At 42.8% G+C, this 252,632-nt stretch overlaps 4 protein-coding genes and 2 non-coding genes across 18 annotated transcripts; 5 read left to right on the forward strand and 1 right to left on the reverse strand.

Moving 5' to 3' along the window:
- The first annotated feature begins 1,954 nt into the window (after window positions 1-1,954).
- itih6 (inter-alpha-trypsin inhibitor heavy chain family member 6) lies at window positions 1,955-45,630 on the forward strand. 2 transcript variants are annotated; one of them, XM_031891861.1, is made up of 15 exons: window positions 1,955-2,348; window positions 4,891-4,926; window positions 12,513-12,667; window positions 23,631-23,741; window positions 25,007-25,254; window positions 28,254-28,423; window positions 29,580-29,696; window positions 35,454-35,625; window positions 37,435-39,024; window positions 39,135-39,155; window positions 41,060-41,098; window positions 42,089-42,133; window positions 42,244-42,357; window positions 44,158-44,538; window positions 45,019-45,630. In XM_031891861.1, the coding sequence occupies exons 1-15, from the start codon at window positions 2,250-2,252 to the stop codon at window positions 45,258-45,260; spliced, it is 3,540 nt and encodes a 1,179-aa protein (XP_031747721.1). In that variant the 5' UTR covers window positions 1,955-2,249; the 3' UTR covers window positions 45,261-45,630. The 2 variants fall into 2 exon arrangements, with proteins under 2 accessions (XP_031747721.1, XP_031747722.1); XM_031891862.1 differs by lacking the exon at window positions 4,891-4,926.
- A 9,339-nt stretch (window positions 45,631-54,969) lies between these two features.
- Window positions 54,970-88,042, forward strand: phf8 (PHD finger protein 8). The gene is made up of 22 exons (XM_018096691.2): window positions 54,970-55,224; window positions 58,680-58,997; window positions 59,968-60,053; window positions 60,155-60,272; window positions 61,111-61,271; window positions 61,434-61,575; window positions 62,221-62,407; window positions 77,507-77,669; window positions 77,749-77,836; window positions 78,083-78,189; window positions 78,361-78,452; window positions 78,588-78,677; window positions 78,812-79,063; window positions 79,265-79,377; window positions 79,651-79,841; window positions 82,642-82,727; window positions 82,804-82,931; window positions 83,469-83,806; window positions 84,323-84,418; window positions 84,885-84,994; window positions 85,110-85,383; window positions 85,493-88,042. The coding sequence occupies exons 2-22, from the start codon at window positions 58,900-58,902 to the stop codon at window positions 85,588-85,590; spliced, it is 3,018 nt and encodes a 1,005-aa protein (XP_017952180.1). The 5' UTR covers window positions 54,970-55,224; window positions 58,680-58,899; the 3' UTR covers window positions 85,591-88,042.
- A 5,181-nt stretch (window positions 88,043-93,223) lies between these two features.
- huwe1 (HECT, UBA and WWE domain containing E3 ubiquitin protein ligase 1) lies at window positions 93,224-200,295 on the forward strand. Of its 10 annotated transcripts, none has more exons than XM_031892168.1 (84): window positions 93,224-93,725; window positions 105,785-105,927; window positions 107,259-107,328; window positions 108,876-108,974; window positions 110,427-110,633; window positions 112,955-113,107; window positions 113,199-113,261; window positions 114,089-114,166; window positions 115,225-115,272; window positions 115,380-115,448; window positions 116,393-116,492; window positions 123,937-124,037; window positions 124,415-124,565; window positions 124,668-124,795; window positions 124,924-125,064; window positions 125,392-125,497; window positions 126,853-126,960; window positions 127,267-127,368; window positions 127,616-127,696; window positions 128,708-128,814; window positions 136,448-136,625; window positions 137,021-137,139; window positions 137,398-137,609; window positions 140,070-140,127; window positions 140,382-140,558; window positions 141,543-141,788; window positions 142,683-142,816; window positions 143,090-143,190; window positions 145,412-145,597; window positions 146,293-146,509; window positions 146,850-146,972; window positions 148,209-148,446; window positions 149,169-149,399; window positions 149,720-149,842; window positions 150,368-150,463; window positions 151,189-151,458; window positions 151,637-151,789; window positions 152,254-152,381; window positions 152,461-152,542; window positions 153,824-154,000; window positions 154,128-154,287; window positions 154,607-154,965; window positions 155,110-155,305; window positions 155,431-155,598; window positions 155,734-155,882; window positions 157,108-157,174; window positions 157,472-157,692; window positions 157,768-157,979; window positions 158,154-158,336; window positions 159,411-159,583; window positions 161,385-161,530; window positions 161,629-161,686; window positions 161,765-161,863; window positions 161,978-162,105; window positions 162,887-163,055; window positions 170,797-171,025; window positions 171,208-171,386; window positions 171,802-171,891; window positions 175,247-175,401; window positions 176,029-176,074; window positions 176,629-176,901; window positions 177,025-177,274; window positions 177,615-177,748; window positions 177,877-178,094; window positions 178,675-178,963; window positions 179,844-179,946; window positions 180,028-180,559; window positions 180,951-181,470; window positions 181,633-181,745; window positions 188,137-188,293; window positions 188,391-188,523; window positions 188,604-188,842; window positions 188,931-189,058; window positions 189,449-189,530; window positions 189,630-189,785; window positions 189,883-190,128; window positions 190,797-190,914; window positions 191,033-191,173; window positions 191,877-192,164; window positions 192,310-192,415; window positions 193,365-193,482; window positions 193,608-193,789; window positions 194,083-194,273; window positions 199,218-200,295. In XM_031892168.1, the coding sequence occupies exons 3-84, from the start codon at window positions 107,284-107,286 to the stop codon at window positions 199,318-199,320; spliced, it is 13,143 nt and encodes a 4,380-aa protein (XP_031748028.1). In that variant the 5' UTR covers window positions 93,224-93,725; window positions 105,785-105,927; window positions 107,259-107,283; the 3' UTR covers window positions 199,321-200,295. The 10 variants fall into 10 exon arrangements, with proteins under 10 accessions (XP_031748028.1, XP_031748035.1, XP_031748030.1 ...); XM_031892175.1 differs by having other exon boundaries at window positions 188,931-189,013; XM_031892170.1 differs by having other exon boundaries at window positions 188,610-188,842.
- mirlet7f (microRNA let-7f) lies at window positions 176,150-176,232 on the forward strand. The gene has a single exon (NR_049631.1). It is a non-coding gene; the product is annotated as a microRNA let-7f (primary transcript).
- On the forward strand, window positions 176,392-176,499 carry mir98 (microRNA mir-98). Its single transcript, NR_049564.1, has one exon. It is a non-coding gene; the product is annotated as a microRNA mir-98 (primary transcript).
- A 7,752-nt stretch (window positions 200,296-208,047) lies between the features above and the next one.
- On the reverse strand, window positions 208,048-242,645 carry fam120c (family with sequence similarity 120C). Of its 3 annotated transcripts, none has more exons than XM_031890384.1 (16): window positions 241,588-242,645; window positions 234,992-235,238; window positions 228,367-228,449; window positions 225,872-226,000; window positions 225,613-225,715; window positions 225,138-225,220; window positions 224,440-224,717; window positions 223,293-223,572; window positions 223,038-223,209; window positions 219,521-219,770; window positions 219,324-219,438; window positions 217,438-217,647; window positions 216,899-217,100; window positions 216,622-216,760; window positions 216,073-216,130; window positions 208,048-214,682 (listed from the first exon to the last, which is right to left on the reverse strand). In XM_031890384.1, exons 1-16 carry the CDS (start codon window positions 242,131-242,133, stop codon window positions 214,458-214,460), a joined length of 3,120 nt encoding a protein of 1,039 aa, XP_031746244.1. In that variant the 5' UTR covers window positions 242,134-242,645; the 3' UTR covers window positions 208,048-214,457. The 3 variants fall into 3 exon arrangements, with proteins under 3 accessions (XP_031746244.1, XP_031746245.1, NP_001362192.1); XM_031890385.1 differs by having other exon boundaries at window positions 216,085-216,130; window positions 216,622-216,763; NM_001375263.1 differs by having other exon boundaries at window positions 214,324-214,682; window positions 216,622-216,763; window positions 241,588-242,354.
- Window positions 242,646-252,632: the final 9,987 nt, after the last annotated feature.

The raw sequence follows: 252,632 nt of genomic DNA on the forward strand, positions 1-252,632 counted from the left end.
GTCATGATTTCTATGGTATACTTTTTATAAATTACACTGTTTACATAGCAAATAATTTACTCTACCATTTACAATTTTATTCTTGAACCTACAAATGTATTTTTTTAGCTGTAATATTGGTGTGTAGGCGCCATCTTAGTGCACTGTGCCTGAGTCTGAGCTTTCAGAAGGAGCCAGCACTACACATTAGAACTGCTTTCAGGAAACTATTGTTTCTCCTACTCCCATTGGATATCTTACTATTGAGTGCTTTTCTGAGATCTACTGGAACGTACTATCTTGCTACCTTCCCATTGTTCTGTTGATCAGCTACTGATCACACCACCAACTTGCAGCGCAGCAGTTAAGTGTAAAGTAAAGTTTTTTAGAGCACAGGTCACATGGTTGTGACACCCTGGGAAATGAAGAATATGGCTAGCCCTGTGTAAAATTTCAAAATGAAATATTAAAAAATCTTTTTCAATTATTAAAAAAAATATTATTATTTTTTAAATGGATTTCAGTGCAGAATTCTGCTGGAGAAGCTCTATTAACTGATGCTTTTTGAAAAAAACATGTTTTGCCATGACAGTATTCCATTAAATTTGGAGGGACCCACGTGAGTGACTAGTACAGGCCAGTATTGAACCACTAAGTCACAAAAAGATAAGAACCAACTGCAATACTGTTTAGAGTTCATCCATCTACAAAATACTAAAAAATAAAAAATTGTTTCCATTTCAATATGTAGCAAGGAATGGCAGTCACTCCTTCTGGAGACCCCACTCCCAGAGCCATCAGCATTCTCCTCTCGTGCCTGTGTGTATTTATTCAACAGCAGCTTGCTCAACTTGCAGGAAAACATTTTTTATCCATTAAAGTTCAATAGAGCTGCCTCTCCATGGAGTATCCTTCCCAGTGGAATCTAGCCCTATATATAGCCAAAGTCGCTATGGAACAACACGCAAGTTATTAATTACCGGCATACCAATAGCCTTAAATACACATACGCTCAGTGTATGTTCATGGGTGCGAGGTTTAACTGCAGGGCCATTTATCAAATGGGTACCTGGGTTTTCCTATCACTTTCTGAATTGTCTGATAACAATGTGATGATGTAGGCTACTCTTGGTATTGGGCTATTGGGCCCACTGGGCAGGTTTCAGCAGATGTATCCCCCCACCCCCCCTCATAATTTTGCACCCAGTGATTTTAGGCTGACAGTATCAGGCTTTTCCCAATGGACTGTGTCAGGGAGAGCTGTTGGAAAACAAAGTTGAAATCTATCTCTTTCAATATGATAGGTCTTAGGGTCTGGGGGATGCACTTTCCAGTTTTCAAATGGGGATGAGCCAAAATGCAAATGCTCTGAGGTGTTCCTGGCCCTCTCCTCATATTCCAGTCTGTCATTTACACCACTGCCTGGTAGCTAGGGTAACTTGGACCCTAGCAACCAGATAGCTGCTGAAGAAAAAGCTAAATCAGAAAAAAATAAAAAATGAAGCTCTGTCTCCATATTAAAAGTTACTTTGTAATTTAAAGGGAAACTACCCCTATAAATTCTAAACTTGCAGGGACACAGAAAATAAATAGTTAAACCATTAAAATATACAATATAACATAGTCAAACAATTAAAATATACAATATCAAGCAATGAATATACACTGTAATGAAGCTGCCAGTGTTGTTGTCTACATTATATTTAAACTGTGCAAAAATGAAGTTAAGTTCCCCCATTTTCCTGTGAATGTGACAACTGTTCGGAAGAAGTGAGACCTATAAAAGTGAGGTGCAAAGAGTGAAATACACACATCCTGCTTGTGAACCAGTGCTTTGCACGTCTGGAATCACGCCGGTGTAGCAGCTGTCACTTCTGAGCTAGCTGTAGGGGAAGGCACAGTGGTCTCTGCTGGCCGTCTCTTGCCTGTTGTTTTCATTGCTTGCACTGCATTTGACTTGCCTTAAAGAGCTATTGACACACTTCAGAAACTGGGTTGAACTTCAAAATATTTTTGTTTCATTTGGAGAAGGGGAGGCGGGGGGGTGAAGTTACTGAAGAAGTTGGCTTGTCTCCAGTTAAGAGTCCCGAGCCTAACTCATCTGGACAATCATGGCTTGTAAAGGAATGAATGCATCTTTTATAGACCTTAACACCCAAAAGAGAAAAAAAAAAAAAGTCCTCTACTTTGTGCAAGAGAAAGTCCATGAGTACGGAGTGAAGGGAAAGAGCAGATCCTTCCTCTAGAGGTATCCACAGCAGAGGCTCATCATGGCAGTGGGCATGGGGAACATAGCAAGAAATAACAGGCTGCTCCTGCTTCTACTTCTATTTATTACAGACCTGGGCTGCGCAAGTCCCTACCTAAAGGTGAGTCATGTTTTCTTTCTCTCTATTAATGGTAAACGTGTTTATTAACAGTAGGTGTCTAGCAAGTTAGTAACCATAGTATGGGACCTGTTAACCAGAATGCTCAGGATCTGGGGCTTTCCAGATAAAGGATCTTTCTGTTATTTGAATCACCATGCTTTGTCTGCTAAAAGGTAATTAGGGAATGAGCCATTTTCTTTAACCACAAAAACATTTGAGATGGAGAAACCATTTATATATATAAAGGAACAAGGACATTTAAAAGCCATTTAAACATTAAATAAACTGATAGGACGGTGTTGCCACAATTGTATTATTGTATCTTAGCTGGGATGAAGTACAAGGCGTTATAAAGAAAGTACAACCCGTTATCCAGAATGCTCTGAATTATGGGAAGGCCATCTCCAATAGATCCCATTTTATTAAATAATTCAGATTTTTTAACATGATTTCATTTTTCTCTGTAATAATAAAACAGTACCTTGTACTTGATCCCAACTAAGATATAATGAATCCTTATTGGAGGCAAAACAATCCTATTGGGTTTATTTTATGTTTGAATGTTTTTTAGCAGGCAAGATATGGTGATCCAAATTATCCATTATCTGGAAAACCCCAAGTCCCTAGCATTTTATATAACAGGTCCAATACCTGCACTGTTTTATTATTACAGAGAAAAAGGAAATAATTTTAAAAAAATGTAATTGTTTGATTAAAATGGAGTCCATGGCAAATGGTCTTCCCGTAATTTGGAGCTTTTTTGATAATGGGTTTCCAGATAACAGATCTTATACCTGTATATATATACCTGTGGGATGCCCCTCTGAGTTTTTTAAATCAGGCCCCCTTTAAAGAATTATGGGCCCTGTCATTGTTGGTCAGCGTGTAATTTGATTGGTTGCGCCCTGTGCGTGCATGTGATGTCAGTACAGAGGAAGCAGAAGGTCGCTGGAGCATGAGCTCCATGAGCAGAGGGAAGCTGGAAGATGTTGGGGAGGACTCTGGGGGGAGCTGGAGGATGCTTGAAAGGATGTTGGAGGAGCTGGAGAATGCTGGGGGGGGGGAGCTGCAGGATGCTGGGGAGTGGAGCTGGAGGATGCTGGGTGGGATGCTGAGGGGGGAGCTGGAGGATGCTGAGTGGGATGCTGAGGGGGGAGCTGGAGGATGCTGGCGGGAGCTGCAGGATGCTGGAGAATGGAGCTGGAGGATGCTGAGGGGGGAGCTGGAGGATGCTCAAAAAATTTTGTTGTGAGGGGCCCCGTGATTTCTGATGGTGGTGGCAGAAATTATTGCGCAGACCCTTATCTATTCAGACCCTTTCCTATTCATATACCATCATCCAAACCACTCCCTGGTTGCTATGGTACCTTGGGCCCCTAGCAACCTGCTGAAACTCCAGACTAGGGAGGTGCAGAACTGAAAAAGAAATAACTAAAAAACTACAAATAAAAAATGAAGACAAATTGCAAATTGTCTTAGATTATTACTTTCTACTTAACTCAAAGGTGAACGACCCCTTTAAATTCAGGGTTTTTCAAGTGCCAGTGTATGTGATACCCAGCACCTATGCACAGTAATAAGCTAGGGGTGCAGAAGACATCACCAGCCTGATCAGGTACAAAGATGAGTACTGTTCTTAAAGGGCACCTATTGAGGTGCAGCAGAGGAGAGGGCCCACAAAGCCTGCATTCCGGTTGGGGAGTTCCCCCCCACCCAACACTCTCATTATGCTCATGCATGTGATGTTTTACACATGCACTTAATCAGAAATCTGGCACCCAAATCTTAATTTGCATGCTTGTGTTCCATAATGACCACCTGTACCTGAAGTTCCCTCCTTGTGCAGCTGGCAGAGGGCTATTTTTCAGGAAGATAGTATTGTTTTCCCCAACTGAAGTGGGGAGTCAGTTTGGCCCTGGTAGGTGTCCTTTAATCTCCTCTGCGTGGGTAACTGTACAGCAGCCCTATGGTGACTCAACCCCCCAGGGTCCTCTGCCTTGCATTGATTTGGTATGTTGTAAAACATTTGGCTTTAATTTAAGACAAAAAATATGTATTCAGTTATCTTTCACTGCATAAAAAACAGGAGAGGACAGAACCATGCAGCCTTTTACCCTTAGAAACAAACATTTCTGTGTAATAATGCAGCTTTCAGTGTTTCCTATTACTTGTATGGGTACGTTAGTGACTTCCTGTTTCCTGGGATTAGCTCCAAACAGTAAGTTGGTTGTGCTGGGGGAAATTACAAGTCATTTTCTCTGGTAAGCACTGTGCACCTTAAGGCTAATGATGTTCTACAAAATGGTAACGATCCCAAATGCTATCCTGTGGCCTCCCCATGGATTTCATCAGTTTCAAAGCTCAGGTACATGCTGCTTCCAAAGACATATAGTGGTGTTAGATCTGAATCCTATCAGTTCTGGAAAAATGTGGGCATGTAGGGCAAGAGACAGGACTCAAAAGTTCCCATGCTACTTTGTTGTGACCCAAGATCTTAAATTGCCTAGATTTAAATTCCTTAAAAATGTTTTTACCTTTGCAGAGGCACAAGAGGCAGATAAGGAGACCACAGAGTGAGGTAAGCAAATTGGCAAACCACGTTGGGTATTTTTTCCCTTGGCATAAGTAGAGACTTTTGAGAACCTTTGGTGGCATCATTGCAACCAGTGGCATTTGAAACAGAGGACTGACTGGTTGCTATGGGTTACAAGAGTTTTGCAGCTTTTATTACATTAATCCAACAGAGCTTTACAAGAACTGTAGGGGCCACACCTATACCACCATCCTCATCATGCTCAAGTAATCATGCAGCTGGAAAATCTGGGGGTCTTATTTATAAATGAATACAGTGCTGCTGGTCACAGGAAGTCCTGTATTCATTTGGAAAGCTGAAGCACAAGGACCTGAGCCCACCACAGCAGAGCATTGTGCTAAGAGGTTTGCAAGGCTGTTTTTTGCACTTTGCACCCTGCCCTGCTAGATGTAAATGAGCCTGCAGTTGTTTGAAGGTTATGGGGCCCATTTGTTATTACTCAGGGGGCAAGAGCACCAGACAAGGCAGTTCTGTTATGAAAGGTGGCCTATAAGTATCAACCTTCTTCTGCTCCTTGCTCCCCACAGATTGCCAGAGACAGAATTTCAGGTAGGAATTAATGTGCGCCAGGCCCCTCTGAAGACTTTTTTTGCAAGGGGCCCTGCACAATCAAGTTACACCACTAAACTGAATGCTAGTTACTCTATTATTACAACATATAAAATCCCAGCAATAAAATATTACATGGTTGTTTTTATCTATGTTGTTTTTGTTGCTAGTTCCATGGCAACAATAGAAAGTACTCCAAGGGCAGGGCAGCTCCAATTGCTACTCCCACACTCATTGGCTTAGCGTTACCATTATTGACTACACCAACTTGTTGTTATTATTGTATTTATAAAGAGCCCTGGCATGAGCTGGCATGGAACACTGCCCCAGCTCTGCTTCTTATTCTCTGCTAATAAACACTTCACTTCGATGTTGTTCTGGCGTGTCTGTGTTTGTTGGACATTTCCGGCAGTGACAGGGTGCCAAGCATATGGTACACAGATGCACAGATGATACATTAATTGGAACAAGACAGTGTCACTGCGTGATCCGGCCTAGCAGTTTGGGCGTCTCCGGGCAGGGGCATGCTTCTAATCTGGTGTTTTTAAGAGCACGCTGTAGGGGCACCCAAGGAGAAGCTCTAAAAGTCCCAGTATTAAAAATAATGAAAAGCGTTAATTTGAATGCAGAATGGAATGTCAATAACAAAGCCGTTTGCATATTTGTTTTGTTTGTAGTGGTTTTTGAATTATTTCATGTTTTGTTCTCTAGTGCTCCACTTTGCAATTCCAGCCACTATCCCTTGACTCTAGCAACCAGGTGGAGCTTTGTATAACTACTGAAGAAGAAACAGCTAGCTTACTAGCTATGGTTTCTACCTGACCCCAGTATTTTACCGGCCTACCCGGTAAAATACCAGGCAAACCTGGAACCAGTGTTACAAATTTACCAGCAATGTATTTGCAAGTAAATTTGTAATCGCCTTTTTGTTTCCCTGGTTCACCCCCAACAGGGAGATTAGTTGCGCCGTGACAAATCTCTGTTGTCGTGGGAGATTAATCTCCCCGCAATGCCATCCCACCGGCTAGAATGTAAATCGCTGGTGAGATCGCATATGCGGCACCGCGATTTGTCGAGGTCGCTGAAGTTTTCTCTCAAGTCACCTTTGGCGACGTTGGCAAATCGTGGCGCCTTGTATGCCATCCCACCGGTGATTTACATTATAAACGGTGGGATGGCATTGCGGGGAGATTAATCTCCCGCGACAACAGAGATTTGTCACGGCGCAACTAATCTCCCTGTGTGTCACAGCCCTTACAGATCATATCTAGGGTTGCCACCTTTTTTTACTTGTATTCCAGCCTTCGGGTCTGGGTAGGAGGCAGGGGCGTCAAGTGGGGCGGAATAATTGGAATTATTTGTCGCGGCGCAACTAATCTCCTCGTGTGTCATGGCCCTAACTTATAATCAGCATATTTTTCAGGAATTGCCTTCACTACTGAGGCCATGTCTACTTTTCTTATATTAAACTCTCCATAGCAGTATTATAGGGCTGCTGCACAGGAAGTTCAATAGAAAATCTCCTTCAGTACTAATCTTTATATTTCAGGGCTAAAGAAATACAGTTGTATTGTAGAAAAACCTACAGAAGTGATGCAATCTGGAAACATTTTCCGAATTTCTCAGTGTGACTGTAATGTGAATATGATGTTTATACTTGCTCCATGATGTATGAATGTTATAAAAGAAAAGGTATAGTATCTTTATTTGTTTGCCCCTTCTCACCCCATGGGGCAGAAGCATGTTCGGAATGCAAGGTAGACAGGATGTTTACACATGGTTACTGCCTGCTGAGAGTAGGTAAATGTCCCAGTTATGGTTCTGCCGTCCATCCCACAACTGATGCCAATTATTAAAAGAACAATAAGAAATAAAAATGAAAGTATTTTAAAGGAATTACAACATAATGTATTGTTGCCCTGCATTAGTAAAATGGATGTGTGTCATTCAGAAACTCTGCTATAGTTTATATAAACAAGCTTCTGCTTAGCAATGGGGGCAGCCATTCAGTCTGAAAAGGGAGAAAACGCACAGGTTACACAGTAGATAACAGATAAGTTCTGTTGTATACAATGGGATTGTATGCAGCTTATCTGTTATCTATTATGTACCCTGTACTTGAATGGCTGCCCCCATGGCTACAGAGCAGCCTATTTATGTGAACTGTGATAGTGTTTCTGAAGCAAACACACTAGTTTTACCAATGCAGAGCAACAGTACTTTATATTTGAATTACTTTTAAAAAACATTATTTTTTTTGAGGTAGGGACAGGTGAACTAAGTGGGGGCTTACAGTCTGAGCCTGAGGTGTGAACAATGCAGGGGGCGAACAATGGAGGGATTAAAAGGTGTGAACAGTACAGGGGATTACATGTTTAAACAATACAGGGGGATTACAGCCTAAATCTGAGGTGTGAACCATGCAGGGGGGCATTTAATCTTAGTAGTGATACTATTTAAATCTTACATAAAGGTAAGCAGTCACAGCAGCCAGACAGATGGGGGGGTCTGTGGAAAATACAAGATGTAACTCTCAGCCAGATGCAGTGTATCCAGAGAGGCATGAATAACTAGGATTGCCTAGGGCCTGGTACAATTAATAGTGTGGGTGGATATAGTTATTGGTGAAAATGTACAACTGGGAATCTCTGCACTCAGAAAGGCTGTTTGTCTGTCCTTTGTACATTAGACCTGACCAGCTACCACCAGTTTTTTTTATCATCATCCTCAGACAGAGCCTTGCCATTCTATTACTTACTCTCTGGTGAGATCTAATTCTTATACCCCTTTAAGCGTCCAGTCTCAGTAGCAGTTATGACCAATCTTCTAATGTAATCTACTAATGTTGTAGTAAACACCAGCAACTTCAGTGAGATGCACGTTGTGCAAATAATGCAGTAATAAGCTTGGCAGGATGCCCTGGTTCCAGCAGAGAATGGAATGGTGCCCGTAGAAAAAAAAAACCTTGGCCAGATTCTGCTCTTCCAGAATGAGAGCTACTAGATTGCTTGTGTTTGGATTTACAGGGCAAAGCTAGGAGCTTAGTTTGGTTTTAGATATTTAAGGTGGGCATGGATGCAGAATGGATGTGGCACAAATGAACAACTGAAGCAGCTCACTTTTTTGACTTGACACCCCTGGGTGTTCTAAGTGCGTGCAAAGAATAACAAAGTGCCTTTAATAAGCCCGAAATGGTAGACAAGAGAGTCTCAGTTAAGGTGGGAGGCTGATTTAATATTTCCTTCTTCTCCTGTTCCGCTATAAGCAGTAATAACTCCCCATCAGAGCCGTCTGAGAGCTTTAACATATGCGCTGTCAAAAGAAGGCTTATTTTAAGGCTTCTTCCCTGCCAAAATTATTACTTTCTTCTCTATCACTTCAAACGCTGTCCCAAGGAGCTTCTGCCTCAGGGGCCCGTGTACCCCCCCAATGACCACCACAGCCTTCACCCCCCCCCGACAGAAGTCGCCAACACCCTCTGACCCCCTCCCCTGAGCGTGCCTAAATTAAACTCACCTGCGGCGTGTCAGGGGAGGGAGACTGGCGGATCGCGGGAGTGCCCTGGGGGGTTTGGCGGCCCAGTCCGACGCTGAAAGAAAGCAAATATTTTCTTTTCTCTTTTCCGGCAGACAATGAATATGTGAATATACCATATACCACACTGGCAAATAGAAACTAGGTACATTTTATAATTTGCCTAATTAAAATGGGAAGTCAATAGCAGATGTGTTGCCAGTGCTATGCAAGTAATATCATTTTAAATGTCTATGAAGATTCTCAATTATCCAGGTCAGTGCTGTCCAACTTCTGTGGTACCGAGGGCTGGAATTTTTCTGGCCTACATGGTGGAGGTTCGATAATGGAAGCCAGTTTTGACCACTCCCCTTTCTTAAAACTGCACCCACTTTAAACCACAACCATGTTATAAAAAAAAAAAAAGTCCAGTCAAAATGGTACCATGATTCTCATTCCTTGAGAAGGAAAAGGTCATCAGTCCAGCTTTGTACCGTCTCCTTTACCCAGGTGAAGCCAATCCATGCCTATATGGACTCTCAAAAATACACAAAGAAGGAGCCCCTTTGAGGCCAATTGCATTAACTCTGTGACTTTTAACATCGCTTAATACGAAGCCAACATCTTAGCACCCTTAGTTGGATACACAGCACACCACATTCAAAACTCCATGGACTTTATCAAAAAAAGTGCATCTCTGTTCACATGCATACCCACTACCGAGGAAATTGAAACAGTGAGGAAACGGCTGAAACAAGACACCACTCTCAGCAGAAGAATAAAGCTGAACCCAGAACAAGTTTGTTCGTTACAGGACCTATGTATCAGTACCACTTACTTCAAGCATATGGAAGTTTTCTATAGACATTAACATGGCTGTGCCGTGGGTTTGCCTATGTCTCCAAAAAAAATCCCTGGACACCTTCAAGGGAACAACACCAAGTCATTGGTTCAGATATGTAGATGACACCTAGGTCAAAATTAAAGCATTGCAAGGTTCCAGCCTTCACTGAACTCGGTGGACAAAAACATCAGTTTTACAAGGGAAGATGTGAAGGACAGCAAACTGGCTTTTTTGGACTGTGCAATAGTTCTCAATGAGGAAGGGGCCTGGATATAGAAGTATAAAGGGAACCCACTCATACAGATCAGTACTTGCTGTTTGATTCCCACCACTTTGGAACATAAACTAAGTGTTATTAGGACTCTACATCATCGGGCTGAAAAGAAGGAATACAAACATCTAAAAGGAGCTCTGAAAACTTGTGGGTACCCAGACTGGGTCTTTATCTAAACTAAATCAAAGACAAGCAAAAAGACCAGACCAACAAACAGAAGGGAGGAACACAGCAGGCAAAGCAACATAGGCATCCCATATGTTGCTGGAACATCAGAAACTTGGGAGAATTTTCAAAAAACATTGCATTCCTGTGTTTTTCAAACACTCTGAGGCAAACGTTGGTGCACCCTAAAGACCCTACACCCAAGCACATGAAAAGTCATGTGGTCTATACTGTCCAGTGTAGTGAAGAGTGCTCTGACTTATACATTGGGGAAACAAAACAACCTCTCTGTAAGAGAATGGCCCAACTCCTCAGGACAAGACTCAGCAGTCTACACCTCAAGGAAAAAGGACACTCTTTGGAGGACAGTAACGTGCATATTTTGGACCGGGAGGACAGATGGTTTGAAAGAGGTGTGAAAGAGGACGTTCATGCCAGCCTGGACAGACACCGCTTGTCATCAACATACAATACCGCTTTGACATCCTTACCCCAAGCGGTTTCACAACAGTTCACACTTTGAAGGATTAAACACCTGCATCAATGAGAATCATGGTACCATTGTGACTGGATCATACCTTCTTACACCTGTTAGTTTCAGCCAACACCTAACTGAATAAGTTCAATGGAACCATTATGATTGGATGCCTGTGACTGTACTACTCTCAAGGGTTTAAATGCCGTGGAATTCCCTGCCAGTCATTTGAACTGAAGAAGCCACTCGGATGAGTGGTGAAATGTTTCCAAGAAAAAAGTCACAAGTCCAGTTGTTTTAGACTTCATTCTACTAGATACTGTATATAATTTTAAATGGGTTGTTCACCTTTAAATTCACTTTTGGTATGATGTAAAAAGTGCTATTCTGAGACAATTTGCAATTGGTCTTGGGCCAGGATCCAGTTTAACCCATTAACCAGGCAATGGCCTGAAAGAGAGACAGGAATATGAATAAAGGAGGGCCTAAATAAAAAGATAGGAAACAATAACTATAAAACTGTAGCTTCACAGAGCAATAGTTATTTGGCTGAAAAGCTGGAAAGAGGCATAGGAGGAATGTAAATAATTTAAAGACTATAAAAAATTAAGACAAATGAAAAAGTTGCTAAGGATAGGCCATTCTATAATCTTAAAAAAAGTTAACCTAAAGGCAAACCACCTCATTTAAATAGCACTGACATATTCCCCAATGTTTTACAGAGATCATTCCCATCAGCCCTTGCCCCAGTGGAGCTTATAATTTTAGGTCCCTATCACAATCACATACACTAGGGACAGCTTTATTAGGAGCCAACCAATGGACCTTCCTATATGTTTTGGAGCATGGGAGGAAAGTGGAGTACCCAGAAACCCTACACAGACAGCGAGACGATACAGACTCTTTGCAGTGCCAAAGCTGAAATCTAAAACAGGACCCCAGCAGTACTGCTCCTTTTAAATCCAGATACAGAAATAATTAGCGTTATCCCAAGTTTCTGCATAGGTATTAAGTTTCAGAGCAAGATGTTATTAGACTCATATGGCTTAATGTCAGGGTTGGACTGGCAATCTGTGGGTTCTGGCAAATGCCAGAGAGGCTGCTGTAAGATGCCATAGACACTCACTGGGGCTGGTGGGGGCTGTTTAGGCCTCTGTGTACTTGGAATACCAGGGTCTAATTTGACTCCCAGTCCAGAGCTTTAATTCTTTATATAATAACAGTGCTTGTAGCGTTGGCATCAGGTTTTCCTAAGTTCAGTTCAGGTATGGGATCCTTTATCTTTAAACCTGTTATCAAGAAAGCTCTGAATTATAGGAAGGCCATCTCCCATAGACTTCATTTTAATCATATAAGTCTAATTCCCTTTTTATGTAAAAATAAAACAGTACCTTGTACTTGATCCCAACTAAGATATAATTAAGATATAATCAAATGTTAGGCACCCTCCAGTTATTAAGATTGCTTACATGGTACTCATACCATGCTCCTATTGGCAGAAAATCGCACCAGCCCAGGGTACATGCGAGTGACCCTCTTCCTCCCCCTTTTGCTGTGATCCTGGGCCCTCCAAAGATTTTTTAGGGGTGGGGCCTGGTGGCGTATCATTACATCACTGGATAGAACTGCTGTCTGTTTCCATTTAGCCACTCCTAGGATTTGCCATGCTATGAGCACGTGTATATATAAATGAGCTATCATTTTCTCAGATGTACTTTTATTTAACATGACTTGTGTTCAATTTCTTTTAGCTGACAGTTACCAGTCTCCACATTAAGTCTACCATAGTGTCCCGCTATGCCTTAACAGTGGTTCAAAGCGTTATGGTCAACACTCATTCTGAAGCTAAGGAAGCCATCTTTGACTTGGACCTACCCGACTCAGCGTTCATATCCAACTTCTCAATGTAAGTCACTCAAAGACAGATTTTCTGAGGTTCTATGTGACAAGACATATGCATAAATAGTCATGTAATGCAAAGAAATTGTCCCTGACAACTGTCAGCATTAGGGCTTGTGGTCTTCCCTTTAAGCCTCAGCTACAGTCTTTCTTTTAAGCATTTTAAGAATAATAACAGGACTGGGAGAACAAAATTGTTTCTTTCTGACACATTTTAAGACTTTGATCGCACCATTGCACCTCTGTCCCTAACCACTCCCTAAGGGTAATGGCAGATGGGGAGATGCTTTCCCTCTGTTGACGAAAAAGTTGCGACAATTTACAGAAAAGTCGTAACGGCGACGAAAAAATAGCAAAAAATACGAAAATGTCGCAAAATGTTCATTTTCCAATCCGAATTTTTCTCATTCGGATTCGTGGATTAGTAAATCAGCCCCCATGTGTTGGTGAGCCACACAAACATGAAAAAAAATTCCTTGGGGATGCCAAATAAGGACTGTGGCTATTTGGTAGCCCCATGTGCTCTGCTAGCCCGCAGGGGGCTAGGATAGGAGATGCTGGTATGCCCATGGGCACATCTCACTCTGATCCCTTCCATGAGTTGTTACATGCAGAATGTCAAGGTTTGTTTCCTGTTCCGGAGAATGGGGAACAAAAAATAGGAGTGCGAGTCTCAAAAGTCCCAGGACCTGCATCTCTGTGCTCCAAACTTGCCTCCAAGCCAGAAATTTAAACATGGGCACCTATTTTCAGGCCAGTGGGAGTAACATCTAAGGAGGAGGTAAGCAACATGTTGCTCACATACTCACATGATTTGGGGATCACTGCTTTAAGCCATGCCCCAACCTAAGTAGTGAAAGGCAGTCCAAGTGCTAGCATAAGTATCCAGCACCCCCAGGAGTGTGGTAAAGGTACAAGCACCCTGATAGGAAGGTGTAGACTGCCTGTCTATAGCAGGACCCAGCAAAGCCCGATTAAAGCTAAATAACAACCAAGACAGCAGAGCTGGGCCAAGAAGTGTTAGTTCCTAAGGCAAAATACTATGTGGTTATGCCCTGCCTGCCACATTCTCATTACCCCCCCCCCCCATTGTTTTACACAGCAAACCCACTGCCAGTACTAATCAGTCAGCACCGTCCTCCCTCAGCCCTAAACTCACTCCTTACTGCTCATCCACTTAGCACATTCTCTGTCTCTCAAACTGGGCCCCCTCAGCTGCCCCCATGTGCCTTCCTTGACTAGCCCTTTTTCTGGACCTGGCAGGGTAGTGCTTTGAGGCCCCCATCTGCATCTTACATCCCCTCTCTGTTCATAATGCGCCCAGCAAACTGTATGAACTGCTTTCTGACTGATGGTCACTAAATATGTCTCCTTCCTATGGGACTCCCATGCCCATTCCACTAGGTGAAACCTACATTGGTTCTTAGCTCACCCAACAGGTAATCCATCGGTGGGACCCAGCATTATTCTGTATGGTTCAGCATCAAATAAGTTTCATGCTTAGTTGTACAATGCTTCAATGGCAAAAATCTGCTGCTGTAGAATAAAAGTGGCCATACAAATGCAGATTTCAGCTGCTGATCCTGGTCCTTCAGACAGATTTAGCAACTTATCTGCCTGTGTATGGACACCCCCAACAGGCCTACCCAACCAATATCTGGCCTAAAGTTGTCCAGATCTCGATCGAGCAAGTTTCATTTTCTTTCAGATCAGGGACCGCATCGGCTTGTTGATGCAGTTTCCAATCTGATGGCACCTATGCCCGCCATTGTAATTTGATAGTTTGGCCCTTAGGTAGAAATCTGGAGACTATCCACTCTCTTGGCGACCTCGCCAAACAAGCAAATCTTCCCGTGTATGGCCACCTATGTAAGTCTATTACTGCCTGGCAGCCATCTTTATCTATGCATACCAATTAGCGTATGCAGTTACTGTCTTCATACTGGGTGGGCAAAGGAGAAAATAGGTGCAGTGCAATTAATTAATTATTCCAAAGCTCTGAGTACAATTTAAATCCCATTTAATTAGATATAACATTTGAAAAGGGAAAAACATTTTTTTACAATCAGCACCTTACAGATGCCATTTAAAGTTTTGGTTCACCTTTAATTTAACTTGTAGCCTGTTAAATGGCCAATTCTAAGCAACTTTTGAATTGGTCTTCATTATTTATTTCATATAGTTTTTTTTAATGATTTGCCTTCTTCTTCTTCAAACTCTTTGTAACTTTTAAATGGGGGTCACTGACCCTGACATCCAAAAAACTATTGCTCTATGAGATTTATTTTACCTCTACTATTCATGTACCAGTCTTTCATTCAAACCAACCCCTGGTGGCTAAGGTAATTTGGACCCTAGCAACCAGATAGCAGTTGAAACTCTGAACTGGAGAGTTGCTGAACAAAAGTGAAAATAATTAGAAAACTACAAATAATACAAAAATGAAGATCAATTACAGATTGTCTCAATATTCTCTACTTCATACTAAAAGTTAACTCAAAGGTTAACTTTAAATATTACATTTGTTTCAGAACTGTATGAAAAAAACTTTATAATGCAACACGCTGTAGCACTCCAATAAAGTGAAAAGGTGTTTATTGTGCCAACAGAACAGGTAACGTTTGGGCTCCAGCCGTTTCTCAAGCCTGTATGAAGAAAATAAAATGTCTTAGCTTTGTGAGAGGTTGTGGGAACTTTTTATAAAACTGGGACAGCAGTTCCATGGTGAATTAGTTTGAATTATGACAGTGTTATTTTAATTAGAAAGACATTACCAGTGATTAATTCACGGGTGATTGCTTAGCTACTGGAATGTGCTAGAGGTGTTTGTTTGGCTGGTACAAGTAACCGCGTTTCTGGCCAAGATTTAATGGTTCACACTGACCAGGGCTCTCATCTCATATTCAGCTCTGGCTGATTCAGAGGTCTGCAGTGCCATTAATACATTGGCAGCATAAAAAAGTATCTTCTAGTTAATGCCATCTGCATCCATGTTTATCAGAGGGAGCGTCAGAGCAACCTGAGTCAATATCATTCAAGGTTTATTTTGCTATGTGAGGAAGGTGCCCAAGACAAGTTGAGTAGTGTATTGGCCAGATACAGAGAACATAAAGGTTCATTCACGCTTTATTATATAAGTACCTAATGCTGCTGTAAGGTTACCAGATCATTAGAAAAATCAGGTCTCTGCTCATTATGTGTAGTATGTGTTTTCTAGACGTGACCCTCATTTTGCACATGATCTGCCATTAGAGTTCCGCAGAATAGATGTTTGCACGTATGTTAAAAAGGACATTGGTCTGTACCATAACCATGCCCTCGTAGGCTTCACAAGCACCTCTGTCTCTGTTGCCTCTGCATTCACACCCCTGAAATCCAATAAGATTGCTTTGACATTTTTGCACACCAGAAGCTGTATAGGCGCTATGGCATAATGTGGTTTGGTGGTTGGCAGAGAAAGGGACCAAAGTCAGATCACTCATCCTTGTCATCTCAACTTTCTCACAGCTCACTGGGTGACATTCTTTCAGCTAATTATGGCTTAGAATCCACATCTTCAACATCAATGTAACACACATGTGTGACATAAATCTTACCCAGAGCTAGGGGGCACACCATCTGGTACTGTTGGCAAAGCTTCAACTTTGCTTTACGCTGCAAGCAATATTGTAGGTCATGGAATATTTTAAACTTCCTGTTTAATGGCGGTCAGTGGGTTGCGGAGGAGGCAGTTGCGGGCCGCGGGTCTGGGTCGGGTTTCAAAAATTGCTTCTGCACAGGACTTAAGTGTGCAACCAGGGTCATATGTACCACATCGGGCCCCATGGGCCAATGACCGTGGGTATGGTAAATAGAAAAATGGCAAAAGAAATCCCCCAGCCTGCTGCTGTATACTTGTTGCTAAATTTGGCAGAACAGCTGGGGGGTGGGGTACCTGCTTTTCCAGAGATTGGCAAGACAGACAGTCCACCTGCACATACCCACAGGCAATGAATGAAAAAAGGACACAGGTTAAGGTCTGGTGCCTAGGGTGGTATTGGGCCTAAATCCAGCCATGTGTAAAACTCACGGCATAGTCATTTGTTTGGATGAGACAGAATCAAAACAGTAGAAAGCACAGCAGGGCTGGTGAGTCTCAAGCAATTTTGGGTACCAGGAGTCGGTGTCTGCGGTACCATAAACTGAGTCGGAATGGAAGGATTTACTGACACCATAGCTCTGTTATTCATTGGCGAGGTTGAACCTTATGTAGAGACTAATTCTGTACACAGTCTGGGCACATATGCAAAGCAGAGGGCTATGCAGTGGTCACCAGCTCAATTATGGGGCCCTGGGTGGCACCCACAAAGATCTGGCTCCACTTAGAAGACAGAGGAGATATTGAGAGGAGAGGCAGCATTAGTGGAAGACCCAAGGGAGGGATTTCATCACAAAAGCTGCCTCAGGCGGCAATAGGTCTAGAAACACCCCTGAGCAGTAGTCAAAATCTGAAATGTTGACCACAGCTTCAAAGCCAGGCAAGCAGGAAAAAAAGAAAGTACCAGCAGGATCTACAAAAGAGAGGCCAGCTTGGGCAAGTATTAGTGTTAGAAGGCCACTTTTAAAGGGGTTTGCTGCGTGTAGAGCATACACGGGTGCTAAGTCCACACCTTATAGTCACAAGCAGGTATTGTCCGAATATGTGAAATATATCATTCTTTAGGTCTACAGTCTATACGTACGTTCAAGTGGTAAAACAAGCCCTTCGTTTCAAAATCTCAGGCTGCAGCATGAATACCTCGCAACACTGTGTTTTGTTTTTTGAGCAGTTTATTTGCCTTGATCACTAATACTCTCCTCTGATGTTCTGGTGCGAGGGCAAGTATGTTTGTCACTAGGTAATTACAGAGGTAGCCATTAGCAGTCAAGGTACTGCCATTCCGTGGAAAAAATCATTCAAAAATAACCTCTTCCTTTGAAGTAACCCTTGGAAAGCAACCAAGAGTAAACAGAAGCAGGGGAAAATGTTGTGCAAGGGATCCGAGCACACAGAGTGCCCTGTCACAAGGAAGGGTTTGTCGCTGAGGCCAAGTTAATCTTGGCCAGCGTGTGTCCTTCTAAAGTTTATGCTGGCCAGCACTCTATGCGCGTCTCTCTGAAACTCCGGCAAACAGAGGACTGGCTGTTTCAGTCACTCAGATTTTTTTTTTTCCATCCTGAGTAAATAAAGAGAAATTAGGAATGAAGATTATTAGTTCATCAAAGGTGCAAGGATGCAGCCAGAGGAAAAGGTTACGGGTGTCACTAGGGCCAGGCTACAGCTTTTATACAGCAGACGGGTAATTTTAGGAACACAATGGCATTTTGCCTGCTTTCTTTCTATGCAGTTTGCTTGACAAATGATACCAAGCAACATGAAACAGTAAACAAAGGGCGTTCCATGGGAAAACTACTGTTCATTAGTCGGAAGCTGGAGAACACAGTCAGAACTCCATACCCATATCCCCCTGTGCTGATTTTTTAAAATTTTCTAATCATTCACCCAGCAAAATATTTCCAAACCACACTATTCTTTATTAAAAATAACCATTTATGTTCAGTGTGTTTCCTGCTCTCAGCAACAAACAACACAGGGATTTGCAGTTTACTGTAATGGAACTTGCCACGTTTTGAGATTTTTAGCTGGCATAGGCCTCAATAGGGCAAGAAAACATTAACAGAAGTAACTAATGATACAGGTACCTGTACAGGCCTGATTTCTGGCGAATGCCAGAGACAGTTACTATTTATTGGGCTGTTGGGGGGGGGGGAGCTTTATTGGCCTTTATTTTGTGTACTTGAAATGCCAGGGCCTATTTTGAAGCCCAGTCCTGACCTGCCTGTGCATGCACCTTACACCTTGGGCTGAGCACCAATGGGCCAGTTTAGCCTTCTCAAATGAGTTGAGAATGAGGTACAAAATAGATGGCCTACAGATGCAAGGAGCTCTGGAATTATGATGTAACACCTGGCTTGAGGAGGGGTGACTTCCAGGGTTCCCTTGGAGCAGGGGTCCCCAACCTTTATTACCCATTAGCCACATTCAAATGTAAAAAGGGTTGGGGAGCAATGTAAGCATGGGTACCTGGGTGTGGGGGGGGGGGGGGTGACTGAAAAGGGCTGTGATTAGTTATTTGGTAGAGCCCCTATGTGGACTGGCAGCCTGCAGGAGGCTCTGTTTGGCAGTACATCTGTTTTATGCAACCAACTTGACTCCAAGTCAGAAATTCAATAACAAGCCCCTACTTTAAAGCCACTGGGAGCAATATCCATGGGGTTGGGGAGCACTGGTTTAGAGTGTTGGTTCTACACACACAGCTGGATTGCACCAAAGGAATTACACACTAAAAGGGAAATTTACAACCTCTGAGGCAGTGCAAAACTACAAATGCAATGCACCAAGTTTTTGCACTTTGCTTCTGCCCTATGGCAGGTAGTAAAAACATGGCCAGCCTGCACCCTCTGATGCCATTCCCTCAAGCATAGACGTAATTAACTCCTTAATATCATTATGGATGAAGAACTGTCACTTCAAAATTTACTAACTTTGACACAAAAAGAGGCAGATTGCGAGGGGGGGGGGGGGGCGAGTGGCCCAGGGGTGCAACTAAGGAGTGAGAGGTAGGGATCGGGTCTGGGTCACGGGGTCCACTGGGTTTTTTCCTGGTGTCTCACCGGCCCAGTCTGACCCTGATTGTGGAAATAGTGCATCCTTGAATGTGGCTGAATACAATTCCCATTCTTTGCACCATTAGCTACAATGACCTATCAGTGCCCCCATCTTTCTAGTCAGCTACAAACCTACACAATGATTTGGCTGCCATAAAAATAATTTGACTGATATCTTTCTATCATTCAGCACCATCAAATCTTCATCTTCACTATTTATTTGCTCTTTCCAAAAGACCATATCTGACCAAAAACAAAAGTTCAGTATACATCAAGTACCACTACTAAATCAATTTCAGAGACTGAGCAAAATTAGGGGAATCGATCACAGTAGAGAAGAAACAATCTATAGCTACCTCAATACTGTTGGTGCAACAATATGGCAAAATATTTCAGCCAGCACAACAAGTAAAGTGCAAGCAGGGCTTAGCCCCTTCGTGTTTATTCAAAATGCAACGTTTCAGGGGCGTACCCCTTCGCTTGCACTTTACTTGATGTGCTGGCTGAAATATTTTGACCGGACTGTGTGGAGAGTGCCGACTCTCTAGGCTGTGCACCAAGTAGTAATTCTCTGGAGGAGGTAAGGGTGTGCTGGTGTAAATATTTTTCCCATTGTGCAACAATATGGCAAACCGCCTTTTTCAGTACAGGTAAGAGACCTGTAATCCAGAATGTTTATGACCTGGGATTTTCCAGATAAGAGATATTTCCATAATTTGGATCTTCATACCTTAAGTCTACTACTAATTCATTTAAACATTAATGAACCCGATAGGATTGTTTTGCCTCTAATAAGGATTAGTTATATCTTAGCTGGAATCAAGTAGAAGGTAATGTTTTATTATTACAGAGAAAAAAGAAATCTTTTCTAACAATTAGAATTATTTGCATCTATCAGAGATGGCCTTTCTGTAATGTGGAGCTTTCTCAATAACAGGTTTCTGTATAACCTGTATAAGCTAACAATAGTCCTAGATCTACACTGTACCAGTACCGTTCACAAAGAGACTTCTCTCCTCTCTGAGTAGCCACAATTTGCCCTTCTCCTGTCTTCCCCTGTAACCCCAATCCCCTCCCCCAGAATCTCAGTGGTCTCTTTCTCTGTTAGGGGCATAATTATGAACAAAACCAATGCGTTATTTCACATGCCAACACAGTAATTTGCTGCTGTTATGGGGGGAGAAATATGCTTGATGCTTCTGGGAGATTTTCGAGAACCATCATTATTATGTACAAACTTCATATAATATAACCTGCATCAGAGATCCAGATTCTGACCAGCACATGTTTATAAAAGAAATTAATCCCAACTCCGAAGCCGGACCTTGAGCCCTTGAGCAAGGCACGCAGCTCTGTTGAGCAATCTTGCACAACCCTAGCAGCATATACTTGGAACCAGATGTTGAACACATGTACTCACACCATGCAGATCCCAAACAGGGCTCGTCTATTCCACACACGGGTACAAAAGGGGTTCTGAGAGAGCCTCAATATGTCTATAATGATCTCAGCAGAGATGTGTCCCATCTGTGCTTTTAATGTGCCAATCATTTCCTCTCCCATGCTTACATTATGTTGGTTTGTACTGTGATATTTATTATGGTCATTTCATAAAAGATTGTACAGGGATATTAACAGTTATTTCAGAGAAATCTACAGGACAGCTGGTTCGCATTGCCTGTGCTGTTAGAAGTTTAAAGCCTCTCAGAGAGGAACATGGCCAGTTGTGTGTACTGATCGGCCAGATATTTATAGTTAAGCACCAGTCGTGGAAATGTCACATCAAAATTAATTATCTTCTCTCTGAAAGAGTCAAGAGACACTGTTAGGGATGTCTTAAAGTGACACTGACACTCTGTCTGTGGGTTAAACTGCCCATACACTGATAGATTAAGGTTGCCAATCCAGCCCCTTCACACTGGCCAACTGATATTTGGATAAAAAATTAACCAGATATCTATTGGACAGTTTTGAAAATCTCACTTGGGTTGCATTGGCCTCCATTATGATCCTATCTCTGGCCAATCAGTCGGATCAGCCTGATATGGACCAACACATAGGTGTCCATATCAGGCAAACATCTGCACATATGGCAGCCACTCCAAACAAGTGGATCTTCAGATGTATGGCCACTTTTACACTCAAAAAGACACCCATCTTTCAGAGCACTGCCTTGATCTACATTTCTGTCATAGAAGTCAGTTTTGAATCTTACCCTCCTCCTTTTTTTGGTTCTCCTGGAAGACAAACTGCAAGCCAACCTGAATACAACAATATATATGGACTCCATAAATCTCAGTCAGGGGCGTTTCAGCCTGCTAAGGCCCCTCTGCGCTTATATTTTCATTGTTGGAGGAGCTGTATTGCTAGTGCAACTCTCTGCACTAGAAAGGCCAAAATTTTAAAAATAGGAGCAGCTTTTTTGCCCCCCTGGTAACTTGAGGGGCACTGGCTGAGGTGAGTCTCAACTCGCTTCATGGCAGCATTGCCCCAATAAACAGTTACATTTGCACCAGATTCTATGGCCGGAGTGCAGTCCAATATAATATTGGCATCCTATGAGGAATTCCACATTCATAGGTAAATCAAACTGTACTTTATTTAGGGAACCAATATTTACTGTATGCTGGTAGCTCCTACATTTCTTTAAAGAGACCTGGCACCCTAAGAAGTAATTCCACATCCTTTTCTATTGTGTTAGTCAAGCAAAATAAACTTTATTTACACTATATAAATATATATAATATATGATTGAGAGCTGAGATTTTTAAATGCCTTTATAACAGGTATGAAGGTTTTTATTAAAAAAAAGAATTTGGGTTTCATATATATAATCAGAAAGGACTTTTATTATAAGCTTTTTATGTCTGGGTGACAGGTGTCTATTTAAAAGGGGCTGATCAGGGATAGGAGGGATTTAGGGTAAAGACACACAGAGCTACTAATAGCAGTTACTTGTAATGGCTAATAAAATAGACAATGCTGATGATTTACTGCTAATTGTCTCTACGTGTGTTTTAGCAGAGGTAATTCTCAGTATTGTCTAAGGCAGGGGATTTTCTGGAGATTAGTAGCTGTGAAAAAGTACCTGCTACTAGTAGCTCTGTGCGTCTTCACCCTTATATGTAGGGTTGCTAGCCTTACAAATTTACTGGCAGATATATTGCCAGTAAATTTGTAAAACCAGCAATGGCCTGCTAACAATTTGCCAGCTAGGTTGGTTAAATACCAGCTGGGTCAGGGGCAATGCTACCATGGGGCAAGTTGAGAAATTCGCAAAGCAGCCCGAAAGCCACCTTATTTGGCATTAGGTCTAGAAATGCCCCTGAGCTATATGGCAACCCTAACAAGGAACAGAATGCTGGGAGTTATAATTGTAACCCTTTTTTGGATAAAAAGACTAATTCCAGCTATGGGTAGAGCATAGGGTGCACTGGACTCCTCTTCAGCAGGATGGGCCTTCGCTAAGGGGAAGTTACTATATGGAGGGTGTAATGTAACTACACCTCCCACTGGAACGTGTAAGTGTAAAACACAGTAAATAAGCAAATGGACACCAGAAGCTCTTGATGAACTAATTAACAACTGGTTTATTTATGCACACAAAGATGGTATAGCAGGGTTCAGCAATTATACTCACAGCAAATGAGGTGTTAAAGCAAGGCAGACTCAATAGATGGTACAATAGATATGGAACAGTTCTGCACCACTGTGGATAGTATTGGGAAATAGTCTTTTGTCCTTAGGATGTCGCCTTATTGGACTGGATCCCAAACAACCATCAGTGGTTGAGGGATAAGCACTAGCCTGATACCTGTGTCTTAACTGTGGTCCCTACAATAAGGCTGCAGAGCCTGTAAAGGAGAATAATCCTCTAAATTCCTAGTCAGAGCCAGAAACTGCTCTTACTATATGAGTCTGACTGTCTCACATTTCTAAGGGTATTTGTCCCTTAGGGCCTAATCTTCTGGGCCGTGTGGGTCCCAGGCTTCCGGGAGACATCGACTCAGATTCTGCAGGCCAGGAAGAAAGAACCACCCCTTTCCTAACACTATATTAAAGTGTGGTAGGTGGTCTGGCCTTGGGCCAATAATACAGTATATGTTATTACCAAATAGTTACATCAGTCCTTGTCCAGTGAAAAGGAGAAAAGGAAAGGTAGGGTTTAAAGCCACAGGGGCACATTAACCCTATGGGCCCCTACATAATTCAGTAACAGATAAAGAGCACAAGGTCAGTGGATTGCTGCTCTAAACTAATTCCAGCTTTCTGATTGCTTGCAGGACAGTTAATGGAAAGACATATGTGGCTGACGTGAAGGAGAAGCATCAAGCCAAAAAGATGTACGATGAAGCCAGGAAGCAGGGCAAGACGGCAGCCCATGTGGGCACCAGGTGAGGATGCAGTTATTACCATCAACTCGTGGAGAAGCATTTGGTCCTAATGTGCTACAGTGCAGGCTGTTGGGTTACGTCATAGTAGGCAAATATGATTCTACCTAATGGTCTCTAGACACCGTTTTACAATAGTGGGTACACTATTTTTCTATTCTGTACAAGATATTCATGGCTCTTGTGTATTACGAAAAAATGATGTAGACCCTGTCTGTCATAAAGTATGAGGATATTAGTAGTGAAATTACTTCCCCCTCCCCAACCCCCCCCCCGCACGTGCACGAACAAAAGCACAAACACGCGAAGGGCGCTGCGCGGCGCACAAGGCGCACAGTTTCCGGGCCTGGTAAGAGATCCCGGACTAGGGGTTTGTACAGAGCTACTTGCCTAGCGCCTCCTCACTTGTGCGCCCTAGGCAGGTGCCTCTTCTCCCTACACCTAGTTCCAGCTCTTTATTGTTATTTGTGGTTTTTTAATTATTTAGCGTTTTCTTCAGTAGCTCTGCAGTTTGGAATTTCAGCAGCTATCAAGTTACTAGGGTCTAAATTACCCTAGTAACCAGGCAATAGTTTAGATAAGAGACTAACAAATGAGTAGGAGAGGGCCCAAATAGATAAATAAGTAATAAAAAGTAACAATACAATTGCAGCCTCACAGAGCAATGTTTTTTTGGCTGTTGGGGTCAATGACCCCCATTTAAAAGCTGTAAAGAGTCAGAAGGCAAATAATTTAAAAACTATACAAAATAAAGACTGCTAAGGTGCTAAGAGTCAACCATTGTATAACATTAAAAGTTAGCTTGAAATTATTACATAGAAAAAGTGCAATTTTCCATCAGTCAGGTGACAATATTAACCAGTCCAGTATTAGTTACTGGACTGGGAAAAGTTTGCAACCATGTTATTATATGGCCCATATTGTACATGTACACACTGCTTTCATGGGTCCCAGGTCCCCTCTTAAAATGACTGCAGCGGGCAAGCCCTTTGGGGACACTGGTAAGTAATCTCATACTTAGAAATCATGTGGCAGGGTGCATGTGAGACAGTATTGTGCTTTGGGCCCTCATTGTATTTTGTATTTAAATTCAGGTTACCCCTTTATTGTTGCTCTCCTTGTTCCCATTTCTGCTATGTCTTATGACATATACAATATACACGTACAGTGCTGGCCAGTTGGTCATTGACACAACTCCATTTGTACTTCTGCAGAGCTCCCTTTCTAGAGTCATGTTTATAGATGTGATTTTTGTTGGGTATCCACAGAGACAGAGAGACTGTGAAGTTCCGAGTTTCGGTGAATGTGGAAGCCGGAGAGGAAATTACCTTTGAGCTGACTTACGAAGAGCTGCTGCGTAGGCACCTGGGGAAGTATGAGTATGCTGTGAGTGTGCCCTCTTGGCAGGTTGTACAGAACCTTAGCGTGGAGATTACCATCTCTGAGCGAACGGGTATTGAGTATGTGAGAGTGCTGCCTCTGCGCACCAGCCGCCTGATGACCAACAGTGTGCGAGGTAAATGTACCCACTGAGCTAAATAAGCTATATGTTAAAGGAACAGTAACACCAAAAAATGAAAGAGCTTTAAAGTAATAAAAATATAATGCACTGTTGCCCTGCACTGGTAAAACTGGCGTGTTTGCTACAGTAACACTACTATAATTTATATAATAAGCTGCTGTGTAGCCACGGGGGCAGCCATTTAAGCTGGAAAAAAGGAGAAAAGGCACAGGTTACATAGCAGATAACAGATAAGTTCTGTAGAATACAATAGTGTTTTATCTGTTATCTGCTATGTGCCTGTGCCTTTTCTCCTTTGAATGGCTGCCTCCATGGCTACATAGCATCTTATTTATATAAATTATAGTAGACTTTCTGAAGTAAACACACATCTTTTACCAGTGCAGGGCAACAGCACATAATATTTTAGTTACTCTTATACACTTTCATTTTTTGGTGTTACTGTTCCTTTAAAAGGATACTGTGCAAATTAAGTTTTACTTAAAGAAACAGTAACACCAAAAAATAAAATAAAAAGTGTTTTAAAGTAAATAAAATATAATGTACTGTTACCCTGCAGTGGTAAAAGTTGTGTGTTTGCTACAGAAACGCTACTATAGTTTGTATAAACAAGCTGATGTGTAGCCATGTGGGCAGCCATTCAAGCTGGAAAAAAGGAGAAAAGGCACAGGTTACATAGCTTATAACAGATAAAACACCATTGTATTCTACAGAGGTTATTTGTTATCTGCTATGTAACCTGTGCCTTTTCTCCTTTGAATGGCTGCCCCCATGGCTACACAGCAGCTTTGGTGATATATAAACTATAATAGCCTTTCTGTGGGAAACACCCCAGTTGGACTATAATATATATATATTAAACTAGCTGCACTTACTTATTGGAGAGAGTGCCTGTGTGCAAACTGCAAAGGAGTAAATATAGAATGTCATAGAAAGCAGGGTACTCACAGGACTGTTTGGTGAAAGAGAAATTAAGTTTATTTGTTATTCCAATGTTTTGGTCTTCCTTGTCAAGGTAACAACAGAGTGTGCTCACGTTTCTTCTGCTTTAGCCAAACTTTCTTTTCCAATCTGTCACCACTATAGTAAATATTAGTCAGGATTTCACATAAAGAGTAACTTAGCCTATTTTTTCTCATGTGACACTTGTTGGATAATCATGAGGCCACTGGCCTGAGGTCAGGTACATATGTTTTGAAGGATAACAAATATAAGGTAATGGTATCACTCTTATAGGAATGCTAAGACATTTTTTAAAAACCTCTGGAATGTCATTCAAACCACCTGATTCCTGACCAGGCTCACTAGTGAGCATGAAGGAATTCATCTTGGTGTTCACTTCCATAGGGGAAAAATAGCGCAACAAAAATTCCAGAGCTACTTAGTAAGTTGGGCATGGCTGTACCACTAAATATCAAGCATTCCCTAGGAAATACACACCCATTTTTATGGGTTTTTTTTAGAAAAAAAAAAGGTGTTGAATCCTATTTAAAGGGCAACGGAGTTCAGCTGTAAATAACTTGTTATTAAAGTTTATACCACATGGGGGATATTTCAGATATTTCTTAAAAGGTGACCCCCCCACCCTGCTGCCTCACATAAAGATTAAACAGTTTGTTCACTTTTTTTTAACTTTAAGTATGATGTAGAGAGTAATAGTCTAAGAATTAAGTCTAAAACAACTGGACTTTTCTGAGTTTTTCTTGAAAACTTTTCACCACTCATCCGAGTGGCTTCTTCAGTTCAAATGACTGGTAGGGAATTCCCCGGTATTTAAACTCTTGATGGTAGTAGAGTCACAGACATCCAATCACAATGGTTCCATTGAAGGATTAACACCTTCATCAATGAGAATCTTGGTACCATTGTGATTGGATCATACCTTCTCACACCTGCCAGTTTCAGCTAACACCTAACTGAACAAGTTCAATGGAACCATTGTGATTGGATGTCTGTGACTGTACTACCATCAAGAGTTTAAATACCGGGGAATTCCCTACCAGTCATTTGAACTGAAGAAGCCACTCGGATGAGTGGTGAAACGTTTTCAAGAAAAACTCTGAAAAGTCCAGTTGTTTTAGACTTAATTCTACTAGATACTGTATATCATGACCTGGATAAATGAGAATCTTCATAGACATAATATTCTAAGACTATTTGCAATTGGTCTTAATTTTTTTTTTTTTTTATAATTTTTTTGTGTTTTTTTTATTATTTTACTTTTTGTCCAGCAGCTCTCCATTTTGGAATTTCAGCAGTTATCTGACTGCTAGGGTTCAAATTACCTTAGCAACCTGGGAGTGGTTTGAATGAGAGACTGTTATATGAATAGGAGAGGGCCTGAATAGAAAAAAAAGTAAATGATAAAAGAAATGATAACAATAAAATTGTAGCCTCACAGAGCAATGTATTTAGTAACATAGTAACATAGTAAGTTGGGTTGAAAAAAGACATACGTCCATCACGTTCAACCATAATGCCTATATATAACCTGTCTAACTTCTAGTTGATCCAGAGGAAGGCAAAAAACCCATCTGAAGCCTCTCTAATTTGCCACAGAGGGGAAAAAATTCCTTCCTGACTCCAAGATGGCAATCGAACCAGTCCCTGGATCAACTTGTAATAAGAGCTATCTCCCAAATGGCGGTCACTGGCTGCTTGGGTCAGTGACCCCCATTTGAAAGTTGGAAAGAGTCAGAAGAAGAAGGCAAATAATTAAAAAACACTATAAAAAAATGAAGACCAATTGAAAACTTGTTTGAATTGGCTATTATATGACATACTAAACTCTAACTTAAACGTGAACCACCCCTTTTCAGGTTATTTCTACTGGGAAAGAAAAGTTTCTTTTCTTTTTTCTTTTTTTTTTAAATAAAGTTGACTTATGGGTAATGCATCTGAAATATTACTTGTGTGCCATATAGCTTATGTGCTTATGTTGCTTCTGTAGCAGTGCTTTGGTGGCTGAGACACCATCTATTGCTTTTTTACAGGGGAGAGCAAGATGCCTCCATCTACTCAGGTAGAGAAGGGAACCTACTGCGCTCGGGTCACATATACGCCAACTCCCACAGAGCAGGCTGCTCACTCCCGCCCGGGAGTTACGGCAGATTTTGTACTCCAGTATGATGTCTCACTGAAGGACCTTGCTGGGGATGTCCAGGTTAGACTGTGCAATATGGCTGCTTTATATGTCCTATCTAGTATAAATAAATTTAAAGCAACTGGACTTGTTAAGTAATTTATATGTCCTAGTAGAATTACCAAGTTGCTAAAAGTAGGGATTTTGTTATGGCCAAATGCATATGGCATGGGCCTAATTTTCTGAGTGTAGGAGAAAAGAGTAAATCATTAACAAGATAAGAGATTCTTACAAAACTATAAGGGCCACTAGGGAGCTTCCAAAGCTGTTCATGTTCTATTGCTCTATATAAAGAATGCCTTAGGTCAAGAAAAATGGCTGTTTCCAGTTAACAGGGTCAGTCAATAATGATGAGCGAATTTTTTCGCCAGGCATGGATTCTCAGTGAATTTCCGCATTTTGCCATCTTCCATTAAAATTTGCAGCAGAAAAATTTGTCGTGCATCAAAAAAAGTCGAGGTTGCATTAAAAAATGGGTGCGGTCGTGTCAAAAAAAGACACGGGTGACAAAAATAAGACGTGGGCGACAAAAAAAGACACGGGTGACAAAAAAGTCAAGCAACAAATACGTTTCACTGATTTTTCGCCGTTTCGCAAATTTTATAGCGAAACGAAACGGGACAGATTTGCTCATCACTATCAATCAATTCTGTAGAATTGGTATGGTCCATATCCATAGTAAGTTATACCTTTATAGGAATGAGAAAAGGGAATATGGTGCATGTTAAGTATAATATTCTGTAGATCAGTCTGAAACAACCTTTCACTGGAATTACCAGTCCCACAACCATAATATTTTTCATTTGTGACATCACTCGTATTTGAGTGGATAGGGGATCCTAAAGGAAGGTCCTTTAAACCTACCAGCCATGTACATATACCAAAATATCCAGATTGTCAGGTTGTATGGACAAACCTCCTGACCAAATCTGGGCATGCTTGGGCTGGGGTACAGCTCTGCATATGAATCTGGATATAAAAATAAATAAATTATCTCTGAACAAAACTGGCATGTCTCTGAGCCTCATCAAATCTTCTTGCACTTCCTTATACCCCAGATCTGAGCACTGTCAAAATCCTAAAGCATGTTGGTACATATGTATCATACCATTACGTAACAATAAGTCACTTGGAAATGGTCTGTATGTACTAAACCTTTACCAGTTCAATTACCCAGATTTACAATGGATATTTTGTGCACTACTTTGCTCCGCGAGGCCTGCCGCCGATCCAGAAAGATGTCATCTTTGTCATCGACGTTAGTGGCTCAATGTTTGGCACCAAAATAAAACAGGTATCTTTTATCATGCTGTGTTATCTTTGCATGCCAGTTTTGTATGCTACTATGTATTCTTAAGGTGCTGTGGTCTTGGTTGTTTTTCTTGGAGCTGTACTTTGCCAAAACCAGACTGGGCAGCAGAGATTTATGTGCTCGTTTACACAGCACTTGTATCTGGGGCATTGCTGCACTCTGCATCTCAAGATGGATAAAAAATCCAGTGCAAGTGCATCACAGTGCATCACTCTCAGGCACAAGGACAGGGCTCTGCTGAACCTTTTGTCCCACTTGGAACTTTCTAATTTGTCTATCTGTCTATCTGGCAACCCAAGTTAGTTGGCAGGATGGGTACAACTATGTACCAACCCCAGCGCGCTTTTCATCTTTTTTTTTTTCCCTAATCTTTCTGTATTTTGATCAATGCCCAGCACATAGTAAATGACTCCTGTAAAGCCTTACTGTTGCCACCTTATCTTACTATAGGGCTCATTTACAGCTTCAAGCGCAGTTGCATTTGTGCAAGTTTTGCTTGCTTCAGTTGTGTGTAAAACCCCGTTCATTAAAGGTACTTGTGTCAAAATGTGCTCCTTGCACTCCCATATTGTCATGCTTGCAACTGCTGCCTTCCTGGTCTGAATTGAGCACCGTGGCACCTATTAATGCATAGTAACCCTGGCGCTTACTGCCACCTCTGAACCAGGCCGTAGCTCCAGCACCATAGGGTTGATTCACTAAAGTGCGATAAGCATTATCACATGCTTTTTTGCGTTAAAATTGACCCGCAAAAAAATGCGCAATTCACTAATGTGTTATCACCAGGGCCGCCACAGGGGGGCACAGGGGGTACAGTCGTCCCGGGCCCGGCCGATTTTAACTTTAAAAGGGGGCCCGGCCGTGCTAAAGTTTTCTTAGTAGCTCGGGCCCCCTTTAATCAGTTCCGGGCCCTGTCATTGGTGGTCAGCGGGTGATCCAATTGGTCGCGCCCCGTGCGTACATGCACGTCAGTACGCACGGGGCGCAACCTTATAAAAGGGCCTGTGTTCTGCCGGCACTCAGAAGTGAAGAGGTGTCGGCAGGGAAGGACCTCGCCGCCGCTGAAGATGCCGCCGCTGAAGATGCCGCCGCTGCCGAACTAGACGCAAGGGCTGTGCTGGCTACCAATGTACTGGGGGGGGCCCTGCTGGCTACCAATGCATTAGGGGGGCCCTGCTGGCTACCAATGTACTGGGGGGGGCACTGCTGGCTACCAATGTACTGGGGGGGGCACTGCTGGCTACCAATGCATTAGGGGGGCCCTGCTGGCTACCAATGTACTGGGGGGGGCACTGCTGGCTACCAATGTACTGGGGGGGGCACTGCTGGCTACCAATGCATTAGGGGGGCCCTGCTGGCTACCAATGTACTAGGGGGGCACTGCTGGCTACCAATATACTGGGGGGGGCACTGCTGGCTACCAATGCATTAGGGGGGCCCTGCTGGCTACCAATGTACTGGGGGGGCACTGCTGGCTACCAATGTACTGGGGGGAAACTGCTGGCTACCAATGTACTGGGGGGGGGGCCTGCTGGCTACCAATGTACTGGGGGGGGGCCTGCTGGCTACCAATGCATTATGGGGGCCCTGCTGGCTACCAATGTACTAGGGGGGGCCCTGCTGGCTACCAATGTACTAGGGGGGGCCCTGCTGGCTACCAATGTACTAGGGGGGGCACTGCTGGCTACCAATGTACTAGGGGGGGCACTGCTGGCTACCAATGTACGGGGGGGGCACTGCTGGCTACCAATGTACTAGGGGGGGCACTGCTGGCTACCAATGTACTAGGGGGGGCACTGCTGGCTACCAATGTACTAGGGGGGGCACTGCTGGCTACCAATGTACTGGGGGGGCACTGCTGACTACCAATGTACTAGGGGGGGCCGTGCTTGCTACCAATGTACTGGGGGGGCACTGCTGGCTACTAATGTACTGGGGGGGGGCTGTTGTCTACCATGTATTAGGGGGGCCCTGCTTGCTACCAATGTACTAGAGGGGGGCACTGCTGGCTACCATGTATTAGGGGGGCCCTGCTGGCTACCAATGTCTCATGTCTGTGAGTCCTTTGTACTGGTGGGAGGGGGGCCCAGAAAATGTTGTTGTGAGGGGCCCCGTGATTTCTGATGGCGGCCCTGGTTATCACATGCGTTAAGTCGCATATCGCGTGCAATTAAATAGCACGCAACCGCACTGCGTTAGTTCTCGCACAGAAATAATACTAATGCATGATTCACAAACACTTAGACGCGCTAAATATCACATTAGTCTATGCGAAAATCAACACCTACTTGGGGCAGGCGGTAATTATAGAAAAGAGGCTAGAGTGATGCAGCCTCCAGTTTGCAGGGAAATGGTCATTTTCAAAAAAAGTAGTTTTATGAACATAATGCTATGTATGGCTAATATGGCGTGCGAGCGGTAAGTAGCACACGTGCGTTAATTAGAGTGCGCGACAAGTAGCGCGCTGCGTTAATTAGCGGGCGTTGCGTCGAATACCGCACGAAAATAGTCTTCGCGACTTAAATAATGCAAGCAGCATCGCATCTAAATTAACGCAAATATCCTTTTAGTGAATCGTGTGTTAAGACGCAAAAAATTAGACGCGATAAAATTTTTAACGCATGCTATAAATAGCGCTTGTTTTAACGCACTTTAGTGAATTGACATGTGTCAAAGGGCACATTACACTTGCATCCCAATTTGCAACAAAGTGCAAGCTCAGTTGTGTTAATTTTGACACTTTGGCCGTAATTGCATCAGGTACAACTACCCCTTGCAAACACAACACTGGAATTCTGGGAAACAAATGCTGCTTTATGGGGAAAAAACAGCAATTGTGTATTTCTCACTGTCCTTGCTGACAATTCTTTTCTTAATATGAAACTGCTGTTGTGGTGAGTTCATTCTAGCATGACTTCTGATAGACATGTTTGTGCAGTGCGTGTGTCTGTGTGTGGAGGTGATACCCAGGGGTTATAGACCCACAGAGTGTGGTCTAGATTTGAATCATTAATCTGATGAGTCCTTCAGTTGACACATGCCTGTATGGTGGGAAAAGTACCATGGAATGTGATATTAATTTGTAGAATACAATATGACCTTTATGGAATTCCTTATAAATGTGTCATATTCCTTCTGCACTCTCTGATTTACAACAGATTCATGGACTCCTAGAAGGTCTGACCCCTTAATCTGAAGTGTATAAGTGCGCTGAGCTGTGAAAATGTTTTATGGGGCCGCTAAAAGTGCATACTCAGGTGCCAAACCAGATGATGGCTTTTATTTACTGATAGCCACAGCTATAGCTGTCTGTACATTGTAAGGTCACCAAACAAGTGCCTCTTTCCCCCCATATGCCCTCCTTGGGCCAAACAATCAGATCACAATAAAGACCACATTAATGACCCAATGCAGTTTATAATCCGATGGAAAAATCAAATCTGCCCAATCGGCATTTGCCAGATTTTTATTTAGATGTCAGTCGGTAGGCCTGTTAGAGGGCTCCATGCATGGACAGATAAGCTGCCAAATCCACAGCTTAAATCTGCCTGTGTATGGCCACCTTACTCCGGTTACTGTCTTGAGCTCCACTAAAGAGACAGCCCCACATTTTTGGAACCACTTGAGGTGCCACACGCAGATATTGGGTGGCATAGGTGTAACTAGAGAGGAAGCAGACCTTGTGGTTGCAGGGGGGGCCAGGAGTGTAGAGGGTCCAGTGAGTCCCTAATTAACAAGCAGTTTCAATATATGTCAAATTACAAATTTGTTGGGGCCCTAAATTCAAGTTGCTGGGGGGCTGAGCTACATCTAGTTATGCCACTGTATGGCTGGGGTTTTGGGAAATCTCAGTTAGGCTGTGGATTTTAAGTAGGGGGACTACTATCAACTAAAAACTGGTTTATGTAGCCAGCCACTGGTGTTTTTATCACTAGGCCCATTAGGCAAATGGGTCCTGGCAATATGTAAGGTAAATATGACAAAGGTTTACCAGATACACATCATGCAGCATCTCTTGGGGGGTAGATTCCAGATCTTTATCCTTACCTAGGCAATTAGTAGATTTTTACTGTTGCACTGGTCTGAGAGTGAAAGTAAAGAAATACTGCTGTGAATTAACCCATGGCATTCAGAGTTGGCCTAAAGGCCCAGCACCCAGCCACCACTGCTCCCTGCTCTCACTGCGCTCCCAGCAACCACCATTCCCACTCTGCTGTGCTACTTACTTCACTGTTAAAAATTAAAGATGCCCATGCATTCCACTGTGTAAAGCAGTTATTCCCAACCAGTGTCACAGGAGCAACAAGTTGCTCATTACCCCTTTTGATGTTGCCCTCAGTGGCCTTAAAGTAGGTGCCCAAACTTGAGAGCAAGTTTTGGAAGCACAAGCAGAGCCTCTTGCAGGCTAGCAGTCTGCATGGGGTACTCCAATAAAGTTACTTTTTAATCAAGAATTCTACCTGAAGATTTACTTAGTGAGTGCATGCTCTTCAAAGTAATAGTAATGCATCTTTAACTTTTAGGGCTCTGGCACAAGGGGAGACTAGACGCATGCAACAAATCTCCCTTGTCGCGGGTAACTAATCTCCCCGAAATACCATCCCACTGGCAGAAGTTTCCTCTCAAGGCAACTTCGCAATGTCAGGGAAATTGCGGCGCTGCGTATGCCTTCCCACCGGCGATTTACATTCTCGCCAGTGGGATGGCATTTCGGGGAGATTTGTCACGGGCGACTAGTCTCCCCGTGTGCCAGAGCCCTTAACAGTAAGTAGCACAGCAGAGCAGGGAGCAGTGTGGCTAGCGGTGGCTGGCTTATAGCCAGGTGACAGGGCCCAACAAGGTCTGGGCCCCCTGGAATTTCCCTTTATACTGGTGGGCCAGTCCAACCCTGATGGCATCCAATCAGCAGGCCGCTTTAATCATGTTAGTTCTTTAACTTTTTTAAGATGAAGTTGCCTAACTTCAACATTATTTTGCCCTTATAACTGCTCTGCATGGCAACACAGAATGTACAGTAAAGGTGCAGCTGCAATTTGCATCCAGAGGAAAATCTTAGGGTGGCATTTGCAATCTGCAAGATGTCGGTTTAGGGCACAAAGAGTGTGGCAAAGTTTTCTAAATATGTCCCACATGGTGCAGTAATTGAGATTGAACTAAACATGCTACCCATTTATTTCCTAATTAATTATTTAGCTAGCTATGAAATCTCTTACTCCCTTCAGCCCCTTTGACTGTTCCCAAACACAGTATCAGTGAGTGTTGTATGTGGAATTTTTAAAGCAGAAACGGCACAATCATTCCACAGAGGACATAGAAGGAACTCTGTGTGCAATACAGGATCTGATTATAAGCATTGTCTCCAGGGGAGTAACAAAACCTACTGGGCCCCACATAACATAAATGTCTGAGACCTTTACATTCCTTTTAACTTTTATTTCCAGCACACGGTAATCCTTCATGAGCCTGTAATTAACTAGCTTAGAACTTTGCAAAGAATCTATTTTAATTACTGTACTGTTAGTAGGCAGCCAGTTACAAAAGCAACAGAGCCACGGGTTCATCAGGGCTTTTGCCCCATAATTGCCTCTCACCATAAGCAGTCCGAGGACAGTTCTTGGGAATGCAGCCCAGTTAAATACATGAAATATATACCATAAGTAAGCTAATAGGTAATAAAATGATATTAATAACAATGAGTAGGATCATGCATAATCCTCTGCAAACCCTCCATTTCAACAGACTAAAAGTGCTATGCACGTTATCCTAAATGATCTGCACCGAGATGACTCCTTCAATATCATCACATTTTCTGATGTTGTGCATGTGTGGAGGCCAGGCCAATCTATTCCGGCAACAGCTCAGAACAAAAAGAGCGCAAAGGACTATGTGAATAAGATCGAAGCAGACGGATGTGAGTTGCCCCTTTTTCATGTACCTTCAGAGGGTTCTCAGGCTTTGAAGTTGAACAATGTGTCACATGATAGCTTCAGCATATAACTGTTGTGTGTGCAAAATATGTAAATAAAAGGAAGCCAGAAGGTTCTTGCAGCAAACTCAAACAAACTGGTTTTATTGTCAAAGAGAATCGATCCACAGGGAAAAAGCAATATGTATTCACAAAGCAGATGTAGGGAAAACTGCAGTCCCTTCAATAAGGCAGCAAGCTCTCCTGGTAGGAGCCAGAAAGCTGTTCTTTCTAAATAAAACTGACTAGAAAAATGAGTCCCTGTTCCCAGACGTCTTTAAGGGTGATGGTTTCCCTTAGGGCTGAACACTGCTGGGCTGTGTGGATCCCAGGCTTCCTGGAACACATCCACACAGATCAACTGTTGAGGGCCAAAAAGGAAGACCAACCCCTTTGCAAACACTATGTTAGATTGTGGCAGGGAATGGTCATAACCTAGGGGGCATTAATATAAAATATGTAAACAGAAAAACTAGATACATGGGCTTCTGCCCAGTGAAATAAGGATGTGGATGGATTTAAAGATATAGGGATTGTTAACCCTATAGGTCCCTACATTGTGATCCTGGTAACAACAGGGTTGTTTGCAGGGCTATACCCAGGTTGCTAGAGAACAGCAAAAGGGGGGCAGGACTGAATGTATCCCCTAGAGCAAGAGCTGTCCAACTGGTGGCCCCCCTCTGTGTGCCCCCCCCACCTGTCTGGCTGCTTTGATGGTTTACCTTTGTGGAAGCTTTAAATGGTATCAGTATTGAGATTAAATGGTCCCCTGCAAGGTTCACACCTCATATTCAGGCTGTAATCCCCCTGTATTGTTTAAATATGTAATCTCCTGTACTGTTCACACCTTTTAATCCTTACATTGTTTACCCCCTGCATTGTTCACACCTCAGGCTGTAATCACCCACATTGTTTCCCTGTTCACACCTCAGACTGTAGAAGCAGTGACAGCATTGTGTATGCTGTCTGTGTGTTCCATATACACAGGCAGCATAGTGCACAGAGAGTATGGCACACATAGGCAGGGTAGGGCAAGCAGAGTATGGCACACAGGCAGGGTAGGGCAGGCAGAGTATGTGCCATACTCTGCCTGCTCTATGCTGCCTGTGTGTCCCATACTCTGCCTGCCCTACCCTGCCTGTGTGTGCCTTACTCTACCTGCCCTATGCTGCCTCTGTGTGCCATACTCTGCCTGCTCTATGCTGCCCGTGGGAGGTGAACCTGGCAGGGGTTTGTTCTGGGAGTTTGACAGCATTTGAAAATAGTCATTATATGGTCCCTAAGAGGTGTAATTATGTGCTGGGGGTTGCTGTGCTATCCACAGGGGAAGAGGAGGCATATGGATTTAAGGTTGTGTCTTAATATGGCATAATTTAATTTTTTCACATATGAATGAAGGGTGATATCCCTACAGTGAGCACCAACCATTTGGGGTTTTGCTGCACTACCACCATTAATGTGGGTATAGTCTTAAAAGCTCTTGTGATAACATGGGTGTTGTTTTAAGTGGGTGGGGTTTAAAAAGGTGGAGTGGTCAAACTGGCTTCCATTATCGGCCCTCTACCGTGTTGGCCAGAAAAATTCCGGCCCTCAGTACCACAGAAGTTGGACAGCGCTGCCCTAGAGAACTTGAGAGTTTTGAGATTAGGTAATGCACTTGAGAGTTTGGAGATTTAGTAATAACTGTACCTACTGTTTTTATGCTGTGAAGTTTTTTTTAAAGAGAACAACATATTCTTGAATTATTCTTCTTAGGGACTGATATTAATGCTGCACTTATGGCTGCTGCTTCCATTTTCAACCAAACATCCCATAAACCAGAGAAAGAAACAAGCACAAAGAAGATCCCTCTTATCATCTTCCTTACAGATGGAGAAGCTACGTCCGGTGTCTTGGCCACCAGCCGCATCCTTAGCAATGCCCAAAAGGCCATGGGAGGCACAATTTCTCTCTTTTGTCTGGCATTTGGTGAAGATGCAGACTATAATCTCATGAGGAGGCTGTCTCTGGAAAACCGCGGCATAGCAAGGCGCATTTATGAATATTCTGATGCCACATTGCAGCTAAAGGGCTTTTACGATGAGATTGCCAGCCCTCTTCTGTTTGATATTGAGCTGAACTACCTTGAAGAGAGTGCACAGAACGTGACACAGACACTCTTCCCTAACTACTTTGAGGGTTCAGAACTTGTAGTGACTGGGAAGCTGAAGCCTGGAACCAAAGACCTTAAAGTTCGATTGACTGCTCATAACCAGAAACAGAAGCTGAGCATGGAAAATGACATCTCAATGGAAAACAATAGCACAGAGCCCAACTTTGGGTGCTCTACTAATGTGGAACAGATCCAGTGGTTTGTCCAACGACTTTGGGCCTATTTCACTGTCAAGGACTTACTGGAGGCTAGGATCAAAGCAAATGATACAGTAGCACGGCGGCTTCTCACTGAGAAAGCGACCAACCTCTCTCTTAAGTACAACTTTGTGACCCCTGTTACTTCCTTGATTATAGTCAAACCAGAAGATGAAGAAAATAAAAAGACTACCCATTCCGCTACACCTTTACCGACAACCACTTCTGCCCCCCCTGTGTCTGCTTCCTTTTTCAGTAGTACCACCACAGCGACAAAAACAACTTTGAAGACCAAAATGACTTCTGTCCCTTGGATGTCAAAGACTACATCCAGAGGTATAAAATCAACTTTATCAACAAAGACAACCACAATAGGAACAGTAGCAGCAACCAGCATCTCTACACAGACTTCCCCCAGAGTAACCAGCACCACAAGCAACTCTACACAGACTTCCCCCAGAGTAACAACAGCTTTTCAAGTCAACAGAGCCAAAAGTCACCAAAGTGTAACTTCTAGTTTAGTAACAAATAATCCCACCCTTCAGAAACAGTCAACAGTGCCTATGACTACAAATGCAGTCCTCACTGCCTCCCCAGATTCCCAACACGTGCCCTCGCACCCTGTTGCCACCCTGCATTCACACACCGAAGTTCCTGTAGGAACAATTAGACCTATGACAGAGAAAGCTTCTCCTGTATTATCAGTAGGTACCCCTATTTCCACTAGTGTGCCAACAACCGAAGCTCCATCAGAGTTACTGTCAGCTGCATTGACTGTTGGCACTAGCCTGTCTTCAACTGAGCATGGCTGGGGGGCACAAGCAACCACAATTCCACAATTGCCGAAAATGTTTCCTGTGGACCCCACCTTTCTGAGGTTCCTCGTCCTTCCTGACAGCACTGAACTGCATCAAGAAACATATGCAAATCAAATGTATGTGGAGTCGCTTAACCCACCTCCAATTTACAGCTTTTTAAAAAAGGCAGACGTGACAGGTAGGATGAAGGTTTTTATCAGGTCACCACTCCTATTCCTGTCACTCAGTCACAGTTTCTCATAACCATTTTCAGCATTAACACCTTTTTTTTTTTTCTTAAATGTGCAGGAATCCTTGATTTTTCTGAAGGTAAGTACACTTTCTTTTGCACTTTGTTACCTTACAATCATCACTATTAAATGGTCCTTTTCCAAGACATCTTGCACAGTGTTTTATGCATTGTGTTCCCTGCCCAGTACATAGACAAACTGCAGCAGGTCTCTGCTCTCCAAAACACAGTGCAGTGCTGTATCCAGGGGGAGTTGTGTAGGCAGGACTGCCTTGTTGCCCACTGCCGCTGCACTCTGATCTCAGTGTTAGATTTCTACTTTAGTAGTAGTAGTAGTAGTGGAAGTGCTTTTTAAATGGGTAATAAGGAGCACAATGTTTGCACTTTGTGCTCTTGTTTTTGCACAAGGGTAAAACGAAATGACCTCCTTTTTTTTAAGTACCGTATATACTCGAGTATAAGCCGATCCGAATATAAGCCGAGGTACCTAATTTTACCTAAGAAAACTGGAAAAACTTATTGATTCAAGTATAAGCCTAGGGTGGGAAATGCAGCAGCTAGTGCTAAGTTTCATCAAAATAAACACCAATAAAATTACATTAAATGAGGCATCAGTGGGGTATAGGTTTTTAAATACTTATTTCAAGTAAAAACTGTAAACTAGCTCTGTAAGTGGAGGATCAACAAAAACAATTGTTTTATCAATAATGATACCTTAAGAGTCTAGTGCAGAATGGGACAGGTGAGGATGGTAGATGAAGATAAATTTGGGAAGCGGGCCAGGGCACTGGAGGGTCTGGTTGCGGGTGGCCTAATTTGCACACAAATGACAGAGGGTGCTAGTTTGGGGGGACCCATGGCACCCGACTCAAGTATAAGCCGAGTTTTGAGCACATTTTGGGTGCTGAAAAACTAGGCTTATACTCGAGTATATACAGTATCTGTTTTTACAAGATAAAAAAATTTGAAGTGTAACTTTCCCATCTGAGATTTTTCTGGGCAAATTCCACCTGACACACTCCCTCCAGACAGCAAACTCTTTTTTGTCCACTCCCCACCTGGCCACTGCTAGTTTGCATCATCAGCAAAGTTTAAGGTAGGAATGGGGTTTAGGAGAGAAACTACTATACAGCAGATGCCGTGGTCTGTGTGGTCCTGTCCTCTGGCCCCTTCACGATTGCATGGTCTGCTGTATATTACATTGTTATGCCACTGTATGGTGACCAGATCACTTGAAAATTGAGGGACGCATCTAATAAATGCACATTGCATTGCATTTACATTTAACTGTATTCAATGCAGTCCTTCTAGCTGGATTTTTTTAGACATGTCCCTGAATTTACAAGTGACCCTAAGTTCCCCTGTGCCACTGAGGGACAGGTAGATTCCGTGGCTTTACTAGTGATAAGATAACTAACTAACTAGAAAAGGGTCATCTTCCCCCCTGACGGACTTTGACTGAGCACAATTTATTAATGACCCTCTATGATGGACACAATGCAGCCCCTTTCAGTATAAAGTCACACAAGTGCAAAGGGATGTCCGTCACTGCAGACTTGTCATTGAAATTCTGCTATTGGTGCCCTGGCAAGTTTATTGATATTGGCTGCTTTCTGTAAATCACAAGGAGCTAATCATCTTGTACCATACTCAACAGGAGTGTAACTACAGAGGAAACAGGCCATCTGGCTGCAGGGGGCCCAGGTGTGCAGAGGGCCCAAGGCCCTAATTAATGAGTAATTTCAATATATCTTAAATAGGTCAAATTTCAGTTTTCAATTTTACACCCTTCCTCGGTTCGGGGTTTCGGTGAATCCCTATTAAATACATTGTCTTGTTTTTGTTCAGAGAGGCTAGAAGCTGTAGGTTCTCCTTGATTTCTTTAACAGCCATTAGTAATGTGTTGATAAGTTAAAAGTTAGGTTTTGACCCTTTAAATGCAAATAAGTAGGTCTGACACATTACAGCTGTGATTATTTTGCAGATTTCTATTCTGAAGATACTGAATTTGTCTTTGGTGGTGGTAAGTAGCTAGGCCTGCTGTGTCACTACGATGACATTTAGTGAAATAGTAAATGAGGTTAAAAAAGGACAAATATCCATCACGTGTTGCCCATGTGAAACCTAACTTCAACAATGATTCAAATGTGCTGCCATAAGGAGCAAAATCAGCTTTTTCTATTCATGTCACCTTTTCAGTTGATCATTAGAATAGAAGTGTTCCATAATTTCACATTCTATACTAAACCCCTAGTTAGGGATACAGTTTTGGTAAAATTAAGCATTTCAAAGTTGCATTGGTTTGGTTTTCTTACCCGTTGTTTAGCATTCCTACCTCACAACTCATTTTTACTAAGTGGCTTGTGACTAAACACTAGCCCCAAATCTCTAATTGTGCTTGGGCTCAAAACAAGGTTACAGATATATAGTAACAATTGTGTAACAGTCACCCTGCTATAGTTCCAGGGGTACCCAGGGCACAAATAAGCACTCACCCCAAATCTCACCCTAACTGGCCTTCAGGCTGGGCCCCCTTAGCTCATAACAAGGTTACAGATATATAGTAACAATTGTGTAACAGTCACCCTGCTATAGTTCCAGGGGTACCCAGGGCACAAATAGACACTCACCCCAAATCTCACCCTAACTGACCTTCAGGCTGGGTCCCCTTAGCTCACAACAAGGTTACAGATATATAGAAACTTTGGGGTAACAGTCACCCTGCTTTAGTTCCAGGGGTACCCAGGGCACAAATAAGCACCCAAATCTCAAATTGTCAAGGAGGCAAGGGAAGCAGGTCTGATAAGGGTTGGGGGGCAAGGTGTGAGCAGTGTAGGGGTATACCATAGGGGCATTAGGTGTTGGCCCAGTACTGCCTTTAGCCCCCTGTATAGGTCTATGCAACCAGTTCTAGGTGTTTTAGTCCTTTACACTTCAGCTTGTATGTCTATATTAGCCTTAGTGTGTGTACCTTGTATACAATGCATATTGTTTTGTTTCCTGTTTCTTTAAGCAAACTTATTGGGTGCTCCTGGGCTTCAGACCTTCATGTCCTCGGGTGAGTAACTATTTCATTATATACAAATATTCAACCATATGAAAGATTATTTCATTGTTTAATGTCTAAGAGCCCTTGCTAAACTTTATTTACTCTTCCTTTTTTTCCAGTGGACGGAGACCCCCACTTTGTAGTGAACTTTCCAGAATCCCAAGAGAAGCTATGCTTTACGTTAGATGGACGACCAGGGGATATCTTGAGACTTCTCTCTGATCCTATTGCAGGTACAGCATTGATAAACGGCTTCTTTCATTTTTTTCTTTGTTTATTAAAGGGCCGGTAGCCTCAAAAAGGGAAAATACTCAATATGCATGTATATTCTTTGCTGCCTGGATTGATCCCATTGTCTTCCTTGGCTTACTTGTGATTTAGTTGTTTGGCATTTAAGATCATACACACGCACGCTGTTTGTAATAGTTCATAGACCAATAATTGTAATGCAAGGTGTCAGTTGATGTGTAAGGACTACAATTAATACACCACCAGGAGTTATGTAGGTGCATTTTTTCTAATGTATATATGTATAACTTTATATATTTACATTATAGAAAAATACTCATAGGGTTCCGTGACCTGAAAGAGCACTCAGCTATGGGCCTTGTATCAGTGATGTAACTATATATACAGCAGATCACGCCATCGCAAGGGGGCCCGGACTACTGGGTCTGCTGTACCTTTGGGGTATATTTATCATGCTGTGTAAAAAGTGAAGCATTACCAGTGATGTTGCCCAGGGCAACCAATCAGCAATTAGATTTCAACAGTTACAAAATCAAAGCAAAGCATCTGATTGGCTGCTATAAGCAACATTACCGGTGATGCTTTACTCCACTTTTTACACAGCATGATAAATATACTTAGTCCCCCCTCGCCGGCCACTCCCCTAACTTAAATATATAATGGTGCAGTCGAGCCAGGAGGTGTGGCACGGTCAGAGCTGACAGGAGAGGGGGTGGAGGAGGAGGGACTGGTCGCGCCTGGCCCTCTCAAAAGATTTTTCTGTAGGGGGGCCCAGTGCGACCAAGTTATGCCACTGCTCTATATGCCTATGGAACTCCTTGGTGATTTATAATATCCTTCTTTTTACAATAGAGGGTATAATATTAACTATATAAGATGTTCTGGTAGAACCCCAGGAATTGTTTCAGATTATCCCCATTTCCAAAGAAAAAATACATGGATAAGAACCACATAGGAAGCTATAGAGGTATAGAGGCCTTGGTACAGATAATGGGCCTGGGGCTCCAATAGCTCCTGCTGACATTCACCACCATTCCACCATGGTCCCAGCTGCTCGTCCTCTGCACATGGTTATGTAGGCCCTCCTCCTGCTAATGTTCTTTTTCTTTCATTTTTGGATGAGTTCTTTCCAAATGAATGAGCCTCTTATAAGCAGTTCTGTGCTTTGACAAGTGGACCTACCAGTGCTTCCACACAGTCAAAGCACATTGTGTTTACAAGATGGTCAATCATTTGTAAAGAATAATGAATAAAACACTTGGAATCTTAAAGGGGGGGTTCTAACTCTTTGTAGCTTTCAACTGGGGGTCACTGACCCCAGCAGCATAAAAATTATTGCTCAGTTTTACTGTTATTGTTACTATTTCTAACTTATTTTTCTATTCAGGTCTTCTCCAGTTCATATACCAGTCTCACATTCAAATCACTCCCTGGTTTCTTAGGTAATTTGGACCCTAGCAACCAGATAGCTGCTGAAACTGAAATCTGGAGAGCTGCTGAACAAAAATTTAAATAATTAAAAAACTACAAACAATGAACAATGAAGACCAATAGCAGTTTATCTCAGTATATTACTCTCTTCATCATATTAAAAGTTAACTCAAAGGTGAACAACCCCTTTAACTTTTACAAGGGTCTCTAAGATTTTGGAGCAATGCTACTTATTCCAACGTGGTCATATACATTATTAGGCACATACACAGTCCAACTTATTTTGGACTGCATGTTCTAGGTGCATTTTATACAGAATTAAACATTATACTATAAACTGTCATTCTATGCAGGTATCACAGTGAATGGACATTTGATGAAGGCTCCACTAAAAGTTGGCTTTGAGAGCAGGATTCGTACCTACCTTGATGTCATCACTGTGGTTATTGACCGGCCGCGTTCCAAATATGTCGTCAGCATTTCACTTCAGAACTTGACCCTTACTGGAGAAAAACAGCAAACGTTTGCCATCAGCCTTCCAGTATTTCTCCAGAAGCCCAGCCTGGCTATCAGAGTGGTACCATCAACCAATGTCACTATATGGATTGGGCGTAATGTGGAGCTACTGATTATTTTCCATCATTATCAACACCCCTCATACCTTCAGCTTGATCATCTGGGCTTCTACATTGTGAATGCAGAAGGTTTATCCTCTAGCTCTGGTGGTCTTTTAGGTCAGTAAATAATTGGAAAAAATTATATACTTAATGTAGGAAAGCGCAACGTTAACAATGCTAGTCCTGCAGGGAGTTCTAGGCACTGTATTGTTTGCCATCTTACATCTAAAGCTTGCCATTCATGCTCAGATTTGGTTGAGCACTTTGGTTAATTTTGACCATTCTGCCTAACAGTTTGGGAATTTATGGCCAGTCACACTGCCCCAGGTCAGTGGGCATCCCCATACAAGGACCTTTTGGGTTGGGGAAAGCGGAAGCAAGCTACCTGTTTTTTTAGCAGGGTTAGACTGGGGTTCCAGGGCCCATTGGGACTGCTGTCTGGGGGCCCATCACAGTTGCAACATCAAAATCCTTTGACTGACTCTGCTTGAACAAGTAAAAATAAAATATTTTTAAGGCATATCAGCATCATATATGTCTTTGATATTCACACTTTAGTGGTATTATTATACTTAGACTTGTGATACTCTTTTTCAGGACAGTTTCAGAATTGCCACATGGAAGTAACCAATCAGAAGCTGAGCCATGATTTGACCCTATCAGGAACTGTGATTCGAAATAAACAAACAGCACCAACTACATTGGTTGAAAAAACTGTGAAGGATTCTACTGCCCAAGTACACGTGGCCAAGTGCTGGCTGGTAAAACATGGAGACATTGAAGAGATTCTGGATGGAAATTACCTCTCCTACCTAGTGTCAGATCTTCGGGAGATGTGACATGACATGCACAGGGATTAAAAACTGCGGGTGGGAGCACAAGCTTTGGTGCCATCTATTGAGGAAATGTATAAGTGCAGAACTGCTGCTGTATGTTTGTGGGGGGTGAAATATAAACTAATCACATTGTAACAGGGGATCCAGAAGTTTAAATTAATGAAAGGGAATTATTGTGTTTAAAATAAAAAATAATACTATTTTCATTTAAGCATAGCCTTAAACAATGTCATTTTCTGTCTCATGTCACTTTGTGTCAGTTCCCTTGTTCGGAGGCTGCTGTAGAGGATCTTTCATGTGATTATTTGATGCAAGTATTTCTTTACCACATCAAAGTTTGTAGCCAATAAAATATTTGGATAACTTTACGGTTTGTAGGCTAGGCTATACATATTTACATAGGTTGCCTCCATTGCAGTTAACAGGCAGAATAAAGGGCATTCTTCCTTCTTATGGGTTAAAGGAGAAGCAAAGGTTTAATTACTGGTGGGTGCCTCTCCAGTTATCGTAATCACTTACAACAAAGAAGCCATGTTTTTGTTCTACTGCACATGCCATCGCCTCAGGGGATTGAAGAAAGAAGAAGCAGGAAAAAGATGGCCTCTTGCTCCCACCTGGTTCTCTTCTGTCCCTGCAGTTTCCTTAGTGCATGTGGGGCTTTCCTGCCTGTCCCTATTCCCCTATTTCCTGGGCCTGAACTTGGACACTGTTTGGCAGCCTTCCACCCAGTTTATGCCCATTTGGTCTGCATGGACCTGCTTGGTCCTAGACTGGCATAAACTACTGGTTTCTACTCTCAGCCATAAAAATATATCTGCGCTATTTTTTTTTTATAGATTATCCTTTTATTGTTTTAAACAACATACATAAAACAAAAACAACAAGAAAAAACAAAAAGCAGAGAAAAAGAAATAAACATAGGGAGGGAGGTTATATATAACTGGTTACAGTATTGCGGTAACATATTAAACATGTTTCAGTTCTGTTATGGCAAAAGTAATATAATAAAATAGGTTCGGTTGGTATGACAAAGATCTCAATTGTACAGCGCCGGTCCATTCAATTATATTATACTAGGGGGCACATTTACAAAAGCATGAACGCTCGATCATTCATGCGAACGCTCCGAGCGTATTTGCGCCGATTTTTTCGGGCGTCCACGCGACTTTTTTGTACGGCGCACGACTTTTTCGTACACCGCACGACTTTTTCGGACGTTTGCACGAAAAAATCGGAAAGGTTTTAACGCTGTTTACAATTGTTCGGTACGAAAATTTCGTGACTTTCGGATCGCCAATACGATATTATCGTGACTAATATTATTTTTTCGTAAGCATTTTCGTGATATTTGCAATCTTACGAATTTTCGTTTCCAATACGATTTTTTCCCATTCGTGATTCGGATTCGTGGATTAGTAAATGTGCCCCTAGGTCTTGCATGTAGTGCGGACATTTTTAAGTAAGTGACTGTTGCATGAAGGGTCTAGTTAGGAAATTAAGGTCATCTGTATGTGCAGATTGGGGTGTTGCATTTTATATTAAGGAGCCTTGTCCACCTAGGCCTGCCTTCCACCATGGGCTCCAAATTTTCTCAAATTTCTTTTTGGAACCTCTGGCTAGCAAAGTAAGTTTAATGAGGGGCAAAACTTGATTTACCAGGGTAATACAGTTTTGAACTGTAGGAGGTCCAATATCTGCGCTATTTTGATATGGGGTCGATACATGGCACATGTTTGTTTAATCTACAATTACATTTTCAGATATTTAATCAAGACCTCCAAATCTATGAAAGCTTTGTGTCTCAGTAGTGGGAACAAAAAGACGCGTTTTCCTATTTTGATTTGCCGAATTTGTATTTTCCAAAAATATATTATTTTCTGGTGGTAAACTTGTTTTTTTGTTGCTTGCACTACAGTTCACATCTAGCACTACATGTTGCCTCTTGTTTCCCTACATTAAACTGGAACTTTGAACCTAAGCATGGGGAAGTAAAAGAATACTAGAACCCTGTGGAAAGGTGACCAGATTTTTTGAGTGAAATCCAGGGACAGGAGTAGGGGAATGGCAGAGCGTGAAGTGTGATGCAGCAATTTTTTTACCATGCCCACGTTGGGAGACACGCTCCCAATAAACCACTCCCTGTTTTACAGATACACCCTCAGTAAATATATACAGTGGAGGAAATAATTATTTGACCCCTCACTGATTTTGTAAGTTTGTCCAATGACAAAGAAATGAAAAGTCTCAGAACAGTATCATTTCAATGGTAGGTTTATTTTAACAGTGGCAGATAGCACATCAAAAGGAAAATCGAAAAAATAACTTTAAATAAAAGATAGCAACTGATTTGCATTTCATTGAGTGAAATAAGTTTTTGAACCCTCTAACAAAAAAAGACTTAATACTTAGTGGAAAAACCCTTGTTTGCAAGCACAGAGGTCAAACGTTTCTTGTAATTGATGACCAAGTTTGCGCACATTTTAGGAGGAATGTTGGTCCACTCCTCTTTGCAGATCATCTCTAAATCCCTAAGGTTTCGAGGCTGTCTCTGTGCAACTCTGAGCTTGAGCTCCCTCCATAGGTTTTCTATTGGATTAAGGTCCGGAGACTGACTAGGCCACTCCATGACCTTAATGTGCTTCTTCTTGAGCCACTCCTTTGTTGCCTTTGCTGTATGTTTTGGGTCATTGTCGTGCTGGAACACCCATCCACGACCCATTTTCAGTTTCCTGGCAGAGGGAAGGAGGTTGTCGTTCAGGATTTCACGATACATGGCTCCGTCCATTTTCCCGTTAATGCGAATAAGTTGTCCTGTGCCCTTAGCAGAAAAACACCCCCAAAGCAAAATGTTTCCACCCCCATGCTTGACGGTGGGGACGGTGTTTTGGGGGTCATAGGCAGCATTTTTCTTCCTCCAAACACAGCGAGTTGAGTTAATGCCAAAGAGCTCTATTTTGGTCTCATCAGACCACAGCACCTTCTCCCAGTCACTCACAGAATCATTCAGGTGTTCATTGGCAAACTTCAGACGGGCCTGCACATGTGCCTTCTTGAGCAGGGGGACCTTGCGAGCCCTGCAGGATTTTAATCCATTGCGGTGTAATGTGTTTCCAATGGTTTTCTTGGTGACTGTGGTCCCTGCTAATTTGAGGTCATTAACTAACTCCTCCCGTGTAGTTCTAGGATGCTTTTTCACCTTTCTCAGAATCATTGACACCCCACGAGGTGAGATCTTGCGTGGAGCCCCAGAGCGAGGTCGATTGATGGTCATTTTGTGCTCCTTCCATTTTCGAACAATCGCACCAACAGTTGTCACCTTCTCTCCCAGCTTCTTGCTAATGTTTTTGTAGCCCATTCCAGCCTTGTGCAGGTCTACAATTTTGTCTCTGACATCCTTGGACAGCTCTTTGGTCTTTCCCATGTTGGAGAGTTTGGAGTCTGCTTGATTGATTGATTCTGTGGACAGGTGTCTTTTATACAGGTGACTAGTTAAGACAGGTGTCCTTAATGAGGTTGACTAATTGAGTAGAAGTGTCTAACCACTCTGTGGGAGCCAGAACTCTTAATGGTTGGTAGGGGTTCAAAAACTTATTTCACTCAATGAAATGCAAATCAGTTGCTATCTTTTATTTAAAGTTATTTTTTCGATTTTCCTTTTGATGTGCTATCTGCCACTGTTAAAATAAACCTACCATTGAAATGATACTGTTCTGAGACTTTTCATTTCTTTGTCATTGGACAAACTTACAAAATCAGTGAGGGGTCAAATAATTATTTCCTCCACTGTATATATATATATATTTGATTTCAGTTGCATGCCTAATACCCCCAGAACTCATAGCAGGATGACACAGTGCCCATTTCATGTGTAACAACCCCGGAACTCATAGCTTGATGACTGCAGTGGCAATTTCATGTGTAACTCCCCCAGAAATCAGAGCAAGTTGTGCCTGCACATGGAAGCACTGCTTCAGTCTGGGTGCAGGCAGATGCAGCATATTTCAGCCAGAAACTACTGGCTGAAATATGCTGCTTGTGACTGCACCCAGGCCAAAGCAGTGCTTCCAGGTACAGACACAATTTTCAGATTCTTCAAGCATAGGGGCCGATTTTTGGTGTGTGTTTATCCGCAGGCTGAATATCTGCCCTGTGCCTGCTGTCCCTTGCACATATCCACAGTGATGTGCCTGCCCTCCCTCCTGCTCACATGTGTGTTCTTCTGCACTTGCTCGCGCATGTGTGCATCCAGGGGGGAGGTTAGGGTGGAGGAAGCAAAGGCGAGGTGGCCGGCCGGGTTGCCTAAGGCGCCCGGTCAGCTTGTCCTGTCCCTGTCTGTCAGCCAAGCCAAATCTGCAGTCTGTTAAAAAGTTCTATCCCTTCCCTCACCAAAAGGAGCCAGTATAGGGATGGGAAATTGAAACAATTCTCCACAAGCACAATCTGTCTTCCTGCCACAGTTCTGCTTCAGGCTTTTCTGCTGCACATGTCTGCCTGCTTGCACCCCCTAACTGGTAAAAAATTCAGCTTTGATATATTTTTGCACAGGGACTTTTGAAAGTTATTTCATGTTGCAATTCTCTAAAGCGACCAAAGTCCTGAAATGGGGCCTGTCCTTGTGGTATGGGGACGGATGGTAAGCATTCCCAGGGCCACCTACCATGCCCCGACCAATACCCCAAAAAGATCCATAGGTGTTGCCTTGTGGCACTAAACCTGTGTAATGGGCATGGGTTTAACACTGCAGTTTAGTGATGTGCAGATCGAGAAAACCTTGACCAGCACCCGGCCCTAATCCTAACCCGAAACCTACCCAACCCGGTTTCTCTCCACTATTTATAGACCCGTGCCCACCCTGCAATGAGGTCACAAAAGGGGCAGGGCGTGCTGGGTGCGCTCCTATAAATACAGAAGCCGGAAGAGGTGGCCAGCAGTGTAAGGTTGCAGGCAGGGAGAGCGAGCCGGAAAGCTCAATCCGAAGCTGCACGCAACCCGCAAGTGATGTGCCGAGGTCGGCCTGAAACCGCCCGACCCGGGCTGACCTATATATCACTACTGCAGTTCTGTTTAAGGCACCCCTTATTTCTAGAAACAGTCGCTAATTGATATATAAGATTGTATAAATGCAGCTGGTCAGTTGTATACCCAGACCAAGTACAACTCCTACAGGGAGAGAAGTCCACAACTTCTCAGCCGTCAAATTTTAAGTTGCTAGGAGTGTGTCTTTAAGGGTGAATTCATGAAAAATGCATAGAAATCACCAGTGGCTTCTTGAAGCTATTGGCTATTCATACTGTCTTAAGTAATAGTGACACGTTCCAGGAGCATTCCAGGGCTGCACACTGCTCCTGTAGGGTGGGGTACTGTTTACATTTTTATTGTACCCAGTAAGAGCACAGCACATTCCTTTAGCTCAGCATGTTAGAGGGATATGCATTAGTGATGTGCAGGCCGACATAAAATCCACGGGACCAATGGTTTTATCCGGGGGTTGGGCAGGTTCGGGCTAACACTCACACAACATATTTAGGTTGCGCGTGGGGGTCAGGCTGAGCTCTTCCTGCTGCCCTCCTTGCCCATGTCCTAACTGTGCCCCACCTCTGCTCCCAACAGTGCTCTTAAGTTCTGCCCCATCTCTGACATCATGGAGGAGGGCTGGCGGGGTAAATAAGTAGACACGGATCTAGGGATGTGCAGAAACCACTTTTTTGGATTCGGCAGAACCCCTGAATCTTTCGCAAAGGATTTGGCCAAATACCTAACCGAATCCAAATCCTAATTAGCATATGCTAATTGGGTTTTAGAAGGGTTAAATGTCAGAAGATTTTAGAATAATTTGCAACTTCCAGTTTTACGTGACAAAAAGTCTCATGATTAGGCCAGGACAATTCTGCCGAAAAAGGCCGAATCCCAAACCGAATCCTGGATTCGGTGCATTCCTACACGGATCTGTGGGTCAGGTGCTGGTAGACTTTCGACCTGCACATCACTAACATGGACCCCCAGCAGCTTTAGAAAGTAATAAGTCTGCAGGGCGTAAGTTTTTGCACTAGAAATTTTCTACCTTCCCAAATAACTTGACCTCATTCCCTTCAGAGCCTTAGAGAATGAAGCTAGTTGCTTGGAAAGGGAAAAGGGAATATTATTGCAGGGAAGGGAGTGAGGGAAGGCAAAGGGAACAGAGAACATTTTAAAGGTCCCCATACACGGGCCGATTCTAGCTGCTGTCGGTCCCTTGGACCGATTCTGTAGTATGGGTACTACCTACAGGCCTGCCTGACCGATATCTGGCCTGAAATCGGGCAGATATCGATCGGGCAGGTTTAAAAATCTAGTTGGATCGGGGACCGCATCAACGAGCCAGAAGTCTGGCAGTAATGAAAATGAGCTGCAGCCATCTATCCAGAGAGCAGGAAGCTGAAAGTATTTCTGTTGAGCCTGACCCTAACCATCAGATTTCCATGCCGCTCACAATTTCTGCTGTGGGACTGGACTGCAGGGGATAAAACAACTGACAGTCCAATCCCACTACGTGTTTGACAGCCCCTTCCTTACTGCACTTCTAAACACCAGTTCTACACCTGTAGGTGAGCTTCTTCCAGGAACTGCATCAGGATTCAGCACTTATTTTAAACTCAATCAACTTATTGACCGTGACAGAACAAACTTCCTAGTAGTGCTTTTCATATCCACCTACGCATGTGAGAAAATTTAATTTGAATATATATATAGATATATATGTGTGTGTATATATAATATGCACTTATCCTGATAAGGAGCCTTTAGCTTTGCTGGGTACGAGGTATAATACACAGACAGGGGCTTTGTTTGCAGCAGCTAAGAAGATTCATATGCACTATTTCCATTTTAAATCTATGCATATTGGGCATCAAACTGTTCAGTAGACCTTTGGCAATCATATGTAAAAAGTGTGCGAGATAAAAGTGGCAAATTGGCGATTTCCGGTAATGTCATAAAAACTGCTAACGAGGCAGAAATCCTCTGAATCGTGTCAGCCGGATGCAATAACCATGCCTGGCAACATCATCATGTGGCCAGAAACATCAACATGTGAGAACGTTGTGTTATGACATCTGAGGTTTGCACAAAAACATTGGCAAGGCAAGGAGCACACCCCTTTGTCTGGGTTTATAACCCAGCAAAGGTGGCAACCCTAAATGCATATCTGCTTTCTGCAGGCAAGCCTGGGCCTGGTGGGCCCCAACACCCCAGATGACACTTTGTCATTATTTTACTGAGCTGGCCAGTTGTAAATACATAGGGGGAGATTTATCAATCCACGAACGGCCTGTTCGTTCGTTCGATCGGACCGTTCGTGCTTTCTGCAACTTTTCGTACCTTGCGTATTTTTGCTGATTTTTTCGTTATTTAATGCAACTTTTTCATACTGTGCGTAAAAAAAACCGCGTCAAAATCGTATTGTCGCAACGAGTAAGAAAGTTTCGGATTCATTCAAGCTTCGGTATCGTGACTTTCCTTGGGCCAGGTTGGAGCTGCAGCGTGCCATTGAGCCCTATGGGAAACTTTCCTTGGGCCAGGTTGGAGCTACAGAGTGCCATTGAGCCCTATGGGAGACTTTCCTTGGGCCGGGTTGGAGCTGCAGAGTGCCATTGATTCCTATAAGAGGCTTTCCTTGGGCCAGGTTGGAGCTGCAGAGTGCCATTGAGTCCTATGGGAGACTTTCCTTGGGCCGGGTTGGAGCTGCAGAGTGCCATTGATTCCTATGGGAGGCTTTCCTTGGGCAAGGTTGGAGCTGCAGAGTGCCATTGAGCCCTATGGGAGACTTTCCTTGGGCCGGGTTGGAGCTGCAGAGTGCCATTGAGCCCTATGGGAGACTTTCCTTGGGCCAGGTTGGAGCTGCAGAGTGCCATTGAGCCCTATGGGAGACTTTCCTTGGGCCGGGTTGGAGCTGCAGAGTGCCATTGAGCCCTATGGGAGACTTTCCTTGGGCCGGGTTGGAGCTGCAGGGTGCCATTGAGCCCTATGGGAGACTTTCCTTGGGCCGGATTGGAGCTGCAGAGTGCCATTGAGCCCTATGGGAGACTTTCCTTGGGCTGGGTTGGAGCTGCAGAGTGCCATTGAGCCCTATGGTGACTTTCCTTGGGCCAGGTTGGAGCTGCAGAGTGCCATTGAGCCCTATGGGAGGCTTTCCTTGGGCCGGGTTGGAGCTGCAGAGTGCCATTGAGCCCTATGGGAGACTTGCCTTGGGCCAGGTTGGAGCTGCAGAGTACCATTGAGCCCTATGGGAGACTTTCCTTGGGCCGGGTTGGAGCTGCAGAGTGCCATTGAGTCCTATGGGAGACTTTCCTTGGGCCGGGTTGGAGCTGCAGAGTGCCATTGAGCCCTATGGGAGGCTTTCCTTGGGCCAGGTTGGAGCTGCAGAGTGCCATTGAGCCCTATGGGAGACTTTCCTTGGGCCGGGTTGGAGATGCAGAGTGCCATTGAGCCCTATGGGAGACTTTCCTTGGGCCAGGTTGGAGCTGCAGAGTGCCATTGAGCCCTATGGGAGGCTTTCCTTGGGCCAGGTTGGAGCTGCAGAGTGCCATTGAGCCCTATGGGAGACTTTCCTTGGGCCGGGTTGGAGATGCAGAGTGCCATTGAGCCCTATGGGAGACTTTCCTTGGGCCGGGTTGGAGCTGCAGAGTGCCATTGAGCCCTATGGGAGACTTTCCTTGGGCCGGGTTGGAGCTGCAGAGTGCCATTGAGCCCTATGGGAGACTTTCCTTGGGCCGGGTTGGAGCTGCAGAGTGCCATTGAGCCCTATGGGAGACTTTCCTTGGGCCAGGTTGGAGCTGCAGAGTGCCATTGAGCCCTATGGGAGACTTTCCTTGGGCCAGGTTGGAGCTGCAGAGTGCCATTGAGCCCTATGGGAGACTTTCCTTGGGCCGGGTTGGAGCTGCAGAGTGCCATTGAGCCCTATGGGAGACTTTCCTTGGGCCAGGTTGGAGCTGCAGAGTGCCATTGAGCCCTATGGGAGACTTTCCTTGGGCCAGGTTGGAGCTGCAGAGTGCCATTGAGTCCTATGGGAGGCTTCCAAAATCATGCACAGAAGGATCAACGTCGGAAAGTTTTTCCTGCATTTTACGATTGTTCGGATATGAAAATTTCGTGACTTTCAGATCGCCAATACGATATTATCGTGACCAATACGATTTTTTCGTAAGCATATTCGTGATATTGGCAATCATCAGAAATTATCGTTTCCAATCCAAATTTTTCCCATTCGGGATTCTAACTCGCGTTTTGATAAATCTGCCCCATAGTGTCAATGATATTAATATGGACAGTGTAGAAAAGGCTAGACAATAGGAAGAGCTGTTTATTCAGAAAACAAGGGTAACTCAGGTTTGACTACAGTCCTAATTGACAGTCACAGGAATTGCCTGACACTTAATAACTACAGTAATTATTGCGTAAAATCAGCTATTTGCCCCCAAAAAGATCAAAACTGACTAATATAATTACGCAAGCTACCAAGTTATCAAAATAGCCACAACCCAAGGTAATGCTTATTTGTAAGGCAGGCTGCTGGAGACAAGATGGTGCTCTTTTCGCGCTTTCAAGCAGCTTTATTGAGACAGGACAAAATTCCTAACGTAGTCACAATATCCACAACAACAATGGTTCTGGTGCTTTATTAGTAATACGGGTCGCCACAACTAAGATGGAGCTCAGATCTTCGCGCTTTTTAACAAACTTTATTGGTTAGAAAACGTCGCTCAAGAGTGATGCTGAGGATGGGCGGAGTCTACGAGGTAATGGCGTCGCAAAGGCCTATTCCTCTTCAGTTATCGAAACCGCAGTGTTCGCGGGCCAAGTCCGCTTCAGCCTCAATTAGGATTATATTCTGACAGTTCGGATAATTTCGCGGCTCTGACAGCTGAAGTACAACTTCTTTCTCCCTTCGGCCTTGATTCTTCTGAGTTAGGCCTTACGGCCTCGGCCTCAGGTAAATGGCGCATCCCGGCAAGTGTTCTGAACCCGTAATGCTTGTAATGTAAGCGAGCTGGGCAAGATGGTTCTCTGTGGCTTTTCTGCACGCCTAAAGTGTTCTATGATCGGCATTTCTTGCACTGGGCTACCACGTACTAATAGTGTGTATTGTGCCTGCACTCGCCTCAGGGAATTGATAGTCTGTATGAGCAAGTGAGGCCAAATTGTGGCAAAGCTACAAATACAGTTACATTAGATGGTTCTGCTTAATAGCCAAAAACATGGAATTTAAAGTAATTCTGTGGCATTGTGGGTAACTTCTAAGTGTCTAAATTAGACATGGGAGTTCTCAGGCGTGGAACTGGGTTTAGATCTATTAGGTTGAAATTTAGAGTGAATGCTTGTTTGTTATAGCAGGGTGGCCATAGCTTATTATAAGGTTACATTACAATATGGAACCTTTTACACGAGTTATCCCCAGCCAGTGACTTGGGAGCAACATGTTGCTCTCCAACCCCTTTTATTTTGCTCCCAGTGGCCTCAAAGCAGGTGCTTATGTTTAGATTGCTGGCTTGGAGGCAAGTTTTGGTGCATAAAAAGGTGTATTGTTAAACAGAACCTTCTGTAGGCAGCCAGTCCACATAGAGGCTACCAAAAAGCCAATATCAGCCCTTATTTGCCCCCCAGGGACATTATTCATTTTTGTTGATACTCCCCTCTCTTTACATTTGAATGTAGCTCACAGGTCAAAAAGGTTGGGGATCCCTGTTTTACATTATGGTCATTTGTTGTACAACATTTAGTCAGACCAACTAAGAACAAATGTCTGAAAAACAATTGATCTGATTGACATTGGGCCTATAGCCCACCCTCCCACTTTAGGTAAAGAAATTGTCCCTATAATTCTCTGGGAGCTATTCTCTTATGTATTGTATTTACAGTGGTACTTCAGGGAGCTGCTATTCTTTGACACACCAGATTGGATCATTCACTAAGGCAACAGAATACATAAAGGTGCTTATTATGAGCTGCTGCATGTAGTAGACAGTAGGCAAAAAAAAAAAATCACTAAAAGGAACAGGTGTTTATTTTTTTTGCTTTGTTTATGGCCACTAGGTTTCGTTTTAATTGCCGGTGGGGAAACTGTTCTCAGGGTTATATATTAAAGCAATGTAGTCCTGTAATAAATGTAAGGGGCACAAAAGGAGTGCAAAGAAATTTGAGCTATATTTTTTTATTATCACCCATAATTTCATAGGCATTGAGGCTGTTGCAGTTGGGGGAAAAATTTACTGCAGAAAACAGGGGATCAGAGATTTGTGCCAGTTAGTAAATTGGACAGTACTGGGAATGACTTGAAAATGTTAGGGTAAGGGGTGGTATATGGGCATTTACTTACTCTTTAACTGTGTGTAAACCAAGAAGTGCAACATTAGGCACTTGTGAGTGTAGCCATCAAAGAGAATCTGCTTTGCGCTCAACCATGATTAACTTGTTTTTTATGTAACAAACAAATTGGCACAGGTTGCTTGTACAAATGAGCAATGTAGCTGCAAGTATAAATGATCCTTTCGAGTCTACAGGTATGGGATCCGTTATCCAGAAAGGTCAGGATTATGGAAAGCACAACAGAGACCTTTTCCGCACACCCTGGCTCTCCAAAAATAATGAACGCCCGGTGCACACTGCTGGAGAGATCGGCACCCTCCCAAAACCAACTTGGCAAAAAAAGCAGATGGCACACAGCTGTAAACTAGGGAAAAACCCCTTCAAAGTTTTATTGCGGAGGTGCAACGTTTCGGGGCAGAATAACCCCTTTATCAAGCTTGATAAAGGGGTTATTCTGCCCCGAAACGTTGCACCTCCGCAATAAAACTTTGAAGGGGTTTTTCCCTAGTTTACAGCTCTGTGTGCCATCTGCTTTTTTTGCCAGGATTATGGAAAGGCCATCTCCCATAGGCTCCATTATTGGATGTTTTTTAAAAACAATTTCCTGCAACTTCCATTTTCTCTGTAATAATAAAACAGTAGCTTGTATTTGATCCCAACTAAGATATAAATAATCCTTATTGGAGGCAAAACAATTCTTTTGGGTTAATTTAATGTTTAAGCGATATTTTGGTAGACTTAAGGTATATAAATCTAAATTACGGAAAAATCCCTTATCCGAAAAGCCCCAGGTCCCAAGCATTCTGCATAATAGGTCCCATACACGTATTTAATGTAACTGTAAGGGCTCTGGCACACGGGGGAGATTAGTCGCCCGCGATTTAACTCCCTGTTCGCGGGCGACTAATCTCCCCGAGTTGCCTACCCCTGCCATCCCACCGGCGAACATGTAAGTCGCCGGCGGGATGGCAGACGAGGCGGGGCGATTTGCGCGAAATCGCACCGCCGCGTCTGCCATCCCGCCGGCGACTTACATGTTCGCCGGTGGGATGGCAGGGGTAGGCAACTCGGGGAGATTAGTCGCCCGCGAACAGGGAGTTAAATCGCGGGCGACTAATCTCCCCCGTGTGCCAGAGCCCTAACTCTTATGAGTTAAGGATATTTTGACCAAATGTTGGCCTCTAAAAGAAAGGATTAAAAAAGTCTGAAAACCACTGCCAAGCACACATTTTGGGGTGCAAACAGAAAATGTTGCTTGAAGATATTTACAGGTATAGGATTTATTTTTCGGAATGCTTAGGATCTTGCGTTTTTCCGATAAGGTTTTTTTTTCCTGTAATTTTGATCACCATACCTTAAACCTGCAAAAGAATCCCTGAAATAAACCCAATAGGATTGTTTTGCCATCAGTATGGATTCGTTAAGCTTAAGGCGGCCACACACGTGACAATTTTTGATGGTCGCGCGAAAGATCGTTCCCACCCTCCACAGACGTTCAGGGCGGAATCATCAGATATGGAGGTAGAAACAATAGGATTTCTACCTATTTCTGCTGATTCAGCCCTAAAGGTAGATTTTGCTCAGGCACCTTCAATGGTGCCCAATCAAAATCTTTTAACCTGGCCGATTGGCGAGTTGACCGATATCCGCAGCCTTTTATGATATCGGTCACCTCGCCGAGTCGCCATACACGCACCGAATATCATACGAAACGAGGAATAAAACACTATTGTATTCTACAGAACTTGTCTGTTATCTGCTATGTAACCTGTGCCTTTTCTCCTTTTTTTCCAGCTTGAATGGCTGCCCCCGTGGCTACACAGCAGCTTATTATATAAATTATAGTAGTGTTACTGTAGCAAACACACCAGTTTTACCAGTGCAGGACAACAATGCATTATATTTTTATTACTTTAAAGCTCTTTTATTTTTTGGTGTTACTGTTGGTCCTTGATAATTAATAATGTATGTTTGCCCTATGTTTTTATTTCTTTTTTTGCAGACTGTATTCTGACTTACAGGCTACCAATAGATTATTATTGTTTGTTACTAATCTGTTGCTTTTTGTTTTTATGTCTACAGAGAGCCGACGGTGCCTGAAATAAGACTGACTGGTTACACTATTTTGTGTGATGGTGGCATATTGAGGAAAGAGCTCCACCATCGCTTTAATATCGTACCTGTGTTTTTTGGATAATTTGGACATGCAATGGTGTTCTCTGTAGCTGGTGTGTGATCATCTGGGATTTCTTCTAGTTGGCAATCCTACTTGTGTGAAGCAACCTCACTGAAGCTGCACAGGATGGCCTCTGTGCCGGTGTACTGTTTGTGCCGCCTACCATATGATGTGACTCGATTTATGATTGAATGTGATGTCTGCCAAGACTGGTTCCATGGAAGGTATGCCTTTAGTATTTAATTGTAGGAACTGTTTTTTCTGTTGTTATTGTGAAAAAAGCATAAGATGGAGTTAGTGGTGCATGTCTGATATAACCACCTGCAAAATCAACAGCCTGTGATGTACAGTTCTGTGGTTATGATGCAGGAAAAAAATAAATAAATAAAACATGACTAGCACCTGGGGCGGATATGACATTTCCCCTTTTTATGTGCTTTGTCATGATGTGTCAGTATTCATTATGTATTGTCTGCATACAAATTTTAATGGAATTTTAGTGGTACTTGGCACTTTTATGGCTATATAGTATTAATAATATCACTACATTTTAGACTCAAAAGTGTAAAATTCAGTGAGAAACTAAATTTGGGTGCAAAGGGGTCATGACCCACAGGTTGAAGAACCGCAGCAAATGGGTTTTAGAGGTTTGTAACGGTTTATAATCTAAAATCAAATTGCTTCAATAAATATTGATGATTGTTTAATTTAGATATCATAAAAAATAAAAGCAGCCTGTTTGAATTGATGTACCAGGTTAACACATGCACTGCTGATAAGTGGTCGTCTTGTCATGATATGATAGCAAACATTTTTTACACCTGCACAGTTTTAAGCTCGGCGGTCAGACAACCAATCCTTTGCAATTTACCAACACAAGACTTTCATGGTTATCACCCTAACCCCAACTGCCATGTTTAAGAGAGATAATCACCTGACCTACAATTTCACTGGCATTGTCAGCACAATTATCTTAAGTCTGCATGAAACAGCAATTGTAAGCATTTTACCATTTGCTAAGATGGAAATCTTACAGGCGGCAAAACACTTGTTATCAATTCATGTGCCTTTTCTCTTACGGTTACCATTGCTTTTATTATAGTTTGAGATCTAGTGTGTGCAGTTTATATTGATTAAAGAAACTTTCTTCTGTTTTTCACATGTATAATTCTGCTATTCTTTCTTTGTGAACAGCTGTGTTGGAGTGGAGGAGGAAAAAGCATCTGAAATTGACCTATATCATTGTCCAAACTGTCAGATAACTCATGGGCCATCTGTTAGTAAGTATCGGTTGCATGACCCCAAAACACAGCATGCAAAATAATAGTTTATACGTATGTAAATAAAGGAGGGTGTTATCTTATTTTTTGTGTTCCTACAGTGAAACGTCGACGTGGGAATTTGAAGCAGGATCCACACTTGAGTAAAGACTTAGGGAAGCCAGTACAGACAGGAAGTGCAAGCTTTATTAAGGAGCTAAAGAGTAGAAATTTTCCAAGGTAATTGCTGGTGCTAACTAGAAACCTTGGTCTTGGCCTACACTAACATATGCAAGAAAATCCATAATGAAAGGTATTTCATTGGATTTATAAGTGTCCATTGATAAAAACTTTGACTTTTTTTGTTCATTTCTGGTTTACTGGAGTTATTGAACTTCAAGGAATACTGGCATGGGAAGACATTTCCCCCCCCAAAACACATCAGTTAGAGCTTCTCCAGCAGAATCCTGCATTGAAACCCATTTTTCAAACATGCAAAGAGATTTTTTTAATATTTAATTTTGAAAATTCACATGGCACTAGCCATATTACTCATGTCCCAGGGTGCTACAGCCATGTGACCTGTGCTCTGATAAACTAAAGTCACACTTTACTGCTGAGCTGTAAATTGGAGTGATATCACCCCCCTGCCAGTAGCCAATCAGCAGAACAATGGCAAGGGAGCAAGATAGCAGCTCCCAGTAGTTATTAGAATAGTAGTCAACAGTAAGAAATCCAAATCTGCCTTGCAACTTCAGTTACATGGGAGTAGGAAAAACAATGGGTTATGTGAAAGCAGTTCTAATGTGTAGTGCTGGCTCTTTCTGAAAGCTCAGAATTTGTTGGTTCAAGAATAAAATTGTAAATGATAAAGGGAATTATTCTGCTATGTAAACCGTGTAATTTAAAAATAAAAAGTATATCTTAAAACTCAGGACAGAATCCCTTTATGGCATTTGGTAAATACCTTTCAGTGGTTGATATCCACTACTCTTTTTATCTAAAGTATGTAGCATGGTTGGCAAAGGATAGCATATACCCTTATTACAGTATTTCCCATTGTGCTTTTTATATTCAGTGCAGAGGAAATCATTCTAAAGCCCCAGGGTGCCCAGCTGACGGTGGAATACTTGGAGGAGAACAGTTTCAGTGTCCCTATCCTAGTACTGAAGAAAGATGGGTTAGGAATGACGCTTCCTGCCCCTACCTTTACTGTCAGTGATGTGGAGTACTATGTGGGTAAGTTAGGGTTGTTTATTAGAATTGCATTTCTGTACCTGTACCACGGTCTGTGTTTAGTTCATTCATCTCCAATGCTGTCTTCTTTGTCTTCCGTTATCTTTTTGAAATTCTCTTTTGCTCTCTGCGTTTTTGATCATCTTTACATCTGGTTCCATTCAGGTCCAGAGAAAGAAATTGATGTGATTGATGTGACGAGACAAGCTGATCTAAAAATGAAACTGAAAGATTTTGTGAAATATTATAACAGCCCCAAAAGGGAAAAAGTGCTTAACGTGATAAGCCTGGAGTTTTCCGAGACTAGGTTTGTATTGGAGAATTTTTGTGTAACTTTTTTGCCCAATCCCATGTTTGTGTCTTTTGCCACATATTTGTTTCTATTCCCCCCCCCCCCCCCCCCCCCCCCAGCCTGCTTGACTGATATCTGAGGATGGGCCAGCTATCTATTGGCAAATTTACAAATCCTGTCTGACAAGGACTGCTTAGGCCCATTGATGTCCTTTTTCTACATAGATCCCCAATTATATGATCCAGTCATTGGCCCAAGAGCCAACCCATGTCTGACCAAGTCAGGAAAATGTCTGCTCCTTTGGCACTCTGTGATTGAATTAAGTGACTGAGACATGTCACATGCAATCCTTCCTCATTATGCTATCAGCTTAAATTGCAAGTCCTGGTGCATCATAAAGAGTTTGTCTTTATGGGGGTGAGATTTTTTTTAAAAAAATTTAAGAGCATTTACCTGGCAAAAATCTGAAATGTACATTTTTAAATGCAGACTGTGCAAATGCTTTTTGTGGCTTATCCAATACTTAACAGTCACTTAATATCTTTTCTTAATTCCTTATTTATAGCTTGAAGAGATCTTTATTTGTTTTATAGGAAATGTCTGTTTACCACACGGTCTTGCCTAATCTTTCATACTACAGTCCTTTTCATTTCCTTACAGACTCACTAATCTAGTGGAAACTCCAAAGATTGTACGAAAGTTATCCTGGGTTGAAAACCTGTGGCCAGAGCAGAGTGTTTTTGAGAGGCCTAATGTCCAGAAATACTGCCTCATGGGTGTAAAGGACAGTTACACTGATTTCCACATTGATTTTGGGGGCACGTCGGTCTGGTATCATGTCCTTAAAGTAAGTTCATAAATCAAGCCACTTTAACATAGTAGTTGTTCCTTATATTCTAAACTTTGAGAGGTTATGTGTCCTAATCTCTAAATTCTGCTTATTTAACATCGAGAGGGTCATAACTGATAATTGCAGCAGGATATGTATTGATACATGGCACCCTCAAATATATTTACAATTGTGGGATTATATATGCCTCTTTGAGGACACTTTTCTCTATGAACTAAAGAACAAAATTATATCACTACCACTAGTCCCTCTCTTACTCTTGGTAGATTTCAATGCCAAAGCTAGATATGTGTACCCACTACCTCGTATAGCTATGCCTTCTCCAGGTGGGTCTCTACATATGTTCTGGTAGACCTTTGGCGTATCTGTAATCCTGGTATGCAACAATACATGTTACTCAGTAAGACATGGTAGTCTATCTAGAATTGACAATGCCCTAGGGACCCCAGAAACTAATACCAACACCTCCAAAGTTGAAATTCTTACCAAGGGCATTTCTGACCATTCCTCAGTAATGATCACCCTCGGGGAAGACACAGAGCTACTTAGTAGCAGCTATTTGTCACAGCTACTAAATGCCAGAAAATACCCTGCCATAGACAATACTGAGAATTGCCTCTGCTAAAACACATGTAGAGACAGTTATTAGTGATCAGCATTGTCCATATTTGTAGCTGTGATAAGTAGCTGATCTAGTAGATCCATGTGTCTTCACCCTAAAGCTCATGCTGGATTAAGCATCCACAATTGGCAGACTCAATGCTGACTAGCCTTGAGTCATACCAAGCCACAAATACCAGCAGCCCTAGATGTGGTATGGGACACCCTGAAGGCATTTACCCGGGTGGGGGGAGGAATATATAAGCAACATAAAAGTGCTCACAACTGCATTGGGAGCTGAAATCTCCTCCCTCACCCAAAGGAATCTGAAGCTAACTACCTGGCCCATCCTTCTACCCACACACACCAAATATGGACGCTTTTCCAAGATGCACTCAATCTAGCACAACTAGAATTTACAAAAAAGCACGTCCTCAGAAGGCCAATATCTTTGAGTACAGGGTATAAAATAGCAAATTACTTGCCTTTTTATTTAACTCTTTTACTGCCAAGCACGTATGGCATACGTGCTGGCAGTAAAAGGGCTTAAACGCCAACGACGTGTCTCATACGTCGTTGGCGTTTAAGCGCTGCCCTCTGCAGCGGCGGCATGTGCCGCCGCTGCAAAGGGCTTCTAACAATGACAGCCCCCCTGGGCAATGTGCCAGGGGGGCTGTCATCAGGGTCCTGCGAACCGATCGCTCGCAGGACCCTCCAGGAAGCAGCAGATGCGATCGCATCGCATCTGCTGCTTCCTGCTTCCTCCCTCTCCCCCAGCGCCGGCCCAAATGACGAAGGAGGCGATCGGTCTTCAGGAACAGGTAAGGACTTTTTTTTTTTATTGCATTTACACACTTTTACACACTTATACACACATTTACATACATTTATACACACTTACATACATTTACACACACTTACAGCACACATTTTAGCATTTTTTTATTTTATTTTATTTTTTTTTTTCATTTTTCACACTTTTATACACTTATTTACACTCATATACACACTTACACACTATCACACAACTTTTACACATGTACACACATGTATACACAAACACTTTGGTTTTTTTTTGTTTTGCTTTTTTTTTTTTTTTTTTTCATATTACCACTTTGTTTTTATTTTCTTTTACCTAAAAACTGTTTATTTTGACAGCGTAACTATTGGATCAGATATTCTGGCCACTAATTACACTGTCATGTAACTTATTTTGTTGTTTCACTGATTTGCACAATTTTTGTGGTTTTATCACATTTTATCCCTATATAAGTGTTCCTGATCTGTTTTTAGCGTAGCTTTGCCAGGTGTAACTTTGGTGTACAAAAATAACTTTACCTATTTTGAATTCATCAGAATGTGTACTTTCCAAAAATATATGGTTTTCTGGGGGTCACTGTATAGTTAGGGGGGGGTTACTGCACATAATACACTGACGGGGCTCTGTGTGCAAAAGCTGAGCTGGCAGGCGAGAAATCCTTATGCGCTATTTTCATTTAGGGTTCAGTACATACCGCAGACTTTGGTATATCTATGCATATTGGGCATCAAACTGTTCAGTAGGCCTCTGGTGTTCCTATTTGGGGTGACTTGCCTTTGTACGCAAGAAATTGTGTGAGATAAATGCGGCAAATTGCAACATTTTTAGGCGATTTTCTGAAATCTCATAAAAACCGATAACTTTAGGAAAGCTTTGCGGCTTGGTACTTTGGTGTAGAAAGGACTCTTTACCCTTGTTGGATTTGTCAGAATGTGTACTTTCCAAAAATATATGGTTTTGTGGGGGTCTCTGTATAGTTAGGGGAAGTTTTGGCACATAATACACTGACAGGGGGCTCTGTGTGCAAAAGCTGAGCTGGCAGGCGAGAAATCCTTATGCGCTATTTTCATTTAGGGTTCAGTACATACTGCAGACTTTGGTATATCTATGCATATTGGGCATCAAACTGTTCAGTAGGCCTCTGGTGTTCCTATTTGGGGTGACTTGCCTTTGTACGCAAGAAATTGTGTGAGATAAATACGACAAATTGCAACATTTTTAGGCAATTTTCTGAAATGTCATAAAAACCAATAACTTTAGGAAAGCTCTGCAGATTGGTACTTTGGTGTAGAAAGGACTCTTTACCCTTGTTGGATTTGTCAGAATGTGTACTTTCCAAAAATATATGGTTTTGTGGGGGATCTGTATAGTTAGGGGAAGTTTTGGCACATAATACACTGACAGGGGGCTCTGTGTGCAAAAGCTGAGCTGGCAGGCGAGAAATCCTTATGCGCTATTTTCATTTAGGGTTCAGTACATACCGCAGACTTTGGTATATCTATGCATATTGGGCATCAAACTGTTCAGTAGGCCTCTGGTGTTCCTATTGGGGGTGATTTGCCTTTGTACGCAAGAAATTGTGTGAGATAAATGTGACAAATTGCAACATTTTTAGGCAATTTTCTGAAATGTCATAAAAACCAATAACTTTAGGAAAGCTCTGCAGATTGGTACTTTGGTGTAGAAAGGACTCTTTACCCTTGTTGGATTTGTCAGAATGTGTAATTTCCAAAAATATATGGTTTTGTGGGGGATCTGTATAGTTAGGGGAAGTTTTGGCACATAATACACTGACAGGGGGCTCTGTGTGCAAAAGCTGAGCTGGCAGGCGAGAAATCCTTATGCGCTATTTTCATTTAGGGTTCAGTACATACCGCAGACTTTGGTATATCTATGCATATTGGGCATCAAACTGTTCAGTAGGCCTCTGGTGTTCCTATTTGGGGTGACTTGCCTTTGTACGCAAGAAATTGTGTGAGATAAATGCGACAAATTGCAACATTTTTAGGCGATTTTCTGAAATGTCATAAAAACCAATAACTTTAGGAAAGCTCTGCAGATTGGTACTTTGGTGTACTTTGGTGCATATTGTGCATCAAACTGTTCAGTAGACCTCCGGTGTTCCTTTTTTGGGGTGATTTGTCTTTATCTGATCTTTATCAAGAAATTGTGAGAGATAAATGCGGCAAATTGCAACATTTTTATGCGATTTTCGAAAATGTCATATAAATCTGCAAACTTAGGAAAGCTTTACAGCTTGGTACTTTGTAGCAATAAGAAATATTTACCCATTATAGATTCGGGGGGATGTGTATTTTCCAAAAATATATGGCTTTCTGGGGTGAATGTACTTTTTTTGTAGCATTATCCCACATAAAGGATGTAAATGTGTTGATTTTGCAGGAGCTGAAATGATAGATCATATGGGGGTATGTTCCCATTGGGGCCCCTACATGCCACATACTTAGGTAAACCTATACATATTGGGCATCAAACTGTTCAGTGGACCCCTGGCGTTCAAATTTAGGGTGTTTTATCTTGGTACCTAACACTATGTGGGAGATAAGATGCTGCAAAGTGGAAGCTTTGAGGGGATTTTTGGAAATGTCATCAAAATTGCTAACTTTAGAAAAGCTGTGCGGCTTGGTACTTTGGAGTAGAAAGACATGGGTACCCATTTTAGATTCGGGGGAATGTGTACTTTCCAAAAATATATGACTTTCTGGGGTGAGCATACTTTTTTGTAGCTTTATCCCACATATAATGATGTAAATGTGTTGATTTTGCATGAGCTGAAATGACAGAAATGACAGTATATATGGGGGTATGTTCACATTGGGGCCCCTACATGCCACATACTTAGGTAAACCTATACATATTGGGCATCAAACTGTTCAGTGGACCCCTGGCGTTCAAATTCAGGGTGTTTTATCTTGGTACCTAATGCTATGTGGGAGATAAGATGCTGCAAAGTGGAAGCTTTGAGGGGATTTTTGGAAATGTCATCAAAATTGCTAACTTTAGAAAAGCTGTGCGGCTTGGTACTTTGGAGTAGAAAGACATGGGTACCCATTTTAGATTCGGGGGAATGTGTACTTTCCAAAAATATATGGCTTTCTGGGGTGAGCGTACTTTTTTGTAGCTTTATCTCACATATAATGATGTAAATGTGTTGATTTTGCAGGAGCTGAAATGACAGAAATGACAGTATATATGGGGGTATGTTCACATTGGGGCCCCTACATGCCACATACTTAGGTAAACCTATACATATTGGGCATCAAACTGTTCAGTGGACCCCTGGCGTTCAAATTCAGGGTGTTTTATCTTGGTACCTAATGCTATGTGGGAGATAAGATGCTTCAAAATGGAAGCTTTGAGGGGATTTTTGGAAATGTCATCAAAATTGCTAACTTTAGAAAAGCTGTGCGGCTTGGTACTTTGGAGTAGAAAGACATGGGTACCCATTTTAGATTCGGGGGAATGTGTACTTTCCAAAAATATATGGCTTTCTGGGGTGAGCGTACTTTTTTGTAGCTTTATCTCACATATAATGATGTAAATGTGTTGATTTTGCAGGAGCTGAAATGACAGAAATGACAGTATATATGGGGGTATGTTCACATTCGGGCCCCTACATGCCACATACTTGGGTAAACCTATACATATTGGGCATCAAACTGTTCAGTGGACCCCTGGTGTTCAAATTCAGGGTGTTTTATCTTGGTACCTAATGCTATGTGGGAGATAAGATGCTTCAAAGTGGAAGCTTTGAGGGGATTTTTGGAAATGTCATCAAAATTGCTAACTTTAGAAAAGCTGTGCGGCTTGGTACTTTGGAGTAGAAAGACATGGGTACCCATTTTAGATTCGGGGGAATGTGTACTTTCCAAAAATATATGACTTTCTGGGGTGAGCGTACTTTTTTGTAGCTTTATCCCACATATAATAATGTAAATGTGTTGATTTTGCAGGAGCTGAAATGACAGAAATGACAGTTCATATGGGGGTATGTTCACATTGGGGCCCCTACATGCCACATACTTAGGTAAACCTATACATATTGGGCATCAAACTGTTTAGTGGACCCCTGGCGTTCAAATTCAGGGTGTTTTATCTTGGTACCTAATGCTATGTGGGAGATAAGATGCTTCAAAGTGGAAGCTTTGAGGGGATTTTTGGAAATGTCATCAAAATTGCTAACTTTAGAAAAGCTGTGCGGCTTGGTACTTTGGAGTAGAAAGACATAGGTACCCATTTTAGATTCGGGGGAATGTGTACTTTCCAAAAATATGACTTTCTGGGGTGAGCATACTTTTTACTAGCTTTATCCCACATATAATGATGTAAATGTGTTGATTTTGCAGAAGCTGAAATGACAGTATATATGGGGGTATGTTCACATTCGGGCCCCTACATGCCACATACTTAGGTAAACCTATACATATTGGGCATCAAACTGTTCAGTGGACCCCTGGCGTTCAAATTCAGGGTGTTTTATCTTGGTACCTAATGCTATGTGGGAGATAAGATGCTTCAAAGTGGAAGCTTTGAGGGGATTTTTGGAAATGTCATCAAAATTGCTAACTTTAGAAAAGCTGTGCGGCTTGGTACTTTGGAGTAGAAAGACATGGGTACCCATTTTAGATTCGGGGGAATGTGTACTTTCCAAAAATATATGACTTTCTGGGGTGAGTGTACTTTTTACTAGCTTCATCCCACATATAATGATGTAAATGTGTTGATTTTGCAGAAGCTGAAATGACAGAAATGACAGTTCATATGGGGTATGTTCACATTGGGGCCCCTACATGCCACATACTTAGGTAAACCTATACATATTGGGCATCAAACTGTTCAGTGGACCCCAGGCATTCATATTTAGGGTGTTTTATTTGGTTACTTTATGACCTGTAGGAGATAAGATACTATAGACTAGAAGCTTTGAAGCGATTTTTAAAAAAAATCACAAATTTTGATAAAAACCAATAACTTTAGGAAAGCATTGCGACTTGATAGTTTGGAGTAGACAGACAGTTGTGCCTATTCTGTATTCCCCAGAATCTGTTCTTTCCAAAAATGTACAATTTTCTGGGATAAACCTTCTGTTAGTGGAATTTTGGCCTTGAAATCCAAAGTATGCAGTTTTTTTGGAGCAGTGCTTTGGGAATTTGGTAGTGTACTGCTGGGAGTTTTTGACCTATACAAGTGAGAAATCTCCATAAAACTATATATATTTGGTATTGGCACGTTCAGGAGACATGGGACTTTCCAAATCAGTTGTATATTCGTGCATAAAATAATTTTTGTTTCTAGTATGTGTGATTATATTATGGAAAATTTGATTTTTTTTGCATTTTTAGACATTTAGAAGCCTATATCTTGTTACAGAATTGGAATTACACAAAAATTCTACCATATTTTGAAAGCTTAGATTGTTCTGAAAAAAACGATATATTGTTTTCCTTGGTAAACTAAAATTCCCCCCGAGGAAAGGCCCCTAAAGTGAAACAGTGCAAAATGTTCAAAAACTGTCTGGCAATACAAGTTCCGCTTTGACCAAAATGGCTGGCAGTAAAAGGGTTAAAACAACTAGGTCAATTTTTTTTTATTGTAGGGGACTTTAATTATCCAGACATTGACTGGAGCAATGGGGTGGCTAAATCAGAGAAAGCTGGTAGGTTTGTAAATATGCTAAATAACAACTTTATTTCAGGCAGTTCAAGACCCAACTAGGAATGATTTTTATTTGGACTTGATATCTGATATTACTGAATTCATCTCTAACATTTGTGTGGGTGAGCATTTAGGGAGCAATGATCATAACATGGTCTTCTTTGATATAATGCTGCAGAGACAGCTCTATAGGGGAGTAACTAAAACACTTAATTTTAGACGTGCAGACTTTGGCAGTATAAGGGCATCTCTGCAATGTATCAACTGGGAAAGGCTTTTCACAGGGTTAAACACAGAAGGGAAATAGATCTTTAAAACAGCAAGCATACTGGTCAGTATATTCCCCTTGTAAGCAAAGGTCCATGACTGGATGGTATTGAATGAGCTTAGTGCTGTGATTGCAAAATAAAGCAAATAAAGTGCTGTCTTGTATAAAAAAAGGGCATTGACTCAAGGGATGAAAACATAATTTTGCCTCTTTATAGGTCTCTGGTAAGGCCTCACCTTGAGTATGCAGTTCATTTTTGTCCTTAAGCCAAGGGGTCCCCAACCTTTCTTTACTCGTGAGCCACAGTCAAATGTAAAAAGACTGGGAGAGCAACACAAGCATTATAAAGTTCATGGAGGAGTCAAATAAGGGCTAAGATTGGCTATTAGGCAGCCTCTATGCACACTATCAGCTTACAGGAGGCTTTATTTGTTAGTAAGTCTTGTTTTCATTCAACCAAAACTTGCCCCCAAGTCAGGAATTCAAAAATAACTACCTGGTTTGGGGGCACTGAGAGCAACATCCAAGGTGTTGGTGAACAACATGTTGCCCCCGAGCCACTGGTTGGGGATCACTGCCTTAAGCAATATTAATGAGCTGGAGACGTGCAACTGAACTGGTAAAGGGGATGGAAGATTTAAACTATGAGGTTAGACTGTTAAGGTTGGGGAGTTATTAATGGAAAAAAGGCACTTGCGAGGGGACATGATTACTCTGTACAAGTACATTAGGATTATAGGCAGATAGGAAATGTTTTTTTTTTCCCCATAAAAATGATCAGGGCAGCAGAAGCCACCCCTTTAGATTAGAGGAATGGAACTTTCATTTGAAGCAGCAGGGGGGTTTTCACAGTGAGGGTATTGAGGTTGGGGGAATGCCCTTCCTAGTGGTGATGTGATGGCAGATTATTTAATGTCTTTAAGAGGGGCCTGGATGAGTTCTGGAACATGCATAGTATCCATGGCTATTGTGATACTAAAATCTATGTTGGTATATATGGTTTATGTATGTGAGTGTATAGATAGGTCAGTATAGGTTTGTTTGTGCTGGGTTTACTTGGAAGGGTTGAACTTGATGGATCCTGGTCTTTTTTTCAACCTTATGTAATTATGTAACCTCTCAATAATGCATGACAACCCGGGTACCAGAGTTGTTGCAGCACTGAACAACATAAAGAGTTCTACTCAGTAGAGCAGGACTATATTTTGGCTTTAATGAATAGAATAGGGATACTCACAGCTGGGTTAAGGAACTATATAATAACCCTGTAAAATGTATCAAGACAACCCGTAATGTCTTTCCCCCTTTCCCAATCTCTAGGGGCACTAGGCAAGGCTGTCCCCTGCTATTCACTTTTGCAATGGAGCCCATTGCCTGCAAGCTTAAACACATAGAAGGTTTAGGTCTAGGGATTCTTAAAGTAGTGGTATCTATGTACGCAGATGATACTCTGCTATATCTAGCCAACCCTGACAACAATCTTGTCCATGCCATCAGTAACATTGATACCCACACTACCTACTCAGAGCTACAAGTTAAAGGAGAAGGAAAGGCTAAGTCACTTGGGGGTGCCAAAATGTTAGGCACGAACAAGGAAGAGGAAATGCTCGCGAACAAGGAAGAGGAAATGCTCACAACTACCCCAGGCTCGTGCTGTTTTCTCCTAACCGGGATACCAGCCCGGGGTAAAAGGTAAGCGATTTAAAGTCACTTGGGGGTGCCTAACATTTCGGAACCTCTAAGTGACTTAGCCTGTCCTTCTCCTTTAATTGCTCCATATTGCCCCTGCCCACTACCATTGCCTACAGAGGGTCTCTACTTTAAAAATCTGGGTATAAGAATACATATGCTGACCTTAATAAATTTATAGAGTTGAACCTAACCCCCGTCCTGAGAGCATCTCTAGACTAAGACTGAAACATGGTCCAGAAAACCACTAACACAGTGGGACGCATAAATATTTTAAACATTTTTATGGTTCTCAAACTCATATCTTCCGATAATCCCGTTACCATTCTATACAAATTATCTTGCAAGCTCAGATCCCTTGACCTATACTGTTATAAGAAACATCCTAGGATTTCTTTGCACACTCTCCAGCTACCAACCAACCGGGGAGAATTGACCACCCCAAATACCTTTTTGTATTACATTGCAGCCGAATTAGTACACGCATGGAGATGGGCAGTCCCCTTAAGATCCCACGCGGCCACAGTACTGGAGGCTCAAACCATTGGATGCCTTGAGGAACTCAAAAACCTTCTATATATGGGAACCAAATACACTGCTAAAGCATTCCCCCTAATGAAGGCATGGCAGCTTGCACAAAATCTCTTCCCCAGAACTCAAACTTCATGAACTTCTAGATATACCCCACTATGGTGCAACCACAAACTTTGACACCTTAACAAAGTCCCCTGCTCTAGGCCTTCTTTAAACATAAAATATATTTATGATATTATAGAAAACTGGAAATTCCTAATATCCAGATCTCAAAACAAAAATGCTGTTTAGGTATCTGCAGTTGCACCATGCAGTGGATACCCAATTGACTCTTACCTGCTGGGGATAAGAGTCTTTTATTCATAACCCTGAACTTCACAAACTCTCCCTATGTTTTATTACCACTTGATATTAACAGGTAGCTCCTCTTTCTAAGCTGTATAATATATGGCAAACTGACATTCCTGTTCTTACTGATGAGGATTGGCAAGACATACTAGATATTAGCATTCAAGGACTAATCTGCAGTAGAGAGAAACTCTAGTTGAAATTCCTACACCGCACCTACCTTATGGTCTTTATAAGATGAACCCTTGTCCCAGGTGCCAAGCCCAACCAGCAGATTCTTTCATATTGTCTGCACCTGTCCACTGGCCCAGATGTTCTGGACTAATGTAATACAAATAATCCAGAATAAAACAGAAATCTCAGTTCCACTTAACCATACTACCTTATTGCTCAACCTAAAAAAGCCAACCAAACCCTCCTGGGAATTCTGTGCATGTATGCCAAAAAAGGTTTTATTACTTACCGTTAAATCCCTTTCTCTGTGGTTGAAAGGGGGACACATGGTACGTATGGGGTTAAGCTCCACCCTCCAGGACGCAGGACACTTGAAGACAAATGAGGAGGCGTGACATTCCACTCTGGCTTTACCCCCACACTGCACCGTCTCCATTCAATTGGTACCAAAGTATTTATTATAGAACTATATAACTTGAACTTATAACAACAACCTATTAACTAGGCAGAATATAGTACAGAGGAATATTCTATGTGACCATTTAGTCAACCTTTCTTCCCCGGGTGGGAAGCCCTGTGTCCTCCTTTCGAAGTAATAAAATCCTCTTTTCTCTGTTGTCTCGGGGGACACAGGGTACGTATGGGGACTTAACAAAGCAGCCCCAGTAGCAGTAGGGTGGAACACGAAGATGTGAATTTTTGGACCTTATTGCTGCACTGAATTTAGGACTTTGTGGCCAAAGGATGCCTCAGTTGATGCAAGTGTGTCCAAATGGTAAAATTTGGCAAATGTGTGGACAGAAGACCATGTGGCCGCTCTGCAGATCTGGTCCAGGGAGGCAGAGTTGTGCCACACCCAGGAGGTTCCCATTGCCCTCGTAGAGTGAGCCCTGATACCTGCTGTGCCGAGGTGATTGCCATGAGCAATGCCACTTTCCAGGTGACCCACGTTTCTGAGATAGAATCTAGGGATTCAAATGGTGGGTCTAGTAGAACCTCCAAGACCAAGTTAAGATCCCGGTAGCGGTAGGCGATGCGGAGGAGCCATGTGTGTGTCACCCTGCAGAAATGTTCTAATGGAATCTTCTAGAGCCAGCTGGGATTGCAGGAGGAGACACTTGTATCTTAAGGTACCCAAGCTTCAGGCCCAATTGGAGGCCCTGCTGAAGAAACCAAAGGACTCTTGGGATGTTGAGTTGCAGGGAGGGGACATCAGAGTCCTTACACCAGGTCCAGTAGGATTGCCAAACCCTGTGGTTTGTCTTGGCTGAGGTTGGCTTGCGGTCTTTCAGCATAGTCGCAATAACCTTCAGTTAACCCTTTTTGTCTCCAGATGGATGCTTCTACAGCCACCCCGTCAGAGCTAAGAGGCGGGGATTGTGATGGGCGATTGGGCCCTGAAGTAGAAGGTCCTTCCAGGGGGTCAGCCATGTTCTCTGAGGCCAGTAGGGTGCTATGACTATCACTGTGGTGGTGGATTGCCTGATCTTTTTGAGAACTTGTGGTAGTATGGGGAGTTGGGGGGAAGACGTACGCTAGATTGAACCTCCAGTGTTGGGTCACTGCGGCTATTCCTGTTGCCAACGGATATCTGCAGAGGGCGAAAAATCTGGGAACTTTTCGATTTGATCTGGACGCCATGAGATCTGTGTCAGGTGTCCACCCCAACGGCGTGTCTGGGTGGAGTTCCCACTGCCTGGGATGTAGCCGATTGCGACTGAGGAAGTCTGCTTTGGTGTTGGAGATTCCTGGAATGTGGATAGTGCTTAGGAGTACAAGGTTGTATTTTGCCCAGTCCAGGATCTGTTGAGCCTCTGCTAGGGCTGCTAGGCTGCGAGTTCCACCTTGACGATTGATGTAGGCTACTGTGGTGGCATTGTCGGTTTGCACACGTACGGACTGTGCCTGTAGCTGTGGGGACCAATGTGTGAGGGCTAGATGAACTGCTCGTAGTTCCAGAATGTTTATTGGAAGTTTGGACTCCTCGTGTGACCATGTGCCTTGAGCGGTTAAGTTCTGCCAGGTCGCCCCATAGGCTGGCATCTGTGGATAGTACTGTTCACATTGTTGTTGCACAGGACCGACTCGTCGCCAGTGTGCACGGTCCTAACCACCATCTGAGGGAGTCTTTTACTGGTTGTGAGAGGCAGACGGTCTTATAACGGGACCCCCCTTTATGAGCTCTCAGTATGCTTGTCTGGAGAGGGCACAGGTGGATCTGGGTGAATGGCACCACGTTGATCGCCGATACCATTTTTCCTAGTGCTTTCCTTGCTTGGTGAATCGTGGGTATCGGGTTGTATATTAGTGAGCGAGTTTGCTCTCTGATCCGGTTCTGATTGTCTTGTGGAAGGGAGACTAACTGTGCTACTGTGTCGAATTCGAGGCCAAGGAAGGTTATCCGATGGCTGGGATGTATGTGGGATTCGGACCAACTGATGGACCAGCCGAAGTCTTGTATGAGGGAGATTGCACGTTGAAGGTCCCTCTCGGCCCGGTCTGCTGTCCCGACCTTCAGGAGAAGATCGTCCAGATAGGGTGTCACTGATACCTTGTGAAGTCTCAGAGTTGCCCCGGTCACGGCCAACAGCTTGGTGACGACTCTGGGGGCAGTTGAAAGGCCGAATAGCAGCACCACAAATTCGAAGTTGTCTGGTTGGCGAAGGCAAGGCGGAGATATTGGTCATGTGGGGGGCCAGAGTGGCACATGCAGGAACGCATCCTTTATGTCCAGGGACATCAAGAGCTGTCCCTGCTCCATTCCCAGAATAACTGATCGAAGGGTCTCCATCTTGAACCACGTCGACCGTATGAATTTGTTCAGGCGTTTCAGGTCCAGGACTGGTTGGAATGAGCCGTCCTCCTTCGGTACGATAAACAGATTGGAGTAAAAAACAAAGAATTTCTCCAGGGGTGGTACTGGTTTCATCACTCCCATTTGTTCCATTGTTAAATTGCAATTCAGAAATGCCTGTGCCTTGCTTTGGGGTTCTTGGGTACTCGGGACATGAAGAATTTTCTGGGGGGGAAGATGGACAAGTGATATCCCTGTCACAATTTCGTTAACCCAGGTGTCTGAGGAATAGCAAATCCACTCCTCCCGAAATCACAGTAACCTGCCCCCTAATGGCTCCAGCAATTCCGGGGGGATGCCCTGTCAAGCGGAGGTGGTCAGAGGAGTCCTTAAAAGCAGCCGCATCTGTCACTGGTAGGGCCGTGGACTTGCAGAGCCTTGACACCGGAACATCTTTTGAAGGGGGGTTGGTCCATTTTTCCTCTAGTTCCTTAGGAAAGGGGTAGGACATGGAGAATTTCCGTGTAGCCTGAAACTTCTTTTCGGGGGCATTCCACTCATCTTGTATTATGTTGATAAGCTGGTCATGGGACAGGAATAGATGGTCTGTGATTGTTGGCCGGGGTCTGGAGTGATGTTGAGTATCTCAAGTACCCCCTTGATACTGTCAACTTTTGGCTCATCCTCTAGGGATTGGAAAAAGCTGTATTGCCCAAAGGGGGGCTGATAGGCCTGGCGCAGCACCCAGCGTGAGCAACCCAGCAGAGACCCGGTGGTGAAAAACACCGTTGCTAGTGTGCTCATCCAGAGTCCTGCTGGCCAGACCATCTGCTCTCATTTTGGAGATGCAGGAAATGTCTGGGTGGTGTATGTAGCCCTGCAGGGAGGGCGCTATGGTTTTAAACAACCCCGGTGAGAGGTCCCATGTCGGGCTAACAATAAGGAAATCAGGTAGCCCTGTTCCTGGTGTCACCCCTGGTGCAGCACTAAGTCCAACCTCCTAGAAGCATGAGTCTCCACTTTCTCTTATACATTTTAGAGTTTGTTCACTGCATGGTATACCCCTCAATGACTTCATCAATGAAGATCATTATTGCAATTCGTTTTGTTTTAGTGAGTTAAGCTGGCCATACACATGAAGATCCCAAGTGAGCGAATCTTCTCCCAGTATCGGAGAAAATGTAGGCTAATTCGATCGTTTTGCCCTTGGGCCAAACAATCAAATTTTATTGGCGGCAGTGGGGCAGTTGGTTCGGGGACCGCATCCCAATCCGACTAAATCTTTTAACCTGCCCGACCGATATCTGCCCAATTTCAGGCCAGATATCGGTCAGGCATGCCCCTCGTTCCTGCCCCTACACAGGCCGATAAGCTGCCGAATCAGTCCAAGGGATCGATATCGGCAGCTACAATCGGCCCATGTATGGCCACCTTTAACAGCACAGCTGCTACATTTACACCCATTCATTGCTTATTAAACGTAATGACTGGGAGTAATTTGTTTATAGGAACAGTTCAGTGTTAAAATGAAACTGGGTAAAATGGATAGACTGTGCAAAATTAAAAATATTTAATTGGGCAGATAACATAATAGCCAGAACTCTACTTCCTGCTTTCTAACCTCAGTGACTTTAGGGGGGGAACATGGAACATAACAGTTCAGTTAATTTGTGAGCACGTGGGTCAGATTCAAATGCAAACTAACTAAACAGTTATGTCCCATATGTCCCCCCCCCCCTCAAGTCACTGATTGGTTACTGACTGCTAACAGCTTAGAGAGCTGTAAAGGAGGAAGTAGAGTTCTGGCTATAATGTTAGACATCTGTTCACTTCAGCCTTTATAGATTACAATTTTGCCTAACTAACTATATTACAAATATTTTTTTATTTTGCGCAGTCTATCTATTTTACCCAGTTTCCTTTTTACACTGAACTGTTCCTTTAAGGATTCTGGTAAGTAGTTAGGTTTTGCCCTTCCATGATATAATGTTCTGTGCACTAATGCTTTTAATTCAAGGATGGTAAGTTTTTAGTAACAGCAATATTTGGAGGAAACATGGTTACGTTTCCTTTTACGGTCTTATTTAGGGAGAATAGAAAAATATTTGCTGATATAAATTGTTGGAATTTTATGCAATGTTTTAATCCAAATGTGATCCTTTATTGTAATTTTTTTTTTTTTTTTCTTGTAAGGGAGAAAAAATCTTTTACCTTATCCAACCCACCAAAACCAACCTGGCCCTTTTTGAGTGCTGGAGCAGTTCCTCCAACCAGAATGAAATGTTCTTTGGAGATCAAGTGGATAAATGCTATAGATGCCCAGTCAAACAGGGACAGACCCTTTTTATCCCCACAGGTGAGCGATGGCTGATATTGTTGAGCTGTTTTCCATGTTTCATAAATTGCCTTCTTACGTCAATGTTGGTCTCTGCTAGGGTGGATACATTCAGTGTTGACTCCAGTTGACTGCTTAGCCTTTGGAGGGAATTTTCTACACAGCTTAAACATTGCTATTCAGCTCAGGTGAGTGTGGGACTTAATGGGGACAGTTATATAAAGCATAGTACTCCACATTGTAGAGTTGGCATCTTACTAAATTTCAGGGGCAGAGTCTAAATTGCTAGCCAATTAGAGGGTTCTTTACACCAAACATGCAGTTCAGTGTTTGATTTTTACATGTTGTACCTTATTCATTTCACTTGGTCTAAGGCATTTGTCAGCTTCAGCAGTTTGTTAATAGGCATTTGGTCTTTCTTCTCATCCCTGCAGAGCATATGAGATTGAGAAGAGGTTAAGCACTGCTGACCTCTTTAAATTCCCAAACTTCGAAACCATCTGTTGGTACGTGGGGAAGCATTTACTAGACACCTTCCGTGGTGAGTCAAAACTCCAGCCTGCTCTACTTGTGCAGAGTAAGGCAGGTGTTAGTATTTCTAAGTCTTTTTAGCATTTATTTAGAATAAAAGTAGATCGTCAATCATTGTTGAAAAAGTTATGAAGAAATACCTGCCTTTCTATCTCAGTTTGCACTTTTTCTTGGTCTGTAGGTTTGCGAGAGAACAGAAGACAGCCAGCATCATACTTATTGCATGGAGCGAAGGCACTCAACACAGCATTTAGAGGCTGGACCAAGAAAGAGGTTGGTTATGTTTTTCATACTATATGTTTTGTTATGTTTTTCATATACGTGTTTCACTTATGTTGTCATATAATCTACCTCCATCTCGTCTCAAGTATGTTTAGCAAAACCCCTCATTCCCTTGTTTTATTTTAGGCATTGATGGATCACGAAGAGGAAATTCCCGAGACCATTATTACTTCCCAGCTTATTAAAGACCTAGACCGGGAGATCCGGCTTATGGAGGTGAACTCTCCTTGTTTGTGAGCAGTCTGCTATGTGCTTGAATAGATCATTGAATGATTAAATCTTCTGCATTTGTAACTGCCGACAGATACCCCAAATATTTAATCCTTTTTTTTTTCTCCCTCCTTTCACAGGATATCTTTCACCAAAACATCGAGAAGACTGGAAACCTCATGGGTCTGACTAGAAGCCCTTTAACTGGCACTCCATCCTCATCTAAAGCAGCACTTCCAGTCAAGGGCACTAATAAGAAGGGTGTTAGAGCAAACCAACTGATAAAGAAAGTAGGACGGAAGGGCAGAGAAACAGATGCTGACATGAGTCCAGAACAACCAGGAACTCCTACTGGCCAGCATCACAAGAAGTTTGGCTCTTCAGGAAAGGAGGTTTGCAACTATGATTGTTCTGGTAGCTCTGTTTATCTAACCTAATCGCCTGGCCATATTTTCTTTTTTCTGGTCTCATGTTGATAGTTGTACCATCTCCGTGTCTTAATTTTAACAGTTTTAAGCCCTAAAGTGTCCCCGGGTTCTCTGTTTTCTTTCCATTTAATCCTTTCACATTCTAATGCTATCTTATGTTCCAAGATGGAAGATACATCCCTTGATCCTCTTGAAGAAAAGCCAGATGTCGGCTTGCTGGATGGAGATATGGCAGACAGTAAATTCAGGCTAATGATGGCTAATGGTACCAACTTAAGGTGAGTTTGTGTATTTATCTCTTCCCCCAACTAGTCATTCTTTATTTGCTTTCTGGCCTTATGCATTTTTATAAAATTAGATCATAATAACAAAACAGATATTTGGATATTGTACAAAATAAAAACCTTTTTAAATGTAATACACCTTTTTATTGTGTACATTTTATCAAAACTAAACAGTTGATAAGCTGCACAGTGTTCTAATGTGGAAGATTTGTATGTAATATTATGTGAGCATTTTATGAGCCTATATTTCATGTCCATCTCTTACAGTGGTAAGAAGGAGCGCGTAGGAGCTGGAGGTAGGCGCCAAGCAGCTGCAAATAGACACATCAAAAAGGAACAGTTACAGGCAGATCTGTCCTCTGGGGATCCTTTCCTTCTAGATTCCGAAGATGATTTGCAAATTGATGAAACTCCTCGCAAAGAAAAAAAAGTAGCTCTGGCAAAGAGAAAGTTACCTAGTATGTAACCTCATAAACCCTTGGTTTTTGCTTCTGGTTTGTTGGCCAAGTCTTCCCAGAATGTTGTTGCACTTCTATTCTTGTGCTTTTATTTTGCATATTTTATAATAAAAACAGATAGAAAAGGCAAGAAAACAGAGAAGTGAGGCTATGGTATCGATTATAAATGTACTGGATTAAAAGTTTTTCATAATCAAAGCTTTTATAAGTCCATCCACGTACCCCATATTGCATTGAATTTTCACGGGCACCCTTTTGCTAGGTAGGTCATTTTTTGACTGAAGAGAATCGTCCACCAATTTTTTCAAAATTGTATGGGAGGAGGATCTAAAGACTTCCAGTGCATTAGAGTGGCTTTCTTAGCATAATAAAGCAGCTGTAGGTAGCAAAGTCTGGAATGAGATCGGAGTTGTAAATCACCAGTCAGTCCTAGGAAACAAAGTTCTGGAGAGCAAATATTTGGCATTGCAAGCTTCTCATAAGAAACTGTAACACTTCCCGCTAGAATCTCTGAATCACTGGGCAGGACCAGAAAACATGAAACCGTGCCTACGTCATTTCTGCATTTGGGATACTGGTCGAACACATTATCATAGATTTTTGACAAGCGATAGTGGGTCAAGTACAAAATTTTATCTGTATATATCCATCCCTCATAGAAATTGTTATATCTAAAACCAGTTTGAGGGCATCAGACCACATTTTGTTGTCTAATGCGGGAATGTCTCTGCCATTTAATCTTAGTTTTCTCTAGAGGAGAGGGGCCCAAGACGGACAATATAATGTAAAACCAGGAAAGGGGTTTAGTCAGGTCTGTTAAGGGTTGTTTCAGCTACCCTTACAGGCTTTGCAGGAAATTGGATATTGAAGGCATTGCGTAACTGCAGGAACCTGAGTAGGTTTTTCGAAATTAGTCATAGGTTTTTCATTCACCATGAGTGACAATGTTCCCTTGTGTTTTAATACCTAACTGTGCCCACCTTGCAATGTCTGGGAGAGCATTAAAGTGAGGGAGTTGTTTGTTACAGAAGAGAAGGGCCACTGACCAACTTCTGGAGGGTGTAGTGGCATAGTAAGAGGAAATTCTTTGATAAGGGAGTTTAGACAGGGCTTCAAATGAGCCTACTGTAGCAGCCTCTAGAACCACCGCTGGATTACTAATGTTAGGCACCATCCACCAATGAGCAAACAACTTACTGGGCAGCCAGAAAGTAAAGTTTTAGATTTGGTAAAGCTAGACCTTCTCAAGAAGAAGGTGTTTTTGCAGTACCTTGATGTTCAGGGGTGGATGGTCCCCTACCCACAAAAATCCCCTGTCCCTTATTTTGTCCACCCCATTAAACCACTGCACTTAGTGAGCTAAAGGGTAATTATGCAGGGCATACAAAAACTTTGAGAGGGAAATCATTTTAAAGATGTTGATTCTACCAGAAAGGGAGAGAGTCAGGTCTTGCCAAATGGAAACTTTGTTGGTTAGCACTTGTGGTACTTGGATTAAATTTAGTTTTTCATATCTATTTAGATCCATATGAGCCATAATACTCAGGTATTTGAATGAGTTTACAACTTGAAGTTGTGATATGTAATCAGGGGTACCTGAGGGTAAGGAGGTCTATAGGGAATATAATCGATTTAGAGTGATTAATTCTAAGTCCAGAATACTGACCAAGTTCAGAGACCACAGCCAGAAGGTTTGCTAAGGCTGGATGTGGGTTTGCCAAGTATAACAACATATTGTCTGCATAGAGTGATATTTTTTTTCCATTGTATTTCCTATTCGTAAGCCCTTAATTTCCTCGTATGCCCTAATACGTATGGCTAGAGGTTCAATAGCAAAAACGAACAGCATTGGGGAGAGAGGACACCCCTGGCGGTGCCTCTCTCCAAGGATATGCCCTCAGTCTGCCGTTGACCAGAAACTTAGCTCGTGGACAAGCATATAGCATCTGTACCCTTTTCCTATATCTAGGGGCTAATCCATATCGGGTCAACACCTCCCAGAGGTATTGCCACTAAACAGAGTCAAAAGCATTTGCTGTATCCAGTGACACTACAATTCTGTTCCCAGAGTTATCAGGTGGATTAGAAAAATTAGTGAACAAGGCACCTTATATTGATATCTGTGGCCTTTAGAGGGCATAAAGCCTGTCTAATCTGGGAGAATCGGCTCTGATACAACTAATTTTAAGTCTATTGGCTAAAATTTAAGCAAATATCTTGATATCAGAGTTAAGTAAAGCTATAGGTCGGTATGACTCACATCGATCAGAGAGGCTTACCCGCTTTAAGAATTAGAGTTACATAGGCATCATAGCAGGAATCAGGCAGCCTGTTAAGCTCACTAGTCCCATGAAATAGCTATACCAGTTTGGGGGTTAAAAAAAATCCACATACTTCTCTTACCATTCTATAGGAATCCCACCGGGCATTTTGCCTGAGGGAAATGCATTAATTGCCTCTAACTTCATCTGCCATGATATCTTTGTCTAGCTGTGTATCTACCCTCGTTATCAGATCAGGAGGCACCTCTGGAAAGTCAATGTCATTTAAATATTCATTAAGTCCCTGCACTAGGTTGTCCGAGGGCAGTTAATATGTTATCTTAAAATATTGCTCTGTCACTTGAACTGGATCTGTAAGCACATTAGCCTCATCCAATACACTACGTAATACAGTTCTGGGTACATATTCCCCCTTCCCCTTGCCATACCAAGCCGCTGTCCTATACAGTTAATATCTTGTCATGATGTAATGCTCACATGCAGGAATATAGACAAGTGTTTTTTTTTTTTCACTACAGAGTTTCCACGAAAACTACCAAGAGCAAAGCCATGTTCAGATCCCAACAAAGTGCGTGAGCCTGGGGAGCTGGAATTTGATGTAGAGGTAAATTTGCTTTCAGCAAAAATAAGTATGTAAAGCTGTCCTGCCTATGTTCTAAATGCTTTTTACCTTATATTAGGAAGACTACACCACGGATGAGGAAATGGCTGAAGGTGATGGTGATCAACTAGGTGCCAGCAGTGGGGGCATATTAGACCTATTAAAAGCCAGTCGGCAGGTTGGAGGTCCTGAATATTCTGAAATTGAGTAAGGAAAATAAATTGGAACAGTCTGCCTCTTGCCCCTGTATCAAAAAATAAAGTCAAAATTTAGTACAATAGTCGAAGTTCCTTACACAACAGTATTTATCTATGCAACTGCTATATTATGCCTGAAACAGCATTGTCCTTAATTGTCCAGTAAAAAACAAGAACAGGTTAACTTATGAAGCCCGGAGATTCCCAGAGAAATTTAATAAGATCTGAGCCCCTTGGCTAGACATCAACCCTACAAGCCAACCCAAATAACCTTTTGGGAAATCTGAATCATTATATTTCTTATTATAATGTACTTTACACATTTGTCCTTATTAACCACCCGCTGGGATTTCTTCTTTTATTTGCTTTATATATCTATACATTGTAACTTCTTTACCTACTTTCGATCTGTACTGTGTTTAATGTTTAAAAGCATAAATAAAACAAACAAAAAACAGGGATGTACCCCTTCTGTTTTGACAGTCCATTTTTTATTTTGGAGCAGAAAATAATTCCTTTATTTTAAAACTCTTCTTTTTCCTTATAGTGAAGCCCCTGCCTCTCCCAGCACACAGGAGGCAATCCAGGGTATGCTGTGCATGGCCAATCTTCAGGCCTCCTCATCTTGTACACCTTCCAGCCTTCAAGCTTGGTGGGCAGCTGGGCAGGAAAGTGGTGCAGTGGCTGGAGCATTGCAGGGAAGTGGTAAGGCTGCTGGGAATAAGAGCTGTGGTAATGGGACCAGCACTGGAAGCAGCAAAGTTCTCTTAAGGCCTGGAAAGAGGCCTGTAAAACGACCAGCACACCGCAGCATGGACAGTGAAGATGAGGATAGCACTGATGAGCAGGAGACACTGGGGGCATGCTTTAAGGATTCTGAATACAGTGAGTGCAGACAAGTAGAAGATATATTGTGTCTTGTTCATTTAATAATATGTGACCAGACAACATCTTCATTTTAACAGTGCCTACCTAAAATTAAGTAAACGACAGTTTCTTGGGTAATATTTAGAAGAAAGTTACTAAAAGTCTTGTGGGGGGCCAGGAAGTTCTGATGGTATAGCTTTGCCCTTCAAATAGAAATACAAATCAAACCGGAAACACTCCTCCTATAATACAAGATGGTACAGATATGTGTCCTCTAAGAAAGGCCATTTGCAAGGATTTAGGATTTTTTCCCTGCTATCACTCATCTTTAAAAATCTTTTTCAGACAGATTTCAGATTTTATTAGTATTCCCCATCCTGCTAGGATTGAGTTAAATATATTGGCATTTTGAATGTTGTAATACTCTGCTTCTACGATTTTTGTATATGCAGGCCAAGTGCTTAATGTGTGTCTTCTGTTATTGTCATGCTTATGCTTGGAACCAGTTCATCACAAGCTATTTTGTGTCTGCAGTTTACCCTTCACTGGAGTCCGATGATGATGATCCCGCTTTGAAATCACGTCCTAAGAAAAAGAAGCAGACAGACGATGCTCCATGGAACCCTAAAGGTTAGGCTAATTGAGTAGCTCTAGCCTTTAAAGGGAGGAGGTGTTAGCTTCTGTGTTAATCTGGCTTTGATGCTGGAAACCCCTGACTAGAACGTTCCCTTTCACATATTTGTATTTACACATGCTACTTGCCAAATAACATCTAATATTACAGCTTATAAAAGCAATTTTCACTGACTGCTATGGATAGCAATATATTGATAATGGCAAGTGTGGAGAATCGGGTTTTGCTTTCTCATTTACCATATGTCCACACAAGCTGCTGTTAAATATATGGGGCTACTCGCATCTCTTATTTGTAATAAGAGCCTTTACAGAGGCCAATGTTCTCACTACCCTCATATGTCATAAAAGGCACTAAGTTTGCCCAGGAGCAGTAACCCATAGCAGCCAATAAGATGTTTGCTTTTAAACATGTGACCAGTAAATGCTATTTGCTGATTGGTTATTTTTTACCTTTTTCCAGCACGTGTCACTCCAACATTACCCAAGCAGGCTCGGCCAGTGCGGGAGGGAACGCGTGTAGCGTCTGTTGAGACAGGGCTTGCTGTGGCTGCTGCAAGACTTTCGCAGCAGGTGAGGAATTGATTATTTTTGAATGTCTTCCAATCATTAGCGAGCAACCTCTAGTCATATATATATATATATATATATATAATAATTTTATAAAAAAAAAAATTTCTTCATTAAGGAACAGCAGAAATCGCTGAAGAAGAAGGTAGCCAGCAAAAAGAAACCAGTCAGTGAACCGGAGCCCCTGCTTTTACCATCAGAACCTGAACCCCCGCCATTGGAGCCTCAGACAGAGGTCTTCTCTGGAAGTCTTGTTGACCATGAATATACTGCTGGCCCCAATATATTTGGCATGGCTCAAGTGAACCGTGGAACTACACCAATGGCACCAGGAGTCTTTCTGTCCCAGCGGCGGCTTTCCGCATCTTCACCAGGAAGTCCAGCAACGCAAGGTAATATTTATCTAAAGTAGCCCTTAAAAAAAAAACAATACCTTGTAATACATTGCATATATTATCAAGTTGCTTGATGCATTTTTATTTATCTTGCACTTATTTACAGTTCCAGGAAAACGGCCTAAAAAGGGCTTGGCTACAGCAAAACAACGCCTGGGCAAGATCCTCAAGATCCACCGGAATGGAAAGCTGCTTTTGCTGTGATCTGCAGTCTCTCAGACTATAAAAAAAAAAGTGACAGTGAAGAGAGATGACCCAGAAAAGGTCAAGCTATGGATCTTGAACTTATTTTTTTATATATCCACTTTTCAAACCAAACAGCTCATCTTTTACACACAAAGGACAAGAAAAAAACTGGACAAGATTAAAAAATGTGCTTAAGCAAACAGCACAGATATGACCATAATATGGTAACTGACAAATCTGTTCATTCACTGGCTTTAACCTCCTTACCCTTTAAACCAGAATAGTGTGTGTGTAATGGGGGGCGGTCTTTAAAGGGAAGCAAAAAAAAAAAAAGTTTAGAGGGGCCTTGCTAACAAGACCATTGCTAGAATAGCTGAGATACAGGACTCGATCTTTTTCAGCATTACTTTTAGAACAGGTAAACGTTAATAGCTCAGATTTGGCAAACTCAGCAGCTTTACTTCATTTAGCACCAGAGATGCCATCTTCATTTCATACCTAAATGCCAATGGGCTGTGTTCCTCCTTTTCTTCAATGAGTTTATGGTCATTTTTCTGAAACTCCTGACCAGCCCCTAGTTTAATTTATGGAGCCATAAAATATATGAATTATACCAATGGCACCAGCTCATGGCATTTGGTATCTTTTTAGGTCCCTGCCATTTATTTAAACCAGTGCTTAAGTGTAACACTTATAGCGCAACAATGGGAACGAATTGGTAGCTTCTTTCCATAAATAAGTAGTAGGCATCAAGCCTGAAGTTTGAGTCTTTTAACTTAGGCATCCAAGAGGAAACTTTTACACAAACGAGGAGCAAATGCCGAAATCTAGTCGTTTTTGGCCACCCATCCTGGATGAAATTGGATCTGAACCTTTCCTTTGCCTTCCTTAAAAATTATGGGACTCTCCTTGGTTGCCATGTATCTGTCAACAGCTTTGGGGGTAAAGGCAAAAACTGGATGTAAGAGCTTTTCAGAGCAACAGAACTGATATATTTTTTAAGCTAAAATTCTTTGGGTTTCCTTCAAATTGGATTTTATTCCCCTGTATCTGATCTACTCTTGATGGATTTAAATTGACTGAGAAATAAGAGGCACAACATCTTTCCTTAAGTTGATTCCTCACAGTGCTTATCTGGAAGGGAAATTAACAGAAGCAAAACAAAACCCTTTTTACACTGTAGGAACAAGCGTTCAGCATCAGGGCATGGAGGTTTTGGCCAAAGTATTGTTATTTTGTGTCAGCTATTTTGATCTTTGGCTAACAAGTCAGAAACTTGTACTTTATTATGGTACAATATTTCTTTTTATTTTAGTTGATTAGTCCATGGGCATCTTTACTAAAGCTTTTAGATGTTTAATAATATATGCCATGATGGGATTCAGAGAACACATAATTGCTTGCTGGACCAGGCCACTCTGGTGTTTTAAGGTCCTATTTTTGGCCCTTACCCCCTTTTTTTATATTTAGGGTAAACTCTATCCAGTATTTTCTTCCCAAACTAATAGCACTTGCACAGGGAGGGCATTTCCAAGACTCTCCCACCATTTCTGCATACACACCCTTTAATTTAAGTATACATATACTGCCCGCAGTGAAAGCTAGTGCCCACAGGCTTCCTTTGGGTATAACTGGCTTAGCACATTATATCAGCTGGTGGGAAGACTATCAAATCCTGGGTTTTTATATATAAATATATATATATATATAATGTAAATGACTGTTTCAACTGTAAATATATTTGGAAGCAAATTTTTTTGCCCCTCAATTGTTTTCCCCACTCAAATGTGATGCTTTTAAATGTTCCTCCGGCCTGTTGTTGGGTCTCTATGCCAGCAAATTGAGATACTGCTTCTTTAAAAGTAGCTCTGCTGGAACAGCAGTTTAGATCTGTCTTTATTTTATGGGAAATACTTTGTAATTAAATCTCTCTCTCGCTTTATCCTGCCCTATCTGTTCTACTGTAAACTTAATGACAAGTAGCTCAGAGTGACTATACCTTTAGGACAGTGATGGGCAACCAGAGGCCATTGAGAAGTGGCTGAACCACAGCTCCCAGAGGCTGCCATGGGATACTGGGAGATGTACATAGGTCACATTAGAGCCTACAGTTGCTTATATCTGCAGTATAAGCAAAAGGAACACGCAATAAAGAAGGAAGGAAGGAAGAAAAAACACCAGCCAAGGGAAGGAGGTTTCTATTGATTTGTACATTTTTTTTTTTTTTTTTTTTTTTTAAATAGAAAAAAAAATTAAGTTGAAAAAAAAAAGACTTTTAAGAAGCATCTTTGCAGATCTGAGGATTTATTTTTCTGTGTTTGCACATCTGCTGGTTTTTACCGGGCAGCTGGTAAAGTTGCTTCACTCCTAGTTTCAGTCTTCTAATGTAATTTATATTTTTTTAGACTTGTCATGTTTCCCCTTTTAGTAGTTAAAAAGGAAATACAGCTGCCTCCATGTGCTTTAAATATGCCTTGTGTCTGTCTTTCTTTTTTGTGTGTGTGAGCAGCAAGTGTTCTTTATTTCAGGGCTTCCAGGTTACCCACAGAGAGGCGTTCATTATAGATTTGGAAAAAATTGTTCCTCTCATTTTCTTTTTAGCCATGAGGTTGCAGAGCAGCTGCCACCACTAAAGGCAAACTATACACTATTTAGTAGAGAAGAAACTGACAGCAGCTTGGGTCCCCAAATGATTTCACTTTTATTCCTGGGGAACACAAGCACTGAAGGATTAAAGGTCCCCATACACACGCCGATTCTAGCTGCTGATACCGGTCCCTTAGACCAGTTCGGCAGCTAATCGGCCCGTGTATGGGCACTACCGACGGGCCTTCCTGACCGGGCAGGTTAAGAAAAAAAAAAACTAGGTCCCCGATCCGACTGCCCTATTGCCGCCAACATAATTCGATTGTGGGGATATCGGCCAAGTGAGCAAATCTTCACTTGTATGGGGACCTTTACACTACCTTTCGGGAGGAAAGGACACTAAACACACACACCTCTCTCTCATATTATACACTATATAATGGACTTCCATGCACTTCTAGCTTTTTGGATTATGGTTTTCCATATCCTATGCTGTACTATTTAATCAATTTTAGGAATGCACTGAATTCAAAATATTCTGTCCAGCCAAAGCCATAGTCCTGTGACTTTAAAGAGAGAGTTCACCTTTAAGTTAATATTTAGTATGTTGTAGTATATCCTATTAGCAACTGTGCGATTGTTCTTTATTATAGTTTATGAATTATTTGCCTTCTGCCTCTTTCCAGGTTTCAACCGGCTACAATGTTGTTACTTTTTAATACTTCCAATTCAGTCCCTCACCTATTCATACTCCAGCCTCTCATTGAAACAACTGCCTGGTTGCTAAGGTAAATAAGCAACCAGAAATGGCAAACTGGAGAGCCGCTGAACAAAAAGCTTAATAGCTGACCCCACCCCCCAAAAAAAAAAAAAAAAAAAAAAATAGAAACAACAATTACAAATCTAATGGCAGTAAATTGCCAAAATGACTTTCCTTCTCCTTTAAAGGACAAGTGGAGGCAAACTCCCAGAACAGACTCCTGCCAGGTTCACCTGCCATAGGCAGCATAAGGCAGGCAGATTGTGGCACACATGGGCAGGGTAGAGTAGGGATGGAGACAGGGAAACCTACGATGACTACTCAAATAGCTGATTACGACTACTCCAATAGTCTGTTGTTCCAGATGGAATCTAACCCCTTTACGTCTCCAGACAACTTAACATACCATACATTTTTTCTTAAATTAAATATGCAAGTAATCCTGTCAAATGAGCACATCAGTGCATTGATGTGGTCTTCATCTGATGGGCCTCACCTCAACAAATGAGCGGATCTGGCTGTTTATGGCCGCCTTTAGTTTAAAAAAAAAAGGGGTATGGAAGGTCTCAGCTGTGAGAAAAGCCTGGCTAAGTTTGGGTTTTCGCTTTAGAAGAAGTGTTTAAGGAGGGTATGATAACTAGGTATAAAAGTATAAGGGAACCATACAATAAACTCTTAATTGATTTATCTGTTGCTTTATTCACCAGTAGATCCTCCCAGCAAACATAAGGAACCCACTGAGATTAGAAGAAAGGCGGTTTCATGTTAAAGGAGACATATTGGATGAATGGACAAAACCCTAATTTTGTGGGCAATTATGAATAATAAATGGTGCTGATTTCACTTTAGGCTACAAATGAATCCAATCTGTAAAAATGTCACCTTTATTGGAGCTCCCTATAGATCCTTGGTTCTCTGTGTTTCAAGTGAAGGGTGGGTGTGTCCTAATGGTCCCTGCCAGGATCACAGCAGGAGGGGGAGAGCCAATCACAGCCTTGCACTTACACCAGCTTCAGTTCCCTATCAGGTCAGCCTAGCTGCTGATTAGTTTCTATCCTACAGTACAGTACAGTGCAATACAGTGCAGTGTGCTGAGTGCCACTGCCCCCCCTGCACATTCAGAGAATTCAGCCAGCAGGAAGTGGAACAGATGGGCCGGACTTGTCAGGTTTTAGTGGATTTGCTCAATAAATCAGTTTGAACACAACTTTTTTTTAAGCACAATCCTTCTATATTTAGAGGAGTATAATTCACTGGTACATTCTTCATTTTTATATAATATGTCACCTTAAAAGTGGCAGAGTGTAAAGTGGGATTCTCTTGCTAAAGTGGCTGTTTTGGCAGATAAATTCAAGAAAGGGTTTGATATCTTTGTAGAATGATATCGGAACATGGGGGAAGAGACGTGGACCGGGAATTGATCAGTATACTACTGAGATGACACATCACCCAGAAATTGCCATATGAAGATTTTAAACTGCATAATTTGAATAAAATGTTGCACTTTCAGCTTTTTTTTTTAAGGTTTGTTATTAAATTCTAGTCCAGTGGCTCAGTGGTTAGTACTTCTGCCCTGCAACACTGGGGTCCTGAGTTTGATTCAAGCCTGGGTTTTATCTGTGGTGGATTTGTATGTCATTGGTGTGGGAATCTACTAACCATATAGGCTTGTTTTTTGGCTCTTGATAAAACTGTTCCAAGTGCAGTGTCGGACTGGCCCACCAGGATACCAGGATAACTTCCGGTGGGCCCAGGTGTCAGTGGGACTTCTTGCTTCTAACTATTTAGCCTATTTCATGGTCATTCCCTATTTCTGTATGGGAACAAGGAAGCTTGATGGATGGAAGAATAGTTTATAGTATGTAGAGAAAAGAGACTAGGATTAAAAAAAAGCATTTGAGGGAGGAAAGGAGCAATTAAAGTTTTGAGAGTGGGCCCACAGTTCAGGGTTTTCTAGTGGGCCCCTGCCATCTTAGTCCGACACTGTCCAAGTGTTTGTGTGTGAATGTGATAGGAACCATAGATTGTAAGCTCCACTATGGCAGGGATGTAAATTAAAATACCTCCTGGTTTGTTAGGGGAGGAGGGTGGGACAGCAAGGATCATGGCAATAACGCAAACGAGGCAGGGGCAGAAATTTTTGTGAGTTGGGTGGGGGAAGAGAGAGGCAGAAGTGGAGTGGGATCACATGAAAGCAGGTGTTAGGAGTGGCGGAACAACATATAATTACAATTTTACCAGCAAATTTATTGTCTGTAAATTTATAGTACCAGCCAGGTGGCAACCTTAATAAAGGATTATTTTTACTGGCAAGCTGGCATAGCCTAGTAGGCCTTTTTGGTTGCAGAGTTAAAGTAGATTAACCCTGCACAGGGCCAACATGAACTGCATATTTGCCTTCCCTGAACGGCCAGTAAAAATTATACTTAATGCCAATGTTATTAACGGAAAAAAAAGGTGGTAACCCTACTTCTAAACCTCTCTGTTCAGGGATCTTTCAAGGAAGGCAACTATGTGGTTTGGGTAAAAGAAGGGGGCTTCTGTTGGGGTGGGTCATTTATAAATTCATAAGTAAACCATGGTAAGTGGGAGAATTTAGTTAAATAAAGAAAAGAGGGTCCAAAACTGTGTGACGCATGGAAGCTAATTACATACCTCCCAACATTTGAAAACCGAAAAGAGGGACAAAAATGTTTTGACCACGCCCAGTTTTGTGGCCACGCCCCAATTAACACACCCCATTGTTTTCTAAAAATACTCCTTTTATATAGTTGAAATGGCGGGATCAGATGCAAATGTGCTATACCCTCATACTGTACTACCTAAGGAAAACAATATAGCAACTCCTACATATAAATACAAATATAGAGAGATGGCAGTCAGTTATAAGTGAGTTCTAACTATCTACCAGTTTTGCCCCCCCACACAGGGGAGACTCATACACAGTACCCTTTATACACAGTGCCCCCATACACAGTACCCTTTATACACAGTGCCCCCCATACACAGTACCCTTTATACAGTGTGCCCCCCATACAAAGTACCCTTTATACACACAGCCCCCCATACACAGTACCCTTTATACACAGTGCCCCCCATACAGTGTTTCCCCCATACACAGTACCCTTTATACACAGTGCCCCCCATACAGTGTGCCCCCCATACAAAGTACCCTTTATACACACAGCCCCCCATACACAGTACCCTTTACACACAGTGCCCCCCATACAGTGTGCCCCCCCATACACAGTACCCTTTATACACAGTGCCCCCAAACAGTGTGCCCCCCATACACAGAGCACCCCCATGCACAGAGCACCCCCCCCATACACAGAGCACCCCCCCATACGCACTCCGACTCCTTGCGCTGCTTCTCTTCTGTGGCTCCTTCTCCGGCGGTCCCAGGTCCTTTTATAAGGTTGCGCCCGTGTGTACTTGTGATGTCATTACGCATGGGCGCAACCTTATAAAAGGGCCTGGGATCGCCGGAGAAGGAGCCACAGGAGAGAAGCAGCGCAAGGAGTCGGAGCGCTCGGCTGAAGACCTCTCATCCTGCTGTCGCGGATCGTTCTATGAATGTCCCGCATTTCCGTAATCTATTACGGAAATGCGGGACATTCAGGGAACTATCCGGGACAGCGGGACGAGCTATAGAAAGCGGGACAGTTGGGGGGTATGTAATTATCTGGAACAATAACAATTTGACCGAGTTCAAAAAGTCAGTGATCCCCAACCAGTGGCTCGTGAGCAACATGTTGCTCCCCAACCCCTTGGATGTTGCTTTCAGTGCCCCCAAACCAGGTAGTTATTTTTGAATTCCTGACTTGGGGGCAAGTTTTGGTTGAATAAAAACAAGATTTCCTACCAAATAAAGCCCCTGTAAGCTGATAGTGTGCATAGAGGCTGCCTAATAGCCAATCTTAGCCCTTATTTGGCTCCTCCAAAAACTTTTATGGTGCTTGTGTTGCTCTTCAAGTCTTTTTACATTTGACTGTGGCTCACCAGTAAGAAAGGTTGGGGACCCCTGCTATAAGTGGTAGAACTGGGTGCATCCCCATACACTGCTTGTGGCTAGAGCCTTGCCTTCCTATATAGTATGTATCCAGGGCCGCCTGTCATAATTATATAAATTCATTCACTCACCACCTTATTTTTTTCAATATGAAAAACTGTACATGCACTTTGCGACACTGTGGCCTCCCTCATACATGACTTTACCCCCCTGGCAATAAGATCAGATTTTAGTTTTTAATGGAATTTCTGTGATAAGTGACAAGAACCTCAAGCGACACAAAGCACTAAAACTTGAAGTATTTATTACTAAAGCTCCTATTCCAATGGTTCTCCATTTCTAGCAGAATCCTGGCGCTCCCGCGAGATTATGGGGCAGAGGTTACGAGACTTCGTATCGCCGCGCCGGGATCCATATGGGGAGTTGATGTCGGACTCGCTCCAGAAAAAGAGTCTAGAAGGGGGGAAAATAACAACATCTCGCGAGAATATTTTTGAGGGCTAAGCCCTGAGTTCCCTCCGCCCCACTTTCGTAATATCGCGATATTGATTCGGTAAGAAACGCAGCGCAATGCCGAGATCTCGCGAGATTTCCGGATTAGGGGAGGTGGCGGCCGGCCAGGGACGCATCGAGAAGACAAGGGGAGGGGCCAGCGGGAGTCATCGCGAGACTTGGTGCCGCGGATCTAGCGCTTAGGAGTCCTGGAGTCAGTGAGGGGAGCTTTGGTGGGGAAATAGCTGTTGTAAGATGGCGGAGACAGCCGGAGCGCGGAGTTAAAACTCACCGACCGAGAAGGTAAAACCTATTCCGAGCTGTGAGGCGGGAGGTATAAGCAGTAGAGGGAACTGTACGAGCCGAACTCTGTACTAGGCCGCGCCGGTGAGTGTGACACACGGTGCGGCCTTCTCCCTCCCCCACCCCGTGCCTGTCAGTGGCTTTGGTTGTTGAGCAGGCTCTATCTGCCGCAGGGAAGCCAGTCTCCTCATCCGAGCGCCCTCCCCTTGTAGGCGCTTCCTCTTTCTTCCGTGACACTGACGTGACGGCCTACTTCCCTCACAGCAGTAAAGCGCCTTCCATCTTTAGCGCTAGCCCCGGCACATTTACGCTTCCTTGTTCTTTAAGTATGTTGGGGATCAACGGCTTTTAGTACTACAGCTGCCAGCGGAAAGTTACTTTTACAGTATCCGGAGCGGCGCATTTCGCCTTTATCTATCCAACCTGCGCCCCTAGCAGGTGTAGAACTTGGGCCGCTGGGAGTGATAGTTCTACCCCATATAGACAATGACGTTTTCCATGTGAGTTCTGCCGTGCTTGCTTCCCTCTCCCGCCACCCTGTCACATGTCCGCGCCTCCCCCCCCCTCTGCACTAAAGCCCAGCATGATATGAGCCAGCTATTTTATAGCGATTGCTTTCTTTTTGCTTTTAACCCTTGCCCTCCCCGGGCCATTTATGACGTGGAACGTCTATTTAAAGGGGATGTAACCCCCAAACAAAAGGTTGCAGAATGAAAGAAAATGCCATTCTGAGCAACTTTCCAATAAGTGTTGTCATTAAAGGAATGAAATGTCAAATTGCTAAGGAGTGTGATTTTGTCTAATCACTAACCATCTACCTTTGGCTTAAATATCCCCATTTCCCAGGGTGCACACTGATTTGCCACTTGGGCCATTGCTTCTCATTTTGAGAATGCACTGGCCTGGGGTACTTCTGTGCAGATCAGGGAGTACTCAGTCTGCATAGGGGGGCACCATCCCAGCTGCTCCAAAAAAAAACAAAACATTTTTATATATTATAACATACCCCCCAACACTGTCCCGCCGGGTTTTATTGCGCATCCCGCTGTCCCGGATAGTTCAATCAATCTATGGGGGCACTTACTATGGGGGCATTGTCTATGGGGGATATTGGGGGCACTTACTATGGGGGCATTGTCTATGGGGGCACTGTGTGTGGGGCCCCTATAGTAGGTGTTTTTTTATTTTATTTTTACTTCTGTAATATTTGGGGGAGGGGGCACAAAAGTAAATTTCTGCTTAGGGCACCCATTTGGCCAGCAGCGGCCCTGGTGCAGATTGTGCTTCCATGTTGCCCAAGACTCCCCTTGCAGATTCTCTGATACCTGCCAGCCTGGAAAAGGATGGCAATGTGCTTTGCACAAAAGTACCACTGTCCTTTTGAAAGAAGAGTGCTGGCCCAGGGTAGGAGGCTAGTCATATAGGCACCCCACTGACTTTTATATGTCATAGTAAGGTAGGTTGAAGAAAGACATACCCCTCTTTAAATATTTTTGATGGGTGTAAAGTTATTTATAAATGTACCTGCAATCAAATTTGATATTTGTCTGTCCCTCTCTGTCACTGCTGGTGCTGTCTCTAGAGAGAAAAGATGTATCTTTACCAATATATCAAATCATCTGGCTTTTGTTACATTGTTTCAAAACTGAGCACCTCCAGGTCTGTGGAAGGAAAGGGACAGAGGATGTTGCTTTCAGATTTACAAATAAAGTTACATTTGTATTACTGTATTTTGAAAAGTAGTTTAGGATTATGATTAGGCATTTTATTTTTGTGGTTACATCCCCTTTAACCTAGGGAGAGTATATCATTCCCAGTTTCTTCTTATATTTTGCTGTTTATTTTTTTCCTCCAAATTAGTTTTGCTAATTGTGCAGAAATGGTATTATGTTTCTAAATATATTAATATTTTATAACAATACCTGTATAAAGGCCCAGGCTTGCAATCTGTGGATTCTGGCAAATGCCAGAGGGGCTGTTTTATGATGCCATAGACAGTCAGTTTATTTGGGCCTCTGTGAAATGTCAGATCAGGGTATGTTCATGCTAAGGGATATTTGGACACCCAGTTTATGACTTTGTGCAAACTAGCATTTTTTTTGTTATGCTGTGCAGTCCACGTTGCTTTAAGCTGGGGAAGTTCAACCAATAGGGCTGCTTTGGGTTTAATTTCAATAGCAGCATGGGATTGGGCTGCTGGAACCTGCAGGTCTAATGGACATGTCAACTTTTTTATTTACATTTTCAAATTTTGTCAGGGGCTCCTGACAGCCACAGTTCATGTGCAGTTGCAGCTCTTTAATATTGATATTTTAGATAAGATCTTTAAAATCCATATACAGTATCTATATTGGATAAATAAAATTTGTTCTCTGCCTCAGTTAAGTCTTTTTCTGTCTTTGACTGTCAGAACACTCTGGATATTACCATGTGAAATTGCTTATTAGATAACCTAAATACTATCCTGCACCTGTACTGTTACTGATAGCAACCAGTCACATCTTTGCTATTCTTTTGATTGATTTCTATAGGTAACTGCTCTAGCACAATTTAGTACCTGTATTACTTAATCATCCCATGTGTCTGTTTGTCCATCTTAGTGGTTACTTTACCATATTTTCCTTTATTGGATGTATCCCTTTTAGCAGACTGTAGCAAGCACTTTAAAGGGACACTTTACCCATGCTATAGACATTATCAGTACATTTATTGTGCTAATGTCATTTCTGATTAGTCTGTTTTTTGCTTCCCAAGAGAATCCATAGCAGAAAGTCCTAACATTGCCATAATTGTCACTGAATGCTTTTCAGGTCGTCTATGTGAATGATGTGAAATATGGAAGTGATTATTGGGCAAAAATGGCAATTTATAGGGTTTTGACTTTAAATTTCTCTGCATAAATTTGGTTGTATGGCAGGATTTTGTGTATTGTGATTGCCAGTGATCTGACATTCCTAAATGTTTTGTGAGCTAGCACAAGGCACATGTAAAAGCTGTCTTTTCTCCTTATCTATTAAATTGCCTTCTTCAGGTTTTATGAGTGGGGTAATCTGATTTGAGAATCATTTCTCAGGGTGCCGATGCATCTGTGCAAGGGGTGTTGGCACAACCTGGAAGTTGTTAACAAAACATGTTTTGGCAAGTGGTAACCGATATTGTCTTCTTGCAACATATTGCATAATGTTTTGCTGGACCCTGCAGAGCTTGTTGGGCTTTAACCCTTGCCTGCTATTGGTTCATACATCAAGGATGAATGTGGCGTGCCAGTAGTAATCCTTATGGTTCTGACAGCTGCCTGTGCCTTATGCTAATGGCACACCATACAAAACCAGGGTTTTTGCCCGCAGTAATTGTGTGATGCATAAGATGGAGAGTGATTTTGGGTCATTTTGTTCCTGATGTTAAAAATAAGTTGGCAGAACTTGACTCATTCCATTGCTTGTAGTCCTTGCTGGTCCATTCCAAAACTTTATAGGGACAGTCTGACTTCACAGAACTGATCATTTTTTACTTGTTTACCATTAATAACTTTCTTGCCTTCTGTAATTTGTCTTTTTCATCTAATTCAATTTAGGTTTTAAAGATATGCACTGTCAGGTTGCCAACTTTCTAAAATTATAATGTAACACGTTGATACATTTCTCAGCCGTTTTTGAGAAATACCAGCAACTAATGTAGCAATTGTAACAGTTTTCTGTGATTAAGTAAAGCTTACAGAGCATGTTCAGTAAATGGTGAAGGTGCTCCAGTAAAACAATGTATGAATGAATGTATCAAGTTGTAACAGTTTAATAAATTGTCTGGCTTACTGAGTTTCTACAGGTAAACATTTTGGGGAGAAAAGGAAACAAGTTTGTTTTTAAAACCTACATTTTAGAACTATGCTAAATACAAAAGAAGCAACTGATGTAAAGTCAGTCAGATGCAGTGTCGGACTGGCCCACCAGGATACCAGGAAAACTCTTGTGGGCCCAGGTGTCAGTGGGCCCTCCTGCTCCTAACCATTTGGCCTGCTTCATGGTCATTCCCTATATTTGAATGGGAACAAAGGGGGGGATAGTTTGGATATTGGGCCTATAGTCTGTTTTCTGGTTGGCCCCTGGGGTCCCAGTCCAACACTGGTCAGATGTTAGATCTGGAAAAGATAAATTGTATGAAGGTGAATTGTCACTTATACAGGTGACTATATTATTTTAAATCTTCCCCCTCCGCCCCACTGTTTGTTTTCATTAAAGAGCATTAATTTACAGTTTCCTGTAAAGCTGAGCATACACTGAAAGATCTGCTCATTCTGTGGAGTTACCAAATGAGCAGGTCTCTTTCCACTATGCCTAGGTGGGTGATAAAGGATTGATCCAATAATTTGGCCCTTGGCCCAGTACACAGGCCAAATTTTTTTCAGCCTGTGTGGCCACCTTATGTGTATCTTAATATTTTTTTTTTAATCATGTAGGTAACTGGTTTAGTAATCTGCTCTATTTATTGTTTTTTTTGTGTATACAATATATATTTCTATATGTAATCCAAAAAGGTATGCTACATTAAGGATTTGATACATTGTGTTGTACCAAAACTTTTTGGACCCTGGCATAACTTCATTACTTTTTGTATGCGCAAATCTTTATTATGGCTTAGCAAATGTTGCATTGTAAATTTTTTTTTTTTGTGCCATATAAACTTGTTTCCAAGGTAGCATGCCATTTACTTCAGCCATCTGTTGGTCCAGCAGAATCAATGTTAACAGTCTTTCATAAGGATAATAGATTTCATTGCATTATCCCCAACGATATAGTACTCATGGAAATTCATGGAGGTGAGAATGTCTGTCTCATTTGTGTTCCTTTTTCTAATTTCTAAAGGTTATTGGATAGGCTAATTCTCATTTAATTGTATTGATATTGTAGGCTTACCTGCTTTTATTTTAGCATACATGTCTCTTGAGACCATTCAGAAGACAGACTTATTTTTCTTTTTCCTAGCACCAAAATTAAACTACCGACACAACTGATAACAGGCAACTTTGCTTGGACACTTAGATCTAAAGTTAAATTTCCCTCTTAGATATTCCTGTGGGTGATTAGGATTGTATCGGTTTAAGCTTTACCATCACTATATCATTATATGGACAGGGAGGTGATCAGCATTTGGATCTTGCCTCATCCTTACTGAACATTTTGTTTGGCAATAGTTAATTTATTACCACAGGTCTGTCCAGCTGGAGGTTATTGGGCCACTTATAACCCTGCAGGATATTTATAGCCACTAGCCTACCCATATTGCAAAAAAAATTTTTTATATTCGCTCCCTCGTGGGCATGTGATAAATTCAGAACATCTGACATCAGTAAGAAAACTGGACATCCCTTGCTTGAGGCATGGTTTCTGAACCGTGTTTCTGCAGATCTTGCAGCATCCTTGAAAACATAAGGTGTAAACGCATGTTGCAGCCAGTCATTATCTGCCAAGCAAGTTTAATGTGGCCATACATGGCAAGATCCGATCACTTGGCAAGGTCACCAAGCAAGCGGATCTTCTTTTCCGATAGCCCCACCTACTGGTGGGCGTTATTGGGCTAATTTGATAATTTTGGCCCTGGGGCCAAACCATCGAATTGGAGCAGCGGTTATAGACGCAGTCAGTTTGGGGACCATATCAAGAAGCTGATGTGGTTCCCGATCCGACTGAAGAGTGAAACCTGCCACAGGCCGATAAGTTGCTAAGTCAGTCTAAAGGACCAAAATCGGCATCTAGAATTGGTCCGTGTATGGCCACCTTTAGGGAATGCTGGATTAGGTTTGTGACACTTTTGGCATTACAGCATTTGGGGCACTTTAGTGTGCAGGTAGGGTGCAACTTGATGTGAACGTGCTGTATATAACAGCAAGCAAAGAGTGGTGCAGTGTGGTGATTGTTCCCAACAGTTGACGCTTACACTTGGGCATCTTGGTACATTAAAAGTAAGTATTGTAAGATAAATATTTTAGTAATGACCTGCTATATATTGTCACTGTACAAATAATAAGTGCATTTGTTTAGCTCGGTGATGGGTGATTTGTTATGGGTCTTATGTGGCCCTCAATGCATCAGTGTGCTTATTGGTTATAAGATCTTTGGATACAAATATCCAAGATCATTGGATACAAATGTTACATCACGGAGCTGATTTAGATTTTTATTTAACATATTTGTTCATTTGTTATAGCACCGAGCTAAAATCCAGTCTGGCAAACACACCTACATGAAAGCACAAGTTTGAACTATGGGGGTTAGTAAGCATATATTAGTAAGCTTTTTATTATGCTATCAAGGGTAAAGTCTGAATGGCCTCTTTGGCTACATACATTGAGCTTGGTCATCTGTTACTTGAACAATCGGATCGTAGTTGAGATAATTAAAAAAAAAATATAGCTCGTTGCATAGAAGAGCTGATTGTATATGGATGTTTGCACTTGGTAGACCTTGGTGTAGCTGGGTCAGTTTTCTGCCAGTCTGCTGTGTTTGAATGTTTCCCGAGGTTTTGTACGAAATTATCGGTGCGTGTATGGCCAGCTTTAAATAGTTGTCACTATTTAAAAGGGGATTTATAACTTTAAGGTAAAGGGGGCTCCAGAGGTTTTGTTGCCCAGCATGCTGGTGACAAAAACTCCGACATTCATTTTTATGGCCCTGTTCCTGTTATTTATTTTTGAGCAATAATTACCTGCCCCATAGCCACAGCTTCTTAGAACTGTGGACACTGGTAGTCATTCATAGGCAGTTGGGTAAGGTAGGAAAATTTGGCAGCTGTGGCAGTCAAATTGCTGGTTATACCAAAGGCCTTAAGGTAGGAGAGCATTAAAAGACCTTAATTAAAACATTGGTTCTGGCAACATGATGTGTTGAAGTGCTCATTATCTTTTGCAACACCTCTGTTCAACTATAGGTCTCAGATAGCTCTAGATATATTGGTGTATATTGTGTGGATGGAAACCTTAGTGATTATCATGTAGATGCTAGAGGGTTTTGTGCACCTGGCATTTTAACACTGTCCTTGTCTCACCATGGGGGCTCCCTGCATCCCCATCCATAATATGATCACTAGTAAATAGACATGCCCATGGCAGACTGGTGGTGGTGATGGACAAGGCATTTTTCTAAATGTTATCATTTTTAGTTTTTGAGATCACTATGGTGATCATTTTGCCTGTTGTGCAAAAGCTGGAACACCTTGCCAGCGCCTTAAGTCAGTTGTTACAAAGGCAGAGCAAAGTGGCAATAGTTTTTTGCTTGCTTGGTAGCTGTTTGTGGATGAGGCCTGTACAGTTATGTGGCCTGAAGTGACTGTGCAGTCATTGCTGTATATTTAGAGGTTGCTTATGAAAGCAATGAAGGCTTAGGCCTGGTTCTGACTAAGCAAAGTATCCCACGTGACAGGCCTCAGAGTTACGATCATCTTTCAAAAGTGCCAGCATGATACCAGCCCATAGCTTGCTAACATCTGAAGCTCCCAAACAGTGCTCTCTTTGAAAGCCTGTCATTCTGTTCTCTGTCCTTTTGATACATTTGATAATGTATAAAATATGCATTATAATAAACGGTTAACCCAAAATATTTTTTAGAGTTGTACCAAAGGGCAGTGGTACACAGGGCAATTGTCTGTTGGCCCACAAGTAATCCTTATAAGTGGCAAAGGAGACTTATTTTGGGGTGTTTGCAGTGGAGGCAGATATTGGGGGATTTGTTGCAATGTTTTTAATAAATAAAAATAAGTCTAAGAATAGTTTCAGTAAATCAGCGAAAAAAAGTGCTTTTGTGGTCATGTGCATTTTGATCTAAACTCAATAACCCGACTGCAAGTGCTTAATGTTTAATATTTCAAGGTTCTTCCTTTGTTAATTGAACTGGCAGACACCCCCCCCCCTTCCTTCCTTGGCACCCTCCTACTTCCTTTGACTTGTGCTGTGCTAAAGAAGCAGCCCCCTCTGCAGTATGTTTTGCTGTGCCATTCACATTGTAGGCTGAGAAATTCCCTAGAATCAGCTGGGAATCCAAGGCCACTTTTTCCTTTTCAGCTCATTATGTTCACTGCAGCGCTCTCACCAGAGGCACGCTAACTGCTCACTGCTCAGGGAGCACTGTGTTTGAATACATAATCAAGATGCCATTCATTCAAGGGGCGCAGGCCTGCCAGCAGCCCATGGACTTGTAAATTCTTTTGGCATAAGCTGAATCAGCATATTTAAGTAGTTCCCTTGCGCACTGAACATTGTATATTGGCTGATGTTAACTCTCAAAACATTTTTTTTTTTAATTACATGTACAGGTATAGGACCCGTTACCCAGAATGCTCGGGACCAAGGGTATTCCGGATAAGGGGTCTTTCTGTAATTTGGATCTCCATACCTTAAGTCTACTAAAGAATCAATAAAACATTAATTAAACCCTATGGGATTGTTTTGCATCCAATAAGGATTATTTATATCTTAGTTGGGATCAATTACAAGGTACTGTTTTATTACTACAGAGATAAAGGAAATCAGTTTTACAATTCTGAATTATTTGATTAAAAGGGAGACAGGCATTCTGTAATTCGGAGCTTTCTGGATAATGGATTTCCGGATAAGGGATCTCATACCTGTACTATAAAAAACATAGTATTGTAGCATAAAAACCAATAGGAATTTAGCAATAAAACAGCTTTTAACCTTTTAAAGGTAAACTATACCTTCAGAATGAAGACTTAAGTAACACACACACACACACACACATATATAATTTTTTACATTGAGACTCCTCCATTTTGTAAGGGCTCTGGTACACGGGGAGATTAGTCGCCCGCGGCAAAACTCCCTGCTCGCGGGCGACTAATCTCCCCGAGTTGCCATCCCACCGGCGAACATGTAAGTCGCCGGCGGGATGGCAGACACGGCGGCGCGATTTCGCGCAAATCGGCGAAAAAGACTCGCGAGGCTTTTTCGCCGATTTCCCGAAATCGCCCCGCCGCGTCTGCCATCCCGCCGGCGACTTACATGTTCGCCGGTGGGATGGCAGGGGGAAGGCAACTCAGGGAGATTAGTCGCCCGCGAGCAGGGAGTTTTGCCGCGGGCGACTAATCTCCCCGTGTACCAGAGCCCTAAGAGTCTGTGTTCTTCCTCAGAGATCACCTGACCAGAAATAAAGCAACTCTAACTGTGCCAGGAAGTAGTTTTCTGGACCAAAATTCAGAAGTTAATTGGTTAATGTGACCTAACATATATGCACACGCTTGGTTTGTTTGTGTGCATTGTGAATTGTATGATCCCAGGGGCGGCTCTTTATGAAAATGGCTTGTTTATATGAAACAGGGTTTAAAATGAGTGGTTTATGGGATATTTATATAGACCTACATTGTTCTGGGGTATTGCTTTCTGTCTGTCTAGGTTCCCTGAATTTTAAAATCAGTCAGTAAAGAGAAAGCACCCAGCATCTGGGCAATCAGCATATCCGGCAGCCCATGTTTTTACAGGGAAATTTTTCTTTCGAACAAGATTGTAAATTATAAAGCTCATTTATGTACATAGATAAAATATACCTCAGAATGAAACAAACTGCTGTGCTCTGGCACTTCAGCATGAGTCTGCATTTTAACCATTAGGCTTATGCCACTTGTGGGCAGATCCACAGGCGGAGAATCCGCCCCTATCCTGGCATCAGTCCTCTTTATAGCCTAATTGAAAAAAAGCCTGCCCACTGAACATTCCCATTCTTCATATGTGACTTTTCATGTAAAACAAATTTCATTACTTTTGCAGAGTGGATTGCTGATTGCAGACAATGTTGTATGATATATTCTAGCCAGTGCTGCACCTTTTCTATTTACAATGATTAAAGGAGCACTTAACCTACTTGTTCAACATGAGTTTAATTAACTAGTCTTTTGCGTAATATATTTTTGCCTATTGTTTAAACTAAGGAAAAACACAATTTTTATTATTTTTTGAGCTAAGCAGTGCAGGCAAAAAATGTTACTCCTCTGCATAACAGACAACTCATCTGACAGTGACAAGGGGGGGTAAAGGGGTGGTGTTAAACGTAGGTTTTTTTTGTTTTTTTTAAAGCACTTAGGTAATTGCAGGGGAGTAAGTAAGTTTGACTTCATTTTTGAGTATAATAGTATAATAGTTTTTTTTGACTAAGGAGATCATGACCCTATAAACCTGTGCATTTTTTTCTTGTGATTAAATATCTATAGCAAGCTAATGTAAAAATTGTATTGTGTTTAGAATGGTGTTGCCTGCACCATTTTTCAGTTTTCACTGAGTTAGTAGGTTTTGGAAGTAAAGCAGGGTAAACTAGGTTTACTGAATGGAAGCAGTATTTGTTATTCAGCTTTGTGCAGTTGTTGCTATAATCTAATGCTATAATCTAATTATAAACATACACTGCAGTTCATATACTAAACTCATACACTAAAATATTTTACAATTTAGAATGTATTCAAATGACATCAGGATCACTTTGGTATTTATCGCTTGAATTCTAAAGGTGCCTATACATGCACCGATATTATCATATGAAACAAAGTATTGTACAATATTGGTTGCATGTATGGTAGGTTGACAAGGCGACTGATATCCGCAAAAGACTTTGATATTGGTCATCTCATCAATCAGACTGTCTGAAATTTTTATTAAGTGCCTTTGAAGGTCTCCGAACATTGGCTGTACATTAATGCTGTATTGGCAGAGGTAGAATTCTATTTTTGCCTGCATATCTGCAGGCTGCCCATTTACACTATATTCTTTGTTTACACTACACTATTTGAGATACAAGCACTATCATCTAATTCTTGTTGCATGCGTTTTCTAGAGGTCACTCCTGAATGCTTGCTTAAGGGCAGTGGCACAGGGGGAGATTAGTCACCCGCAATAAATATTCACTACTGTGGGCAACTAATCTCCCTGTGTGCCACTGCCCTAACTCTGCTCAGTTTCTGTGCTTTTTCACGTTTTTGAGCTACTTGATTTTGATATTGTCTCTATCCAGCTACTCTAAAGGTGGCCACACACGTGGCGATTTGCGATCTGTATGGCCAGCTTTAGGGTGAAGACACACAGAGCTATGTAGTAGCAGCTACTTTTTCATGGCTACTAAATGCCAGAAAATACCCTGCTAAAACACACGTAGAGACAATTATCAGTAAATCAGCATTGACTGTTTAAGGGCCGTGGTAGACGAGGAGATTAGTCGCCGCGAATGCCATCCCACTGACTATTTACGTTCAAGCCGGTGGGATGGCATATCGGGGAGATTATTTGTCCTGCAACATGGGAGATTTGTCGCGGGCGACTAATCTCCCCGTCTACCACGGCTCTTAGAAGCCACGGCATGTAGCTGCTACTAGTAGCTACATGTGTCTTCACCCTAAAGGTGGCTATACACGTAGCAATTTTCGATCTTTCATGCGACCATTGGTTGCAAAAAAGATAGTTCCCACCCTCCACAGACGTTCAGGACTGAATCGTCGGATATGGGGGTAGAAACAATAGAAATTCTACCTCCTTCTGCCGATTCAGCCCTGAACGTAGATTTTGCTCAGGGGCCTTCAATGGCGCCCGAGCAAAATCTTTAAACCTGGCCGATCAACGAGTTGACTGATATCCACAGCCTTTTGCAATATCGGTTGTCTTGTCGAGCTGCCAAACAGGCACCGAATATTGCACAAAACGAGGTTTTGTACGATATCATTAGTGCGTGTATGGCCAGCTTAAGACTACCTGTTGACTGCATGGCTTTACTTTATTTTCATTAGTTCCGTCTGTATTAATAGAAAACGTAATCAGCGTGACTGTTGTCTGGCAACACCAGACAGGATATGCTTTGGCATAATCCACTTACATATTCCAATTACAATTCTGCTGCATCTGCTGCTTTAATGATGTCTTCCTGGCTGGTGTTCTGGGCAGGCTTACTGTGTGAAGTGCTGAAATAGTGGAACTCCTGTAGCAGTGCTTGAACTCTAGCCACCGTTTGTACTGTTGTATTGGATTATGTATTTCTGCGCACAATTGATTTTTCTGTCTTTTTTTTCCCTCTAACTAGTTACTAAGACTCCAGCTACCAAGTTTCATCTTGTGAATTGGGAGGCTAACCTGGTATAATCTGAACTACACTTGAGTCCTTTAGACTGTGTCTTTCAATGCAGTTTTCCTCACCCCCGACGTACCTTGCTAGTTCCAGCTAGTGTAAGTGTCTTGGTAGTCCTATATTACTATTTTTATACTAGCTTTGCATGGAAAAATAAGTAACATGTTTGTTTGTGTTCATTATTGTTGTATGCTAAGGCTTTGTTGCTTTTGTAGTTTAATGAAAAGATTGCATTTGGAGACCAGAAACCTGCAGTTTTTACAGTGTTTTAATGCCAGTTAATTTGGCTGTGATTTTGTCTAATAGTCTTTATAGCGTATTGCTATTATATAGCAATAAGTGATTTATATGTTATTATATCGCTGGCTATATAGCCAGCGATATAATAACATATAAATCACTTAAAGGACGAGTCAACAAGGAATATATTTTTTTGCCTAATAAAACAAAATTCTAAGCAACTTTGCAATGTACATTAATTACAAATTTGTAATAGTTTTTGACTTATATATATGATTGCTATTAGAAGTAGCGCCAGTCCTTTTCTATTCTCTGCCCTCATGGCTTTGGCGTTTGAAACAATGTAACACAAACCAGCACTGACCTTTGAAACATTGTTTAAAAAGTAACAACCAGGAGTTTAGCAAAAGCAATTATGTTTAAAAATAACTTTTTTTTCAATAAATTCACATTGGAAAGTTGCTTGGAATTGTTTGTTTTATTAGGCAAAAATTTGTTTTTGGGGTTGACCTGCCCTTTTAGATAAGGTGTTAAGTATATTATCTAATTCATCAATGAATAGTCTTAAGGGCGAGATCGCATAGATTCGCTTCTCTCTTCCTGCTTCTTTCAGTCATACTGAGAGAAGTGAATCCTCTTCCCTACTCTGCCCATGGGCCTGCATTGAAAAACGACAGTATCCACTTCAGTGCAGACACATGCAGTGGAGCGTAGGTTCACCAAAAAATGCCTGTTTTCATGTTTTACAGACTGACCTACACTCTGCTGCGTGTGCCTACACTGAGACGGATACTGTAGTTTTAAGTGCAGGTACACAGGCGGAGCCGAGACGTGAATTTACTCTACGTGTGGCCTTACCATAACTGGCCATTCTATGAAACCAAATGTTTGAGGGCTCTGGTACACGGGGAGATTAGTCGGCCGCGACAAAACTCCCTTGTTGCAGGCGACTAATCTCCCCGATATGACATCCCACCGGCGAAAATGTAAATTTCAGCAAATCGCGCCGCCGCGTATGCCATCCCACCGGCCATTTACATTTTCGCCAGTTGGATGTCATATAGGGGAGTTTAGTCGCCAACAACAAGGGAGATTTGTCTTGGGCGACTAAACTCCCTCGTGTGCCAGAGCCCTTAGAGTTGGTTAATTATTCCGGAACTAGTGATATGCAATTCATATTTTTCCTTAGGAAAGGAAATTAGACTGTTCTCACGATGAAAGTGGACAGAACGAAGCTGAAGAAAACGCCAACAGAGGCGGTAAGTAAAGCTTTTTTAAAATACTTGCACCTGGTTGCATGGTAGTAGAAGCATTTTGGGGAAAAATTGTATGTTATATGCTGGTTGGGACTTAGGTAGATGTCGAGTGTGCTGGCTGGCAAATCCTGCTAGGGGCCTTAAGTGGTTTGCATCTAAATAAAAACAAGGCGCTGCTTGACTCGTTAAACATTTAAAATAGTAACACTTAAAGTAAGTGAACTGATTTGTTCACAGTAAGAAAATATATGTTAAAGGAACAGAAACACCAAAAAATTAAAGTGTATCAAAAAAATGAATATATTATGTACTGGTAAAAGTTGTATGTTTGCTTCAGAAATACTACTATACTTTATATAAACAAAGCTACTGTGTAGCCCCGGGGGCAGCCATTCAGAAAAAAGTAGAAAAAGCACAGGCTACATAGCAGATAACAGATAAGTTGCATATATTCCCATTGTATTCTACAGAGTGTTTCTGTTCTCTATGTAACCTGTGCCTTTTCTCCATTTTTTCCAGCTTGAACAGCTGCCCCTAGGGCTACACAGCAGCTATTTATATAAACTATAGTAGTCTTTCTAATGCAAATACACGACTTACCAGCGCAGGGCAACAGTACATTATATTTTAATTACTTTAAAACTTTATTTGTTAATGATACTGTTCCTTTAAATCTGGCCTCTGCTCGTCTACCAGCGCTGTATTGTATTACAAAGATAAGATGATTCTAACAAAGCAAGTCATTGCCTAAGTTCATGGTGTTTTTTTTTTTTAGACAATTTAAGAAATATTCGCCAATGATGCAGCTATTCATAAAAACCTATCGCAGTCTATATTCCTATAACATTCTGACCTAGCCCCTAAATTTTAAAAATTATGTTGACAGACCAACAAGACCAATGTTTTTCAACATTTTCACATATAGTGGAAAAGTTTATACGAAACCTCAAATTTTTGCTAAGATTATGTTGTACAAAGCCATCTGTGGCCGTTTGTAAACGCGTGTTTTGGCACACTGTTGGGTGATTAGTTTCCTTAGGGCCAGAGATTTTTTTTTTAACTAGCATAAGAAACTATTTAATACATTCACTGGAATGTTTTCATGTATTTTTTGCTAAGGAATGAATATGGTAGCTGTTTCACAAATCGCAATAATGGGATTTTTTTTTTTTGTTTTAAGATTACTTCTTTTACATGACAATTTTTTGTGGTCTCAAAGTCCAATAAAGGACATGTTACAAGATTATTTTCATGTTTGACTTACCTTGCCGTCCCCCTTTAACTAGTTGCCCTGTCTAATAGTCAGTCTGGGTGATTTTCATGTACCAGTGTGATTAGCATTGGTTTTGTTTCAATGTGGTCAGTCAATAACTCCACTACGAACATGCCCACTTTATAAGTACCAGTCATAGGTTGTTAAAGCTATTTGGTTTTTTTTTTTAACAAAACTGCCTGCACGTGACACTCTTCTAACTTGTGTTTTTAGACACTTCTGCCAATACATATTTCTTTAACAGAACTTATTGTGCCATGTCTTTTATAATTCACAGCCTGCAGATTGCAGGTCTCTGATAGACAAACTGAAAGTCTGCAGTGATGAACAGCTTCTGCTGGAACTACAGCAAATCAAAACATGGAACATTGGAAAGGTAAGTGTTAAAGGCCATTAAAGTGTCTGCATTATTTGTCTTATTGTATATTGGTTTACTGGACAGTTAATTACTTCTTTTTCATATATAGGCAGGCTCTCTTTAATTTCTTTAGGCAAATTCTTTGTTGATTCAAAAATGTATTAAGGCACTTTTTCTGCATTGTTTACTCAGTTTCCAATGTTTCCGGGCTGGTGCTTGCAAAAGCAGAAATTAGATCTAATTTTCCTATAGGTTATTGCATAATTGTGGCCTGTTGGGTTGACCTAGGAATTAACGTCTGGTCAAGTTACTGGCGAGGAGCAATCTAATTTGGTCTTTGAGTATACAGTAGAAAAACCAAATGTTTATATGTTCAACAGTTACAGCAGCAATCCAGGGGATAAAAACCTAGGGCCCAGTGCATTCCTGCAGACCACAGGTTTGAGTTAAAGGGGTTGTTCAACTTTGAGTTAACTTTTAGTATGACGTAGAGGGTGCTATTCTAAGACAATCTGTAATTGGTCTTCATTTTTGTTTGTATTTTTTAGTCATCTTTTTGTTGTGCAACTCTCCAGTTTGGAGTTTCAGCAGCCATCTGGTTGCTAGAATCCTTATTACTAATAAAAAGTAACAATAACAATAAAACGGTAGCCTTAGGGTTAAGACACATGGAGCTACTAGAAGCATCTGCTTGTCACGGCTACTAAAATAGACAATGCTGAGCATTTATTGATAATTGTCTGTGTTTTAGCAGAGGCAATTCTCAGTATTGTCTATGGCAGGGTTTTTTCTGGTGTGTAGTAGCTGTCACAAGCAGCAGCTATTAAGTAGGCTCCATGTGTGTTCACAGTGCAGTAGTCTTTTGGGTGCTGGGGTCAGTGACCCCCAACCATAAGCAAAGCTGGAAAGTCTGAAGAGGAAGGTAAATGATGATTTAAAAACTGTAAAATAAATGAATTAATGAAGACCAATTGAAAGGTTGCTTAAAATACTAACTAAAAAAAAAAGTTAACTTTAAAGTGAACAGCCCCTTTAAGCATTTTATCAGTTGCTTTTTTGGTCTTTCTGAGGCTTTATCTAATAACAAGGTCTTGGAAGCAAGGTTTTGGAAGCAAACATGTGACTATTGGCATAATGTTGTGATTTAATTGTAATTTGATATGCTGAGTTGTAGATCTTTAAAACAAAATTAAAGAAACATCCATGTCCCCACTCCTGTGTCTGCCTGTATTTGCTACCACCAACAAACAACAATTATTTTCCTCTGCCATTTTTAGCTGTAATTAGTTGGATGATGTCAGCAACTAGTGGGACAGAGCCTGGAGAATTTGGAGCTGGCATGTGAAAACATATGCAATATGGAATAATGTAACCCTTACAGAAATAATACGCATCATCGTTGTGCTACTGTATGACCTATATGGAACATCTTACTGATTTCTAATTACCTTATGTGAACTACATTTTCAGTGCGAGCTGTATCATTGGGTAGACTTGTTAGATCGCTTTGATGGCATTCTAGCAGATGCTGGACAAACGGTAGAGAACATGTCCTGGATGCTGGTGTGCGACAGACCTGAGAGGGAACAGCTAAAGGCTCTTCTGCTAGCAGTGTTAAACTTCACTGCTTTGCTTATTGAGTACAGCTTCTCACGGCACCTGTACAGTTCCATCGAGGTAAAATAGCTTCTCTTGTAATTTATCAGACTCTATTCTTTTTCATTGCAAAATATTTTTATTTCATCTTTAGTGTTTTTACCATCTGCAGGAGGAGGCTGTGGTCTAGTTTCTTGTAGCCCTGTTTTAAGGGGCATTATGATGTCAATTTCTTAGGTTTAGACTTAACAGACTTGTTTGCTACATCTGCAATTAAGGCTATTTAGACTTTAAAGGACATGTTAACCCAAAAAATGTTTTAACCTGAAACATGACTCTAAGCATCTTTACAGTATGAATTTTTTACAATTTTTTAAGTGATTTAAGTTTTGTAAATCTAATTGCTATTGAAATCAGCATTTAACTCCTGATTATGATTTTATTAAAAAATGTTGGCAAGGTCAGTCTCCTCCAGCAAAGACAGGTCTGTTAATCTGCTGGCTTGTGTTACATTGTTTCAGAAGTCTGGGCCACCAGGGAAGAAAATAGAAAAGGACAGATAAACACTGCTTTTAATTGCAAAAATATATAAAGATACATGTATATATTGAACCAAGTGTGGCACTCCGCTTCAGGCTTTGTCTCGGGTGCAAGGTTTAGATATAAAAAAAAAAAAAAAAATACCAGCAACACCAAGTTTATTGAAAATCAGTTGTGTATTAAGAAATGCATTTGTCAAACACAGCTCATCAAATACAATCATGTCTGAAGCTGGATATAATGTACTATTTAGATGGTATCTAACCCCAGTTAGACTAGCGAGAATATATCACAACACAAATGATCATTGTTTCAGAGGTTGTTCAGCCCCAGGTACGATGGGCCATATATGGTGGCACTGCCCCAAAGTGGACAGGTATTGGGTGAGAGTTTATAACTTAATTTTTTCTGTTTTGCATCTGAACTTACGTAAAAACCCATATGAAGCGCTACTGGGACAACCCTCGGCCAAAGTTCCTAAAAATAAGCAAAAGCTTCTGAATCATATGTTTCTAGCTGCAAGACAGACAATTGCGAAATCTTGGAAGTCCCTATCCATAAATTTCACCTTATTTAAAAATAAGGTTGACTGGATTTTTATTAATAAGAAACTCTCAAGTATAGGCATGGACAGACTCAAAACGTTCCAGATAGTCTGGGAACCCTGGATAAAATACAGATATCATGACACACTACCCACTCGCCTCCTTACAATATGAGTAAGGCAATAGTGACTATGGTCGAAAGAGTGACCAAATTTCTCTGAAATATTGTATCCCCATACCTTAGTTATATAGTTATTGTTTTTATTAATACTAAATCAAGCTGTAAACGATAAGAAATCTTAAGACAGTCTTTAATGTTTAGCAAAAGTGATATCGTGGGAACTGTGGAAAATAAGTCAAAGGGGCGATGCCCTATCAGAAACTATAAGGTTGTGTAAAAATGGGAAATACATGTTAGATACTGAGATTTTTCATTATATAATTATTGATGCAACCATACCTGTAACAAATAATGCTTCTGTATGCACTGAAAATTAGAAGAAGAAAAAAAATGCATTTGTAATACACAACTTTTTTTTTTTTTTTTTTGCAATAAACTCTGTTGCTGGTCTTTTTTTCGATACATATATACATATCACTGTAATCTGTTATGTCAAAAAGTATGAATAAATATAATTTTTATATGCTGAAATCCAACTGCAAAATAGGTTTTTCTGCACCGTTTGAAATCCTGACAGGGGAGGTGGGACTAAAACATTACAAATTGTAACAAATTGTAACAGCTTCTCCACAGCTTACAGACAGGTGCAAAAGATTTTATATTTCTCAATTGCTGTATATTGCAAAGTTGCTTAAAATGATGTTTATCTTTCAAAAAGCTCAATTGTGTTTGGGTCGAGTTCCCCTTTAAAAACCGTTACAAATATATAATGAATGTATATTGCAGTTGGTTAGAATTGTGTTTTCTTGTTAGTCAAAAAAATTTTATGGTTTGACATTTCCTTTTAAATGGTATAAGTTCAAAAAAAGAAAAAAGTTAATAAGATGTTCATAGACTGTATTTTCAATTTATATCAATTCAACAAAAGGAAACCATTTTGATCTATACAGTTCTTGGATTTGCAGTAAGGCCACCTTGTTTCTACTAACCAAGGAGTTTGCCGACTTAAGTACTTCACAACAAAAAGTTTATTACTGAAGGCAAATTGTCTTAGAATATCGTTGTTTGCATTGTACTAAAATGTAATCTGTTTATTTATGTTAATCATAAGAGGGATCCACATATGTTGAATATCCCTCCTGCAAATACATAATATTTGTCTAACTCATGCTCATGGTTTGTCTCTTCCTGTCTAGCACCTTACAACTCTGCTTGCTTCTTCTGATATGCAAGTGGTCCTGGCTGTGCTAAATCTTCTCTACGTTTTTAGTAAGAGGTCCAACTACATCACACGGCTAGCCTCTGACAAGAGAACACCTTTACTGTCAAGGCTTCAGCACCTTGCAGAGGTGAGAATTCTTATTTAACAGTGTCTCGTGAGAGTTCTAGAGTTCTGCTTTTAAAAATGTTACCTAATTCTTACATTTTCCCCTCTCTTAGAGCTGGGGAGGGAAAGAGAATGGCTTTGGACTTGCTGAATGTTGTAAAGATATGCACATGTCGGTATGTGTTTTACTTTTGTCTTTCTCACATAAAAATGTTGTGTATAGTAGCTGGACACATTTTAGGCCATAAGTTTACTGAAACACCTTCTAAAATCACATGTCCTCTGTTGAAAAACTTCTGCTATGTGCTAGATAGAAAAACAGTTCTTTACTTCATTTACGTGGGTTTGTTTTTCTGAGTGGGCAGGCGCTTAGTGGCATCACCATGTGCAATGCCATGTATTGACTGGAGTTTTCTGCCAGTAGGCCCTGGAGCATTAAAAAAAAGTGTTCTTTAGAGTGACAATGTCACTTAGCCATATTGCTCTCTGACAAATCTGGGCTTGGTTAATGCAGGAGAATGCTACTATTTTGAATATTACATGCAGAATGTAAAGTTTGCTAATGGAGGAATTTATAGCCTGAACCTGATTTTTATTATGGTTTGAGTTAGGGAACCTAGTGGGCGGAGAAAACAGGAAAGACCCATTTAATACATTTTGGTTTTAATTTAAATTTAAGTAATTGTTTTGTAAATTAAAGTGCCAGCGGAACTATTGCCTAAAACACCAGGTTTTAACTGAAGTAAAACTACTGCTTGAGCATTGAGCACCCGAGCATTGAAATTTGTCCTTATTTTGGCTCTGTGTCTTCTCTAAACGCCCTAGCAGAATCTTCATTTTGTGGCAGCTTAGGTTAAACGGTCAATCACCCATCAAGTTACCTTTTGTTTGGTTATACTTTGAATGTGCTCTCTTTTTACTGGTAGCCGAGAGCATTTTGTAGTCTGTGGCGTAACCATTGTATGCTGTGCCATTTACTAGTCTATTTTACTGTCTCATTTAGAAATACCCACCAAGCGCCACAACTTTACATTTTGAGTTTTATGCAGAACCTGGATCCGAGGTGAAAGTTGAAAAAAGGGTAAGGAACCTACAGATATAATGATTTTATGCCTTTAAGTCTCAGATGCCCTTAAAGGACATGTAAACCCCACACACAAAAATTTTATCAGTGAACAGCCTCATTGAAATCTTTCAATTCCTGCCACACTGGTTGTCCAGAGGTTAATAGTAAGGCTGCAACCCCCTTAATCACTTAGATTTGCTTCTCCTCCTGTAACCCACTCAGCCCCCTCCCTCAGGAATTTGCTTTGGCTGTTGGCTTGTGGGCATGCTCAGTTGTTTTAAGCTCAGATTACTAAACACGCCCCCCAGTCTAGCAGCCAGTAAAGAGATGGTATTGCTGGTTCCCATAGAAACTCGGCTTTTTTCCTCCTGAGCTCAGCTTTACCATTACAGTGCTCAAACAAAGCTGAACTTTTATCAGACAGTTCTGCCTGTGTGAGCCTGTGTTCTTGATTTTTTTCTTGATATTTTTTTGGTTAATTTCCTTTTCCTGTTTTTACTTAGAAATTAGTTTTCCCACAGCACTAACTGAAAAGCTGATACATTGCATTGCTTAGCGGAAGCTTCAGGTTGTACATTTTCCGAAAACTCTATTAAAGAAATAAGTAAACCTTTGAAATAAGTAGATGTTATGTTGATGAGAGTGCTATTGTAAGCACTTTTGCAACTTATATTCATTATGTATTATTCATTTAAATATATTAAGGGTTACTGTTAATAAGAAATAAGAATGCATTTTGGTACAATAGTGCAAGCCGCTGGTTGTTAGGTGAGAGAGATGTTCTTTTGTTTAGAAGAAACGTTTGAAACCTCATATCTTTTCTCATGTCTTTCCTAAACAGAAAACATCAGACCAAACTACACCAACCCAAAGCTAGCCGTGCTTAAACCCTTAATAGCTAGAAATTTAAATAATAATCTAAATTGCAAAAGCAATAGGATATAGAATAGGACTCATCAGTTTTGAACCCACTTTTTTTTTAAAAGATTATTTTTTAAACTGAGAACTTTATTAAACAGAAACTGTTTAAACTGATATTATTTTTAAAATCTTCGTTTCCCCCCCCTTTACAGGCATCCAGCAACACACTACATTATATACACATTGAACAATTAGATAAGGTAAGTAATATAGCCTAGACGAAAAAAAACAGTGCAGAGTCAATAAACAACTTATGAACATGATTACTTCACACTCTGATTAAAAATGGTAATTTTTCATATTTTAGATTTCTGAAAGTCCCTCTGAGATAATGGAATCTCTCACCAAAATGTACAGCATTCCCAAGGATAAACAGGTACAGTAGTATTTTGATTCATAATCTGCATTTCTTTACCATGAGTCGAAATTGTCAGTTATTTCCTGTGATAACTGTATGTGTTCAACTACTTTTTAATTATCTTTGGGTACCTGCAGGTAGGAATGCACTGAATCAAGGATTCTGTTCAGGATTTGGCCAAGATTCGTCCTTTTTCATCAGGATTTGACTGAATCCAAATGTCTGGCCAATCTGAAGCCTTAAAGTCACGTGACGAACACAGAAGTGAAAAAAATTTAGTGCAGACTTCTATTTAACCCTTCCATAACATAATTTGCATATGCAGATTCGGCTAAATCTTTTACAAAGGATTCGAGTGTCGGGCAAATAAAAAAAAAAATAGTGGATTTGGTGATTCCCTACCTGCAACTGGTCTATTTACTTAAAATGCTGCCTGATTATATTTGAACTAGGGTTCACTGAATTCCAGCACCAAATCCAAAACCTTAGTCGTGTCTTTAAGGGCAGTGGCAGACTGAGAGATTAGTCACCCCGAGAATGTAAATTGCTGGTGGGATGGCATATGCATCGCTACGATTTCCTTGAGAGGAAACTTTGGGCGACTTCAGCAAATCGTAGCAACGCGTATGCCTTCCCACCGCCAATTTACGTTCTAGCCGGTGGGATGGCATTGCAGGGAGATTAGTCGCTCCGCGATAACGAAGATTTGTTGCGGGGCGACTAATCTCCCTGTCTGCCACTGCGACTAATCTCCCTGTCTGCCACTGCTCTAAAGCTCTGGACTGTTGTTGGTGACAATTTACTGTTTACAGATGATATAATTAAAACAAAAAAAAAACAAAAAAAAAATTTTTTTTTTTTTAAATGTGAATGCGAGTTCAGTATTTACCTGCATCTTTTGTGAATAATGCTATTTTCTACTTATTCCAAATTTGAGTATATTCTGTCTTCACTTGTCTTAGATGCTTTTGTTTACACACATACGACTAGCACATGGCTTTTCTAATCACAAGAAGCGACTACAAGCTGTGCAGGCTAGACTGCATGCCATCTCTATACTAGGTATGTTTTTGTTTTGTTTTTTGTTTTTTCTAGATAAAACTGTTATAGTTATATGAAGTATTATCAGTATTCTCAGACTACTTGAACTTTCACATTGTTTTGTTCATTCTCTAGAGATATTTAAGTGTGTCTGTAAATTAATTTTTTAAACTTTCTTCTTGCAGTTAGAATAATAGAAACGTTAAGGCTGATGCCACATGGGGAAAAACGCAGGCCGAGAATCAGCCCCTCCGCTGGCTTCAGCCTCCTTCTTTGCTTGCACCCGGAACTATTGTTTAGGCCCAGGTGCAGGCAAAGAAACACAAGAGTGAATTTTAGAACTGATATCCTCCAAAAGTGCCTGCACCTGGTCCGACACAATGGTTCCAGGTGTAGGTAAGGTAGGAATCTGATGCCAGCGGAGAGGCTGATTCTTAGCCTGCATTTTACCACTGCCCGAGAATAAGCATCAGCCCAAGAAGAGATTGTGTGATTGTCCCTTTTGCTTTGTTTTCAGTAGTTTCTTTTAAAGGAGAAGGAAAGGTAACAAACTCAGTAAGCTTTACCAGAAAGGTCTATGTAAATACAGCCATAAGCACTTAATGCTGTGCTGAGTCCTCTATCAAAAGAAACACAGGATTTTCTGTCTTTTTTTTTTTTCTTTTTTTTTTGTAAACATGATGTTCCATTGTCTCACTTCCTCTCTCAAAAACATCCTTAATTCCTGTGGCCAGAGCCTGCACAGTTCTCTCCTCTTTTCCCTATCCTGCTCCCCCACCTACTTGAATGCTAAGAACTCCCTCCCCCCTTCCCTAGGAATGTGTGATCTCGGCTATAACAACTAAAAGCTACTTTAAAATGGCAGCCGCTATCTTAGGCAAATGTTCTAAGCTGTTTACTCGGGTGTGTTAATGGTTTCTACAGAATAAATATATTGTTCTAGGTGGCACTAATGTGGCAAATCTATGACTTTCCTTCTCCTTTAAAAGGGTTGTTCACCTTCTAAACACTTTAAAATCATGCCTTTTCTAATGGTACATCAGAAGTTAAAACTACCATACTTAACAACCTCCTCCTTGCCTATTATTGCTAGCGGTTTGGGGAGAAAATGTTAAATATCTGTTGGGTTATCACCATCCCCCTGTGCTGCTCTGCCTGGCCAAAGGGGCACATACAGATCTGGGTGGTCCACTTGTGACAAGACCATGGACCCCTGGAGATATGTCCTGTCTGGGGAGCTAACTCCCAGGGGGGAATTCACAAAAGTGGAGGTAGCCCATTTTTGGAGTAAAAGTGGTGGAAAAACTGGTGGAAAACACTTTCTCCAGATTCCCAAACAGAAATCCGCCTAAATTCTGACTCAACCGCCACTTTTCCGTTTTTGGTGAAAGAAGACAGTTTACAGACACTTTTGTGAATTTGGCGTTTAAATGACATTTATACAACGTTTTAACAACATTTTTTCCCCAACATTTTCAAAATGGAGTAAAGCTCAGTATAACTCTCAGATCAATTCCAAGCTCTGCTGTTTTGTTTTGTTTCACCCAGTCTCCATTTCACACCTAAGGTAGGAGCCCCATTAGGGGATCATTAACATATTAAAGGAACAGTAACACTAAATAAAAATGTTTTAAAATAATTAAAATATAATGTGAATAAAAGAGTTAAGGTCGAGGTTGGTAATAAAAAACGTGCTTTTAAAGCATTCAAGTTAGCTGGGACAGCAGAAATTTTCATCAGGTACAAGGAAGCAAATAAAGCATGCAAAAAAGCTATCAAGCAAGCTAAAATAGAGATGGAAAGGGATATTGCAGCTAGGAGTAAAAAGAATCCAAAATTATTTTTTAATTATGTGAATAGTAAAAAAATGAAGCAAGAAGGGGTGGGAACTTTATTATCACGGGGGGGTACGTTGGTTGATGAGAACGGGGAAAAAGCAGAAATTTTGAACTCTTATTTTTCATCTGTCTATACATCTGAGGAGCCAGATAATGAAGGCTTCCCTTTTAATTTACCCAGTGCTAGTAATTTAGCTACTGACGCGTGGGTCACTCAGGAGGAAATTCAAAAGAGACTTGAACATGTTAAGGTAAACAAAGGTCCAGGACCGGATGGGATTCATCCCAGGGTATTAAATGAGCTGAGCGCTGTGATTGCCAAGCCTCTTCACATAATTTTTCAGGATTCGTTGAGGTTTGGCATGGTGCCGAGAGACTGGCGGATTGCTAATGTGGTGCCATTATTTAAAAAGGGATCTCGTTCTCAGCCTGAAAACTATAGGCCTGTTAGTCTGACATCAGTAGTAGGTAAGCTTCTGGAAGGGGTAATAAGGGATAGGATAGTTGAATACATTGCAGTTCACAATACTATTAGTTTGTGCCAGCATGGTTTTATGCGTAACAGATCTTGCCAGACTAATTTAGTTGCCTTTTATGAGGAGGTGAGCAGGAACCTTGATGCTGGAATGGCAGTTGATGTCATCTACTTAGATTTTGCTAAAGCGTTTGATACAGTACCTCACAGAAGGTTAATGATCAAATTGAGGAATATTGGCCTAGAACATAATAATTGTAATTGGATAGAAAACTGGCTGAAGGATAGAGTACAAAGAGTGGTGGTAAATGGAACATTTTCTAATTGGGCCAGTGTGGTTAGTGGAGTACCGCAGGGGTCAGTCCTTGGTCCTTTGCTTTTTAACTTGTTTATTAATGACCTGGAGGTGGGCATAGACAGTACTGTTTCTATTTTTGCTGATGACACAAAATTGTGCAAAACTATAATTTCCATGCAGGATGCTGCCGCTTTGCAGAGCGATTTGACAAAATTGGAAAACTGGGCAGCTAACTGGAAAATGAGGTTCAATGTTGACAAGTGCAAAGTTATGCACTTTGGTAGGAATAATATAAACGCAAACTATCTACTGAATGGTAGTGTGTTGGGGGTTTCCTTAATGGAGAAGGATCTAGGGGTTTTTGTAGATCACAAGTTGTCCAATTCCAGGCAGTGTCATTCTGTGGCTACTACAGCAAATAAAGTGCTGTCTTGTATAAAAAAAGGGCATTGACTCAAGGGATGAGAACATATTTTTGCCGCTTTATAGGTCCCTGGTAAGGCCTCACCTTGAGTATGCGGTGCAGTTTTGGGCTCCAGTCCTTAAGAAGGATATTAATGAGCTGGAGAGAGTGCAGAGACGGGCAACTAAACTGGTAAAGGGGATGGAAGATTTAAGCTATGAGGTTAGACTGTCGAGGTTGGGGTTGTTTTCTCTGGAAAAGAGGCGCTTGCGAGGGGACATGATTACTCTGTACAAGTACATTAGAGGGGATTATAGGCAGTTGGGGGATGTTCTTTTTTCCCATAAAAACAATCAGCGCACCAGAGGTCACCCCTATAGATTAGAGGAACAGAGCTTCCATTTGAAGCAGCGTAGGTGGTTTTTCACGGTGAGGGCAGTGAGGCTGTGGAATGCCCTTCTTAGTGATGTGGTAATGGCAGACTCTGTTAATGCCTTTAAGAGGGGCCTGGATGAGTTTTTGAACAAGCAGAATATCCAGGGCTATTGTGATACTAATATCTACAGTTAGTATTACTGGTTGTATATACAGGTATAGGACCCATTATCCAGAATGCTCGGGACCAAGGGTATTCCGGATAAGGGGTCTTTCTGTAATTTGGATCTCAATACCTTGTGTCTACTAAAAAATCAATAAAACATTAATTAAACCCAATAGGATTGTTTTGCATCCAATAAGGATTATTTATATCTTAGTTGGGATCAATGACAAGGTACTGTCTTATTTCTACATAGAAAAAGGAAATCCGTTCTAAAATTCTGAATTATTTGATTAAAATGGAGTCTATGGAAGACGGGCTTTCCGTAATTCGGAGCTTTCTGGATAACGGGTTTCCGGATAAGGGGTCCGATACCTGTATATAGTTTATGTATGTCAGTGTATAGATTGGTTAGTATAGGTTGTGTGCTGGGTTTACTCGGATGGGTTGAACTTGATGGACAATGGTCTTTTTTCAACCCTATGTAACTATGTACTGTTGCCCTGCACTGGTAAAAGTTGTGTGTTTGCTTCAGAAAGACTACTGTAGTTAATAGAAATAGCTGTTGTGTAGCCATGGGGGCAGCCATTTAAATTGAAAAAAGGAGAAAAGGCACAGGTTATATAAGAAGATAACAGATAAACTGTGTAGAATACAATGGGAATTTATGCTACTTATCTGTTATCTGCTTAGTAACCTGTTTCTTTTCTCCTTTTTTCAATTTAAATGGCTGCCCCCATGGCTACACAGCAGAGTATTTATATAAACTGCAGTAGTGTTTATGAAGAAAACACACATCTTTTACCAGTGCACAGCAATAGTACATAATATATTAATTATTTTTATACACTTTCATTTTTTGGTGTTACTGTTCCTTTAATGGGGATTAGCATCTTATTGTTAGAGGACAAGTTTCTGTCTAACCCTAGAGCAATAGGTGCAAAAAGCCTCAGAACATTTTATAAACAAGTAAAACACTGATTACAAAAAAATTTAATTTATATCTTATATATAAAAAGTTTTCACCTCACATTTGCATGATTATGCTAGTTTCAGCTTAATCAATGAGGCAATAATGACATTTTGAGTGAATATATTGTAAACATTTTTATTTAAAAGAAAAGTAAAGCCTCCCAGGCAAATTTTTAGTTTTAGCAGCAGTGCCCCCTCTTTAATCACTTCATTGACATTTGCCCCAACTTATCTGTGCCCCCATAGCATGTCCAGAACTACAGAGCTGCATGACAGCATTGGCCCCCGCCTGTTCCCAGCAGCCATCTTGGTGATCAGCAAACAGCACATACACACTGGAACCCAAACTGGGATATTGGGGTGCAGGGTTGGACTGGCCCAATAGGGCACTGGATAAAAACCCGGTGGTCCCTAGTCCTGTTGGGGCCCCTTTTCGCCGGGCATGTTGGTGTGTGGGCCGGATTGCTGCTGACCAGTAATGAGTAGGGGCTAGAGAAGAAGGTATTTAGACCCTTAAATCTTGTTACAGAAGTGGAATTACACAGAAATATAGTATAGACAACATTAGAAAGCCCAGCTTGTCCTGAAAAAAATGATGTATAATTTCCCTGGGCAAAATTACCCCTCAGGAATGCCCCCAAAGTGAAATGACAAATGGCATATGAAATGCAAAATCGTGCTGGTAAAATCCATATCCCAAGTGTAGATGTGGGACTGGGTTTGATGGCACCAACAGATTTACTAAGAGCTAAAGGCAAATTCATAAAAAAAAGTCGGGAAAATTACAAAATCTGAAAACTGTCTGTTTAAAAGACAAATTCACAAAAGTGGAGATAGAGGTTTGTGAATTAGGTGGAAAATCCGACAAATCTATCTCCACTTTTATCTTGTCTCAATATCATCACTTTTGTGAATTCCCCCCCCTAGAGTCCAGGTGTGTCCCTGGCTCTTGTCTCACCCCTGGTGTTAGTGATGCCCAGTGACCAAAGGTATAATTTAATAGGGTCTACCTAGAGGTCCTACCTCCTATGCGAGGACACTGAAAAATCTGAGTACTGGGGGTTAAGCACAGGATATATGTGTGGGAGTGGGAGAAGGAGTTTTTTTTTTTTTTTTTGTTCAGTGTCCTGCCTCCTGGTAGGAGCAGCTTCATCCCTGTGTCCCCCAGTAGACGTAAGAGAAATGTGTTACCCAATGCAGTGCTGTCCAACTATTGTTGTACCGAGGGCCGGAATTTTTCCAACCTACGTGGTGGAGGGCCGATAATGGAAGCCAGTTTTGACCACTCCCCTTTTTGAAACCACACCCACTTGAAACCACACCCATGTTATCACATGACCATACCCATATTAATGGTTGTAGTACAGCAAAAACCTGCCATACTCTGCCTTCCCTACCCTGCCTGTGTGCCATACTCTGCCTGCCCTACCCTGCCTTTGTGTGTGCCATACTCTGCCTTCCCTACCCTGCCTGTGTGTGCCATACTCTGCCTGCCCTACCCTGCCTGCGTGCCATACTTTCACTGTGTGTGCCATTCTTGGCTGGTTTGTGCCATACTTGGCCTGTGTGTGCCATACTCTGCCTTCCCTACCCTGCCTGTGTGTGCCATACTTTCACTGTGTGTGCCATTCTTGGCTGGTTTGTGCCAAACTTGGCCTGTGTGTGCCATACTCTGCCTGCCCTACTCTGCCTGTGTGTGCCATACTCTGCCTTCCCTACCTTGCCTGCATGTGCCATACTTTCACTGTGTGTGCCATTCTTGGCTGGTTTGTGCCAAACTTGGCCTGTGTGTGCCATACTCTGCCTGCCCTACTCTGCCTTCCCTACCCTGCCTGTGTGTGCCATACTCTGCTTGCCCTATGATGCCTGTGTGTATGGCACACACAGGCAGCCTACAGTGACACAATGCTGGCACTGCTCCTACAGTCTGCACAATAACTATATATTAAAAAACTTTTTAATTGCAGTACCACCTCAGTATATGTTCTTTTTGTAGTGTGCGGGGTTTATTTGTGGGTTTCTACTGCTCCTGAGGTGTGACCAGGGGAACAATGGGGGTGATTACAGCCTGAGCCTGAGGTGTGAACACTGCAGGGGGTGAACAATGCAGAGATTAAAAGGTGTGAACAGTACAGGGGATTACATATTTAAACAATACAGCCTGATTACAGCCTGAATCTGAGGTGAGAACCATGCAGGGGGGGCAGTTAATCACAGTACTGATACCATTTAAAGCTTACACAAGAGTAAGCCATCAAAGCAGCCACACAGGTGGGGGGCCACACAGAGGGGGGTCGCGGGCCGCCAGTTGGACAGCACTGACCTAATGTATCACAATAGAACATTTTTCAGGGTCAGCGAATTTTCCCAGAGCAACAATGTATATGGAGCTTTGAATTTCAATGTTAAAAAAATGGTCAAAATCACATGAACGAGCTGATGCGGTCTCTGATCCGACAGAAAAATCAAACCTGCCCGAACAAGCTCTGCCCGATTTTAGGTCAGATGTTGTGGGGGAGGCCCATCTTTAGTGCCTATACACGTGCAGATAAGCTGCCTAATCATTCTAATGATTTGACATCGGCAGCTGAAATCGGCCTGTGTATGGCCACCTTAAGATTCTTTTTTTCATGCTACATCCTTTATATATCTAGTTTTATATCTGGAGCACTATTCATCCCATTGTAACAATATTTCTTGGGGCATAGCAAGGCAAATTTTTGGAGTATTGGAGTATTCAATAATGGAATACTTAAGACAAAAACTCTGCAGGTTATTCCTGCTGTTCCTGCTTGTGAATTTAGAATAGTGTTTCTTTACCAGAATGCTTTACCATGCTTCATAGTGTACAACAGGATTGAAATTTGTACCACAGTTGGCACTGAAGATTTCATAGTGTTTAGAAAGCATGTTTCTTTAACCCTTTTTTGTGTTCCTTTAGTATATTCTAATGCCTTGCAAGAGTCTGCAAACAGCATCCTCTACAATGGTTTGATAGAGGAGTTAGTGGACGTGCTCCAAATAACAGACAAGCAACTTATGGTGAGAATTATTATTGCCTAATGATTCATTCTAAGAGTACAAAATGTTGTTTTTATCTTTAAATAGCCACACATTTAGTTCTGTTGTAACACACTTCACTACTCCATTCTGTTAAGTATTTAGTCATCCTTAGCATTTTCATGAAGTTGTTGCGGATGTAGGTATTGCCGACAGCTTTGCCTACTTACTGAATTGTATTTAATTTAAGTGTCCAGCTTACTCTCTTACTTGACAATAACTTTCTTTTGCCAGTGTTGTTTATACTTCAAAAATGATTTACGAGTTGTACATTTATTGTTTCGACAATTTACACCTTAGATTTTCAGTGTTTTTTTAGTTATGTATTTCTCGAAGTCACTGCTTTACTCTCTCTTTAGGAAATTAAAGCTGCATCACTAAGGACCTTGACCTCTATTGTACACTTAGAAAGAACCCCAAAGCTGAGCAGCATCATTGACTGCACTGGGACTGCCTCTTACCATGGTTTCTTACCAGTCTTAGTCCGAAACTGCATTCAAGCAATGATAGGTGAGCCTTTAATTGAATTTTAAACTTTTAATTTGACTTTTAATACAGTAATATTGTTTAGTCAGTACTATCCGCTCTTAGGTTTAATTTTTTTTTTTCCAGATCCAACCATGGAGCCATACCCTCACCAGTTTGCAACAGCTCTTTTTTCCTTCCTGTATCACCTCGCCAGTTACGATGCTGGTGGAGAAGCTCTTGTTTCCTGTGGAATGATGGAAGCGCTTCTTAAGGTAACAAATAATATGCAATCGCAAAATAATATGCAATATTTGTATTAAATGTGTACATCTGTTTGTACTGCTTTCTGATGCCGGTGGGTGGATTTTAAAAGATCCCTTTTGTTTCTTTAACATTCTAGGTTATTAAATTCCTTGGAGATGAACAGGACCAGATTACGTTTGTGACGCGAGCTGTGAGGGTTGTTGACCTTATTACAAACTTAGATATGGCAGCATTTCAGTCCCACAGTGGGTTGACCATTTTTATTTACCGACTAGAGGTGAGTCAGTAAACTAAGTTTGCCTGGGCTGCTTAATAATTTGTAAACCTCTAGTTTTAGCTCTGTTCACCCATCCTCCACCTGCTGTAGCTTACCACTTTTCACATTTGGCATTTTCTCCACTTGTGTCGATATGCCAATGGACATGCACAATATCCTCCTGTCAGGTCATGTGTGGGCAGGCATTGGGGTGAAAATGTGCATTTTCAAAAGCGGTTTGGTATCCCTCTTTTTGTTAGCTCAACAAATTGTGGTATTGTTTTTATTCCTTAATAAATATTGGCCTACATTACCAATATTACTAATACTTCTTTCTGCTATTTTCAGCATGAAGTTGACCTATGCAGAAAAGAGTGCCCTTTTGTTATCAAGCCAAAAATACAGCGTCCCACCAATGTTCAGGAAGGGGAAGAGATGGAGACAGATATGGAAGGTAAAACTTAAAGGGGTTGTTCACCTTTGTAAAACATTCAGAAATGTAACAGTTCACATAAAAAAAATACTTTGCCAGAAAATATGCAGTTTGAGATATTCACCTCAGAATGGATCCTTTTGCCGACCCACAAAAACGCTACAGTCACCACTGTACTTTCTTGTATGATCTCAGGCATAGTTCTGGCAGAAAAGACTTTTAAAGGACATTTAAAGCTTTCATTTGCTTACAATGTATATCAGTTGGGCATGTCTCCCCCACCCAAATGGCATCATTTGTACTGCATATATCCCCTCACCAGGTGAGTGAATCTTACCAGCCTGCAGAGTTCCTGTTTAGAGAGAGACCTGTCGCCCACGATAAATTGTTACTATTGTGGGCAACTAATCTCCCCAGTATTTCATCCCAATGGCAAGAATGAAGGTTTTCAGAAGTCGCCCGAAGTTTCCTTTCGAAGCAACGTTGGGCGACTGAAGCGATGTGTATACCATCCCACCGGCAATTTACATTATTGCCGGTGGGATGGCATGTCGGAGAGATTAGTCGCCTGCAATAATGAAGAATTATGCTATATTTTATGACAGGCTCTTTGCCTAATATGTAGTCCACTTTCATTTACACATTGTGATGATATGATCATATCACATCATCACCTCCTCAGGGTCAGCTGTTTAACCTGACTGCCCTGATGCTTTTGGCTGTTTCCTCGACAAGTCCTTTGATTATACTAAACAACTCTTTTGATATTGGAGACTCCAGCTGTTAGTGTTTTTGGCAACTCCTCTGTCCATGCATATGCCCTCTTCACCTGTCTTTGTCAATGATGTTACATTTTACTCACATAAATTATTAAACACATGTAAGAAATAAGCCTTCATAGAAATTATTTTATAAGTGACATTCTTGACAATTGTATGCCCTGTACTTTGTGGCAACAGTCTGAAGAAGACGTTATTGTATCAGCACAGTAATTCCCCCATGCATATAGTAAGGACTGAGTTTGCAGTGATGACAGTGAAAGAGCTTGACTGGCTTGCAGAGAGCCCTGACCTCATCCGACTCCTATGGGATACATTTTAACACAGAGAGCAGCCCTGATCCTCTGACATCAGTACCCAACTTCACTAGCGCTTTTGTGAAACAAATGTATCAATAATATTTCAAAATCTAGTAGAAAACTTTTACAGGGGAGTAGAGGCTCTTGTACAGGAAGGCTAAACTTTATATTAACACCCTTGCTTATCTGTTCTGTTTTAAGGATCTGTACATTTGCCCAAATATTCAATCCAAGAATTTCTGCTGTTGCTGGGATGTTCACTGCTTATTCACTACTTGATTCATGTTTTGTATTCCAGTGTCAGATGTTGCTATGGAGAGCTGTCCTGGTCCTTCGACCTCCACCGATCACCGGCCTTCCCTGAGCACAAGTAGTAGCTCCAGTAGTATAGTGGTGTCACGAACAGGTAAACTATTAGACGTCTTTTGCTGCTTTAGGTTTTAGGTGCAGTGTTATCACACAAATGCCTTTTATGCTGATCTTTGTCCTAATAATATAAGTGTAGACTGTGGTTCTAAAGTTCAATCTTCAATACATGTAATATAATATGTAATTTATTTTAGTTTACATTTTTTTCATATTTCTTGGCTTATCCATTTGATTACAATCATTTTAAAAAATAGACATGTCATTACTTGTAGCTTAGACACTCTTGTTTTTAAAACCTAGCTGATAACACATCTTAGCATTGATTTTTTTTTTTGTGGCTTAGGTGTGCAGTGTATTCCTCAAAGGGCTGCTCTACTAAAATCAATGCTTAATTTCTTGAAAAAAGCAATCCAAGATCCAGCTTTCTCAGATGGCATCCGTCATGGTAAGTATAAAAAAAAGGGGGGGGGGGGCTTCAGTGTTTGTGTTTTATGGTATATCTGTTTTCCCCTTTCATCAATGCATTGTTTTAAAGGAAACTTCCCTAGATGAGTGCTGCATTTCAAGTATTTTTTTTTTATTTATTTTTTTAGATTAAACTCAAAACTATTAATACAAACTTTTAGTATGCTCTAATTCTCTATTGAAGGTGGATTGTTGAAGTCTCTGAATTTTTAATTTTATTTTCACAGTTATGGATGGAACTCTTCCTACATCATTGAAACACATAATCAGCAATGCTGAATACTATGGCCCTTCTTTGTTCCTGCTTGGTAAACCTTTACATTTTTATTGGTGCTTTTCCATGTTCACGTAACAAGTGTCATGTCTTGGGGTTAAAGCAGTCAGTTCCTCCTGTCATTGTGTTAGCAACAGAAAGTTAACTAATTCTTTTTTAACAGCTTAGCCCACAGTCCTGGATTCTTACTGAAAAGTGCCTCATTTCCCTTTAATCTCCTGCAGTGAAGCTAACAAAAGATACAAACTTAATTAAATAAGTGGGCTTTTGGCAGAGAGCCCAAAAAGTTAACAAGCTACACCTGCACTGAGATACAATTGTAACTAATAAGCTAAACATGTCTCTTGGGGGAACATAGACTTGCAGCTTAAAGGTCAATTTCACCTTCATTAGCAAAACTGTAATAACACATAAAATGACCCCAAAACCCCCAGAAATGTGTTCAAACTTTAAATAACCTGCCAAATTTAGTAAAATGGGAGTGGTATTTAGGGGGTGTGGCCACAAATTATCGTGGTTCAATTTTTTTTTATTTTTATCGCTCCCATTTTTCAAATATTGGGCGTTATGGTTTAAATATGACATATGACATTAAATAAAATGGTATGAGGGAAAAATGAAGCACAGAGCCAAACATTGTTAGTAGATTGGGTAATGATGAAGAACTATGACAACAGCTTGAGTGCCTTAAATTAAATTGCCTGGCCTGATTGCTCAATATCAGTGCCCAAACTTCTTTATACTTACTAATGAATGGAAGCTAATTCTAGCAACAAACTTTCCAAATCATGGAAAGTCTTCCCAGAAGTGTAGGGGGGGGGGAATATTTTTAGAAGCAAAGATTGGACCAACTTTATTTTACAGGTTTGGGGATCTATTATCTGGAATATTTGTGACCCAGGGTGCTTCCTGCTTTTTTTCTTTAATTTGATTCACCATACCTTGCCTACTAAAACATTTAAACTTGAAATAGACCCAATACGCTATATTCCATAAACTCCAGACGGTTCCTATTTGACTTGGGTTTTTTTTTTGTTTTTTGCAGCTACTGAAGTGGTGACAGTTTTTGTTTTCCAAGAGCCCTCACTGCTTTCTTCTCTTCAGGACAACGGCTTAACAGATGTGATGCTCCACGCTCTCCTTATAAAAGATGTAAGTACTTTTTTAATTGAATTGGAAAAATTTGTGCCAAGGTTTAGACATTAAAGTTTGTTTTTCCTTTGTTTAGTAGTATATACTTTGGGTAAAAAAATGTTTGTGTTAACGCTTTTTTCTGATCAATATGGCTGATGAAATTAAAAGAATCTGCTTGGGTCATAATGCCAGTAGAGAGTTTCTAGTGTAGGTCTCATACTTTTCTGTGACCCTGTGATCAATACAAGCACTGAAACCACGCAGATGACTGTAACTAAATAAAGTTTAAATGTATAATTCCTAATGTGCACCCTAATGGGAAAATATCCCGTACCAAGTAAGATAGGAGTGGTCCGGGTGTATATATACCCCAGACCAGTCGCTAGTACTGCCGAGGCTACACAAATTTAGACAAATAAAGGCTCACCAGGATCCTAGGTTGGTCCGGGTGCTCAGGGCCCCGAACCCGTAGCTGAAGGGAAGATCCAAAATCTCATATGAAGAACACCAAGCGCTCCGGACTCGAAGGTTTTGCTTTAAAAACAATCCTTTATTGGTTCATTAAAACATTAGATGCCTAACGCGTTTCGTGCGCGAGCCTATGATTAAGTGCGCATGCGCACGAAACGCGTTAGGCATCTAATGTTTTAATGAACCAATAAAGGATTGTTTTTAAAGCAAAACCTTCGAGTCCGGAGCGCTTGGTGTTCTTCATGTGAGACCCTGTGATAAAAATGAGTCCATTTTCCTAAACTATCTGCTTACCCATTCAGGGGCAAAAGAAAAGGATATCACTTGTGTCACCTATTTAAAAAACCCATGTTGTGTTTGCTGGGTAGATTGAAAAAGTAAGGTGAACCTGTCACCCTAAGTTTCCTGCAGGAGGAAAATTTTGTGTGAGTTCAGACACAAATTGATGCGTATGTTTTTCCACTGTCGATGCATTTTGGAGAGATTAGTCGCCTGTCACAGATCTGTCACAGGTGACTACTCTTTCCATGGAACAGTACCCTAAGAAATGATTTCAAACTCTTTACTATTGTGTTTGTCTAGCAAAATAAATACTTACTTTACTGACACTATAAAAATTATTAAAATCATCTTACCTTAATTCTATTGGAATTCATAATTAGAGCACATAGACAGGTGCCATTTTGTGACTACTGTTGAGTGAATCTCTGTGCAACAGAATAGGAGAGCTGAATGATGCCCATGTACAGGCTACACAATTATAGATGTGCAAGAGAGAGGAATTTGAGGAGTGCAGTGACCTCTAGGAAGTGCTGTATAGATATTGTAAGCCCCGCCTCTCTATGGGATAGCGGCGGGTCAGGATTATATGATTGACAGCTGAGATTTTTTTTAAATACCTTTTAGAAGAGGTATGGATGTGTTAATGAAAAAAAAATAATTTAGGTTTCTCTTGCGTCCTGGGGGACACAGGCACCATGGGGTTAAATCCCCTCCCATCAGGAGGCAGGACACTTTGTAAATTTGTTTCTCCACCCTCTATAACCCTCTTCCCACTCCCAGGCACCTCAGTTCTTTTAGTGTCCTCGCAAACAGGAGGTTGGACAACGTGTCTCTAGGAGACAATCAAGAAAAGATACTTCGGTTGGGGGCTTAGCCCTAAACACCAGGGGTGGTACCTGAGACAGCTTATGCTGTGCTCGTTGTGTCAGCCCCCTACGCTGGATGGCTCAGGGAGCCTAGTGCCTTGAATAGGCAGCGGTGCCAGAAGGACCCCCCCTCCAAGCTGGGGCCCATGGCACGACCCGGGTGAGTACAGGAGGAGCGTGAGGTTCCCTCTAGCCTCCTCCAACCCACCGCACAGACCCGCAAGCAGCGGGATGGGACCAGGGACTATCACCCGCCCTCCCCATAGGGCTGTAGTACCCCCTGTCACGGGCGCCCTGCGTCCCTGCCTCCCATATGGCGCGCTAGTGTGGCGCACCGCGGGAGAAGGAGAGAGAAGGAGCCATTGGCGGGCAAAGCACACGCTCCTGCCACATACCCCGTAGGCGCTCCGAGACTTCCGGCGCGTACAGCAGGACTCCCGGAAGTACTCGCGGCTTACGTGACCTACCCTCTTCGCGCCTTCGGTCGACACACCCCTTCCGGTTCTCGGCTGAGCGCGCACTGGCGACTACGCACCACTCTACTCCGGCTCCCAACGCTAGGCAGAACACCTCTCTCCTCAGAGCGCTCACCCTCCGGCTCTCCTCTCCCCCCTACCAGGCAGAGGCACGGTAAAGGGGTAACTAAGCCAGCATGGCTGAAGGGTCAGGGGAGGCATTATTCCTCAGAGGGGGGAAACAGGCGCCCAGGGTAACCTTTTTTGCCTGTACCCAATGCAGGAAAAAATTTAAGGCGGCGCAAAAAGACCCAGTTTGCAAGGCCTGCACCACTGCTACCACAGACGCAGAGCAACCCGCTCCACAAGTCCCTCCGGGTACCCCATCAATAGAGCAGGGGGAGAATGTACAGGCAACACTACCCTCTACCTCGGGCAATGTGGCCGTAGGAGCCCCTGAGGCTCCAGCCTGGGCAGTCTCACTATCCAATTCCCTAGCTAATTTGCAGGGAATTCCACTGTTAGCATCTTCCCTGGATAAGATCCTAGAGAAACTAGCGTCACCCAAGGTAGCTCAGAGCACAACTAAACGCAAGTGCCCAGCTCCTACAGACTCTCTCTCCTCACCTGAGCCCCAGTCGGACCAGGAAGGACTTAGCGAAGGGGAAATATCCCCCTCCGCATCAGACGAAGACTCTGCTTCAACTTTCCCAGATTCTGCCAGGTCACCAAATGACCTAATCATGGCAGTCCTTCAGGCCCTCAAGATTGAGGACCCTGACACGGGGGCTAAGACCTCCAAGGGCCTGTTCGGCAGAACAGCTTCTCATGATATAAACTTTCCGGCCCACGAACAGCTCCAAGCCATTATCCAGGAGGAATGGAACCTCCCGGAACACAAGTTCCAAGTCACTCGGAAATTCGCCAAGCTCTATCCCTTCCCCAAGGATGCCTTGGGGAAATGGAGCACTCCACCCCTTGTGGATGCTCCGGTATCACGGCTGTCTAAGGCTACCGCTCTACCCGTTCCGGACGCGTCCGCCTTTAAGGATGCAACCGATAAAAAGCTGGAAGGTTTTCTTAAAGCAATCTTCTCCTCGGCAGGTACAGCCTTTCGTCCCGTTCTGGCAATGGCATGGGTAAGTCGGGCTCTGGAAGTATGGTCTGACGCCATCCTCACGGGATTACAGAGGGAAACTTCAGTGGAGGACGTCGAATCGGTCGCGCTCCACATCCAAGAAGCGAGCTCCTTTCTCGGGGAAGCCTCACTGGACGCTCTTAAGGTGCTGGCCCGCACATCGGCTCTTTCAGTGGCGGCTCGCCGCTCCTTGTGGCTTCGGCTATGGTCAGCCGACCTCAGCTCCAAAAAGTCTCTTACCTCTCTTCCCTTTAAAGGTTCCCGCCTCTTCGGCGAAGAACTGGAGAAAATTATTTCGCAAGCCACAGGGGGCAAAAGCACACTTTTGCCCCAACAAAAACCCAAGGGCAGACCCACTACCATGTCTTCCAAGAGACAGCGCTTTTTTCGTGGCCAAGGATCACGTTTCTCGAAAGGATCCTCCCCATCTAGATCCTCTTCCTCCTCCAGAGGTGGACCCAACTCCAGAGGCAGACCATCCTGGCAGCCTCGCAAGACATTTACCAAGACCCCTAACGAGAAGAACTCCTCAGCATGACTGGCTGCCCACCACTCAGCCAAGCTCTCAGGTCGGGGGACGTCTAAAACACTTCGCCACCACCTGGGCCGAACTCATAGAGGACTCCTGGGTCATAGACACAGTTTCCTCCGGTTACAAAATAGAATTCCACAGAACACCCCCGCAGAGGTTCTTCATGTCTCGGGTCCCCATGGAACCCCAAAAACAAACAGCATTCCTATCCATTATAAGGGATCTGGTACAGGCAGGGGTAATCATCCCAGTCCCCCTATCACAAAGGTTCCAAGGGTTCTACTGAGGTCAGTAATCCGGGCATTAGAGCCCCAAGAGTTCCTGACATCCTTGGACATGAAGGACGCATACCTTCATGTCCCAATCCATCCCCTTCACCAAAAATTCTTGCGGTTCGCCTACCACGACCACCACTACCAGTTTGTGGCCCTACCCTTCGGCCTATCATCGGCACCGCGCATTTTTACGAAGATCATGGCCACCATGGCAGCCCTTCTCCGAGTCCGTGGAGTGTATATCACTCCATACTTGGACGATCTGCTAATCAAAGCGCCCTCAATACATCAAGCACTGGAGGACTTAAACCTGTCCATCCAAACTCTCCAGAACTTTGGCTGGACAATCAACAGGCCCAAGTCTTGCCTTGTCCCATCCCAGAGGATCCAGTTCCTCGGTCTCCTTCTCGACACACGTCGAGGGAAAGTTCTCCTACCAGAGGAAAAGATACACAAGACTCGCTTGCTAGTCAGACAGCTCAAGTCCATTCCAAAACCATCCCTCAGATTTTGCATGAAGGTTCTAGGGGTCATGGTCGCTTCCACGGAAGCGGTTCCGTTTGCACAGTTCCACCTACGAGCCCTACAAAGGAACGTTATCTCGGAGTGGCGGCGTCATCACTCCCTCAACCAACGGATCTCCCTATCAACCCAGACGTTAGACTCCCTGAATTGGTGGCTGACCCCACCTCACTTGACACAGGGAAAATCCTTTGCGGATCCGAACTGGCAGATCATCACCACCGATGCCAGCCTGTCAGGTTGGGGAGCCACCTTTCAGAATCTTTCGGCCCAGGGCTTATGGTCAGCAGCGGAATCCAGACTGCCGATCAATATCCTAGAGATCAGAGCCATTTTCAGAGCTCTGACTCACTGGGAAACCCGTCTGACAGGGCTAGCCATACGGATTCAGTCCGACAATGCAACAGCGGTGTCGTACCTCAATCGTCAAGGGGGAACCAGGAGCGTGGCGGCGGCAGGGGAAATCAGCAAGATCTTACGTTGGGCGGAGCACAACGTTCCGCAAATCTCTGCAGTCCACATTCCCGGTCTCTTAAACTGGGAAGCGGATTACCTCAGTCGCTACCAGATAGACCCGACGGAATGGGAACTGCATCCCGAGGTTTTCGACCTCATAGTGACACAATGGGGCGAGCCAGATCTAGACCTCATGGCGTCTCGCCACAACCGGAAAACTCCCCTATTCATTTCCAAGACCAGGGACCATCTTGCAGTAGGGGTAGATGCCCTGACCGCGCCGTGGGGAGTTCCACTAGCCTACGCCTTTCCCCCCATTGCCATGCTACCACGCCTCATCAAGAGAATGAGGAGAGAAAAAGGCACGTTCATAGTAATCGCTCCAAACTGGCCTCGGAGGTCGTGGTTTACAGACCTGGTGAATCTCTCAATCGATCCACCCATAACACTCCCCATTCGGGCAGACCTGCTTCGCCAAGGTCCGATCTTCCACCACAATCCCCAAATGTTCCATTTGATGGCGTGGCACTTGAGACCGCTATTCTGAATCAGAAAGGATTCTCGCCAGTAGTGGCCCAGACCATGATCAATGCTAGGAAAGCGGTATCCTCCAAGGCTTACCACAGAATCTGGAAAATTTTCATTCTATGGTGCTCGGAGAAGCAAATACCATACCAGGGGGTGGGCGTACCCTTGATTCTCCAGTTCCTTCAGGATGGCCTGGACAAAGGCTTGAGCCTAGGGTCCCTGAAGGTTCAGATATCGGCCTTATCCATTCTACTGCAGAAGAAACTGGCAAGGCAAGAAGACGTAAGAACATTCCTACAGGGAGTGGCTCACCTGTCACCGGCTTGGAAACCTCCGGTGCCACCCTGGGACCTCAATCTTGTCTTGACAGCCCTGTTGGAGGCTCCCTTTGAACCTATCCAAACCATCGAGCTTCCTTGGCTTACCTGGAAGATAGTATTCCTGACGGCCATCTCTTCAGCAAGACGCGTTTCGGAACTAAGCGCGCTGTTGTGCGATCCTCCTCACCTGATATTTCACGAGGAGAAGGCAGTTTTGCGTACGGTTCCCTCCTTCCTTCCAAAGGTGGTGTCACCCTTTCACCTGAATGAAGAGATAGTGCTACCATCCTTTTGTAGCTCACCCAAGAATCCCAAAGAAACGAGACTACACAAGCTAGATGTAGTCAGATCACTGAGAACCTATGTAGACCGGACGGCACACTTCCGCAAGGTCAGAACTCTTTTTGTGATTCCGTCGGGCAGCCGGAAAGGGTGTTCAGCTTCTAAGGCCACAATTGCTCGCTGGATCAGGGAAACTGTTCGCCAGGCGTACATATCCCTGGGGAAAACACCTCCATTTGGGATAAAGGCTCATTCCACTAGAGCACTCGGGGCGTCTTGGGCATGCAGAAACCTAGCCTCTGCGGAACAGCTGTGCAAAGCAGCAACCTGGTCTTCTGTACACACATTCGCAAAATTCTATCGATTTGATACCTTTGCCGAGGCAGCATTTGGGCGAAAAGTTCTGCAGTCTGTAGTTCAAAGCTAGACTGCAACATGTTGATAGCCCTGTTTCCTCCCTCCCAGTGGGGACGGCTTTGGTATGTCCCCATGGTGCCTGTGTCCCCCAGGACGCAAGAGAAAAGGGGATTTATTACTTACCGTTACATCCTTTTCTCTTAGTCCTATGGGGGACACAGGCCACCCTCCCTGGAAACTTGGGAATCATGCATACCTTCTCACTCAGCCATGTTATAGTTTACAGTTACAATTGTTAAGAGCACTGTTTGCTCGGTTCTTGTTACATAACTGAGGTGCCTGGGAGTGGGAAGAGGGTTATAGAGGGTGGAGAAACAAATTTACAAAGTGTCCTGCCTCCTGATGGGAGGGGATTTAACCCCATGGTGCCTGTGTCCCCCATAGGACTAAGAGAAAAGGATGTAACGGTAAGTAATAAATCCCCTTTTCATCTTTAATTACTTTTATTATACAGCCTTTTATGTCTTGGTGACGGTCCCCTTTAATGGAAAGCCTTTTTTTCATTGTGTTTAATGACAGTGTTAAATATAATAAATGTTTGATATTATCCTTTAAGGGTTTTCTTAGCTTTTTCTAAAGGCTGTATTTACAGTTTGCAACATGTTTATGCTTGTGTTGCTCCCCAAGTCTTTTTACATTTGAATGTGGCTCACGGGTAAAAAAAAGTTGGAGATCGCTGCCCTATAGCAAAGCAGGTTGCTTGTGCTTTTCTAAGTGATCCCGCCCCCTGTCTTTTAGTGGCGCTGCTCTGAACACAATAATCATGGGGTCACCCCGAATGAAACAGCAGCATTTGTTGGATGACCCAAAGTGGGAGGGGCCACCAACAGCTAATCAATCAGATTTCACCTATAAATTAAAAAAAAATTTTATTCAGTTGGTGATCCCGTTCTCTGTATTGTCTATGGAAGGGTATTTTATGGCATTTATTAGTCATAACAAGTAGCTGCTACTAAGGCAAAGTGTGTCCTTTGGTGCATTTTACCTTTTTGTACAATTCAGAGTACAATTCAGAGAGTCATATATTGTGATTTATAAAACAAAGGAGGTTGGGAGGAAATGCGGATATAACTTGGGTATTTTAACAAGCTAGAATTTATCTGATAGGTTCCTGCTACCCGAGAAGTTCTTGGATCTCTTCCTAATGTCTTCAGTGCTCTCTGTTTAAATGCCCGAGGTCTGCAGTCCTTTGTGCAGTGCCAACCCTTTGAGCGATTGTTCAAAGTGTTGCTCTCACCTGATTACCTTCCTGCTATGAGGCGACGGAGAAGCTCAGACCCTCTAGGTAAGCACGTTTCATTGACAGATGACCCTCTTATTGGACTGCTGTTAAGATTGACCTCAGGTTTCACTGACAAAGTAGATGTTAACATATCTGAATCTAGTTGACAGTGATGCATACTTTAGCCCTTTGTGTTGTCTCTGCAAGATGGATTGCCGCTCATGGGTTTGCATTGTGTTGTGGCTTCTGGGCCCGATTGTGTTAGTGCTTGTTAAAGAATTATTAATATAGAGTTCAGTGCCCTCCAGGCCTTTGACACTCAGGATATGCTGTCAAAGGCAATTCCAAATATTTCCTAAACCTCCTCTAACCCCTGCCGAAGAGACCTGTAGTGCAGCATAGAATAGCTCTCTTCAGGTCTCTAGTCGAGGGATTAAGAGGCCCGTGGTCTCTTCCAGCTTTGACCTCTCTCCGGTCTCCTGCAGGCGATACAGCCTCTAACCTGGGCAGTGCTGTTGATGAACTGATGAGGCACCAGCCCACGTTAAAAACAGACGCTACAACTGCCATCATTAAGGTACAGTCATATTATTATGCATCATTTGGATGGGTTGAGTAGTGTAAGGGGGGCTTATGAGTTATAATTATCGTTTATTTTTTAAGGCGTTATGTTTTGGTTTCAGCTTTATGGTATTAATTACATGGGGACTTTCCATATGTTACTTTTAGATCCTTTCTTTTATAGAATTCTGTTAATACACCTTCTGCCGCTGAGCCTTACTATTTGCGTACTTTTTAACAAGTGCCTTAACAAGTGTTCTTTGCTTTGTTTTAGCTCTTAGAAGAGATATGTAACCTTGGTAGGGACCCAAAATACATCTGTCAGAAGCCATCTATTCAGAAAGCTGATGGCACGGCTACTGCTCCTCCACCACGTTCCAACCATGCAGCAGAGGAGGCTTCTAGTGAGGATGAAGAGGAGGAGGAGGTACAAGCAATGCAGAGTTTCAGCACAAATCAGCAAAGTGAAGTTGAACCCAGCCAGCAGTAAGTGTGCAGTGGGGGTGGGGTCTTTCTGTAATACTGCAGGACCCACTAAATGAGTTTCAGAAGCTCAATGGATATGATTGCAATGGAAGAGTTTAAAAAAACAAATACCACACCCTTAGGGCAATGATAACAGCAGGCGATTGTTCATCTGTGATAGATCTCCTTTGCCTAGGCAAAGAATTACCAGTGGAGCAAAATACATAGTGCAGCTACTTTCCAAAGTTTCCAAAGTTTCTTTGAGAGTCAACTTTGCACTACTTTACAAAGCCGCAACAATGTTTATGTGCAGTGGATATAAAACTTTACAAAAAAAATGAGACAAATCATTTTAGAACTTTTTCCACATATAAACTGTACCAATCAATTGAAAAACAAACAAATCTTTTAGGTGGAGGAAAGAAAACCAAAAAAACTAAAATAATGTGGTTGCATAAATGTGCACCCCCTTAAACTAATACTTTGTTGAAGCATCTTATGATTTTATTACAGCACTCAGTCTTTTCGTATGAGTCTATCAGCATGGCACATTTTGACTTTGCAAGATTTGCCCACTCTTTGCAGAAATGCTCCAAATCTGTCAGATTGCGAGGGCATCTCCTGGGCACAGCCCTCTTGAGATCACCCCACAGATTTTCAATCGGATTCATGTCTGGGCTCTGGCTGGGCCATTCCAAAACTTTAATCTTCTTCTGGGGAAGCCATTCCTTTGTTGGTTTGGATATATGCTTTGGGTCGTTGTCATGCTCAAAGATGAAGTTCCTCCTCCTCTAACAGAATCCTGAAGGTTTTGTGCCAATATTGACTGGTATTTGGAACTGTTCATAATTCCCTCTATCTTAACTAAGACCCCAGTTCCAGCTGAAGAAAAACAGCCCCAAAGCATGATGCTGCCACCACCATGCTTCACTGTGGGAATGGTGTTCTTTTGGTGATGTGCAGTATTGTTTTTGCGCCAAACATATTTTTTGGAATTATGGGCAAAAAGTTCAACCTTGGTTTCATCAGACCATAACACCTTTTTCCACATGCTTTTGGGAGACTTCAGATGTGTTTTTGCAAAATGTAGCCTGGTTTGGATGTTTTTCTGCGTAAGAAAAGGCTTTCGTCTTGCCACTCTACCCCTTAGCCCAGACATATGAAGAATATGGGAGATTGTTGTCACATGTACCACACAGCCAGATATTCCTGCAGCTCCTTTAATGTTGCTGTAGGGCCTCTTGGTAGCCTCCCTGACCAGTTTTCTTCTCGTCTTTTCATCAAGTTTGGAGGGACGTCCAGTTCTTGGTAATGGCTACATCCCCAGGTAGAAGAGGGTGTGCACACTTATGCAACAACATTATTTTAGTTGTTTTGGTTTTCTTCCCTCCACCTAAAAGATTTCAGTTTGTTTTTCAATTGAGTGGTACAGTTTATAGGTCACATTAAAGGTGGAAAAAGTTCTGAAATGATTTATCTTTGTCTCATTTTTGTACAGCACAGGATCCTGACATTTTACCAAGGGTGTGTAGACTTTTTATATCCACTGTATGCATGAAACATAGATTAGAGATTAGCTGCCAAGGTAGAGGAAATCTATTGCCGGCAGCAAATCGCCTAGTGTGTCATTGCCATTAACACTAAGGAAAGCTTTACCAAACACCTTACAAATAAAAAAATTCAGAGCAGTCCATACCTGGCATGCTAGCTTGTGCCATAGGCAGAACATTTGCCATTCTTTTCAGTGAGAAACCATTAATGCTAGGCTTCTGAGGCTTCAGAGTTCTGGCAGTCTTTTGTAGCTGCCTTTTGTGGTTATAAACAGGTATCAAGTATCATTCATAGCTTTCAGCATATGTAATATAATTTCTACAATACAGGTCAATACCAGCCAAGGACTGATTGTATCACATTTGTATCGTATTTGAGACACACACATATATATTTTTTTCTTTGAAGTCCTCACATTTATTGCAGTAGGTTTGCTACCAACTTTGGTGTGTTTAGCCACTATCATTTAAATGTATCTCCACCTAGGCCCCACTAGGCGGATTATCAGCCTGCACATATACCTTGTGCCTGCACCCAGAAGCATTGAATCTGGCTGGGTGCAGGCATACAAAAACGTGACACTTATTTTGTTAGGGGATATTGGCTGCATGTGCCTGCGCACAGGCGAACTCATCGCTTCTGAGTACAGGCACGGTGAAGATTTTTCAAGCATATGGGCAGATTTCCAGCCTGTGCTTATACACAGGCTGACAGTCCTCCTCGTGGGACTTTTCCTTTCCCTACGCTTGTGGCACATAGGGCAAGCCCTCTTGATGACAACACGAGTTAGATTTATCCGTATCCCTACAACCCATCCTGACATGTTTTTCCCCAGGGGATGAGTTACCTTCTATGTTTCTATGGAAACATTTTGAAATTTCTGCATACTCTTAATGCACTTAATTCTAGTTTAGCATCTTTCTTTCCTAGTGTTGTTGGCACAGAGGAGAGGATTCCTATTCCCCTAATGGATTATATTCTCAATGTGGTGAGTGTGGAACTAACTTTTCTGTTCTTTGAATAGTGATCAAGAGGGTTTTTTAACCTTAAATTTTGAATGTTGAGTTTGAATTACAAATATATTTAAATTTTAATGTGTATGTTTTAGTGATATTTCGCACTGCGTCAGGCGTAATACACAGCTCCTGCTGAATAGTCTTTTATTTATTATGGAGTTGATTTGGGATAGAAGATGTTTTCACAGGTACTCTGAGTTGATCAAATCTTATGACATATTCACAGATGAAATTTGTGGAATCAATTCTAAGTAACAACACAACTGATGATCACTGCCAGGAATTTGTCAGTCAGAAGGGGCTCCTTCCACTTGTCACCATCCTTGGGCTTCCCAACCTACCTATTGACTTTCCTACCTCTGCTGCTTGCCAAGCTGTGGCAGGTGTCTGCAAATCCATTTTGGTAAGTTAAAGTTATATGCAATTCAGATGGGTAGTTTGATGCAAAAGTTGAAGGATAAAGTATATGTTGTGATTTGTCTGTCCTGTTTTTTGTTTACTTACAAGATTTTCCCGTTAAAGAATCAGTAATGTCATTAAGTGGATTTTCTTTTTTTTTTTTTTTGGGGGGGGGGGCGGGTTTATATGACTGTAACTCTTGCTGAATATAATAATCTTTATAAATGTATTGAATGGCATATCCAGTTAACTGCTAAAGCCCATTTAGGGATTGCATTCTATTTTGCAGTGGGGCACTTTGAAGTAATTTGAGTAGCCTGTAAATGTGACACCAAAGTAGCCCCCATAGACTTGACATCACATCTTTGTAAGGCAGTAAATGACCTGAAAAGCATACTAATTAAATGTATTTACATATTTATTTTCATGACACATTTTTGTGCAAGCTAGCGTGTGTTGGGCCATCTGCAGTTAATAGTCATTGCCTATCACTACTCCAATGATGAAAGATATTTAGATATAAAAGATCATTCACTTCTGTCTCTGTCACCTCCCACCCCCATGGATATTTTATTCTAAGGTTTTTATGACACTAGGCACTCGATTGATTTTTATCAGAAGCCACTCCAGTTCCTGTTTTAGAGTAAGGAAATAATTACACAGAAAAAAACAGGCTGACATTGGAAGGGATTATTAAATGTAGCTATATACACTGTAAGATCCTCTCGTTTGGCGAGGTCGCCAAGCAAGCGGATCTTCTCCCGATATGCGCAAGGTCACAAAGCAAGTGTATTTTCTCCCGATATGCCCACCTAGGGCCAAACAATCTAATTAAAATGCCGGGCATAGGCAAGGTGGATAAGTCCTTGTTTTGTTTACTCCCTGGTTAATTGCTTAATACCTCTGTAAAAACAGGTTTGTTTTTGCTTTCTTTTTTTATTCCGCTCATTTGATTAAAACCTAACTATGCTTCTCAACTTCTTTCCAGACTCTTTCTCATGAGCCAAAAGTTCTCCAAGAAGGACTTCTTCAGCTGGATTCAATTCTTTCATCTCTTGATCCACTTCATCGGCCCATTGAGGCTCCTGGTGGCTCAGTACTGCTTCGAGAGTTGGCATGTGCTGGAAATGTGGCAGATGCTACTTTGTCTGCTCAAGCAACTCCATTATTACACGCTCTCACTGCAGCCCATGCCTACATCATGATGTTTGTGCATACATGCAGGGTTGGACAGGTAGGAGGCCAGTCGTCAGTAATTTGATTTGTACACTTTCAGGGGAGGATCAAAAAGGGCTAACTGCAAGTTATCTTGGAATACCACTTTCTACATCACATTAAAAGATGTGGTGAGCACTTGAGGAAATTAATTTTTTAAAGTAGCCCCCAAGCTTTTGGGTTTTTTTTTTATAGTTAGTGTTTGTGTCAATAGCAAAATAAAGTATATATGCCATTATTTTTAAAACCATGTATATCAGTCATCACAATCCTTTGAATGGCATCTGTTTGATTATAGTAAGCCTTAAACATCACATATATACCACTACATCAAAAGTCTATATAGGAGATTTAGGTCTACAGTATGTGTGGGATAGGGTATCACATTTTGATAGGGAGCATTATCCACCTAGCCCTGCTTCCCACCATGGGCTCCATTTTTCCTCTTTTGGAAAGCTCTGGCTAGCAGACTAATTTTGATAAGGGGTAAGGTTTGATTTACCAAAGTGATCCAGTTTTGAACTGTGGGGGGCTTGGGCCCCATCTATGATTTTCCTTGCATAATATGGGAGTGTTCTATATCTAATTCTGGCATGGTTGTCATTTATTAGTTTATCCAAAACTCCCAATATACACACCTGGGGTGTTAACAATTTAGGAAAGATAAGTTTGTCTACTAGGAGATTCATAACATCAGTCCAAAATTTAGCTACCTGTGGACAAGACCAGGCCATATGTAAAAAAAAAGATCAAGTAGATGATAAAATGCTAGTCAAAGGGGATTTCCTCCACATCAATCCCAGCAAGTGAAAATTTAATTAGTCCCTTTCTTTTAATTTGCAATTTAATTTTTAAGATCACTGCTGTTTTAAATTGTCACTGATAACAATGCCTTTTTTCCCCATAATTTTAGAGTGAAATCCGTGCCATCTCTGTGAACCAGTGGGGATCACAGCTGGGTCTCAATGTTTTGAACAAGTTGAGCCAGCTCTACTGCTCCCTTGTATGGGAAAGTACAGTTTTGCTGTCACTTTGTACTCCTAACAGGTACTTGAGTGGTGTGACGTGGAATGTGTTTGGGAGTGACTAGGGATTTTGGTTAACTGTTATGGTTCATAATTAAATTTTGTGCCTGAGAATAATTTCAAGAAAATATTTTATTTTTAACAAATAGACTAAATACATGTTAAAGACAGGCCTTATTTATTTTGTTTATGTTGAACACAGGCATATTGCTCTTAATGTTTTTAATCTCTTACTGTTATCTTTGTAGAAGTCTGGAAGGGCAATGTTTAATTACTATTTCTGCTTTTAAACTAGTTTGCCTCCTGGGTGTGAGTTTGGCCAAGCAGATATGCAGAAATTAGCCCCAAAGGAGGAAAAGGCAACCACTGTATTGCCCCAAGGAACCAAAAGACCTGGTATGTGTGCCACTGCATTATTTTTTTATTTCTATTGCAGGTGACTTTGTAACCATAGGGACCGTAGGGTTTAGTATCTACCAGCAGGAGGCAGGAAACTAGAAGAGGAAGAAGGCTCCTCCTCCCTGCTGCTAAAGCTCCTATCACTTGCTGCTACTGCCATTTTTGTAATGTCCCTCAAGGAGACATGTTCACTTCGCCTATCTGACTTTTCTTCGGCCAGATTAAATCTGGCACCATGGGTCAACCTATAGGGATCCCAACAGGAGTACCTTTATCTAGGCTTCCTCCTACGTGGGACCAAGAGTGCTGCAGTCAGTCTCCCCTGGAGCATGCCATACAGAATTACCTGCCTCTCTTTTCCTCAGTGCAGAAGCTGTTCCAGTTCCCTGGCAGCCATCCAAGGCATGGTATGTATGTGTCCTGCCTTGCCTCCTTCTACACTGCCGCCTTCTCTCTGTGCCCGATCTCCTCCATCCAGTTCCATTGTGTTCAGCATTAGGTACTTTAAACACTGGTGTTCTCCACCCAATGCATTCTGTTAGGACTCTCGTGGGGCGCAAACTTTGCTTTGCATTAAGCGCTTCCCTTCCCACTCACCGTTCGGATTGCATATCTCTGCTCTCACTGTGAGGAAAGCTGAAGGGACCAGTATATTCTCAGCAGGAGAAGAGCTCTAGCTAGAGGGGGGATCCGGAACCCAGCAATTAGACGGCCTTTTCTTAAGCAGGCTTTGCGTTTTTGTTTGCTTTTCACTGGCACTATACTTGAACTGTATAATTCTACTCATGGCAGAGTACAATCCAGAGGGACCTTTTTCTAGAGGGACATCTAGCTCCTCCAAGGTTAAGCATTGGTTAGCATGCACCAGGTGCTGCAAACGCCTCCCCTCAGGCAGAAAGGATCCTCTCTGCTCCTCCTGTTCCAAAATTAGTCCAGAGACTTCCTTCCAGACTCAGGAAGTGCCACCCCTGGTTTCTACTGAAGACCCAGGAGTGGTATCTACTCCCTTGGTGACACAGGAAGCTCCTACTCAGGCTTCTTTTTGGTCAGGAACCGACAAAATCCTCTTCAGAGGCTATAGATTTCCTAATTGCCTCAGTCATTTCCTGCCTCAACCTCAAAGCTCCAGAGGCTTCCCAAGGTTCTTCCAAATCCCTATTTAAGCTCCAAAAGAAACTACTATTCATGTTCCCGTCTCACTAACCGCAGGATAAAATCATTCAGTCAGAGTGGCATCGCCCTGAGAAACGTTTTCAAGCCAACCCCTGGTTCTGGAACCTGTGTCTCGTCTCTCCAAGAATACAGCCTCCCAGTGTTCTGATTCCTCCTCTAAGGATTCGATGGACAAAAAGATGGAAGGGTTCCTTCGTTCCACTTTCTTTTCTGTGGGCGAGAGTCTGTGCCCCATCTTGGCCTCAGCTTGGGTTTCCCAAACCATTCAGAACTGGTCGAATTCCCTTCTTGACGGTATCAATTCAGGCCCCCCTAGGCAGGAACTGGCAGCCCTACCTTCCCAAATCAGGGAAGCAAATTAATATCTCTGCAAAGCTTTTCTTAATGCTGCCCAAGCTATCAGCTGCTTCTCTGCCCTTTCAGTGAAAGGGCTCCTAGGCTTCCAAGACAAACCATTTATCATTGGTTTAAGGAGACCATCCGCAGAGCTTATGTGGCCCGAGGAAAGTCTCCACCTCTGCATACAGCTCATTTCACCAGTGGCATTGGCACCTCCTGGGCCCTAAAGGCCCAGCTTGTTCAAGCTGAACAAGTCTGCAGAGCCACTACTAGGTCCTCAATTCATTCCTCAATTAATTTCTTGACCAGAATCTATAAGGTTGAGGTTTTTTCAGCATCTGATGCTCTCTTTGAAAGAAAGGCAATGCAGGCTGCAGTTCTATAGCCTACTAGCCCCGCTTCTTCCACCCTAGACCTCAGTGGCACTGCATGTATATAGTTCTGTTGGTTGTGGATGTTATAGTTTTCTTGTTGACAAACTGGCAGTAGCAGGAAGTAATAGGGGATTTATCAGCAGGGAGGAGAGGCCTTTTTCCCTCTTCTAGTGTCCTGCCTCCTGCTGGTAGATACTAAACCCCAATTGTCCCTGTGTCCCATAAAAAATATATTATATATTTTTATTATGTGTGGTTGATTTTCAAAAAACTTGATACTTTTTTTGCACAATTTTACACAAGTCATTAGATCCATTTTCTCTTCCTATCAGAAAGTGAGGTTGAAGGCACAGTTGTCAGTGAGGAAGCTTCAGGCTTACTTGAAGGAATTGGACTGGATGGAGATACTTTAGCTCCAATGGAAACTGATGAACCCAGCACTTCTGATGCAAAGGGCAAACCGAAAATAACCCCAGCTATGGCGGCCAGAATCAAGCAAATCAAACCATTACTATCAGGTAACTTTGTCCTTTAGAAAACTGCTATATTATTTATATCTAAAATATAAAAATTTTCTGCAAAAAATGTTTGTCCTTTCTCCCCCTTTTTCTTAAAGAATAAATTATATTTACTAGATTATGCAACATTTAGCAGACAATTCTCTGTCTCCAAAAAGCTGCAGGAGGCTGGATATAGCAGTTTGATAGATCACAGATCTACCAGAATCTTACAACGTTTTTAGTGGTTGCATTTTAGACCCCATTACTTTAAAGGAGACGGAAAGTCATTTTGGCATTTTACTGCTAATAGATTCACCACATTAGTGCCACCTAGAATGCTATATGTATTCTCCAGAAAGCTTTATCATACCTGAGTAAAGAACCCTAAAAGCTTTCTCTGTTTAAGATTGGCCATTTAGCTTGATCTTCATAACTTCCTGCTTGCAGATTAGCAGTTATAGCTCAGATACATTCCTAAGGGTGGGGGGGGGTGAGTTTTATGAATTTTTATGGGAGGGTGGAGTAGGAGAGAGGAGAGAACTGCTAGGACTCTGGCCTCCGGCCTCCTGAATGAGGAATTTTTCTGAGAGAGGAAGTCAGATACCGTAAGAACATGTTTATCAAAATATACAGGATTTTGCGTCACCTTTTTTGTAGAGTGCAGCATTACAGTAAGTGCTTGTGACTATTTACATAGACCTTTCTTGTTGCAGCTTCTTCTAGGTTGGGCCGGGCTTTGGCAGAGCTGTTTGGGTTGCTTGTCAAACTGTGTGTAGGTTCCCCTGTTCGGCAAAGGAGAAGTCACCATGCTGCCAGCACTACCACAGCCCCTACACCAGCTGCTCGCTCCACAGCCTCTGCCCTCACCAAACTGCTCACAAAAGGGCTGTCTTGGCAGCCTCCACCCTATACCCCTACTCCTAGGTTCAGGTAAGCACTTGTGGGGAGAAAATTTCTCACATTTTTAAAGGCAATTCCTTTTGATATGTACCACTAATAGTATAATTGGTCTGTAAGCATAAGTACCCAAAACAGCCTGGCAAATATTTGGCATACATCACTCATCGTGACATAATTTAAAATTGTGCTTTATTTGAGCGTGTAGAATACAGTTGGCTTATGTGCAACTCATTGGTCCGTTTTTGTGGTTGAGTCTGTAAATGTTTATGTATTTGTCTAGTAATTGTGTAAGGTTTTTTTTTTCCTCAATCACCCCCAAAAGATTTCGGCTGTATTGTTAAATTTTCCTATTGTTTAATGTTTTTCTTAGATTGACTTTCTTTATCTGCTCCGTTGGGTTCACATCCCCCATGCTGTTTGATGAAAGGAAATACCCATATCACCTCATGCTGCAGAAATTCCTTTGCTCTGGTGGGCACAATGCACTCTTTGAGTAAGTCTCTTGCTCTTTTCCTTTTCTCAAGCCAGGCAACCAGCTTTTGGATGGCTGCCTTTAAATAGACATGTGCAAAAAAACTTAAGTTATATTAATTTGGCATAGAAAAGTGGGTAAAGCAGTTTTCCTCCCTTGATTTAACATGCTTTCAGTGAATAGATCTTGTTCTGAAAATACTTTTTGCCTATTATAATTGGGAATAATCTGTGGCTTTTGATAAACTGTGAGATTGAAGCTACTCCATGATTGGCCTTGCACAAATCCATTATTCCAGGGGATTATATGAGCACACTGATAATCTAATTATTTAAGACACAAGAATTCTAAGTGTTCTGGCACACAGGGAGATTAGTCGCCCGCAACAAATCTCCCTTGTCACGGGCGACTAATCTCCCTGAACTACTATAGAATTTAGAGGTTAGGGTAACTCTTGGTCAGGATTGGCACTAAAGTTCTTCTGTATGTGTTTCCCTATTTCTTCTGACTTCTGACAAGGAGAGGCCAAAGATGTAATAGAAGCCTTCCCTAACTTGTTCTCAAGACCTTAGTATCTGTTGCTTCAAAGACTCCAGACTAAATGTTGTTAGGGAATGTAATACATTCTTCATGATCTTTTCAAAGTTTTGTATGATAAAAATACATTTCCTATCTCAGCTAGTTAGCTCACCTACTAAAGTAAAGTGTATGTGGATATACAAAGTAAAAAGTAAGACTACTACAGCATCATTGTGACAATCTTTAACTTCCCCATTATTCCTTTAAACACATGGTATTCCCATAGTTTAATATGACACTACATGCAGTCAGATTGCCTTCCCTGTGAACTGTTGCATTCAGTTATCCATTCAGCTTTACATCTTATGGTAACTGTTCAGTTTGCAGCCAGCTTTATAACTAATTAACTAAGATAAACCAAATATTAAACCTTATAGGGTACATCCACCATCCACTTGGGTAAATGCCACATGAGCATATTCAAAACGAAGGACAAATTTTTTTTAAAAAATATTGCACCCACAATAAGAGAATTTTACATTGTTGTAAAATCTTGGTGAATGGCTTGCACGTTTTATACAAGCAGATGAATTTTAGGAGTGAGAAATTACAGCAGGAAATTAGCCTGTCCTATTGGTTTGAATAACTTGTGTTTCTTCCATGGCGTTTATTCTGATGCCTAAACGCATGTGTTCATCTGCTGTAAGCAGTGCTGTTATGATTTTATTCTTGTTTTAGGACTTTTAATTGGGCACTTTCAATGGGTGGAAGAGTTCCTGTTGCTGAGGGCCTGGAACACAGTGATCTTCCTGATGGTACTGGAGAGTTTCTAGATGCTTGGCTTATGTTAGTGGAAAAGATGGTGAATCCTACCACTGTGCTGGAATCTCCTCATTCACTTCCAACTACAAAGTTACCTGGAGGGCAGAATAATCCACAGTTCAGTGCTTTACGCTTCCTTGTAGTCACACAAAAGGTGATTATTTCAGTCTATATAAGTATCTTATTTTCTCTCACAACTGGTGGGTTTGGGGGGTGGGGGCATATGAACACAAGTCAGTGATTGCAGCTCCACCCAGTCCCCCTCTCCTGATAGGTCAGGGCTATCTTTTAGCAAGGCCACCAACAAGGATTACATCGAGTAGTGGCTAACACATGAGGTAAGACTAGGGATGGCCTGAAGTCACCCTTACTGCCTCCTGCGCTGCTTTTCCTCTCTCTGCAGCCCTTATAGGTACCTAGTGCATCTCCAAAAAAACACTAGCCTTGCCCTCTGCTGCTTCTGTAAAAGGGTTCAGGTGCTAGAGACAGAGATGTGTCACAGACTTTGTACCTCTCTCATTGTTATGGGAAGAATAGAGCTTTCCTTCATGGTGGACAGAAATCAAATCTGTGACTGTAAGTTGCAAAGGGCTAACAAAGGACTAGGAGCAGCCACAATTCATATATAATTAGCATGTTTTACTTGGTGGCATAACTGTAGGGGGAGCAGATTTGATAGGAGGTCTGGGTAAATCACATTACCTCCATGGTGTTGCCACCTCCTCTCTGTTTTTATGCTTCCAAGAGTACTAGAGAGGAAAGTATTTAAAGGTAACCAACTAGAAGTCCTCCTTTTACAAATTACACTGGGATTGTCTTACAGTTGACACTGAATCATGCTAAGGAGCCTGTTTACAAACTTTTATTTACTAACAGGCAGCTTTTACCTGTATCAAAAACCTTTGGAATCGGAAACCCCTGAAAGTATATGGAGGGCGTATGGCAGAATCAATGCTTGCAATCTTATGTCATATACTTCGCGGTGAGCCAGTTATCCGTGAGCGTTTGAGCAAGGAGCGAGAGGGGAGCCGTGAAGAGGAGGGGCAGCAGGATGAGAGTGGAGCAAGACGGGAGCCTCAAGTGAACCAACAGCAACTTCAGCAGGTGGGAGTGTGACTTGGGTTCACAGAGACCGTTTTTAAAGTAATAGCTATCTTAAGCTTGCTATACATATGCCAATCATCATACTATTATTGGTTCAGTTTGGGAATTGGGCAGATATGAAAATTTGCCTATGTAACATGTCAGCTGATGCATCAGCAGAAGAGGAAGTGAAGAGGAGCTGTTTTGATTCTCCCTCAGAGAAATAGGAAAGCGGCCATACCGCATTTCTCCTTCTGTCTTGCCCATCGGCTTTTAAAACTACTTATGCTTGTGCTGGGAAGTTGTCGTTGTTTCCTAATCATTTTTTTTCCTTTTCTCTATAGCTGATGGATATGGGTTTCACAAGGGAGCATGCTCTGGAAGCTCTGCTTAACACGAGTACTATGGAGCAGGCCACTGAATATCTCCTCACCCACCCTCCACCTCTTATTGGCGGAGTTGTACGGGTAAGTTAAGCATAATGAATTTCCTTATAATTGTCCTGTTTGTTCTATGTTAGTTTCTTACAATTTGGCTTTCCCGCTGTACCTGCATCACATTTCCTTCACACCCTCCATTCCTGCCCCTTTCTACCGCAGGCTTCTCAATTTCATGCTACCTTTGAAATTTGTGCATGGGTCATATATGCATATCTGCACATGGCAAAGCAACTTATTTTAGTTGATTGCTTGGTAGTCATGGCTGTACTTGTGTTCTAGACTTCAGGGTAGGACAGGGAGCTTATTTAAATAAAGTGCACTTTTCTTTTTCCACATCCCCTCCCTCTCTCCTGCCTCACCTGTCATAGCAAAACAGCCCCCCCCCCCCCCCGCCCATGCTGCAGCAGCTTACATTTCACATTTGCTTCCATGCTCCTGAACACATTTGGGACCCTGATGTCTTTTCTTTGCCTGCGCTTCCTTACACTCATATCCTACCACCTTGTTCTGCAGAGCAGCCAGCTAACAGGGGTATCTGTTGTTGCTCTGCAGGACTTAAGTATGTCAGAGGAAGATCAGATGCTGAGAGCCATTGCCATGTCGCTGGGACAAGATATCCCTATGGAACAGAGGGCAGAACTGCCCGAGGTACAGTAAAAGAGGATAAAGGGATCATTAAAAGTTTATTAAGGGCAGGTTTTGGTGATGGATAGAGTGAAGGGCGCTGGCTCTTGTTCCTGCGTTAGAAAAGGTTAAAAACACACCCTTAATCCCATCTTTGTCCAATCTACCCTTCCTTTTTTCCCATCCCATCCACTATTCCCACCTCCTTCTCAGCATTTGGCGAAAAGTTTCTTATTGTTACATTTTTTGATGAGAGGGGACAGGTAGACCTGTGTAAGATAAATATGCTCTGGGCATATAAAATGCAAGTTCTAGCAAACAGATTTATTTACCAGGATACAAAGTAGGGTACAAAAAAAACTGATTAACTTTGCCTGCCAGTTGTGGTTTTCTAAATGTAATATTCTTTACATAGTTAAGTGGGGTTGAAAAAAGACCAAAGTCCATCCAGTTCAACCCTTCCAAGTGAATCTGGCACACACACACAAACCTATACTGACCTTTGTATACACTAACATATGTAAACCATATATACCAACATGAATACATTATTAATTGTAGATTTTAGTATTGCAATAGCCTTGTTCAAGAACTCATCCAGGCCCCTCTTAAAGGCATTAACAGAATCTGCCATCACATCACTCAGAAGAACATTTCACAACGTTGCCCTCAGCATGAAAAGCCACCTACACTGCTTCAAATTAAATTTCCTTTCCTCTAAATTTAGCATCACTCTTCAATCCCTACAGGAAACTGCTCGGCGGAAAGAAGAGGAGGAACGCAAGGCACGAGAAAAACAAGAGGAAGAGGAAGCTAAATGCTTGGAAAAGTTTCAAGATGCAGAACCCCTGGAACAGGATGAGCTTCAAGGATTCACAGACACCATGCTCCCTGGCTGCTTCCACTTGCTTGATGAGCTGCCAGACACAGTCTATAGAGTGTGTGATCTTATAATGACTGCCATAAAGCGCAATGGGGCAGACTATCGAGACATGATTCTAAAACAAGTGGTTAACCAGGTGAGACAGGTGTTCATTTTGTTAACTTGTTCACTTTCCTGATTCCTAAACCGATGAGTTCTCCACCAAACCAAGAGATGTTTTTTTCTGTTTGCGTAGAAATTCTGTTTTGGATGTGTTTTTTTGCATTTTCAAGTTTTATTTTATTCATGAACTTAAAGTAGAAATTTCTTCCTAGGTATGGGAAGCCGCTGATGTTCTTATTAAAGCTGCACTGCCGCTGACCACAAGTGACACAAAAACTGTGTCTGAGTGGATCAGCCAAATGGCTACTCTTCCTCAAGCTTCTAACTTGGCCACTCGCATCCTTTTGCTCACACTGCTGTTTGAGGTAATGTAATTATATATTGCTCTTTCTGAACTGAGAATTTCCTATAAAGAACCAGAGGAGACATTTGAGGGTTCAAGGGAATGTCTTGTACCAGGGGACATGAAATTTATTCTCCAGTGTTTAATGTGTTAAGGGGCTAGAGTAGACAGTAGTTTGGGAAATTTACACTTAACATGGGTTTCTTGTCCTTTAATCATGCATTTAAAGCTTTCACAAAGGTGCACATATTACAGCATGCTTTTCCAGGTGCCATGAGATGTGTAGAATAATTTCTTTATACAGATTTTTTATGACTGTGTAAATTAGCCTATACCAATGTTTTACTGAAAATGTATAGTTCATTGCATGTAATCTACTTAATAGTAGAAAATATTTTGCATTAATTGTGTTGTTTACTCTAGTTTTCCTTGAGCAAAATGTTTGTTTTTTTTCATTTTAAATGGATTTGTTTTAATTTTTCTTAGGAGCTAAAACTGCCATGTGCTAGAGTTGTTGAAACAAGTGGAATACTTAACGTACTAATTAAGCTGCTTGAAGTGGTTCAGCCATGTTTGCAGGCAGCCAAGGAGCAAAAGGAAGTTCAGACACCAAAGTAAGTTTTCAAAAAAAAAAAACAAAAAAACTGCTCACTCTCCCAATACCTAAATGACCGCCCTCTCTTTTCCATTAAGGTGGATTACACCAGTCCTCCTCTTAATAGATTTTTATGAGAAGACCTCAATTTCTTCTAAAAGAAGAATGCAAATGAACAGGGTAAGGCTTTTGTATATAAAGTATGATTTTTTTTTTTTTTCCTTGTTCTAAGCAAGTGGGCACTTGTGAGTGTAACAGCTCTATAGAGAGCTACCAGAGAAGTGATTTCCCTGGTTGCAGTTCGATGTAGGTATTGTCAAGGCATATTTGAATTAATATACATATCCTTTTATTGTATAACCTTATCAGTATTCTTCTACCTGAGACAAACAGATAAAATTGGGAAACCCCTTTAGTTGTCTTGAATATTCGTTTTTTTCTGTAAGTCCATCCGGAGCCATCCTAAACAACACCTCTTCTTTTTCCATTTTAAGATACCAATTTTTTTATATTTCTATGCAGTATGTGTATTTTCCCATTTAAAGAGGCAATATCAGAGTTTCTTATGAATACAGAACTATCCCTATGAATTTCTCTAGCTATATATATGAGAGAGCAGTAATTTAATTGGTATCCACTGCCATATATGCTTTACTTCCTGAATTAAAGAGTGGGTGGCGTACTACTAAAAATCCACCCTACAAAAGCATGGTCTAAATGAGAAGTGCTGGTTAAAGCTGCTTTTGTGTGTCCAGGCATCATACAGCAGTATCCTGGGTAAATAGCTAGATAAATAGCTCTGGCCAATAGATATGTATTGCCAAGGGCATGATCATAATTTCTTCATGGTAAAGAATGGCATAGTTTTGATTGCCTATTTGTGCTTGCCATTGCCACTAAATACATTTCTCGTTATCTTGCAATGTATGTGCAGATAGAATAGACCAGATTGCTTTATCCTGTACAAAACATTGTTTTGTGTGGGAGTGGTTGCTTTCTTATCTCGTGGTTGAAAGTTGACGCCTCCTTTCCTTACTCTTCTTCTTTGTCACCTCCTGTGCTATAGTTTCAAACTGAGGAGGGTTCATTGAGCATAGAAGGGAGGAGAAGATTTCATATATTTTCATAGATTGCCCTGCCACCTCACATGAGAGAAATGGCACCCCAGCTGTCTGCGCTGATATTGCGATCCTATGCAAAATGTTGGTAATCAACAAATAATGCAGACATTTAACAAAGAAAGAGGGTCATAGTGAGGCAGCTCTTTGTTGATATCACCAAGCGCTACAAATACCATTCCATAAAAATAAGTGTCATTGTGTGCTCCAGTGGTTTGCCTCTTTCTATTTTATAGCTTTTTCTTTATACTTCCTGTATCTGATAACGTGTTGGCACCTTTAGGTCTAACAACTTTTCTTCCCTAGCCAACTAGTAGCTTTATGGTTATTTTGCACCTTACAGTACCTTCAAGCTAATGGAAACAACTGGCGATGGTTTGATGATCGGTCTGGCCGTTGGTGCAGCTACAGTGCTAGTAACAACAGCACTATTGATGCAGCCTGGAAAGCAGGAGAAACATGTGTGCGATTTACAGCTGGCCGTCGAAGATATACTGTGCAGTTTACCACAATGGTTCAGGTATTTTTAAACCTGTTTTTATACCTATGTTTAGAAGCAAAAAAAGCATCTGTACAAAATGAATCCCATTACAATACAACTTTTTTCCAACTTAGACTGTCATGTTGCAATTAAATTTTCTTTTCAGGTAAATGAAGAGACCGGCAATAGACGACCTGTCATGCTGACTCTCTTGCGTGTTCCGAGACTTTTAAAGAGTGGAAAAAATGGAAATGGACAGGAACTTGAAAAGACACTTGAGGAGGCAAAGGAGGTTGAAGCAAAGCAAAAAGACGAAAAAGTGCCTGGTAAGTTTTGAGTCTAATATTGCTTTCAGGTCAGGCCCTGGCAATCTGTGGATTCTGGCAAATGCCAGAGGGGCTGCTGTAAGATGCCATACACATTCACTGTTTAGTGGACTGGTGGGGGGATTTTTGGGCCTCTGTGTACCTGCAATGCCAGGGCCTATATTGGAGCTCAGTCTAGGCCTGTATTCCGGTTCCCTTTACTAATCCAGTAAATGTAAGGGGAGGTTTTTATGTCGTTTTTATTGACGATTTGTTGATTGCCTAATTTGTATAGCGCTTATTTCCCTAACTGTAAGTTTGTATCTGTCTGTGCTGATAGAGCCCATTCCAGTTCCTGAAACCTCTTCCACTGAGAAAGATGCACCAACTGAAGAGCCCAAAGTTGGAGACATAGTAATTCAGGGTCTGGCTGAAGAAATGGTGACCGTCCTTATACGTTCCTGCGTCGGCATGCTTGGTGTTCCTGTTGATCCAGATACTCTTCATGCAACCTTGCGTCTTTGCCTGCGTCTCACACGTGACCACAAATATGCCATGATGTTTGCAGAGCTTAAGAGCACTCGAATGATCCTCAGCTTAACTCAAAGCTCTGGATTCAATGGCTTTACTCCCCTTGTGACGCTCCTATTTAGGCACATCATAGAGGATCCTTGCACCCTCCAGCACACCATGGAAAAGGTAACCCCCCAATTTATTTATTTTGGAACAATAGATTGTTTAGCACTGGTGTACTTTGTCCTGAAATGCATTGTCATCTCTAAAATGCACATAAATTTGTCTGTGCCACATGAACTATTTGCTTCTTTTAATTGTATTGTCAAGGTTGTACGGTCTGCAGCAACTAGTGGGGCAGGGAGTACCACATCTGGGGTTGTGTCTGGAAGCCTGGGTTCGCGTGAAATCAACTATATACTTAGAGTACTGGGTCCAGCAGCTTGTCGAAACCCTGACATTTTCACTGAAGTGGCAAACAGTTGCATTCGCATTGCTCTCCCTGCACCTCGTGGATCTGGAACTGGTACGTTTTTGTGAGATCTTGTGTGAGTTTCTATGAGTTTACCAGTTACTGGGCTACTCAATATGGAAAATAGTTGTTGAAAATAGTAGTTCTGTAATTTCTTTTTTTTTTTTTCTTGTGTTTAGCCTCTGATGATGAGTTTGAGAACCTTCGGATCAAAGGTCCTAATGCAGTTCAGTTGGTTAAAACCACCCCTATAAAGCCCTCCACCTTGCCAGTCATCCCTGATACAATTAAGGAAGTAATCTATGACATGCTGAATGCACTGGCAGCTTACCACGCCCCTGAGGAAGGTACAAGTTGTAATAGTTTATTTGTTTCCAAAAAAAGTGCTATAAAGCTGCAAGTTCATCTCTGTAAGAAAACTCTATGGTTGTAACAGGAGTTGTTTTCTTTCTTCCCCCCCCCCCCCCCCCCCCAAAAAAAAGTATCTGAAAAGTCTGAGCAAAAACCTGTTGGCATGAACCAGGAAGTCAGCCAGATCCTACAGGACATGGGTGATGAGGTTTTCCAGCAATATCGGGACTTAACCAGACAGGGAAGCGACTTTGATGGTCAGACCAGTTTTGCCATCAACGTAAGACCTTTCTTCTTTTTACTTCTCTGCAAATCTTTGTGTTTTAGTGTCTTAGTCACTGCTTCCAGATGAGGTTTGGGCTATCAAATCCTTGGCCTGATTGAGTAAGGCAAACAGAATTGTAAGAAAGTTCTAATGTTGTGCATGTATTAGTCACTCCTCCATTGCTATCAGCCTATGGCCCATGAAGGGTTTTTGTAAAAGCATTATAGTTCTACAGCTAGGTTATATGGGGTGCTAATGCTGTGTCTGTAATAGTCACCCTTCCAATTCCATCAGCCATCACCCATGCAGCCTATTTGCTGGAGTAAAGCTCTTAGTACAAGTTAATCCAGGGACTGGTCCGATTGCCATCTTGGAGTCAGGAAGGATTTTTTTCCCCTCTGCGGCAAATTAGAGAGGCTTCAGGTGGGTTTTTTTTTGCCTTCCTCTGGATCAACTAGAAGTTAGAAAGGTTGTGTATAGGCATTATGGTTGAACATGATGGATATGCATCTTTTTTCAACCTAACTTACTATGTTACTAACTATGTTACTATTATAACTCTGCATAGTAACATAGTAAGTTAGGTTGAAAAAGGGCATGTATCCAAAAAGTTCAACTTGATATGCCTATATATAACCTGCCTTACTGCTAGTTGATCCAGAGGAAGGCAAAAAAAAAAAAAACCTTCTGAAGCCTCTCTAATTTGCTGCAGAGGGGAAAATAATTCCTTCCTGACTCCAAGATGGCAATCGGACCAGTCCCAGGATTAACTTTTAATAAGAGCTATCTCCCATAACCCTGTATTTCCTCGCTTGCTAAAAAGTCATCCAACCCCTTCTTGAATCTAATTTATCTGCCAGTATAACTGATTCAGGGAGAGAATTGCGCAGATTCACAGCTCTCACAGTAAAAAACCCTGAGGGACCCCACTAAGAACCTTACTCCAAGTAGAGAATGTACCATTAACAACCACCCTCTGTACCTGATCCTGTAACCAGTTTACTATTCATGTTAAAATGACTTCACTAAGACCAAGAGACCTTAGACACATGTTTTACTCCGGTGATAAACAAAAAAATAAAAAAAGCTTATAGCTAACAGCCTTAAACTTATTCTGGACAGTGCACAATGGGAAGTATATTTAACAAGGCTCTTTACTATACCCTTTTCTTTTAGTATAATATGCAGTTCGCACTCTGTTTTATTGACTGCTTACTTTTGCACACTTTTTCTTTTATAGGCGCGAGTCTTTACTGCTGACAGCACAGCTGCCGAAACACCTCAGTCTGGTACACCTCAAGGTGAAAGTGAGTGTCTAAAAGGTTTTGATTCCTAGATTGCCTGATCCCTGTGATATTTCCTTAAATGGGAATTATTCACCTATGTTGGGCTTGTATAGAATTTTTGAGGGGGAGTTGGTCCTTCCAACTTAGTAGTATGGGGTCCCATGATTATGGATGTGGCCTTGGGTTTACCATATAGTGAAACAAGGAACAAACAATGTGTTTAATTTAAAACAAAAGGCAGAACGCATTGTGAAACACAAATAGCCACTTTAAGTTTAATAACAAATGGGATAAACTGTAATCATTTGTTTCCATTAGCTGCCTTAACACCTGAAGAAAACCGAGAAGGGTTAAAGAAAGATAAGGAAGGAGACCGTAGTTCAGAAGATGGAAAGCAGAAGGCAAAAGGTAGTAAGCCTTTGCTGCCTACCTCTTCCATTCTTCGACTACTTGCTGAACTTGTCAGGTCCTATGTCGGAATAGCCTCGCTGATCGCCACCTACAATTACACTGCAGGACAATCTGAACTAATTAAAGAGGTAAGGAAGGGGACAGGCATATTGCTGTTACTCCAGTCTAGACAGCTTAGTAAACACATTGTATTTGTACATCAGGATTGCAGTGTATTGGCGTTTGTGCTGGATCACCTGCTACCCCACACACATAATGCAGAGGACAAGGACACACCAGCCCTAGCCCGCCTCTTCTTAGCCAGCCTTGCTGCAGCAGGAAGTGGCACTGATGCCCAGGTTGCACTAGTGAATGAAGTAAAGGCAGCTCTTGGCAGAGCCCTAGCAATGGCTGAGAGCACGGAGAAGCATGCTAGGTAAGCATGTAACGCTGACATTTTTTTTCTTTGTTGGAAAATGTCTTGTCATTTAGCATGATATGCAAACCATATATTATGCATTGCACAGGAGTAAAATCACAGTGGCTAATTTTTAAGGGCCATGGCTAATATTTATAGTGTGTGTAATTGTTTCACTGTTTGCCTTTGAAGGTTGCAGGCTGTGATGTGCATTATCAGTACCATTATGGAGTCATGTCCATCCACCTCCAGCTTCTACAGCACAGCAACCACCAAAACCCAGCACAATGGCATGAACAACATCATCAGACTCTTTTTGAAAAAGGGGCTGGTTAGTGATTTAGCCAGGGTCCCTCACAGCCTTGATTTATCCAGGTGAGCATGCTATTTTTTGGGTAAATGGAGTAAACCACAGCTGACAGAATAAAACAAGTATTCCATAAAGTGTCACCCTGTACATTTGGGGGTATATTTATCATGCTGTGTAAAAAGTGGAGTAAAACATCACCGGTGGTGTTGCTCATAGCAGCCAATCAGATGCTTTGCTTTGGCTTTATAACTTTTGAAATTGAATTGCTGATTGGTTGCCCTGGGCAACATCATCGGTAATGCTTCACTCCACTTTTTACGCTGCATGATAAATATACCCCTTGGTGTTTTTTATGACCATAACTTCTTTTGGCCATTTTTCCCTATAAAGTTTATCTTTAAAAATTTGACTCTTGCATGATATTTATACACTCAAAAATGTATCTGCTCCTGTTGTGGTTATTATTGCATGTTACTGTGGAGGTTTCAGGGAATGCCTGAAAATAACCTCACTGTCAAATGTAATTTATGAAAATATAGGTGACAATCCACTAGTTTCTCTGAAGTTATATTGCTCATACAACATGTTTTATGTTTAAATGCCCCTTATCAGATATGCACTTGAAAAAAAATATGTAAAGTAAAACAAATTGCATTTTACTCATCATGGTTGTTTTCCTGTTTTCTCTTTTGTGTGAGATGCCTTGACAGAGGCTACCATAGAAGACTGAGCTGATATTATTAACTGTGCGGGGGCGAACATAATGAGTCATATGTCATACACAGCTCCCTAATTATCTTAACAATTACACTTTTCGTGTACAAATTAAAACTGTTGCTCCCAAGAATTAATTAATTTGTGTATGCTAGACAGAAATAACATATTTTGTAAATGTATAGAAAGTTATTTATTTAGGTTTGGTGGTGTTGGCAGTTTAAACACCTATGCAGGTTAGCATTTGTTCTAAGGGGGAAAATCTTTAAAAACTGCTGTGATTTACTTTGCTAAAATGTTTTTCAGTGATACTTGTTAAAATAAAGAGTACAAATATTTTCTGGATTTAAATTCGTAACTGCAAAGTATTGATTATATGTGCCTATAAATCCAGTTATTGTAATGCTACCGCCCCCTTTGTACAGTCCAAATATGGCAAACACCGTGAATGCAGCACTGAAGCCACTCGAGACACTGTCTCGCATTGTCAATCAACCCAGCAGTTTGTTTGGAAGCAAAGGGACTTCAGGAAAGAATAAATCTGAGGCAGATACACATGGAACAGCCCAGGATCCCAACAGTAATCAGCCAGATACAGGTAAATAAGAGTTTTGATCATTCGTTTTTATGTGCACTTTCTGTAGATTGTTATCCATTCAGCCTGCCAAACATTGCTGTATATGCATGTTCCATTCCAATTGTTTTGGGCTTAGCAACCTTGTTTGTAAAACCACAACCTACACAGATTATTGCTATATACTACTTATATTCTTGTTGTAAGACAGGAAATGTATAAAATGGTCCATGTGATCTAATGATTCCACATGATTATTGACATCATCCAGGGGCAGTGCCAAGGTCTGGAATGGAAAGTTCATCATTTTGAGGAATTACAGAACAGATCCCATTGCAATTTAATTGTAGTTTGCTCTCCACTGTATATTTATAATTTAACTAACTTTTCTACTGAATATTTGAACAAATATCAAACCTGTTCAAGAGTCTTACTCTGCATGTACAAATCTGATAAAAGTAGGTTTTTCTGTGAACAAAAACATTTCAGATTCAGTAGTTTAAAATTAGCATTACTCTTAAATTGCACCCAATGCTACAAAATGTCTTGCAATAATAATTGAATTTGGTGTATTACTGTAAGTAACACTTTTATTGGTTTGAAAGACACCAACAGAAGTTTGACATTTGCCAAAAAAAAAAGACTGTGAGCACCGCTTGATTTGTTGCAACACTACATCGAGGTCCATTGACCTCAAGTTGGGTAGGAAATAGAAGACAAGTGCAGGGGCTGATATTTGTATGACAACCTAAATATACATTGGTTAGCAAATGATTTGATATATCATTAAAAGGCCAGATTAGGGATGCACCTAACAACGCTAGGGTCACATAGGGTTGTTTAAGTTAAATCCTGTTTGCACTTAGCCCTGGTATTACTAACAGTGAGTTCTCTACATAAAATTTCCTGAGCTATACACAGGGGAGGAGGAGGCATATGGATTTAAGTGAAGGGATGTCTTAATATGACATAATATAATTCTTTCACATATGAATGAAGGGTGATATCTCTACAGTGAGCACCATTTGGGTTTTTGCTGTGCTACCACGATTAATATGGTTATGGTCTTTAAAGGAGAAGGAAAGGCAAAGTCACTTGGGGGTGGCAAAATGTTAGGCACCCCCCAAGTAATTTAAATCGCCTACCTTTTACTGCAGGCTTGTACCCCAGTTCTAAGAGAACAGCACCAGCCTGGGGTAGCTGCGTCGCTTCCTCCTTCCTGCTTCGCTTGCCATGCGCAGTGGAGTAAAAAAGCTGGACTTTAACAGAGAAGTCAGCTTTTCACTCTAATGCGCCGGTCCCGGGAATTAGCCGGCAAAACGAAGCAGGAAGGAGGAAGCGCTTGCTACAGGTACCCTGGGCTGGTGCTGTTTTCTCCTAACAGGGGCACCACTCCGGGGTACAAGGTAAGCGATTAAAGTCACTTGGGGGTTCCTAACATTTTGGCACCCCAAGTAACTTAGCCTTTCCTTGTCCTTTAAAGCTCTTGTGATAACATTGGTATGGTTTAAAAAGGGGGAGTGGTCAAACTGGCTTCCATTATCGGCCCTCCACCATGTAGTCCAGAAAAATTCTGGCCCTCGGTACCACAGAAGTTGGACAGCACTGCCTTAGAGTGTAGAGAATGGCAAAAAAAAAATTATTGGGAAACAATTTATAAGATCTCATATCTAAACCTTGTCTACTGAAAACAATAGAATTGTTTTGCCACACCTTAGTTACTGTTAAGTAAAAAATAGAATTATTTGCTTTCATGGATACTGCCTGAAATACCTATATTTTGTGAATGTATTTTTCTTTTAATTTTTGATGCCTTCTGATAAAGGTGAAACAGGAACAGAAGTGCAGGAAGAGGACCCAGATGCTTCTCATGCTGAAGTAGCTGATGGAGACATCATGGATGGAGAGACAGAGACTGATGCTGTGGTTATTGCTGGCCAGCCTGAAGTCCTTACTACACAAGAAATGCAGGTATTAAAGGTCTTCTTGCAAGCTGCTTTTGGTTTTTTTCCGATTTGGGGATGATACTAGCCTTGTAATTACAATACTTTGTAAACAATTGTTTTTAGGTAGAGAATGAGCTTGAAGATCTGATAGATGAACTTCTTGAAAGGGATGGTGCTGCAGGTAATTTTACTTCTTGTTCTATAGTATATTTGTCATCTGGTATTGGCGCTGTAGAATTAAATTAGTCATTTATGTCAGGTAACCGGGTCGGAGAAGATGAATCACAGGAAGATGTGCTGATGGATGAGCCTCCTACTAACCTCAGCCAAGCCTCCACTCTTCAGGCTAATCGAGAAGGTAAGGAGCTTGCCGTCAAACATACTCAGCCAAGATGTTGCATCTTGTAGTAAATATTCCCATCTAAATGTGAAGCGTAGCCATGTAAAGCTCATAATCTCTCACCTATAATAGACTCTATGAACATCTTAGACCCAGAGGATGAGGAAGAGCACACCCAAGAAGAGGACAGCAGTGGCAGCAATGAAGATGAAGATGACAGCCAGGAAGAGGAGGAGGAAGAGGAAGATGAGGACGATCAGGTATCTTGGAAGTGATCAAAATTGGTTATAAAAGGTTTTCATTCTTTTGAACCAATCATCCTTCTGCTTTTATCTTAAACTTCCCATTGTTTGACTTTTAGGGCAGGCGACTAATCTCCCTGCAATGCCATCCCACCGGTTAGAATGTAAAACTCTGGTGGGATGGCATACGCGTCACTGCGATGTCCCGCAGTTGCCGAAATTTCCTCTGGGGGAAAAAAAAAGCTTGCACCTTTTTGATATGTAGTACCGCTTGACTGACCATTAGCTGAGGAATTTAAAGCCAGATAATTCCAATACTGCAAGGCATGGGTACATTAGTGTAACCACACCAATGTTGCACACCAAGGGTGGCATTTTTCAACCTTTAGTGCATTGGGGCATCATTTTCGACCATTCCACATTTTTTGCATTATCTGTGCAGGAGGATATCTCAAACACAAAGCACTTCCCCATCACACTTGAAGGTTAGCAGAACCTGTCCATTTGTTACCTTATGCAGGAGAATTTGCATTGGTGGGCTGTTAATCTCCATATTGCCTGCTCTCTAATCACAACTCCTAAACAACAGGTTTTCCTTGGAACCCCCATAAAGTTGGCAATAAAGAAGCAAACATTGGCTTCCAATTTTCCAGTACCCTATTAAAGTTGGTCACACTTTAGTGTTTATTGATGGAAAAAATGATGGCTTCCTGACTGATTATTTTTAGCGCATTTCTAGAAGATAATTGTATTTCATGAATGTTTCATCCATCAAAAATAATCCTTGTGTTTCTCATAGGATGATGAGGAGGGTGAGGAAGGGGATGAGGATGATGATGATGACTGTTCAGAGATGGAACTGGATGAGGATTATCCAGACATGAATGCCTCACCTCTTGTACGCTTTGAACGTTTTGACAGAGAAGATGATTTAATCATAGAGTTTGATAACATGTTCTCCAGTGCCAGTAAGTACCTGATTCCACTCTGAAATTCCTTTGTTGCCAAAGCATATTGGAAAAGTGTGTTGTGTTAATATGATTGCAGACACCCAGCCATAAGTGTAGACAACACAAACCTGGTTATTCATTTTCCAGTGCACATCAAGCTGTAGATATTTTTACTGGGTCCATAAATTCTAGTACAGAACCCCTTTAAAAATGCATATTTCTATTTCATTACCAGGGGTACACAGGCAATATGTTAATTAACTTCACCTTCTGGCAGAAAAGGACACTAAAAGAACAAGAGGCTTGACAACCCTCCCAGCCCATCGCTCCCCCGCAGGTTACACCTCCTCCAGGAGGCTGTCACCACCCAGTTCTTTTAGTGTCACTCCTTTTAGTAAGTGGGCACAGCTCCCCTTTGGGGATTTACTTAATTATTTTATCTTTTCCAGCTTCTGGAGCAGCAGTAACAATTCAACCTCCAGTTGGAGCTGCACTGGATGGGCAGGAGCCACGGCTCGGTCCCATGTGCTCCTAAATGGGGGTTGGGGAGGCCATTCTTCCGGCTCCCATCTGTGGACTGGGCTCCTGACAGTTTCCCCAGTTGCAGTGATGGGTTCCACAACAGGAATGCATTGTTGCCGCTTGGATGGGGATGTACATCGCCGGCTCACTTGGTCTCGCTCCCCCTCCCCTTGGCGGCTCCACACACTCTGCCACTTCAGCGATCAATTCTCAGTCAGTGGGACCCAGAGAGTTCAGTTCTGGACTTCCCAATCTCCCTTCCCCGGTCAACGGGGAAGGCACTTTTGTGGTGGATGCACCCAGCCCGCCTTTCTCAGGGCAAGCCCTTTGCCATTCTCAACTGGACTGTAATAACTGCAAATGCCAGTCTTGAGGCCTGGGGTACAGTTTGCCAGGGCCTGATGGCCCAGGGCAGATTGCTAACCTCAGAGACCTCACTTCCCATCAATGTTCTGAAGTTTGGCACCATCTGTCTGGCCTTACTTCACTGGACAGACCTTCTCCAGAGCAATCCTCTCAGAATCCAGACCGATAATGCCACAGCTGTGGCATGTGTCAATCAGCAGTGAGGCACCCGCAGCAAGGGGCACCATGCAGGAGGTCTCAAAGATTCTGGCCTGGGCAGGGGAAGCATGTTCGTGCAATTTCTGCAGTTCACATCCCAAGCGGTGGATAACTGGACTACGGACTTTCTCAGCTGAGGGAATGGGCTCTCCATCCGTGTTTCAGACTCTTGTCTCCCACTGGGGGACCCAGGAGGTCGACCTTATGGCCTCCAGGGCCAATGCCAAGCTCCCCCACTTCATATTCCTGTCCAGAGATCTAGCTGCCGTAGGGGTAGATGCTCTCACAGCCCTTTGGCTGTTTGCCTTCGCCCACGTCCTACCCCCTCTGCCTCTTTTTCCCAGAATCCTCAAGCGGATAGAGCAAGAACGAGTCAGGACATTGTTGATCGCTCCCCATTGGCCCAAGAAAGCCTGGTTCGCCGAGGTTATCAGCCTTTCATAGGCCGATCCCATCCCTCTCCCCAACCTCCAGATCTGCTTTGCCAGGGCCTAGTGTTCCACCCGAATATTCAGCTGTTCCATTTGGTGACCTGGCTTTTGAGACCTTAATTTTCAAGCATCAGGGCTTCGAGGACAGGGTGATCTCCACCATGATTGCCGCCAGAAAACAGTCTTCCGTGAGGGTTTATTACAGAACATGGCAAGTCTACGTCTTATGGTGCTTCGCCCATGATATTCCTCCAATTGTTACAAAACAACTCATATCCTTAGCTTGCTTCAACAGGGCCTTGAGAAGGGCCTCCGTTTGGCTTCTCTCAAGTCCCAGATCTTGGCCTTCTCTTTCCTTTTCCGATGCCAGATTGCGCAGGATCCTAATATTAGAACCTTCCTCCATATGGCCCCTCCGCTGTGACAACCTGCCTCGGGTTGGGACGTCAACCTTGTGCTCTCTGTTCTTGAAGGGCCCCCCTTTGAGCCCATTGCGCAGGCTATCTCTTCAGCCAGGTGGGTGTTGGAACTTGCGGCCCTTTCCTATTGCACCCCCTATCTTGTTTTCTATCAAGACAAGGACATGCTATGTGCCCTACATTCCTTTCTTCCCAAGGTTGTCTCTGCCTTCTATCTAAACCAAGGACATCGTGGTGCCTTCCTTTTGTCCTAACCTTAAGAATACCAAGGAGAAAGCGATTGATTCCCTCAACATAGTCCGGGCATTAAGATACTATGTACGTCGGTCTGAAGTGTTTAGGAAGTCTGATGCTTATTTTTCCCGTTGGCCCACGGAAGGGCCTGCAAGCTTCCAAGACACTTTCCAGATGGATCAGCGGTACGATTTCCAGAGCCTATCTGATTGCTGGCAAGCCTTTCCCCCCCCTTAGGGTTACGGCACACTCCACCAGATCTTTGGCAGTCTCCTGGGCAGCAAAGAATCTGGCCTCCGTGGAGCAAATTTGCAAGGAAGCCACACGGTCTTCTATTCACACCTTTACTCGTTTCTACAAGGTGCACATTACGTCCTCGGCGGAGGCAGCTTTTGGCAGGAAGGTGCTTCAGGCTGCAGTGCATACTCAAACATAAGTCCATTTTTCCACCCTTTTTCTTAGGGACAGCTTTTGAACATCCCTCCGGTGCCTGTCCCCCCCTGATAATGAAAGAGAAAGAGGGAATTTCCCATCAGGAGGCAGGACACTGAAGAACAGAGTTGTGGACCCTCCTCCTCTCCCCTTTATCCCCTCTCAACCCGGAAGGGATTCAGTTATTTCAGTGTCCTGCCTTCAGGAGGTTAGGAGTGGCCTCTAGGTAGGCCCATCAAAGGAATCTGCGGTTAGTGGTTAGCACTAACAACCGGGGCGAAGCCGTGTCAGCCTAGCCTGCTCACTGAGAGCTAGCCCCCCCGCGGGAATAACGATCCGTGCCCTGTAAGGGCACAGGTAAGGGAGACAAATGCTCCGCATCGGCGCTCCCCCATCAAGCGGTAAGGTGAGCGCTCAACCCCTAGAACCCCCCCTACCTGCCTGCCTGTGCCGCACTCCTACCCACATGACCCCGTGCGACTGCAGCCTCCCACGTCGGCTCCGCTCTGCTCTCTGCGCTCCGGCCGGCTACGCGTCTCAGCCGGCGGCGCGGCCAGCGTGACGTCACTTGTGCGCGCCCTTCCTTCGCGCCACTCTCGTGCTCCCCACAACGCGGTCGGGCTCACAGGGAGAAGCAGCCAGCAACTCAGGGGACTCAACTGGGGGACAGGGAGTGCGGACACCCCTCTTCTCTCTCTCCACACCTCAGCACTCTGCGGTGCTACTCCAGGCAATCAGCATGACTGACGGTAGGGGGGATCTTTTCTCTAGGGGGGACAGACATCCTAACCATGCGGTGTCCTTTTTTGCCTGCTCAAAATGCCTTACCAAATTTAGAGAGGGCCAAACTGAACCGCTCTGTTCAACTTGCAGCCCAGCTCTGCCCCTATCATCTGACACCACTGCTTCATGCTCCGCGGCAACCTCAGAGGGGGCACCCAGGTTTCACAGGCTACGGGGGGCAAGAGTACCCTGCTGCCTCAAACCAAACCCAAATCAGCCTTCAACCCAAGAAGGGGTCACTCCTTTCGCAGTCAAGGCTTTCGCAACAACAAGACCAATCCGACCACGACTCACCAGTCATCATTCAAGGGACGCTTCCCCAACAAGGGAAAGTCCCCCTGGCAGTCCTGACTACACTCGGGAGACTCCAGAAGCGGGTTCCATAGTTGGACGTCTTCAGTTCTTCGCGGATGTCTGGAGACTGCACGTGGAAGACGCATGGGTAGTTCAGACCGTCGCAACCGGCTATCGACTGGAATTTCACAAAATCCCTCCAGCACATTTCTTCATGTCCAGGGTACCACATCAGACACCCAAATAGCAAGCCTTTCTCTCCATAATAGAAAAGCTGCGCAAGACTGGGGTAATTGTACCGGTACCCCAAAACCAGAGGTTCCGGGGATTCTATTCAAACCTTTTTATAGTCCCAAAGAAAGATGGCTCCTTCCGCCCTATTCTGGACTTAAAGCTCCTGAACAGATGGATAGTCTACCACAAGTTCAAAATGGAGTCAGTCCGCACCATCATTCGAGCCCTGGAACCAGGAGACTTTCTGGCCTCTTTGGACATTCGGGACGCATACTTGCACGTTCCAATTTTTCAACCACATCAACAATACCTCCGGTTTGCCTTTCGGAATCAACACTTTCAATTTGTTGCACTACATGGCATCCATGGCAGCCTTCCTTCGTGTCCGAGGTGTATTCATAATGCCTTACTTGGACGACCTACTCATCAAGGCGAGATCCAAGACATTGGCCGAACACAATGTACAGCTGACAGTCCAGAGCCTCCGGATGTTCGGATGTCGTCCTTATCTCCCAGCCAGAACATGATATTCCTGGGTCTACAGTTCCAGACGGACATACAGAAGGTATTCCTCCCACGGGACAAACAGCTCAAGATCCAGAGATCGATCAGAATACTCAGATCCACAGCACACCCAACAATCCAGATGTGCATGAGAGTTCTGGGACTGATGGTCTCCACCATGGAGGCAGTCTCGTTAGCCCAGTTCCGTCTTCGGCCCCTTCAGACGACGGTGTTGAAACTCTGGAACAGGACATCACTTCATCAGAGAATAACACTACCAGAGGACTCTCTGAGGTCGCTTAGCTGGTGGCTAACACCGGAACGGCTAACACAAGGAAAGACATTTCTGGAACCAGTGTGGTTAATAGTAACCACAGATGCCAGCCTCACCGGATGGGGAGCAACCTTTCAAGGAAGAGCCGCACAGGGACTTTGGACCCAGGAGGAAGCACTTCTACCAATAAACATATTGGAACTACGAGCCATACTGCTAGCACTCTAGTCATGGGAACGCCTTCTGAGAAACCAAGCGGTTCGAATACAGTCAGACAACGCCACAGCAGTGGCATATATAAATCGACAGGGTGGCACAAGAAGCAACAGGGCGAATCAGGAAGTGTCCTTCATCCTAGAGTGGGTAGAAAGAACCGCCACTCTACTCTCGGCAATTCACATCCCCGGAGTGAGCAACGTAGAGGCCGACTTTCTCAGCAGGCACCATCTGGACCCGGGAGAGTGGCAACTACACCAGGATGCATTTCTGTGCCTGACACGGAAATGGGAGATGCCGGAAATAGACCTCATGGCCTCCAGGCACAATCGGAGAGTCCCCAGATTCTATGCAAGGTACCGCGACCCCCTGGCCGAAGGAGTGGACGCCATGACCCTACCGTGGAGATTTCGACTGGCATACGTGTTTCCCCCTCTCCCAATGCTACCTCGCGTATTACGGAAGATAGCCAGAGAACCGGTCACGGTGATTCTCGTTGCACCACGGTGGCCCAGGAGATCCTGGTACTCAAGTCTTCTAGAACTCTCATTAGAACTTCCAATATCTCTCCTAGTGTTTCCACAGCTTCTGTCCCAGGGCCCGGTTTTTCATCACAAACCTCAGCTCTTCACCTTAACGGGATGGCTCTTGAGGCGTCAGTGTTGAGACAGAAGGGGTTTTCAGAGGAGGTAATCATGACCATGATTAAAGCCCGAAAACCGGTGACGTCAAAGATCTACCACAGGGTGTGGGAGTGCTATCGACAATTGTGCGAGGACGAAGAGCTCTCGTTCACGGAATTAAGAATACCTCAGTTTCTACAATTCCTCCAAATAGGACTTCAAAAGGGTCTCAAACTGGGTTCCCTAAAGACTCAGATCTCGGCCTTGTCCATCCTCTTCCAGGAATGCATAGCCCTCTCAGAGGACGTTCGCACGTTTCTTCAGGGTGTTGCTCGCATCTCTCCCACGTTCAGACACCCCATACCTCCATGGGACCTAAACCTGGTTCTAAACGCCCTCCTCGACAGTCCCTTCGAACCTCTGTCGGAGGTGGGGATAGAGACACTCACATGGAAGACTGTTTTTCTAGTCGCAATATCTTCAGCCAGAAGAGTGTCAGAACTGGGGGCACTATCCTGCTCAGAACCTTTCCTAGTTTTCCACGAGGATAGGGCAGTACTTAGGACAACACCAGGCTTCCTGCCCAAGGTGGTATCCAATTTCCATATAAATACGGAGATCGTGCTACCCTCATTCTGCAACAGACCTAAGAATGACAAGGATACCAGATTGCATCAACTGGACGTGGTCAGAGCGCTTAAGACTTACATTTCTCGCACTCAAACTTTTAGGAAGACAGACTCCCTATTCATGATTCCGTCGGGAGCTAGAAAAGGTCCACCATTGCACGCTGGATAAAGGAGACAATAAGAAGATCTTACCTGGCGAAGAAGAAGGTGCCACCAATCAAGATCAGAGCACACTCTACCAGATCTCTGGGAACCTCATGGGCACACAGGAACTTCGCATCGGCTGAACAAGTTTGCAGAGCGGCCACTTGGTCCTCTCTCCACACTTTTACTAAGTTCTATCAATTCAACACATACCTGTCGGCGGAAGGTACCTTCGGAAGGAAGGTACTCCAGGCAGTAATTTCCTAAATGGTCAGAGTTCTGCCCTCCCTACTGTGGGGTGGCTTTGGTACATCCCCACGGTCCCTGTGTCCCCCTAGACGTGGGAGAAAAGGAGATTTATGTACTTACGGTTAAATCCTTTTCTCTCCAGTCGTAAGGGGGACACAGGGCTTCCCCCCCTGAACTCTTGTTCTAGTTATCCTCAGTCTGTTGAGAGTTGTAGTTCGGTTATGAGTTAATTCTTTGTTACAAACTGAATCCCTTCCGGGTTGAGAGGGGATAAAGGGGAGAGGAGGAGGAGGGTCCACAACTCTGTTCTTCAGTGTCCTGCCTCCTGATGGGAGGGGCCCTTTACCCCACGGTCCCTGTGTCCCCCTTACGACTGGAGAGAAAAGGATTTAACCGTAAGTACATAAATCTCCTTTTCTCTCTTCATTGAAAGGGGGACACAGGCACTCTTTCCCTGCTTACAACTTTTAGTGGAGAACTTTCCTTGGAGTGTTCTGTGCATTGGAGCTCCTTCGTGGACTCTCCCCAGTGGGAGCCCTTTTCAGCTCCTTGTCCTGCTGGACAATGGGTCATGTGTTCTTCCTGTACATGACGGGATAGTGATGGAGCCCAACAACTCAGTTTTCATTTAACTGTTTGGTTTTTTTCTTTTTTCCTGGTTCATTTATCTATTTTACACGTTATGGGTGGTGTCAGCCTTCTGAAGGGGTGTAGCTGCGGAGGAGAGATGGGCTCTCCCCCTGGGAGGGCTGTCAAGACTCTTTTAGTGTCCTTTCCTCCCAGAAGGTGAAGTTAACCTCTAGTGCCTGTGTCCCCCTTTCAATAAAGAGAGAAAAGGATTTTACTGGTAAGTAACCAAAATTCCTTTTTCGCAGCATGGGCTTGGACTGACATTAGCAATAGTTAATGACCATCACCTATTGACTTTTTAAGTGCACGTTGTTAAGACATTTTAAAATGAGCGCTGTCCTCAACGACAAAATATTTTTTCCACATCTTTTATTCGTTGTGTTCTTTCAGGTCTTATTTATTTTAAACATCAAAGTAAAAAATGCTTGATCATTTTAATAGATTGACTGTACTGTGGTTTTCAATTAATAACTGCTTATAATTGTGGCACTATATTGGCTTTTCTTCAAATTAAAAACATTTAAATGCAGAATGGTTTCATTTTATTTCTCACTGTTAATTTTTTCTTGTGTGACAGCTGAGATCCCTCCATCCCCTGGTAACATCCCTACTACACACCCCCTAATGGTGCGACACGCTGATCACGGCTCCTTGACTCTTGGCAGTGGCACTTCCACTACTCGCCTGGCACAGGGCATCGGGCGCAGCCAGAGAACACTCCGACAACTCACAGCCAACACCGGTCACACAATACATGTTCATTATCCTGGCAACAGGCAGCCAAATCCACCTTTAATCCTCCAGAGGTAGGGCAGCCATGTTATTCACAGTTCTGGCTTACTAACATTTCATTTTATTTTAATAGCATTCTGCCTTATCTTTACAGTTACTTGATTTTATATAATATTATATAATATAATAATATATTATAATTATATGGACCTAAGCATATATCTTAGCAGGGTGTAATATGTCGTGGCTCTTTTAGGTTGCTGGGGCCCTCAGCCGCTGCTGACATCTTGCAACTAAGCAGCAGTCTTCCTCTGCAGAGTCGTGGCCGAGCACGTCTACTTGTTGGCAACGATGATGTCCACATCATAGCACGCTCTGATGATGAGATGCTTGATGATTTTTTCCATGATCAGAGTACAGCCACAAGTCAGGCTGGTAAGTTCTAAAGATAAAAACCATCCCTTGTTACTTTTACATTATGCATATATAGCCTTTTGGTTACATTATAGTTATACAAAAATTATATCTCATGTTTATGGCGAGACAGCTTGCTAATGTTCAGTCCGTACAAAATTTGCTGGCTGGCTCTTTTGAATTCATTGTCCTACATTGCACTGCTACAGAAAAGTCATGTTTTCCATGTTTGTTAATCTGGTTATGTAGGTTAGAGATGATCAGCTGTAGCTTAAAAGACCAGCAGGAAAAAAAGTTAAACTTTTTTTTTTCCTATAGAAAATGGAGAAAAGCAGATTAAGAGAATGTGAAGTATTATCAGAGGTTAAGAACTTCTAAACTGCACAGTCTTTGTTTTATGTTCCAGTTCATGATAGTTTCCCTTAACATGTTACAGGCACACTTTCCAGCATTCCAACTGCGCTGACCCGCTGGACAGAAGAGTGTAAGGTCTTGGATGCTGAAAGCATGCATGACTGTGTATCTGGTAAGTACTTTTTTTTTTTTTTTAACAATAAAAGTTTTTATTGAAAACAAAGCATTGGCATCAATACAAGCAAGGTTTCACAGGTTACAACACGGTACTGCATACAGTTATACATTCACTGTGAAGAATAGACAGTTGCATTTATAAATAACACTCAGCTTTTATGCATTGGAGTATAGAGTAGTCCTGTCCTCTAGCAGGTAGGGTACCTTAGTGGTTTGCCGTAGAGGTGGGTATCTGGGGAGCCCTGAATCTCAGGAAGTCGATACTGGCGTATGTCGGGCATGCTTAGCTTGGTATAGGTTCCTGGTCCGTGTATGCTGCCCAGCTCCCCCAGATATTGGTACAGGTGATACCCTTCCCTTTTCTACCTAGTGAGTGCTTTTCTTGCAGGTATACCTCGTTCATGGCTTTCAACCATGAGCCATAAGAAGGGGCTATCTGGGTTTTCCAGTTAAGGGTTATTTGTCTACGGGCCTGGAATAGCACCTTAATTATGAGTGTCTTTAGACTGTGGTTGGTCTCTAGACTAGAGGTTATCCCAAGTATACATATTTTTGGGGACGGGGTGATGTCTGCGCCTGTCACCTCATTTAGCTTAGTAAGAATCTTAGCCCAGTAGGTGGTTAATAGTGGACAGGACCAGAGAGTATGCAGGAGGGATCCAGTGTCCGCCTGACACCTAAAGCAGAGCGGGGAGGACTCTGGGTATATTGTGTGGAGTTTTGCCGGGGTGTAGTAGGCCTGCTGCCACCAGAGGGTTGCAGGGAAGTAGTGATGGCTGGACCAGCGCGGCTTGCCACGGGCATATATATGGGGTATTAGTTCCTGCCATAAGCCGTATAGGGCAGAGCAGGGGCCTTCTGGGGCCAGTGGGCATAGATGCGACAATTGCGACGCCAGGTACAGGACTCTGAAGTCAGGGAGAGCCATCCCACCCCCTGTTTTTGGCCTTCTCAGATGAGGCATACTTAGCAGAGAGCAGCCCTTTCCCCAGATAAATGATCTCATAAGTGTGTCCAGTTTGTCAAAGAAGGTTTTTGGGGGGGGGCGTTGGTGTGTGCCAGAGGGCGTACATCATTTTTGGTTGAATAAGTTGTATGCGACCCGCGGGTCCTATTGGCAGGTTGCTCCATGCGGCATATTTGGTGCCCATCCACTCCATCAAGGGGCCCAGTCGTTATGGGGAGTGCTATCTCTACTCCTAAGTATGTGAATTGGTTTACTATTGGTAGTGGACTAGGCGTGGGTCTAGGCCCGTTCTGCTGCGGGTCCGCTAGGAAAAGCAGGGATTTAGCCTGACTGACCTTTAGCCCTGAGACTGTTCCAAACTCCGCCGTGAGTTCTACAAGTGCGTTTAGGGATTGCCCCCTGTCCCCTAAGTAAATTAAAGTGTCGTCAGTATATAGTTGGAGTTTATCAATGCGGTTTTGAGATATCCAGCCCTGTATATTGGAGTTTTGTCTGACAGCCGCCGCAAATGGCTCTATTGCTATTGCGAATAACAATGGGGACAAGGGGCAGCCCTGGCAAGTGCCTCTGGTAAGGCTAAATGAGGGTGCCTCGTCAGTACCCACCCTAAGGAAAGCGGTGGGATTTTTGTAAAGTAGTTTTATCAGGTTTACAAACTTTGTGCCGAACCCAAATTTATCTAGGACCTTCCATAGATAGGGCCACTCGTGGGGGCCCAGATTTAGGTCAAAATATGTCGTTTGTGCCGAACCCAAATTTATCTAGGACCTTCCATAGATAGGGCCACTCGAGGGGGCCCAGATTTAGGTCAAAATATGTCGTTATGGGGAGTTCTATCTCTACTCCTAAGTATGTGAATTGGTTTACTATTGGTAGTGGACTAGGCGTGGGTCTAGGCCCGTTCTGCTGCGGGTCCGCTGGGAAAAGCACTCGTTTGTGCCGAACCCAAATTTATCTAGGACCTTCCATAGATAGGGCCATTCGACCGTATCAAAGGCCTTTGCGATTGGATTGCATTGGTGTGTGCCATCGTTAAGCTCAGAAATAGCCTCCTAACATTCATGGCTGTTGTTTTGCCCGGCATAAACCCTAGTTGGTCGTCAGCGATGATGCTGCTGCCAATTATTTTCTTAAGCCTATTGGCCAACAGTTTAGCCAGGATTTTTACATCGGCTGTGAGTAGGGATATAGGTCGGTAAGATTCTGGCAGAGTGGGGTCTTTGCCTGTTTTGGGCAGCAGCACTATTGCTGCTTGGTACATGGATTGGGGTAGCTGTCCCTCCCCAAGAGCCTCTGTAAAGGTCTTTAGTAGCATAGGTGCAAGTGTTTTTGCATGTCTTTTATATAATTCTACGGGGAGGTAAGCACATTTTTTAGTTTCTTTGGAGATGGATAGGGTTAGATGGTGATGGATAGAGAGGAAATCTAGGATAAATAGATTACATTTTACATTCATACTGCTAAAAAGTGCAATGTGCTATAACATATTATGCATATACAGAGCAAAGAATAAATAATATGCCAAAGAATCAAACCAACTTTTTCTAGTCACTGCTGTCTATTTAGCAAAACCAGCATTTTCAAATTATAGTTCTAGTACCTAACAGTTTTACAATTAAATACTGTGCTAAAACTATAACGCTGATCTATAATTGCTAATTTTTTATTTATTTTTTGCTATGCAAAATCTGACATAATTAAAATTTAAGAGCATTAAAAAAATCTTACAGTTTGAGGAATAAAACTATTACTTAAACTAGCTGAACAGTCACAGGTACTTTGATACTGCCTGCCAGATGGCAGGTTAAAAAAAACTTATAACAGGCATGTGAAGGATCACCCACAATGCTAACTGCCCTCTGGGAGCAGCGTATTTTAAAAATATCTTGAATTGAGGGAAGGGATTCACCTCTAATCTCTTCTGTTCTCACAATCCTCTGTAGTGTCTGTCGATCAGTAGCACTGCAATTACCATACCACACAGGAATTTGTCAATATGCTCTCTCTAACTCTGTAAAGAGATAAAATTATAGAGGGGGTAATATTTGCTTTTCTCAACCTTCGCAAAATGAGAAGCCATTGTTGAGCTTTACTTATAAGAGAGGCAGAATTTAGACCCCAAGTGAGATTGTTTAAGATCTGAACCCAAAGGGTTCAAATTATCAGTACAGCAGTTTGCCAGCTGTTCAACCTCCTCTATATATGTTGGTTCATCATTATTTGTAATTAAATCTATCACAGAGGCTTTTGGCAGAAGTGGCTTTGGGTTAGCGAGGGTATTTGGGCAGAGATGGCTTTGAAGAACTATAGTTTTTCTAGGCTCTGAGTTGTATCTTCGTTAGATTATGCAATTATTATAGATGTGGACCTTACCATTTTGTAGTGGTCAAAGTCCCAATCATCAATCATTTGGAATCTTTGCGTGATGAGGAGCTTGAGGAGCGCAGGGAAAAAAGAAGGAAACAACTAGCAGAAGAGGAGGCCAAGATGGCAGAGAAATCCAAGGAGGAGAAGGAAGCAAAGGAGCAAAATTCACAGGTCTGAACCACTTCCCTGGCGTGCTTGCTTAATTTACCTTTTACCAGATTTACCTCAGTTTTTTTTTTAACTAGTTGTTCACCAAACACGTTTTCAGATTGTGCACCAGAAATTGACCTTTTTTTTTTTTTCCGGCTGTTTTCTATTTTTTTTTTTCCTGAAAGTGAAGTTTACTGTTAAATGTAATAATTTTCCTGTATTTGGTGTTTCAATCTAACCTCTCTAATCCATGGGCTGACTGGAAACAATTCAATCCAGGCGAACAGTTACAATTTGCAACATTAGTTGATACTTTCTCAGAAGCATGTGTAGAAAAGTAGTAGCTATTGTCAATTCTAGGCCACAGATAAGAAATGTATCGGCTAATGTATCAAATTAGATTAATTTGAGTGGTGACTCCCCCTCCCTTTCGAGAGAAATCTAAAACTTTAATAATAGAAAACAAGTATAAAAAAATATATATTTCTGGCATACTATCTGAAAACAGCTAAACTGAAAAGTGTTTGGGAGCTGAACAACACATTTCTGTAGGGGAAATTGCTGAATTGAACCGTCAGTAATTGCTTCTGTTCTATGCTGTTAAAGGCGAAGAAAAGGCTAATAAAGTGTTAATTTTTTCCCCTCTAGGGTGCCAATTCAAAGCAGAATACCCCATTTGAACTGAGCCTTGCAGGTATATCTTCCACTCCCACTCTTTCTTTTGCACATTTCTTTTTTCAGATCCATGTCATCAGAGATTTACTGACCCTGCAGGATGAGGTAGTAGATTGTATAGTTTTGGGGTCACACCCGATCTGGGAGATAACTATACAGTTTACTGTCTTTCCTGCGGTGTTTCCTTTCCACCAGACCACTGAAGAGTTGGTTACTCATGTTCGTTGAAGTATTAGGCTACACAGGATAGAAAATTGCAATAACTGTTTTCTTCTGTCTAGGCAAGTAGTGTGCCTTCTTCCCTTGGTAAGCCTTCTGGATTCCTGCACTACACTCTCTGCCCTCTTCAGGATGAGGTAGTAAGTTGTATTGTTGTGGGGGTTTTTATTTCCCCAAATTAGGAGATAACTATACAGCTTACTGCCTTCCCTGCAGCATGGTAATTTAATTCTCTGATGTTTGTTTGCACTGTAAGCTACACAGATATAGTAACAAATTCTACTATGTAATGGAGCATAAATTGAAATATAGATTTTCTTTCTGGAAGTTCAGTTAAATTTTTTTTCATGACAGATCAAGATGGAAGTGGTCGTCCTGAAAATTTCCCAACTGCACCATCTTCTGCAGAAGGAACTCCAACAAGTCCTGAAATTGTTCGTTTAGATCCCACCCTAAGGGCTACTGAGGCTACTCTGGCAGAGCTGACTCAGGGTCTGCCTGCTGATACAGGCACGGAGGATGTTGGGCAACAACTCATGCCATCTCACCAAGAGGACTCTGGACCAGGACGGCCAAGTGTAGAGGGGGATGCCACACAAATGGAGCTATCGCCAGCACCCACTATAAGTCAGTAGCATTTCTTTGATTAACTTTGCATGTTAAACTACCAATCAGTATATTTTATCTGTGCTTATATAAGCAGGCCAATACCACTGTAGTAATTTCACTTTGTCATATATCCATTCTCAGCCTCCTTATCACCAGAGCGAGCAGAGGATTCAGATGCTTTGACAGCTGTTAGTAGCCAACTAGAGGGCTCGCCTATGGACACCAGCAGTCTTGCCTCTGGGCCCTTAGAGGATGGCGTAGGGGAGGCACCTGGAATTGTTAATCCAGAGCAGCCTCTTGTGGTTGGCAGTAGCATTGCTGTTGGACAGCAACCAGTGGAACCACCGACGACCTGTGAAACCCAACCAGTAGTTTCTCAACACAGTGATAGGTAAAATTCATTATTGCACTACTTATGTGGCATGGCAGCAGCATTTCCTTTGTGACATTGAAGTTTATATACCAAATGTTAAGGGATGTTCAGGGTGCATTTTTCTAAAAGCTTTGTACAATTTTGGGTTATTTAGGGCAGAAAAGCTGTAAATTATTTCTCTAAAGACAAAATGCAGCACTGCTGCTGCTGACACTTACTATGAAGGAGACATATCTTTTGTTGTAACCTCTTTCTGTGCCCACCATGGCCAACTTGTAGGTGATTTTTCTTGAAGATCATATTAAACCACTCACTGTTTGGTGTCTAATGATATTATTTTCTTTTTTGCATCTGCCAGCTCACAAATTGCCCCTTCCTCTGAGTTGCCTTCCACAAGAGAAAGTGCTGTGACCTTGTTGGCTACAGATTCTAGTGGTATCCTTGAAGAACCTTTGCCTTCTACAAGCAGTGAAGAGGAAGACCCATTAGCAGGTAATTTGTGCTGCGAAAAGTGCTATCTTCTTGTTACCCTCTTCTCTTTTTTGAAGACCCTAGTGCTGCAATTTTTGCATGTTTTTTATCTGTGTCATGTTTTATTTATAATTTTTGTGTAATTTCAGGCATAAATCTTCCAGAGGGTGTGGATCCTTCTTTCCTAGCGGCTCTTCCTGAAGACATCCGCAGAGAGGTGCTGCAGAATCAGTTGGGCATACGGCCGCCATCGCGACCTCCACCCACTGCTGCCCCAGTTATTCCTCCTCCTGTGGTTGCTAATGCTGGTGTCACGGAGGTCAGCCCTGAGTTCTTGGCAGCGTTGCCACCAGCCATTCAGGAAGAGGTAAATTCAACTTAATGTCAGAAAAACAGTAGTCCAGATCATGGCTTGTTTCTCATGCAACTTTCAGTATGTGATGTGTTTATCATTCATTTAATGTCAATAACGTTTTGCAAATTCGAAGTGACAGTAGCTCTTTACTTGCTGGGGTCACTGTAGATCAGGGGTCCCCAACCTTTCTTACTCATCAGCCACACTCAAATGTAAAAAGACTTGAAGAGCAACACAAGCATCATTTGGAGCTGCCAAATAAGGGCTAAGATTGGCTATTAGGCAGCCTCTATGCACACTATCCGCTTTAAGGAAGGCTTTATTTGATAGTAAATCTTGTTTTTATTTAACCAAAACTTGCCACCAATTCAGGAATTCAAAACTAACTACCTGGTTTGGGGGCACTGAGAGTAACATCCAAGTGGTTGGCGAGCAACATGTTGCTTACGAGCCAAATGTTGGGGATCACTGCTGTATATCATTTCCATCTTTAGGCCTGAATTGCTTATCTATGCTTGTTTTATAAATGCTTTCTCATACATACTCAAAAAGAAAGAGTAAAAAGTAACAATACCTTTTGGTAACTCTTAAGGTCCTAGCACAGCAGCGAGCAGAACAGCAGAGGCGGGAACTTGCTCAGACCACTACGTCTGATACACCCATGGATCCTGTGACTTTCATTCAGACGTTACCTTCTGATCTACGTCGTAGTGTGTTAGAAGACATGGAGGACAGTGTTTTAGCTGTGATGCCACCTGACATTGCTGCAGAGGCACAGGCTCTAAGGCGAGAGCAAGAAGCTCGGCAGAGGCAACTAATGCATGAACGACTGTTCGGGCACAGTAGCACATCTGCACTCTCTGCCATCCTTAGGAGTCCTGGTAAGTGAGAGAGAATGTTCAGATGACATTAAACTGTTACTGAAATTTAAGTAAATACAAAATATACCTTAGGGCAACAGTAGCATTTATTTCCCTTTCTTTGTTGTATTATTACTCAAACGCTAAACATTATTATTATTATACACTATTATTACGCAAACATTAAAAACACTTTTGCTAAATGTTTTTTACATCTTATATATGCTTTGTTTTATTCTGATTTTCATGCATATTTTCAGCTAAATATGGGAAAATGTATAATAATGTTTTTAGCCTTTAAAATTAATTGCAAGTTACGAGTGTGAATAGACTGACCCTGCCAGTTCAATTATGTTTTTCCAACCCTCTGCTGCAACCAGTGGACAGAGACTGACTGCTGAATGAATCTTACAGCAAATCTTTTCTGAGTACAGAAGTGCACCTATGTTTGCATAGCTTTATGGAGTCTCTCATATCATATATGTTATGGGAAAACATAGGACACTGCTATTTAGTGTGCCATTGAACTGACTACATGTTTATATGCCTTGTCGCTGGGCTATGTGCCCTTTTGGACAAATCAGAAATCACCAAGAATGATTCAGTGTATGTAAATTACATCAGAAGTGCATGAAAAATACATGGCGTAAAGCAATTGGAAGAAGGAAGCTTAAGGATTAAATATTTGTGGTAGGAAACCCTACTGCTAGCTTCTCAAAAACCGCTTTAAACAGCATTAAATTAACATAAAATGAATGCACACTAAAAGGTACTTTCATGTATAAACTATGCTGCAGAAGGTTAATAATTGGTTGTACACCTTGTATCCACATTTAAAGCAAGAGAATTGTAAAATGTGAAACTCATTCTTTTTTTCTTTAATTTATCTCGTGGGGACCAGCTTTCACGAGTCGCTTGAGTGGAAACCGAGGTGTTCAGTACACACGGTTGGCTGTACAGAGAGGGAACACTTTCCAAATGGGAAGCAGCAGTACACATACCAGGTACAAATGAGTTTCCATCCAGTTAATATAACGTTTTTAAAAAATTGGTCATTGATAATTTTTCCTCCTTTCCATTTGTAGACCAACCGGTAGTAATGTTGACAGCCTACTACGATTACGAGGCCGACTATTACTTGATCATGAAGCCCTCTCCTGTCTGCTTGTCCTACTGTTTGTTGATGAACCCAAGCTAAACACCAGTCGCTTGCACCGTGTTCTACGCAACCTCTGCTACCATGCACAAACAAGGAACTGGGTGATTAGAAGCTTGTTGTCTATACTGCAGCGTAGCAGTGAAAGTGAGCTTTGTATAGAAAGCCCAAAGACTTCTATTGGGGGCACTGATAAACGGGGTGCAAAAACAAGTCATGACAACCGCCCTTTAGAATTTCTGCATAAGATGGAATCGAAGAATTCCAACCAGCTCTCCTGGCTTTCTGTATCCATGGACGCTGCTCTTGGCTGCCGTACGAACATCTTCCAAATCCAGAGGTCCCTAGGACGCAAGCATACAGAAAAGCATTCAGCCTGTGGTTCTACTGTCCACATCCATCCCCAAGCAGCCCCTGTAGTGTGTAGACATGTGCTTGACACACTAATACAGCTAGCTAAGGTATGTATAGTACAAAAAGGGTATCATGTAATGTTATGAAAGGGGGTTACATAAATTTTGTTTGATTGGTAGGGTGAGCTGTCATTTATAGCCTGGAAGACTTAATAGTCTTGCAGCAAAACACTGGGAGACTGCGTAAAGCTTTGTTTTTGGGGTCATGTAGTTAAACGATCCACATTAAAAGCTTACTCCTTTTCCTTCAATTTCTATGTCCTAAAGCAACTATTTTCTGTTGTCACCTCATTGTGCCATATGTTATTAGATCCCGTTATGCTGTCCTTTTATTATTATTTATTATTGTTAGAAAGTAATAGAGAAGTAATATATTTGCCATAAAATGTATTTCTGTGGCATTTACATTATAATTATACATTTTGTATCCATTGTGCAGGTGTTTCCCAGTCATTTCACACAGCAGCGAACCAAAGAATGTAGTGTGGAAAACAGTGACAGCAGGGAGCGGAGTATAAAACTTACTTGTAGTCCGTGTCTTGCACCATCTAGTAGTATTGGAGCAAGCAACATCTCCACAGATTTCTGGGACTTGCTAGTCAAGCTAGACAACATGAATGTGAGCCGGAAGGGGAAAACGTCTATAAAATCTGTGCCAGTGAGCTCTGGTTCTGAAGGCGAGAGCAATCAGTGCAGCCTGGAGGCCTCCCCCTTAGGACAGCTTATGAATATGCTGTCTCATTCTGTTATTCGCCGCAGTTCGCTGCTTACTGAAAAGCTGCTGAGACTTCTCTCCCTTATCTCTATTGCCCTTCCTGATAATAAGGCTTCTGAAACAGCAGGCAATCAGAGCAATTCTATTACCCCAGCACCTGCACCTACGCCTGCAACTGCACCAGCCCCTGTGCCTGTACCTGCTGTAACAGTTCCAGTTGTTGTGAGCACAAACATAGTGACAAGTAAGTCAGTGACTGACAATTTTGTTTAAGAACAGATCATATTTCTCCTACTTTTCAGTTTATTATAACTTTCATAATTCTTTTTAGAGTACAAATTGCACCTAATTCTTGATTCTGCATTTGTAGTCAGTTTTTATATACCTTCCCATTTTGTTTGTGAAGCTGTTACAACCAAAAGTGGAAAATCTCCTGCAAAATCAAGTGAAGTCAGCAATGCACCAGATAAGATGGCAGCTTCTGGCCTTACAGAGAAACAGCTGCAGTTGTCTGTTGAGGTGAGTAAAATACTTTATGTAACAATCTATATTAACTGTCTGATTTCTATTAAAGTGGGATATCCTGCTTGTGGGAAATTCACCCACCCATCAGTGATTAGGCAGCAAGGTTAACCATGTTGTTTATTATGTTGTTCATTCTTGCGGGGTGTCTCTTCCACAGATAACATTGTGAAGCTCTTTAATTGGAAATGTACTCCTTCCAGTGGTCAATTCATAGTTTACTGGAAGCTTTTGTGCTTTTGAAAATAAGTCTATAGAGCAGGAGTCCCCAACCTTTTTTTTTTTTTTTTTTTAAAAAGGTTTTTATTTTGCATTTTCAACAAACAAAAATAAAACAAAAGAAAAACAGATAAAATAGATTAACTTGGCACTTATATCATCATTAAGTACAATCATTCACGTTATACACTTGGTGACAGTTTTTAGATAGGACTCCATGTGGTATCAACTTGCCAAGGTACCCCAGGGGATATGTGTTGACTAATCGTCCGGTAGAGAGATACTGGGGTTGGCATCTAGCCAGGGTTCCCATATTTTCTCGAATTTTCCAGGTGCACCCCGGGCATTGTATGTCAGTTTGATTAGCGGGAGTGTCCCATTTATTAGTTCTATCCATTGTTGAATTGTGGGAGGAATGGGGCTTATCCACTTCATTATTACTACCTTTTCTCTGTTTTGTGTGTGGGACACAGGGACCATGGGTATAGCTTCCACCACTAGGAGGCAGGACACTGTAAGTAAAAAGCTCCTCCCTCCTGTGCTATACCCCTCTGCCTGTCTGCCTGAGGCTCAGTTTTTTCAGTGTCCTCAAGGAGACAGGATCATCTCTCACAATACAAGTGAAGGTTTACTTCGGCCAGTGACATACTGGCACCAGGGGTCGACCCAGAGCACTCTCAAAAAGAGTGTCTCATTATGGCTTCCCCCTACGTGGGATCTGCGTTGCAGGGGCTAGTAAGACTCCTGGAGCAAGCCACACAGTTGTACACCTTTCCTCCTTAAGGAACAGGCGACTGTCCTGCACACGCGTGCTGCCTGCTCTGATATAGCAGACTTACCAGCGCCTTGAATGGTGAGTTACACATAACTTCCTCGCTCCCTATCAGTCCTGCCTTCCCCAGATCCTATTAGCACAGTGCTAACAAAGCGGGAAAATACGCGCCGAGGCGCGCAAACACAGGGGGCGGGTCTTTCGCTACTGCACTTCCGCCTCCCCTCGCTTCCGCATCCGCCGATCGCTTCGCGCCAAGTGGGCACACAACTAAGGGAGGGCACGCACTATTCTCACGCGGAGCTGCTCCCAGGCGAGGATCGCCATTTTCACATGCGCCTAAGGCTAGAACGCACGTAGAGGGACGCGGTTTCCAACTCTACACAGGGGCCCTTCCTACAGCAGAGCGGAACCCTCTGGGAGGCAGGAGCTGGTAATTGCAGCACTTGCTGCACGGGATAGGGAAGCGTTGGGGAGTTACTTACTACATTGTGCATATTGTGAGCCATTTTACCCTTCAAGGGGCATTGCACTCACTACTATTGTTTGCTTATACAACATGTCTGAGGGCAATTCAGAAGGTCCATTTTCTAGGGCTACCAAAGTCAAATATTTAGCCTGCGCTAAATGCCGCAAACGCCTACTATCAGGACGCAAGGAACCCTTATGTTCCTCTTGCACCAGCCAGCCTACTGAAGCACCTGCCCAGGCACTGGAACCTGCTGCCACTACCACAGACGCACAGGAGGGGGATTCTCCTCCTATGACTGTCCCTGATACCCACACTCAGCCACCGGTGCCCAATCAGGATCCTCCTGCATGGGCCCTGCACCTATCTACCGGCATACCTAAATTGGCGGCATGCCTAGACAAATTAGACCAGGGTTCAGGGGACTCCCGCTCAAAAAACACTAAAAGACCTGCCCCCCTCCTGATGGAGGAGGATAGCGAAGGAGAGTCACCATCTGTCTCTCACACCTGGGAAGAGCAATCCCTTAGTGAAGGGGAAATTTCCTCTGACCAGGCAGAGGGAGGTGATGACCTCAACAAATCATCCTCTGAGGCCCTAGACAGTCTCATTTCTGCAGTTTTTCGTTGCCTCGATGTTAAGGAACAGGAATTTACTTCTGACTCCTCACTCTCCCTTTTCAAAAGGCAAAAGAAATCTGCTCTAGATTCCCTGCTCTTTTTCCCTCACATCAACAACCCCACAGCCCCACGCATTTTCACCAAGGTGATGGCGGTGGTCACAGCGAGCTTACGGAAACAAGCACTATCTGTAACACCTTATCTGGACGACATCCTTATCAAGGCACCTTCATACGCAGCGGCACAGCTCAGCCGAGACACGGTGCTGCGAACTCTCACAGACCTCTGCTGGACCATAAACTATTCCAAGTCCACCCTTACTCCCAGTCAGAGAATCACATTCCTGGGACTAACCTTCGATACCAGAAGCCAACGAGTGTTTCTCCCCCCGGACAAGATCATCAAGATCCAATCGCTGGTGAGAAACCTCCTGACCACACCTCTACCGTCCGTCAGATTTGCCATGCGGACCCTAGGGTCAATGGTCGCCTCCATGGAAGCAGTACCGTTCTCACAGTTCCACCTCAGAGAGCTTCAGTGGAATATTCTGGATCAGTGGACACGCAAGTCCCTGACCCAGCCAATTGTCTTGCGAACCAGGACCAGGTCATCACTCCGCTGGTGGCTACACAAGACGCATCTGTCCATGGGCAAGTCCCTGAGGGACCCCCAATGGTTAGTACTAACCACAGACACCAGCCTTCAAGGATGGGGGGCAGTTTTCCAAGCTCAGACAGCGCAGGGGCTCTGGTCCCCCCGAGAGACACAGCTTCCAATAAACATATTGGAGCTTCGAGCGGCTCGCCGGGCACTTCTTCACTGGCAGAATCAGCTCTCCGGGCTGCCAATCCGAATACAGTCCGACAACGCCACCACGGTAGCATACCTGAACCATCAGGGAGGCACCAGAAGCCGCGCAGCACTCAGGGAAGTGAGTCTCATTCTGTCCTGGGCTGAAGCCCACAACGTCACACTATCAGCTGTATACATCCCAGGACTGGAAAACTTGCAGGCCGACTAACACTCGACCCAGGAGAGTGGTCTCTAAAACACTCAGTCTTTCAGACCATCACACAAATGTGGGGACATCCACACGTGGACCTCATGGCGTCCAGGCACAACCGCAAGGTCGGAGCCTTTATGGCACACTACAGGGACCGCTGGCCATGGCAGCAGACGCCATGACAACACCTTGGGACTTTCCCCTCTCCTACGTGTTTCCCCCCCTTCCACTATTACCCAGGGTCATCAAAAAGATCAAGAGGGAACACTGCACAGTGATCCTCATAGCCCCACACTGGCCCAGAAGGGCTTGGTTCTCAGAACTAATCAACCTGAGCAAGGCGGATCCCTGGCCCCTGCCACTGACGCAGGATCTTCTCTCCCAGGGCCCCATATTCCACCCCAATCCGGGAGTACTACATTTGACGGAATGGCTACTGAGTCCCTAGTACTCCGGAAAGGGTTTTCCCCCGGAGTCATACGCACCATGGTCGCAGCACGAAAACCAGTTTCCGCGCAAAACTACCATAGGGTCTGGAAGCGTTACAAGGAGTGGTGCGACCAGGCGCACCTCCCCTGGGATCGATTCTCCCCGGTATACTTACTTGAATTCCTCCAAGCCGGTCTAACTAAGGGTCTCTCCCTTGCCTCACTCAAGTCTCAAATATCTGCACTCAGTGCTCTTCCAGACGAAAATAGCAGAACTCATCGATGTACGCACATTCCTCCAAGGGGTGGCGCACCTAGTACCTCCATATAGAGTGCCGATCCCAGCCTGGGACCTTAACCTAGTCCTACGCGCATTACAAGAGGCTCCATTCAAACCAATGGCCACAATCCCTCTATTGTGGTTGACATGGAAGACCATCTTCCTTATTGCTATTGCTTCAGCCAGACGGGTTTCTGAACTCAGCGCCCTATCTTGCCAACATCCATACTTGATTTTCCACAACGACAGGGCGGTCCTCCGTACCGTTCCTTCCTTCCTTCCTTCCTAAGGTGGTGACCGAATTTCACCTGAATCAGGAGATCACTCTCCCTACGTTCTGCCCACACCCCCAGAACCCTAAGGAGACAGCACTACACTCCTTAGATCCAGTCAGAGCACTAAAATTCTACTTGGACTTGCGCACCACACGCTCACTATTCATTCTTCCAACGGGGCCACACAAGGGCTCCCCTGCACCCAAAGTCACAATATCCAGATGGATTAAAGAGACCATTCCCAGAGCATACATAGTCAGAGGAAGGACATCCCCTCTCCATGTGCGTGCACATTCTTCCAAGAGCAGTTAGCACTTCTTGGGCCTTCAGGAACCGTTCCTCCGCAGAGCAGCTATGCAAGTCCGCCACCTGGTCATCAATCCACTCATTTACCAAATTTTACAAATTTGAGGTCTTTGCGTCAGCGCACAATTTGGCAGGAGGGTTCTGCAGGCTGTAGTTGACCATATCTAAGCCTCGCTTCCTCCCTCCCTATTTATACGGGGGACAGCTCTGGTATGTCCCATGGTCCCTGTGTCCCACAGACAAAACAGAGAAAAAGGGATTTTGTAAAACTTACTGTAAAATCCTTCTTCGCTCTGAAGTCTGTGGGACACAGGGCCTCCCTCCCTGGAAGCGAACTCCTGAGTTTCCTGATTACATTGTTTGTACATAATTAGTTCAGTTAAGTTTCACTGTTAGGGCTCAGGCACACGGGGAGATTAGTCGCCCGCGGTAAAACTCCCTGTTCGCGGGCGACTAATCTCCCCGAGTTGCCTTCCCCTGCCATCCCACCGGCGAACATGTAAGTCGCCGGCGGGATGGCAGACGCGGCGGCGCGATTTCTCGCAAATCGCCCCGCCGCGTCTGCCATCCCACCGGCGACTTACATTGTCGCCGATGGGATGGCAGGGGAAGGCAACTCGGGGAGATTAGTCACCCGCGAACAGGGAGTTTTGCCGCGGGCGACTAATCTCCCCGTATGCCAGAGCCCTTACCTTTCGTTGCTATACAAAACTGAGCCTCAGGCAGACAGGCAGAGGGGTATAGCACAGGAGGGAGGAGCTTTTTACTAAGTGTCCTGCCTCCTAGTGGTGGAAGCTATACCCATGGTCCCTGTGTCCCACAGACTTCAGAGAGAAAAGGATTTTACGGTAAGTTTTACAAAATCCCTTTTTTTGCATAGAACACAAGGGAGCGTAGTAATGTTCTCGATTTTTGAAGAGGTATTAATTCATCAATTATTCCTAACAAACATACTTCGGGGGACCTGATGCCAGGAAGGGACAGGTGTTCCTCTATATAGTGAGTGACTTCTGTCCAATATGTTAGTACTTTGGGACAGTCCCAGATCAAGTGGAGGAAACCTACTTCTGCCATATTACATTTCACGCATTTGGATCTTTCTAATTTCCCCATGGCCTTGAGTTTCAGAGGGGTAATGTATATTTAGTGAATCATCTTAAATTGGATCATTCTATCTCTGAGTGATATTAGGAAGTTGTATAAGTTATCAGTTGTTTCGTCCCATTGATACTCATCTAGGGATGGAACATTTGCCAGCCATTTACGTTTGGCCTTATCAAATGGAGCCTGGTGTGAGGTCTGGATTATGCTATACAGTTGTGAGACTAGTTTAGAGGGGTCTAAAGCTCAGAGTCTAGCTTCCCATGACAGTAGTGTGGGTGAGAGTTGGTAGGTCCCAAACTGGGAATGAAAGGCATGTCTAAGTTGGAGATAACGAAAAAACTGAATATTTGGCCCATTGAGTTTGACTTTCAGTTGTTCTAATGATGCAAAACAGTTTTCCACCAATAGATCATCTAGGTGTCTGATTCCTAACTGTGGCCAATATTGGAAGTCGACTAGGCGTCTCATATGTGGTAGGTTTGAGTTTCTCCATAGGGGCGCTTTGCCTGATAATTGAGAAAGAGGGGTACGGACCTTAGTTTGTAGCTTTACCAAAACTTACCACCAAGTCAGGAATTCAAAAATAACTACCTGGTTTGGGGGCACTGAGAGCAACATTCAAGGGGTTGGTGAGCAACATGGTCACTGCTACAGAATATACCTATAGCTTTAGTTTAATATGACACATATAAATGGTTAATGTCAGGTATTTGTTATTTCTGATGGCTACAAAATGTTACCTGGAGTTGGTGCTCTGTTTTTTTTTTTTTGTTTTTTTTTTTGTTTTCAAATTTGCTTTTTATTTATTTTAACCTTTTTCCACCACAGTGTCAACCAACGGTATGTAGTTATAGAGTTGCCAAATTTACTTTTTTGTCTTGTTGGTTTATTTCTATTTATTTTGCTTTCTAGGTTCTGACATCACACTCGTGTTCAGAAGAAGGACTGGAGGATGCCGCCAATGTTCTACTTCAGCTTTCCAGAGGCGACCCCAGTACACGGGACACTGTACTGAAACTTCTGCTTAGCGGAGCACATCACTTGGGGTTTACTCTCTGCAAACAGATAGGTACCATCCTAAAATATAGCTGCAGTCCACACATCAAAGCATTTTTATATTTTAACACATGATATGTTGCCTTTGTTAAATTTTTTTCATTTTACAGGTACACTACTAGCAGAGCTCCGGGAATATAACCTAGAGCAGCAGCGTCGTGCACAGTGTGAAGTTCTTTCTCCAGATGGTATGCCTGAGGAGCAACCCCACAGCACAAAGCCAAAAGGCAAAATGCAGAGCAGGTGAGTGTGTGATCTCCCATGGCACATACATGTACGGCAGTTGGCTAATTATACAGCTCAGGACAATATTCAGTCTAAAGTGTTAGGTCTCTCCCCACCCCACCTATGCGATCCAGGTTCGACATTGCAGAGAATGTGGTGATTGTGGCTTCCCAAAAGCGTCCACTGGGAGGAAGAGAGCTGCAGCTCCCCTCAATGTCTATGCTGACGTCAAAGACTTCCACACAAAAATTCTTTCTTCGAGTGCTGCAGGTTATCATCCAGCTTCGCGATGACACTCGCAGAGCCAACAAGAAGGCCAAGCAGACCAGCAGATTAGGTAAGGGATTATTTCTCTATCTGAGATCTTCATACATCACCTTTGTTTCACATGTAAATGACTGACCACATTGGCTTTCTTCTTGCAGGCACTGCCAGTCTGGCCTCGGCTAGCAGCATCCAAGCAGCTGTGCAGCAGCTGGAGGCTGAGGCTGATGCCATTATACAAATGGTACGTGAGGGTCAAAGGGCGCGGAGACAGCTGCAAACTGCAACGGTTAGCATGATGACTGGCGCTGGCAGAACATCCATCCTTAGTTTGTTCCGACCCTCTTTATTTGATCTGTCCCATTTTTCGCCATTTAATCCTTCCCATCAGCTTGTTTTTGTCCTTGTTGGCAATGCAAAGTTTGCTGACTTGCAAGCAATGTTTCTCTAACTCTTTAATGTGTCATGGCCACTTTCACCTTTCCTCTGCATGTTCACTGAGATTTGGCAAGCAAATCAGAACCATTTTCTTACTTATTTTATGCATGGTCACATTCTTTGCTTCACATCTTGCCTTTGTTAAATGCATTCTATGCTTACCATCTGTTGGCTTTTTCAAACACCAACTTACCAGAAATGCCATCATGCTTGCTTATTCGAATCATTTTATTTTGTTTAGGCGGAGGGTTCTGCTCGCAGGGAGGAGCAGCCTATGGATGTTGACCAGCCTTCGCCTGCTACACAGGAGCCTCAGTCAGTTGGTCAGTGCACAGTTCATGGGTCTGGGTTAATGTTCGTTGTGGGTGCGTAGGGCTTTGGGCAGTGGTTTGCACTACAATTACATTGATTTAATTTTTCAGCTTCTGAAGGTTCTCAGGCTGCTGAAAAAAAAGAAGAGGAGAGGTTACCAGAGTTACCGCTGTTAAGTGAGCAGCTAAGTTTAGATGAGCTGTGGGACATGTTGGGAGAGTGCCTGAAGGAACTTGAGGAATCTCATGACCAGCATGCCGTATTAGGTAACTGAGGTGCAATATGCCAATAAGTTGACCGGTGTAATTCAGGGTTTTATCCAAATGTGGAGTTTTTAAAATGGTCTCCTACTTTTCTCTGTAGTGTTACAGCCAGCCGTAGAAGCCTTTTTCCTTGTTCATGCAACAGAGCGGGAGAGCAAGCCTCCTGTGCGGGACACTCGGGAAAGCCAGTTATCTCACATTAAGGATGAACCACCTCCCCTGTCTCCTGCACCCCTCACTCCAGCCACACCTTCTTCCTTGGATCCTTTCTTCTCTCGTGAACCTTCATCTATGCACATTTCCTCTAGTTTGCCTCCTGACACTCAGAAGTTCCTAAGATTTGCTGGTAAGCTTTACCCAGACTCCCTCTTCATTATTAAGCTCTTCTTTACATTTTATGTTTTTCCCCTTTTTTATTTTATTGAAGAAATCTATTGTAAATTGTTTCTTTATACTCCCTTTCTTCTGTTATTGTTACTTATTCAGCGATGTTTAAACTGCCAAAATCTTAGGCTAGCAGGCCACAACATATCATATGGGGTTACTGGAGATAAATAATGTTGTAATAGGTTGTCTTTAGACTTGATTTTGGGAGTGAGCACATTCACTGTAGCAATTCAATGTTTAAATGCTCTGTGGTGTCTAATAACAGTTTATGGGTCTAACCCCTTAATATTTTATTGGATATGGCTATAACTATAGTAGGGTTGGCCATTAAAATCACATTTCTTGTGTGTAACCTTGCTGTAATTGGACAAAGAGTTTGGCCTTGGCTTTTGTTTTGCCTTAACCCCTTAAAGTTAAATGCCCTGTGGTTTAGTTTCTCCCAGGCTAAAGCTTTAATTGCCCTCATTGGATTGAGCAAGAGAAAAAACTTGGTCCTTTGTTCTACCATCCCTGTTTGTTTTGGTATTAACTGCAGATAGACTTACAAAATGCTTTATTGGTATTCATTAGCTAGTATAAGTTATTGTTGTCTGATGTTTAAAAAGTTTTTTTTTTTTTTTATTCCAGAGACTCATCGGACTGTATTAAATCAGATCCTTCGCCAGTCCACCACACACCTAGCTGATGGGCCCTTTGCTGTGCTTGTAGACTATATCAGAGTCCTTGACTTTGATGTTAAGCGCAAGTAAGCATATTTGTTTCAGATTTTCAAGACACCTGCAACTAACTGTGTGCTTGCCCAGACACTTGCATGCATTTTAACTTTAAGCATTTATGATTAAGCCATTTTTTTCTTTCTATAGATATTTCCGACAGGAGTTGGAGCGACTGGATGAAGGGCTAAGAAAAGAGGATATGGCAGTGCATGTGCGGCGAGATCATGTGTTTGAGGATTCCTACCGGGAGCTGCACCGCAAATCCCCTGAAGAAATGAAGAATAGATTGTGAGTAGATGGAACAAGAATACAGGAGCCCACTGTCCCCCTTTACTTTGTATAATTAGCTCTAGTTTTATATATAAGACCTATTTGAGCCTGTTCTTAAAACACCAAGTTAAGAATGATTTCTGTGCTTATTGTAGCTTTAAGATCACTTTTAGTATGTTATTGAATGTCCTGTTCCTAGCAACTATGCGAATACTCTTGCGCAATAGTGACAAAAACTGCCATGTACCCATAATCATAAGAAGGGTCATATGTAGATCTTAAAGTGCCATTAACTAAAAAGTTAAACTTGAAAAAAATACTTTTAAACATATGTAGTATTAGATCTTCTGAAGTAACCATACTGTTTACCTGCTTTTGCAGAAAATGCACCTATATACATCCTACATAAAGAGAAGAGAAGAAATGCCGCACTCACAGGTCTTAGTGAAAAAATAAAGAAAATTTATTCAGACAGACTAACGTTTCGGCTGGATCCCCAGCCTTTTCTCTTTGAGAAAGGCTGGGGATCCAGCCGAAACGTTAGTCTGTCTGAATAAATTTTCTTTATTTTTTCACTAAGACCTGTGAGTGCGGCATTTCTTCTCTTCTCTGTATATACTTACCTATATACTGCACCCAGGCACAATTGACTCTGATATTACGTGAGTGCCGGCTTTTTTCTACATATTACATCCTACATAAATGTATCTCCTATTTTCAGGTACATAGTATTTGAAGGAGAAGAAGGGCAGGATGCAGGTGGGCTGCTTCGGGAGTGGTACATGATTATCTCCAGGGAGATGTTCAATCCCATGTATGCTTTGTTCCGCACTTCCCCAGGTGACCGCGTCACCTACACTATTAATCCTTCCTCCCACTGTAACCCTAACCACCTCAGCTACTTCAAGTTTGTGGGCCGGATAGTTGCCAAAGCGGTTTATGACAACCGGCTACTGGAGTGTTACTTCACTAGGTCCTTCTACAAGCATATATTGGGCAAGTCTGTCAGGTAAGAACAAGCAGATTTTACTCTTGCCTTTCAGGCTGTTGTTCTGCAGCTTTTATATATTAGCCTTTTTATTAGCAAATCCATTTTAGAATACTAATATACACTGCTTTTGTTTTCTCTGATTATCTTGATCACCTCCTTGCAGATACACAGACATGGAGAGTGAAGATTATCACTTCTATCAGGGTCTGGTGTACTTGCTTGAAAATGATGTCTCCACACTGGGATATGACTTGACTTTCAGCACTGAGGTATGCAAGTTCTAGCTGAAATAATATGCTGCTGACACTACTGCAGAAAAAGTTGGTCTTAAGGAGCAGTAATTAGAACAAGTAGCCCCTACCTGCCAGAAGTCTATGGCTGCTTGAGGCTTTCTTGGGTGCTTGTAAATAAAAAAAAAAAGCTGATTGGGTGCTCTGAAACTGAAATTTGCAATGTGCTCTCTGTGGCAGGCCTGGTATGCTGTAGAACCTCTCTTCACAAGGGGTTGTTAACTTGATAGAGAGTTAACTTGATAGAGAGTATTATTCTGAGACAATTTGCAATTGGTGTTAATTTTTTTTTATTTGTAGTTTCACTTTTTGTTCAGCAGCTCTTCACTATGGAGTTTCAGTAGCTATTTGGTTGCTACAATCTAATTACCCTAGCAACCAGGCAGTGGTCTGAAAGAAAGACTAGTATATAAGTAGGAGAGGGTCTGGATAGATACACAATAAAAACTAACAACAATAAAATTGTAGCCTTGCAGAGCATTTGGCTGCATTTCAAAGTTGTAAAGAAGGCAAATAAAAAAAAAACTAAAAAAAATAAATAATGAAGACCAATTGAAACATTTATTAGAACTGGCCTTTCTATAACGTATAAAAAAGTTAACAGTGAACCACCCTTTTAAACAGCAAGAGAATACCAACCCTGCCAGGGACCCAATGACTTTAAATTTAGTTAGCTTTTCCATGTGAGTGCAGGTTAGCACAGGTATAGGCGGCCAGGTTCTCATTGTCTGGTAAGCTGCTTGGAGGGCTTCTGAAGGCATCCCTCGGTTAATAGACCAGTCTGTTGTCAGCAGACTTTGTGTTTTAATAAATGAGTATGGTATTGTCTATTTCTACAGGGTTATGGGAAATGGTGACTGATGATCACAACCGCTTGGTTTATCTGTTGCTCTATTTGTATCTTAGCTTGTTCATATTCTTGCTACAGGTTCAAGAATTTGGTGTCTGTGAAGTCCGAGACCTAAAACCAAACGGTGCAAACATTCTGGTAACAGAAGAAAACAAAAAGGAGTATGTTCATCTTGTGTGCCAGATGAAGATGACAGGTAGCAGAACTTTTAATGATGTTGAAGCCATATGTTTTAGCTGTTATAGTTACAAACCCCTTTTTTTGTTTTTTTCTTTGCTCTTTTTTTTATTTAGTCAAGCTCACAGTTTCCCTTTTCAACAGGTGCAATACGTAAGCAATTGGCTGCCTTCCTTGAGGGATTTTATGAGATAATCCCCAAACGTCTGATCTCCATCTTCACTGAGCAGGAATTGGAACTGCTTATCTCTGGCCTTCCCACCATAGATATTGATGACCTAAAATCAAACACTGAGTATCACAAATACCAGTCTAACTCCATCCAGGTGAGAGAAAAAAAACCCAAGTAGCAATGACTTCCTAATAAGCCGCCTACCATGATGTTTAATTTTTATCATTTAGTAATAGATACCTCCTGGTTAATAAGTAAGATTATTTTAAACATTTAACTTATTTTACTCCTAAATTAATAAAATAATTGCCTCAGCTGTGACATGAAAACCTTGGATACCTCACTCCTGCAGATCCTTCCTTCCCTTGGTTTCCTTTAACCTACACCCTGGTAATAATGGTATAATGATTTTAACTGGTAATAATGTACATGTTCCTTCAATGACAGATTCAGTGGTTCTGGAGAGCGTTGCGCTCATTCGATCAAGCTGACCGGGCAAAGTTCCTTCAGTTTGTTACTGGAACTTCAAAGGTCCCATTACAGGGTTTTGCTGCGCTGGAAGGAATGAACGGCATCCAGAAATTCCAAATCCACAGAGATGATAGATCTACAGACAGGCTGCCTTCTGCGCACACGTGGTAAGTCATTATACAGGGTCCATAACATGAGTTATTATTTTCCAACAGTGATTCTCTGCCCCAGTTACTTGCAGTCTGGAAGTAAAACAGAGAACAATATTGTTGCAATACACTTTGATTGGATGTCTGGCTTGCAGAGCAACTTTTTCGTAACTACTACTCTTGTGATTTTTCCATGTTTTCTGAGCATTTAAAGGGATTCTGTCACAGTAAAACATGTTTTTTTTCCCCAAAATGCATCGGTTAATAGTGTTCCTCCAACAGAATCCTGAAAACAGAGCCAAGAGATTTTTATATATATATATATATATATATATATATATATATATATATATATATATATATATATATATAATTTTAAATTTGACATGGGGTAGACATATTCTTACTTTCCCTGGTGCCCATGACCATGTGACTTGTCCTTTGATAAACTTCAGTCACTCTTTAGGGTGAAGACACTGAGCTACTAGTAGCAGCTACTTTCACGGCTACTAAACTCTAGAAAACTGCCTCGCGAGGCAAATTCGGCGATTTGCCGAAATCGCCTGCGCAGTGTGTGCCATCTGGCGACTTACATTTTCGCCGGTGGGATGGTAGTTCGGGGGGGTTTAGTCGCCTGTGACAAGGGAGATTTGTCGCGGGCGACTAATCTCCCCGTGTGCCAGAGCCCTTAGGCAGTACGGAGAATTGCCTCTGCTAAAACACACTCAGTTATCAGTAAATGATCAGCATTGTCTATTTTAGCTGTTACTAGTAGCTCCATGTGTCTTCACCCCTACTGTTGCACTGCAAGTTGGAGTGATGTCAGCCCCCCCCCCCAGCAGCCAATCAGCAGAACAATGGGAAGATAGCAAAATAGCAGCTCCCTGACACCTCTCTTGCCCCACCTAGTAATAGATATCAGACAAACACTCAATAGTAAAATCCAAGTCTGGTCCGTCTGCTTGGGGAACACAGGAACAGTGGGGAATAGTTGGTACCACTAGGAGGCAGGACTCAACAAAACAAAATAAGAACTAGTTCCTCTGGCTATACCCACAGCAGGCAGAGCCCAGTTCTGTTTTTGTTATGTCCTTAGGAGGTCATTTGCCTCTCTGCTACACTTCCTTAATTCTGTCCGTTATTCTGGTACCAGAATGTCAAGGCTCCTACACTGAGTAGTATGTCTAATACTTAATCTCCCAGAGTGATATTGTCTCCAGGGTCTCTTATGTGTTTCCACACTGGCCACCCAGCTCTTTCTCACCTCTCCTTTCCTTCACATGAGTAGAAGGGAGCCGAGACCTATAGCAGTTGAGTATATGCGCTTTGGATCCCCCTGGCACCAGGGTTTTTTCCTCTTCTTCCTTCTTTCTCAAGGGGCACCCTGGACAGACTTACATAGAAACATAGTAAGTTGGGTTGAAAAAAAGACAATCACATTCAACCATAATGCCTATATATACCTGCTTAACGTCTAGTTGATCCAGAGGAAGGCAAAATACCCATCTGAAGCCTCTTTAATTTCCTGACTCCAAGATGGCAATCGGACCAGTTCCTGGATCAACTTGCACTAAGAACTCTCTCCCATAACCCTGTATTCCCTCACTTGCTAAGAATCCATCCAGCCCCTTCTTAAAGCTATATAATGTATCAGCCAGTACAACTGATTCGGGGAGGGAATTCCACAACTTCACAGCTCTCGTGCGAGGGAGCCAGCGACAGCTTTTTTTCCAGAAGCACACTGTCTACGCCGGGTTTCTTAGCATGCGCCAAATAGAGACCCCATTTGTACTCTTTGTAAACCGCTAGAACAGGGACCAGAGATCCCAGGACCTGCTCCAACCCCAAGGTGAACCAAGCTCTCCAAGAGACACCACAAGCCGGAACCCAACCTGTTCCAGAGTGGGTACCTTAGCTGGCTAAGCTCCTTTCGTGGCTCGATAACCTAAGGGCCAAGACTTTCAAACGTAGAGCTCAGTCTCTATATGACGAGGAGAGCGATGGCGAATCCAGCATTCCTTCACCTCTCATCCTTGAATTCAACCATTCAGAGGGCGAACTGTCCCCTACTTGAGATCAGTACTCCTCTGAAGCCATGGACTCTCTTATTTTATCTGTCCTAGAAACTATCCACTTTCAGGAACCTGAAGTCCCTGTAGACTCCTCCAAATTGGTTTTGCAAGTGGCACAATAAGTCCTTCCATGTCTTTCCTTAGCACTCTTGGCTTGGTCAGATCATCCAACAGGAATGGGATAAACCTGAAAAGCGCTTCCAAGTTAACAGTCATTTCTTGAAGCTATATCCTGTCTCCTCAGCGCTCACTTGAAAAATGGTCCCCTCTACCCTCTGTTGATGCCCCAGTATACTGCCTTTCTAAGAACACAGTCCTGCCTGTCCCTGACGCCTCCTTTTTCAAGGACACCATGGATAAGAAACTAGAAGGATTACTGCACTCTGTATGTGACCTTGGGCACCTTCCTTTGCCGGATTCTGGCCACGGCCTGGGTTAGTAGGACTGTCCAGTTGTGGTCAGACTCTTCTTAAGGCAATCTTGTCAGGGGCTCTCTTCCAGTGGGCTTACCAGATCAAGAAAAACGAGTACATCTGTGAGGCCTCACTGGACCTTTCTCAGGTGGCCGGCCAGACCTCTGCCCTTGCAGTGGTGGTTTGTCAATCTCTCTGGCTTTAAGTTATGGTCAGCAAACTTCTCATCCCAAGAGTCATTGACTTCCCTCCTCTTTAAGAGGAAGCTTCTCTTTGACCCTGATCTTGACAAGATTATTAGTCAAGCCACAGGGGGAAAGAGTAAAGAGTACTTTTCTTCAACAGCCCAAGTCACGCTCTTCCTTTCACAGAGAAAAATTCTCAAATTCTTTTGTAGCTTACAGAACAAGAATGCAGGACCATCCTCCCCTCACCAGTCGGCCTCTGGTAGAGCCACAAACCCTCCACCAAGCCATCTGAAAAGTCCTCTTACTAATGACGGTGTGCCTCTTTTCCGACCAGGTCACACAGCCATAGGAGGAAGGCTACGTCACTTCACCGGCACCTGGCTCAAGCTTACTCAGGACTTGCATTCATGAAATTGTGACACTAGGATATCGCCTAGAATTTTCTTCCCATCCTTCCTGCTGTTTATGTCCAAGCTACTACAGAATCCAGGAAAATGCAGAGCCTTCCATAGTGTCATCTTCAGTCTCCTACACACAGAGGTAATCACCCCCATGCCTTCAGAAGAACGTTTCAAGGGCTGTTACTCAATCCTTTCGGTGGTCCCCAAAAAAGATGTCTGTCTGTCTAGAGCTGGACCTAAAGGGACCCATCAAATTCATCTGACCTCGGAATTTAAAGATGGAGTTCTTCTGATCGGTCATCACGGCAATGACCTTGGGTGTCCCTCGACATAGAAGACACATCTTCATGTCCCTATTTTCCCTCCCATCAGCGGTTATTGTCCTTTGCCTTTCTAAATCACCACTACCGGTTCACAGCACTTCCGTTTGGACTGACATCACCCCAAAAATGATGATGGCCACAGAAGTGATCTGAAACACAGGAATTTTAATAACCCCTTACCTGGATGACCTTTTAATCAAGGCACGGTCTTTTCTCAAAGAGGATTGATCCACTTGTTTTCCTTCCACATCTTCATCTCCAGTCATTGGTCAGGTCCCTCCTGAAGAAGCTGGCCTACACAATCAGGTTCTGCATGAGTGTGTCATGGTGTCCTGTGTCTTGTGTGCACCATCGAAACGGCTCCCTTCACACAATACCACCTCAGGTAACTTTAGTGAAATATCCTCGCCTCTTGGATGCAGAGATCCCTAATCCAGGAGATCCGCCCGTCTTCCCAAACACAAGCTTTCCTCTGCTGGTGGCTACGGCAGATTTTCTAAGCCAGCTGTCGCTGGACTTGAGCAAGTGGTCACTAAATGAGGAGATTTTCCACAAAGTGGGTGTCTGCCAGAGGTGGATTCTCACAGTGATAATGCTGACTTTCAACTTGCCTATGCTTTTCCCCCTCTTCCTTTCAACCCCAGGACAATTGGGAAGCTCTGATAGGAACAGACTGCACTTATTCTCATAGCACCCTGATGGCCTTGCCGCATCTGGTTTTTGAACCAGCTTAACCTGTCAGTGTTTCTGGACCCTTGGATCCTCCCTCCTCTTCAAATATGCTATCCTAAGGCCAAAATCAACACCCAAACCCAGCCAGCCTCAAATTGATGGTGTGGTTCTTGAGACCCAGTCCTAAAGCACAAGGTCTTCTCTGATGCACACTATGTTCCTGCCAAGACATATTATGTCTAGGCTGCCTACTAGCAATGGTGTTGTCAAAGGAACTTAGACTTTCAAGCACTCTCCCTTCAAAAACCCTGGAATTCCAATTTGACACATTTGCTGCATCTGATGCCTGTTTCAGCAGGAAGTTACTCCAAACCGCTGGGGTGGTTCCCGGATAGGCTTTGGTGCGCGTGTCCCCAAAGCAGATGGAGAAAAGGAGATTTTGTTTACTCTCCATTAAATCTTTTTCTCTCCAGGCACTTGGGGGACACATCAGGCATGATCTGGTAATTACTGTTCTTAATGGGTTATAAATTGTTTTGTTGTTTTTACACTCCTGTTTATTGAAACTGAACTGGGCTCTGCCTGCCAGGGGGTATAGCCAGCGGAGTTGGAGCTAGTTTTGTATTGCTGGGTCCTGCTTTCTAGTGGTACCAGCTATACCCCACTGTTCCTGCGTTTCCCAAGTGACTGGAGAATAAAAGATTTAAAGGTGAATACACAATCTCCTTTTAAATGGTTCAATTAATTTTTTGCAATGTGAACAGTGTATTATAGTAATAAATACTATACCATAAAAATCATGACAGAATCCCTTTAGAAAGCACCTGAAAAAGTAATATTAAGACAGTAAAGCAGAATGTTAATACAAGTGACACAATTTTTCTGTTCTGCAGCTTCAACCAGTTGGACCTTCCAGCCTATGAGAGTTACGAGAAGCTACGTCACATGCTGCTGTTAGCCATCCAGGAGTGCTCTGAGGGCTTTGGCCTTGCCTAGGAATGGGCTGCTGTTTTCTACTGTTGGACTTATATGGGAGAGAAAGCAAAACAAAGCCATGCATCTATCTCGCTCACCCTACTGGCACCTACAAGAGGGACTTGCCTTCTGAAGCTGCCGTCTGTCTCCGTTCCCTTCTGATGGTGAACTTGGTTGTGCCGAGACTTGAAAACACTGCTCAGTGGGGATTTAGGCAATGGGAGGAGCAGGGGGGAAATTATATATAAGTATATAAATATATTTTTTTTCTGTTTTGCTTTTCTTCAGTTTTGCTTATGGGTGAGTTATGCTCCGGCTTTTCACGTGAAAAGCTCAAAAGGGCAGGGGGAGAGAATCAAATGAGAAATGTTGAAGAAACTTATGTCAAAAAAAAGCAGAGATTCATTGGAGAACTGAAACAATAGAGCACTCTTTATGAAACAGCCACTATTCCCAACAGTTTGTTTTTTTCCAGCTTCAAATACAGTTCTGAGGTGTTTACCTGTAAATAAACCACTGAACCGAAAATAACCCAATCAATACAGTTTTTCATTTCTGCCCTGTTCTTTGTTTGGCAGTTTGGCCTAAAATGGGTGGGCTGTGTTGGTAACAGGCACCAGGAGGGTTAAAGCCGCAGTTGGCCAATTCAAGTGCTAAATGCAGGCTGCCTAACGACTTTGCAGTTATGTTTTCCCATGTCTTATCAGAGAGGTTGCATTGTTTGGGTGTTAAATTTTTTATGCAATGGGGAAATATATGTGCATTGAAATGTAAAGCAAAATGTACAAAAAAATCACTTTAGCCAAGTTTTTTTTTGTTTTGTTTTTGTTTTTTTTTTACCCCTCCCCCCATTTCCTTATATTTATTTAGAACCCCTTAAATATTTTGCGCCCCCTCTAAATGACTTCAGGTTTGAATTGTTAGGATTTTCTGTTTTGGAAGTTTTTGGAATTTCTCTTAAAAACTGAAATAAAAAGAAAAAGATAAGACCAGAAACATCATTGCTGATCGAAGGCTGTTCTGTCAGTTTCCCTTTGCAGTCAAGCTTTGTCTGTTGATGATGCTGTTTATAATTAGGGAAAGCTTGAAGGGAAATCTAGTAATCTGGGCCGGTAAGTTTTAAGTTGGGCAAATTTGGCAATAAGGCATTTGCCCACCATTAAGGTTATTATATTCTAAAATGGGCTTTCTCATACCATGACTCTCAGTGCAAATCTAGTGATACTGGATTGGCACCATTGCTGCATGGGGGTCACATCAGGTGAGCTTAGGTATCCTGGTTCCTTTGGAGGTATAAGCCACTGGCCCTTCTTAAAGCAAAGAAACCATTTTCTTAGCCAGCAACAATTCTCATGTGCCATAAGCAATTTAAAGGAACAGTAACACCAAAAATGATAGTGTTTAAAAACAATTATAATACAATGCACTGTTTCCCTGCACTGGTAAAATGTGTGTGTTTGCTTTAGAAACACTTCTATCGTTTTATATAAAATAATCTGTTGCTTAGCCATGGGGGCAGCCATTCAAGCTGGAGAAAAGGCACAGGTTATATAGCAGATAAATAAGTTATGTACAATACAATGGTGTTTTATCTGTTATCTGCTGTGTAACCTGTGCCTTTTTTCCAGCTTGAATGGCTGCCCCCGGGGCTACACAGCAGCTCTTTTAAAGGAACAGTAACACCAAAAAATGAAAGTGTATAAAAGTAGCTAAAATATAATGTGCTGCTGCCCTGCACTGGTACAACTGGTGTGTTTACTTCAGAAAGTCTACTATAATTTATATAAATAAGCTGCCGTGTAGCCATGGGGGCAGCCATTCAAAGGAGAAAAGGCACAGGCACATAGCAGATAACAGATAAAACACTATTGTATTCTACAGAACTTATCTGTTATCTGCTATGTAACCTGTGCCTTTTTTCCAGCTTGAATGGCTGCCCCCGGGGCTACACAGCAGCTTATTATATAAATTATAGTAGAACTTGTTTCCCAAAGAAGGAAAGATTTCTAAAAGAAATTCTGGTGTCTGGTTTCTAATGTCCTAATGAGGAATGTCAGAGGCCTTTGAAAGAGCTGCTGCTAGGCCAAAATCCTTCTGATAAGGAATTGCTAGCCATGAAATCAGCTGCTGCTCAGAGACACACAGAATGTGGTCAGTTATTGAGGACTTCCTTCATGGCTTCCCTTCACCTGGATCTCAGTTGTTCTTCAGAGCTCACCATCCAGTACCTGCCCTGTTATATCTGTGATCAGCCTCATTAAATGGCCACACACAGCCTTTCCAGAGAAACTGAGCAGCTTGCTTACCCTGCAGCGCTCTGTAAGGATGGGCCCCCCCAACTTAGTGACCACAGTAGTTAACCTTTTAGCCCAGGCGACTGCTTCTTGGGTTAAACAAAAAACCTGATCAGGGTACTTTGCTGCAGAGTATGGCAGTGCTATCTTACCTATACTCTTAGGTGCTCCTTGTGGTGGCTTGGGCTGGACACCATTGGAGTACTGTAACCATGGCCATGCTGCCCTAGAGCTATTTGTTCATCATTTGTACTGTATGTATGCCTTTTCATGATGCTGGGCTGGTAGCGGCACCATAACTGTTCCCCTTGGTTTGGTTGCTGGGCATATTCATAAACCCATGGCAGTTTTGTTTGTGGTAAAAGAGGCAAAAAACGTAAAGTGACCCCAGAAAACCATATAGTTGTCAGATTTGTTCTGACAAATCCAACATGGGTAAAGAGTCCTTTGTACACCAAAGTACCAATCTGCAAAGCAAAGGTATTGGTTTTATGACATTTCAGAAAATCGCATAAAAATATTGCAGTTTGCCGCATTTATCTCACACAATTTCTTGCATACAAAGGCAAATCACCCCAAATAGGAACACCTAAGGTCTACTGAACAGTTTAATTGAAAAATGAGTGGCTCAGTTTTATGGTAACTGGAGGAAGAAACCTTCTTAAAAAAGACTTTCTAAAGCGCTTTTTTTATGGCTCACCATTAATCAATGTGTATAAACCCTGAGCTCTCTGCCAAAACTTGTTTACAAATAACATAATGGTTGCTCACCCAGAGACTTATGTGCTCCGAGTGTACAAACCCTCACCGTACCTCCCTGTTCGCGGGCGACTAATCTCCCCGAATTGCCATCCCACCGGCGACAATGTAAGTCGCCAGTGGGATGGCACACGCGGCGGTGCGATTTCGGCCTTGCAACCGCAAGTTACCTGCTATGTAACCTGTACCTTTTCTCCTTTCTTCCAGCTTAAATGGCTGCCCCCATGGCTACACAGCAGCTTATTTATATAGTAGCTTTTCTGTAGCAAAAACACCAGATTTTTGCAGAGCAACAGCACATTCTATTTTAATTACTTTAAAACACTTTAATTTTTTGATGTTACTGTTTCTTTAATCAATGCATTGTTCACCCACTACATTGTTCACACCTCAGGTTCAGACTGTAATCACCCACATTGTTCACCTCTTCACACCTGTTTGTAGAAACAGTGCCAGCATTGTGTCACTGTATGTACTGTGTATGGCACACACAGGCAGCATAGGGCAGGCAGAGTATGGCACACACAGGCAGCATAGGGCAGGCAGAGTATGGCACACACAGGCAGCATAGGGCAGGCAGAGTATGGCACACACAGGCAGCATAGGGCAGGCAGAGTATGGCGCACACAGGCAGCATAGGGCAGGCAGAGTATGGCACACACGCACGCACGCAGGATAGGGCAGGCAGAGTATGACACACACAAAGGCAGGATAGAGGGCAAGCAGAGTATGGCACACACAGGCAGCATAGGGTAGGCAGTATAGCACACACAGAGCATAGGGCAGGCAGAGTATGGCACACACAGGCAGCATAGGGTAGGCAGTATAGCACACACAGAGCATAGGGCAGGCAGAGTATGGCACACACAGGCAGCATAGGGAAGGCAGAGTATGGCACACACAGGCAGTATAGGGCAGGCAGAGTATGGCACACACACACACACAGGCAGGATAGGGCAGGCAGAGTATGGCACACACACACACAGGCAGGATAGGGCAGGCAGAGTATGGCGCACACACACAGGCAGTATAGGGCAGGCAGAGTATGGAACACACAGGCAGTATAGGGCAGGCAGAGTATGGCACACACACACAGGCAGGATAGGGCAGGCAGAGTATGGCACACGCAGGCAGCATAGGGCAGGCAGTATAGCACACACAGGCAGCAAAGGGCAGGCAGAGTATGGCACACACAGGCAGCAAAGGGCAGGCAGAGTATGGCACACACAGGCAGCATAGGGCAGGCAAGGTATGGCACACACAGGCAGCATAGGCAGGCAGAGTATGGCACACACAGGTAGCATAGGGCAGGCAGAGTATGGCACACACAGGCAGCATAGTGAAGGCAGAGTATGGCACACACAGGCGGCATAGGTCAGGCAGAGTCTGGCACATACAGGCAGCAAAGGGCAAGCAGAGAATGGCACACACAGGCAGTAGTTTGTGTGCCATACTCTGCCTGTCCTATGCTGTCTATGTGTGCCATACTCTGCCTGCCCTTTGCTGCCTGTATGTGCCAGACTCTGCCTGCCCTATGCTGCCTATGTGTGCCATACTCTGCCTGCCCTATGCTGCCTGTGTGTGCCATACTGCCTGCCCTACCCTGAACCTGGCAGAAGTTTGTTCTGGGAGTTTGTTAGCAGTCAGAATTAGCCATTAAATGGTCCCTAGGATATGTAATTATATGCAGGGGGTTGCTGTGCTATCCACAGGAGAGGAGGCGGCGGCGGCGGCATATGTTTTTAAGGGTGTGTCTTAATATGACATAATATAATGTGTGGCCCCCCCTCTGTCTGGCTGCTTTGATGCCTTACCTTTGTGTATACTTTAAATGGTATCCGTATTGAGATTAACTGGCCCCCTTGCATAGTTCACACCTCAGATTCAGGCTGTAATTCCCTTGTATTGTTTAAACATGTAATCCCTTTTACTATTCACACCTTTTAATCAATGCATTGTTCACCCACTACATTGTTCACACCTCAGACTGTAATCACCCACGTTGTTCACCTCTTCACACCTGTTTGTAGGAATAGTGCCAGCATTGTGTCACTGTATGTACACACAGGCAGCATAGGGCAGGCAGAGTATGGCACACACAGGCAGCTAAGGGCAGGCAGAGTATGGCACACACAGGCAGCTAAGGGCAGGCAGAGTATGGCACACACAGGCAGCATAGGGCAGGCAGTATGGGACACACAGGCAGCATAGGGCAGGCAGAGTCTGGCACACACAGGTGGCATAGGGCAGTCAAACTACTGCCTGTGTGCATCATACTCTGCCTGCCCTTTGCTGCCTGCATGTGCTCGACTCTGCCTGCCCTATGCTGCCTATGTGTGCCATACTCTGCCTGCCCTATGCTGCCTGTGTGTTCCATGCTCTGTCTGCCCTATGCTGTCTGTGTGTGCCATATTCTGCCTGCCCTACCCTGCCTGTGTGTGCCATACTGCCTGCCCTACCCTGAACCTGGCAGAAGTTTGTTCTGGGAGTTTGTTAGTAGTTGGAAATAATCTTTAAATGGTCCCTGAGGTGTGTAATTATGTGCTGGGGGTTGCTGTGCTATCCACAGGGGAGGAGGCGGCGGCGGCGGCGGCATATGTTTTTAAGGGTGTGTCTTAATATGACATAATATAATTCTTTCACATGAATGATGGTTGATATCCCTGCAGTGAGCGCCAACCATTTGGGTTTTTGCTGCGCTACCACCATTAATATGGGTATGGTCTTGTAATAACATAGGTGTGGTTTGAAGTAGGTGCAGTTTAAAAAAGGGGAGTGGTCAAAACTGGCTTCCATTAGCGACCCTCCACTATATCTGCTAGAGAAATTTCGGCCCTCGGCACCACAGAAGTTGGACAGCACTGTACTGTTTCTATTTTTGTTGATGATACTAAATTGTGCAAAACTATAAGTTCCATGCAGGATGCTGCCACTTTGCAGAGCGACTTGACAAAATTGGAAAACTGGGCAGCAAACTGGAAAATGAGGATTAATGTGCAAAGTTTTGCATTTTGGTAGAAATAATATAAACGCAAGCTATCTAATAATTGGTAGTGTGTTGGGGGGATCCTTAATGGATCTGGGGGTTTTTGTTGATAACAAGTTGTCTAATGCCAGGCAGTGTCATTCTGTGGCTACTAAAGCAAATAAAGTGCTGTCTTGTATAAAAAAAGGGCATTGACTCAAGGGATGAGAACATCACTTTGCCACTTTATAGGTTTTGGGCTTTTCAAAAAGGATATTAATGAGCTGGAGAGAGTGCAGAGACTGCAACTAAACTGGTAAAGGGGATGGAAGATTTAAGCTATGAGGTTAGACTGTCGAGGTTGGGGTTGCTTACTCTGGAAAAGAGGCACTTGCGAGGGGACATGATTACTCTGTACAAGTACATTAGAGGGGATTATAGGCAGATGGGGGTGTTTTTTTTTTCAGCACACCAGAGGCCGCCCCCCCCCCTTTAGATTAGAGGAACTTCCATTTAAAGCAGCGTAGGGGGGTTTTCACAGTGAGGGCAGTGAGGGTGGGGAAATCCCTTCCTAGTGATGTGGTAATGGCAGATTCTGTTAATGCCTATAAGAGGGGCCTGGATGAGTTCTTGAACAAGCATAGTATCCAAGGCTATTGTGATACTAATATCTACAGTTAGTATTACTTGGAAGGGTTGAACTTGATGGACTCTGGTATTTTTTTTCAACCCTATGTAATGCCCTGATCATGCAGTAGAAAAAGCATGTTAGACATCTAATACTTGCTTTTTCCACTGCACGGTTGGGGCATTGGACATTGCTTGTTCTCCCTTGCTTAGACAGTCCTTTGATTCACTTCTCCCTGCACTGAACAGCTATAGGCATGGCACAGCAACAGTACCTGCATAGTTGGGGCTTTTTGGTGCCCGCTTGCTTGCTAATTTTTCCACCACTAGCCGTCAACCCGCAAAACCTCAACCGACCTTGGACTCCAATAAGCAAAATTTAAAACTGCATCTAATACTCTGCACTCATAGGGGCACATTTACTAATCCACGAACGTCCGAATGCGTTTTTTTCGTAATGATCGGTATTTTGCGACTTTTTCGCAAATTGTCGCGAATTTTTCGAGCGCTCAATACGAAAATCGCGACAATTCACGAAAGTCGTAACGGCTATGCAAAAGTCGCGTCAATTCACGAAAGTCATAATGGCTATGAAAAAGTTGCGACAATTCACGAAATTTGCAATGCCTATGAAAAAGTTGCGACAATTCGCGCAAGTCGTAACGGCGATGAAAAAAAAAATCGTTTTCCAATCCGAATTTTTCTCATTTGGATTCATGGATTAGTAACTCAGCCCCATAGAGTGCACAATAACAGTGTGGGGTCTATTGCTTTCTAAGCATCTTCTTCACTGGGACCTTGTGTCCCAGGCTCCCATAGAGGAAATGACCACTACCTTTTGGAGCCAGTAGGGAAATAAGATGTTAGTATTGAGGAAAGACTGGCCAAGGTGGGGTTGGCTATGCTTAAGGGGTGAACTTGATGACTGGGTATGAATATATCATTTATACATAAGAATAATCTCTCTAATGCTTTATGACAGACATGGCTGTGCTGGCAGATACAATAATCTCTAAGGATCGAATATGCATTCCTTAAAGCTGTTCATTTAATATTCTTCTGGTGTATTTCATTTTTAGGGATCTATAGATTTTTAATCAATCCCTTAGGGCTTAATTGTTTTCAGGGGGCAGAATTTACATGCAAAGGAACTGCTTATTTATCTTTGTCTGCAACACAGAACAGCTTCCCCCTTGCTGCTCTTGCTTCCCTCAGTGGGTACTACTGAAATATTTTACTACATCCTCCCCCCTCCCCCAGTTGCAATAATCTAACCAGGAATTAAAGCTAACCAGGCCTTCAGAACCCTAAACTTTGCCACCCGGTGATAATGCTTCCTCCATTTTATGGATGTAGGTGTTGATTGGCTCCACCACGGCAGGAGGCCTTGGTGGAGCCAATCAACATCTACATCCATAAAAGACCAGAGGGCTCATTTACTTGCACAATCATATAGTGTGTAGCAATATGGAACCAGAGGCACGTATGGAATGGGTGCAGGATGGGCCTTTCAAAAGCAACATTTTACAGGTTGGGTCCAGGTTAAGTTTTTCTAGACTAGTCCACCATCAACCAAGCCTATTTAAGGTCCAGGTTAAGTTTTTCTAGACTAGTCCACCATCAACCAAGCCCCTCTCGCCTATTTAAGGTCCAGGTTAAGTTTTTCTAGACTAGTCCACCATCAACCAAGCCCCTCTCGCCTATTTAAGGTCCAGGTTAAGTTTTTCTAGACTAGTCCACCATCAACCAAGCCCCTCTCGCCTATTTAAGGTCCAGGTTCAGGTTAAGTTTTTCTAGACTAGTCCACCATCAACCAAGCCCCTCTCGCCTATTTAAGGTCCAGGTTCAGGTTAAGTTTTTCTAGACTAGTCCACCATCAACCAAGCCCCTCTCGCCTATTTAAGGTCCAGGTTAAGTTTTTCTAGACTAGTCCACCATCAACCAAGCCCCTCACCTATTTAAGGTGTTCCATCGCCAAGAAAATATAACCTTTCCATTGCCATATTAATGTTAAGACAAAAAAGCCCATCAGCCACTGCCACTATTCTATGATTAAGGGGGTGCAAAGGGGGTGGGGGGAGAGAAAATAAAGACAAAAGCCAGTTTTACTAAAAGAATAGACTTTATTAAGCACTGTAAGTCTCTCTAACTGGAAACCAAGCTCCTCCATAAAACATTCCTAGACATTCTGCATTGTAAGAGGTCACCTTCTCAGCAACAACAGACATTCCCAGAGTTTAACCGCTCTAACTTACATTGATAAACTATGGAGATGCTGGGAGTAGGGATTACAGGACGGGAAGATTTGGGAAAGTGGGAGATAGTTACACATTACCCATCCACTAAACAGGTGACTAGCATAAAGGGGGATTTATTAACAGGGAAGAAAATAGAATCCAGAAGCAAAAAAAAAAAAAAAAATTTCTCATTTGTAAATAACACAGACAGAATCCGTTAAACATGAAGTACTAACAAAGATCATCATCATCATCATAGTGAGGTTTTGCCTAGCTAAAAAAAATTGTTTTAATAAACTTATTCAAAGAGAAAGCGGAAATTTATATGAAATTAGGTGGAGCGGAAAACAGGGAGCGGGCGTACAATATATATTTATCCCCGGAAAGGCGACCGATCGTCCCTTCCGAAGGCTTCGTTTCTTTGAGATGCGTTAGCGATGAGTTACCACTAAACCAGGAAAGAAGCGTTATTATCACAAAGTACGTGTGTAGCAGATACAGACGGGTCAGATATACATCCTACAGACGGCGGTGCGAGGAGAGAAGTTTTTTCTTTTTTTTGTAGTTTTTTTTTTAAAGTTTTTTTTTTTTTTGTCTTCTATTTTTCCTTTATGTTCAAATCTGAACAAGAAAAGTTTGTGTGTGTTAGTTGCTTTGTTTTATACTTAGCACATCTAAAAACCCAGTTTAAAAGACACAGATAAATCAGCAGTATAAGTGTTAAGATTGATCTCCAGGGCTATGACAAGTCCTGAAATTTTAAAAAAGAAAAAATTATATATATGTTAAAAAAAAAAATAGTGGGAACCCCCCCCCCCCAAAATCTAAGCAGAGTATAAGGGCTGCATGGTAACCGCAATCCAAAAATGCTCATTAGTAAAATGCTGATATCACAGGATGATGTCATTTAGCAGCAAGCAGCAGACCCCGCCCACCCTTAGCACTGAAGCCTTTGGGTAACCAGACCAGTTCAAAGCATAAAGCTCAACTGGATTCAATACGAAAAATACCAAAAAAAAAATGGTTACATGGAACAGAACCACGGATGGTACTACTGTTTAATGGGCCCCATCGTTATCGGGGTGTGGGATGTTGCGGGGGATGGACTGCCAGCGCTCGCCGAAGCTTTGTTGCCACAAACAATACTCAGATTTTTTTTTTTTCAGGGTATCCAAAGAACATGGTTTTTTTTAAACCCTGGAAATGAACACAGAATGATCGCAAGGTTAGATTTTGATGCTTGTGAGAATGAGGCCCATATTTTGTTGGCAGCACCAAACCATGTACGATGGGACTCTGCTAATTAACCTGCTTTCCACATTCCCCCCACCCAGTGAAGAGAGCCATACGAATGGCAGAACATACAAGCTGGGGGCAGGGGTTTAGGAACTTATCACAGATACATATTTAAGTGACTATAATAAAGAACAGTGTTATATAAAAAAAAAAAATGCAACTGCCCCTCCCCCCTAACCCTAAAGTAAAACCTAGCCGGGTAACCGAACAATGCTAACAGAAATAAAGCTACTATTTTCCTTCTACATAATGTTTTCCTTTGTATTAAACCATCGCTTCACATTCAGAGGATCCCGACGCTAAACATGCTGAGAAAAAGTTCTTTTCCGCTGCCCGAAGGTCAATACCGCGGCGTGCCCTCCAAACTCTGCCAGGGGTATTTGGAGCACAGCATGCTTGCGTTCAGAGATGGCGCTGAAGTGGAGATGGAAACAATTACGTGGTACAAAAATGATTAGCAAAAAACCTTAATTCAACATCAATGAGTACAAGTTAGTGAAACAGATTCAACATGCCACGATGAAGAGGAACGACGGACTGTACCCCCCCCCCCCCCCACCCTTCTTACCAGCTAAATAAATGTGTACAATAAATGTAAGGTTCAAACATACAAAAAGGTGTCTTTTTCTTTGTTTTTCTTTTTTTGTTTTTTAAATATTTCTATATATTTAAAAATCAAGATGGCGATAAATGGTTGATAATTAAAGTGGATGTTTCGGTACAATCAAAATTAGCCTTAACTGTGAAACATTGTTAGAGAAAAAAACAAAACATGTATTAAGCCAGTGACAGTTGTCAGTTGGCTGCTTGTGACTGCACCCCTGTTCAAGGTCAGGACAGGTCCCCGCTTTGCTTGCAGGGCTGTATTGCCAGTACCTGTAGTACTAGCCTCGAGGCACAGTCACTAACCATGGTGAAAGAACAAAAATAAGAATTCTCCAACTGGGTAGAACTCAAGTCCATTCCATGGAAGATATGAAGTTAAGCAGAGGATAAATAGTCATAATTCCCAAGTTCTAGGTCCCCAGGAGTTGTCTGAGAACGATGCCTAAAGGAAGTGGTCCCAGCAAACAGGGGCATCATCAGTAGAAAAGAGCTTGGTACGTCTCCCAAAGGTGCCAATCTTTTAGAATGATGGAAACACTGATGTCCATAGTCGCTGGAAAAGCATCTCTAATGACTGCCGGGGCTGTCACGTGTGAGACCTTCCTTCTTTTTGTATTACATTGGAACAAAATGCATTTTATGCAGAGCTGCGACACTGGCCCCAGCCTCTTGCTGGACAAATCCGTCGCGCTCTGCTGAGGACACAGAGTATTACTATAGTTACCGGGATGGGAACAACTCAACAAAAAGTATATATATATATAAAATATTATAACAGTGAATAGAAGTGGAAACTGTTGGCATTGTTTGTATCCTAACCATTTGTGTAGGAAACCATTATTTGTGTTGGATAGACATGGGATCCACTGAGGATCAAGACGACAACTAGTGCTCTTGAAAGTGTTCGACACTTCCTTGTGCGTTGGAATTATTGGTATTCCCAGCATCCTCTGTGAGTACTGTGGAAAGAAGCAGCACCGGCCACTTCTACATAACTAATGGCAAAATGAAAAATATCAGAAGTGCTTCCAAAAAATATTAAGGTATTACCCCACAAAGTGCCGCGAAGCAGCGAGTGCAAAAAGAACACAAAAGCGCAGCCCAAAACAACAGAAAGAAGCCATTCACGACTATGCGTGGGAACCAAAGGTTCACCAGATCAAACATGGCCAAGAGGGCAACTCTGGTTTGCAGAGATATTAAGGGTGCAAAAATCAGCTAAAATCACAGGAAGATGCAACTCCTACAGTCGGATACAAACCCCTTTACTGGACTGTCACAATAACACCCAACCAGAAGTGGGGGCAGGCAGAGCACTAAATAACACTATAGACCAATTGGCCAGCTGGTAAGTATGATGTGCTGAAGGCTGCACTCTTAGGTCATATTTGCTACAACTATTCCAGTCAATCCAACTAAGAGTCGGTTATTAAACTAGTAAGTAAACAGAGGATATGTCTGAGCCGTAAAGCCTCTATGGTCCTCTGCCAAACATGCTGCAGGCCGCCTCCTTAGGATGAAATAAAGGTGACTCTCCTCCAATCCTTTTTAGAAACTATATCAAGCATAGGCAACTGTTAACAGTCTGGCCTGTACTATTTTTTTTATGTATATAGTTTTTAATTTTGCAGTTTTAAACTAACAAAGAAGAAGGTAGATCAAGAAAAGAAAAAAGGGAGAAGATTTGGCCTGTGCTTACGTTGCTCTTTACCATACACTTAAAGATGCACAATCTACTGTGTAATTATCTACAGCATTAAATATATTGTTGCCAATTACACTGGCCTTTAGCTGGAAAGCTCATTCCTTGGCGCTAGCGTGGAATATCTATGTAAGCATCCTCCAATCCCCTTAAAGCCAGCAGTTGGGGACGCTGTGCTGTAAGTTGCTGATCTCAGAAAGAAAAAAAAATGGGGTCTGTCTAAGGGCTGTCTGGTCCTTCCTTAAGGCCATCCTTTTCCTTGCAAGGGCACAAAAGTAACGAAAAAGCTGAAAGAAATTATAATCTCGCAAATGGCAACAACAACTTCTATAAGCAACAGTGCAGTAAGTACAGTCATTAAGGAGACAGAACCCTATGTAGAAAAGACAGGCCATACACGTGGGGAAGCATGGAAGCCATATGCCCAACTGAATAGCTTTCCTTCCTTTGGTTACTGTAACTGTACCTATGCAACAACTGTGAAAGGACTGGAGGCAGGTGAAAATACTTTATGTGGGCCAAGGCCTGAAACATGCAGCTTTGGAATGCTCTTAAGCTTGGGGCAGGAAGTACTTCTTGGTCACCAGAGTGAATTCACGGATAGAGGCGCAGTAACACACTGAACAAAAGGCTCAAGCAGGGGAACCACTACCGTAGTTTCGTCTTTACACCAATCACAGAAAAGAAAAAATATATATATATAGAAGAACCTTCCTTTGAGAGATGTGGGCAATGCGCAAGGTTTCCGAATGCAGTGCTGGACACGAGAGCGTCAGTTGCCCTCCACTGTTAAGAGAGTTACATGTCCAGAGTTAAATGGTACAGAAATCACCACAAACTGTCCCCCCAGCAGCAGCAGAGTTCCTGAGGAATACTGGTTCTGCTTAGGATGCAAGTGTGGTATTATCTAAATATATATTTATATGTTACATAAATAGATCTCTCTTCCTTCTCTGTACAAAAAGCCTGTGCACATATGCGTATTCACAATAAACACAGCGTGTCCCATCGGACAAGCTCTGGATACGTACTCAGCATATATTTCCAATCTGCCATTATGTCCCAGGCAGACAACACGTTGCACGCATACAATCATTCACATTACAGCTTCATCACACCACCGGGTCATGTTCAACTGGATGCTAAGCAAGGTTTTGCTTTCCCTTCCATCCCAGAAAGGTTGAAGAGGGGAGTATATACCTATACATATAAACAGCACTTGCTCAGACTAAACATGTGTTCTGCCTATCCTAGAAAATATTTCACATTTCCTAGTTTATGGGAAATTGAAAAGCACTTATGAACATGTGCTGTGTTCCAATCAAGAATCGGCTCCATATAAACAAACCCCTCCCTTGAGATAAGTAGCTCATTATACAAAGCACTTATCTGGCCTGGCAATTAGTGCAGAGGCACAAAAGGAGATTTGTTGCCCATGGCAAACTGGTATTGCCGCAGCAACATCTCTCTCCTATGTGCCATAGCCATTACTACGTATGCCTCTGCAAACAGTGGCTCAGCATAACCAGGAGATGAGATAAGCAGTTAGTGAAATGGATTTCAATTTGTTGTTTGCTGCAACAAAAAGAAAAAAAAAACATAATTAAAGCAATAGGCAAAAGGTATGTTCAGCACAAGCCCTGTTTAAAAATAGTGGGCATATTGCCCCTTAAACCTAGAGCTGGTAAAGCACTGCTTGACCTTCTATAGCAAGTAAGGGTCAAAGGTTCCCAGTAACTTAAGTGCCCCCATCTCATTAGCACTTGCAGAATGAACAGCTGTCTTTGCTCCCAAAAAATGTATAAGGATAAGAGAATGGCAGTCTCTTGCTGTTCTTAGAGGAGACGTTAATGCCATTTATTTGGTTACTGGGCAGAATATAAATATATGCAAGTTATTCAGAGATGGGCGACACTTTCACAGTTAAGTGACCTGTAACCCTGGCAAGCAGAAAGGCCAGTTGCCACCTAACTTGCATCGCTTATGAGACAACCCGACATTAATACAGGCTTCATTTCAGCTGAAGGCAGGAAAAATCTGCCTGTGACAGTCTCGCTCCTGAAATTCCTCTTTGTACAAAGGCCATATTTATATATATTTATATATATATACATATAAAAATAATATTAATAAAATTCAGAAAAAAAGTTCCATGTTATCTACAGTTTCTTGTGAGCGGGCACGAGTGCAATGCCTTTGCTGAGGCAGGAGGAGCGGAAAGTGGAAGGGAGGCCACAGTGCAATCCTTTGGATTTAAAAGGCTGACCCCAAACTGTATTTTTGGTATAGGGCACCAGGGAATTAATACTAAGTGCCGGTGCATATCTACACGCCGGTGTAGCACCATGTTACGGGCCGTTCTCATTGTACAACAGATGACACTCTGTTTAGACCATTCCAGCTGAGGAAGATAGACAATTTTTAGGGTTAAGGTGCAGAACTCAGCCAGTGGCACATTTGCTCTTTAAGTTCAACGACCCAGGGCAGTGGTAGCTCCACCCCCATCCAGTCTGATGCAAGTAAGCGGGGTAACAAGTCAGAAAAAAAAAATAATCATAAATTTTGAGTTTGGGGGAATTGATCAGAGATTCATCTCAAGACCTTTTTCTCTGTACCTCCCTTAACCACTCTCCTGTTCCTCCGCAAAGCCTCGCTCTGTGTCTCTGTGCAGCTCACTCCTCCTTCTGCAGGGGCGCGGGGCCCAACTTTTCATCATGGCAGGATTCGCTGCCCTCATTGCTTATCCCTGTGAAGTGAGAGGAGCTGCCGTTGCTGCAGGGGTCGCTGCTCTCTCTAGATAAGGCACATGCTAAGTTTGGAGAACTGGGTTCTTCCTCTGCATTGGTGCTTCCGCTGGTCCCGTTTACTTGGGAGGGACTTCGGCTTTCAGATGAGCCCTTGAGGAATAAGAAAAGAGGCTGAAGTGAATAATGGTCACGCTATTACAGGCTTATAAATTCCACTCAGACTAAATTCAGGGGGCTTAGTGCTGGAACACGATTACGATTAAGTCTAGGTCATTCTAGGACCTGAAAACCCTGGGCCCCCAGCATTCTGAAAAACAGGTTCCATACCTGTAGTTACATTTTCCTCACTTATCAGGAAGGTATGACTACTTGGGATGCACCGAATCCAGCCTTTTTTTTTTTATGGATTCGGCCGAACCAAATCCATTTGGGGGGGTTTCGCCGCACACGCAACTTTTAACTCTTCCCTATCCTAAGTAGCATATGCCAATTAGGATTCGGATTCAGTTTGGGATTCGCCAGAATCCATCAGGGCGGGTTCGTGCATCCTTAATGACTACTAATTTACCCAAGAAATAATTTAGTATAAGAATACTAGGATAAATAGATCGGCTGTGCAAAATAAAAACGTTTTAAATATAGTTAGCCAAAAATGTAACCTACAAAGGCTGGAGTGAGCTGATGACTACTTCCTCCTTTGCAGCTCTCTAACCTGTTAGTAACCAATCAGTGATTTCCGGGGGGCCATATGGGACATAACTGTTTGCTTTTGAATCTGACCCGCATGCTAAGGATCAAAAGCAAAGTAAACAGTTATGTCCCATGTGCCGTGCCCCCCCCCTCTCCTCCTCAGGTGCCTGAGGCTAGAGAGCTGAAAGCAGGAAGTAGTGTTCTGGCCATTATGTTACACATATGCCTGCTCCAGCCTTTATTAGAAAACTGTTTGATCTTGCACAGCCTATTACCCAGTTTTATTTTTACACTGAACTGTTTCTTTAATCTGGAATTGTGCCCGCAGGTGGGTGCAAACCCACAGCACAGCTCCAGGTGTCTTAATAGTAAGCAGCTGCCTTAGAAGGGAAGTACAAGTACAACAACCAGATTCTATGCCAGGTACGGATACAAGTCCATTCCATGAGTTGGTGGGGAGAGATAGTAATACATTCCAGCTAAATACAGAAAGTGCCCTCTATCCCTTTAAGGACATAGAACAGTACTTGCTTAGATAATTCATTGACATATAAATATTTGCCAAATACATAACTTTGTCTATTTCTATTAAAAAGGAATTGTTTCACTGAATATGGATACAGCAAACAGTGTTAGGGTTAATGGTTACATAAGCGTGGCCTTTAGTAAGCCCTGCCACGTACACCAGAGGTTATTCCCAAGTAACTCATTGCATACAAATGACAAAACCCTGTAAATAACTTGACTAAAATGATAGTTTAATAAAAGAAACAAAAGGGATTAGTTGATGGGCAAAACACAGGATAGCGCAACCTTGGCTAAGATATGAACTTACAAAAAAACCACTTACTGGTTTGTTCACCTTTTTGTTTGTCTTTGTAACTTTGCCAGCAGGTTCTCTCCCACGCCTAGAGAGACACAGATATGTTAAAAGTAAATGGAGATTTTTTTTTATTTTTTTTTTTTTACTGTATCCTGCTTAAGCCATGTGTTCTACTACTTAACAGTTAACTTCTTATTTAAGTATCAATGCTCTGTAGAATCTGCAAGTTTCTTCCCCCCCCCCAAACATAAATAACCAACAGCATTACGGCTTCCAACAATGCAACATTTAGGGCTCAGGTACACCCTACCCTCCCTTGTTGCGGGCGAGACAACTTTGGCGATTTCCACAAATCACGCCGCTGCGTATGCCATCCCGCAGGCAATTTGCCGGTGGGATGTCATATCAGGGAGATTAGTCACCCACAACAAGGGAGATTTGTCACAGTCATCTCCCCATGTACCAAAGCCCTTTCTCATGCTGCATTCTTAACAGATACTGCCTTGTCTTTATGCAGATAAGGAATGGCAAGTCTTATCATAATGAAATAGAAGTTATGAAATAGATCAAACATACCCCTTTCCTGGACCCCCGACAGAGACAACTTGCATGCCAAAGGCTCCTCTCCCACGTGAAGGTTTGCTGCCAGCCCACTGGCCCACAACCATGCCCGCAATTTCTAGCTTACCCCCTTGTGGGGGGATAGTATGCAACGCTGCTAAAAGTAGAAAAGGTCATGTGAATACAAAACAGGAGCAGCTACAGTTTTCTCATTTCTTCTATATAGAGTAGCTGTTTTTTTTGTATCTTCCCGTGCCCCCCTCCCCCAAAGGTCAGAAAGCCAGGCACATACCTGAAAAACCTCTATTTCTTCCTGGTGGAGGAGGCGGCATTGAACCCATGGCTCGTGGATATAGTGGTACAGGGTAAAATGGTGGCATCATAGGGGGCATGAAAGGTGGGGGAGGCAAAAGAGGAGGAGGGGGCTGCCGGTTTAAGTTGATCCCCTCCAGGATACTCTGTCTCATCTTCTCCACCTTGGCTGCCTGCTCTGCCTGGATATGACACAAAATCAGATTGTCAACACAACAATAATCAATGGTTCTATCCTGGTGGCCAATGCAGGGAATGTGGTATATAACTTATATAACTAAGAACAAGCACCAGTAACGACTGCAGCAGTCACATTCCTCAGTGTGCAGTGCCAAGATTATTGACATTTGCCTGTGATGCATCAATTCTACAAACACGGAGCAGTCAGGCTTTATTTTTCTATTCTCATTGTTTAGATAGAGATATGCATGTATATAAGCACACGTATAATTGGCATAGAGCAAGATTTTCCATCATCATATAAATTAAGGCATTTTACCTAGGAAATCTCTGCCATACCTGGCCATCACATAATTCAATCAGAGGAACTTTCTCCCGGCCCCCTCGTATTAGCTTGCTTTGGAAAAGCTTCCCGTCAAAGTAAATCCAAGGGCAGCAATGCTCCCATGGCACGGGCTGCCCGCAGGCATCATTGGCAAACAGTGCAGTGTCCACTCCACTCATGAAAAGAGCTGCCAGCTGCACTCCGCGTGCATCCAATTTCTCGATCTGTAAAGCAAGCAAAAGCACCTCAATAGGACTCATTTTATTCTAAATGTTGCCAAAGCTTTAGCTGAGCCACCCTTGTAAATGGGGTTTCCTACATTCCTGGTATTCCTACAGGTGGGCGAGTCCTATGCAAAGGTAGTTGGGACATAGCAACACCTGGACTTTTTGAACTATTGCTTAGTTCTATTGCACAGAAACACATTCTGCTGTTTGCAGTAAGGATAGTGTTTGTCATTGGTCATAACGTAGTGTTCAACGTAGCAATGCTAAACTCCCATTGCCCCCACCAACCCCAAATTGTAGTAGATTTAGTCCCAAATGTAAACTAGTTCAATTAGGTAGTGGAGGTAAGACCAGAGTCTCAGTGGGTATAGACATGCTCTGTCAGTTGTAGCTGGTGATCCAGCCTCGGTACCCTTACAGGATATTGGGGTATGCATCATAAAGTGTTCCACCAGCTGCGCTTTAGTTAAAGCTGTCTAAGGCACTTCTTGATATCTGTAAATTTCATTCACTGTTTGCAGACTTCGACTGAAGTCTGGATAGATGGACACCCTGTAGTTTTCCCCTTTGGCACAGAGGCTTCACGCAGGATCATGTCCCTGTCTCTGAAATTAAGGCGGCATGCTATCAGGGAATGTGGTGGGGGGTGGGTTTTCCTGGTACCCTGTGGGCTCTTTCATATGCAAGAAAGATATATATATAGATATATATATATAGATATATATATATATATATATTATATATATATATATATATATATATATATAAAAAGCTGCCAGGCTGTCACATAACCATTGTTCCAGGAAGATTTCTAGACGCCTTCCTTCTGCTCTTCCTGGTGGCCCTACTAGTCTGATGTTGCTGTGCTGGAGCCTGTTTGCCAGGTCGTCTGCCTTGGCTTCCAGGTGACATAGATTGGACTTTCCTGGGTATGGGGTTTACAGTATCCTCAATGTCGCTGAATCTCCTTTCAACTTCTTGTGTGCATCAGTTTTGCGGATTGTAGTGGCGTGGTTGGTATTGGGCAAGGAGATTATCTCTGCCAGCATGAATTGGTCCAGCAGTGATGGCTGTGCAGAAGGTATGTGGGCTAGTGTGTAGCCAGGGGATCCCTGTGGGGCCTGTTTGCAGGCTGTGGGACTGGCCACGTGCTGGCTGCTGTCTGTATACCCCCCCCCCCCCCCCAAGTAGACATGCTTCTACTTGGGTAGGAGTCCCTGGCAAAGAGGTTATTTCCAAGGAGCTAGTTTCTCCTACGCGTGCGTAGCTTGCATGCTTGTGTGGAATGGATGCGGGCATCTTGGATTTCTCCCTTGTGCTTTTTACTAGGTATTAGTGCTCTGTTTCTTCCAATTTTTAGTGTGGTTCGTTAGGGTGCTGGTCGGGGATGCTAAAAGGAATCTTCCTGAGGTTCAGTGCCACCTTAGGATGCTAGCTCCTGGGTTGGGTTGGGCTGGTCTGGAGCTCGAGTTAGTGCGTCCTGCCTGCTCTACCTGTGGCCACGCCCCCCCCCCCCCCCCGCCTTCCTTTTTCTCAAGGATCCTGCCTAAGGTGGGGCACCCCATCTAAGAATGCACTGTAGATGAAATTCTAGGAAGTCTCACTGGCTTAAAATCACAGAAATCATAACACCATTATGTTTGCAATTCTGCTGCAATCTTGTCTGTCCTTACCTTCAGCTCCTGCAGCTGGTCTGGTTCATACAACTGTGCAGATACAGCCTGCGCCAAAAAAGCATCCAGCTCATGCCTGAGCAATATCCTTCCTCCGGGCCACTGCATCATATACCTGCAAACAGGAAATATGGCCATTACACTCCATACAGAGTAAAACCTGCAATTCACTAACCAGATCCATATTCTCCCCTCACCGTAACACGCAGCACATAAGCAACAGGTGTGTCGGCACGTTGGCTGGGTTAAGCATGCTGGGTGTATCGGACTTCATGCAGGCCAGAAATGCTCTCATCCTGCGGTTCTTATCCTCTACAGCTTTGCCCAGCCACAGCTTCTTCAGATTGGGGCAAGTCCACTCTCTAAAGGTCATGGCAGATACCAGCTCTGGAGTCTGGGGAGACTTTCCCTTGTAGGCTGACCACTCCTTGATAATCACTGGGGGGACTGAAGGTAAGAGAGCAGAAACGACAAATTAGAAGATTTATAAGTTATTCTGACCTGTGTGAGAGAGAAAAATACTTCCCTTTTATGGAATTGAGAAGCTTTCTCTCATTCACAAGACGTTATTATTCTTGTAACTGAATATTAACCAATACTGTATTATTACTGTGGTTTCTACACGAATGTGTAAAGGAAGTTCTAGCTCTAGTTGTCAGTACTTATTTCAGATGAAAATTACAGAAGATCAGTTTGGTGTCCCAGTCACTGTGCAATCAAAACGCTTGCATGAGAAAGAAAATAAGTACGTAGGTTTAGCTGGGTAGAGAGTGCGCCATGGAGAAGACTAAAATATCCTTAGGAAGATTAGGCTATGTAAGGCAGCTTAGCAAAACAAAGGATTTATTTGGTGTGGGGAAACTAAAAAGAACAGAGGATAACACTGAAGTCCATAAGTCTAAAAATGCTAGAGTGTTTGTATTTGTGTTAAAGGTGCAATCTCTTCACCATGTTTCATGTATTTGTATCCAGCCCTGTGTTTATCCTGAGTTAATACTTTTAACCTCTGGGACACCCTATAGTGCATTTCATAGAGGATGAAATGAGTCTGCAATTTTCATATTCTAACTAATACTTTAGGGTGCAGTGAAACTTGTCCCAAGCATCACCCCCAGGTGTCATTGCTTGTCTATTTAAATGACAGATCGGTTCCTTTTGTTGGGTCTCCCTGGAGACCTGTGGATCCATCCTCCTGTAGACACTTGAAAAACTGAAGTCATACATGAAGTCGTATGAAAGAGCACTGATTTCGGAGACTCGCCCCAACAAAGATATGGCCACGAGGAATACGGTTTTCCACGTGAGTGGAACCGAGGCCAAGGGTTCGAACAGGGGGTTGTGTAGTGCTCGGAGCACCAGATTCAGGTCCCAAGGAGGGCAAGGTCTCCTTAAGGGGGGAACGAGGCCATAAGGTCAACCTCGGGAAGACCCCGCACCTTGACCAGTAGGGAGAATATCTGGTTGGTGAGGGACCATTTTCCTGGATCCAGTTATTGCCGGCTGAAATAGTTGGCCTTGCCAGTTGTTGACTCCCGGAATGTACACTGCCAAGATTAGTGGTATGTGGGTTTACTCAACCCACTGGAAAATTAGGTTGCTCTCCTGAAGTGCCTGGCAGCTCTTGGTTCCGCCCTGGTGGTTTATATATGCCACTGTCAAACTGGATACGAACAGGGTGTCCCTTGAGGTAATGTTGCCAGTGTAGGAGGGCGAGTCGGATGTTTTGCATGTCCAAAATGTTTATTGGGAGGGCCGCCTCCCTGGGTTGTCCTTCCCTCCAGAACTAGCCCACAACCTGTCAGACTGGCATCTGTTGTCTGAACCCTCCATTTCAGGTCTGACAATGGTTTGCCCTACAACACCATTGTTTTGGGGGGTAAGGGACATGGTCTGGGCAAGGCCATCAGGAAAGGATAGAACATTGCAGTTCCCAGAGGTGAAACTGGGCGAAGGGAATAGGCTCCATTGCCACCACCATGGAGCCCAAGACCTGTATGCAAAAGTGTACAGATGGACGAGGTGATGCTAGAAGTTGGTGGACTAGCAGTTGGAGTTGTTGGACCTTGTCCTGAGGAAGGAATACCCTTTACATTCCTAGGAATGTCCTTCAACACCCAGTTGCAATGGATTGGTTCGGTATGAGGGAAGACTTTTGTAGGTTCAGCTTCCAGCCGAAGCTCTTTAGGATTGACATTGTAAGATTAGATTTTTCTTGTTGATAAGAAAAAACCTTGATCAGAAGATCGTCTAGGTAGGGTGTGATGGAGACTCCCTGAAGCCTGACTACTGCTGCGGTGATCGCCATCACCTTGGTGAAGACTCATGGGGCAGAGGTCAGCCCTTGATGTCTAGAGTCACCAGGAATTTGTTTGCCGAGATGGCTACGATGATGGAGGGAAGAGACTCCATCTTGAACTTTGCTGGTCGAATAACGTTATTTAGACGTTGAGATCGAGAATGAGCCAAAGGGATCCGTCCTTTTTGGAAACCACAAACAGGTTGAAATAAAATCCTGGGAATGTTCGTGCTGTGGTACGGGAGTGTTCACTGCTTCTTCCAGTAGGCCTTGGATGACTGCTATGCTTTTGCCTGGGCTATGTCTTTGGGAATACGGGACAAAGAAATGCAGGGAGGGGGGACGGAGAATTCGAGTTGGTATCCTAGGGATGCCACTTTGCACACCCTGGAGTCCTGGGTGTGAGATAGGCAGTGTTTCCAAAAAAGTTGTAGCCTGCCCCCTACTGGCTCGAACTGTAAGGGAACAGCTTCCCCATTATGCTGTGGTAGATTTTCCGGATTGTTTGTAGGAAGGTTTGTGTGATTGCCAGTTTGTTCGTGACTTGGTGGAGAACCAGCAGACTGTTGAGGCTTTCCCCGAGTAACTGCAGACTGTGCGCCCCCCCCCCCCCTGTGAGTTAATCACCGCCAACCAAGAGCGCATGCTGGCGCTGCACAGAGAACTTACCAGGCAGGTGGCCCCTGATGGGGAACCTGTATGCCTCACTCTCAGCTAGACATGCGCCCCTATGAGGAAGGAAGGCAGTTAGTGCTAGGTGGTCAGTGCTCCAGGAGCCCTGTGAGTGGAATCATCCCATGTGACTGCACTGTGTAGGCAGTCTAGGAACATCCCCAGGAATCCAGGAGAACCTGGAACTCTTGTGTTGACTCTGAGGGGAAGATAGCCCTAACCTCCAGAGGACCCTAGGAAAAATGGCTCAAGTGCAGCTGAGCTAGGGGGTAGCCGAGTGGGAGGAGTTTTTGTTCTAGTGTCCTGCCTCCTAATTGTGCAAGCTATACCCATTGTTCCTGTATCCCCCAAGGTGACATGAGAGAAAACACCATTTAGTTTTAGTTGCAATTCTTCATATTCTAACTCTAATCTAATTAGCCAACCCCACATTTTGCTAAATTGGAAATCGACAACTGCCCCCTCGCTTACCCTTTGGAAAAAACTAGTCAATGATGTGCTACCTAAACAAAAATTGGTCAATATTTCCAGAGGCTGCCCAGCCAAGTTTAATGCAGTGTGGGACACCTGGTTAAATGCACAACCTGAATAAATCTTCCAGGCTCACCAAAGCTCTATATACTTTTTACCTCTTCTAAACTTTTTTTTTTTGTTAAAATGTTAAAACATTAAATAACTTATTAAAAAAAAAAAAAAAAATGAGCCACCCCCCCCCCATCTAAAAAAGAAAGAGCTGGGATGCTCACCATCTACAGGCAGGCGCCTGCGTATAGCCATCCTTTCCAGCCTCCGCTGAGTCTCTGCCAAGCTAAAAAGGACCCCATAGACATACTGGCGAGCGGTACGAAACAGGATGGTAGCTGGTGGGAGGTCAGTATTGCATTCATCTTCTATGCAGACTGGCAGTTTGATCTCACCCTGGGAAGTAAGTGAAAATTCAGAGGTATGATCAGCTTTGTGTGAGGGCAGAGTCCATTTTGCTTATTATTGGTGCCACAAACCTTGGTGAGGACATGATATATGTATGGGTACATTAGCCCACGACGGTGTCTGTGCTCTGCCACTCTCAGGACCTCAGGAGCTACAAGTGGCAAGGGTGGTGTAGTGATATCCATATGGTTCCGAGTTGCCATGGAAAGCAGGGAAGGTATCTGATGTTCATTGTGCCCAAGGTTAGCATTAGAATCCCCAGACCCTGACTGTTGACCCCAGGACTGAGAATTCTTCTCCCCAGTAGGTTCTTCCCAGTTAGTCTTATGCTGACGGGCCTCTGTAACATGACTGGAGAGATAAAGGGCTTTCACTGATAAAATTATGGAATATAAAATCCAATGTATCACAAAGAAAACACTATATTTCTTAAGCACATGATGATTTGCATATGAAGGTGTGTCGGGCATTCCAAAGCTGGTAATGCGTTTCCTATTCAGTTGAACTGAACTGGCCTGGACTGGGATTCAAAATAGGCCTTGGAAAGTACCAAGAGGCCCAAACAGCCATCACCAGCCCAATAGTGACTGTCTATGGCATCTTACAGCAGCCCCTCTGGCATTTGCCAGAATCCACAGTCCAGGCCTGGTTGAACTTTTGCTGTTGCTCAGTTACCTATACTTCACAGAACATGCCATTTAGCAACAGGTTCTATTTTGGTTTTCATGTAAAACTGATCTCTATAAAAACCACTGGGAACAAAGAAATCACCAATTGGGTGGTATATTAGTGACTATCACTGAAGCTAAGCAATGCCCTGTGCAGCTATATAGCAGAGCCTGCAAATGGTATTCATCCAAACGAGACTGTCCCATTGTCTCATATGCACAAATGTCTGCATCATCATACTGCCATTACAGGTACTAATATAGAACAGCAATGATTTTTTTCACACAAGCCTGACATTTCTTGCAACTGTATCCGATTCAAAGAGGATGCTAATAGGCAAGTCAATTCATTTACTAGGCCTTAAAAAAAATAATATATATATATATATATATATATATATATATATATATATATTTTTTTTTTTTTTTACAACAAATTATACACAGATAAACATTTTAATAGGAACTTTGTAACTCTAGCAATATATTCTAGTTTACGGATATTGTACCCACAGTTCTACAGCATAATGAGACAGAGCAAAAGCCTTACTTGGACGTAGCACCGTTCTGATCTTCATCTGATGAAGAGGATGGAGACGACTCATGACCAGAAGAAGGAGAAGGCTTCAGAGCTAGGTGATTAGGAAACTTAGAGGACGATGAATCGTATGGCAGAGACCACCCAGAGAAAGGCCCCGTCTTCAGCAAGGTCTCATCATGAAAGTGCTGCAGGTCACCAAATTGATGGGGGGGAAACATGAACCCTGAGTTGGGGCCTGGATTAAAGTGGTGTGGGTACTGCATCTTGGGTGGCATCTGGTGTCCAAACTAATGGAGGAAGTATTTTATTAGGGCTTGCTGTAGATTCACGCAACATTGAGCATATACAAAATGTGCTGTCCACACAGGGCAATGTTTTCATACCTCACTATAAACAGAAAACCTGCCCTCTACCAATTAAAATGTCTTTACTTTAATTTAGCTCAAAGTGAATAACCATCAGCCAATCTCTGGAAGCCCATAGTTTCCCTCAAGACATGTGACAAAACCACTGGTTTTGTTCCTACATTCCTATTCTCAAAACATCTCCAATGTTAGTAAACATTACCCTATGTCTTTTTGATTGTAATGCGTTGATTAGTTGAATAATGCTATGTAACTGGATGGAATTGAAAATCAGTTAAAAGAACAAGACTTTATCTTGATTCCTGCATCACCTTCTAACTACTGATATCCAGTGACACTCACCACTGGTTTTCCAACTGGCATGCCTCCCATTTGGTTATGAGGATGTGGAGGTACTCCAAATTGGTTAGGTCCATAACCTGAAACTATAGAGGCAATAGTCAGTATATTAACAGGCATTAAAAAAATTATAAATATAACAGGGACATGGCCTGAGCCTGCAAAGTCATTTAACTGCACATGCCATGCTGCAAAGACAAGTGTTTATGTACGTTTCACCCCTATATATAAAGCGGGATGTCATTACATTTCCATTCCCACCACAACCATCTGAAACAGTAGCATGTGATTTATCTTGGTTCTAATAAAACATTTAAACCCATAAATCAGATAGTTCTCTTTGAATAAGGATTTACAGAGCAGCTCTTGGCTCATATTCCTTGTGTATCTACGGATATACATATCCATCACTAAGAGCTCAGAGCAAGTACAATTCACTTCCCATTACCTATGGGACTCTCAAACCCTGGGCACTCACCAACATATGGAGATGGATTGAGTGGTTGCGGCCGCTGCTTCGTCGCTACAGAATAATAGTCCACAGCTTTCTTGAAGCGTTCTATTTTGTCTTCTGTCCTGGACTGCAGATCAAAAAGAAAGGAGGATCAAACATAACAGATATACACAAGTTCTATATGTTAATGTTAAGCTTCACCAATGGATTCCAAATCAATACACAATACCCACATACATTCTCACTATTCACAAACTATTCACATCTTAATGACTTTGCTCACCTGCGAGTGCCTGAAGATTTCCTTTCCTACTACATCCAAGTTAGAGACATCTTTAATAGATCCCACATATTCAGAGACAGCTTTAATTACAACGTCGCAGGGTGGCAGGACAAGCTGGTGAGCACGGACCTGGAAAAAGATGGCAACTTGGGATTGACTAAACATTATTTATTAACACAGGGCATTTGCTACAAGAAACTTCAACAAAGTACACCAAAATGTTAAGCCACATCAGGATAATACATATGCTTTATATGCAGCAGGCTATGGCTGAATTCAGTTTTATCTGGGATCTACAACTGTACCACGTCTGCTTCTGTGGTGGCAAAGAGAACACCTCAGGAGATAATAAGTGTATCTTGGACTTGGGGGTGAATCAAAATGATAATAACCCTTACCTATAATTCTACAATACTTGGTTCCTGACTTTTAAACCAACACTTGTACTCATCTATACAGACTTGAATTGGCTACCAGCAGAGACTGGTATGAAACCATAATGTGGCTCTCTTTACATCCATATGCTGACTTATCATACGGGCAGCTGTCTGGACTGTATAACCAGAATTTACCCATTCAGAGCCTTGTATATCCTTTAGGAGCCTTTTAAAAACAAGTAAAGTAGATCTACCAAACTGCTTTAAAAAGGTCTAAAGCAATGGATAAAGCTCAAACTGAAGCCAAGATTTAGCATCAATGGAGATTCGATGTTCTAGATCAGTGCTGTCTAACTTCTGTGGTACCAAGGGCTGGAATATTTCTGGCCCATGTGGTGGATGGCCGATAATGGAAGCCTGTTTTGGCCACTTTTTTTTTTTTTTATTCAGGTAGATTTTTATTGAGTCAAAGCATTAACATTGGTACATACATAACATTGTTATCATTCAGTAGTACAATTATACAGGCATTTTATTTACATTTTTTGGTGTAATGTGGGGGTGCTAATCATATCAGTCAATGCACAGCATATATACATAGTATCTTAGAGGTCAGTCTGTCCCCTCTGATAGGTGGGGTGCCCTTAAGGTGAACATAGGGGCATGATTCTGGGGACCCAGGAGGGTACCGGTGGCCCTTGGTATGCACATAGAATTAGCGAGAGTTACTAGTTTGCGTGGGCGATCCATCTCCCCCAAATACCGACAAAGCTACCAACCTTGCCTTTTTGGCATAGTGAGTACCTTTCTTGCATGCATGTCTCGTTTACTGCTTTCAGCCACGAGTTGTAGGTTGGGTATGATTGTGATTTCCAGTTAAGGGTGATTTGTCTACGGGCTTGGAATAGCGCCTTAGCCAGGAGGCCACTCTTTTTTAAACCATGTCCACTTTAAACCACACCCGTATTAAAGCAAATGTTTTTAAGACCATACCCACATTAATGGTGGTAGCACACCAAAAAGAGGCAGGACACAACAATAAAACTAGAACTAGCTCTTCCTCCACCGGTTAAACCCCCTGGCAGGCAGACAGATATATAATACCATCACAAATTACCAGAACCATGTTGGATGGATACTGAGGGCATTGATAATGGAAGGAAAAGTCCTGTGTGCTCCAAGTGGCTGAAGAGGAAGAGTACAAAAATTCTACTTTTCGCCACTGTCAGCTTGGGGGTGTACTAAAGCTGTCCCCATGAGAGTAGGGTGGGAAAGGTTAGGCCTGTATGAAAACAGCCACTGCGGCTTCAAGGACCTTCCTGCCAGAGTGTTTTGATAAAGGAGTCCATGTGCCTGCCTTGCCAAGCTGCTCCACAGATATCTGGTTACAGAAGGCCCAGGACATGCTCATCCCCCTGGTAGAGTGGGCCCTAATTCCAATGGGAGGCATCCGACCCTGGGCATGGTAGGCTCACTGAATGGCTTGCTTGATCCAATCAGAAATACAGGAGCCAAGAACATAATAAACAGGGAGTCCAATTTACGATTTCCTGAGTTCAGTGTAGGTTAAACTTGAGGGCCCATCTGGCCTGCAATTGGCTAGATATCGATCGACCAGGTTAAAAGCTTCAGTCGGATCGGGGACCGCATCGGCTTGTTGATGCGGTCCCCGAACCGACTGCCCCATTGCCGCCAATATAATTTGATCGTTTGGCCCCAGGGCCAAAAGATCGAATTAGCCTACACGCTCCCTGATATCGGGTGAAGATCCCCAAGAATCTTAACGTGTATGGGGGTGAACAGGGGTGAACAATGCAAGGGGACAGTTAATCTTAGCACTAATACCATATAAAGCCCACTACATGGGGATCTTCAGCAGCTGCTCTGGCATTTGCCAAAATCCATAGATTGCCAGTGCGGGCCTAATCTGTCCTTGTTATAAGCTTCAGGAGGATGCTGCTGACCAAATGCTGTGCTTCAAGTGGGGTTGAAGTCAAATAGTTTGAGGTAAATGCTTCCACTACAAACATTTGTTAATTCTTGGAATGATTCTGCCCTCTCTAGTCCTGTACTATTTAGAAAAACATGGAGTTAACACGAAAGACACTTCCAAATCACCTTCAAAGATGCAAGCGGGTGGTCTGGTCCAAGCAGGCTCCAGTGAAATGCTGCAAGATCCTCATCAGGAAGGATATGATTACCTGGGGAAACAGCAGGCTTCTCTCAGTCATAATCAGAAAGCATTTGGGTGCATTGGGAAGGGCAGTGGAAATACCTAGATATGGTTCAAGTGTGCTGTGCCATTGTTCTCGCACAATTGCACTGCCACAAGCGTGGAAAAGACAATACTGACGTGGCCATGATAATATCAGATGCACTAACCACGAACAGTTTTACTTTCCTGCTGTGAAGTGAATGTGCAACTTAATGGAGGATAATGTAATAGACAGCTTGGGAATGATACATTATATGACAGTTGTTGCCTTCTTGTTTCATGAGCGGATAGAATGTGTGAGCACACAGTCAAGCCAAAATACATGAGAGAAGTCTATTTGTACCCGTTTGTAAGTAGATGATCACTGTTCCCAAATAAGTTCTGTCCATTCATTTTTTAGTAGAGCAAACAGAATTTTTTATATTTAATTTAAAAATTTGACATGGGACTACACATGTTCTTAGTTTCCCCGGTGCCCACGGCAATGTGACCTTCCTCCCCCCCCCACCAGCAACCAATCAGCAGAACAATGGGAAAATAGCAAGAAAGCAGCTCCCTGACACCTGTATTGCTAGAAGTGGTAAATATCAGAATATCACTCAATAAGGGGATTTTGGACTCAGCGAAAAATCCTTTTCGCCTGTGCCTGAACTGTCAGTGCAGACGTTAGGTTTTGTCTTCATTCCCCTCTGGAGGCAGGACCAGGAATTGAACTTGGTGGCTCCTGGTCCCTCCCACTGTACATATAGCGTCTCCACCCTCTCTCCTCATTTCTGTTGGCAAGCTTAGTCAGTGGAAACAGTACAGATAGAAGGAACGCCAAGAGACAAAAGACAGAGAGGTAGCAAGAACGAGGTCCCGGTGCCCACACAAAAATCAACCTGGGTGGGACTTACCGCACTGACAGTTCAGGCCTACCAGAAAAGGATTTTTGGGGGTAGTCCAAAATCCCCTTTTCTCTAATGGCCCTCCTGTCAGTGCAGATGTTAGGGGACGTCCAAAAGCTGTCCCTCTTGCTGTGTGGGTAAAAATTCAGTATGCCAGGCATAGTGTACTAGATAACTATGCCACCGCAGCCTGCAAAAAAACTTTCCGACCAAACGAGGCTGGTTGAGATGCAAAAACGTTTACTTTGTAAAACAAAAGTATTTGGAGAGACCAACGTGGCTGCCTGGCATATTTGTTCTGCAGTTGCCATGTTTTATAGCGCCCATGATGTGCTTTGTGTGTAGAATGGGCCTTGACCTTAAATGGCCTGGGAATGTTTTTACGGTCATACACTTTATTAATGGTGTCAACTAGCAAACGTGCTATAGTCCTTTTGGACACTGCTTTACCCTTGTAAGCCATCGTATACGAAACCAGGAGACTGTCTGAACATCTATAGTCGGCTGATCACTTCAAATAAATGCGAATAGCGCAGACCATATCCAAGGCGTCTCTCTTTTTCATTTGCTGGTTTGGCCAGAAAGAAGGTAATATGTCCTGGTTCATGTGGTGTTGTGTCACCACCTTTGGTAGGAAACCTGGTGTAGTTCTAAGGACCACTTTGCCCTGGTGGAGAATTAGCCATAGTTCCCTGCAGGAAAGTGCTGCTATTTCAGATACCCACTTTGCAGATGTAATTGCAATCAAGAAGATAAAATAAAGTGTCAGCCACTTGAGCTTGCATGTTGACAGCTGTTCAAAAGGTGTTGAACCATGGGGTCGTCAGCCCATTTAGTATGCGTTAGTGCTGTTGTGGAAACCTGCTTCTTTAGGGTGCGCTGCACCAGTCCCTTTTGGAACCCCTCTGTAAGAAACTCCACCACTGGGACTGTGGAGCTCTCCCAACGGATGTGCCTTTGCCTGCACCAGGTTAAAAATGTTCTCCAAATCCTATGGTACACCTTCATTGTGGACTGCTTGCGGGCCTGTAATGAATGTCCATCGGCATTCTGTGAGAACTTGTGCTGAATCCACCACTATTGGTCCCTAAATAAATAGATCGGGTATGAGAGGTAATCGCCAGGGTCTGGCTATTGACACTTTTACTAGGTCCGTGTACCATAACCTATTTGGCCAGTCCGGGGCTATCAGAATTGTAGTTGTGCTGGACTGCTTCAATTTCCTTATTATTCAGGGCAGAATGGCAAGGTGGAAAGGCATAAACCATCCTGAAGTTCCATGGTATGACCAGAGCATCCACTAATGCTGCTCCTGGGCCTCTTGTTCTGGCACAGTAAAGAGGGAGGTTTGGGTTGTGTTTGAAGGCTAGCATGTCTATCTCTGGGTCCCCCATTTGCGAGTTAGTTGAAGGAAGATATCGTTGTTGAGCGACCATTCCCCTTGATCTAAAGTTATTCTGCACCCCCGAATGAATACCGCTGAGATGCTAGGAACTGTCTTTTATGCCCAGGTAAGTATGTGTGTCACCTCTTGCATGGCCAGTTTGCTGTGGGTGCCTCCCTCTTTGTTGACATACATGACCGCTGTCACATTGTCGGCCTGTACTGGGACTGCTTGGTTTGTAGGATCGTTGACCAGTTCTCCAAAGCTTATACAATTGCCCACAGTTTTAACATTAATGGGTAGACGGCTCTCCTTTCTGAACCTGGAATGTGATGTTTTGATACACCTCCCCCACCCTTATAGGCTGGCGTCCGTGGTCACAACTCTTCCCCTGCTGAAGGTTGTACTCCCTCATCCACCAGTGAAGACTGTCATCTGTGATATGGGAATTATCTGTCGCAGGTCCTGATGGTTCCTGTTCCAGTATTGTAGAAAGTTGAGTTGTAGAGGTCTGAGATGAAATCTGGCAAAGGGTATGGCTTCTAGTGTTGATACTATGAGACCTTAAAGGCACAAGCAGTCCTTTGCCGAGATTCTCTCCTTGGTACAGAATAATCAGGTTGTTGATATTAATATGCTGACCTTGTCCTGGGGTAAGTATACTCTTTGCATCTTGAAATTGAAAAGAAGGCCTAGGAGCAGAATTGTCTAGCTTGGTGTAAGTGAACTTTTGCGATGGTTGACAACCATCCGTGTTGTGTCAGTACTCGGAGGCACAAGTCTGTGTGTCTGTGCTGCTGTGGGGGCCTTGATCAGGAGGTCGTCCAAGTACAGTATGACATGTACCCCCAGGGAACTTTGGTAAGTCACTATAGGAGTAAGAACTTTGGTGAAGAAGCGTGGCACAGTACACAGTCCAAAGGGTAGCACTGTAAATTGATAGTAAGAATCCTTGATGGCAAATCTGAGGAATTTTCTTGAGTTTGGACAAATGGGTATATGTAGATAAGCCTCCTAAAGATCTATTGAGGTAATGAAAATTCCTGGTTCCATGGCCGCAGTCACTGATCGGACGGATTCCATCCTGAATTTCTGGTTTGAATCCATTGGGTTTAGAGGCTTTAAGTTGAGGACCAGTCTGAAGGTACCCCTCTTTCTTCTGTACTAGGAACAGGTTGGAGTAAAAGCCCTTGTATTTGTCTGGAACTTCTACTACCCCTGTTAGTAGTGTGGCTACTGCTTGTTGTAGTAACTGCTCTCTGTGAGGTGCCGTAAATGATGATGGGAGAAACCTCCCCACTGGGAGGTGTGGGGAGAAGGGTATCCTGTACCCTTGTCAAATAATGTTCAATACCCAAGTGTCTGTTACATGCATCTCACATGTCCCGATATATTGTTGAAGTCTGGTTGAAGTGGGCTTGCTGATGATAGGATTCTTGTTACCACATGCTTGTTGTTGCCGCCAGGTAGGTCTACCTTGTCTGGCACCCTGGTCAGTCGGGGAGTTTCTGAAATTTGTACGAAAGAAGCAAAAGGGCCCATCCTCTTCTCCCAGAGTATCTGTTTATGGAGTCAAACTTGGGTGAGTAGGAATATACTTTTACCTCCCGTAACCTCTGATATGATCTGTTTTAAGTCTGGTCCAAACAAGGACTCTCCAATGAACTTTAGAGATAATAGTTTCAGCTTGGATGCAGTATCACCTGTGCAATGTCTTAACCACAAGGCTCAGCGTGCCCACCACGTGCTACCTTGGTGATCTCCATCGCTGCCCCTGCCAGGAAGGACAAGGTGGTAGATAGCCTTTCGACCTCTGTCTGTAGTTGTTGCCTGGATGATGGTAGGTGTGGTGCCAATTTTTGTGCCCATTAATTGGCTGCGCAGGCTAAACCTGCAGAAGCAGCCGCAGGTCTGAGTATTCCTGCGGCTTGAGTGTAAGACCGCTCGAGTACAGATTCCATCCCGCGATCTAATGGATCCTTAAAGGCAGCCTCTTCGGCTGGTAAGGCTGTCTTGTCTTGATAGCCAGGCAACCGCTGAATCTACCTTTGAAGCTTTGTACTACTTTTGGTGTTCTTTGGGTACAGGATAACTCTTGAAGAATGGAAATGCTAATATAGATTTCTTTTGCACTCCCAATAATTTATCTGCCTTGGTGCGGCCACTGTCTAATCTTTAAATTTCTAATGTCTGAATCATCTCTCTCAGTAATCTTTTAGATACTTCTGGAGTAGCAAAAGCCGGTCCCTTCTTCCTCAGAGTCTGACTCAGATTGAGGATAAGAATGAATTAAAAAGTCTGAATTGTGACTAGAGGTCTCGTCTACCTCAGTATCTGAAGCTAAGCCCTCTTCTGATTTGGTGGAAGATGTTAAAGAGGGTCTGTCGCGTCCCCCCTAGTTGGCTTTTGGTTGAACTGTGTTCATAATCCATTGCAAAAATTCTCCAAACTGGGTTGGCACCTGGGTGGATGGAGTCCCACGGCATAGGTACAGGTGCAACTGCTGAAGGTGGCTGTATAATCGTAGTAGTTGGTGGTAGTGGTATTTACATTGGTTCCTGAGTTTGTGGTATTTATGGAGAGATAATTGGTGGCTCTGGCATGGCTGTGAGGTAGGTTTACAGTCACAGCAGTAATTCCTCTCAGATTTCCTTAGGGAATGCTTACATAGCTTGCACTTAGGTAATTTTTCTGGTTTCTTTTGTTTTTTTTCAGATTGCACTACCTCTCTGAAATCTTTAAGTGAATCAGGTCATTCCATTTTAATGTGTGTTATTTGTGCAGACGAACTGTGTACTCATATGTTAGCAGGTAATGCGCAGTCTTTGTTGCTGCAATCGCTCTGCAATTACAGGGGAGATTTGCTGGATTTATACTGCGTAAGTATACTCGAATAGTAGAATTCTCCTGAACCAGTTACCGCTCTGTTCAGTGTAAGCACGTTGATCCCTTGCTGCAGAGCAGCTACAGTTCATGTTTCACTAACTTAAAGGGGACCTGTCACCTTAAAAAAATAATTCCAGATTGTTTTCTATTGTGTTTGTCAAGCAAAATAAACTTCATTTACACTATATAAATTATTTTAATCTTATTTTCTTCGGTCTTAAAATTCATAATTGTAACAAGCAGGCAGGTGCCATTGGTGGACAATGTTAATAAGGAAAACTTTGCATTCTGCTAAAATCTTGTTTCTGTGCCAGTATGGAGGGACCTGATACCCATGCCCATGCACTGGTTACAAAATTAGATGGTGAGGAGAGAGAGGGAATGTGAGGAGAGCAGCAACATCTAAGTAGAGAAAATTCAATTCAGAAAATTGAAAGTAACTCTCGGCCCCACCTCTAAGGCATAGAGGCGGGGCAGGCACTATATGACTGACATCTGGGATTTTTAAATGCTTTTATAATGAGTTTGGATGTGTTAACAAAAAAATTAGTTTGGGTTTCCTTTTTAATTTAAAATGGGCTTTTATTATACAGTTTCTTATGCCTGGGTGACAGGTCCGCTTTAAAGGCCAGGTCTGCGGGTTTGCACAGTGCCCCTTTCTTACTGGGTTTCCATCTGTAAGCCAGCTCTGCGTGCCCTGCAGAATAATGTGTGCCCGGTCAATAATGGGGCAGCTCTGTGTGCCCTGTGAATGATGAATGCCAGGCCAACAATGGGGCAGCTCGGTGTGCCCTGTGCCTATATTACCATGTATGTATCCAATAGGACAGCTCTGCGTGTCCTGTCCTGTACATCGCCCAGTGTCCATGTATATGTACAGTGGGAGGGACCAGGAGCAACCAAGTTCAATTTTCTGTCCGGCCTCCAGAAGTGGATGAAGACAAAACCCTTAAGTCTGCACTGACAGAAGGGCCGCTAGAGAAGTTAAAAAATTCAAATGCTTGTGACTTGGGACTCCTCCAGTTACATTAAGCTGGAGAAACAATAGGTTATCGGAAAGCAGTTCTAATCTGTAGCACTGGCTTCTTCTAAGAGCTCAGACAATGCACTGAGATGGCAGCCTACACCCCAATATTACAACTAAACACTTTTTGTGGTTCAAAATACAACTTTAAATGGTAGAATAATTTGCAATGTGAACAGTGTAATATAAATAAAAACTATATCAGAAAAAAAACAATCCCTTTAATGGAACATTCTATGGGCAGAAGGAATAAAACAAATAAAAAGCTGGAGCAGTTTCCCCACTGACTGCTACTGAAAGCTTGGCCTGTAGCCGCAGGCACCCATCTCACTATTGCCACTACTTACCTAGGAGGGCTGCAAAAATCGGGAAGTGGCTCATCTTGAGGCCAAGCTGCTTGGCAACTTCCTGCATTAAGAACTGGTTGGTGGTCAGGTTCTTCCCATTCCAACTGAGTTTGAGGGCATGGGAGCTGTAGTAAGATGGGATGTTACAAAGGGCATACTCAGAGTCGTGAGCGATCAGCCCATGAAAGCCATTCTCACGGAAAAAGGATACCACCTCCAGGTGATGATCTTCTAAGCTCTGAAATACCTAAAAGGCAGGAAGACAGTGTTTCAGTAAAAATATTAAACATTTTGGGACTACAAAGCCCTATTGGCTAAAGCCTCAGAAAACCACATTATTAACAAGGTAAGAAAATGTGAAATACCCTATTAAATGAATGCACTATTTCAGAGCCATGTTTTTTAAGCAACTTTGCAAATGGTCTTTTCTTGACCGCCATTACTCTCTTACTCTTTCTCTCTTTCCCTGACATTCAAAATACTAATCCAGCTTCTACCTAGAAAAGCAGCAAGTTCTGTACTCTCTGCAAATGCCCATTCGTGCACCCACATATCAACTTTTCAGTCGGATAATTTGCCATCCAATAGCTTACATACAAGTCTGCCAGTATTATATTGAAATCAGCTACAGGGCCAGTCCAATTCTCAATATGCATGGCTGCCCTTTATTTGAATATTACTAGTAAATACCTGGTCTTGCGGATGCAGATAGCTATTTGCCATGGTCCAAAAAAAGCTAGTTGTCTGATTGTGGGTCAAAGAGGAACCTCAAGGCTGTGAATAGAGCAGGCGCTTTACATGACCAAAAAAGAATGCAGTCCATGCGGGTATAACCCATGCAACTAACTCCCATTATGCATGTGGTATGAACCTTATTGTACATAAAGCTCTGATCTCCTTGCCTCAAATTTGTCTCACCAAGCTTCATATCCCACTGCAGTCTCTGACCCAATCACCACTGAAGACAGAGCCTTTCATACAGAGGATCTGCACATGCCCAGTAAGCCCCACCAGACCAATGCAAGATAAACATGATGCTTAGCTAGCACCAAGGAATGGGCTAATCACCACAGACATATGAAGGAGCTAGAGGAGCCAATTTTGTAAGGATGGACCTTTACTGGGCAGGGCTGCTGTACATCTAAACTGGTAACATCACCACTAGCACACAAACACTATGGCAATCCTTTAAATCCATAAACTTCCCTTTAAAATCTAGAATGTTTTAATTTTGAGTCTTAACACAAGAACACGTTCGTTTTCTACATTAGACAACCACCAAGGCGGGGTTCCACAGCTCAGACCAAATGATGGAAAAAAAAACAAAACAGTTGCCGAAGCAAGATTGACTTCAAAAACTATAAAACAATGACATAGAAAGGGGTCTATGGAGATCTTGGGCATGCTGGGGGCCATAATTCTTTTGTATGGCTACATCTGGAGCTGCCAGTTGGATGCCCCATAACAATAAAATACAAAACCTGTTAATATGATCCACCTTCAAGGTATGGAAGCTACTATAACTACAAATAGCCCCATATCCAATGAATTTCCAAGCCCTTTAATGTTTAGGATTTATAAACCCCTCTTCTTAAAGACCTACACAATACAGCATCAGGCTGCTCTACTTGTTTATTCCCACCATGCTTGTTCCACTGTCCCCTGTACTTATAGACCAGCACCGCCCCACAATGATGTCACAAAAGGGTTGTGGCAGGCAACTATGAATTCAGAAGCAGGAAAAGAGGCATTTGCCAGTATTAGGGCGTAGGCAGGGAGAGTGAACACAAGAGCTCAACCCAAACCTGCCCGCGACCCGCAAGTGACGTGCTGAGGTCGGTCCGAACCTAGCCTGACCTGTGGGTATCAGGTCGGCCGCAGAGCACTAGTAGGGGGCCAGTTAATCTCAGTTCTGATATTTAAAGTTAAGCAGTCACAGCAGCCAGGCAGGTGGGGGGCTCGCCAGTTGGACAGCGCTGCTCTAGACCCCAGGAGTGAAACCAGTCAGACTAGCTAGAGTACAACTTTGCAAAGCACTCACATCCAGTTCACATCTACTGAAGACTGATAAAGACTACCACAGGCCAATGAAGGATTAAAATTTTCCACAGCTGCAGTCAGGAGCAGACAAGGAATAGGACACACATCACATCATACAAGTACCTCTGTAGTCACTGCTACAAATCATGTGATATTAAATATATATACACATTCTAAGAACTCTCATTCTAAGAAAATGACCCGAGGACTTGGCAACAATTACTTCTTGAGTAAAGAAAATAAAGCTGTATCTGTGAGAGAGATCTTTGATGGAATACATTTAGATATATATTTTTATAAAATGTCTTCTTAGCGCTATTTGCATGAGGGTAATAGCACATGGCACTGTTAGGGGAACGTAATCACATTTTTATTCACTTCGGACACAATCACCAGACAGATAAGGGCACCAGTAACTGCTGTAAATTGAAAGGACAGCAATTTGCTATTTGTAACATTGCATTATTCTAATAAATGTTATAATGCAAAAGGCAGCAATTCTGAGCATTGAAATACCAATTGAGCTATCACCTGGCAACAAAACACTAAGAATCTTTACATGTACAGATATGGCACCGGTTATCCAGAATGTTTGGGACCTGGGGGTTTTCTCAGATAAAAGGTATTTCAGTAATCTGGATGACCATGCTGTAAATCTACTAAAAAATCATTACAAGGCACTTATTATAGAGAAAAGTAAATTTTCAGAATGATTCAATTAAAAAGGGACTCTATGGGAGGTCTTTCCAAAATTCAGAGCTTTCTGGATATTGCATTTTAAGGGCTGTGACACGGGGGGGGGGGGGTTTCATTCGCACCTAGACAAATCTCCCTCGTCGTGGGTGACTCATCTCCCCAAAATGCCATCGCACCGGCGAGAATGTAAATTGCCGGGTGGGATGGCAAACGCAGCACCGCGATTTGCCGACGTTCCTCTCAAGGCAACTTCGGCAAATTGCACTACCGCGTATGCCATCCCACCGGCGATTTACATTCTCACTGGTGGGATGGCATTCTGTGTGTCACGGCCCTAAGGGAGGGGCGAGGCTTGGGCTATACTGATACTGATGGAAGGTTTCCCCACTGCACAGCTTTCTATAGGCCTGTAAAAGCACATTGCTGAAGTATGAGTTGCTATGGTTGATGACAGAGTCGAGACTTCATTTCCAAGGTACCATCTGCAAGGCGTATTTTTCTGTGTTTCTCCTCCCAGTACTCCAAAAATATACTGATACACTAACTGGACTGTGATGAAACAGACAGCCACGTGTGACTTCCCATAGCGAGGACCGTAAATTCTAATAAGGCACAAAAGAAGGGAATGATGACACTAGGCTACTCCACTGTCAACTCCAACCCTGGCCCCATGTCTGGAGATGTGAAACAGCAGCCCAAGTGGGCAAACAAGCAGATTTTATGGCTATGATTCATATTGGGCAAATTTGATCATTTGGCCCTAGTGAACTGTGATTATAGCAGTCGTCAGAGTGAGGACGGAATCTACAAGCTCATGCGGCCCCTGATCCAACAGAAAAATCATACATCCTGCCCAACCTTCGGATAAATAATGTCCATCGGGGTCCCCATACACAGGCAGATTAACTGCCGAATCAGTCTAAAGGACTCCAATCAGGAGCTTAATTCTACATGTATGGCTACCTTCAGAAGCACAAACACTTGAGGCTCTCTCTCTGAAAAATTTCTGCACATGAAATGCATGTTCAACGGACATTCTGCTCAAGAACATCTTGACCATGCCTTCTAACATGTGCAATGTTCAAATGGGTTTGATAAAGGCTCTGTATTTCTATAAAGTGTCTTGATATTTTTATTACCAATAGCTCTGCTCCAGTTGGTGAGGTATTGAAAGGGTGCTCAAATGTGATGTGACTAGATCAACTGACTACAGCTTACTGACTGCTTTGACAGCCAGACTGAGATCAAGCTCCTTAGCAAAAAAATGCATTATAGCTATGCATGAGAATACAAACAAATAATCATATGAGAACATTGCTTTAAACCCACTGTCATCAAGAGATAAGATGTACAAATTGATAAAGACATTCGCAAATGTGAAAAAAATCCCACAGATAAGGATGAGGTTGGATCATTAATACTGGTTCTACCAAAGTACAGTAGGGGGCAACTTAAACTGAGCAACTTGGATGTCCAAGTGGAAGGCCATTGGCACTTTATTTGCTTTAATAGCCACTGAGCAACACTGCCTATAGTTACACAGCTTGTTATCCACAAAAATCCCTGGATCCTTCTCAATTATGGATGCCCTCCGACACACGTATAAAATACACCTGCTCCTGTATAAAACTGGAAGAGAGTTAGCAGAAGCATGGAGTGCTCACAACCAAAAAATAGAAGAGCGAAAAAAATTTAAAAAGCAAAATTATGACCATTTTAAGTCAGAATGTGCCTTGCCTCTGTGTGCACAGAAGTCACTATGCCAACACAACAAACTGTGAAACATTATATTTTGTATGCAGGAGGAACCAACCCCTTGCTCTGTGGGCATCATTTTTAAAATGTTCATGGGAATACAGAGGTTTGGTATTGTGCACATGAAGCCATATTTGTGGTTGCAAGTGACAGCTGCTATCTGTGATCTGATGAGAGACTCATCAGAAGACTCAAATGAAACAGCATATTTAAGAAGGATTACCTTGAGTACAAAGCAGCACACAAGACGCTGGAATCCTGGTTGCCCCTCTCTCTATCTGAACTAAAAGGTTCATAAAAACATGTATTGTTCTCTAAATCTGTAATGGGTTGGAATAATGTGCTTTCATGGTTTTTTATATAACCCTAAATGTGTTGGATTTGGGGAGCTGCATGCTTCTGGCCTGCTTATTCTGCAATGATTATGAAACAAATGATGGGGATATATATATATATTTTTTCCACTTTTGAACTTTACCATAATTGGGGAATTTGTTAAAAAAGAACTAGATCCTCCAGGCAAGTGACTTTCAAAGGGCACAGATTGGTTGCTAAGAGTTTGGGGGGGGGGGGGGGTCAGATCCCTGCTCAATATATAAACACACACCCCTGTTGTTTATGAGCACGCAGATCTTAAACCTAATGTATATTCACTGGACTCATCACCCCACATTTAAAAGGCTTGTATGTATTTAGATTTTATTATTTGCTCATGTCCCACAAATGTGCTGCCATCCAACTTTTATTACAGCAGCCAGTAGCAAGGTACAGTAACCGGAATATTGGATTTTAAGGAGGAGAACATTGTACAATGAAGAACATAAATGAGAGCCATTAAGATGATACAGATTACGGATGCACCAAATCCATTTTTTTTTTTATTCGGCAGAACCCCAAATCCTTCTTGCATGTGCATTTGCAAATTAGGCTACAGAAGGGTTAAACACTGCTGTGTGCGGAAAAATCTTTAACTTCTGTGTTTACATGACAAAAAGTCATGTGATTTTAAGGATTCGGATTGGCCAGGAGCATGGATTTGGCCGAATCTTGTTGAAAAAAAAGGCAGAATTTTGGCCGAATCCCGGATTCTGTGCATCCCTAATACAAATACTTTAGACCTTGACGTGGCTAGCTTCTCTTTCGACTCTTTGTGGTGGTTGGGGGGCAGGGGGGGTTACATGCCAAAACCTTTATGGCTTGTTCAGTGTCTGGTTGTATGCCATGTTCTCAGCACCAACAGTGGTTAAGGCTACTGCCTAAATCTCCACGCTAAGCCCTGGGGCAACAGGTTGCACGTGTTACCCATTTCAAGGCTGAACATGCCCCCACCATTTAACCAATCACTTTTTATTAACCACCCAGCTTATACAGAACTACAACTCAACCCTGAAAAGGGGGTTGGAGCAAAGCTGAAAGGGCCTCGACTCTGTTCCCTAAATGTGCACCCACTATGCCCTATCACGGCTATAAAAAAAAGGTTCTCTGGCATTCTCGGGTTACTTGCCTTTTCCTTAGTGCATAGATCTAACTTATCAGCAGGTGCACTCTAAAGGCACCCAAGTTTTTATGGAACTAATCCGGCAACCCACACAAAGCAGCAGTTGCTGGTTCCTTGCAGATGCCCCAGTGCTACTCGCCCCAGTGCCACTCGCTCCAGTGCTACTCGCCAAAGTTCCAAACAGCCAGGACCTGCCTAATAGTTATATATTGTCAGCATTAGTCTCCTAACAGGAGGAAGATATAGGGATTCAGCCACCCATCCCCCTACAGCCCTATTCCTTAACCTTGGGCCCCTAGATTTCACCCCTATATATTAGAGGGCTAATGGGGTGGGCGATCCTATGGCTAGGCAGTGGGCGATCCTATGGCTAGGCAGTGGGCGATCCTATGGCTAGGCAGTGGGCGATCCTATGGCTAGGCAGTGGGCGATCCTATGGCTAGGCAGTGGGCGATCCTATGGCTAGGCAGTGGGCGATCCTATGGCTAGGCAGTGGGCGATCCTATGGCTAGCAGTGGGCGATCCTATGGCTAGCAGTGGAGGGCCCTACAGGAGCAAATGAAGGCCTTTGTGGGTGGGTGTGGGCCCACTGCACAGTCCTGGTTACCTTCACACGGAAGCGGATCATGGCCAGGCGGATGCAGTGAGCCAGACATGCGGGCGGCAGGAACCAGGCCCGGGGGGGCGGGGTGCCCTTGTTCCCGACGTGGCTGACTATAAGCTGAGCCGTCTGCCTCTCTCCTTGCGCTTTGCGTGCCCATTCTGGTAGCCTTTCTTTGGCCAGCGTGCCGTTGAACATGGCTACTAACTCCAAGCCACCCTGGTACAAGCAGGCCTGAGACAGCGCTGCCAAGTAGCCCAGCATGGCGTTCCACTGGCCGCCGCACACCCAGTCCGTCTGGTAGCCGCCATAGAGACGCTGCAGGGCAGAATCAGCGTCCACTAGGACTCGGCAGGGCGGGGGAGCAGCCGGAGAGGGGGGCTGCGGAGGAGGTGGGGGAGGCGGTGGAGGAGCCGGTGGGTAACCCCCGGGCGATAACCCGGCCCTGTGCTGCTGTCTGGCTACGGTCCGGGCCAACTTCAACAGGTCCACGGGTACCACGGCCCCCGGGCAGCGCTTCTCCAGGAACTCCTGGAAGCCTTGCACCCCCATGGTGCCGAGCGGGGCTGAGGCGAGAGAAGCACAGAGACAGCTGGGGAGGGCGATAGACAACCCCTCCTCAAAGTGTCCCGGCCTAGCAGATGCAGATAATTTACGGAAGAAAGGCTAGGTCCTGCTATGGACTCGGGGGGTCCTTCCTCACAAGGGTTTGCCAGTGGGTGAGGGTCCCTGCGCGGCATAGGCCGCCATCTTAATCGCCTTCTTCTTCAGCGGCTCTCAATGCTACGCCCCAGTCTCCCCCTCCTACTCACAGGCACTTACTAAAGCGCGACGCACACTGGGACGTGTAGTACCTAAAGCTGTATTAGGGATAAAAACCTAGGGCCGCTTGGACTTCATTTCCCAGGGTTCCCCCGCTTGCAAACTCCTCCCGCAAACTATGTGGAGTTTTTAGTAAAGCAGTTCTCCCAGTAGAACTGCTGACGGTTGTTCCTTGTGTTTCGTAATGACTTTCAGACCGTACTCCGCAGTACAGCCTAAATCTCTCCCATCTGTACGGCGCAAAAGAACGGTGTTCGGTATCAGTCCTACCTAAGACACCATGCGTGCCGCTGCATGATGGGAATTGTAGTTTTATCCCACGCCTGTGGCCGGTGCTAACAAGCTGCGGGAGGCATGGAATCTAACTACATTTCCCTGCAACCCCCGCTCATGGCATTAGCCATTCTAAACGCCTGGAACAGTTCCTAAAACAAAGACAAAGCAAAGCCGCAAAGTTTTTGTCCATGGAATCGTTTATTGATGTAAAGTTGCTTTCCATGCCGAAACCCCTAGGTACCTTCAGCCCGCGACATTTTATAATGTGCCCAGGCTGTCCTGTCAGGGAGCCGCTGAACAAAATGGAGGGGAAGAGGCAATTCATTCAAAGTTGGCATCCACTGCCGGGCACCACATCGCCCCTCTTTAGGCTGAAAAAACACTACAGCTCAAGGGCCAGCAGCATGTCTGCCTGTCATACACGATTACTTTGTTTTTATTAATAATCTATAAAAAAGAGAAAATTGGGAGTTTTATCACTTAACCCTAGTGTACAGTTCACAGTGCCCCCACCCAAACTATCACCTCCCTGATGTCTCAAAGTCAGGTGGTCTGATTCTGAACTGGTTAGGCCCACCCTGAGGCACATCCTTACCCAAAGGTTCTAAAGGTCCCCATACACTATAAGATGCGCTCGCGGATCTTCACCCGATATCCCCACCTACAGGCAGCTTCTATCGGCCCGTGTGTGGGGGCCTTAAGGGCATTGACATACGGTGAGATAAGTCGCAGCATGACAAATCTTTGTTGTCGTGGGCGACTAATCTCCCCGCAATGCCATCCCACCGGCTAGAATGTAAATTGCTGGTGGGGTGGCATACGCAGCACCACAATTTGCCAAAGTTGCCTTGAGAGGAAACTTCAGGCGACCAGCAAATCGTGGCGCTGCGTATGCCACCCCACCGGAAATTTATATTCTAGCCGGTGGGATGGCATTGCAGGGAGATTAGTCACCCACGACAATGAAGATTTGCGGATATCGGTCCTTTAGACTGGTGGGCCTCTCGCTGACATCTGGTCTGAAATTGGCAGATCTCGATTGGGCCGGTTTGATTTTTCCGTTGGATCAAGGACCACATTGGCTCGTTGATGCAGCTCCCGAACTGACGGCGCCTATGAATTAACCCAACATCTCCCGCCCATAGGTGGGCATATCGGGAGAAGATCTGCTTGTTTGGTGACCTTGCCAAAGGAGCAGATCTTAGAGTATGGCCAGCTTAAGGTAGTGATCAGCAAGCAGAGGGGCTGGACCACTTGTGGTCACAGATCACCAGCATAATACCATGTACTGATATAGCAAAATAAAAAAAGGTCCCAGAATTCTCACCCTAATGACATGAACGAATAGATATATATCCTTGTGGGCTGAGAAAATACTGGCCAGGTGGCAACCCTACTTACGTGCAAGGAGCATCAAACTTGGAATGTTGGGCCCTCCAAAGTACTAACCACCTGTGCCCAAGCACACCCCCACCCTCTCCTAACCCAGACCCAGCCTGGATAGGGGTGCTGTAATTTCATATAGCAGTGCTTGATTGGCCTGTCTGACATCACTGGGGGCAAGTGGCTATTTAAGATATTGTGATGGGGAGGAGGGATTGTCAGGCCACAGGGATTTTTCCTGGTCCCCACATGGCCAGTCTGACATTGCATGCAATTAATCTAGCAGTAATTAGCTGCTGGCTCAGCCACTCTTGGCCAGGTGTGAGCACAAAATACCCATCTTAATATCTAAACAGGCTCACTTGCCTAGTGATCAAGCCAGGTTGAGACTCCCATAGGCAAATAACCACCAGTGTTATTAATAGGGAAGAAAGATAAAAATATATTAAGGCCTGTATTTTTTTTCTTTCTAAAAGTCATGGCAACCCTTCCCTCACATAATCCTACTGTGGGACAAAAGCCCAAACAACTGTGGCCCAGTACATGAATGGCCTAATGAATAGGCAAAGATCCGCTCATTTGATATTACATATTGCAAGAAGGTGGTCATTTTGGTTATGAAATGTTCAGTACAAAATGCAACACAATTGGCAGTAATCGCTGCAGACCTACCTTAGTCCTCAATAATTGATGACTACCATCCTTTATTTGTTGTATTTTATGCATCACTTACAGCAGCAACAATATAAGTATATCAGTTCTGTCATCAATGAGCTCAGTTAATGGGGTGAATTTAGGATTTAGGCCTCTGCTTCCCTTACAAAATACTGGCAACCTAAAGAGCTCAACCCTTTCCCTGTTATAAAGTAGCAGATTTTACACTGTTATTAGTAGTCAATAGTAATTGTTGTCACCAGTAATAAACAGATACATATCTGTAGGCCCTGGGGCAGTTAAATGTGGTGCCATGGTTAGCAATGCTTACTTGCAGTGCTGGGGTTCTAGGTCTGGTTCCAGCCAGGGAAGATTGTATGTACTCCCTGTGATTTTATGGGTGTCCTCCCAAAACCACAAACAGGTCAGGTAAAGGAATACTGTCATGGGAAATTTATTTATTTTTTTCAAATGCATTAGTTAATAGAGCTTCTCCAGCAGAATCCTGCATTGTAATTGGTTTTTCAGAAAGGCAACAATTTTTTCTATATTTTATTTTGAAATTTCACATGGGACTAGCCATATTCTTAATTTCCCAGGCTGCAACAGCCATGTGACCTGTGCTCTGATAAACTTAATTTACACTACTGCTAAGCTGCAAGTTGGAGTGATATCCACCCCTCCCTCCCAGCAGCCGAACAATGGGAAGGGAGCAAGATGGCAGCTCCCAGTATATCAGAATAGCACTCAACAGTAAGAACTATTGGGAGAACTACATGGGGGTAGGGAAAACAATAGTTTACTTGAAAAGCAGTTCTAATGTGCAGCGCTGGCTCATTCTGAAAGCTTGGACTCCGGTACAATGCAATGAGATTGCACCTACACACTAATACTACAGCTAAAATTACATTTGTTGGTTCACAAATCAAATTTTAAATGGTAGAGTGAATTATTTGCTATGTAACGGTGTTATTTAGAAAATTTAGAAATAAAAAGTACACCATAAAAATCATGACAGTATCTCTTTAAATTAGGGATGCACCGAATCCCGGATTCAGCTGCATCCGGACTTTTTTTTTAAGGAGTCAGTTTTGCCCAAATCCACGGTCCCGGCAGAACCAAATGCTAATTAGCATTCAGAAATGGTTAAATTGTCAGGTGAAAACATTTTTAGCTGCGTGCCAATTTTTAACCCCTTCTAATCCTAATTACCACATGTTAATTAGGATTTGGATTCAGTTCGGGATTCAGCCAAATCCTTCAGAGTGGATTCGGTGCATCCCTACTTTAAATAAACTGTCCCTAGTGTCAATGTCATAGGGACCTCTGCCATATTTTACCTCATCCATATATGCTTTAATGCAAAGAATCCTTCGAGAAGAACAAATCGTCATAACAACCCCCTGGCAGACAATCATTTGTAAGTTCTTTTCATGAATCGTACAATTAACTTTCTCCTAGTCAGAGGCTGGCACCATATGGCTATAACAAATATAATTCTTTAAAGGGACTGAGACATCAGAGAAGGATGTGTTAAATGAGGTGTTCCAAATGATGATAAAGCCCACAAAGCCTGCATCATGTAAAGTAATGCAAAGCACTTCCTACACGTAGAGACCCAACTACCAAATATATCACACATTTGGGATGTATTATATTAATTTAATGTCATACAAAGTGGCAGAATGTTCCTAAATCTCTTGAAGGGCTGTTATACTAGAAGGGCTCAGATACTAGATATGGCAATGCACTGGTGCACCAGGTAGTCTTGAACTCTAGAATATTTGCGTTATGTTTCAATGACATCATAAGGCTCATTTTGGCGCCATTTTTTCTGGCTAGTGTATATATTGTGTATATGGGTCTTCAGTCTGTTACTTTGTCCATGAGAAAAAACGCTGTGCTCGAAACATTGGAATAGATCTTCCATTTCTTACACTAAGTTCCAGCAAGTGTGGTACTCGCTCTGTGTGTGTATATATTATATATTATAATATATATTTATATTGTGTGTAGTCATGGGCAAAATTGTTGGCACCCCAGAAATTTTTCCAGAAAATCAAGTATTTCTCACAGAAAAGTATTGCAGTAACACACGTTTTGCTATACACATGTTTATTCCCTTTGTGTGTATTGGAACAGAACAAAAAAGGGAGGAAAAAAAGCAAATTGGACATAATGTCACATAAAACTCCAAAAATGGTCTGGACAAAAATTTTGGCACCCATAACTTAATGTTTGGTTGCACACCCTTTGGAAAGAATAACTGAAATCAGTGGCTTCCTATAACCATCAATAAGCTTCTTACACCTCTCACCGGGAATTTTGGACCACTCTTCCTTTGCAAACTGCTCCAGGTCTCTCATATTGGAAGGGCGCCTTTTCCCTACAGCAATTTTAAGATCTCTCCACAGAATCAATGGGATTTAGATCTGGACTCATTGCTGGCCACTTCAGAACTCTCCAGCGCTTTGTTGCCATCCATTTCTGGGTGCTTTTTGACGTATGTTTGGGGCCATTGTCCTGCTGGAAGACCCAAGATCTCGGACGCAAACCCAGATTTCGGACACTCTCTATAGTGCAATCCAAAATCCTTTGGTAAGCCTCAGATTTCATGATGCCTTGCACACATTCAAGGCACTCAGTGCCAGAGGCAGCAAAACAACCCCAAAGCATCATTGAGCCTCCACCATATTTCACTGTAGGCCTCATTCCGTTTTCAGTAAACAGTAGAATGATGTGCTTTACCAAAAAGCTCTATCTTGGGCTCATCTGTCCACAAGACGTTTTCCCAGAAGGATTGTGGCTTACTCAAGTACATTTTGGCAAACTGTAGTCTTGCTTTTTTTATGTCTCTGTGTCAGCAGTGGGGTCCTCCTGGGTCTCCTGCCATAGTGTTTCATTTCATTTAAACGTCGACGGATAGTTGGCGCTGACACTGATGCTCCCTGAGCCTGCAGGACAGCTTGAATTTCTTTGGAACTTGTTTGGGGCTGCTTATCCACCATCCGGACTATCCTGCATTGCAACCTTTCATCAATTTTTCTCTTCCGTCCATGCCCAGGAAGATTAGCTACAGTGCCATGGGTTGCAAACTTCTTGATAATGTTGCGCACTGTGGACAAAGGCAAATCTAGATCTCTGGAGATGGACTTGTAACCTTGAGATTGTTGATATTTTTCCACAATTTTGGTTCTCAAGTCCTCAGACAGTTCTCTTCTCCTCTTTCTGTTGTCCATGCTTAGTGTGGCACACACAGACACACAATGCTCTCCTTTTTATCTGCTTTCAGGTGTGATTTTTATATTGCCCACACCTGTTACTTGCCCCAGGTGAGTTTAAAGGAGCATCACATGTTTGAAACAATCTTATTTATCCACAATTTTGAAAGGGTGCCAATAATTTTGTCCAGCCCATTTTTGGAGTTTTGTGTGACATTATGTCCAATTTGATTTTTTTCCTCCCTTTTTTGTTCTGTTTCAATACACACACAGGGAATAAACATGTGTATAGCAAAACATGTGTTACTGCAATACTTTTCTGTGAGAAATACTTGATTTTCTGGAAAAATTTCTGGGGTGCCAACAATTTTGACCATGACTGTAAATATTGGATATTTGCAGGATTTAAATGACAAACATATTGCAACAGGTGTGCTCTCCCACCATCTGTATGACACTACACACATTTATAATCATATGAAAGCAGTATTTGTCAGCAGGATACCTGCAAATTCAATGTCTACTCTCCAGGTCTTAAACTAGCAGCTGTCTACTAGTGTTACTGAGGACATACACAGGAAGATTTCAGCTGCCAATTTGGCTACTTCAGCCCCAAGTCGGCAGCTTATTTGTTTGACTATGAGGCATTTTACAGGCCTATCCGACCAATATCTGGCCAAAGTTAAGGTAGAATATTGATTGGACAGGTTTAAAAATTGTTTGGTCCTAGGACCTCAAGGTGGGCATATTGGGGAATGGTCTCCTTGTTTGGTGACATAACGAAACAAGCGGATCATTCAATGTAAGGACAACTTTACATTCTGTACAGAGGTGTAACTTCACTTTCCTGAAAAAAAAAATTGGGGGCACTATAAGCTCCTCATTCCCGTAACTACAAACAAATGGATGTGACAGCACGGTTGCAGACAGGAAGTTGGGTTCTGTGGGGATGCAGGTTCGTTCTGGGGGCCCCTGCGGTTGCAGCATCTGCCAATAGGAAGTTACACCATTAATTCTTAACGTGTCTCATTAGGATCTGCCAAATAACATATTTGCAACTGGTCTACATTTTTATTATTTGTGTATTTTTAATTATTTCAGTTTTTCAGTTTGGAGTTTTAGCAGCTATTTGGTTGGTAGGATCCAAATCCCCTTAGCAACAAGGGAGTGGTTTGAATGAAAAACTAAATAGGAAAGAGAATAGAAATAGAAGAGAAAATAAGGAATAAAAAGTAACAAAACAAACTGTAGCCTCACAGAGCAATAGTTTTTTAGGGGTCAGTGACCCCATTTGAAAGCTGCAAAGAGTTAGAGGGCAAATATTTATAAAACTATGAAAAAAATAATGAAGACCATTGAAAAGTTGCTTAGAATTGGCTATTCTATAACATACTAAAAGTTAACTTAAAGGTGAATCACCCCTTTAACCCATCAGTTGCATCATTTGTCCTTTTTAACTGTGAGGGAATAAAAATGCAGAGAAAATTTAATAATAATGACAGTTTAATGATCATTTCCTTCTTTTTAATGCAAACTTTACAAGATTCGTCTGTAGTTAAACGATAATTACAATTCCAGTAATGGAATGTTAGTTCTCTAAAATACCCCAAAAAGTGCATGCTGCGTCTCTAAACTTAAGTATATTGCAGTAAAAGACCAACTTTCAAAAAAATAAACACAGTACTTGTAATAAGAATATATATATTATGTATAAAACACAAACCACTGGTAGATTTTATGCAGGGATCTGTTCAGATTGGTGCGAAATAATAATAACAATAATAATACAAAAGAAAAAGACCAGGAGTAAATTGGAGCCTCCATTTCGGAAGAATTGAAATGCGGATTGATCTCCTCCTCCTCCTATTTAGGGGTGCGCTGCTCACTGCTATTTTGATATCCAGCAGCTTCTGAGGGGACGACATGCTGAACAAATCCCTGCTAAACAAAATTATTCACAGTTTGGAGAGAATAAAACAAGTGAATGGGAACGAAAGTAAAACCCAAAACAAGCATATACAGCATTACTATGAGATCAGAAGGCAGATTCAGGGAGAAAATTCACAACTGGCGGTCCTCAAAGATGGAACAGCAACACATGAACCCATATAAAGGTTTCTTAAATAAAAACTTAAATGACAATAACAACAATAATAATAATAAAGTGATACAGGGAGGTTAATGGTAGAACTCAAGAGTCAATATTAGCGTTAATCTTCTATTATGCAGGAAAAAAAAAGCTAAAACGTAACCCAGTATAGGATAAAATGAGTGGAAAAGCCAGAGCTCCAGTGCAAAATGTCGCCTTTCACACTGGCTGGCCCACTGCCACACCCATTATCTCTTCTACTTCTCCTGGGTGTTGAATAACTACTGTGCTGTTTAAATTTTTCTTTTCTCTCAACAGAATTCTTACATTGATCCACTTTTTGGACAATACGCCACCCATTTCTCCAAGAGGTAAAGACCCTGCAAGGATGAATTAAAATCCCATGCCTCGAAATGTGAGGTTTGGGATGATTTCATGTGACCTCTTTGTTAAAGATGGCTTTATCCAACTGGGAAAGAGCTGGAGACCTCGATATCTCATACAGAGTGTGCAAACAAAAAGCAGGAATCTACAGGACTATTAAAATAAACATCTCAGGGTAAAAGAAAATGAAACTGCAAAGCCAAAAATGTATGTTAAGTGGTCTTTAAAGGACATAAAATAATTGAAACCAGAACCTCTTAGGGCTGTGACACACGGGGAGATTAGTCGGCGCACGACAATCTCCCTTGTCGCGGGTGACTAATCTCCCCGAAATGCCATCCCACCGGCTAGAATGTAAATCGCTGGTGGGATGGCATACGCGGTGCAGTGATTTGCCGAAGTTTCCTCTCAAGGCAAGTTCCGCGACTTCGGCAAATTGCACTGCCGCGTATGCCATCCCAACGCCAATTTGAATTCTAGCCGATGGGGTGGCATTTCGGCGGCAACTAATCTCCCCGTGTGTCACTGCCCTTAGTGCTCAGATTTCTCACACTGCTGTCCCAACAATGTTCCATCAACGACTACCACAGTACAAGGGTTTGAGACATTGTAACAAAAGGCTTAATCACATGGGGGTGCCATACATAGGGTCAGCATAATTTGAAAAAAAAAAAATTGCCAACCTGGGTGTTATTGAGCACCATCTTATTTGCTTTCGTGGATTCCTGCCTAGGTCCTGAGCAATCAACATCTAGTGCTCAGGGATCCATGAAAAGATGGCAAGTGCTAGCATGTTTTTTAGCAAAGAGGAGTGCAGGCCTAGGCTCTGAGGTTAGCAATTATAATCACTGGGGGTGCCTTACAAATAACCACCCCCTTCAGTGATTAAGCCTTTAAGGATATGAACCCAATAAATATGTAGACCCATTTGGAGTACAAAGTGCTCTGTTTACTCCTGGTCTGGATGTACAGTAATCACCAACGGCAGGTGCTATGTGCAGGTAAAGTGGCCTATTCTCTGTAACACAGGTACCTGGCAATTAAAATGTATTGATTCCAATGCTTACAGTATCAGGCACCGTATGTATACATTTGGAATACAATGCCTAGGCGGATCTAAAGAGCTCATAGGCACATAGCCTTAGGGTGAAGACACACAGAGCTACTAGTAGCAGCTATTTGTTGTGGTGTTTAGCAGCCAAGTAGCTGCTTCTAAGTAGCTCCATGTGTCTTCTCCCTTAACAAAAATAACAGCCTACCGAAAAGCTTAATCATTTTGATTTCAGTGTTCACAGTTAAGGGCTCTACAACTTATGCACCATTCGAAGGAGTAACCTGCCACAGCTAAATGCCCAAGTAAAAGGCAAAATAGCTGCCAGTATCAGAGAGGCAAATATACTTCTGAGCTCACTTTCCAGAAGTTACCTTTGCCTTAGTAATACAGACATTAAAAATGGCTAGTAACCATAGCAATAGCATATAGAATATAACAGCAACCACTCCAAAGCAGGACTGTCCAGAGGAGGATCCTTCAGCAGCAAACTTACAATTCAGACACTTAAAGGACCTGGTGACTAAGGATGCCAAATGACTAAGGATGAGGAGTTGTAAACTGTAAAAAGCCAGAGAGTTGTCAGTAGGAAACACAACACAAGTTTGTATAGCTTTAAGCTAAACAGAAGGGTAAAGAAAATATAGAAACAACCGAGGAGAAGAAAACTGAAATATTCCAAAAACAACGCAACATCCTTAAATTCTTATCTGCTCTACAAGAAATCTTATATATTTGCAAATATGATGTCATCTATATTCAGACATTCCTGCATCTCGGTGTATTTTATGACATATTATTAAAAAAAAAGTAATCAACAGCAGTGCTAAGCCTATCCTGAAATTGAAAGCAACAGAGCAAACAATATGGCACATATAAGTATGGCAAGGAATCATAAAGCCCTTTCCATGCCAGAGCTGAAATTATTAAGTATGGGATACCTTATCTGGAAAGCAGTTATCTAGGATGCTAAAAAAAAATAAATAAAATTACAGGAAGGCATGTCATGTCATAATCATGTCAATCTGCTGCTGTGTGAGCAATCCTGTAGATTTACTAGGGATCAACATGTGAACCGTGGGCCATGACAACTCCATTAGATCAGATGAGCGTTAATACATACATCTGAGATTCTGTTATGATGGAGCCAGTTGATGGTGCTTCTATTAAA

The sequence above is a fragment of the Xenopus tropicalis genome, chromosome 8 (genome assembly GCF_000004195.4).
Source record: "Xenopus tropicalis strain Nigerian chromosome 8, UCB_Xtro_10.0, whole genome shotgun sequence".
NCBI lineage: Eukaryota > Metazoa > Chordata > Amphibia > Anura > Pipidae > Xenopus > Xenopus tropicalis.

Excerpts from the sequence above, each read along its gene's own strand:
- fam120c (NM_001375263.1), bottom strand. The coding sequence starts at position 242,133 with ATGGGGGTGCAAGGCTTCCAGGAGTTCCTGGAGAAGCGCTGCCCGGGG. Across the intron at positions 219,771-223,037 it reads CAGGCGCCTGCCTGTAGATG|TCCCCCCAGTGATTATCAAG; the intron begins GTGAGCATCCCA and ends TCTTACCTTCAG. Across the intron at positions 217,648-219,323 it reads ACCAGCTGCAGGAGCTGAAG|ATCGAGAAATTGGATGCACG; the intron begins GTAAGGACAGAC and ends CTTGCTTTACAG.
- huwe1 (XM_031892168.1), top strand. The coding sequence starts at position 107,284 with ATGAAAGTGGACAGAACGAAGCTGAAGAAAACGCCAACAGAGGCG. Across the intron at positions 161,864-161,977 it reads TCTTCAGGCTAATCGAGAAG|ACTCTATGAACATCTTAGAC; the intron begins GTAAGGAGCTTG and ends CACCTATAATAG. Across the intron at positions 190,915-191,032 it reads GACTTTGATGTTAAGCGCAA|ATATTTCCGACAGGAGTTGG; the intron begins GTAAGCATATTT and ends TTCTTTCTATAG.
- phf8 (XM_018096691.2), top strand. The coding sequence starts at position 58,900 with ATGGCCTCTGTGCCGGTGTACTGTTTGTGCCGCCTACCATATGATGTG. Across the intron at positions 62,408-77,506 it reads TCTGGTATCATGTCCTTAAA|GGAGAAAAAATCTTTTACCT; the intron begins GTAAGTTCATAA and ends TTTTCTTGTAAG. Across the intron at positions 78,678-78,811 it reads GGGAGATCCGGCTTATGGAG|GATATCTTTCACCAAAACAT; the intron begins GTGAACTCTCCT and ends CTCCTTTCACAG.
- itih6 (XM_031891861.1), top strand. The coding sequence starts at position 2,250 with ATGGCAGTGGGCATGGGGAACATAGCAAGAAATAACAGGCTGCTCCTG. Across the intron at positions 28,424-29,579 it reads ACCTTGCTGGGGATGTCCAG|ATTTACAATGGATATTTTGT; the intron begins GTTAGACTGTGC and ends TCAATTACCCAG. Across the intron at positions 39,025-39,134 it reads AAAAAAGGCAGACGTGACAG|GAATCCTTGATTTTTCTGAA; the intron begins GTAGGATGAAGG and ends TTAAATGTGCAG.